The sequence below is a fragment of the Mastacembelus armatus genome, chromosome 9 (assembly GCF_900324485.2).
Source record: "Mastacembelus armatus chromosome 9, fMasArm1.2, whole genome shotgun sequence".
In the NCBI taxonomy this organism is placed as follows: Eukaryota; Metazoa; Chordata; class Actinopteri; order Synbranchiformes; family Mastacembelidae; genus Mastacembelus; species Mastacembelus armatus.
Window position 1 is genome coordinate 20,725,756 of NC_046641.1, and position 288,358 is coordinate 21,014,113.

The 288,358-nt window shown below is 38.8% G+C and overlaps 12 protein-coding genes and 1 long non-coding RNA gene across 18 annotated transcripts in view; 5 read left to right on the plus strand and 8 right to left on the minus strand.

The window, feature by feature from the left end:
- Positions 1-5,055: 5,055 nt before the first annotated feature.
- On the minus strand, positions 5,056-36,287 carry aacs (acetoacetyl-CoA synthetase). 2 transcript variants are annotated; one of them, XM_026322556.1, is made up of 18 exons: positions 35,950-36,088; positions 34,686-34,789; positions 34,133-34,253; positions 33,444-33,557; positions 29,759-29,856; positions 28,869-28,983; positions 28,231-28,312; positions 27,932-28,085; positions 25,028-25,108; positions 24,072-24,196; positions 15,626-15,690; positions 13,360-13,482; positions 10,148-10,261; positions 9,143-9,268; positions 8,838-8,907; positions 8,230-8,288; positions 7,606-7,808; positions 5,056-7,476 (listed from the first exon to the last, which is right to left on the minus strand). In XM_026322556.1, exons 1-18 carry the CDS (start codon positions 36,086-36,088, stop codon positions 7,339-7,341), a joined length of 2,031 nt encoding a protein of 676 aa, XP_026178341.1. In that variant the 3' UTR covers positions 5,056-7,338. The 2 variants fall into 2 exon arrangements, with proteins under 2 accessions (XP_026178341.1, XP_026178342.1); XM_026322557.1 differs by lacking the exon at positions 34,686-34,789 and having other exon boundaries at positions 35,950-36,287.
- Positions 36,288-39,910: 3,623 nt separating this feature from the next.
- Positions 39,911-62,556, plus strand: gak (cyclin G associated kinase). 2 transcript variants are annotated; one of them, XM_026321199.2, is made up of 30 exons: positions 39,911-40,253; positions 43,946-44,007; positions 44,694-44,753; positions 45,777-45,891; positions 46,466-46,608; positions 46,842-46,967; positions 47,981-48,070; positions 48,677-48,812; positions 49,238-49,350; positions 51,178-51,256; positions 52,211-52,328; positions 52,946-52,954; positions 54,321-54,370; positions 54,617-54,765; positions 55,304-55,426; positions 55,582-55,715; positions 55,931-56,125; positions 56,239-56,356; positions 56,470-56,549; positions 56,766-56,959; positions 57,149-57,310; positions 57,475-57,641; positions 57,801-58,050; positions 58,141-58,335; positions 58,625-58,762; positions 58,869-58,955; positions 59,104-59,346; positions 59,525-59,673; positions 59,906-60,082; positions 60,214-62,556. In XM_026321199.2, the coding sequence occupies exons 1-30, from the start codon at positions 40,112-40,114 to the stop codon at positions 60,313-60,315; spliced, it is 3,906 nt and encodes a 1,301-aa protein (XP_026176984.1). In that variant the 5' UTR covers positions 39,911-40,111; the 3' UTR covers positions 60,316-62,556. The 2 variants fall into 2 exon arrangements, with proteins under 2 accessions (XP_026176984.1, XP_026176985.1); XM_026321200.2 differs by lacking the exon at positions 52,946-52,954.
- A 544-nt stretch (positions 62,557-63,100) lies between these two features.
- LOC113138630 (calphotin-like) lies at positions 63,101-71,312 on the minus strand. The gene is made up of 11 exons (XM_026321201.1): positions 71,050-71,312; positions 68,724-69,116; positions 66,944-66,988; positions 65,977-66,021; positions 65,411-65,779; positions 65,136-65,180; positions 64,885-64,959; positions 64,548-64,649; positions 64,316-64,423; positions 64,079-64,156; positions 63,101-63,930 (listed from the first exon to the last, which is right to left on the minus strand). The coding sequence occupies exons 1-10, from the start codon at positions 71,092-71,094 to the stop codon at positions 64,094-64,096; spliced, it is 1,290 nt and encodes a 429-aa protein (XP_026176986.1). The 5' UTR covers positions 71,095-71,312; the 3' UTR covers positions 63,101-63,930; positions 64,079-64,093.
- A 4,914-nt stretch (positions 71,313-76,226) lies between these two features.
- Positions 76,227-78,261, minus strand: LOC113139162 (uncharacterized). Its single transcript, XM_026322180.1, has 4 exons — positions 78,093-78,261; positions 77,072-77,148; positions 76,640-76,925; positions 76,227-76,548 (listed from the first exon to the last, which is right to left on the minus strand). The coding sequence occupies exons 1-4, from the start codon at positions 78,237-78,239 to the stop codon at positions 76,435-76,437; spliced, it is 624 nt and encodes a 207-aa protein (XP_026177965.1). The 5' UTR covers positions 78,240-78,261; the 3' UTR covers positions 76,227-76,434.
- Positions 78,262-79,452: 1,191 nt separating this feature from the next.
- erap1b (endoplasmic reticulum aminopeptidase 1b) lies at positions 79,453-88,361 on the minus strand. 2 transcript variants are annotated; one of them, XM_026322066.1, is made up of 19 exons: positions 88,207-88,361; positions 87,330-87,850; positions 86,723-86,861; positions 86,432-86,566; positions 86,188-86,308; positions 85,662-85,816; positions 85,449-85,562; positions 85,189-85,320; positions 84,851-84,982; positions 84,168-84,242; positions 83,699-83,856; positions 83,461-83,540; positions 83,163-83,346; positions 82,887-83,043; positions 82,451-82,635; positions 82,136-82,297; positions 81,911-82,051; positions 81,574-81,655; positions 79,455-81,420 (listed from the first exon to the last, which is right to left on the minus strand). In XM_026322066.1, the coding sequence occupies exons 2-19, from the start codon at positions 87,818-87,820 to the stop codon at positions 81,250-81,252; spliced, it is 2,814 nt and encodes a 937-aa protein (XP_026177851.1). In that variant the 5' UTR covers positions 87,821-87,850; positions 88,207-88,361; the 3' UTR covers positions 79,455-81,249. The 2 variants fall into 2 exon arrangements, with proteins under 2 accessions (XP_026177852.1, XP_026177851.1); XM_026322067.1 differs by lacking the exon at positions 88,207-88,361 and having other exon boundaries at positions 79,453-81,420; positions 87,330-87,848.
- Positions 88,362-89,732: 1,371 nt separating this feature from the next.
- On the plus strand, positions 89,733-96,984 carry naaladl1 (N-acetylated alpha-linked acidic dipeptidase like 1). The gene is made up of 19 exons (XM_026322631.2): positions 89,733-90,029; positions 90,379-90,551; positions 90,723-90,844; positions 91,813-91,932; positions 92,433-92,622; positions 92,852-92,945; positions 93,041-93,145; positions 93,240-93,325; positions 93,423-93,542; positions 93,625-93,710; positions 94,127-94,190; positions 94,342-94,409; positions 94,519-94,610; positions 94,969-95,062; positions 95,427-95,508; positions 95,788-95,961; positions 96,237-96,324; positions 96,418-96,510; positions 96,738-96,984. The coding sequence occupies exons 1-19, from the start codon at positions 89,833-89,835 to the stop codon at positions 96,913-96,915; spliced, it is 2,226 nt and encodes a 741-aa protein (XP_026178416.1). The 5' UTR covers positions 89,733-89,832; the 3' UTR covers positions 96,916-96,984.
- A 1,923-nt stretch (positions 96,985-98,907) lies between these two features.
- On the minus strand, positions 98,908-121,688 carry atosb (atos homolog b). 2 transcript variants are annotated; one of them, XM_026321311.2, is made up of 11 exons: positions 121,367-121,688; positions 112,647-112,818; positions 107,298-107,484; positions 106,764-106,974; positions 104,228-105,582; positions 103,031-103,089; positions 102,562-102,661; positions 101,813-101,971; positions 101,385-101,453; positions 100,987-101,192; positions 98,908-100,238 (listed from the first exon to the last, which is right to left on the minus strand). In XM_026321311.2, the coding sequence occupies exons 5-11, from the start codon at positions 105,413-105,415 to the stop codon at positions 100,085-100,087; spliced, it is 1,935 nt and encodes a 644-aa protein (XP_026177096.1). In that variant the 5' UTR covers positions 105,416-105,582; positions 106,764-106,974; positions 107,298-107,484; positions 112,647-112,818; positions 121,367-121,688; the 3' UTR covers positions 98,908-100,084. The 2 variants fall into 2 exon arrangements, with proteins under 2 accessions (XP_026177096.1, XP_026177097.1); XM_026321312.2 differs by lacking the exon at positions 112,647-112,818.
- Positions 121,689-122,410: 722 nt separating this feature from the next.
- cenatac (centrosomal AT-AC splicing factor) lies at positions 122,411-128,008 on the minus strand. Of its 2 annotated transcripts, none has more exons than XM_026320827.2 (11): positions 127,708-128,008; positions 126,937-127,103; positions 126,527-126,625; positions 126,382-126,448; positions 126,150-126,212; positions 125,642-125,709; positions 125,428-125,545; positions 125,304-125,334; positions 124,806-124,907; positions 124,400-124,532; positions 122,411-123,871 (listed from the first exon to the last, which is right to left on the minus strand). In XM_026320827.2, exons 1-11 carry the CDS (start codon positions 127,822-127,824, stop codon positions 123,754-123,756), a joined length of 1,083 nt encoding a protein of 360 aa, XP_026176612.1. In that variant the 5' UTR covers positions 127,825-128,008; the 3' UTR covers positions 122,411-123,753. The 2 variants fall into 2 exon arrangements, with proteins under 2 accessions (XP_026176612.1, XP_026176613.1); XM_026320828.2 differs by having other exon boundaries at positions 125,428-125,542; positions 127,708-128,007.
- Positions 128,009-128,901: 893 nt separating this feature from the next.
- LOC113138584 (zinc finger protein Xfin-like) lies at positions 128,902-141,238 on the plus strand. Its single transcript, XM_026321121.1, has 4 exons — positions 128,902-130,486; positions 131,428-133,472; positions 134,795-135,008; positions 137,273-141,238. The coding sequence occupies exons 1-4, from the start codon at positions 130,315-130,317 to the stop codon at positions 139,525-139,527; spliced, it is 4,686 nt and encodes a 1,561-aa protein (XP_026176906.1). The 5' UTR covers positions 128,902-130,314; the 3' UTR covers positions 139,528-141,238.
- Positions 141,239-142,263: 1,025 nt separating this feature from the next.
- On the plus strand, positions 142,264-229,185 carry LOC113138643 (uncharacterized). Its single transcript, XR_003296477.2, has 4 exons — positions 142,264-142,343; positions 142,467-142,556; positions 227,135-227,244; positions 229,093-229,185. It is a non-coding gene; the product is annotated as an uncharacterized LOC113138643 (long non-coding RNA).
- gas1a (growth arrest-specific 1a) lies at positions 184,840-187,003 on the plus strand. The gene has a single exon (XM_026321228.1). The coding sequence runs from the start codon at positions 185,399-185,401 to the stop codon at positions 186,197-186,199; it is 801 nt and encodes a 266-aa protein (XP_026177013.1). The 5' UTR covers positions 184,840-185,398; the 3' UTR covers positions 186,200-187,003.
- On the minus strand, positions 227,704-242,241 carry tars1 (threonyl-tRNA synthetase 1). Its single transcript, XM_026321227.1, has 19 exons — positions 242,087-242,241; positions 241,154-241,231; positions 240,136-240,326; positions 239,873-239,996; positions 238,940-239,064; positions 237,954-238,071; positions 237,777-237,841; positions 237,528-237,606; positions 237,147-237,293; positions 236,616-236,714; positions 235,347-235,513; positions 234,324-234,486; positions 233,110-233,247; positions 232,188-232,265; positions 232,002-232,102; positions 231,649-231,753; positions 231,352-231,424; positions 229,935-230,049; positions 227,704-229,828 (listed from the first exon to the last, which is right to left on the minus strand). The coding sequence occupies exons 1-19, from the start codon at positions 242,144-242,146 to the stop codon at positions 229,680-229,682; spliced, it is 2,175 nt and encodes a 724-aa protein (XP_026177012.1). The 5' UTR covers positions 242,147-242,241; the 3' UTR covers positions 227,704-229,679.
- A 27,291-nt stretch (positions 242,242-269,532) lies between these two features.
- Positions 269,533-288,358, minus strand: part of tmem8b (transmembrane protein 8B) — a 31,011-nt gene continuing 12,185 nt past the window's right edge. Inside the window, exons 6-13 of the mRNA XM_026321123.1 lie at positions 288,130-288,358; positions 282,491-282,587; positions 281,913-282,036; positions 279,200-279,342; positions 277,698-277,876; positions 276,958-277,104; positions 273,107-273,223; positions 269,533-269,979 (exon numbers count right to left, since the gene is read on the minus strand). The exon at positions 288,130-288,358 is cut by the window's right edge and continues 154 nt beyond it. Coding sequence (XP_026176908.1) covers positions 269,644-269,979; positions 273,107-273,223; positions 276,958-277,104; positions 277,698-277,876; positions 279,200-279,342; positions 281,913-282,036; positions 282,491-282,587; positions 288,130-288,358 — 1,372 coding nt within the window. The 3' untranslated portion in view covers positions 269,533-269,643. The remainder of the gene's footprint in view (positions 269,980-273,106; positions 273,224-276,957; positions 277,105-277,697; positions 277,877-279,199; positions 279,343-281,912; positions 282,037-282,490; positions 282,588-288,129) is intronic.

Consider the following 288,358-nt stretch of genomic DNA (forward strand, 5'->3'; position numbering starts at 1 on the left):
GTCTAAAAGTACAGCACTGTGACAGCACTCAGCCAAAATGCACCTTCAAAAAATGAAAAGGACACAATTTAAATCCAGTCATTTGGAATGCATTTTATTGTACGATCTCCATGACACCTAAAAGCAACATAAGGATCTTAATGTCATTAGCAGGTGAACTCTTTCTAATACTGGATTTTTCTTTACATTGTGCAGCAAACATTCCTTATTTAATTTACTGAACAGTACATTTGGATAAGTGGAACATTATTTCAAAAAATGACTGAATGTTGTATCATTCTAGAAAGTAGGTCAGATTGACTCTTGTCTATTGTTTTGTTCATTTCTCAGGGAGGTTTTTATACAGGCGAGCAAGTTGAATTTAAAACTTATTTTATATTTGAGCATTAAGTATTGGAAATTTGCACAAATCTCAATGGTACATATGGATGTGGGTGGTAATAACAGCCACAAAGTATCATAACACTTTTCCACATGAGACTAAAATGACTGAAAGTGCACTCATCACATCTTACAAGAACTGAACAGAAACTCGACAGAAGTAGTAGTGAAACATCAGGTAGTCAGATTCTTCAGACAGTGTTCGTTTGAGAGCCCTTATGGGGATACTTTGATGTTTTGTACCTAAATCGCGTACGTTTCTACATCAGATACTCGTCAGGTGACAGTAAGAAAAGTTATTATTCATATTTCTTAAAATAACTGCTGAATTTTTAGGAAACTTAAAATTATGTTGTTGGAGTTAAGATATTTTATGTTGTATAAAATGAGCTGTAATGACTCAGTAAAACAAGTAAAGCACTTAAACGCACTGCTCATAGGCAGGCAGGCAGGGTAAAAGTCGAATTTATAGTGATAATGAGCAAAAGTGTTACTCTGTAAAAGGCAGGCAGTCGGAACAGGTGGCCTAAACAAAACAGCATGGGCAAAGAGAGGAGGTAAGCAGGCAGAAAGGGCAAAAAAGCCTTCTGAGGGTCACAACAAGGCAGTCATGCAAGCACAGGCAAAGAAGAAGGCTGCAGTGCTGATGCAAAACACAGCCTGGCAGGTAATTAATGGAAAAGTGGCCTTTCTATGTAGAGCTTGTATGTTCTTCTTGTGTCTGTATTTTCTCCAGGTGCTCCGAATTCCTCCCAGAGTCCACAGACATGTAGATTAGGTTAACTGGTGACTCTAAATTGCCTGGAGGTGTGAATGTGTGAATGCATGTCGGTGTGTGTGTGTGTGTGTGTGTGTGTGTGTGTGTGTGTGTGTGTTGGCCCTGTGTCAGAGTGGTGACCTCTCTCGCCCAGTGTCTGCCAGGATCAGCTCCAGGCTCCATGGATGAATGATCCCTCTTGATTCATATTGATATAATGATGATTTTGTAGTCATTTTGAAACTGCATAGTGCAGCAGCAGTGTAGGAGCTGCTCTTTTGTTTACAAATCAAAGTACTGTACCACATGTACCACATGCTTGTAGTGTTTTGAAGGTCATAGACAACAGACCTATACAATTCAGTAAGCACATAAAAGGAATTAGTCATTTTGTTATCAAATTCAACTTATAATTTCACATTTTCAAAGCAGCACACTGAGGTCCTTCACACACTCAGAGATTAATAGTCTCTCTCTGCTGCTGGAACTGTGACCTGACATGAGTTGGTCTGCATCACAGAAAATATCAATTACCCTTAAGGTTATCAGTTTTTGGAATTCCTGTAAGCTCTTATGTGTTTATCAGTAAAATAGAAGCATTCCAAACTTTCCCATGGTATACTATTTTGTTTTGTTGTATGGAAGCTTAAACAAAAACAACGAAACTTATCTTGTGGTACTTATCTAATCTCCAGTCTTGGTTGGGAGAAAACCTTAATGTGTTAGTGATGCAGGATGGTCTACTGATTCAACTGCATCTTTACCAGATATACAGGAAGACACATACATACACTAGTAGTCACAACTAGAAGAAGATGCGTTCAGAGGACTTTAAAATCTTTTTTAACAAAAGACCCTGTATATACAGTAATTTCCAAGACAGTACCTGCCAAATATATATTTACATTATATTGGTACACAGCTCTAATGTTTCATAAAGTCACAACAGCCAAAAATTCTGTAAACCTGTGTAGTAACAGGGAATCCTGAAATGAATGGGAGTAATTTGTACATCAGCACAACTCTATTTGGACCCAGTACATATTGCTGTTTTGGTCTCAGTAGAGATTCTTCTCCGTTTAGCTGCTTCTTGTGTCAAACTCAATTGAATTTCCACATAAAACAAATTGAAATTCATTTGCTTCAAGGGATGTGAAAGAATAACTATTAGAGGTACAATAGTGGGGGCAAAATGGCATTATCTCGAACAAATTGTTGACACCTGGGGCCTTCCTGTGTGGAGTTTGTGCGTTCTCCCTGTGTCTGCTTGGGTTTTCCCTGGGTGGTGCAACTTCGTCCCTCAGCCCACAGACATGCTGATTGGGGATAGGTTAATTCGTGACTCTAAATTGCCCATAGGTGTGAATTTGAATGTTTGTCTCTACGTGTTAGTCCTGTGATAGATTGGTGAGCTCCCCAGGGTGTACCCCACCTTTTGCCCAGTGTCACTTGGGATTGGCTCCAGCCCCCGTGACCATTCTAAGATAAGCAGTAGGTAATGGATGGATGGAAGCTGTTGACACTGAATGTGAAATAAAAGCTGATGGTCCTTGTGAGGTTCAACTCAAAGGTGATTGATTTTTTTGGCCACTGAACACACTGAATAATTATATATGCATCTTTCTCTTTGTTTATAATAACATCTGATGGTGTTGTTGGTACATAAATGATCATACATAATATGGAACATACTGTATATCCAAATATTATACACGAATAACTGTAAAGTCTAATTAATACAACTTCTGAAGAGCATAACAAACCAATCTAGATAGAATTTCTAACACTGAAATCATGACTATTTGTCCTTACATCATTGATCTTTCTTTCAAAAGGATAATGTTGAATGCTAAAAACTAATGTACTAGCAATGACAATGCTAAGATGTTGATATTTAGCAGGTATCCCATTTTCACCACCTTAGCTAAGATGTTAGCATGCAGCTGCTTAGCAGTACAGACAAATAACATCATCAGATGCAACAGCCAATTCCTGGTAGACAGAAAAAAATATATACAATAAACAACTCTTTCTTTCTCCTCTACTACCTATGGTAATACCAATTCGTTTGGACACGCTAAATTCGGGGCATCTTTATATTCCTTAGATTCAAAAATGACAATTTATTTCAAGACTAAACACATCTCTGCTACATTTCTACCAGCAGGCTGTCTGCACTGGAGAAAGGCACACAGAACCCCTTTCTGATGTGATCAGTAGTTTAGGAGAAAGTCTCTTTGGAAACAAATTTAGATATTATAAGTCTCCTACAGGGATGAGAAAGATGGGGTGGGCTTCAATGAACACACTGTTACCTGAGGATAATTAGGGGACATGATAGATAGGGCACAATAGATCAGAATACATAACACATCAAAGTGCAAAGGTTTCCAGCTTCCAAGACTGTGTGATAAATGAGGAACAGAACCTGAAGTGACTATTGTGTGTTCTACACTAGAGATGTTTCCACTGACACTTTGGATTCTTATGACTGGGGAAGCCTGGGGCTTTGTGTTAAGAGCCAAATATAATGTTTAGAAAGTCTAAATCAGTGTAATCTTCTGGATGTCTTCATTAACTAAGAAAAATAGCAGCAGGTATTAAACTATTAAATTGCTGGACGTTCCTGTGGAAACATACGGATAACAAAACAGACATTATGTCCAAAACGTTTGCGTTTAATCAAACCACCATGTTTGCGCTGCTTTTAACGGTACTTTCATGTCATTGTAGGTAAATCACACTCTAATCCACTCACTTTAATATTCCCAGTGTGGAAAGAAAACTTTTACATAAACACCACAGGTCATTTTCTAACAAACTAAGAATAAACACTATCATTTGCCTATGCAGCTTCAATTTAAATTTGAAATTGATTGCACCAAGAGTAAATTAACCGCCAAACCCCTGTAGGTACAGAGTGTACAATCAAGCTGTTAAAAGCCATTTTCTGGTTTGTGATGTGCTGTTATGAGACTACTGGGATGAATCATACAACAGACAGCTTCTTTGGGGACCTGCATCACACTTACCATTCATGTTCATCAGATGGTTATTATTTGTCAATTTGGTAAACACTTCAGCTTTTCATTTGTCAACATTCCTACACTCACCACACACTGCTCATTTATGTTGCCCTCCCTCTTCTCTCTTCTCCCTATCCCCTCTACAGACTGACAGGCTGCCAACAAAACAGCTCCTCATTTTCTAATCACTGAAGATAGAAATGAATACAGTACTAGAAGACTAGATTAGCAAGACCTCTTACACCAAGGAACTGGATTCTGATCAATTTTTACTTTTTCTATTTTCCTCCCAGTTATGTTTTGAAGTTTGGCTGACTGGCAGGTCTTAGCGTTGATGCTTAAAAACGTTACAGGGAATTTTAAAACTGCAAGGTTTTTTTATTTTCTGAAATAAATGTTTTCCAAAATGATTGCCTTCTACACACAAACATATACATATATAGACACACACACACACACACACACACACATATATATAAAATGTGTGTGTGTATATATGCATACAGATGCAACTACTCAAACATGTACTTTTATTTTATTCCCCCAGTCTGTCTATTCTTCACCCTAAAAGGGGATGTTCACCATGCTGAGGTGGTCAAGGCATCACAAGCTGTAGCACCAAAGCTAATTTAGTAATTGTTTATTATTGGCCTCTGATGGTGATTTCACTCAATGGTGAAGCAAGAAATGAATATCAGTCAAATTGTTATCATCTCAATGATAACAGTAGAGCAACTACCTTTGAGTGGCTGACAACAATATTACAGTAAAACTGTTAAAAACATAAACGTTTACTTAAAACTCCTGTCCCCACCTGTGTCCAGCAAACATGGGATAAAGGGTCTTAGAGGTAAACAATGTAGCTGCACATGCTGTTAATCTGCAACTGCTATTAAAGAGAAGTTTTGAAACACAAAACTGGCTTTACTTTATTAGGTAGTTAGACAGATTTCAACCAAATGCACCCTTGCTTGTGACAAAATCTTCTTTGATACATGATTTCAAAGGTTTATAATGCAAACATTTTCCCTGAACTGAAAATGAAATACTCAAGGGAAATATTTTTTCTGACTGAACATAAACAAGATCTGCAAATGAGAAGAGTTCCCATCAACTTCCAGCATAACCTAGACCTCATCATGATGTAAACATGTCAATAATCTGGAGTATAGACAATTTTCATTTGGCATTAAACTTTCTAGTAACACCAAAATAACCCAAAACGGCATGGAAGAATTATTATTACCATTATTATTTACATGTGACATGTTTATGTCCAGGAAGAGAAACAAAGAACTGCATAACCTGCATGCATACTACAGAATGAAACTGTAAATTTGCCACGTCTCACCAGATTTCACAATGAACATTGTCACATACTGTATACAATACTAAAGTGCAAAGTTTATAGGCATCATGATCCTTGGCTCCATAAGAGAACCTTTGCACAATTTAGACTTTAAAAGTACCCTTGCAGTGTTTTCTTTCAAACTTTATTTAAAACAAATAAAGTTATGGTTTCTCACCAAAACGTACTGTGTTTATCCTTAAGAATTTCTTTTCTAGCATTACAACAATTAAAATTTACTTGAAATATTAATTAAACCTGTTTGCAAGATTTCAGACTTTATCTTTCCATCATTTTGCGGCTGCTACCTGTCAATCAACGGAACAGATAAATACAATTTGGGGATACACTCATCAAAGCATTGCTTCACAGTGCTACTATTGGTCAAAAACGCCAGTAGGTATCTTTAACGAGGACATTCTTCATTTTAAGTAATGAATATGACATTAAAGATGAACTACAGAGCCCAGTTGATTAGTTTACATTCATACCGTTCTGTTAAAAACAATCCTATTAGAAACAAGCGACAAAGGCAGAATCAAAAGCCAAACAACAAGAATCCTTAAAAATTACAAAGTCCAGTATCACCATCAATATGAAATGCTTCATCCAGCTGATTTTTTCTCCAAAGGCCATTTATGTCCATCTCATTCACATTCTACTCAGGTATTTGTTTTCCAATAAGAAATGAAACCCAAATGTGTAGTGTGTTTGTTTTTTCATACATCCGTGTTCCTTAGTAGAATTACTAGTGTCCAAAACCAGTGCAGTTCATTTGTAATAGCATTAATTTGCTTTTAGGCTTTGCCACACAGCATGAGGAAATGTTAAACAAACAATTCAGTTTCATTTGAGTTATGACAAACATGGAACGTTGACACAGGACTAATAAAAACAGGCTTTTGTGGTGAATTTTCTCACATGGCTGACTTGTTTATCAAACCAGGGCCAGTGTGACTACAATACGTGTGAGGGTTAGGATATGAATATGTAATACACAAGACGTCAGTAACTTTTCAGTTTGGGACAAAAGTTCAGTAAGTTTTCTCTGTTTCATTTAATCAGACTACATCTGCTTACATGTTCTAACCCACTAGAATTTGATCCACTCTTTAAATGCATAATTATAAATTATGTTACCACAATTTCACAGTCCCAAAAAAATATATTAATATTTATACAATGAATAAAGCAACACACACCATAAAATGGTATAGCGATACACAATCAATCCCAGGTGTTGTGTGTACTTTTAAGTACACTTCCATGGATGTTCGACCTAGGACCTATTCAGAACCGATGTCAAGGTTTAAAGTACTGTAGGTGACACAGAGAGATATAGTTCTTCACTGGCTGATAGCAATCAGACTGTGAAGACAAAGTGAAGCCCTTACTGCTAAATATGACTCCATTGTCAGTGGCTTCAGAGCATGAGCTTATTCACAAGTGCTGCTGTGCACATCACTTTACATCCAAAGCTAAATCCAGTTCAACATTTACTTGTACAACATGGTAGACTAAGAGCAGCTGCTTGATCCTATGGAACCTATGGAGCAGTACATGTTTTTAAGTCACTCATCTGCGTAATATCATTTGAACTTGTTATTATACCGCATATACATATACATATACATACGCACACGCACGCACACACACACGCACACGTCCGTACCATGTTTATATCACTTTGACACACATATTTTTACTTTTGGTGAACTACCCCACAATGCATTTTGCATGTCTCCCTGTACCTGTAAATCTGAATAAAGTTCATTTAAGTTAAGCTGAATTTGTAAGCCCTTGTCTGGCTCTATGAAGCCCCATCTCTAAAAGTTTTGCAGTTCGGGAATGTTCTTGTAGAGGTCCAGTGAATCGGGGTTGGAGAAAGCGCCTCTTTGTGCCACCTCCCGGCCAGCAATCACCTGTTTCACAGCAACTTCTACCTTTTTACCACTGATGGTGTACTGTGGAAGGATGACAAGAAAGACAAGGCATGTCACTCAGGTCACAACTGAATTTTACAGTTGCCAGCACTGTAACAAGATAATCTGACAGGTTTATTCATATGTAACTGATATTTAGATTTTTCTTACTGGAATGTCTCTGGTCTCCAGCAGCAGGGCAGGTACGTGTCGTGCAGACAGAGCTTTTCTAATGGCTCCTTTAATCTTTGCTACCAACTCTGGACAGAAGGGTTTACCAGGTGCCATCTTTAAGAACAAAATAACTCGCTCTTCTCCGTCAGCACTGTACTGAGGAACACAAAGACTGTCTGACACTTCCTCGAACGCCTCCACTGCAAAGAGGAAGGGAAGGGAGAATGAAGATTAGAGGACATGGAGACAAAACAAAAATGAGGTGAACAAATGATAAACAAGAGGAGAAGAGGAGGTGAGAGATAAAGCAAGCAAGAGCAAAATTAGAAGACTAGAGAAAAGAAGAAAAGATGGTAGTGTTGGAATTTTACGACAAAGATGAGAACATAGATGTTTAACCAAGTACAACAAAAGCATTCCTGTTGTCATCTGTAAGAAGAAATGATGTTTTCTGTTAGCTCGGCAAATACTGACAAAATGCAGGGCAAAACGCATAAAATATTTTTTTCACCAACATGAAGAGCACTGTGGATAAACTGAAGTTCATAAAAATAACAATGCTTTTTCTTTATATACTTTCTTACTCCCACACCCCATCCACTTGTAATGTCCAAGACTCACCAATGTTGTAGATTTCTGAGCTGCCAAACCGGACTCCGTTGGGGTTCAATGTACCATCACTGCGGAGCAAACACAAGTTGGAAGATTAGTGGCTGTCACTGGGAAACTCTCTTGCCACACATCCTATAACCCACTGCAATAGAGAGAAGCAATCTTCCAGCATACAGAAACCATTTCAGATTCTGTAAGCTGGTGATTCCTTCCTATGTACAATACAGAAACTATGTTTGTCCATTTACTTGGGTCTGTACATGTATTTCTGTACTTTCTGTTTATCTCCATTAACACCAGAATAACTCAACCCTCTTTTAGTGTCTACTTACATAAAGCAACATGCCATAAAATAACCTAAGCCTAATACAGTCTATCAAGCTTTTTGAACAATATAATGTAGTGCTGCCAAATCTCAGGCAGAAATCCATGTTAAATGACTTTTATTGTCTTGAAACAGAAGAAAAGAATTAGAATCTCCCATCTGCATAAATTTAAATCTTTAAGCCTGTCCACTTGTACGATAAAGAAATGAATCAATTCAAACTACAGTGATAAAACATTTTTTATTTCAACATTCATTAGTTCTCTCCTGAATACAACAGTTAATGACTGACCTTCTGCCCAACATGACAATGCCTCCTGTCTTTGGGTTGATTTTACAGTAGTCTCCATGGGCCCACACACCTAGAGAGAAAGTTGAATACAGTTTTTTATTTTGCAGAAATGCCTGACAATAGCAAAGCACAAATGAAAAACGAATGTCAAACAATAAAACAACAGTATGATACAGGATACACATTAGGTCATATTTATTCCAGGGCTACTGCATTGTATTGTATTGTATACAATTTATAATACAAAGGTTTGTTTTTTGAGCTTTCTTTAATTACACATATGCAGTTTGTATTAGTATGCTTACCAGGATATGTAGAAAAGTAGGCTTTGTGGTATTTGCTCCCATTTTCATCATTCCAGAAGTGTGTTGGCTGGCAGGGGATTGGCTTCAAGCAGACAAGCTCCCCACTCTCTCCCCATACAGGCTTACCTGGTCACACACATACACACATACATATTTCACAGGAACAAAAATAAGGTTGGTGTTTTAAGGTGTACTGCACTGACACATGCATGCATGCATGCATGCACGCATGCGCACACACACACACGCACATACAGTGAGAGAGAAAATTCATAGATAAAAGTAAAAAATAAATAAATAAATATCCTGGTAATTTCATCTCACACTCTGAGAACCTGATACACTTTCGTATATGGTTTCACACAGCCCTCACCTCTTCCCTTAGGATGGTGTTAGAGGCTTAATAACAGAATAAAATAATCCCATGGTTTTTCCAACAAAATTGTCTGTAAATTATCTTTCAATTCACTCTTCTTTGAGGTGGCACAGACATACCATTACAGCCTGCAGCAGGGATCGGGGGCTGGGGAATGAGGGACAAAAATCAATGGGAAAAACATCGAGGTCTTTGAAGACTCCCAATAGGTTTAAAATAGTTTGTTTTTCAGTTTGGACTGTTAATGGAAAAACTAGTGTTTCCTGTAAGTTTACACCTGCATATATCCAGGAAAGGTATACTAATTACTTGCAATCTTCCATCCACATACAGCAACAGCAGTATAACCACAGTCCTGTTCTGATAGCTATCAAGCAACTCCAGAAGCAGATATGAGTTTGCTCAAGGGCATCTCAGCAGGGTTTAAATGTGAATAAATGTCCTCATTCATACTTTTACAATCCACCCTAGGACTCAGCCTTACAACCTCTACATGATCCTGAGACTGTGTTGACACTTAAGACTCATAAATTCCTTGATAGCTAGGGAGCTTGGATGTATAGAAAGAAAAAGCAACAGTATCCCATTTGTAAGCAATTCACCCACTCCGATCATGCACACACACTTACCATCAATGCTCCAGGCTTCAACAGCCATGCCAAGGTTTCTTGTTTGGATCTCACCCCGATACACTGGGACTGTTGGGTTCTGACCCATGAAACATGACACTATGTCAGTGCCACCTGGGAAGAGCAGTGAAAAAAGCAGAGTCTATTTACCTGGTTGATCTAAAATGAAACACAGAACTTGAACTGACCATGAGGAGTTTTCCTTGTAAAACTAAAAGAAATCTCTCTTATTTTACATAAAACCAACTACTTGTCCTAAAAAACTCTACCTGTGCCATTAACCATGATTAAAATAAAGACATGTAATGTGAAAGAGGCTGCTCATAGTGACAAACCACTGTAGAATTAGCGACCAACTCTATGGCTCTAAGACCAAATTGTTGATGACTGTGTAATCAAATAATCAAGTAACTGTTGCAGTGTTAATATATATTTCCTGAGGTGTTTCATTCAAATTACAGTACCTGAGATGGACAGTATTGCGATATACAGGGGCATATATGTGTCCGATAACTAAGCAAAAAGACTGACCCAAAGGTTTTACTAAACTTTTCAACAACACAAACCAACAGTGTTACTGCCCTGCCCCACCTTTATTGACCTATATAGGAGTTCTACTCTGTCGTAGCGCATTTCTAAAACTGTCATAAAGACATGCACACGCGCGCATACACACACAGACACACACACACACGAATGTGCTGCACCATCCATTTGTCTTTCTACCTTCCAATCATTTACTATTTCTGACATGTTCTATTCATCTCCCTTCCCATTGTCCCATTTCTACCTCCTTGTTACATTCCCTCTCTGTATTGCAGGCTCCATCCATCCATCTTGTTCGCTTCCTTTCTACTGCTCTCTGCCCTCCTACCACTTTCTTTCTTTTACATTTGTTCTTTACACTCATTCTCTGTTTCTCTTTCTGCCAGGTTCTTTATTGAGCTTTAATTGGCTCCCAAGAGGAAGTGGAAACTTTGTCTTCTGATTAAACACACACACTTATAGTGGGAACACATGCAATTATTTTATTATTACACTCACTTTAATGGGTGTGTACACACACACACACACACACACACACACACACACAAGCAAGCATATTTTAAGCTAAGTCACTGTTTCTTTCTTAGGATGATGATCACACATTTAGTGTGAGTGTATTATGTGTGTACACACAGGAGGGTAACTTGTCATACTGATCTGTTGTTTCTAACAGCCCTGACTATTGTGAACAGTAAAGGAAATGTTTGTGTGCATGTATTTATATGTGTAGATCTGTGCACATTTGCTTTCATTTGTGTACATGTGACTGTTTTGAAAATTTTCTGTCAGTCTGGGGTCATACAAACCCATCTCCAGAGAGAAAAAAAAAAAAAAAAAAATGGCTGACTTATGTGTGAATTCCCATTTTCAAAAATGAATTATAACATGAATGCACACAATTAAAGTCACAAGAAGACTGCACAAAAAGAAATGAATAACGAGAGACACAGAAAGAAGAGAAGAGAAGAGAAGAGAAGAGAAGAGAAGAGAAGAGAAGAGAAGAGAAGAGAAGAGAAGAGAAGAGAAGAGAAGAGAAGAGAAGAGACGGAGCAAAAGAGCAGAGAAATGACATATGGGCAGTCAGATGGAGGTATATTAGCAGGAAGGGAATCCAGCAGTGAAAGTGTTAAAATCCCCCAGTGAGGGACAACAGGAGTCTGAAACTCCTGCTGACAGGTTAATACACACAACCTGAAATAAACAACATTTCAAAAAATATTTTTTCATAAACCCAGTAAAAATATTCACATTAAGTTTTCAGACACATTCACACAGAGACACATGCAGCCAGAGGGTAAAATCACCATAAGAGCCCATGGCATATGTCACCTTGACCACCAGTCGGTGACATATGCTGTGATAAATCCTAAGAACATGCACACATGCTTGAACAGAGTGTTGACCTTAGGGGTCAAGGTTAGGTCGGTTGGCAGCCAACAGGATTACAGTCTTTTGTTGCCCTTGGCAACAAGGAGGAAATAGACTAGGCCAGGACCTGCTGTCTTGAAGAACACAAACGTACATGCACACATACACATACATGTACACACATGCGCACACACACACGTGCACACGTACAAACACACACACGCAAACCGTACATCTACCTATGTCAGGACATTCACTTGCATAGTGCATACCCTAGCCCCTTACCCTAACCTTAATCATCACAACTAAATAGCTAATCTCAGGTCTTAAGGATGGGAACGTGAGGCCCGTGTGTGCAGTAGTCTTACTGTTCACTTTGGTTAAATAAAAGCCATATGACTCTTTGCTAATTTTTGCCCTTGTGTTATTTTGTCAAGACTTTTTGGAGGATTCACTTTGCTCATAGATCTCAAGATTAATTTGCTCCATACTGTGTTAGAAAGCTTCCCTTCAGTGAACCCCGAATACATAGTGTTTTGTATGCATCATTACGTACATGATAGTGTAGTGTACATTACTTTTAAATTGTCCATATTAAGTACACTACTCAAAAATGTAATAGAAGTATGAATTTAAGATGTGCAAAGCTATACATCTGAATAATGATTGATATGTGACTGTTGAATTTAACAGATCACACAAATTTGGTCATTACTGCAACATTTTACAAACATTACAGTATTAAAAAATGATATAAAAGTACAAGAGGACACAATCTGCCTATATTACCTGTCCCTTTTTCTCTTTGTATCTCAGTTTCTTCCACTCGGTGCTCATCGCCAGGCTTTTGCTTCCGTATTAATGACAGCACACATCTTTTTCCTTTCATGCATTTGAGGGTATATGCTACATCCATTTCAGTCGTCTTCCACTGTGTTTACGTGTGTGCCTTGATGCTTTCAGTGTATGTATGTGATGTTTCAAATTGCTACTCAGTGTATCTGCATATCTGTGTGTGTTTGTAATATGTCAGCCACTGCAGACTCTTCTAAATGTTAAAACATTTCAGGACTCACAGAAACAGAGAGCATTCTATTGCCCTGTTCACGTAACAATGGAATAAGAAGGCCACTGTATTTCTGCTTTGTTGCACTTTTGTGTGTGCTGCAGTATTTATATATCAATATGTAGCTGTAGTGTTCATATAGTAGAAAAGCCACTGCAATGTGTATCCTTAGATGGAAGTAAGGCATTAGGAAAATGACTAAACCTGTCCCACTGTGGTCAGTATCAGTCACCTGAGATGGAGCCCAGAAGCACGTTGCTCTTGATGCAGCGGTAGACATAGTCGTAGCTCTGAGGTTTGAGAGGAGATCCAGTAGAGAGGATGGTGTGGAGAGACAGCAGGTTGTGTGTTTCCACTGGGAGAGAGAGTGATAGAGAAAAAAAAACAAAAAAACAAAAATAAAAATCACGTATTTACATAACTTCTGTGCTCTAAATCAGCAAATCAGAAAACCTTATTAATTTCAGACTATTTTTATACATTAGACCAAAATGATGTTTCACTGTTTGTGTTTAGACAACAGTAAACATGAATTTATTAAGATGTTTTGAATATTTTGTTAGGTAAAAAATCTTTTTATAAAACTTCTGTTTCAGTGCAGAGACTCGGGTATTGTAATGGCTGTCAAATTGTCAGCAAACAATACAAAATTACCCTAACCTTAACCATATCCACTACCAGACTAACCCCCACCCTAACTTTAAATCAAGTTGTAAAATTCCATAATTTACATGGTGGGAACCTGAATTTTCTCCGCACAAGGAAGCTGAATCCCCACATTTCATTGTGGTAACAGGTTTCATGGTCCCCATGATGTAGCAAGAACATGGGACACATAGAACACACACACATACACACACACACACACACACAAACGTTTAGCCATCATTCTCGAGATCCATGTACACATACTGTCACACACAGATGCCCAAACCACAAGCCAATAACACTCTGCCAACTAATAAGCTTTTATCAACTGACCCTCACCCCATAAAGCCACACAAAGACAGACAGACACATATACACACACACACAAAAAAAAAAAAAAACGCACACAGTGGGAACTTTTGCTACTCCCCACTAAGTCTCCAGGTGCCTGGTCCAAATGTCAGGACAGGGAAAAGGGCCTCTCCGCTGGGGCAGCCAGTGAAGAAGTTACCCCCCACCCTCCAAAGCCCACTGGAGGCATGCTTGCATGCACAAACATACACATAAACTGACACAGACACACACATGTCCTTTTGCCACACTCTATTTTTCTAATAAGCATCCAAACTCATGCACACAGTGCCAACTGGATAAAGTGGCTGGCTGAGTGATGGGGGTTGGGCAGAGAGACAGGCAGGGGGAAAAAGAGCAATGTTTTTATTATTTTGTTTTCATGCCTTCGTGTTTAGTCACAAAATTGGGAATGTGTTTGGCTAATTTACAAATTGCAGACAGACAGATAGACACACAAAGCAGCCACCATGAATATAGATTTGTGATGATTATAACAGCGCCCTGGAAACTCAGACATAGCAGCTGTTTAGGCAATAAACACCAGTTATAAGTGGTAATTTAACATTAGGTGAGGTGAGGTGAGATGAGAAGAGGCGAAATGTCAGAGAAGAGAATGGAGAGCATAAAAAAAAAAGGTAAGGATAAGTAGGAAACGACAACCTCTGCATTAGTTATAATGGGTTATTTACTTGTACAGGAGAACAGGATGACAATTTAGTTTGGATGATGGGATGAAAAGGAGGGCACAAAAAGGGAGGCATTGAGAAAGAAAACAGCAAAAGTATATATATTATTATGTTTACAAGCTTATGTAACTAAATTAACTGGTATTTCCCTGTTATTTCCTCACAAAAAAGGCAATGCCATTAATGTGATACAGATATAAAAGCTGAATAAGCACAGCTTGATGGATTGACACCAAATTGATAACTGAAGCCAGACAATTGCTGCTTTGTGCTAATGTTTTTGTTCTATTACATAAACTACAATACATTCTGTACCTTTAGCCATGTAAAACAGGAATACTTCTAGCATGCAGTTCTAAATAGATAGTTCTAAAAAACAGCATGTATGAAGGTTAGCGGGAAGGCTAATAACCACTGGCACAACTTTGATTATGTACTGAGACCTGTTTCTGTCTCTGGGGAGCTGTGACATTAAAAGCAATTAGTTGGACCTATCCATGACTCATATGAATTATCATAACAGCACTTTCATCCATTCGATTTGGTGTCAAACACCAGAACACAGGGCAAACTGTTGAATCACACAGTAAGTGGCATACAGGACATTTAGAGTCAAATGGCATCACTATTATAATCATTATCGTGTCCATCTGCTCTTATTGTTCCCAGGTTGCATTCTCTCAGAGTAGATTTGTGTGTGAATGCATGTGAGTTCTGCTTGTTATTTGTGTGCATTCATGTGTGTCTCTGGATGTCTGTGTGCATGCTAATATAGGTGTGTGCTTGTTTGTGTCAGTGCCTACAACTCACTGGGTTTCAGGTTCCTTTCCTGCAGCACAGCCAGCCACTTGGCCCCGGTACCAAAGACAGTAATGCTGGAGAACAGAAAAAGATAGAGACAAGAAGAAATCAGATTTTTTTTTTTTTTTTTTTTAAGTATAGAAATGTAAACAATCAGTGAAGCATTATTTTCTAACATTTAAAAAAAGTGGTTCCACTTTCTATAATTGGAAGATGTGGCCCATTATTTTGGGAAAAAACATCACGTAACACTGACAGCCATTGGAGATGCCCTCCCACATACATGCATTCTGCACTGTGACAGCTGAAACTTTTAAACAACAGAATCAAATTAGCAAATATTATGAATCATCCACTGGGGTGGTATGAATATTACTGCCAAATTCAGTGGCAATCTGGCAGGTCATTTTCAAGATATTTTGCTCAAAACCAGTGTGCTGGACAGATGGATGGATGGACAGCTATCCAGCTCACGGTCTTTTTACAATCATTTGCAATGTCACTACTTGACTATGTCAATTAAAATGCTATAGTCTCTCAGCTTAATTAAGTAAAAGAGCAATAATGGTAAGTGGGACCTGAGAGTATTCCCTATTTGTTGCGGTGAATCTTTGTATGTTAAGGCATAATTCCAACATATACGTTCAATGTAAAAAATAGAAAAAAAGGGCAACAGAAAATGAACACCCTTTGCCCTTAATCTCATCTGCTCCAGTGGAGCTGCTCAGTAACCTCGCTGTACTAGCCAACACCCAGGAGAGCAGACTGTATCACAGTGTAAATGTAAAGTAATGTGATGCTGAAACACAGCTCGTGTGCTCAGTCAACCATTCATGGATAAGTAAGAAAAAATGAAGAAAAAAAATGATTGTGAATTGACTTTCAGCTGAATAAACAAAACAAAACAAACAAAAAAAAAAAGTCAAACACAATAATGGTCAGTCTAGCATGAGAGGAAAAATGTCCACAAGGAAATCTTTCAAAGGAGAGTGTATTGACAAGATATTTGCACACAAAACCCTGAAATTATTTTGGGAAGTGGCTTTCTTCTCTGTCAATGGAAGTCACCCTGACAGCTGACAACAGTTGGAGAACATGTGGAAGGCAACGTCACTTCTGTGTTCCCCTGCAGTTTTAATTTTAAAACAAAGGGGAACACAGTCTGTGTTTTATCCTCTTTTCAAGTTATTTTTGTTGACATCGAATCAATCAAAGTGCCTCCTTTGAATATGGCGACAAATATTTGTTTATCAAAAACAAATAAGGGATCTGTCCCTGAGATACAAAACTGTCTGGTGCTTGGAGTGAGAATTGCTTTGGAGTGAAAGATGTGAGTTTAGGATCAAATTGATTATTAGTAGTGATAGAGGTTGTTGATAGGGTGGAGGAAGAGGTGGGGGGTTAGACTGAGTGAAAGGGCAAGGGTCCCAAGAATTAATAGCAATTCTCAGAGGGAATGAAGTGAATAATGTGTGCACAGGACACACATACATGCTCCTGTCCATGCTGCCTCTGCATGTTTTATCGTAAAACTTTATATCATTGAATGCGACATTTTAATTCTCAATTGTATCTGGCTCACCATGAATCCATATCTCAACTTATTGTAAAATTAAAGATACTGTGGATAATGACTGTTGTTGGTCTCAATCTGACAAATCAGCTTCATCACATTGAGGCCAAAATACTAAGAATAATTAAAACTGTGCTGCTGATTGATTTGCACTATTGGCTGCAATAGCTACAGTAAAGATAGAGACATCACAGTACAGGGCTGTTTAAGAGTTCACTGTTTGGCGTGGATATTAGAATACTGTACAGTAGCTTCAATTATCTTTTAGTTATTTTTGAATCTTCTAGAAGTAATAAATATGTATTTATTTGTTTGCAATGCCTTCTATTGCATGATTATTGACATTCTTGCAACATTAGAGACACTGTACTACTGTAGACAATATGCTGGAAGAAAAAAATAAAATCAAACCACAAAGCACCGAGCACATCATCGCTACTAGCAAAAATAAACAAGTAAATGAGTTTATTTAGTTAAGAAAATAGACGGTCAGATTTGCTGATCATCCATATTAATTAGCCATTCAGTACATCAGTGAAACATTCAGTCATTGCATCTGCTTTTCAATGTTACACCACTAAATGTAGTTCCTACATAAGGGTAAGTGTAATTATGCACCCTTCTATACTTTTTAATTCTGGGCCTCTTATCCATAATAATTTCATTTGAATTTAGAGTCTCGATTTCTAAATCTGAAATTTTTCTTTCCATTTTCAATTCTGAATTAAAGACTAGTGCTGCTTTTTTTTTTTACATTTTACAGGTAAAACGCTACAAATATTAATTGTGGTAGAAGCTTTTATTCTTATAGTACGTGTATATGTTGTATAGGTGGGTATACAGTATATGGTCTACACCTGTTCTCTGCATTCATTTACAGCTATCTGATACTGCAGATGACGTATAAACTTAAACTCAAACACCCAATTTGTCATGTGCGGAAACACAGTCACACTCTATCCATCATCTCTGACCCCCCATCTGCATCTGGATTTGTTCCTTGCTGGCTACCATGGTAACCGTTACTCTATTCTGATTGAAGGCAGGTGGCCAGGTGTGGCTGCTAATTGGGTGTTTAGGATGGAGGGAGGAGGAGAAGCTGTGAGCCTATGTTTATGAAGCTCTGTGCCAGCATGTCTAAATGTACCTGTGTGTCTGTTTCAAGGGAGACATGTTGTTGGAATCTACTAAGTCAATAAGAGACACTCGAAGCCAATCACACACAAGAGCAGTTCTGAGCAGATATTACATCAATGTGTCTCTTTGTGTGTCGTGATATACAAACTAAAGTCCCACTTGTCAGTGCATGTTTTCTAATATACTCTTACACTTGTTCTCTACCCCAGGAATAAAATCTTTTCCTCAGGTGTCAGAGGCTGTAAGGAACAGTTTAATGGTGAAATTGTTTACAGATTTGCAAATATTAACAGTGTGATGCATTACATTATTTGGAAAAACAACTAATGATTTTGCATGCCATTAACTAAATGTGGTTTATGCTTTACTGCTCAACATGTCCCAAAGCATTCATCAGTTTTTAGACTGATTCCTTATCTTCAAGGCAGTTTGTGGTTTCAGTTTATGGGGAAAATAAATGTTCACACCCTTGAAATCTGCTTGAAATCCAATGCAAAACAATGAACAATTTGTCTTTTTTGTCAGTTACTGTACGCCTGATCATATTGTACTGCTGCTGTAAGCAGAAATAGGATTTAAAATTTCTGCCTGTGGTTCATTTTAGTGATGAATTGTTAGTCAAATCTGACTTTTTTCTATCCGCTGTTTGGCATGAATGTTTCACAAATTGTCACCCATTGGTACACAATTAAAAAGGCTGAGTAAAGGGTGATATGTCGCAAAATAAAGGTGTAATGTTCTTTTTTTTCTTAGTAAACTGATATGCTATATTTAGCACTTTAAACAAGACTGTTTGTGAACAAATAACCATTGACAAGGATTTGACTCGAATCAAAGATGAGGATATTTTAAATTGTCATGCCCTTGTGTCTAAAACTGTCACTGAGCTATGAAGCTAATCTGCTACACTGTACAGTATTTGATAATTTTGCCTCCATCTGAGAATTTTTCTTGGAATTAGCAAAAAACAAGATTTTCCAAACATTAAGAGTACAGGATGAATCTTTTCTGACATAGTGCAAAACATGATGGACAAAAAATAGAAAAGAAGAGCAACAAGATCCTCATAGAAAAAACACAGAGCCTCCAAAGTCCCTTACCTACATGGAATCTGTCACGTATTAATGTTATAACCTTTTGTTTCCACTACAGCCCTGGTGGAGAGGTTACAGTGCATGCAATAATAGGGGCAAAACTGAGATAACACAAAAAGACCACAGTCTACTTACAAAGATGTCGTTGTCACTAAATATACGAAGTATGACACTTTATTGTAATATATTTTGTGACTCATATTCTTAAAGAAATTCAAATGTTATATTCATATGTGTCTGTGAAATAAAAGAATGAAAGGTTTAAGTTCTGCATTGATGTCTCTATGGACATCTTCAGCAGAGGGTCGCTTCAGGTGTTCTACCAATCCCACTCTGACCCAGCACTACCCTGTACACCATACAAGATTCTGTAACAGTTCCTATAATCATACACGGTACTGTCAGATTTCACCATCTAACTACCATTTTAGCTGTCCATGAATAACTACTGTGACTCTCATTAGATAGATAGTCTCTCTCAAACGATATTTAGCGACACACGGAAAACTACTGGATAACTAAAAATAAACACACATCTTCTGAGACTTTCCCTGCCTCTCTTCTTCAGCCTGCCCTTTCCTTTTTCATTTTCCTTTCTTCAAAGTAACAAATCTGCAGTAATACATTTATGAAAATACAAAGTTTCTTGTGTGAAATTGCCAACCAATTTCCCTAACTGAAAATGTCATCTTTCAAAAAATAACTATAAGGAGATTTAAAACTGTAAATGTCAATTGTTCAGCAAGTTGTGGCAATAAAATTCAACAGCAAAGTAGTTATTAACAACTATCAAAATTCACAGCAGTGGGGAGGCCTCAATGTAAGTTTAAGACACTCCGCGATGCTGACAGATTTAGCCCCATTTAAAATGTCCAACCTCAATTCAGAATATGATTGTGAAAAAAATGTCATGTCAGCCTCTCCCAGAGGGTTTTCCATATAGTCCTGGGGTCTGGAAAATGTGTCTGAGGTGGCAGCTTCAGCACTTAATTGGTTCAAAATTCTTCAATATAAAAGCCTCTTTTCCTGCATTACTGGCAGCTCCCTACAGAATTCCTTCATCTGTGTCATTTTTCTTATTCTAAAGCTGTTCACTCGTTTCTCAATGACAATCATTTTACGCAAACAAGTAGTGTGGTTGGAAGACCAGAATATTTCTCAAATCAAAAGCAACTACAAATCAAGCAATACAGTTGATGTTATCTATAAAGAATTATGAAATTCATAGAGTTCCTACTCTACCAGTTGCCAAGGAGCCAATCATCACTTAATGATCCTAAAAAAACTGTGAAAAGAGCCCATCAGTTTGATATCTACAGACACACCCCATTCTTAATTTCTGCAGTAGAAGTACTTTTTCTTGGCACTTACTTCCAATTTAGTTTGGTTTCCACTACTCATCCTCAATGTCAATTTTTTCTTCCCATTACTCCCTTCTTTGCTGAAGGCTATATCCCATCTCTGCTGCACTGAAGATGTGTCAGTGGCATCACTGCCTTAAAAGGTTTCACTTCTGCTGACCACATTACATTTTTTATATAATTTACAGTGAAGACTCAGTCAGAATCTGTCCCATATGGCAAAATCTCCTACATAAATATACGTATATGGCGGCTGAGTGGTTAGCACTGTTGCCTCACAGCAAGAAGGTCATGGGTTCGCAACCAACCAACCAACTCCAACCAACTGCTTGTGTGGGTTTTCTCCAGGTACTCTGGTTTCCTCCCACAGTCCAAAAACATGTATGTCAGGTTGATTGGTGACTCTAAATTGCCCATAGGAGTGAGTGTGAGTGTGTGAGGTTGTTTGTCTCTATGTGGCCCTGTGATGGACTGGTGACCTGTCCAGGGTGGACCCCTGCCTTTCACCCAGAGAGAGCTGGGATAGGCTCCAGCTGATCCCTGTGACCCTGGTTAAGGACTAAGGGGGTACAGATGATGGATGGACAATATTGTTTTTTGAAGAAAGCAACCAAGAAAAAGCAGTGGCCCAGGACACAAGTGTGTGAGTGAGTACAGAATCTGCAAGCAGGCAATTAACTGTTTCAAATCTAACTGGAAAGATGGGGAGCACATTTTTTTATTACATACTCGTGTTTAAATTTGTCAAGTTGTGTGTGATCTCCCACAGTGCATTCCTGGTTTTTCCAATTAAAATTTCTGTTTTGGGGGAGAGGCACTTGGGCTGTAAAATCTTACAGATAATTGCCTCCAACCTATGATTTGCCAGTAGTATGATATGCCAATTTGATCATTAGTTCACTTTTTATTATCTGTTTAAAAATTCACAACAAATCGTTAATCTGTATGCAAAATGGCCTCTGTTAATTTGTTTAGTTCATTTCAGTTTATTTTGAAACAAAACATACACCTAACCTAACACTGTAGCAGAAAGACGACACAAGCCCCTTCTAAGGCAAAAAAATGAGGAAAAAATAGTAACCATTATTTTTTTACTGGCCCTATATTTTCAAACTAATTTCCGTGAACTTTTCCTATGAGTTTCTTAAAAATTAGCGTGTGTTTAGCTGTAAATTCCTAGACTATTTCCCAGAAAGGACTATTTGGTACTGATTATAAAGGAAAAGGAAAATTAATGGTGAAACCAGCATATTATGTTTTGGAGGCAATTATCTACATCTTACAGTCTAACTCACCTCAGTACCTGTTTCCAAAACTGAAATTTTAATTGCAAAATGGGAGTGTATTGGGGCTGAGCACACACAACACAGCCTTTGAGAACTAGTACACATAGAAAAAACAAAAGTGCTCACCATCTTTCCAATTAAATTTATACCAATCAATTGCCTGCCTACCTGCATGTACGCACACACACACGCACACACTCACACACGTATCATTTTGCCTTTTTTTATGGGTGTCTTCAAAAGACAATAGAGGATCAATACTGGGTTTGACATGTTCTGTTTATGGTGCTGCTAGTGGTGGTGGTGGAAGGGGGTAGGAGACAGAGGATCTGCTATAAATATCCTCTGTGGACCTATATTGTGTGAAAACATTTCTTGAAGGATGTAAAGGAAAGTAGGTTATATACAGCACTGTAGATGGGGTATAGTGGTTTTATACAGTATCTAATTGTGGTCCAGGACAGAACTCTCCTTCAAATCTTCTGTTGACATTTTTAAAGCCCAAACAATAAAAGCACCCATTTCTTATCTAGGTCTAAAGTGAAATGCTTTGGGAAAATGAATCATTAATAAAGTTTATCTTGCCTCATCATGTAATCAATCGTCTTCATATCTGACGTCTATATTGTTCAACTGGGATTAAATGACAAATTTTAGGTTTTGGCTGCCCTAGCTGTCTTACAGTTTGACCTGAGTTTTTGGGTTCATCCAAATCATCATCAATCTCAGTAACAACTGGCTTAGGGGATGGCTGACCCAGCACACTTTAAACAGCCTCTTCAGATGAGTACAGCACATCACTGCATCAGTGCACATCAAGTGCACTGCAGTTCTGAGGCAGCTACAGTAATTTGTGATAACCGATAAGCAGGTTTGGGGTGTCTTTTGTGCATCTGAATTCTGTCACTGAATTCTTTTAAAAGGTAGAGCTGTAGCTTCCTTTCACAAGCATTTTTAATTACATTTCTTGACTTTTTCTTTTCGTCCCAATGACAAAGAATGACAAACTAAATTTTGAATACTCTGTCATGTAGTGCAACTTAAACTAACATATGTGTTCATTTACTATAGTCAGTGGTAGATGGCACCCTTGACTCAATTGTAGATGATATTATACTGCCAAAAAAGTAAAAAGACTGCACGCATTTTGTCCCCAATTATTTAACATTACTTGACACGGATGAATGAATTCGGTAATGCACTTCTGCTTGTTGTTATGTCTAGCCTACGTTCCTCATAGGCTCATTTCCAATATAATTAGTATAACTAGAAATGCAACTTATACACCGAAGTGAGTTATATATGTTTTTTTTTTTTTCAGTTCAACAAGGCCATTCTTGCTGAAGGCGACTAATATTCCAGTGCGAGTCCAGAAATACGGTTTTGTGTGCAAGTTAATTTAGATAAACACATTTCTTGTTCTGTCTTTAAAACCAAAACCTCCCCTTTTGCTTGTGCACTTTTTCTGACATTTCTTTATATGAATCTATACTTCTCTTTTACTATCTGTTTTTTTCCTGTGTTCTCTGTATGACTGTTCTAATTTCTATATATGAGAAGGAAACATTGGTACTTGTTTTTATTGCAGTCTTGTGTGAGTTGCACCCCTTATTGAAAATGAAGAATGTCTCCAGCTGCTCTGTACACTATCAAAGCTGTAACAGGTTATTTGTAAGCTTTGTAGAGAACAATTGTTATTTTCACTTTCAAGGATGGGTTTCATTTAGGGAAAAAAGCATTTTACAACACCACTGCAAAATGGTTTGTCTTTACAGAAACCCTAACACCAAATCCTGATGATCCTGAAGTACTGTGCATTAAGTGTTTTCATGTTTTTCAGGCACTTCATAGAAAATCATTATCACCTACATTTATATATAAATGGCTCCAAAAAACAAAAATATCCTCAAACAAAGTAATAAACAGCAGAATTCTGTTGTTTTCAATCTCTCTTCATCAGCCTTTACTGTTTGTGTGTTTTGTGTATGTGTGTGGCTAACTCACCCCAGTTGGTCTGCCAGGTTCCACAGTACATTGGGTGTGGGCATTAGGGGTGAACCGTCATATAAAACCACAGAGGCTCCAACTGCCAGGGCAGACACCAGCCAGTTCCACATCATCCAGCCAGTCTAGGACCACCACACACAAACAGACACAGATTTAAAACACAGTGGTCACTTTATCTGGTATAAACACTCCTTCCTCATCAACATGGAAAACGAGGAGAAAAACTCCTGCAGGTTCTAAATTGTGTATCTTTAGTTCACATGATTGCGTTTCTCTTTTACTTCGTGCTGAGCTGCTGCTTTGGCATCATCCCTCATTTTTACTAATAACAGTGGTATTGGTTCTACTGCGTGAAAAAAAATATCTGCAGTTCTAATAGAGAACGCATTATTTAGAGGGATACTTATACAACACCAATTAATGGCTTAACAATTTTTCAATGAATTGATTAATGATTCAAATTCATTTATCAAGAAAAAAAGCCCAAATGCGTCTGTTTTAGGTTCTCACCCTAAGCTCTGGGAACATCTTCTAGATATTTTTACTGTTTTTGACAATGTACTATTACTTATCTAATTGAAAACAAAAATCAACACATTTCCACACTACATACAGTACACAGATTTACAGGGTGTAATCAAATGTAATAGCACACAATAAAAAATTTTTTTTATAGAAAATCTGGAAAGAGACCCTTTCCAAATCAAAAAGACGTGAACCTGCCTAAATGTTCATTTTTTTATATAATATTCATGTGTCACAAAACCAAACCACATAAAAAAAATTTACAATGACTGTATTTAACATATGTATACACAGATATGCAAATCCCAACCACACAAAAATTGCAACTTTAATAAACATAAAAATGAACCATGGAAATCTCTTAAATTAGTTTAAAAGTTTGTCACCACCAATGTGTCATTTTTATTGAGAAGAGGTTGTGGACCCACCGTAGTGTAGTAAATGATGACGTCACTACTGGTCATATTGCCATGGAGAACATGTTCTTTCAAGTGCTGGATGAGTGTACCCTAAAGAGACAGAGAGAGTGGCAGAGACTGTTCATGTGTACCATTTTTCTTAAGGTGCCAGGGAAACATAAGCTTATCATAAAAAACAGAGAGATTTGATTAATGCTGAACAACAATAGGGATTAATCTAACAATTATTTTTAGTATTGATACATCTATTTTCTTGATTTCAATCTATAATTTGTTTGGCCAGTATGCCACAAAACTGTGAAAAATGCCCACCAAGTCTTCTGTTGTTCAATCCAAAATGCAAACATACTGAATTGATTGTCATAAAAAACTACAGAAAGCATTCACGTTTCACTAGCTAAAAAACATTGTGCATTCAAATTTTACACTTGTTCCTTGTGCAGAAAATGCTTTTGACCAAGGTTTCTACACACAACACACACAAGCACTTTTTCCCCCTAAAAGGGCAGTTGGTAAGGGTGAATTTCGCCCAGTCACCAACACATCACAGTCGGATAGGTTATTGCTGGTCGTGGAGTGTGTGCGCTTTGCTGTATGAATAAACAGGTGCTACATGTGCATGCGTCTTTGTGTGCATATAATGCTGCCATGCCTGTCCTTTAGTGCATGCCATTTTGCTACTGACAGCATGTAACAGAGTCGTAACAAAACACAAAGCACAACAGTGCCGGGGCTAATTGGTAGAGCCAGAGAGGACTGCCAGCGTCGCAATACGAAATGTTTTCACCAACGCATTACTGTCCAATTATCGGAGGCATGGGGAGAAGGAGGACGCACAAAGGAAAAAGACACAGACAGAGGAAGAAAATAAGAAGGAGAGGGGAGCTAGAGGAGAAAAGAAGTAAAGCACAGGAAAAAGACTAATGAGAGTGAAAAGAAGGAATATGTGGAAAGTAGGGAAAGTAGGGAATGCGTGTGAGTTAAGGATAGAAAACCAATGTGAAAGGAGGGTGGGAGGGTAAACGCAAATAAAAGAGAGAAAAAGGATGGTATCAGAAAGGATTAGAGAGGATGAACAGTTGTTTTGTGAAAACATGTGAATACAGTTGGAGTGGTGGAGTGTGTTTTTAAATGTTGAGTGCTTCAGCCTTCAAAGTGCAGTGGTCCTTTTGAAATCACGCATTCATCTGACACTCTCCCTGACTCAGAAGTGCTATGTAGCAAGAAAAAAAAATGTCATTCATATTATCTCCTGAGAGCGGGTAACCTTTCAAATATCTGCTGATGGAGGTCTGCCGCCATCTTGTGGTGAAAAGTGTAAAAGAAAACCAACTGACAAATTCAATAAGCTGGTTAAAAGCAACTTAAATAATTTCATTCAAAGTAACTGTACAAATAGTACCCGTATAAAAGAATAAAAGATAAAAACATGAAAAGAGAACTCTCACAGTGCATGTCTCTGCATCAATAACAATTCTTTGGATTTTTGTAGAACTGCAGCATAAAACTGGTTTTGTTGCGTTTGTGTCACTGTATCGATTTAACAGCGATGATACTGAGTAATTAGGAGCTTTCATTAGCCCTTAGAATTGTCACTGATATCACACGATCAGCATAATGTGACATGAAGTCTTCAGAATAGCTACTGAACTGACCTTGAGGATCACCAGTTTTCTCAAGATTTGTTTCCAAGGTCAACAGTTAACTTTAAGCCTCAACTCTTAAGCAACAGGAATAAGAAATCCTTAAAATGTTGAGAAAAAGAAAATTTGGAAATCTACAAGTCCATGTCAACTGGGCAACTGTATATTAGTATAAACAGTGTGCATGAAACTCAACGTGTAGTTATCAACCCATATCTGCACTTTGCTTATGTGTGGATGTGAGGTAGCTGTGGCAATCACTACAAATACAAATATAGGTTAGTACAAGGACAATACAGAACAGCCTTGAGGTAAATCATGCATTAACCCTCTGGGGTCTGAGGGTTAATGCTTTTTAAACACTTTTTGTTTAGAAAGGACATATGCAGGAAGGTGTGTCCGATCATGAATAGTCATGTGATTTACCTGAGAAGACAAAGACCCACATACTGAGCCTTTCAGTCAGGAATGTGGCTGAGAGGGAATTACTGAAATACAATGTAGATGCAAACATTTGTCATCTGAGTCGTGTTTTTCCTCTGAACACAAAATAAACTCCGTCGCTGTCTGGAACATACGAAGCGCTTCTTCACCCACATAACGCGCCATCATCCAAATACACAGAGAAAGTGAGTAAATTCTATGATGAAGTTTGATGTTCTATGTCATTTCTCAGGGGCATGCACATAATTACTTGGCTGACCTCAGATTATTTCCATATGAACAGTGCGCTCAGTGTGAGGCAGGATCACATTAGCTATAATGAGGTGAGACTGGAGAAAATGTACCGCTCCTTATCTTCATATGGATTAAATAAAAAGCGATGATTTGTTTTTTCGACTTGAATTGTTTCATTTAAACAATGACATTTCAAGCTTTCTAGCCATATATTTCATATTTTTATGAGGCAAGTATTCGCTGAGATTCTGGTTGTTTTATTTATGTGTCTGTGAAGAGAGATGACAGAGACAGAAGACAGAGAGCGTACCCTGTCTGCTGTCTTTATTTTACAACAGCACAGCATTTTGTTGTTATTATGAGTGTATACAAATCAAACTAGACCCTTTACAGATTTGAATGATATATTGCTCTTATCTGTACAATCAAAACTGACAGAGTAATTTAAGTTTGTTTTGGCGTTATCAGGAGAAGATGCCAGAAAACGCGCAGTCTCTGTCAGACAATGTGTTTGTAACAGCTCAACAAACAAATGTAATCGTGACCCATAGTTTTCTAATTTTGGGGTAATAGAAGCTAATGTATTTCTTACCCCAGCAGAGTGCACCATACATTTAGGAGCTCCTGTGGTTCCAGAGGAGTACATGATAAACAGAGGATGATTGAATGGAAGCTGCTCAAACTCCAGCTGAGGAAACTGGTCAGCTTCACCACGTCCAGATGCCAAGAAATCCTCTATAAATACACTGTGGAGATTAAAATAAGAAATATAGAAAAGACTCATACAACATATACAAACAAATGTATCTCAGACCTACCCTGTGTCACAAAAAATAATGGTTTAGATTTCTCAGTTTTAAAACCTCATTGCAGTTGTATTCACAAACACACCTGTTGGGAATCTTGGAAAGATCAGTGTCTTGCTTAGACCGAGCATAGGGAATCACAACTACTTTCTTAAGGTCAGGCAGACCTGGAAGACAAAAACAGGTAGAAAAACATATGCTTTTATGTATTCTTCACACTGAAATCTTGTGGAAATTCAAAGGGGTTCCAAGAAGAACCCCAGGTCTAATTAGATGATTTTAGTTCTCCATGGAATTCACTAAAAAATGATTTAGTAGGCTGCATGATGATTCTGTTGTAGCAAATTAACAAATTCTACTTCCTTTTGTACGTCGATCCTGCAACCTTTCTGCTTTACTTCATCAAACTGTTAACATCAGTAAAACCCTGTAGATTCATTGATTCTACTCTACAGTCTTGCTTCTTTCTACTAGTTAGCAGAAATTCCTTCTAGGTTAAAACTCCTAGTAAAGAGACGGAAAGATCTCTGAAAATAATCAAGCAGGTGGGTGTCTCTGCACATATTCTGGCCATTATAGCAGGTTATCTCATCCATCAGAAGATGAAATCAAATGTATTTGTTATACTGCATAAAAAAACTAAGATATTTTGGAGAACATTCAAAAACAAACCAAAAATGTTAAGATGCATGGTCATAGACATAAGCAAATTTATTTGTCTACCTTTGACAACGCTGGTCAGTTTTTCCATGTGGTCATGCGTTTTTCCATTATAAACCACAGCAGCAACAGAGAAGATCAGTTTGGGCTGAATTTGAGAAAACCTGTCAAGGACACCCTGAGAGAAAAAAGAAAGAGAGGGCTGAACAAATGATCTAAAGCATGAGCATATATTTACAACCCTGTCAATCACCAGGTAAACTTGAAATGGTCATGTTTGATTGAAAGTAGCAGTGAAGTAAGTATGGAGAAAAAAAAATTAAAAAGAAACAGAGTTACCAAAGTAAGTAGATAGGAAATGCACAGAATGACATCCAGCACACACATTACATCAGGTTTGTAGACCTAGTTCCTTGAACTGCCAGAAGGGGCAGTATTGCACCAGAAACAAAAAGCAGTACCAAAGCCAAGAACCACTGAGGAAGGAGCTGCTGTAGAATGAAATTAATTACACTCGATATGTTTGTTTGTATATGTGAATCTGTTTTGCTACAATTATTAATACCCTACAAGAACTGATATTAGACCACTGGCCCAGTGTAGCACAATAAAACTGTCAGGATAAAATGATAAAAACTACCACTGTGACACTATTACTAAAAATGTATATTCTATTAGTCCTGTTAGATTGTTTGGTGTGCACAAAAAAGAAACATATACTATGTCAAAACCAGCAGATTCAATTTTGCTTTCATTCGTTTGTACTTTGAAAGTATACTTGAGATAAACCCCACCCTGTATAGAAAAGAGTTTGCTGGTTAACAGAGAGTGGATAAAAGTGCAAGAGATGCATCACCTGTTGCTATTAAATCAGCAGACAAGGCATTTAAAAATTTTTGCTCAAAAATATGTATCTGAAGTAGTAAAAGCCATTAAAATGTATAGAATATTACATTGACTCCAAAGTCAACAGATGTGGAGCTCCAAATAGCTCCAATGCTGGCTGCAGCTAACATGGCCTCCACTGCATGGATACCATTCGGCAGGTAACCTAGAGAGAGAGGGAGAGATGAAGAAAACATTAACATTCATATTTATGTGAAAATCCATAATGTTTTTTTTAATTTTTTTTTAAAAAGTACCAATCATGTATGTTAAATTAAAAAAACCAAGTATTTATAACAACATACGTCGTCACCTTTGAAGTGTGTGCAATGTTGTTCTCTGTAACATACATGAAATGTGACAAGAAAGGATAGAAGAGGCAGAAATATAAAGCTAGTGAGATAGAACAATCTGGAAAAGAGAAAGAAAGAAAAAAATGGGAATGCAGAAGAAGAAGAGGGGGGGGGGGGGTAAGAATATTTCATTCTTAATAAGGAGGGCTGAGATCATAACTGCTGACTTGCTGTGATATATTCCTTGATCAATACTGGAAAAGCTGCCCAAGGACACATCTTTTCTACTGGACAGAGACAGTCAGATGAAGAGAGGTATTGAGAACAAGAAAGAAATTTATTTTTAAGAATTATCATTATCAATCATTGTTATCATCCTCATGATCATTTCAGCCAATACCAATAAAGATGAATTTTATTTCATTGCAAAAATAATGACTCCAATTTAGACTAGTGGTGAATTTTACTTTCTATACGTGATGGTACATCCTGCAGTCATAACAGAGATACTAACAAATGAACACAGAATTACAGTAGATCTTTCCATTCGACCACATTTGGTTGGTACAGGCTTGTTTAAGAAAGACAACAGAAATAGTTCATTATGATAAAAATAAATAAAAGAATATAGTAGTTAATGCACTAACACTGAGCCCATTATTATAAATGATTTAGTGTTATACACAATAGTATACATCCCAGGCATGAGTTTTATCTCAGTCTTATATATTTAAGCCATGTTTCTAAAACAGGGGTCTCCAACCCTGGTCCTCGAGAGCTACTATTCTGTAGGTTTTCCAACTATCCCTGCCCTTTCAGTTTCTGATTGGCTAAACGCACCTGATCCAGGTAATCAGCAGTGGGTAGGGCAGGGATATCTGGAAAACAAGCAGGACAGTAGCACTCCAGGACCAGGGTTGGTTATCCCTGTTCTAAGATGTTGATGAATTATGAACCCCTGATAGATTACCTTCCGTGCCAGATTGTGTCTAATATTAAACTTAGTACAAGGAAGGACCCACAGCCACAGCCCTATCTATCTATCTACAATAAAAAAAAATTTAAACACAGAGAGGCCAAACTCCACCCAGGAGCTCTCATGCAATCATTAACCACCATTCTATTTTGTTGATAACGTGCATATATGTAATTAAACATGATAAAACAGTTTACAGGCCCAACCAAGCAATCTGACTGCTCAAGGGCAAATACCAACCACGCTGTCACTTCATATGAATTATGACTAATCACATTTTATTGGTTGCTATGCTGACTGCTGTAACCAGGAAGTAGGATGACAGCTCAGGTTGACAGATCATCTTCCTGCAACACTGGCTCTACAGGCACAGATTGAAAGGATTGTCTGGTTACACTGGATCCGGACAAATAGTGTCACAGATTGTAATCTTACTACAACATTCTGCTTCACCCCGCCTTTGTGGCTACTGTTATGAATCACTCCACGCTTTAACAACATTGCTTACACATAAAGCAACACACTTTGTTTTTTTAAATATAAGTGAAGTACATCAGGTCCAATACGTTAATAAACACTAAACAAGAAAATAATGGTCTGAAAGAAAGTGACTTTCTTGCTATGTTCTGACCACCTTGTTATTTTTCTGCTTGCATGGCCACTTGAGTCACATAATCCATGTTGTTTGTGTGAGTAGTATTCCTCTCCACACCCACTCAGAGCAATGTGTGCAGTGCGTGCCACAGCAAAATGTGCCCTGGCAGTTTTCATTAGTTGCAGCTCCTTTTGTTTAAATTTACATGCTGCACGTTGTGTTGAAACTACCATTGTGTCATTATTATCATTTAAAACTGTTCTTTTGCACAACTTTATTATGCTGCCACATTTCTTCAATATTACTGACTCCATATTCATATTACTCAACAGTAAGACTGCGGCTGCACAGTGTGTTTTATTTAAAGGAATATGCATTCCACAGTAGCTGAACAGTGGACATGAATGCTACAAGCACGGACATGAGAATGTGTGTGTGTGTGTGTGTGTGTGTGTGTGTGTGTGTGTGTGTGTGTGTGTGTGTGTGTGTGTGTGTGTGTGTGTGTGTGTGTGCGTGCGCGCGTGTGTGTGCGTGCTAGTTTGGCTCATGTCCTGGTATAAGGATTGGTGGGTTTCATCAGCCTAAGTGCCCATATATCTCCTGGATTACAGACACTGACAAGACATTTCAGTTACAACCTCATACAATTTTGTGTTTAGATATGTGAGGAAAGTAATGGATGGAGGGAAAAAATTAGGTACAAAGGAGCTGATGTGTCTCTCTCTTTCTGCCGCTTCCTCTACCCCTGCTGTCTCTCTAATGTGAATCCTACAGACCTTAAGTAATTTAGGTAATGGATTTCTCCACCGCAATATCCATCTTTCTTGCAAACACATACTCTCATATATATACCCCGGTTATCTGTGGACAGTGGGTCAAAATGAAGTCATGAACATGTCACTGGCATTGCAGCTCCAAAATTTAAGTAGGAAACTTTTTGAATGTATAAGGGCCAACGGATTTAGTATCAATTATTTGTAGAGCCTACTTTTTACTGAATATGTTAGAATACAATCCACAGGTCCTCTTCTGTTAACTACATTTTTGTGAATAAGCAGCTCAAACTTGCAGCAGTTGCTGACAGAGGTCAGAAATATTCTAGAGATTGTGTTCCTTTAATACCTACATTTTCAGTTACATTTCTCTGCCTGCTGTCTGTCATCTTTATGCAGATAAAAGAGACTTGTTTAGCACAACAGGTTAAACTCAATGTGGACAAAACAGGAGTTGTTTCAAAAACTAAAAGTTTGAGAAATATGAGATTCTGCTGTTGATAACTCTAGTATAACTGAAGCCTCTGATACTGACACGTCACAAAGAGATCAATACACATCTCTGGAAAAGTGTCACAGAGTAGAGAATGAAACAAAGATAGGGTGACATAAAAGTCAGCTTTGTTAGATACTCGCATATACTCTTGCACAAAGCTGTGTCCACAACAACCAGTGAAGAACTACTTCATGTATTCCACTCAGTAGCAGTTTATACAGTTTCAGTCCCAGGTGTGAATGTGTGGAGTTGAAAGGATGTACTGTACAGGGGGGTGTAGCAGCCATTCCTTACTGTGCAAACACAAACTTAAAAAATAAATTGTGTCATTCAGAAAAAGCTGCCAAGGCAGTCAATGCACACTAGAACACATACTACTAATCGCAAATAAGTCCAACTTATTCTGCTACAGGCTCCAAAAAAGAGTGAGAAGGCAGAGAGTTAAAAAGAAATGTCAGGAGAGGAGCATCAATTACTATTTTTCCATTTCACTAGATATACTGGGCACCAAAGACCTAATACACCAAGTTATTTGGTGAGTAATCATCCATCACCTCCTCTGCTGCCTTACTTTTTTGTTGGCCTCCATTGAGACAACCAGCAATTAATTTGGGACTTACCTACAACCCTGTCTCCTGTCTGGACTCCCATTTTCCTCATAGCTGCAGCAAACAATGCCACATCACGTCTCAGCTCCCCAAAGGTCACCTTCACAATCTCCTCATTTGCCTCCTCTGGTAGACAGAGACAAAGTGAGACACATTAAAAAAAACAAACTGTAGATTAAGGTTACAGGTTAGGCGTATGTGTATGTGCATGTTTATATCTGAGCCCACTCCCCTCCCTCCCTCTCGCACACGCACGCGCGCGCGCACACACACACACACACACAAATAAAGAAAGGATTCTCTATTAGTATGTGACAGTCCTGAGAGGTAGAGCAGGGAGCAGCAGTTAATCTAATAACGCACTGACGTATGCAGCCTTACACTCACCATCTGTGTGACTCAGAAAACAAAAACTCCAATCCCATTTACTAAGAGACAGGGAAACACTGAAATGAAAACCTCTTTTAATTCACGATAGAAGGAACTACCATATAAAGATAAATAACATTGACACTGAACTAGCCCTGCATGACGGTGTTTAGGAGAGAAAAAAAATTAAAATGAGTGTGGCATTGTGTTATTTTAATATTCTCTGTGTGTTTGTGTTCATATGTGCTTTGCCATGATTGGTGGTTTGATTTCTGCTGGAAATCAATAAGCACTCAAGATGCAACACTGACATATATTCTTTATATACTTACTTGCAGCATAGAGAGCCACTTTGTCCTGGTGTGTATGTTTGAGCAGGTTCTCAGCGTAGTTGAGCCGAGCACCTTTAAACCACTCTGGAACATCTGAGATCCGTTTGGATACGTCCACCACCTGGTAAACACCCATAAAATACACACCAAGAACACACACAGAGAAGAGACAACAGTTTGTTTTTTTTTTTCCATGGACCAAGACCTTGAATTTTCAAGCTCTGGTGCACATGCAGGTATAAAATTAAATCCCATTCCAATGATTTAACTCTTCACTTTCATTTTTTCTTCTTAAATTACCTAGCATCTGTTATTTTCTCACTTATAAGAAGTACTCCTTTACTGTATTTTTATGACCAGTGTGACCTGTCCAGCCAATTCAGAACCCCCCCAAAAAAAAACTTACTTATCTGCACTACTCTATTGTAAAACAGTTTGGATTTTTATTCTCAAAATGTCTTTGTTATAATAGTGAATATGGATTTTGAATTGTGGTTGACATCAAAACTATTTTACTTTAGGATAGGATATTAATGGCAGCAGTTGGACTGACCTCTTCATAAGGTTTGGAGCTGACTACTCCACAGAAGCGCCACACCTCTGCCCAGAACTCTGGGTAGCTGTCCACTGACCACTGGTACAGGTCACTGTAGTTGGCTAGAGCATGAAGAATCAATGATTACCACAGCTTTATAACAAATATATAGATTCTATTCTGGCTATTGACTAAATACAGGAAAAGACTAGAAATTAGCACCACCGAACAAAAACAAGTGAATTGTTTATTTGAAGCATTACTAAAATCTGCCTCCATGCCCATGTCATGCTGTATTTTGAACATTTTTTGCAAATTTTTTATTCAGGGGAATAAAGATTTGGCCTCTTCATCAACAATCAACAGGAGGAAAAGCACAAGTCAGAGTAACCTTGGAGATCTCCACACAAGCAGTGTTTCACGATCTTTTTGGCTCATAAGTGCGTACTGGCAAATCACTAATCAGTATGATCCTATGTGGACAAGCTGTTGGTGTTAAAATTTATCTTTCTCAAATTGCTGAATATCTTGGGAGGGGGTTGTCAAGGGTTGTCTTGCCTAGCAGACACTGTGACAGCTAAAACAAAGGGTCTGTATTGTAGTAAGAATGGTAGAAGCGTGAAAAGTGAAATTAAAGATACTCAACAAAATTTCTTGCTTATTCAATTTTTGTTTTCATTTCACCCGCACATATCGGTCTTAGATGTCTGCACACCTGACTCTATTTCTGCTCTTTTGCATAACTGGCCTTGTCTTTATGCATTGATTACCCAGCTGACCAGGTTTTCCTGCATTCCTACACAGCCCTGTTGGCTTGGCTTGAGATGGTTTCATTAAAATAGGTCTTTCTTTCATCATCCTGCAGCTCTATGTGCACACAGTCCTCCTGAACCAGCTAACCTTAACTATGTTGAAAAGAGAGTGTGGTGTGCAGGATAATGACCATTATTATAGATATTCTTATTAGTCTTTGCAGAGAGGACTTTATGCTGATTCACAGTCTCATAAAGGAACCTCTGGATACTGTCAAATGGTTTTCCACCAGCTAACATTAGCTTGAAATGTTGCACGGCAAAGCAGCTTTGGACACTAGAGGTAAATAATCTGTCCAAGACAACAACAGCAGGTAGCGGGGGGGCGGGAGATATTATCTATTTCTGTGTTAGCTCAAACATCCAGCACTGTAGTGTCAATAAATTACTACGTGTAGCTATTCCAACACGCCTACCCCTGCTCTGTCAGTCTGGCTCCTTGTCTGCCGTCCTCCTTCACCTCTACTCACCCAGATTAAGCCCGTAGTCCTCATTGACCTGTATCCTGAACTTGTCCATCTGTGTGTTCCTCTTAGAGTCCGGGTACCACAACACCTTGCGCTCCATATCCATAATTTTCTCGCTCTTCCTCTCCGTCTCTTTAGACATCTTTGCTGCGTCCTTTCGGCGGCTGCGAAACACCAGTAAACGCGAGTCCCCGAGCGCCTTGTTGAAGCTAACTGTGCCCGAGCTGAGGGCTTATGTTAATTTAAATCATCTACAAGCTACTCGGTTTGAATGAATTGGGAATTACAGTGCGCGACAACTGATAAGACTGCCGGAGACAAGCGTGGAGCTAAGCGAAAACTGACAGGCCACGCCCCCAACGTCATGACGTAGAAGAGCAAGCTTGGTTCAAGAGCATGGACTGTTCAAGACTGTTACAAACTACAAACCAGCCACTTACCAAGAGGGTCCAAAAATGATTAATGCTTATAGTAATATATGATGAGTAATATGTAATGTCCTGTGCACACAAGTAATACATCCTAAAATCAGTATTTCAACACTTAATCTTAATCTTAATCATAAGTGGGTTAATGTGGTTATTCTACGGCATCAAATTAGTATGATTCCTTACCAAAATATCAGCATAATTGAGCATCGTTTCATTTGAGAATATGATACAGCCAACATATAAAACATATAGATGCTAATCTGTTTTTATTGCGTCTGTTATTTAATGCCAGACTGCGCTTTTTTACAGTACTGTAACTTACTGATAAATATCTAAACTTTAAATTTGAAAAATCTGGCATCCCAGGAAAATATCATAATAACTTTATCACTTTATGTCTTTGATCTGTTTCGCCAACAAAATGCTGCTTACATCTTTATGCATTAACAATAATAATGTTTGAATATAATATAATATGAAAGTAACAGGTATCCTTGTTACTGACACGTTAATTATATTATTAAAGACATTTCACATGATTAAATATTCCTCTTGAATCACTCCAAAAGCATAGTAACCCAATATTGGCCATACTGACAAAGGTGATATTAGAAATGTATACCCTTTTTAAGCAACCAAATAAATGTTCTGGATTTTAAAAAAATGATTTAGCCCATGTACAAAAACTGTAGTTGTACCCAGTAGACGGCTTGAACGTCTCCCAGACCTAAACGCGCAATAGAAATGCATAGTAGAGTCTCTCATGCACGCGTATCCTATCCCTGCCAAAATGAAGGGTTTTGATTGGTCCTCAGGACACTGGTTCCACATCAGCAGACAGATCGGTCTATGCTGGAGGCGTATCCTCGACATGGGACTGGCATGTTGTTTGCAAGCTGGCTTTGGGTATTTCAAAGGAGGCGCACTGGCTAATCAGAGAGCGAGAACATAGGAACATATTAGGGGTGTGCCCAATCAGTGAGAGGGAACAACGGAACTCCTCGCTTAACTTTGAGCCAGTGATGAAAAGTTTATCTTTTAGTTCATGTCCTTTCAAGTCTAACCTACTTTGCGTTACGTAGCCCGTAGCCCATAATTTAGCTATCTTCTTGGTTTTACAAATAGTTGTATTTTTTATGGCTTTGGATACTTGCAATTTGTGAAAATTTGTCTGATATAGAGTTTTAAAGACACCTTTCCTATTGACAGACACTAATTGAGGGTTCTAGGAAAAGAAAGGGAGCCATCTTATTCCCCACTGATAACACTGCATTAATAATCTGTGCTCTAACCAGAAGAACCTGTGTGATTATATTTGTGGTGGCAGTGTCCTTAAAGTTGAGTTGATCTATTGTTTTTTGTTTTCAACTTGGATGGTTTGTTTTAAAGGAAAAAAATCTGTTTTAGTTGAATTTTATTATAACATGGACATTGACAAGTGTCTCCCTTAAATAATTGCAAACACTTATTATAACCTAACATCATATATTCATATCAATCATATCTTATTCAATGTGATTGTATATCACATATAAGCTGACCTGAAATGGACCAAGGCAACTGTCTGTTGTAGCTGTTGATCCTAGCTCTGCACAACATCAGCTCTTATCTCCTACACAGTCCAGCCGAAATCCACATTTTGTAACAAGCAGTATATGTTTCATTGTGGAAGTGTTTCCCAATGACTGCTCTTTGGATCCTGTGATGGAATATGTGCGGGTGACACATGAATACTGTAACTGTACTGCCTAACATTTTGCAATCTGTTGCATTTTGCTGATAATCTTATCCTCAACAACCTACAATGAAACCAGGAGGGCAAAAGACTGGGCTTAGTCAATCAAGTATATGTCTCTAAATGCTTAATCTTCAACAGTCATTTAAACAAGAGTAAATAAGAGCCAAGAGGCAAGTCAAGGCAAGTTTATTTATATAGCACAATTCATACACAGAGTAATTCAAAGTGCTTTACAGAAATAAAGGACAAGTTAAAAGTGCATAGGCAAGAATCAAAATAAGAAACAGCAAATAGTGAAATTACAATTAAAGGAAACTGAGTGCAGATAAATCACTGTCAGTTGTCATATGTTATATGCCACGCTAAAAAGAAATGTTTTTAGCTTGGACTTAAACATTGCCAGAGATGAGGCTTGTCTAACATCATCAGGGAGACTATTCCAGGTTTTAGCTGCATAGAACTGAAACACTGCTTCTCCCTGTTTAGTCCTGACTCTGGGCACAAACAGAAGGCCTGTCCCTGATGTTCTCAGAGTTCGAGATGGTTCATATGGCATCAACATGTCAGAGATGTAAAGTGGTGCTGAGCCATGGAGAGACTTATACACAAGCAGGGCTGTTTTAAAGTCTATTCTCTGAGAGACAGGAAGCCAGTGCAGAGATCTGAGAACAGGAGTAATGTGGTTGTACTTCCTGGTTCTAGTCAGGACCTGAGCAGCAGCGTTCTGAATGTACTGCAGCTGTCTTACAGCTCGTTTTGAGAGCTCCATGAGCAGGCTGTTACAGTAATCTAACCTGCTAGAGATAAATGCATGGATGAGTCTCTCCAAGACTGGTTTAGACATGATCCCTTTGATTCTGGCAATGTTTTTTAGATGATAAAATGCTGACAATGTTATTGATTTAAAAATGTGGCTGTTAAAATTCATGTCTGAGTTCATGATTACCCCTAGATTTCTAACTTGATTTTTAAATTTTAGAGAAAGAGACTCGAGGTGACTGGAGAGAAATCGTTTAACTGATATCTAATCTGTATCTGTATGTGTTTTATTATGTTTAAGCTTGTTTGCACATGCATTTAACATAATTATAATTACTGATACTGTTTCTTTAATGCTTGTAAAGTTCAGGCCTCTGTGCATTTTAAAGGGGAAATATGGCAACATGTCCTATCAAATAATCTATCTAAAGGTATCTTTATTATCTTATTTGATACAACTTTTAAAAAAAATGATGTTATGATGTTAAAAAAACAGATTGACTGGGTTTTACAAAGACCTCACACTGAGTCTGAACTTTAGCTTATCATGGTGATTCACTCAAGTATGTTCAATTGAACGTCATTCTGTGCTTGTAGTAGCTGAGACTCCTAATCATCCAGTAGATGGCATACTAGCACATGAGGTGTACAATGACAAGTTTATCCTTTGTGTGAATGGTTATATAAAAAAATTATTTTTTTATTTTTAAGAATGTTACATGCTATAGTTTGACACCACAGTATTCACTGAATTTAAAATGTCAAAAATGTTTATTTTAAAAAGACACATTCATTGATTAACCATTCAGTTTAAATAAACGGAACTGGTAGATGTGCATGTGCTACCATAACCCTCTGCAAAATTACCAAAAAATAGGATATTTCTACTACAGGCTACGTTCTTTACGGGATAGTGTGCGTCTAATTAAAGGATTTGTCTTTTTTTTCTGCCATTATACAGTATTTCCCCTGGCGTTTTATTTATTTATTTATTTATTTATTTAGGATCACATGACAGAATCGTGTCGTGTCGTCATCACCCTTCCCGGAAGTCAGTAACATTGGCGATGGTGGCGGCCTCGTCAGCGGATCAGTAGGAAGAGGATGTGTAGTTCCAGTGAAAGAATAATATCGCCTGATTGTAAGAACCTTATAACAGAGTCTGTTGGGATTTGGACAGCTCACCCCCCCGCCTGGAGCCGGGCTCTGTCAGTCTGAAGCTGAGATAGCGACTAAGATGTCCCTTTTCCAGTCGGCATTAGATTTCCTAGCCGGGCCCGGCACGTCCGGAGCGGCCAGCCGGGACCAGAATGACTTCGTCGGACAAGTCGTAGAGCTCGGTGACATGAAACTGAGGATCAAGAGGGTGATCGCTGAAGGTGAGATTGTTTATCAATACGAGCAAATATTGATAACGTCATGCGCGGGTAGGCATGCTAGTTACCTGCACTGGCTAACAGGTTAGCATCAGTGACACCCAGTGCTCAAACACCAGTTGATACTCCGGTTTCGTGTCTGTGTCACAAGCGCTAGACTGGTTTCCATGTAGTGAAGTGTAAGAGATAATGAATGCCAACTTTAACCTTCAGCTTGTATCTGCTGTGTCTGTTCCTGCTCCTGCTGAGCCAAGTTATAAGTCACAGAGATTTATTGTGTGCGAGGCTGCATTTTGTCTACCGCATACCTCAGACCTTATCATCAAGACATGTTAGAGTCAAGCGAAAGATCCTGACAGGGGGCAGGCAGGACAGGACAGCATTTCATGGTAGAAAAAAATACCAGTAATGACAGTGTCTTAGTTTAGGAGGTAAGCTAAGGGCTCAGCCAAAATAAAGCATCTGCACAGCTTCTTTGGATTCTTTCTTCTCTTCTGGCTTTTCTGTTGACATCAAGGGAGAGATATTTTGAACGCCACTCCCCTGGTCCCTCCATGTTTATCTTTTATTTAGGCGTTTGTGACTAAAGCTGCTAGAAAAATAAATGTACATCAAATGATCCCACATGTTTATGAAACATGGGTTTTGTTTTTATTTCTTATATGGTCTTCTGCAAGTCAGACACAGGGCAGCTGTGTTACCGTCTGACAGTTGTACACATTGGTTAGTTTGTCAGTTCATTAGCATCACATATGAAAAAAAGTTATCTCTTATGCAAGACTCGTATTAACAACAAAATTAATGTTTGGCTTCATCTACTTATGCTGTGCTGCAAAACACTGGTGCTGCCGCAGGTACCAGCAAAATCAGTTAATAATAATGTGCTTGAGTTTGAATATGAAATGACCTGTATTTATTTGTATGCAGTGACTCTAGTTAGAGAACAAGCTTTACAGATCAGGTTTCTTCTCTGTGACAGCAAACAGGGATTCTTGCCCTCGTTGCAAAGTGGCAAAACAATCTTTTACTCCGTCATACATGGTTAATTATACACTACAGCGGCATGTTAGAGTAAAGCTGAAAAATCCTCAGTCTATTTTGGTTTCGTCTTCAAGAATACAGGCTAGTCAGATTTAATCCCAAATTGTAATTTTTTAAAATAAAGAATGTTTGACCACAAATAGTGGTTAAATCTGTGGTTTCGGCGTAAGCAGTGAGCTCAGTTAGCGTTCATCATTCAGTGTCAGCAGAGTTTTCAGCAGGGTCAGACCAGTGGGACAAAGTTAACCTCATCAATGTCTGGCTTCAGTCGCTGCGCAAGCAAACCTGCTCCATTTTCATGCAAGTTATTATTATGAAATTCAAATGAGAAAAACAGCCAAACAGTTAAAGGTAAAATAACAAGTTGTGGCTAAATCTAAACTCTACGGCAGAGTAGGCCATTATTGCATGCATTTTAGATGAATCCTAAAAAAAAAAAAAATTGCCTCTGTTCTCTGCCATGCCTGCCTCACAACGAAGTTTCTAACTAATTCTGACACATTGTTTCGTCACTTTAAGTGCAAGGAACTTGTTTTGAGTATGTCCTTCAAATCACCCACTACCCTCTCTGCATTTTGCAACTCTCTGACACATTCTGATTCAGTTAGTCCCAACAATTTCAGGTCAACATAGTGTGTAGAAAGCATTATGGCCGGTGCTTGTAAGGTTGCAGAAATTATTATTTTCATATTATAAGTGTCTTTTTGGATGGTTTTTATGTCCATTGTGCCAGCCATAGACAGTCAATCCAGGTATGATCCACCTAATGAATCTTTTTGGGTAACATCATGATGTTGGATGCATTCAACAAACCCCCGCTCTGCTTCTGGATAGAGGAAAAAGTCTTTGCACAAGTGGCTATTGACATCATGGTAGTGTTGAGCTCAGTTTCGTGACCACTAACTCCATCCTATTCATATAAATGAAGCAGAGATCGTTATCTTCACATAACAGAATAGATTTGTGGATATAGTGACACATGGCTGCCTTTGCTTTTCTTTTAGCTTTTATGGCCTCTTCTGAAGAAGTGAAACAGTAGACATGAGAGGTCTCTTTATTCAGAACTAGTGTAGTTAAGCTGTGCTTTGTCTATTTCATATTCTTGTAATTACTAACACAAGCACAGAGATTGCATTCTAGTTAGATTAAAAAATTTAAGGTATGATAAAGAGGGATTTGACCCCCTTTTCGGTATTTTTCTTGCAGTGGTTTGGTAATTGGAGCAGAGGAAATGCAGCTTTTCAGGTTTCAGTCCCTCCCTTGGCAGCAAATAACCAAGGAAGGCATGTGATCTCCACAGGGATTGGTGTGAATTCTTAAAGCAGAGTCACTGGTGTTGCACTTTTAAGTATCGACAATAAAGGATGTATCGGTTTGATAGCTAACGGTGTTTGTGCTAAGTTTGTGTAGAAAATAAAGTATTTGATAAGTGCACAAATAATGCACTTAAACTACTGTTGTCCTTCATGTTAAAGACGTGAGTGTGTGTAAGCATTAGGTTACTGGTTTGAGTCTGAGACATGGTAAAAAAAAGAAAGAAAGAAAGAAAAATCCAGGCTGATAAAAGAAAAACCATTGTACATGTCTCAGCAGCCTTCCCTATGTCAATAAAGCTTTAAAGATTAGAATCTCAACCATGTTCATTCAGTTTTTCATAAAGCAGCACTGGTAGTTGATTTACTCATCACTATAGTAACCTTTTCCTGGCCTTGTTTGAACTGTGAATTGCTGAGTACATTTCCATGTGAGCACAAGAACACGGACAACTTGATGAAAAAGTTAAGACAAACAGAATATGAAGTTTCTTGACTCAGATTTTCTCCCACAGTCAGAAGACATGCAGGTTGTGTTAGCTGGTTACACAGAATTGTCCAAAGATATGCTTACCCAGCATCCATCAGGGTAAGCAGGAAAAGCTAAAAGATATATGGAAGTGTCTTGTCCAGCACCCACAGTGACTTCTTCATCTTGAAATGAAAATTTAAGATAACACATGAAAGTAAATATGATGTAATGAAGTTTCTGTTACTATCTCGTATTTATTTTAAGCCACTGTGCTCAAACAGATTTCATACATGAAAAACACTAGAATGAAATGTGATGTGGTGCCTCACTTCTATAAAAGCATATGTCCACATAAATCTGTCCATCCTCAACAATAACTGTCTCATAACCCCGGCAACACTGAACATGTAATCAACAGTTCAGGCTTTGGTCACACCTTCAGTGAAAATGTGGATGTTCAAAAGATCTTAGCAAGGGCCTGAAGGCTGAAGACGTGAGACACAGTGACACAGGTTGTTTGTGTTGTGGTATTTTTGAGTGGTTGGTCGTAAGCTCTGACTTCTACACATGGCTGCTGAGTGGCCAACAGATAAGACTGTAGTTAAGTTTGGCAGCTTTTAGACTAAAATGTTGATAGATGTGTAGAGGAGCAGACAGCCAGGCTTCATCATCATTTTAATGCATCAGAATACAACAGTCAGGCCAAAGCAATTTAGACATATTGAACACAACCTGCTCTGCATCACACAATTTCTGCAATCAGTGTCCATCCTAGATTGAAGATTGTGTTAATAATTTGGGAGTACTGATCATAATCTGTAGACATAAACAGCATAAAGTATTCTCTGTTTGCTCTCTCTTTTTCTCAGGTGGATTTGCGTTTGTGTATGAAGCCCAGGATGTGACAAGTGGTAAAGACTACGCTCTCAAGGTAATATAATGATGAGGAATGAGAAACTTCCACATCTTATTGCATGCTATATGAAGATCCACTCTTGTGCTTGGCTCTGTCACTGAATATCTATAAATGATGCACTGAATGAATCAGGAATATTAGATCTGTCTGTACTGATTCTCTATTGTGCAGTAACCACATGTACTATGCAATGAATACATATATACAGACGTACATCATATTAGTGACTACCAGTCAATGTATAGAATGCAGTTTGTGTTACCCACGTATGACTCGACTTAAACATCTAAGTGGACTTGACTGCAGAAAGCATTGCAGATTTTCCTCTACAGACGCTATGCTGTGCTAGTCACATATTATAACAGGTTAACAATGGTTTTGCTAAATATTGGTCATGTTTGGATTATGCTTACTTGCAAACATTAATTTTAAGGCTCTCTCTAAAGATTCTCTAAATCCAGGCTGGATTATCACATTGTGAAAGTGACTGTTGTGGCTGTGTTGCTATAATGAATGGGAGCAGTTCATATGATGGTCTTACCCTGTCGGATTTGAAATCCTTTTTTATGGTCAAAGCAAATACCACATAGACTATTTATTCATGGATCCTGTTTGTTAAATCATCTTTCATATGTCTCTTAAAAAGTTGAGCTGTCACCTGATCACAGATCAACAAACCAATGATCTATGTTTTTGTTCAGAGGCTGCTATCCAATGAGGAAGAGAAGAACAAGGAAATCATACAGGAAGTCTGCTTCATGGTATCCTTTATCATTTCCAGACCACAATTAAAATACACTTTTTGTATATTTTTCTTAAGATCATTGTCAGGCATTTATGTTTTTGGGTGATATGCAACAGAGGTTAGTAAAAATCTAACTCATGATTTCACAAGATTGTGGAATGTACCTACAGGCTAGTGACCTATCATTATCATTCACAAGACTCATAATGTATTTTATATACAACAGCACACAATACCAGAATGTGCAATACAAAAATGAATATAGAGTTATAGTGTTTAACTGTACAATAGCACTGTGGTTTCACAACGGGCTGCTGTTCTTAAAACAGAAAATAAAACATCCAAAACAGTTTCATTCATAGATTTATTATTCAGTGGTTAGCAGGAGGAGTGAGACCATGTTAAGATAACTTTCCTTTCTACTTATTTTAAAATAACTTTTTATGGGGGGATTTTATGGAGCCACTGTTTTTGATCAATTCAAACATTAAGACAGTGGTGGGAACTAATATACTTTTGACCACTGTCTGAAAACACTGGAACAGCGCTTGTACTGTTGGGCAATAGTTGTTTCATGCTGTGTAGGACATTGTAGACGCACAGGCAATGGGTAACTGACACACCATGTTCCTGGATCCATTGCAACACTGTGCTTTTAGACCCTGATTGTTTGCATAATGTTTGATGCTTTGACTGCTGATGAGGCAGAAAAACACGAAACACGACAGTCGAAAGTCATCTTTGAGTTCTTCCTACAACTAAACTACATTGACTTACCAGCAAGCTATGGTATCATTTTAGAATAGAATTGCTCCTTTGAGGCTATGTATAAAACTAACTTCTTGCCACAATGAGTAACAATCATTTTGAGACTCAATATTGGCTGGCAGAGTTGACAAGCCACACCTAAATCCTCCTAACTCTGTTAACAGCGGATGTTTAGTGATTTCTATTCGAGATTCTGAAATGACTGACCTGAGGCCAGGGTTGACGCCACAGTTGTTTACGCCGCATGGTCCTTGACCTACTGGGTCCATAGAAAAAGCTGTCTGGTCATCCCAACATGGTCCAGTTCTGCTCTGCTGCTTCCATCAGCAAGGAGGAGTCGGACACCGGACAGGCTGAGTTCCTGATCCTCACAGAGCTGTGTAAAGGTAAACACACACACACACACACACACACACACACACACACACACACACACACACACACACACACACACACACACACACACACACACACACACACACACACACACACACACACACACCTAAACACACAATATTTGTCCTTCTGTTTCTGTAACTCTTTCTTCTTTACTTAATGACTGTGTCAGTATGTCAGTTCTTACTCATTCTTCATATTAAAGTGCAATATGTCAGAGGAGTCAGCATCATTTCCCTGTACGTTTAACTGAAAGACATTTGTGATGAATGGTTTCCTGTCTGCGGTCTTAATACTTCCTGCTCTGCTTCCTTTGTGTTTAGTTAATTCAGATTTAAAAGTGAACAACTCATCCCTTTCCAATGAAAAGTATGCATTCACATGTGTGACTGAGTCTTAATTTCATTGTTGTACACTGCTTACCCTTTTAGATTCTCATAGCTATGCAAACTTATATACATAACATATAATCAGCACACAGAAAAGCACTGGGCCAGTGGCAGGTGTTACTTTTACTTTGAACAGTTTTCATTAATTCTTCTGTTTTTATCTGTTCTGCCTCAGGTCAGCTGGTGGACTTTATAAAGCGGGTTGAGCAGAGGGCTCCCCTCTCATGTGACACTGTGCTGAAAATCTTCTACCAGACGTGCCGCGCTGTGCAGCACATGCACAAACAGAAACCTCCAATCATACACAGAGACCTTAAGGTTGGTCTGTCAGTTGAATGAGTTAATGAAGTATCCAAGAGCTCATGAATGATGAATGGCAGCATTAATTACATGGAGTATGTGAGCATAACAACATTTTGAATTATATGAATAATGTAGTGCAATATGAAGCATAAATATTAATGATACTTTCAGTGAGGTGCCATCACTGCCTGGTAGTTAAGTGTGCATTGGCTCACATGCTAACTCACTGTTTACTTCATGTGCTGCAGATTGAGAACCTCTTGATTAGTAACCAGGGCACCATCAAGCTGTGTGACTTTGGCAGCGCCACCACAGTGTCACATTACCCCGACTACAGCTGGTCGGCACAGAAGAGATCCATGGTGGAGGATGAGGTAGGCATGTACCCAAACATCAGTTAGGAGTAATCTGAAAAGGGCCATCTTTCTACATTGATTCCTCAAGATTTATGATTGAATTTATTTTTTATCTTCATCCTCATAGTTTCAGTTTGAACCAAGCGACTTATTACAGGTTTTGAGAATGTGGGATAAATTTTGTTTTACAGATGAAAACTGAAGGAAATGCATAATATTCATTTCATTTCACAAGTGTGTTATTAGAGGTATTATGGTTTTTAATTTGTCAACAAAATAAATAAACAGCCAGTTTTCCTTTAAACTTTATTTTAAAAGCTTTACCTTATTCAATTTGAGGACTGAAGGTCAGAAGGTCATATGATTTTCATATATTTGTAAAGCGCCTTGAGGCAAATTTGTTATTTTAGGCTATACAGAGAAGTCTACAGAGATCATGCATATTATAACCTCTAATTTCACTATGAGGGTCAATTCAATTGAGGAAGAGAAAAACACATGCAGAAGTCACAGTGGATCAAAGGCATGGTGTGGGACAGGAACCAGAAACCTTTGATTGCATTAACAGCTGGAGATCCAGGAAATACTGGCCAGTCAAGTTAATTATATTTATATTATAAACCACACACACAGACATACATACTGGAGCTTTGCCAAAGATGACCTTAGTGTGCAGGATCCCAGAGATCCTGTTTTCTAAGCGTAATAACCTGCATGTCCATTAGACACCTGTTTTCAACAGAGATGCTTGAGGAAAGAGCAACTTATGATGGAAAATCTGAAATGGAAAGTGTTTAGTTAAAATTTGAATAACTGTGGGAACAGATAATAGTTTTTTTCTGCAAAAAATAATCAAAAGGCAGAAAAGCATTGCTTTAATTTTATGTTTTTCCAAGAATAAAAGAAAAAGATGCATAGATGAACTTTTCATTTAAGCTAAGATTTAGTAACATCTGGATTTTTATACTGCTAAACCTGACACTGGTCAAGTAACTGTATTTGAGTGTTTATTTTGTTTTTTTGGTTTGTAGATCACAAGGAACACCACTCCAGCGTACCGAACACCAGAGATGATTGATCTGTACTCCAACTTCCCCATCAACGAGAAACAGGACATCTGGGTCTGAGCCATTATGTTTTCTTTCTTTTTTCTGTTGCCCATGACAGTAGTGTAGAAATCTTACATTTGTTGCATCTTATGTAACCATCCATGTCTATAATAAGTCTTCTGTGTGAAGCCAAAACAATCAAATACCAGAACATTAGCTGATGTATCAGAAAACAATTACCTGTGTTGTTACAACGGCAAATGTTGTTTACAGTCAGCAGACCACATTCACAGTTTATCTATGCAGAGTTCCTGTAAGCAGACAAAACTGTTTTTGTTTTTTTTGTGTGTGTGTGTTTCACAAACCCTGGAAATACAGTATGTTTTCAGGTTCTATTTAAATAATTTAATTTAGCAAAGCAAACAGACACCCCCAACAGAAATGCAATGACTTTTAAGATGTTTATGCTCTTTAAACTAACTGTGGGGGGTCACTAACAGACGTGTGTGGAGATTCTCAGTCACTAAGACATTTGTTAGTCCTCTTTCCATTAGTTGTTTGGTCCCAGTAGGTGCAGTAGTACTGATAACATTACCATAATAGTATCAAACGATTCCACCTCTGGCCATAACGATATCTGGAGTGTTTCTATTGTTCTATTTCCCCTCTCCCATGCAGGCCCTGGGATGCATCCTCTACCTGCTGTGTTTTAAACAGCACCCATTCGAGGAGGGGGCCAAACTGCAAATAGTCAACGGAAAATACTCCATCCCTCAAAATGATGTCAAGTACACTGTGTATCACGACCTCATACGTATGTCCTTTTTGTCTATCTGCTGTTTTTGCCAACAAGTCGCACTTGTTAAAGCAGTAACCAAATTGACTTACATTCACAAATATCTACTATTTCTATGTAAACATCGTGCTTCCATCTTGCAGGCTGGTAAAGATGACAAGAAAAGTTAGCTCATGCCAACAAGTAACACTTGTTACTGCTTTAATCAGCTCTGTCTGTTGGACAACAGATGTCAGTTAATTTCCTGCAAAGACTGGCACATGAATATATATATATATAAAATAATATGATTACATGTAACCACAAACATGACCTCAAAGTGATTTTTTTTTCTCCATGTCTCATATTTTGTTGTCCTTATCATAATAGCAATCATTCTCTAAGGACTTTAACAACATTTCTTCCTTCATCTAAAACACCTCTCTCCTCCGCCTGCTCTCCAGGTTCCATGTTAAAGGTGAACCCAGAGGAGCGTCTGTCTATTACAGAGTTGGTCAACCAGCTCCAGGAGATCGCAGCAGCACGCAATGTCAACCCCAAGTCTCCTATTACTGAGGTAAATATGTGTACCACATCCATCAGGGCTGTTTGTATAATGGTGCCAGATTTGAGCAATGATCTAGTAAAACCTTCCTCCTCCTCCTCCTTCATGATTAGGTTCTTACAGTCTTTATGCTATCTCTTGCTGTGCTGTTTTCTTACAAGCAAAAGCTGAACTACTTCTTCTTTATGCTTTCTTGAAATTGAAGTGTGGCAAGCTGGTAAAATGTTTCTACCTTGGGTATCACTTTAGAGTTGGTGGCAACATTAAATGTATATTGGAGTAAAAAAAGTTGACAGAGAAACATCCTGTCTCTGCCAGCCTGTTAGAAGGATACTGACACGCTTTCTCTCACTGTGTGTGTTTAAACATGCATGCACACTTGTACAAATTACTGATGTGGTTACATTTACTAAGCCTTCCATGACACACGCACACACGCACACACGCACACACGCACACACACACACACACACACACACACAGTGGCAGGCACAAAGGAGTCTCTATTCTCTTTCCCAGGCTCTTCTCTTCCCAGCTGGCATGGTCCTAATGGGCCCAAAGAGACAGACATAGAGGTGGAAAATGGGTGAAGTGAAATTCAAAACAAAGATGAAGTGATACTAACACTGCAGTAGTAAAGCAGTATTTTTAGTGGCATAGTTACTGTAAAGGCAGAAGGCTGTTTTTTTTAATCCACCACCTGCAGTAGCTAATTCAGCTAAAATCAGATTTAAGATTTTGTCCTGAGGTTTTGGAGAAAAGTCATGATCGACTTAGCAATCACAACTTCTAATGATTCTTAGTACAAATCTTCAAATCCTGGTACTTATCAGCAAATCCTCAGCTATAGTTGTGATTTATATAAAGCTGATTTTAATGTCAAATCTCCAGACTTGCAGAGACTCTTTTTTTCTTCTCGCAGCAATCTTGTCTGAAATATTTTGAGTTTTGGATGAGTCCTTGTATAACTGGTGTGTAACTGGTATGAATTAGTCCTTTTTTTTTTAAAAAAAATCAGGAACATATTCGTAAGTTGAGTCATATAGTTGTGATAGAGCTCAATCAGTTTCCTACCAAACAGAATCCTAATAAGAAACTGTAAATGTGTGCAGAGTGAAGATAGATTTGGTGATCGCTGATCTGATTAGGGTTAAGAAGGGGTTTCCCTGCTCAACATAAGGAGATTATAATCTGCGTCCTTCTCTTCCTCCTCCTGCGCCTCTCTCTGCTGCTTCTCAGTTCAGACATATGGAGAGGCAGACTGTGAGATGGAGCAGACAGGAGGAAAATTGTGAAGGAAGAGAACAAAAAAATGGAAGTGAAATTGATCCTGGAGAGGAAGAGAGATGCAGAGGCTGTCTGGCTGCTGTAACGTAGACACAGACACTTCGGTCTCTACGGAAAGTTGTTGTATTTAGCATGTTTTTTTAAATTAGCGATGTGTTATGAAGTATCTATTATTGGGTGATTTACATCTAGGTACAAAGGAGTGCTGTTGCATAACACTCAGGATTTGACTAACGCTCTTTTTTTATTTGTCGTCCGTGGGACACTGTTTTTTCAAAATTTTTTTTTAAATAGTGCCTTTTAAAAAATTTTTGCAAAATTATAATTTGCTAATTTTATTTTAATTCTTTTTTTAGAGATATAAATGTTTGGCACTTTTTAAAGATCTTTGTCCCAAAGATTTTCTTTCTCTGCTAAGCTTTTTGCTGTTGCAGATGCTCATCGATATAAGTTTTTTGCAAACCTTGTTTTTGTTTTGTTGACGTGCCTGTCACAATGTTGAGTGCGTACTACTGTTGGCGTCCAGTATATGATGGCTATGAATGTCTGCAGCTGCTGGAGCAGAATGGAGGTTTTGGCAACAACGGAGCCCAGCCGCCCATGCAGAGCCACAGCATCCACAACAATGCAGGTGAGGGTTTGTTCGGATGACAGTGAACCGTTCGCTGTGGGTTTGGGACAGTTTCTTAGAGAGTTTGCACATTTATGTATGTTATTTATTTGTTTCTAGTATTCACACTTTAGGTTATGGAAAGCAGTCCTGTTTTCAGAAAGGTTTCTGAAGGAAAACCTGTAACCGTATAGTATATCTTCAAAGTATACAAGCTCTAGCTTTTTACTGTTAAAATATTTGAATGTAGATTTTTACGAGCACGAGCAAGAAACTGCTTGGTGAGGAAATATTTTTGTTCTTTATCTGCACATTTTCTGTAAATCACTGTAATAGGTTTATACTTTTTTCTATTTATACACACAAACAACCATAGAAGCACACACATACACACTGTATCCGTCCATTAAGAGGATTTCTGCACTGCCAGTCAACCATCTGTTGAAAGGCAGAATATGTTTGCTCTTTTCCTTGAGGTGTGGCTCCAGTCATCCTGCCCACTGATGCAGTCAGACCTGGACAATAAATTATGTTTAGTCAGTCTGAGTTAATGTTGTTTTTGTATTCCATCATTGAGCAACATATTTGTTCCAATGTATTTAAGTTAAAGTAAAAGAAAAAATTATTTTGACCCTGTTTGTTAAACCACTTTTTGATGTCTTTAAGTGTTGGTGTGTGATCATGTTTAGTGTCATGCTCATTGCAAATATTTTTATGTCACTAAATTTTACTTCTTTGTTGTGACTTTCTTATTAATTCTTGGTAAATCAATATTTTCTATTGTATTTAGAAACTACATGTAATAACAAATTTCCCGGCTGTTATGTGCAAAGATGGCATGAATGTATTTGTTGTCTTTGCAGATTAAACTGTGGCCTTAATTTATCTAGCTAAACCCAGTGGCAGAGCTGAATCTTCAACATCTACCAATTTATGATGTTGAGCGTTCTCTCTTTTCCCCCATGATGCCTTTAGGCATGTACGATCCTGATCAGTCAGGCAGTGGCCTCCTGGATATGTTAAGGGGAGGAACAGAGCGCTTCCTGACCAACATAAAGGACACCTCCTCTAAGGTCATCCAGTCAGTAGCCAGGTAAGGTGCTCCACATTGTTTCTGTGTAAGGTCTTGTTGTGTTTGTGCAAATTCCTGCTCCATTAATCTATATTACAGATCAGCCTGCAATGACTGGTTTTTATTCATGTAACTACACAGTTTTATTTCACTGGGTATAGCATGGACATGTATCCATGAATTGATGCCCTGATTCCCTTTATGTTCATGGTCATGTGAGGAAATTTTATTGTCGGTATCCGCCGAATAATGTAAAAGTTTCATCACAGTATCTTGAGTAAATGTGGATGATTATAAACCTATCCTGTCCCTTGTTAAAGGAACATTTTGCTGCCTGGCTGTCTGAGGTGTGGTTCTCCTCTCTGATGGCAGACTCAGGAAGACTCAGACTGATACATACCAAAAAATAACAAATCAGATTGTGGATGTTATTGACAGGCACCCCTCTATCTTATGTAAAAAAATGATTGCTAAAAAGTAAAGCATTCCTTTAAGAGCCACTCTATCCATATCCCTTCAAATTTGATGTCCGGTTATTCTGTCATCGATTCATTCCATTTGTTTGGTTGTTTTGTTTATTTTTTGTTTCTTTTCTCTGTCCCAATCCCTCATGGTCCCACTATGTGTCCATCACCTAGCAACCCAAGGTAAATATGGGTCAGTGAAGTGCATCAGCTGCACTGGTCTGTGTGTTCCACAGTTTGTTTAATTTAGAGGGAAGAAAAGCTACTGAGCCTTTTCTGTGCTGTGTCCATCATGATCCTAACATCACACATTCAGTAATTGCATTGAATGAATGCAGAGCGTGATGTGAATGGATAAATCAGGGTCACTTTAGAACTAAATAGAAGGGTCAAATAATTGCACATCAGTGAATGACAACATAATTGAAATATATTCTTTGTTTGGAATTATTAAGCCAATTAATTACAATGTTTTTTAACCAGTGATGTTGAAATCAGATATTAAAACTATTTAGGTCTTTGTTTGATGAGGTGCTTTACAGTTCAGTTTGCGTAAAAGTTACAGAAAGTTCCAGCCATTGCATTTGCTGCTCTCTGCTTTAGCTATCTAAAGCAGAGAGCCTCTGTGGTTATCTATAATTTTAGGAAACTCCTTGTGGATAACTATTTGAACTGTGCGTTAACTTCATTTTAGCAAGCTATATATCTTTAGGTATATTTGAATTTATAACTGAGCCGCAATCTTTTCACGTACCTCTAAGCAAATCTTTGACCTTGCTGGGAATCTTGTGTCTGTATAAAATGGTTGAATGATTGAGTGAATGGTTTTGAATGAAAGTGAATTTAAACCAGTTCTCAGCTTACTAAATCACTATTTCAGCCACATCTGTGTCTTTACAAGCATGACCTGTGTGTCCTAACACAATACAGATTAAATGAAATGTCATCACCATAGATAGATTCATTTCCTTGCTTGGCCTACAGTTTGTTTTTTTGCAGTGTATAGAAGTCATGATGGGTTTCTGCTGTTGTCATTGTTCTAACATGATTTTTATGTTACTGTTATTAGTTAACTGTTAGTAAGACTTAATGCCAAAGAGCTAATAATGCTTCATCTGCAGGATAACTTGAACTTTATTAGTCCATGAGGGAAAATTCGAGATGCTTGTGTTGCATTAAAGAAACTGAGGAAATATGAACTGGGAACGTCTTAGTCTAGTTTGTATGTTTCGTGGGACAGCCTTTATCAGAACCGACTGAAATTCTCTGCTGTATCGTAGCCCTGAGAGAGACAATACTGATCATATACCTCTGCTTCCTGCAACATTATACTTTCAAAACTATAGAGTAGTTTTAGTTTATCATAATAGAAAGCTTTCTCATTTCTGTGTTACAGAAGCTGCGTTCATGGTTGTTTTTGTACAGTCTCTTGGACATTAGTGAAACTGGTTTATTTCCTTTTTTACTTTGTTTTCTCCTACTACTTTTGTTGTGGGTTTTATGTTTTTTTAAGTATTATAAACTTAGACACTTGTAATTTCCCTTACAGCTATGCCAAAGGAGACCTGGATATTTCATACATCACTTCCAGAATAGCTGGTAAGTATAGTACCTTCCACAAAACGTATTGAACTGGAACTGCATAATACTACATGACTCAGCTATTATTCATCATTATGGTACATGAATAAAATGAAATCAGCAGTAATCTTAATCAGACATGACTTAAGTGAGTGAAACTCATGTGACATAATATTTAGGTTACAAAATAACATGTTGAGAAAGAAATACACAGTTGACATAATAGTCAAACATGTTTCTCATTACATGTGTGTGTGTGTTCAGTTATGTCCTTCCCAGCAGAGGGGGTGGAGTCAGCGATAAAGAACAACATTGAGGATGTCCGTTTATTCTTGGATTCACGTCATGCTGGACACTATGCTGTCTACAACCTCTCCAAACGATCATACAGGCCTTCTCGATTCCACAACAGGGTATGATGTGTGCATGGTCACACAATGCTCACTATGGATAAATCATTGCTTTGGTTACTCTTAAAACTCATAGTGTCATAGTGTGTCTCTTTGTGTGGAGCTGTAATAATTACATTTGTTAGCGGAAATCAAAATACTTTATTCTATACTTTATTTATATATATATATATATATATATATATATATATATATATATACATATATATATATATATATATACATATATATATATATATATATATATATATATATATATATATATATATATATATATATATATATATATATATATATATATATATATATATATATATATATATATATACATATATATATATATATATATATATACATATATATATATATATATATATATACATATATATATATATATATATATACATATATATATATATAATATTTTATTTATATATCTTTATTAATTGCTTACTACAAGAACAATTGTAGGGTTATTTTTGTTTAAATGTTGTACACCTAAACAAGATTCTTTTTATATTTGTAATTTTTTGGTTTGTAGGTTTCAGAGTGTAACTGGCAGGTGCGCCGTGCCCCCAACCTCCGCAGTCTCTACAGCGTTTGTAAGAACATGCATCTGTGGCTTAAACAAGACCAAAGGAACATCTGTATAGTACACTGTCTGGTAAGTAATGGCTTGTCACCCAATAGGTTACTAATGACTACTGTAAATGACTTAATCCTTTGTGTGCACTTAAACAAGGGAGGGGGCAAGAGTATGATAGGACATAAGACATAAAGACAAAAAAATGGGACCTAAAATGTCTGTTCTCTCTGTAGGACGGCAGAGCAGCATCAGCGGTGGCAGTGTGCTCCTTCCTGTGTTTCTGTCGCCTTTTCACCACAGCTGAGGCTGCTGTCTACATGTTCTCAATGAAACGCTGCCCACCTGGCATAGCACCCTCACACAAGAGGTATTAAAAAAGCACACACAAATTACCGAGAAAAGGGGGGCTGGTTTGTGAGTCCGTCATATTTGGATTTGGCTGCAGAATTTGGGAATAGACCCTCAACAGACCCTGAGGCGATTTTTTTCACACCATTTTTAAGTTTTTAATTTCTCCTACATCAAAATATTCTGAGTATTTTGTAAATATTAAAAGATCTCATTCTTGCATTTGATTGTCAGGTATATAGAGTACATGTGTGACATGATGGCAGAGGAGCCCATCATTCCTCACAGCAAGCCCATAATTATTCGCTCCATCGTCATGACACCTGTGCCACTGTTCAACAAGCAGCGTAATGGGTGCAGGCCATTCTGTGAAGTTTATGTTGGAGACGAGAGGGTTCTCACGACTTCACAGGAGTACGACAGGATGAAGTATGTTTTTACGCACATGAAGATGCCTGTCAACTTCCCCTTTGATTTAAAGGATCAAAAAACTTTTACTCTTTCATTCATTTATTTTCTCTCTCTCTCTCATGCTCTTCCAGGGATTTTAAAATAGAGGATGGGAAAGCAGAAATCCCCCTCAATGTGACAGTCCAAGGAGATGTACTAGTGGTGATCTATCATGCAAGGGCTACACTGGGAGGACGTCTGCAGGCCAAGGTATAAAGACACACGAAAGATGAGTGCAGCTGATTGTACAAGCATCAGTGTTTGCATGACACATCTCTGTGTACTGTTGCACACAGTTTAAGTTCCCTACTGTTCTGTTTCAGATGGCATCCATGAAAATGTTTCAGATCCAGTTCCACACAGGCTTTGTCCCCAGAAATGCAACCACTGTCAAGTTTGCAAAGTATGTATAGTGCCTCAAGCCATTTACTACGTTTGAATCACTCATTTACAACAGTATGTATTCATACAGCTTGATTGTGATGACTGTTCTAATCTGAAGACTAAAAAATGACACTTGTTTCAGAGGGTAAGATGGTTTTACAGCCTTTTCAGTCAAAACTTTGTAATATGATTTCTCAGTAATGTCCTCTTTTCCATTTACCTGTTCTCCTGTCAGGTATGACTTAGATGCTTGTGACATCCAGGAGAAGTACCCTGACTTATTCCAGGTCAACTTGGACATTGAGGTTGAACCCAGGGACAGACCCACTGCCAAGAGCCTTCCATGGGAAGGCTTCCAAACCAAGGGCCTCAACCCCAAAATCCTTTTCTCCTCTCGTGATGAACAGCAGGAGATCCTCAGCAAATTTGGTAGGTGTGAATTCTGTAGAAAAACCAGGCTGTTACAGTTCGGTTCAGTGTACATCCTTCCACCTGTTTTTCAGTTTACTTACATATCAGACATCTTTGTTGTTTTTGTTTACCCATTGGCATTGTGTTTTTTAATCATTTTAACTCACTTGCACTTAAGAACTTAATATGAAACCTTAATCACTACAGGAAAGCCTGAGCTGCCTCGTCAGCCGGGTTCCGCAGCATTTTATGACTCTGAGTCACCCCAGCCAGCTCAAACCCCAGCAGGCTCCAGTGTAACTGAAGAAGAATCCCCTGTGAGCACTGATGCCAACTCCAACAACTTCTTCCAGACATTAGACTGGGAAGGTACTGTATTGTTGTGATAATATTTTGACTTTAAAATTTCTCCCTAGTATACGGGCTGAGTTTCTCCAATTTGTTTCATTCCTGTTGATTTAACAATGCCCTCACTGACTGATTAAACTTGATTGGTTCAAGTGCCTTAAAATTTCACTGTTTTATACCTGTAGATGTGAGGGGGCCTCAAGATGCTTCAGAGGGTCAAGGAGGGGGGTCCATGGATGACCAGGAGGACCTGAGTGATCAATCAGAAGGAGAGTCCTACTCTTATTCTGCCCCCAGTGGGGAGCCACTTTCACGTGACCTCAGCGAGCCTCTGTTTGATGCTGACTTTCAGGTAGGAAATGTCTTGGATGTCTGATTATATTATATACCATAAATACAGTATGTCCTCTTTTATCATGCACCCTGATATTGTTATAGAGTATAGCCACAGTGCTTTTTTTCTTCCCTCATCATTCAATTAATTTTCTTGGTATCTTTCACTCACGCTCAGACTTCACCTCCTGTGGCCCATGAATCTCCTGTTGATGACACAGCTGACCTCTTGGGGTTAAACTCTGACCCTGAGCCTCCTTCCACATCATCAGCCTCATCTGGTGCTCCTCATCAGGGGGTCCAGGGAGGACTGAAAGCTGCATCCAGCAACAGTGACCTCCTCAATGACCTGTTTGCACCCCCTGCTGATCAGACAGGAGCAGTGCAGGAAGACTTGTTCTTCAGTGGGCCGACAGCAGACTCAAAACGTAATGGCCAAAGCTTAATACATGCTAAATGAATTATTATAAAAAATCTTCTATTTATCTTCCCTCTCTGTGTCTGTGTTGCCATGGTAGCCATGGGTGACCTGTTTGATCCATATGGGATGGGGTCCGGCTCCCGTGTTGGCTCCAGCGTGGGTTCTTCTCGGCAGGCCTCTGGTCCAGATCTATTTAGTGATTTGTTGGGTTCTGATAGTTCAGCCACCAGCGGGTTCAGCTCAGCTACCAGTAACCACACTCCTGCTTCCAACACCAGCCTTTTCAACCTCAGTGAGTACATCAGCTACTGGGACAACACTCACTATGCCCAGGCCGTCCGGTGTACCCCTGCTGCCACATCATATCTCACTGTCAGCTGCAGGGAGATATGATGACACCACACATCTTACTGCAACAAACCTCCCTCTTATCTATTGAAGTCCTTTCTGCTTGTTTGGGACAGATGTTTTGTTTTTTTTTTTTTTTTTTTACAAACTCTAATGTGGGTCACATTCCTCCCTATATATACATTTGCTGCAGCAATAGTAATAAAGAAACATGGATGTTTGTTTCTTTACAGCTAAGCTAATGAATGACACCCCTAAGATGACATCATCAGCCAGCCAACCTGATCTACTTGGGGGGTGGGACAGCTGGTCAGCTGGCACCACCAGTGGCATGAGCACCAACACCAGCAAACCCAAATATACCAATACAGGTCGGCGAAGGACCATGTAAAATTTACTGAGTACTATGACTATTCAGTTTTGTACACACTCTTAAATATTATTTAAAAATGTGTATTCAAATGTGTGTGTCTGCAGCATCTGGCATGTCATCAATGTCAAAGGCCAAGTCTCAGACCTTTGATCCTTTTGCCGACCTGGGAAACCTCAGCTCGAATTTACCAGGTAAGAGGCCTGGTAAGATATCTACTTGCTTATGATGGTGCTGTTGTGCTGCTGGTGGGTGGTGATCCAAAAAGGTATGAAATAACAATGATTTTAATGGATAAAAAACATAACACAAGTAATTTTCATTCCCATATGTTTCTTGCAGGTTCCTCCACCAGTAATTTTTCTGGGCCTTCCATTAGCACAAAGGCTCCTTTCTCGTCTACTTCCTCCTCTACTAAGCCTCAAGCCCAGCCCTGTCAGTCTGCAAGAACCACCTCAGCCCAGAACAAACCTTGGATGCATGGATCAGGATCTGGGCCTACACCCAAAGCACCCAACTACAACCTCAACTTTTCTAGTGTCATCGGTGGGAGAGAGGAGAGGGGAATTCGAGCCCCAACGTTTGGTAAGAGACATTTGATAATTCTCTGTTATGGTGGATAATGGAGAATCAGAGAAGTTTAGATTTTCTCAGTGTATTTCATAAAGATTTCATCTCATATGACATGGTCTGCATGAATCTCTTTATTCCCACACAATTTCCATCTCAGATCTCAACTTCTCTGTACTGTATTGCAACACAGGCTCTAAGCCCAAAGTGAAAGAAGATGATTTTGAGGACCTGCTGTCAACTCAGGGTTTTGCCTCTAAGCTTGATAAGAAGGGACCAAGGACCATTGCTGAAATGCGAAGACAAGAGGTCACAAAAGATATGGATCCACTTAAATTACAGGTAACAAACTACGTATGGAAATGGTGTTTCACGTTACAAATCATATACTGTCAACAGAATCTTAGCAAATGAAATGCAAATTCATCTGCTGAGTCACTTAAGAAGTTTTGCTTACATGGCACCTTTTAGCAGGCCATACTCACAAAGGTGTTGCCAATGTAGCTTCCAATTGTTGATCAGCGATTTCCCAAGACTAAAAGTAGTGAAAGTTTTTATTATTGTTCTGCTGCAGATCTTGGACTGGATTGAGGGGAAGGAGCGAAACATTCGAGCGCTGCTGTCAACCCTGCACACAGTGCTGTGGGAGGGTGAAACCCGCTGGAAGCCTGTGGGCATGGCTGACTTGGTGTCACCTGACCAGGTGAAGAAGTATTACAGGAAGGCTGTGCTGGTTGTCCATCCTGATAAGGTACAGTATGAAATGCTGCTTATGCCAGTGTGGGCATGAAAACAAACATTTCTACATGATTTACAGATATTTCAACAGCTCAACTGCTGATTCTTTATGGATTTGTGAAATTCTGCTCTGTCTCTGTGCAGGCAACAGGCCAGCCCTATGAACAGTATGCTAAGATGATCTTCATGGAATTGAATGATGCCTGGTCAGAGTTTGAGAACCAGGGATCTAAAGCACTCTTCTAAAACATTGGTCTGGTACCCAGCTAGACCAGATCAGACCAGACTGGACTGGATTTGGCCTTACTAAAGGTTTAAGCTGGGCCAGACTGGACAGGACTGAGCCCACATTGGGCCTTAGGGGCTCTGAGCCCCTGAGAGGTGTCCTCTCTACCATTCCTGTCACTCCCTTCTTCCTTCTTCCTTCTTCACTTTGCTTTGTTTTGTTTCTACAGTCATGGAAAAAAGACCTTTTGCCTCATGTCCAGTTGTAGTGAAAATTCCCTCACTGGTTCCTAAGTATCCAGTCCATGAAGCTCGTGATTGCTCTGAAACTCACTGCCTACCTGCACGACTGCCCGAGACGGTGCTGCAAACAGGATGGATGAACGGGTGACAATCCCATGAAGAAGGCAAAATAAGAAAAAAATCAGATAGCACCATGACAAGGACTTTTGAAATGGACCAAAATGATAATCCTGACAGTGGTATTCAGATACAAATATTAAATGACCCTACACTAATACAATGCTGTTAAATTTTTGCTGTGGCTGGTAGGTCATTTTGTGCCTGACACCTGTGCAAACTAGTCATTTAGCTGGACACTCAACATGGCTGTAAATGTTTCAGCATGCCAGACTACATGGAAGTTCTTAAGCTGCGTTCTCTCAAAAACTATCTCCAACAAATCTTAAAACATACAGGCCACAGAAACCAATGGACAGGAAAACTATCCTGAAAAAGGCTAGATCTGTTGAAAATACCAATTAACACTTTAAAAACTACTTCTACTTCACCTTTTACAGTCGACACCTGGTTGGGGTTCTTCTTGAACCATTTCCTTTCCAGAAAAACAAGACTATTGCCTGCTGAACACTAATAGAGCTGCTTTTACCATGACAGTTATTGCTGAACACAGTCCTCAGATTGATATTAAAACCTGCATTGTAAATTTCTATCTTCTGACAAACAAGCTAAAGGAGCTTATTTTGAAGGTCAGTCTGTTGTTTCTGAAGTGATCTTTTAATTTCATCCACTCGTGATATACTATACCACTTAATGCATGCTCTCCCACTCCGAAACTCAACAACTGGAGAGAGGGTGTGTTTGACTTCAAACCAGGGTCGTCCAGGCGGCAGTGGCTTTTTTTTGTGAAGTGCTCTTTTTCTGGTAGTTCAAACAGAGAAGAGTCTACCAGTCTAATTAAACTGAGAGGCAGACTACATGCTCCTCCTAGCGCTTACACTGCTCAATGCTTTTGAGCATCTCTGCATCACTGTCATCATTAATGCCTGACTTTGTATCTGTAACTCCCACCCATCTCCAGCACTTAGTTCAGTGGACATTTTTACTGGTGCGTAGGAGGAGATCAACGAGTGAAAGAAGGAACAGGGAATGTGGTCAGTTAATTTGGTTGCTTTTGTTTTTATTCATGTGTTATTTGGGGGTTCATTCTCTGTTTGTGTGGCACCATTTGTTAATTATCACTTCAGTGTAAATATAAAAACGTTATTATCCATTGAGTGGCTTTATTAAGATTATAGCCTGAGCCATTGATTAAATTAAAATCTTGTTGGACATTATATTTTCTTGTCTACAATCAGTCTCTATTCCTTTTCACTCTTATTTTTGTGGATGTTTGTGCTTTCAAAAATCATTCCAACTTCTGCTCTTTTGTTTATTTGTTCTTTTATTTGCTTTACATTTTACCTCATGGACCAAATCACTTTTTTCATATTTATTATGTTTTTTTTGGGGGGGGGGGGGGGGTAATGACTGTATTCAGGCATATTAATGGCACAAGTAAAAAAAAAAAAAAAAAAAGTTAGATAATATATAAGTTGAATGTGCTGAGACAGTTGCTGGTTGATCACAGTGAGCGTCTTGCTGTAAGCTTATCATAAATGCAAATGTGCTTTTACAAATAGGTATATAGCCTCTGTAGTTGTGACTTATGTGTTCATCATTTGTTTGTTCAGTCGATTTGGGTTTTTGTTTTTTTTTTTTGTACTTTGTTTCATGTTTCCTCTTATGGCAGAAATTAAGTTGCATCTGTTTTACATTTTGTTAGAATTTCAACAGGAGGGGCCAGGAAATCTGAGAATAAAACAATTTCATATGAAAAGATCGCAGCATCATGACATAGAGGGAGGATTGCAAAACCACACATTGGCAGTGTTTTCTGTACCAAATTACACCATACTAATATGAATGTAGATTTCAGTGGAAATGCAAATAATTAAAACATTTTTTGTTCTGAGGCAAATATTTTCATGTTTTACTGTCTTTATTTTGTAGATTTACGGAGTCAAATGGATGGTGACATCAACTGGTTGAGGAGGCGTAACATAATGTATTGAATTTGTCTAGTCACCAAAAAAAAATATGTGTAGTTGCAAAAGAAAATACGTCCTGGTCAGAAAAAAACATCTAGTCACTACAAAATATGGCTAGTGACTACAACATATCACTACTTACTAAAAAAATGTATATTATTGCACTTCTTTATGTTAGTCAGTAATGTGCTATAAACAAGATAAGTGGTATTCTACCTGACAATTGTCGCACCTGGCAGACAAGATTCTGGGTCAGCAAGTTATGTGGTCAAAACTCTGTTATCCACTTTGGATTTATTTCAATCACTATACGTTCTCAGCAGATTTTGGTACTTAACTGACCCGTATAATGAAGACAACTAATGCATGTTACATATTTAAGTTTCTCTTTAGCTTCACTGTGAGACTGATGTATTTCCAGTTGTTTTCCTGTTACTCTGAGTAAAACAAACAAATGTGAAACACATTCTCCACTATCACAATGAGTTACAGCTTTATTTCAAAGTTGGAATAAGTCAGACCATCTCTCAGTCCCCTAGTGATCTTCATCACTTGGTTATGTCACATTTCCCCTGTTGAACAGACTTTGAACAAAAAACTGAAAACTGTAGCACATCATATGATTGGTGCAAAATGAATTAAAAAAGAGAAGGTGAGAAAAGAAAAAATTACATCCATCCCCTCAAAATCCACCGTTAAAAGTCATCTGATGGACACAGAAGGAGAACCTGAGGACAGATGTGTGAGCAGAAACAGAGTCTAGAGTGACATTTAAGGTCCTGACTATACATAAAGAGAGACAGTGAAGCACAATCTGTGATTTAGAGATATATAAAAAAAAAAAGAAAAACAGTAAAAATTGTCCCTCCCATCTTTTTGTATAAACATTTTCCCGAGTAGAAACTATAGCCACATTCAATCAATGTTACATTATACGTATGCATTGAGTGCATGCAGTGTGAGAAAGATGTTCTGGAGAGTATATAAGAAATACCAGACACTGCAAATCATCTTGGTTCACCTCCAACTCTTAAGAACTTCTGCTTCCTCTACTAATGCAAATTCACTCTACATTGTTTCATTTCTGCACAGTTATGACAAGAGTCTGTTTTGCTGCCCTTGATGCAGCAGTTTTGCCTGTTCACACATGGTTTACAGTTTTGTCAGGAACCAGGGCAGGAAAGGCACTTCAAAGTGTGGATGTCCCTTCAATTTCCTGGCAGCTCTGTTATAAGCCCTAGAAATTTAGAAATAGTCAGCTACTCCATGTAAAACTCTTGAGTCCTCCAAAAGACCAGAGAGGAATCTGAAAGAGACAGATTGGGTTTTGGTTCTGGCTAATGAAAGTAGTGTAAAGGTTAACGATCAGGTTAGAAAGTAAAGGATCTACAAAAGAAGACACAAGTACTGAGTCAACATTGTGAGAAACTTGCAAAGACGAAAAGTCTTCTGACCTATGTGGTATGGATCTAACCCTCAATGGAGACCTCTGGGACAATGTGTCCATTCAGTGCCGTTTCCACTGATGACTCCTGAACAGCAGAAAATACATTAGAACAGAGTACACTGGAAAATCAAGAATGAATAACATTACATCTGATTTAATTATCACTGAATAAGTTTTAAATCAACAATCAGTACTTGTCATCTCAAAATGAACAGAACAGAAAATATTTTTGGTATGTGTATACCAATGAGCTCAGCTGCACAGATTCGACAAGCTGCATCTGAGATGGCATGTCGGCGATTTCTGTCTTAGGCTCTTCTGACAGTGCTCCCAGGCCTGTCTGCTCAGCATCCTGGAAAAGAAAAGTGGAAAGAGTCAGTAGACAAAGAGCAGCTGCTCACTAGAACCACAGGAACCAAAGCCCTGTGTCTTCTTTGGGTAAGTGAAAATTTGTTTACCCAGTAGCAGTAACTTACAATGACAATTTCCCCTGCAGGTGTACCAGCAGGCTCAGGCTCAGGCTCAGCAGGAGTCACAGCAACATCTTCTGTTTGGGTTCTGAAGGTGTCACTCGTGGCCTAAATGCAGCGGAGGATGATCACAACAAACAGATTACTTTACAAACTGCCACCTGGTGGCCTCAAACCCTACACAACTACTCAGTTCACTCACAGCTTAGGTCTGTTACTGTTTGGAAATAGCTGAATTCCAGAAACAGGAAACTAATGGTTTTTTTGGGAGTCATATAAAAAATGTAATAGCTAAATTCCTGTTTGTGCAATTCTGTTGCTGGCTGAATATGACAATAACTACCTCCACTGCTGAAGCAGACTCTGTCACAACAAAGTCCTGAACCTGTTTGTCAGCAACATCCAGGGTGACAGGAGCCTGCAGAGATGCAGTAAAAGTTTATAATGAGTGAAGACATAATAGAATAACCTACAGTGTATATTTAGAAAAGTGGGAAGGATCTACTGTATATCACTAGCATAATCCAAGCACAGTCATCAAGAAGAACAAAAGATAGGATGACACTTTTTTTTTTTTTAAATTTTTGGTTTTACCTCTTTGTCTTCAGTCACAGGGGCGTCAGTGATGGTGTCTGGTACCTGAGGAGGCAACAGGTCACCTCAGCATTTTGCATAAAACAGGTACAGAGGTACAATTTCTCAAGTATTGCTGCTTTCAGAAAAGTAACATGATCCATGTACTGTCTAAAATGTATTCAAATTATTATTAACCACATAATGTAAATAATACAAATTTTAAAAATGTATTGTATTGCTTTTCATCTTTGGAAAGACAGAAAAACAAAATAGTGTTTTAATCAATGTGCCACCTCTGCAGGGCCTTCAGGTGCATCTTCTTCATCCAACACTTCTACTTCAGCTTGGTCTTCTTCCTCCTTGGCTGGAGATGCGGGACTGACAGCTGCTTTAGTCACTTGCTCAGAATCAGGTGTATCTGTGTCAACCCCCTTCACTGACTCTACAGCTGCTTCTGTAACCACATTGGCTGTATCAGGCTCTGCTTCAGCAGAAACCTGGTCAAAAGCAACAGCTTCTATCTCTGGCTCCTCAGAGGCTTCAGTTACAGGCTCTGGTGTGGGGTTATCCATCTTGACAGACACTTCTACATCCAGCTCACTGACTGTGTCTGCCTCTTCCAAAGCCTCAACTTCCACGTCAGTCTTGCAGATGTCATGTGACTGTGCATGAAAAAACAACATGGCACACATTAAGAAACCATGGATTATGCAATAAAGGACAAATATGTGACAATCTGTGCATTGGAATAGTTATCGTCAAATTCTTTTTTTTTTTTTTTTGTGCCTGGACAAACAAACTGCAGTCACTTAACCTGTGTGACCAAAATCACTGCACTCAGGGAGAATCTCAGTTTTACCTGTTCAGGCTCGGAGGTTATGGCTGTAGTGTCAACTGCCTGAACCTGGATAATGAGAGAAAAAAAAAACAAAGTATAGGTATTTATTTGTGACAGATGGGCTGGATGGATAAATTGATCCAGATGAATGGAGGAATAAACACCTTGAATCAACATAACTGTCACTATTTTTCTGCTAGCATCTGACTGCATCAAGCAGACAACTAAAAATAATCCTATAATGGTCAAATTTAACTAGATGTTTTTGCTGTGGTACTAATTGCATGTTTTAAATCAACTGCAGCATTTCTGTCATTATCTGAGTAGTTTGCAGATAAAAATCCATTAAAACATTTGCATTATGTGAACCAGATTGTGATCTAAGTACTGTGTTATATAAGAGAAAGAGACCTGAGGCAAACTGTGCTTATAACTCATTAGGTGTGAAGTTTAGGTCACAGACACTTCCAACATTTTTCCATTGAAAGACTTCTCTCTAGTCCAGTTACTGCTGCAATAAACTTCTTCAAGAAAGTGGAAACTCTGACCTAATCTGTCCTAACATATGCTGTCACTTCCACTACTGTTCTGGTGTGAGATATTAGCAAAACCAATACATACACTAAAATGCTTTACTGTAAAGTTTATATTTTTGTGCTCAATGAAGTCTGTTTTCTTTTTGACTGAAAAAGGTGTTGTTTCTTCTCAAGGTTTCTAATGTTGTATTTGTAATATGCTTTTGACAAATCAATACAGATCTCACTTGAAGAGCATCACATTGGATTATGTTCGGCTCATTCATACCTGTAGAATCTGCTCCTGGCTACTATAGATACATATCCTGAGCAAGATGAAGCTAAGGGACAGAAATGGTTTGTGTGTGTGTGTGTGTGTGTGTGTGTGTGTGTGTGTGTGTGTGTGTGTGTGTGTGTGTGTGTGTGTGTGTGTGTGTGTGTGTTTGTGTGTGTGAAATACAAGTTTATATTACTTCAGTCTCAGGAGCAGCCACTGGAGCCTCAGCTGTGGGTGTGACCTTTCAAGGAAAGAGGGAGAGCTTTTTATTTGCAACTCAGCAAAACAATCATAAACACATACATGCATTTAATCTAATAAAACACACTGTTGGGTTAAAAAAAAAGTATATCTCATTAAAAAGGGCACAATGGAATGCATTAAACATTTACAGGCAAATAAAACTCTTTGCCTCCTGTTAATCTGCTGGCATTAACCTGTTTTTGGACTTTTTTTTTAAAGGTTGAACGTTGGGAGGGGCACACAGCAGTTCTAAAAATGTGCCCAGAGTAAAATGATCTTCAACACTTTGTGTAGCTGTAATGGCCTCGAGACATTTAACTGAGAAAACCCAGTGAGAGTCTTAGTAGGTTTACTGTGTCCAAAAAAGGAAAGGTTTGCCAAAATGTGTTATCACATCATAAATTCAACTAGCACTTTATGTCAAACACAAACAGCAAATGCACAATGCTTTGTGTGTGTGTGTGTGTGTGTGTGTGTGTGTGTGTGTGCGTGTAGATGTAGCTGGGGAGAAGGGGAGGAACATTATACATCCTACAGGAATGTTACAACCAATTGCATAATAGGAAGCTGTACCCTCCTCCCTCCCTTTTTGTATAATCTAACTCAGGTTGAAAACATTTAATTATTCAACTCATTAAATCTGTCTTTGTAATTAGGAACACACACCACAAAACCCACACAAATTTCAACTGTCATGTCTTTAATCACATCTTTTGTTATTGTCTTCATCAATCACAGCAGCACAGGTTGGAAGTAAAAGGAGAAGTTCAAGTGTTGGACCTGCTGAACTGTGTTTGAGCAAGACATATGTGTCAGAACATGAAGCAATGTTCTGTAATTAATGCTGCTTTCCAACTTGGCAGCACCTGCTGTGTAGCCCACTGTGTTCAGCCTTAGGGGCAATCACAGGGAGAGTCACATAAATATTGTAAATCTTCGTAGTCCAACAGTAAATTATTTAGCCAGCCTTCCACCACTACTTCTTTAGTGTAGGACATCTGGTGTTTTCTAGAGCCCAGTCACTCACTGACCAAACTCACTGGGGTATCACTGTACAGTAGACTTAAGGGGAAATGTCTGACCTTCCCTCTGCTTCTTCTGCTACTGGGAAATGAGGAATTCAAAAGTAAATTGTTGAGAAAAGAAGGTGGCTGATAATACCTCCAGTCTCAAACGCAAGCGTCTCCACACTAGCCTGCAGAACATTGTGTCAACATGAAAAAACAAACGGTATGTAACCATCATTTTTCGGTTTGCAAATGAAACTCCTTTTTAAACCAGCAAGTGAGGACAGGGTCAGGAGCACGTGTACAAGTATTATTTGAAAAACCATATTTCTACACAGATCTTTCTCAACAGTTCAGATTTATTCCAGTTATAAGGAAATAAAGGACGGGACATATGAAAGTCGTGGTCACATGCCGTATTTAGATTTGGTTCAATGTTGTGCCTGTTTTTGTCTTATCTGCTGACTGACTGCTGAAAAGCATTTCCCTCAGTTGTCTAATGATCTTTCCCACAGTCTCCTTCCTCTTCTCTAAATGGACCTTGTCGTTTCCTCTGCCTCCACCTCCTTCAATTCCACTTTCCTTCTTCAGCACATATACTAACAAAAATCAAGCTCATACTCACAAACTACAGACAGAATCCGCACATAGATAGCATCTCTTTCCTGCAAACCAAGTATTAACTAAATGTCCAGCATCCACAGCTGTATAAAAGTGTTTTCTTACCTCCACTACTGAAATGATAGGGTCAGCCTCATTCACAGCTTCAACTATAAGGGGTGCTACTGATAGACTCTCACCCCCTGGTGCGTCTTCAGTAACCAATGCTGGGACATCAGTCTTAACCTCTGTTGAAATCTGTTCCAGCACCAAAGCCTCAGGCCCTGGTGCCATGACTGGGACGGGCTCTTTCACAGCTGGTTTTGGTTTTACTTTGGGGGTCTCCACAGTGGGGACAGCAATGGGAACAGCCTCTGGGATTTTTGCTGGTGCTGGTGCTGGAGTTTTAGCTGCTTTCTTTGGGGTTGAGACAGGGGGTGTACTTGCTGCAATCCCTGGGCTTGCTTTGACTGGTGTGTTGGCCACATGTTGTTCCTCAAGGGCTCTCCTCTGTGCCTGCTGCAGGGAGAGAAAGTTTCTATTAAAGTTTCTTAACTCGCATTGATATTTTCACTTAAACAAATGATCTTTGTAAAGTATGAATGCTGAAACTGTGTGGAACTTAATTTTTCCATGATGCTGGCATGAACTAACTTCATTGACAGCAGCTTCGAAGAGGTGTAGAGTATGTAAAACAAACTGCCAAAAGCTGGAGACTGAATACCAAAAAGGCAATCATGATGTTGGTGGACTTAATGCAACTGAGGCCCCTATGCTCAGATTCTTAATAATTTTGTCAGTCTGTGGTTCTAGCACATTTCTGTCTGCAGAATATCAGGCATGCCAGCATGTTTTTCAGCTTTGGACAAAACCCCCTGAGGCTTTAGTGGAGATTTTAGGAGTGCAGAGCACTGGAGGGAGGGGCTAGGTAACTGTGCAGGGGCCCAGCAAAGCTAGTTAGATAATGGGAGCTAATTGGTTGAATTAGAGCTGTCCTGACAGCTCTGGTGAAGCGGGAATGGAAACCGTGAGAGTCAGCAGCATTGATGGGTGCCCTGCAGGCCAGACAGTGGGCCTAATCACATCATAATCAGGTTACAATCACTCCCCTGAAAATGCTTTTGTTAGGCCTACAGCCAGTTAGGCATTTGTAGTCGTAGACTGATGCTGTGTGTGTGTGTGTGTGTGTGTGTGTGTGTGTGTGTGCGTGTGTGTGTAAGTGCATTTGCGAATGTCTGTCCAGCTAGCCACCATCAAAACAACTCCTCCCTTTACTTTGCCCACAAATGTCTCACTGTCTAGAGATCCAAATCTCACAACCTCAGAGTAATAAATAAATACTTGGATTAATGAGTGTGGTTCCCCAGGCTGTATTAAAGAGGCCCAACCACGCTTAGAAAGACGTTTTTATCAAAGGTGTGTGTGACCAGAGAAGAGCACTCAGTCTGACGTCTTCAAGTGTCCAGCAGCTCCTTTCCTGCCTGGGCTCAGTCAGGAGGGAACTGCTGATAACACCAATTGTAAGTGACTTCAGCTGCAGTTGTTATTTGTGCGTCACTGACAGACTGTGAGAGAATCAGAGAGACTGTGCAGACTGATACAAAAACTAATGCATGACATTCCTCTAGTCAAGACACTACCAAATACAGTGGTGCTGGGAGTCACAGCCCGGCCTGCCAGACAGAGAATAAGAAGGGAGGGGGCGATGCCACAAGCACCATACTGAGAAGCTGAGAAGTCAAAGCTGGAGGCGTGATCTCTGAGCTCTGACTAAACTGGCGAGTCTGTTACTTTCTCATTTATTATATATCCCCCCCCCCCCCCTGCCAAACCCACGTCCTCTGTGGGCACCGAAGGTTCAGAAGTAAAATGTCTCTCCTGAAGAGACTATGAAGGACACAGGAGAAATACATGTCAGTGATCACGTCGTTGGCGTCGCTGATTCAGCACATTGAGTTCTGTGATAATAGCAGCGCATCTTTCTAGATGAAGACAGGATGTGCGCACGAGAAGTGCACGTCTGCCTCTGATTTGCTCGCAAGCAGAAAATATATGTTTTTACTTTCAAATCTCTTCATGAATGTTGCACCTTTCGAGGTTAACGACGTTAAAGCACACAGATAAGCTGATAACGCACATGGCGGACGTTGCCAAGTGTCGACCGGCTGGGCCTGATTGTATCATTCCCATATAAGATCTTCTTCTTGAGCGGTTTTTACGCTCAGAGCTTGGAGCGCTCCTACAAGCGCTGCGTCACAATAAAAGCAACAGCAAAGTGAATATGTGCAGTCACATAAGAAATGATTCCCATTAACAGAATAACCACAGAGAGAGTTCTTATAAAAACACCTTTACACCTATTTTACATTGAAATCATAGAAACATTACGAAGCTGCAATTTGTATTTTTACGCAAGATTCACAGGCGCAAAAGTGCGTCTGCCACCACTTACCACTCTCCGCATGCGGCGCTTGTTCTTCTTCCTCTTGCTGGGCATTTTGATGTGTGTTGATGGAAACAGGAGAGAACTAAGAAGCGGAACGAACGAGCCAGAGTGAATAAAGTGGATCTTTATAAAGCCCCCGGTCTTTGTGTTACCTTTGCAGACAACCTATGGGAGGACTGGAATGAAACATGGGAGGCGTGGGCACACACACGCACACACACACACACGCACGCAGCAACACTTGCTTGGTGAGATGGTTGTGCCGGCTGGGGTACCTACTGGCTGGATGGTTATGTAACATAGGTCCCAGTACCACGCCCCCTTTCCTGGATGCTTAGAATCAGTTTGGGACTTAAGCGTACTATGGTACCCCGCTTTTCAAGAGTTAACAATCCGAGGTGACACCAAGACAGACGGGACATTCAGATAACTCAGCCTGGAGGCTTTACAGCATAAAGTAGGTAGGAAACTCAGTCCGATAGACTGAAGCCCACCGGCAGATTCGAACCCACGTCTTTCTTGCTTGAAATACTTTTCTACACTTAACAGTACTCACTGCAACACACAGCGACAACACGCGATGCTGAAAGTAAATCACAAGAAAATTATGCACAGCCACGCTTCCATGCGAAACAGTGGGACTTTTCTGAATCCGTGAAAATCATGAAGCCAGAGAAAAGCTACTTTTCATTGTGTGCGTCTCAACCAGAGAAAGAAAGCTTGTACACGCGTCCACGCCCACCGCCCCCTGCACTGTACCAGTTCTAAGCAGCCATTGTCTGCTTGAGCACAGCTGTACTCATGTATGATTCCATAAAAGAAGAAACATCTGCCTTATTCTGCCATTTATTGTCCTTATTTTGTGAATCCAGTTACCTCAAACAACACGTTTCTGTCACCCACCCAGTCAGACTACCTGTTCCATCACAGCAATGCAGCCTCTGCTTCACAGCTTCACCCCTGCACGATCCGTTTGAACGTCTGGCTTTACCACTGAAATGAGATGCAGGAATGTTATGAAGTTACTTATTATCCCATCAATCATTCACTGTTAAAACCTGTCAAGACATTTTGAGGACATTGTGAATGTGACTGTTCTGTTATGAAATGTCTGTAAACTTGACTATTATATCACAGAGAGTGACTTCAAAATGTTTAATAAACCCTGGATATTACAAAGGTTCAAATACAAAGCACTGAGTTGTCACTGTAGGACAAAGTGAACCTGTGCTAATTATGTTTTAAATGTGCTACAGTGGAGCCAGAGTTAAATACAATCAACTGTCAGATCTTATCTTTGGTGCAGTGGGATGCAGGGTCCAGTGCACAAACCTCCCCCCAGGAAGTCCTGAAATACTTTGGCTATCAGCTGCTCAGAGGAGAATCACCATCTTTAAATAGACATATGGTGTTTACATTTGTTAAACTTGGTTATCACATGTACACACACACACACACACACACACACACTGTAAATATAGTTTTGCACACTTGTTAGCCTCTACTAGGAGGCTATAAATTTCACCATAAGCTACACAGGAGACAAGAGGTTATTATCTTGTTTTTACTCAGCAGTAATGCAGAGTGTCACTTTTATCACTTTTAAAATCAATTTTGTTTGATTTCTTGACTAGATATATATATATGGTTTGACTCATTACCTATTTGATCAGCACAAATTAGTTTAGAGCCAGACAGATTCACCTTCTCTGTGAGCAAAGACTAAATCTGTGCTCAAATCATCCCTTTTAAAGGGACAGCACCTTCACAGCACAAACCCTCGGAGTGAGTCAGAGTTAGAATATTTGTTACAGACATTGAGAATAAAATCACTGTGCAGTGCAAACCAGAGCTTCAGGAGATGAAGATAGAGGGAACTGCAACATGTATGTGGTGCATTAATTTTAAAAATGCCAATAATGTTTTTAAATAACTGTTCAACATATTGTAACAGTGGGTGATTATTCCTGGGACACATTCGTGGTACAAACCACACATGTGTAGATACTTGGACCCAGAGAGTGTTAATAAAGAGTCAAAGCCCAAGTGGTGATGAAGGCCAGACAAAGAAAGCAGCACGGGGAAAGACTGGACGAGAACGTCCTCTGACAGTATAATGCCAGGGATTCTCCAGTGTGTATTCATATCCCAGAACAGCAGGGGAAAGTAGGATAAAGAGAATGGAAAGAAAGAGAGTGGTGGGTCATTCTGGTAATAAAAGCAACTGTGCTCAGCCATCATTCATCAAAGACCTATGACACACACATAGACTCTTTCTCTCTGCATACCTCTGTGACACTCCTGTCTCTGACCGACATGCTCACATACACAGACATCAACACATCCCATCCATTCCTTTTTATATCACCTGACCTCTTAAACTGCCCCTTGTGAGTTATTATTACAATGGCACAAAGAGAGGCCAAGCATTATTCAGCCCCACAGAACAGGGTTTTAAGTTGTAGTCCAGATTGCAACAATTCTAATCATAATATAATAATTATCAATATAACACAGTGAGAATGCGTTAGAATTCAAGAGAGTTTGGAACAAGCCAATACAGAGTAAATAGATAATGAACATTTTGAGGGATTTTCTGAAAAAGCAGCAGCAACAATTCTACATGGCAGAAGACAGATACAAGCAAAACCTTCACTTCTTTGTTCTGCTCCAGTCCCCCCTTTGAGAGGTCCTCAGGCAGGAGAGAGGAGGACGATCAGTGTATGAGAGTCAGCAGAAAACAGTAAAGAACAGATGGGAAATTAGAAAAAGCTATAAAATGAGTAACCAAGAAAAGAAGCAAGGAGTGGGAAGGATTAGAGGAAATAACTGAGCTAGAAAGGGAGGAATGAAGAGACAGAAACAAATGTGAGGCAGATGACATGATGTGAAGGTAGAAGAGAAGCAGAGGTTTATGATTTTAGCACACAGAAACCTCAATGCCTCTCTGTGCATTTATCCTGCTGCTACTACTGTTATCACTACTGGAGAGAAATATCTATAGACTTGTTGCTACAAAAAAATAAAATTTGCATTTTGGAATATAATCACACTCTCCTATTTGTCTTTTTAAATAATGCCTATAAACCATCTAGATGTTATGATTGAGACAGAATCAATTTTTGACACATAAATACACTCACCAGCCACTTTTGTTGGCTGCCCATGCATGATGCGAATCACCACATCTCAAAGATGCCGTATTGGATTGTGATCTGCTGACTGTGGAGGCCACTGGAGCAGAAGTATCCATCAGAAGATGGGTACACTGTGGTCATAAAGGGATGGACATGGTCAGCAACAATACTTAGGTTGACTGTGGAGTTTTAACTATGCTCAATTGGTAATAAGGGGCCCAAAGTGTGCCAAGAACACACACACCACACCAATTACCACCACCAGCAGCCTGAACCATTGATACACAGCAGGAAAATGTGGTTTCTGACTTCTGTTTTGTTTTCTTTTTTTTAAACGTATGTGGTCCTCATTTAATAAGGTGCCAAAACAGATTATAGTCAAGGAAACTCTCAGGTTTGTTCTCTTAAAGTTGCTGATTCAGCAAATTAAAAAAAAAAAAAAGGTTTTATGAACAGGTGAAAGGTTAGCAGTCCTTCTGGTTCTTGTGAACCTTGAACTGCTTATAGTTCAATTACAATTATATTACTTGACTCATCAACTTTCTGAATCATTTTGTCCCCGTGATAATCTCTTACACAGTCAATACTCTGGGTGGTAGCAGTAAAATGTGTCTGTAATTTACAATGTGACACACAGTAAATGTATATATATAGTGGAAGTACTGTCAATATATCAATATGTCATCATGTTATGTAGCTAGTGGCATTTTCTAGTCTAACTGGAAAAATATGGAGATTGAGATTATAAAAAAAATATACTCTGCACCTGAGTGTCTGTCTGCACACTTGCATTGCCCTTAAGTGTTTAATTTTCACTGTTAAATAACACCCCACTTTCTCTAGCAGCCTTTCCACCTCGCAAACAAATTCCTGTGTATATGAGGTAAAAGAACAGAAGGAAGGAACAGAGAAATACCCCAATAGAAAAAAACAGATGGCAGAGTGTAGCAACAACTCACAGCAACAGTTTTCTATTTGTGGGTTATTGGTTTCTGCAATGGAAGCTGCCAAGAATCTACATTGTCTCCCATTCGCTAATATTAAAGTTTTACATTTGCGATGACTGATAGAAAACACTCTTTTAAATAACATTTTTAGAAGAACACACTTGACCATATAACTAGTACAGGAAGAAAGATAGACTTCTTGACATACAGAATTACAGATCGTGTGTGAGTAGCTGGGATACATGTTGGGCCTTTTGTGGTGCCATTTGTGGTCATCCTGTCTATACAGGTAGTAAGTGTGGACGTCGTGCTTGCAGGTCATATTTTTGGTGCAAGAGTGGACTCTGCTGGCTTGAAGAAGAAAAAAAAAAACCAAAAAGTCAAACAGGATGGCTACGGACAAATTCATTTTGCTGTGTAGTTCCCAAGTTAAACAGATGAACTTTTATTCCTTTACAATTTAATTTAAAATCATTGTATGCATTATTTGTTTTTTCAAAAATATATACAATTTGCACATATTCTAGGCATGTCATTTAAAATTAAGTATATACACATAAATGAAAAGTGAAATTCAAGTATGTATTACATACATGTTGTCAGAGTGATCCAAAAAGGTTTTGCCTTTCTTTTCAGAGACTGTTTAGTAGCATGTACAGTACATCGCTCGCATTCTGTCCTGAGAGTTAAACAGTTATTCACACTCATTACCAGGAAATCTCTGTTTGATCAAAGAGTTAAATTAAATCTCCACAAACTAAATTTGTATATTCCAATTTTAAACCAGAAAACATTTGTCAAGTTTCCTAACCTGAGAACGTTATTGCTTTGGAGCATCAAGTTGTTCTTTCAATTGTTTCTGCAGCATTAAGAATATTAAAAATTCAATTAAAACCCCTTACTTTTCACACATTGTGTCTTTTATCTTAGTACTACTCAGTTTAGTAGAGAGTTCATAGCTCTCAACAGCTGAATAATCCTACAAGTTTGTGATTTGATGAAAGAGAAATATTTTTCAATCAAGATCTGCATCAGAATATGCATTAAAAAGTAGAAATAGGCAGCGATGTTACGTACATGGGGATAAAATAACGTGGTTCATTGCTTAGGAAAATGTCTCTCCTTGTGCTTTAAAAACAGTGTAATCTCTCTCTCTGTGCCATCATTGCATTCATTTCCACAATAAAAAACAAGGTCACAATAAAAAAAATCTGAAGTGCATTTACAAGCTCACTGAAGTCCATAAGGCAGTGTAATAATCAAGACTGTCCATACCGTCAACACAGGTACAGTGTGAGGCTCAGGGCTTATTGTGGTGACTGTGTTTGTGATGTGTCTGTGTGAGGTGGAGGTGTTATGGGATATACAGGAGTGTGATGTTCTGTGTAGGCAGGGGGAAGGTCCTCCGACTTCAATACCAGCTGAAATACACAAAAGGAAACAAAGTTTAGTTACCAGGAAATACATCTTGAGGTATGTGTTATCTGTCACTGAATGGTGTTTCATAATAACCTCATTATAGGAAGGTGGGGGTTCACAATAGTCAGCAGTATTGTATTGTGGAGGTGAGTGGTGCTCCTGGATTTGCTGAGGCACCCTATGGTGGTCGTCAGTGTCAGGTTGTGACAGTCCTCCAGTAAAGGGAATGAAATATATTGAATGTCTTGCTCTCCCATTCTGCTCAGTGCGTCTTGTCACCTCCCTTTCTATCTGCTCCTCCCTTAAACTATTGCATCCCCTGCAGAAGGTGAGGCAGAACATGATAGAGACACCAAAGCCCAGGGTGCCCAGGATGATCCTTGGGGAGGTGGAAGAAAAGGATAAAATGGGTGCAAAGCAGAAGACAATAGGGAGGGTTGATCGAGAGGCAATGAACAAAGTTTGGCCAACAAAGTAAAATTTAAATAACATACCAAAGGAACTTAAAGATGAAAAATGTCTTACTCTAGAATGGGAAGGGACATCCTTAGAGCTGTGTGGATAAACGTCTGATGGATAAAAATGGAAGTGGAGTCAGAAATCTAAGTGGGAACATGAAGGGGGAAATAGGTAGAACAACACATATTAATTTTGCCCTCAATTAAAATTTTGCTTTTCTAACATACACCAAAGATATAGCTTTGATATAACTACTGACCTTTATAAACTTTAAACATGCTCGCCTTGTTGGACTACTTTAATATACACTAAAGTAAAAACGTTTCCACTTTTTCACTTTTCTCTGGGTCAGCAGGAAAATATACTTTGAACTTAGGACCCATAAATCTGTTATTCTAGACACCATGATCTAAGTATATTTTATTGCCTGTCTGTTATGAGAGAAGTGACTGGCAGTAAGCTCAAATGATTTGGGCTATTACACGAAATTCGATTATATTTGTTCCACATTAGTTGTAAAGCTTTCAGGTGTAAAACAGGATTTTGGGGTGAGGTGTATTAAGACTCATCTGCCCCATGTGATTTCATGTGAGGTAAATAGTGATATAGTACTGACTTAGGCTTTGTAAACTGCTAAAACACAGCGGTGTTATGCAATGCTATCAAAATCTGAATCACCACATCCACACCAAAATGCTGGTATCTGCAGTACGGAACCACTATAGCAAATCATCATGTTAACATAAAGAGAATATAAATTGTTCAGCTGAATATTTTAGATTAATATTTAAATTACTAAAACAGGATACTTATCAGGTCTTATCAGTTGCATATTACAGTCCCCTTATGGTGCCAGATGCTATTAGTCAGTAGGTAGATAATAGCACACAAAATAAGACAAATATTCTCTTTTGAAAATAACAGAATTGCTATGAATTCTTAGAGTGGTGTGATCTTTAGTTTTAAACCTGAAAACATCACTGTGTCCAAAGTAAATCCTTTCTCATGCTGTTTGTACCAAATGGCAGATGAACGAGTAGTAGGTTTCATTATCAGGAAAGCAGAAAGACCAGCTTCAGGCACTTACCTTGAGCCCAGAGACGGCTCTCCTTTGGTGCTGAACTGAGAAGACAAACTCACTGGAGCAGAGTGCAGTTTCTATTGTGGGTGTGCTGATCAGGGGGCAGTGTGTGAGTGTGTACATGTAAATGAAGGAGTGCAAAACCCAACACATTTACACGTCAGGCCCTGAAACACTTTCAGAAATTATATATAATTATATATTATCAGTATGGTATACTAGTCATGTGTTATCTGTATGCATATTTACTCGCACAGATTAATGTATGCAAGTGTTTTATCAGTTGGGTGGTGATTTTTATTAGTTTGTGCTTAAGATCCAACAGAAGAATTTATGGTGGCATGAGAAAATTTAAAGTAACAGGTCCCTTGTGGCCTCAGCTATGAGGTTATTCAGCCTACCTTAAAAACTAGAACACAAGAGAAACAGCAATAAAAGTATTTAACCTATTAACTCCTACACCAGTAAAAACTTTAGGTTCAGCTGTGTTTACAATTAATTGTTGTGTTACAGAGTCAATTCAAAATGTGACGACACTACTTTTATCTCCGACATCTCCTAAAACACCTCGTCATTTCTCCTAAGACCCTGTGGAGGCAGCAGGCAGGGTTTAAGAACGTGTACATAAGTCAAAGGTTCAGAGACTTGTACCTAGTAAAATGAAAAAAAGTGTGTTGAAACCTTTGACTGGGAGCGTACGTGTGAACCCACATGAGGTTAGTTGACTGCTCATGCCAACTTGTGCAGTTAAAAGTATGAATTTGCAAAATAAAATTTTCATTGTCCAAATTTAATTGTTGCTTCTTCCATTCTATTCCCTGTTTCATCGGGATCATGTCAGTGGGGCCTGGATCATAGGGGTCTGTGATTTAATAGTTAATATTACACTTCCATTATATGAGACTTTCAAGATACTCTTTAAGGAGAATGTACTCAAAATTGTTTTAGCAAAGGCTGAGATGTGCCAAGCTTTGCATTGGTAAAGCTCCAAAAACACTGAATCCTACATTTCCCATAATACAACATGATAGCTGATCTTGAGCATAAGAAAATATTATCTGTTCCCCTTGACAAGTAATAAAATGCATAAAAACCTAAACCCTAAACCCAAATACCCACTTGAGTAGTTTAGTCACATGCTCATGTTTGGTTTTATACTGAGCATGTCTGTATGTTTGTCTGTCTGTGTGAGTGGACAAAGACAAATCAAATAAATATGAAAGTACCCCACAAACCAGAAAATGTATATTTGACTACTTAGACCTTCTGATCAGTGAAGTAAAAAGCTACACAATCATATAACTAATCTTCCTATTGTGAAATCATAGAATAGAATAAAACAATTCTTAAAAAATAGAAATACATATGGAAATTAACAAAATGTCAACTTTATTTCTCCAATGTTAAATTCTCTTTGGGAAATATGAATTCTATCCTACAAAATAGAGCAGACATACACTGCTCTGTTAAATAAATGTTTTTCTGTAGCACTTTACTTACAGTATATTAGATTTTCATTTGTTGGATAAAGAGGACCGGATCAATGGTGTTCAAATTCTTAATCATGTGTACCCATTGTGATCTTACAGCTGTGTATCTTAAAAATATTTATCATAATGACAGTTCAATGTAATGAAGGAGGACATGAGGATAGTTGGTGAGGGTGAGGAGGATACAGAGGATAGGGTTAAATGGAGGCAGATGATTCGCTGCGGCGACACATGAAGGGAGCAGCCGAAAGGAGAAGAAGAATCATAATGACAGTTCAACTGCACAAAAACTTCACAAAAATATAACAAGTGCATTAGGATGCCATTTTTTTGCTTTCCAGCAGTGGTCTGGCAACTAAATATTTCTAACCATCCGTCATCAAGTGAGTACACCCTGGACAAATAACCTGTCTAGCACATAAAGACAGACAAACATACAGTCACATTCAATTTAAGGTCACCAATTAAACTAACTCCAGTCTGAGAGAGGAATCTGGAGTACTGAGAGAAAAGCCACAGAAAGATCCCAGTGTAAAATTGAAGCTGGTACCTTGTTGCTGTGAGGTGACGGTGTTCACCAAAATATTAGAAAAAAAAAGATTCTTCTATGCTTCTAAAAACATTCACCACTTTCACACTACTCTCTAATCTATTACGTTCAGCACTGATAAAGCAGCATTACTGAAAAGCGACTACAAAAAGACACACACAAACACGCAGGCACGCTCACACACATACCAACGCACATACTTACCCACATTTTTAACTTTAAACCAAGTTGTCGTTTTAGAATTCATTGATTCATTGATTTACTTTGTGAGGTAATGAATTTGGTCCCAACAAGAAAACAGTGGAGTCCCCACAATGTTGCAAAAACAAGAAGAGATATAAAGAGGTGTGAGCTACGGGTGCCATGGCTGATCAATGACTAATTACTGTGGGTAAAACTACACACCAAAACAGCCTTTAAAAATGTTCTTTGAACCATAACTACCATATAGATAGACTGGGAGCAGTCGTGGCCTAATGGATAGACAGTAGGACTTGTAACCTAAAAGTTGCGGGTTCGAGGCAGGAATTGCTGGTGGGGTGGAGTGAATAGCCAGCGCTCTCTCCACCTTCAATACCACGACTGAGGTGACCCTTGAGCAGGACACCAAACCCCCAACTGCTCCCCGGGCGCTGCAGCAATGGCTGCCCACTGCTCTGGGTGTGTGTTCACTGCTGTGTGTGTGTGTGTGCACTTTGGGTGGGTAATGTAATTTCCCCATTGTGGGACTAATAAGGGTAAATAACTGGTGGTGGTTACCTCCTCAAACCTCTATCATGTGAAGTCCTAAACAAAATCTGAAATTACTTACATTTCTGAATCTGCGACACATCCACTCTGACAGCACTTATTTTTTATGCTGTGGTTCATAGAGGAGGGGTTGTTTTAAAAGTCAAATTAATAGTATGCACTGAGATGACACAGCAGCTAAAGATTTTTGTTTGTTTTGCTTTCTAGTCGTTACATTTGCTAGTCCTTGGAGTTCAAACGTAAGACTTTCTGAATTTTGCCATCAAGTATAAAGTCATTAAATTTGCGATTTTGTCGACTCAGACTCCAAGAAATGCTCCTCGCATCCACATCTCTAGTAGAACTAAACTAAATGTTTTTGTGGCCTCGGGAGCTACAGATCTTCATGCACGGCTCTGTGGCTGTGTTTGTTCAGCCAGGCCTGCAGCAGAGGCAGGTTGGTGTCCATCCAGCGGATGTTATCCTCAATGGTCTCGTAGGTTTGCTGGATACACCTCATCTCTGAACCCGTTTCCTCAGTCAGGGAGCTGAAGAAGTTTCGTACCTGATCACATCAGGGGAAGGTAGACTTAAATACACATATCTTCATTTAACCACTGAACACTATACTGTCACTAAGCAAAGCTTGTGTGGCTGTCAGAAGGTTACAACTGCTCATATTCCATGCCAATGCAGTATTATGGACATCCTTGCTTACCTCATCCATCATCTCCCTGGTAGAATACTGGTTGGTCACCCCCGTCACCATGTACGATACAGAGTGGGAGCCAAGATCAAACCTGTGGTATCAAAGCACAGTTCAATTCATATCCATTCATTCATTAGAAAAGGTTGGCATATGTTGTTACTGCCTCTTGACTGTTACTGGTAAGTTACAAAACTGCAGCAAAGGTTTTTTCTATTACTTTTGCTGTCGGCATCCAACTGCAGAGTAAATGGCATTTTTGCATACAAGTCAAACGTTTGCAGACTAGGTGAAAATATGCACAGTATAGCCTAGAAATGAGAAATATATGAGTGATGGGCTGACTAACTTTTTGATCAGCGTATGCCAGTGGGTTCTGAGGAAGTCCCAGGCGAGTTTGTAGCCACGGGGGTTCTTGCTGACACTGACGACCACGTCTGGCAGGTCTTGAGTTTTCATCACCTCACCATGGAGGCTCTGCTCCATCATCCTGCAGATGGAGGAGGAAAGGATTAACATTTCCTTTTCTATAACTTGGATATGCTGATGTGTTCCAGTTAGAAGATGCACACACCACTTGAGCTTGTCCTGCAGTGGGCTTACAGCCATGGCGACCTTCATGCGGCTCTTGACAGACATTTGCAGTGAATGGCGGTACTTCTCAAACAGGAAGTCCCACCCCTCTGGTGTTCGAGCTCCAATCACAAACACAGCCATTGTGATATCAACAGGCAGGCTAAAAACAGAGAAGTCTTTCAGTTGGGAAACTATTATTGAAAATGTTTAATATTTCCATAGAAGTGCTCATACATATTGAAAATGCAGCTCTAACTACAGGTAATAGTTAATTGCTGCTGTGCTATTTAGGACTATTTAGGTCATCCCCAACCTCATATTGCCATCTGAGTCCTTCCACTTGTTAAAGAGCTGGGTGGCCTTGGTCACACAGGGAGCATAGTTCCTGACACATGCAAACAGCAGCAGGTAACTCCTCAGCACTCGCTCAGACACTGATCCAGAGTCAGTCCACTTCTGCCGATCAATCAGTTCCCGGAACAGATCCACAATGTAACCCTGAGAAACAACAGCAGCCAATTTTACAGACAAAACGATTCCTTAATTCAAAATGTTATTTAAAAATTGCATAATTATTGTTAGTTGTCAATGATTAAAGTCTAAACCTAAACTTTACACTATTAAAACTGTGTTTAGATTATTCATTTGCTGTAATCATCAAGTAGTTTTAACTTTAATTTTCATGAATTATATTTATGGGCTACTGTCTGTCTAATGACAGCCATAAATGTTTCTGTGCCTCCACTGACCTTCATCTGGTTCTCCAGAGCAGCCATGTCTCTCTTCTCCATTAATTTGTAGAGAGGTACAAGCTCTCCGAAGCCCTGAGTCACAGCCATGACCTCAGTCTCTCTGGACAGGTACAGAGACAGCTCCAGAGCCGTGTCCAGTCTCACCTTCCCTATACTGGAGCACACATGACAGGCTTCAAACTAACAACAGGCAGTAATTTTGTCAGTTTTAACACTTACTGAGTTTTGTTTTAACTTTGGATGATGCAGTAACTACTGAGCCTTTAGACAGACCTGACCAGCTGGAAGATGTCGTGGATGAGGCTGGCGCGATCATTGCTGGTCAGGGCTGTGTGATTGTGTTGCAGCAGTCTGATAATGGAGTTCCAGCCCTCGCCGGCATAGTGGACCATGTAGTAGCCGCTCATGTCCACATTGAACTTCACCCAGTCCACCTCCTCTGGCAGGTAAAGGACGTCTACATGGAGGAGGAAGAAAGACAGACTTTTTAAAGTTATGAGGGATTACTATGATCATTTCAAATTTTAATCAATCTAACAATCATTCACATCACACTCAGCAACACACTCACCCCTCTTTGTCTTAAGCAGGAATCGGTGGATGGTGTTGGAGGCACTGGTCATGTAGGTAAGTGGGATCTGCCACAGGAAACTATAAACACAGAAATAATCACAAAATCTAAATTAACAATTAAACAATAATTATAATAATTTCAAAATAAAATAATGAGTTTATAATAGCGAAGACAACAAATTTTTCCTATATATTTCACTCTGTACTTTCACAGACTGACACTGTGCACTTTTTACCCATCAATGAGGGAGGGGTCATCTGTCTTCAGGAAACGCTCCTGACTGAGCCAAACCTCCCGACCTCTGACCTCCACAGTGACCAGTGGGAAGCCTTCCTGCAGTGTCCAAGTGTCCATGATGGCCTTAACATCCAGCTCATCCCCAGAGTACCATTTCTTCATATGCACACACATTCACATACACAATAAATGATTTAACATCAAACTGACAGATTTGAGGCACAGCTATGGATATGGATACAAGAGTAATAGAAACGTTTTGGTATTACATTAGTATTGAATTTGGGTAGGAAATAGCCAAGGATAATGTATTATATGTAAATGGTATTAAAAAACATGATTTCTACTGGGAATCATAATATGTAAATAAATTACATGCATGAAATTCCATCTAGCTTTCTGAATGTAATTGTACTGTTCAATCAGTGTTTTGTTGATCCTGGTTTTGACAAAGCACAAAAACTTACAGAGGAGAGGTTTCTTTTGGAGCAGAATTCTTTGTGTTCCATTCTCCCTTTGTCCAGATCATCTGAGTTACAGATCTGAGGGGAGAAGCACAAAACTTTACCAGAATGTCATAACAATGTCGATGATTAGAAATTCAGCACACAATTACAAATGTGGCAGGCCCTAGATGTACAGTAATGTGCAGAAGGTTTAGTAATTCTTATCACACAACACAATTAGGTGTCTGATTGATCCCAGGTTGATTGTGCAGCTCACTGTGCAGGACAAGTCCATAAAGAACCCACTAGAGTTCATGAAGAACTAATTTCAGAGGCAAGAAGAACCAGGAGTCCTACAGGAGATGGTCTAAGACCCAAGCAGCCCTAATCTCTGCAATGTGGAGTCAGTCTGTGATCACATGAAGAGACAGAAACACTAGGACAGCCTGAATCTACAGAAGAACTGCAGCAGATTCTTCAAAGTGAAACTGGGAGTTACAAACGGGAGAGCTGCAAATACTGATTAGACTTAGGGTTTGTCCCGTCACAGCACTTTGTATGAAGTTAACTGATAAATGAAAAACTGTTTATGTAATTTATATTTAAAGCATCCTCTGTTTTTTTGTGTCTAGAATGTAACAGTGAAACAAAATAAGCAACCACTGAAGTGGTTACTCACAGACACAAACACACACATCACTCACATTAGTCAGACTATCCCATAGGTGGCTGTTGACAGTATTTTGGTAGCTGTAGCGTTTGAGGTATCGGATGATGCCGATCTCAAAAGCCTCTGGAGTCAGGAAGTCCCGCAACATATTCAGAATACATGCCCCCTAAAAAAAAAAAAAAAGGGTGAAAATTAACCCAAATACTTTGTGATGTGTGATTAAGAAGTTTTATTAGTTATTTTACTGCTATTCTTTTAATGATTCGTTGAAATTACTCCATACAATCTGGCCAGTACTCAGATCATTGTACAGCTGCAATGTCCAAGTGCATCAACACGTAATGGTTGGTCCTCCGACAGAATGAGGCTGACCTTGTCATATGACACATCATCGAACATCTCCTGGATCTGTGTGGGGTTTTCCACAGGGGTGGAAACTGGATGGGAAGAGCTGAGAGAGTCTACCTCCATGGCCTCAAAACACTTTCCCAAGAAAAAGTCATCCTGGGAGAAAGAGAGATGAAATGTGAGAAATGTGGGATTGCAGTCAGGAGATAAATACATTAACATTTTTAAAAGGTAAACTTAAAAGATTTTACATTAATACACATATCCCTAAGTTCAGCTCTCACCACGTGCAGCTCTGGGTAGGTGATGTCAAGAGAAATAAACTCCATGAACTTAGCAAAACCCTCATTCAGCCACAAGTCATTCCACCACTCCATCGTCACCAGGTTCCCAAACCACTGGACAAACAGAAGAACATGATAGAGAGCCACCAAATATACTGCAATTTTTATTCATCATTTTTTAGCTATGTATAAAACAGCTGTAGGTGCCGCTACCTGGTGTGCGAGCTCATGGGCAATGACCTTGGCAATACCCTGTTTGTCTGAAACTGAAGATTTTTCAGGGTCAAAAAGAAGGCCTGTTTCTCTGTAGGTGGTCAGTCCCCAGTTCTCCATTGCTCCTGACTGGAAGTCAGGGATAGCAGCCAGGTCTGCAACAAGCAACACCAAGTCCATTAATATAAATATAGTATATTCACATCCCATACAGGACTACCTGTGGTGCATGTATCCTCAGTTCTCCTCTATTCTATTCTTGCTAGTTCCAGTAAACCTTTATAAAGATTTTTCTGTTCATTAAGAGGAGAAATGTTTTTTCTAGTCCGACCACAGAACACCTGCACTCTAAGGTGATTTCATCCTACAGCATTATGCTGCTGATTCTGCTCTTAAACTGAGTACAGTAAAATAAATAAGAATAAGACAATGTAAATCTCCTTGTACGTCAAAACAACATAAGAAATTATGTAATGAAACTACTGATCTTCAGGTAAAATATCATGTATCATGTATTTCCACTGACCCTGTTTGGGAAGCGGGTAAGGAATATCAAAGTAGTCATCATAGAAATCCAACAGCTTGACAGCAGCATCCAGAGCAAAGGCTGTCTGGTCAATTTTCTCACGTACAGCATAAACTGTAATCTGATTGGAACCACAGAAAAGAAAAAGTGGTAATTTTACAGCAGCATATGATCAAAGATGTCTCACCAATACACTCTAAAAATAATCTATTGACCAAGAGAATTACATTTTTGTCTTCCTTACCTTGACACCGTGCTGGGTGGTCTTACTCACAGACTGGAAGTCCGACACAATGTAGGCCAGAAGGTATGTGCTCATCTTCACAGTGGTGTCAAAGTGATCCTCAAGCAAACCACCTGGCAACTCCACTGTTTTAACCTGAGAAACAAAGGTGAGGAGTGAAACAAATGGAGAAAAGAAAGGAAATGTCAACAGACAGGTTGGTGAATTAATACCTTTAAAGAAACACAAGGCTTGTCTGTAAAAAATGTTTTAACAGCAAAAAATGAGGGCAGAACTCGATTTTCTTTGTACCTTAGGCATGTTGGATACGGCGATGTGACGCGGCTCTCGTATAATCCGTACGGTGAAGTTGGCTTTGAAGGCAGGTTCGTCAAAACATGGAAAGGCTCCACGAGCAAAGGTGGCTTCAAACTGTGTGGATGCCAAGACCCTAATAATGTAAATAGGTGCAGTAATAATGAAATAAGAGTTAAAACTTTATCATTGCCAAAATTGCTGTACTTTGACTTAACTAATCACTAATGTGCTTCTTGTCAAGACTGGTGTGTCAAACTTTTGCTCTTGGCAGTGCAGCTGCTTCTGAAAGTTAAAACTCAGTTGTTTCCCATTGCACAAAAACACATCCCTGCCCTGTTAGTTTTGCATTTTCCTTTAAGTGTTTTTTTCCAGAAGATTTTATTAATTGTTCTACAATTACGGAATCATTGCCACAAACTTTAAAAAAGAGCCTTAATTGTCTGGAGCAGCATCAGCATTTCACTTATCCTGGAATATCCTTTGAAATGCAGATGTAAAAGTTCACAGAATGTTGCAAAATGTGATAATGATGTGCTGGTAGAGAATTACCTCGCACACACATCACCTTAAAAACTATAATAAAGAAGTTTCATGGACTTACCGGACTTCCCCGGTGCTGGTGCGGTAGCTGCTCTTGTAGAAACCATGGAAGCTGTCAGACAAGTTGGCAGCAAACACCAGCTGAACTTCATACTTCCTACCTTTGGTCAGCACCGAGTCTGAGAGCAGGCTGAGCTGATGGAAACGGGGATACTCCAAAACCTGAAGAGGCTTCACGCCGTCTGGTGCCAGGAGCAGCGCACCGGATATCTGCATCTGCTTGGCATGGAGGATGATGGTGCTGGTGTCTTCAAGCACATCCAGCTGGATACGCACAACACCAGTGAAGTTAAGTGTGGTCAGGTTGGGGTGGATAGTCAGGTCATAGTGCAGTGGGGAGATGGTTTTGGGAAGTCGCATGCGGTCCCAGGGAAAGATCTGGCCGTTAGTGGCTATGGGAAGCTCCTTGGCTTGGCCTTGTGTTGGAAGCTGTGCTCCTGAAGAGGGAGCAAAGGGAACCAAGAGCAGCAGCAGGAGAGGAGCAGCTACCATGATGATACCAGCAGCAGGAAATCCTCTCACCTGTAACATAAATATCACAAATCGATGATTCTCTTCAGAAACACTGTGGCTTGATTGTGCATTTCCTGGTTCTGTTGTGATCATCAATCCCAAAGTTACACAGAGCAGCCTGCTTTCCATTTAGCAGCGGTTATTTAGTGTTACATTCTTAATAGCAATGAAACTACTGCTACATAAAGACACATATGAGAAAATGACAGCATGAAGACGGCAGGTGATCTGACAAAGCCACTTTCGATTTCACATTTCATTCATGTTCTCAAACCTCCAGTTTAAAAAAGCTCGCGATCCTTCAACAGTCCTTCAACACTGAACATGAGGCCTTTTCTTGCCAGCTCTCAACACAAGTCACTCACCTTATTCCTGAATATTTCAGCTCACCGTGTCTCTGCGCGCAGCTTCAGCACAAACAAAGTGAAAGTGAAAGTGAAAGTGATGAAGCGGCAGGAGTTGCATGCTGGGAGAAACCTGCTGTAGATGTGGACCGAGGTCACTGACGGAGACTGGAGATGATTTCATGTCCGCAGCAAACAGGCCACGAGTTCAGACAAAGCTCAACACCACCACATTTTGTAAAGTGATATTGCTGTGTAGCTCCTCTGTGGTTATTAAAATCATACAGGCACCTAAAGCGATGATGTCTTAGACGTAGGAAACATCCACTGTGAACAGGAAGTTGTCATTACGAGCTGCAAGTCTATATGTGACCACTAGAGGGAGCGATTGTTTTTCTCTGGGTTGATCTGATTTAATGGGGATCAGTTCTTCTTAGGGCCTGGACACATAATTATTTTCTGTCTTTTTCTTCTTTTTCTGTCCAAGGCAAGGCAAGTTTATGTATCTAGCACAATTCATACACAGAGTCATTCAAAGTTCTTTACAGAAATGAGAGATAAGTTAAAAGTACACATGCAAAATCAAAATAAGAACCAGCAAATAGTAGAAAATGATCTTGAAATAAAATGAAAGGAGAATGAGTGCAAGCCTAAGTCTAAAGCCTATTTACAGCACGATAGAAAAATATGCACCAATTAAACCAGTCCAAGTGCTGTGATGTGGTCTTTGTGTTGAAGTAGATTATTGGAGAGTGGCATTTACGTGGTTCCACCTGCGGTCGCAGAGTTGGAAATGTCAGTTCAAAGGTTAAACGTCAAAAGAACAAAGACTAGAACATTTGAATATGACAACATAGCAAACTATTAACTCCTGAACCAAAAGGTTCTATCGCTATTTCTCAAGTGAAAAACACCAGAACAACAAACACTTTAAATAAAAGGCTTTGAAATATTTACAGAAAAATGTGTACAAATATGAAATATGAAATATGAATATTTTAAAATGATGTTTTGAAAAAAATGACATGATATATGAAATACTGATTGGACATAATGTATTTATTTGACTCTGTAACAGTATTTTTGTGTTGTTATACTTGGGTCAATAAAGTTAATAATACTAATGAAGTGTCTGTCTAACTGACAACAGCTTTAAGTGATGAGACATCATCACTTATTCAGATGTTTCAAACATTATGAGGCTAAACAGAGGGAATCCTAAAAGGTTGCTTGTTAGCTATGAATTCATTTTAATCTAATCCATCCTGCACGTAAGCCTGTCTGCAACTCCTACATTCAGAACTCAGAAAATCTCACTTTTGAAATTTCAAACTAAATAAATCAGGCATCACTGAGTATCAGTCAAAATCCCATTATTTCTAGCAAAAACTAAATGGATTTACAACGTCCTCACACATACGCACACGGATAAAGTCCAACCCATCTACAAACACTGATAAGTAAACTTTACAATGAGCATGTCTCTCTGTCCTATGGGAGCTGATGATCACTTGGGAATCAGATCCTCTTACATAAACCCGCGTTAACAAGCAACACTCGGTTTAAAAAAGTTTCACCTTTGGAGATCGCTCACAAGTAGGCAGAAGACAAGACTATCCTGCTGAGGAACTCATCCCAAGGAAAAGAATGATAAAGCAGGTGTTAATTGGGTTTCTGTGTGGTGCTGCCATACTTACTGTCGGTATCCTGATCGGTCACTATGGGATTACTCAGAGCAGCTCGACGGTGGTCTGGGTGCAGGATGTAGTGAAGGACGTGGACGAGAGCTTTATCCAGAAGTTCTTGTCTGAGGTGGACAATATCCAGATACAGGAAAACCTAAAGTGAGTTGATGAGTGATCAGGCTACCCTTCTGTCAAACCCCTCGGTCATCATTTTTTATTTTATTTGTTTGAATAAAACAAAAACAGAAAAGGCAAGATATAAAACTCATGTTGTTTATGGTGTTTTTATATGGAAGTGTCTTATATTCTCTTAGTCTAGAGATTAATTTAATGTTCTCCTTTAGATACTATAACATGTTACCAAAGCTTTCTTGAAAATTGCAATGTCATGAAAACCTTTACAGGTTTTATGTTTTCTTTGTAACTGCCTCAATTTTAGGTCTTAGATGTTAAAATATCCAACATGTTACTTAATCAAACTTTTCTTTATCCTTACGTTCCTCCACAGGGAGTTGACCAAAATGCCCCACATGGCCACCACAGCTGGAGATGAGCAAACAGTACAGATTATGTTAAAGAGATGGCAGGATCCCAAAACTGGTCTGGACCATGCCTGGAGAGAGGAGTACAGTGTCTATCTGTCCTTCCCCGACCCCAAGAACCCCAACAAGGTCACTGTAGGTGAGTCAGCAGGTTTTTGTGTTACATTCCACAGACAATCCAGCTCAGAAAACTGATCTAAGAAAAGACTGACTTTGACGATACATTTTTTTGTGTCTAATGCTGAAGTTTTCATTCTGCCAGTTTCATTAATGTGTACTTGGCCAAGTTCTCATGAGTTTTTCATTTCAGTGGGCCCAGGTGATACTGCCCTGCACACTGTCAGAGAAAAAGAGAAGGTTTATACTTCAGACCAAGCTGATCCTGAGGTGGTTCAGCCATATGCTGCATACTCACCAGCTGGACACCCAAAGGTAAGAAGCTACATCCTTGTCTATTAAACCTTAGCTGTAACTGTTTTAAGGTTTTCCTAACCCCCTGTACAGAGCTCTGCAGAGTACTCAGTGGCAAAACATACATTTAATTTCAATATCAAATGTTCTTAGTGTAATTATGTATGTTTTTTAAGTTTTACATGAAGCATGTAAGGATTAATACTGTGTTTAGTGGCTGTCATGGTTAACTTAAACATACATCATTTTTGGGAAGTAATTCACTGAAAAAGAAAAAAAAATCAACTGATTTTCAAAACTCTTCCTTACTGGTACACACCTCTGATTACCTGGCATTGAGGGCCCTTTCGTCATTTTTCTGGATGAGAACAGATGGGGGAAAAATTTCTATTCATATTTTATTCATTACTTTATTTTATAAAAAAATCATAAGATAAATAAATTAATTGGATTGATAAAATTTTCGTTGTTGGTCAAAGTAAAGTATTGTTCTGGTGCAACTAAAAGTGTATTTCATAACTTATATGGCATCTTCAAGGCTAAAACCATTTGAATGTCTTATCAAGCAGTGATAAAATTACAGATTATGATGCAAAATGGGGCCATAAACTAACATGATCCCACCTGTTAAGGTTTACAAAGGCCACCTGATGTGTAATGTTATAATCTGTGACCATCAATTTCAGGAGAGGAGGCCATAACAAGACCTGCAATGAAAGAGGATGCTATGATAATGAATAAAATAAAGATCTGCTCCTGTATTATTGATTTTATTTGAAATCACAGAAAAGCCAGACAGTCCATTGAAAGTATTCCCAGGGGTCAGTGTGATCATTTTAGGATGATCTGCCAAAGTGTTTTATAAATCTTTAAAAACACAGGGTATATATTTCTCATAGATGTGGATGTGTTATAAATCAAAATCAAATTTCACTGGGTTACTTTTTGAGTTGCAGCTGGTAAACTGTTGTCTTTTCTGATGGTTTTAGGGGAAACTGGTTTACGCCAACCAGGGGACGCCTAGTGATTACCAGCTGCTGAACAACACTGTTGATCTCAGGGGAACCATCGCTATCACCAGATATGGGGGAGCAGGAAGAGGAGCTAAAGTGAGTGACATACTGCTTTAACTAGTGTCGGACTTCTACACTATTATTTGGCTGTATGTGTTTGTATATATGTGTGTTTTCAAGCACAGGCAGGACACGCAGAACCTCTGTGCCAAAGGTGACACAATAAACTTTTAATAACACTTTTTGTTGAGATAGGTAAAAGTGTGGAGAACTAACATGCTTTGATTTTTTTTCTAAGATTACTATGAATGTGAGAATGCCTGTACATTAAAAACATTTTAATCTATGGTAAAATAGGCCTGAGACTCCAGAAAAATGTATTTATTATGTCTAAAATTTCAAACTTAGTGTCTGTATGTGCAACTATGACTCCAAACAACATGCAGGTGAATTAAGTGTGCAAAATTTCATGAAATTATGTAAATAAAATGTATAACTACATCTGAAAAGTTACCAAGGTGGTTTATTGAAAACATAAATGTGTAAAGTAGTAAATGTGTAAAGTAACACCTGTTTACCAAACGTGTCTCATCCAGGCCATCAATGCAGCACCCTATGGTGTGGTCGGCGTGCTTGTCTACACAGACCCTTTGGACATCAACGATGGTCTCATGTCAGACAATGAGACGTATCCTCACTCCTGGTACCTGCCACCCTCTGGTGTGGAGAGAGGTTCCTTTAAGAGTCATTATGGAGACATGCTCACACCCTACCTTGCTGCCAAAGGTAATTTGTGTACAATGGTCCACAAAGTACACATACAGCAACATTTTTATTTTTATTATATAGTATGCACCTGCTGCCCTTTGGCCCCATGCCATCTGAGAGGAGGCTGTTACAACATGTGCAAAAAGCAATAAAACTATGCAATCTTTAATCATTTCACTTCAGTATGTATATTTTCTTTGAATTCTTCAGAGACAGAAACGTGAGTTTAGTAATAATTATTTTGCAGAGGAAACCTACAGAATTCCAGTCGAGAACATTACAGGGATCCCTCCCATCCCAATCCAACCAATTGGATTTGAGGATGCCTACAGATTAATCTGGTCTGTAATTAGACAAATATGCTTGTTGTACTGATACAACCCAAAATGGTTAGTTATAAACTAATTACATCTTTATTTTACTTTGGCTATTTCAGTGAGCTGGGTGGAGACGCAGCTCCAGCAGCATGGCAGGGAGCATTCAACTGTACCTACAACTTTGGTGGCCCAGGGTTCAAACCTACATCTGTTTTCAAAAACAGGTTCAGACAAATTCAAGTATTAAAATCAGAAATTTTATTGAACAGTGTCTTTGTCTCTTGTCTGTGTTGCTTCATACTTGAACCTCTGTTCCAGTGATGTGAAAATGGACATCTACAACTATGAAGAGGTGAAGAACTCCTCTAATGTGATGGGAGTTATCAGAGGGAGTGCTGAGCCAGGTGCGACTGAAACCCAAGCTCAGGTCACTGATTACAAATAATCTGCTTCAGGTTTATGATCAGTCTCTGGCTGCTCTGTGTTTGTTTATCGTTACAGACAGGTATGTGATCTACGGGAACCACAGGGACAGTTGGGTTCATGGTGCCATTGACCCAAGTAGTGGGACGTCAGTAATGTTGGAACTGACCAGGGTGTTGGGCACGATGGTGAAGCAGGGTGAGGAGAATCATAGGATTTTCAAGCATGTCATTTACTACATGGTGCTGGGGAAAATGTTCATCTTCATTCCTCTCTGCAGGCCAATGGAGGCCTCGCAGGTCTATTATCTTTGGAAGCTGGGGAGCAGAGGAGTTCGGTCTTATTGGGTCTACAGAATACACAGAGGTGATTTGCAATTGATTCACAAGACTACACACAACACAACCAGCAAATAATTGTTCACGTCAGTGCTATTCTAAATAGTTTGCTTTAAAGCAAGAATATTGAGATTTTGCCAATTCAGTAAGCTTCAGCACTGCGTCTAAAAATTCAGTACACCCGCCAATTTGCCATGCAACATTTCTTGGTCTGGGTTGGCCAGTATCTGTTGATACTTATTGAAAGTTATCAAACTGTAGATGGATATTCCTGTACTGTATATTACACTAAAGCATTTTAAGTTGCTGATTGTTCTCTACTTGTGCTACCTACAAACCTACACTGACCATTATTCTATTTCTCTCACTGCTATGACTGTATGTGTATTATGAATTGCCTGTATACTTATTTACAACGTGACCTTGATCTTGTCTTTTCTCCAGCAATATTTCACCAAACTCAGTGAACGCACCGTTGCCTACATCAATGTGGATATAGCTGTTTTTGGTAAGAAGCTGTGTCATGTGTCACTATACCTGTCATGAGTAAATGAAAATATCAAATGACTGTGATGGTCTCAGTGCCTTGGCACACCAGAACAAATAATCACAAATTTCTTAAAGTACATGGTTCTACAAAATTTATTCATCATCCTCAGCCAATGCCACCCTCAGAGCTTCTGCGATGCCGTCAGTACAGAATGTCATCTTCACAGCCGCAAAACAGGTGAGCTCTCCAAAAAAATTAACTCATGTCAGTTCAGGTGTTTAACTAAAAAAAAAACATGATCCACATGCCACTAGGAACCTTTTACAGAAAAGCATTTGTTCTTCAGGTCAATGCACCTGGACTGGACTCCACATCTGTGTATGACAACTGGATACATTATTCCAACAGGTCAAGCACGACCCATGGAACCATTCCCAGGTAATGAGCTATGGTTAGCTATAGTTACACCACTCTAATTCTAATTCTCTAATTAACCTTGATTTCCTTTTGAGTTTTAATAATGTTTACCTATTCTTATTCTCCGATATCTTATCTTAAATCCAGGGAGAAGAGTAATGCTTTATTATTAGTTTATTCAGACTCTGTATAGCTGATTGAAAGATTGCAGAGATGATGGATTGAATGAGACAATCTGTGCAGGGAAAGTGACTAAGAAACATGAACCCACCTCAGGCACTGTTCAGTTTTTTAACAGACAGACATACCAGATTTAACTATATGCTCCTGATTAGCTAGCTTAATAAATAAACAAATATTTATTGTCTTCTTTTGACAGGGTGGGATATCTGTCAGGAGCAGGAAGTGATTACGCTGCCTTTGTGCATTACTTGGGAATCACTTCCATGGATCTTGCATACACATACGACAGGGTATGAAAGACGTCCATATGAACACATCATGTGATATACAGGGAAACTTTCCTTTTTTCTGTATGTGTGAAAGATTTTCAAGCTACTGTAAACACACTGTGGAGCTTTTGCAGCATATAGTATGTAGAATTGTGAGTGGCTAAAAAAAACTTGCACCTAAATAGGTGCCATGAAAAACAGGAGCAACAGCATAACTGAATCATGAATTTGTAGTACTGGCTGCACTGCTTACTTCAGTGGCTTCATTTTGCCTTTTGCTTGTTTTTTATTTCAGTGTGCAGATGTGTAAGAAAAAGTCCAGATTAGAAGTGAACTTATAATCAGTCATGTAACTGCTAACATATGGATCTTTTTCTTCACACAGAGTAAAACAAATGCTCGGATTTATCCTGTTTACCACACAGCATATGACACCTTTGACTACGCCTCGAAGTTCATTGATCCCGGTGAGCAACAGTGTCTGTCTGTTTTTCTCATTTTGTATTTATTTATTTATTTATTTTTTGATTTTTTTATGTAGCTATAGTGAAACGTTGGTTTTTCTGTTGTTTTCTGTCATGATACTATAGATTATGATTTACTTTATGTTACACAATTGGACAATTTTATATGCATTATAACAAAAAGTTTTGTGTTGCTCAGTCAAAGAGTGTTTCCCAAAAACACAACAAACCATTTTCCCAGCAACTGTGTAAAACATTTCATTCTACCCCCTGTTCTCTCAGGGTTCTTCAGTCACCAGGCCGTTGCCAGGACAGCAGGGAACGTCCTGATCCGACTGGCTGATAGCCTGGTGTTGCCAATAAACTGCAGTGATTACGCTGAGAGTCTAGAGGACTACCTCAACACAGCAGTAAATCTATATCAACATCAGCTGAAAGATTGGAATATATCCATGGGTAAGCAGAGGCCAGTTGGAGATGTTTCAGTACTAAAGGGTAATGTTGGAATATATAATATACACTTTCTGTTAGAGAGTGTAAGGTTTTCAGTTCTGATAATTGTTGAACCTAAGATTGACTGTGGAAATCTACATTAACTAAGAAACAATAACATAGTTATAATAAACAAGCTTCAGGCTGCAATTCAGAACAGAGCAGAACTAGTTGTCACAGGAGCTTAGACAAGGTGAAATCTTTGCTGAGAGACTGCAATGATCTATCTCTTATTTCAGAACCACTAAAACGTGCAGTCGCCAGCTTCCGCAGTGCAGCTACACATTTGGACCAGGTGATTCGCACCTCAGACCTGGCAAATGAAACGTAAGGGCCCACGAACGCATGCACAGACATATCATTATCTCTTTTGTTTTATACATATAAATGAATTCCAGTCACCATCCACTCTTCTTGTAGGCCACTGAAGGTCAGAAGGATCAATGACCAGCTCATGCTACTGGATCGAGCTTTCTTGAACCCTCTGGCTTTTCCAGATAAACGTGCATACAGGTAAAAGGATGACTGCCAGTCTCATGTCTGCATGTTGTTTGCAACATGCACTGCAATAAGGAATGGATGGGTCCACACTTTCATCCAGACTAAAATAATGTATTTCAACAGCTCAGATTTTTTTAAAGAAATCTTTTCTATTTTCCTCTGTGGCCCCTCTCCTTCTGTTAATTTCCCATTTGCCTATCATTAGTATATGATGCTTTATTTCTCTGTATTTCACACAGGCATGTTATCTGGGCCTCGAGCAGTGCTGGTAAGCCAACCTTCCCAGGTCTAGCTGATGCCTATGCCAATGCTGAGTCATCAGGTCAGGCCAGCGACTGGGACAAAGTACACTATCACCTGTCAGTCCTGACCCAGGCCATTGAGGGCGCTGCCCACACACTGACTGATGTCATATAGACAAAGAGGACAGCAAGAGGAACTGGACTTGTCTGATCTGCCACAATGACAGAACTATCTATAGCTAAATTCAGTGAGGGGAACAAATATATAAAGGTGTTCTTTTATCTTGGTCACAGGATTAAAATATTTAAAAAAGAAAAGTCTTTTTTTTTTATTAAAGCACTTCATCAAAGGTTAATCACAATAGTTATTAACACAGTTTTTATTTTTATGTGTACACCATCTTATGCTCAGAATTACAAATGGTGGAGCAAAAGTTAGTTATTAGGTAGAATGCCGACTGGGCCTCAGCTGCATGGGGGTGCAGACTGATGCCACAATGCAGACTTGAATGCTGAGCTGCCACCAGGGGTCAGAAAATGCTTTGAGACGATTTGTAACCCAAGTCAGGATTTGGTCACAAACATGAAGTTAAAGGCTACAAATCCAAACTGGAAAGGTAATCTCACAGATCCACTTTAAAATAAATCTGCCAGAAATGATGTTAAGTCTGTATGGATAATGCATGTATAATGTATATGTATGATCTCTCAGGTTAAAGTTTACAGTGTTAGATCCCATCTGAGCCCTTAGGACAGGACTGGTGTGTAAATGAATACCTGTGTGTTTGTGTGGGTTGCTGAATGAGAGAGGTGAGCAGGTTTGTTTATTTTTAACTGTTATTCTCCCTTGAAAAAGAAAAGATGGGCTCCCTTGGGTCTTTTAGAGTTAAATGCAGTATTTGCTGGATTTAAAATGTGTATTCAAAGTAATATGAGGTACCTAGGGGCTCTCTAAAGTGGAAAACTCTAGATACCAGTCACAAAAACTACCAGTTTCATCTATTATATGAATTATGACCACTTAGAGGAAGACAAGAACCACAAATAGGAATTAAAAGTAAAAGGGTATAATGAACATGTGTAGTATGTATTTATATCACCAGTTGACAATCTTTATTTATTTATCTTTCTTTAATCTGCATTTTTTGATAGTTTTTGTTAAATTGTTTTTATATGATCATGTCTACCCTGTGTGTTGCAGGAATTGTTCTGTTGGTGAGATATAATGTATATTGTTGTTCTGCAATAGGCCCTGTGATGGACTGGTGACCTGTCCACGGTGTACCCCTGCCTTTCACCCAAAGAGAGCTGGGATAGGCTCCAGCAGATCCCTGTGAACCTAATGAGGAATAAGAGGGTATAGATGATGGATGGATGCTGCACAGCATTTTTAGCTGTACAGCATGAAATCTCTTTTCAGCAATGCCATGCTTGACACTCACACAGTTTGACATTAGCATTTGCAGAACTGTGCAAAACAACCTAACACTGTTTGCTTTTAGCAAATGAGCAGTTTCACTGGTACAGTAAAAAGCCAGGGGATGAAAGCACTTTATAGCTTAAAGATTCCTCTCAAGCCAGTTTGTATACAATCTACAAGAATGGAAATCAAATGGGATTTCTTTTTTTTTTTCTCGTGTGATTAGTAGTTAGCTGCTTCCTTTTTGTATAGTATGTGTGGCCAGCTTCTAGTGATGTGGCATTGATACTGACATTCTGTCTTTGTCTTTTGTCTCTGTTTTTATCAGAACATATGCATTCTAGCAACTACACAGCTGATGCCAGGTGTAGTGCATAGTGATAAATAGGGTGATATTTTGGACCAGGTGTAGCTGTAGCTCTAAAACACCAAGTAGGCAGTGCACCATGCCTCAGTGAATGTAACTATTGTCTGAAACATTACATTTTATATAGACTATATTGAAACAGTCAGTTTAAAGTGGAACAGCCACGTCTAGATAGTAATGATCCACTTAACAGGGTTGGCATCAGTGCCAGTCAAGATCGAGCGTAAAGTCAAAGTGCATTAACAGCAATTCCTGTCAATTACAAACAACTAACACATGTGCCAGTCACAGAGTTTATTCTTTTAAATATACATAGATTTTTTCCCCCATATTAAATACCCTGCTGCCCTCCCCTCCCCTCCCCCCACCAAGTTCTTCCCTCCTCTCAAATCTCTTCGCCGTTCCCCCTCCAGAGAGAAAGCTCGTCCGGCTGAAAAACACACTCTACTTTGTGCAGCATATTGCTTATTAAGACATTTGCGAAAAGATAAATTAAAAATACTACAGCTTGTCTTTTTTGTTTTTCCATGTTCTGCTCAAATGTCACACTGAACAGAATCTAAAAAAATAAGTTTTTAAAGAAGAAAACAGCACAGTGTCCCTCAGTCTGGCTACATAAAATGGACTGTATTCCCCCGTTTTCATGACATGATATGGCCCTCCTAGATTGAAATCTACACAGTGGTCTGTACCATAGTAACTGAGATGGCAAAAAGAGTAAATTTATTCTGCAACAGATGTCCTGAGTTTTGTCAGATCATGTGTTTTTTTTTTTTTAAATCATATGTTAAATGACCAATCAAGGCGGCTGATTGTGTTTCAGCTTTGCTTTCACTAGTGTTTGTGTCTCTGCTCATCTTCTCTCCGCTGGTTAGAAGGTGTGCAAGTGTGTGAAAGGTGGGAGACAGATCTTATTCACCCCATAATGGGATGTGCTTATTGTCTCTGGCTTTTTATTGATTCCAAGGTTGTGTAAATTACTGGTGCAATGAGGCGACTGGAGCTGCAGGCAGAGTGAAGGACAGTGTGACACGGCACTAGAGGAGAATTTAGGTGTTAAAGTCACAAGGCATGCATGTTAACACTGAAGTCAGAGACGCCACCTGAAGTGTTTCAGTGGTGGCCCATGTAGTATGTGCTGTATATGAGTCTTGTCAGTCTATTTTGGTGTGTCTGTGTGTTTGGTTTGTGCATTTCTGTGTGTACAGATGAAGGTGTTGGAAAAACTCCTGCTTTTAATTGCATGTATGCTCCTACACAAATATCAATTATTTATAATATCTTCAGTGAATAGAACAAAGGAATGCCATGTTTGGTTGAGCGACATTTCTCAATCTGCATATGAATTTTCAGTGCAGAGTAAATGCATAAAAACGGGGACCTTTCCAAAGACCAGCACTGCATCGTATGAGCATGTGTGTCATGTATGCATGTGGCATGTCTTATCAAGTCTTATCAAGTTTCTAGTAATCAAGCAGTCCGTTTCCTTCCCTCCTCTTTAGGAAGCACAGGAGGGGCTGCGTTGCCGTTAGGGAGGGTCAAAGGGTCAAGCTGGGGTCACACACGGGGGGAGTATTTAGGATTTCTTGGCACCTCGGTGAAAGATTTCAGCTCATAAGGGATCCCTGTGTCCACTTCGATGGATTTGCGGGAGAATAGCAGCCGGATGTCATTGTGCAAGTAGATCTTCCCAGATTTGGAGCTCTGGAATCTGAGAGGGCCAGAACCAAAAGGGCATGTTTAACAGTTTTAACTCAGAAAGTATTAAGGCAGTTCAAATAAACTTGTAAATTATGAGAGAGACATTTTGGGAAATATACTTTTTGACTTCTTACAGAGTGAGAAAATCTATTACTCTTGTGTCTGTTTGTTTAATATTTGATTAGCTAGCATAATTTGCTAAGACTGGAAAGAGGGGAAATAGCTAGTCTGATAATAAAGCCCACTGTCTGGCTTCATGTGAAGAACTATTGCTTGTCTGGGTGCAATGACAGAGCCAGGCTGGCTGTTCCTCAGGGCTTTGTTCAACATGTTGTAGATAACTTCTCATTAAAGTGTAAATGCTGTACATATGCTTTGCCTCTTTTGAGATGTGCACTTCATCCACTCTCTGTGTTAACCTAATATACAAACCTTCATGTTTAGGTACATATATAGAATATGAGTGTGGCATCAAGTGTCTCATCTAACTCATGGCCAGAAAGATAATAGCACATTTCCCACATGTCTGCACTGTCTCTGTAACTATGATGATTTACTGCCAACGCACAAGAATAGTGCAATTAGTTCTTAGCATTCTTTAGCATTTATTAAGAGATTATAAATATATAAACATATTTTATGGTGTGTGATAACTATAAATGACAATATATATTAAAGTCAGCTTTAGCTTAAAGTCCACTGTTACTAAAATATGTGGTTTAAAAAGTAATGGAGACAGGTTGAAACCTCCACCGTACCTGAGATGTATCAGGTAACAGAGAATCTTCTTCCTGTCTAGCACTCCAGCCCCTGGAGATGTCTCATTTTTCCCCTCCACTCCCTCCTCCACAGGCACCAGGAAGATACGCTGTCGCAGGAAGGTCATGTGATTGACGGGCATGTCACCAAAGTTGTAGGTCACCAGGAACATCTTCACCACAGTTTTGTTGGGATTAAATAAGGTCTGAGGAGATACAGTATATCAGATCAAAGTCAACAAACTGGCAACAATAAGACTGCTAGCAATGTTTCTAATTCATGTGTGAAGAAATTATTTTCAGATTGAACCCTTATAATATGAAGATCACAATATCAATGTGTTGTATTTTATAATCATAAGTTGATGAAGAATGTGGGGGAAAAAAGACTAACTTACCACTTGAATGGTCCCTGCTTTGGGTATGCTATATCCTTTCTTTCCAAGAGGCTCAAGGGATATCACCCCCTGTGAGGGTGACAGACAGACATCGTACGCAATGAACATTCTCAATCACTGCAATGACAAAAAAACTCTTTTTTTTTTACTACATTTTCACAGCTAGGAGCTTCTCCATCAGGAGCAAAATCTGCATTGTATGTACTGAGGTGAAACCTTTAAGTAGCAGCAGTATAACAGTAATTTCTGGTTTGGTTTATGAACCATGTAGGTTATCCATGCAAAACTAATTCATTATCAAAACCCCAAACCTTGCAAAAGAAGATGATCATGCTTATTTACATACTTGAATAAACTACCTGCCATGTCTAATACATGCAAATAGCAATAGCTCGACTGGGTATGCACAGAAACACACACTGACTGACCAGGAAGGGTGAGGGTGCACTGTGCTCTGAGATGTCGTAATATGTAACCTCAACAGGCAGGGTGGCATGCTGCGGGCAGTAGGAGCCGCTGGCACCAATCTCTGCTGTGAAGCCTTCAATTCGGCCAGATGGAGAGAATCGTCCCTTCAGTATGGATTCCTGCAACGCACAAAACACAGAGCATGTACAGTCACCTTAGGGGTCTTTAAGTAAAGGATTTACCGCTACATAAAAATTCTACATCTGTTTTCCCTCATTTAATGCCAATATATTAGGATGTTTTATTTTTAAGCTTTTGTGTTTTGAGCAGTTAAGCTAATATTTTAGATACATTAACTATGTCATTTCTGGCAGTTATTGAGGTCCTTAGAATCCTTGGCAAGGCTATACAATAATTAGAAAAACAGCTAGGCCTGTTTACACAGAGAGGAGAAACCCCAGTTCTTTTGTTTTCACTGATATTTAAAGACATAGAGCACATTCAAAAGTAACAGCTACAACTTGAAAATAATATGCAACCTATAAAAACCATTTAATGACAATAGTTAATATTCTGTCATTCTTAAAATTCTTCTTGGGAAAAAAAAATGTTAAAAAAGGCTATAATCTCTGTCTGATTAATTTCATCTGATTCCACCTGCAAAAGGTTTGCTCTGGGAGTCTGGGAGCATCTTGATCATGACACAAACACCAGCACTATCATTTAGCTGCAACTACTTGAGCTTCTTGAATATGTTTAAAATTTATACCTCAAAATTGCCGAGTAGTGATCTGCTGATGGTAGATGAGGGCCAGTGGGAACGTGTGGAACGGCCGGTGTCTGTGTGCCTCCCACTGCGCAGCTGCCGACTGGATATGACCACAAACACACACAAAACAGACCGATGGTTAGTGGTTAAGATTACGCTAATTTTGTCTTACTAAGCATGTCACAGGCCTCTGAGTGTCTCGAAGTATTCAAGTCCAGACACAAAACCCTTTCATTTACAATCACATACAATCAGCCCTGGCTCCCACCTTCCATATGTTTACTTTGCTGCAGTCAATCTGACTGCCATTAAACTGATCTCATCTTTACATGTGTGCACTTGGACTTGCACATACAAATTCTAAATCTTGTTCTATAAATCCCAGTGACATAAATCTTATCTTTTTTTATACTGACATTTGTGAAGACCTAATATAACTCAGTTGAAAATAATACTAATGATGACTGACCTTTTCAGCCGCAGCCCATTTTTAAGCCGTCTCCCTGATCTTGTGCAGTCTGTTGCAGTCTGAAGAAAAAGAACACAAAAAAAGAACATGATTTGTTTTCGGTTAATAACATCCTGACAAACACCTGCACTGAAAAAAGAATGAAATTTTAAATTGCTTTTTGTTTTGTGTTCCTGTGAGAAATTTGTGTAACTGTGTATTTCATGTCTCCTCTTACTTACTAAGCACCGACTTTTAGACCTTAAGCCACATGCATAAACATTCCCCATTTCCAGGCTGCCGTTCACCATTAAGGCCACCCAACTGTCAGATGACTTGTGAAAAGCCGTCCCTGTGTTACCTGCAGCAAATCCTTCGCTCATAGTTAGCTTCTTCATATAAACTACACCTCAACTGAACTGGCTTTCTATAGAGCTCCCTAAGAGCTCATTGTCAGCTTGTCACCTCATCAAGACACTTGATCAAAATCCCATGTGGCATTTTAGAATATTATCTCACCTTCCCGTGTCTTGTAAATATCTTTCTTTAACTATTGTTTACTGTCACCTGTGTTGGTTGAGCCTTGAGCCTCTTTTCTTCCTTTCACTGTCCTGTCTATCTAAGTTGTGTCCTTGATTCTTTATTGCAGGTCTGTTTTCCCTGAGCTTCTCACATATAAACCAAACACCAGTAGTAACAATTACTACACCACTGCGTGAAACCTAACTAACGTGAACTGTGTGAAACTCTCCACTAACACACCCATCTCACAAACCTGCACACTAAAAGCTCTTTCTGGCCTCTCAGTGTTCAGAAATGGTCAGTTCCCTTCCAGAACATTTTTTGAAGATGATGTATACATGTGTGTGGCTTTGTGACTATGTGTTTGCATGTGTATGAGAGGCACATCACACTCATGGGGAACAACAGTCTCCCTCAATAGGCTTTATTCTGGAGCTACTCTGCTTTTTCCAGCGTGGCATGATAATGAGCTGACCATCACTTCATTCATTCACTTTAACTCATTCTCTTAGTTTCTCTTTATTTATGCTTAAGTCTCTTTTCCTTGACTGTCAAGTCTCACAGATGTCTCACCATCCAGCACCAACTTTTAACAGCTATTCTGTATTATGGTTTTAATGTTTTAAAAGCCTCTGCATATAGTGTTTGTGGGTCTAAACACTAGGTATTTATATGTATATATACAAGTCTGCTGACCTTAGGCTGGTCCCATGCAGAAGGTAGCAGGTGGTTCCAGTATGGGGCAGCTTTTGCATCAGTGCTACGACATGAGGCTGGACCAAGCCCTGCAGCCAACAATGACAGCCTGCTTCTCTTGGATGTGGAGGGTCCCTCATCTTCTGAACATGACTCCCCGGTGTCACTTGGGGACAGCAGCCTTTTTTTGGCTGGCCAGTGCCCTCCAGAGGTTAGACGGTGGCCATTAGTGCTGGGAGTTTTCTCCCAGGAAGCCAGGCCATTAGAAGAGGAGGAGGCAGTCTGGGTGGCACTTCGCTCAGGTGGGGAGGATTCAAGCCCAACTCCCCATTCAGTGGCCTCCCCTGGTTCCTGCAGTTCTGTATGGTGTGGAGGTGAGAAAGGGCCAGGAGGGCTTGTGGGGCTGGTAGGGTTTGGAGTCTCATATGTGGATACTTCGTAAAGCTGGGTGCTGGGCTGGCCTCCAGATGACCCATTACTACAGCTCTCATTTCCAGTGCTACCTAATGAATAGGTAGGCGTGCGGCCCCCATTAGGTGGCTCAGTCCTAGCTGAGCTTCCAAGACTATGGCCTGGGTCACAGAGATGCCCATGTGGGTCACACATTGGGGGTGATTTAGGTGAGAGTGGAGTGAACACATCGGGGATAGGCCTATCGTGATTGTGCTGAGCTGGGCGTCGAGAGGGGTTGTGGTTTGGGGAGAGGGGGGGGGACCTGGGTGACAGTCCCCCCTCAGAGTCTCTGTGCTCTACCTGTGTGCAAGAGTATACAGAACTAGGTCCACCAGAGCCCATTACTAATCCAGTCCCAACACTTTGAGCTAGGGCTGGCCCACACAATACCCCTCCTTCTAATGCATCCCTGTCTGAGAAGTCTCCATGGTACGGACGTTTATGAATTAATTGAAGCTCCTCCAACCCCCGTTTCACACCCAACCGGACAGGCCTCTGTTGGGTATCAGTGTGGGATTCTGTGGAGGTAGAAAATCCCCCCAACTGGGAGAAAATGGAGAGCTGGTAAACTTTTTGGAGCCGCAACTCCTCCTGGCTAAAGTGCCTAGCTGCTCCCAGTCTGACCCCAGGGTCTAGGCTCTGTGTGTCGGTTGTAGGTGGAGGCAGGTCCCCCTCCTGGGTTGGAAGCTCTAATGGAGCCTTTTTATGGGCTAACTCCACATGAATGTGCCGCATGTTTTTTATGCTGAATGATAAGAGTCTTGACTAACTTTTGTAAATAGGGTCAAGTGGGTCCCAGTGCCAGGAGCCAGAGCAAGATGTTAGACAGGAACAGGAAGTCCTATAGTTCCTGCTGTGATGTTGTCAAACAGTCGGAAGCAGGAAGCTGAGCTGCACAGCACCTATGAATAAAATACACTATTACTGTTCTGGACAGATTTTTATAAAGAGATGAAGAATGGAAGAATGGAAGTGTTAAAAAACATAAAGTAGCTGTTAATGATGTCAGAATTCATAATGATAATGATCTAACACATGACAAAGTCATGACAACAGACACAGGACACATTTTGTATATTATGCAGACACTCTTGTTTTTAAAAATTCTCCACATAGCAGAGAACTGACTGGCTGACCGTAAACAAATCACACCAAACAATAAATCATATCCAGTATAAACATACTGACATAAATTCATACACGCACTTCTGTTACACACTTTATGATGATGGCATTTTCTTTAGCAAAGACATTTATTTTTACCTCAGAAGAAACTATATGATAAATATGAACTCCCACTTTAGGAAAAAATAAATTACCAGGTAAAAGATTCAACACACTTTGTCATTTAATTACATAGGAAAGCTGGTCCAAACTATTCACTGCTAGTGAAGTGAAAGATAAGGTGCTGAATCCCTTTTTACAACTTTATTTCTCATGACTGCAAAGGAATGATAACTCTTTTGTTGTTTATTTTGACACACTACCTTGACAATTGAAATGAAATTAAACTATAATGTAATGATTTTTGCATTTTCAGTATGTCATGGTTTTATCTGTACAAGACATAGGTAAACTGTTTCTGCACAGAGAATATACTGATATCACAGTAGCAGTACAGAAATCATGTTTATAGATATTGTTTAATTGAATGTAAATATATATATATATATATATATATATATATATATATATATATATAAATGAACACTACTCATTCCCTTGCAGCTTTAAAACCATACAAAAGTACTGCTCTTTATTTGCATTAATGAGACCCTATACATCACATGACAAAGTCTCCCAGGGGTCACCAACCCTGGTCCTCAAGGTCCACTGTCCTGCTGGTTTTCCAACTATCTCTGCCCTTCTAATTTCTGATTGGCTGAACACACCTGATCCAGGTAATCAGCAGTGTGTAGAGCAGGGATATCTGGAAAACAAGCAGGACAGCGGGCCTCGAGGACCGGGGTTGGTGACTCCTGCTATACATGATGCAGTGGAGGCAAGGTATAATCCTTATGTGTCTAATAAAAATGATTACAATAATTACATAATTGAATAAGGTCCAAGATCTGCATCTCACCTCTGCACCTGTCCTTGTCTAATTCTGCCTGTGTGGACAGGTTGCATCTGGCACAGCATCTGAAAGTTGTGTCTGGAATGGCCTACTAAAATAACCTGTCTATCCCCATGGCAGCTGCCATGAAATGATGCCAACATCCCAAGATATGTGACCAAAACAGCTAGGACTCCAGAGGGAGCAGGAGTGATGGAGGTGGGCAAAGGGGTAAAACCTGTGGAGAAATAAAAAGATGGGTGGATGTCAGTAACAGAAGAAAATACAATTCACTAATATTACAATAAATAACTCAAAGTTCAAAATTACTTCAATGTGTTTATGTGTAATCCACCACTGCAAAAGTGCTAAAGACATTTTGACGTTTCATCTGAAGTTACTTTGATACATTTCTTTAAAAAAAAGTTTTGTTTTATTTTTACTATTAGAAATTACATTAGCATTAGCATTATGTTGGTTTGCTCAAGAAAGGTATTTAATATAGAACAGTCAACAAGTGACTTGGATCAAGCCATCACACTGAAGGCTAAAAACACCTACCAGAGGGGCAGTGTGTCAGTAAGGCTGGAGCCTCTTGAGAGCAAATGTCTCTGAACCAGAATTGGAAATTACTTTACTGGGGCTCCCTTTGTGATTGGCTGATAGCCAGACACATCCTCTTTGGTTATGTACGCCTGGGGTATGGCACAGTTGTTGCATCATGACAGGATCATTCCTCCCAGAATCCCTGAACAGACAGAAAGAGAGAAAGAAATCAATCAGTGGTCAGTCAGATACTAGTACTGACAGCCAAAAAGATAAGAATATTCCTTCTGAACACACTCACACACACACACACACACACACACACACACAGACACACACAATTAATGAACTTCAGAACACAAAAGGCAATTCAGTCAAATAATGAAACCCCTTTGCATTTAAATATTCAACTAGTCAAGTGAAGGAAAAATATTGCTCTCATTCTTGTTTTCCCTTTCAATAACCAAGTACACCCTATTTTGAGACCTTGCTTGGAGTCTTTGTGGAGCAGAGAGTTTGTATTTCCACTGCTAACTTGGTACTAAATGGTGCTAGGCCAAGAGAAGCGGGTCGTTTCCTGACCCACTTGGATCAGAACTTGGGAATGTGGGGTGGAGGGGGATGAGGGAGTCGCAGTGAGCTGTTGACATGGCAACTGGTAGCCCAAGGATAACAGCTCCTTTGTGTTTGGCCACAAAGAGGAGTAGAGTTAGAGAGAGTGAGAGGGTGGAGGGCACTGGGGGGCAGGGGGAGACTGGCAAAGATGCTCCTCCAAGACACTAACTTCAAAAACAACAAAATGGCTGTCCTCCCTGAGGTGTGCACAGCCAACCAAAAAATTCAACACAATGCACTAAAGGCCGGTTCTTTCAAGAATAACAACAATAATCATCATCATCATCAGGAGAAGAAAAAGCAAAGAAGAAGAAATGAAATATGACAACTGAAAGAGACAACCAAGACAGCCACTCTGGCTAACACTGTAGCACACTTACAAACCAGTAAAGGAGAAATACTGTTGGTTCCCATTTAGACCTACATTACTGCAACCAGTTACTTCACTTTCTTGTATTTCCTTTTGAATAGCCATGACAAAACAGTGAAGAAGCATGAACAGATACATCACACTGAACTGATGATGCAATGTCACGATCAAGCAAGAGGAAACCAAAAACAATTGAGAAAAAGAAAATTTAGATAACTACAAATTGTTCATGGGTAATTTCCAAAAAACATTAAAAAAATATATATGCATTGATGGAACTTTAAGAAATGTTGAATAAAATCTTCAAATTTCTATTTAAATATGTGTTTCACCAAAGCAAGGAAAAACTGCACTCTTATTTGCCTTGCTGCACTCCAGGTTATCTGCAGCATGTGTTTAAATTACTTGACAAATACTGTTTATATGAGGATTTAATGTGTTACATATTTTTTTCAAACCAAATTCTCCACTAACAAAACAGTCTTCAATTTTAGCAAAATGGGAAGGATCATCTGTCAATGATGCCACGTGAATGAGAGCAGTCCAGACAAAAGCATGTAAGAGGAGACATCATGGAATCATGCTTTCCTGTCACTGCACATAAAGGATCACAATGGGATGATGCACAGGACTGAAACCTTTAATTGTTATCATTCAGAACAAAACCAGTCACATAATGCAACTACAGGAAAAACCCAGGTTGCACAAACTAGAGCAAAACACCCAAGAGGAGGCTGCTTTACACATTTTCTATAAAAAATAACTTGATAGCATTCTAACATTTGTAGCTTGATGCAATTAAATTGCCACTGGTATACCTTAGTGTTTTCTTAATAAACCTATGTTAACATGAACAGGATAGTATGAAATTAATATTTAAAAGTCATATATCAAACTGCTGCCCAAGGCAGAACTTTTGAAAGCCAAACGCATTTGATTAATTGGTAGATGTTTCTCACGGTGAGGAGTAGTGTCGGGCCAAACCAGAACCCTCACAGGTCAAACAGGAATATTTGTTTAAGTTCTTTACCACATAAAGCATGATATGCATACATGAATTAAAACAACACAGTACAAAGAATTATTTGTTATTTTGTAAACCCCTCCTACACACACACACCCCACCACCACCAAGGACAGGTGGAGTCTCAAAGTGAGTGCCCAGGGGCAGACAGAGAAGAGAGTGGGGGATGTGGTAGAGTGAGAGAGGAGTCAGCATGGAGTATTTATAGTCTTTGCCTGTGTCAGAGCTCACTGGATGCACCTAAAGGCTCTGTGCTAGGTCCCTCTTGATTTCTGACCTTATTTTGAACTTCAGCAGGAGCTGGCACAGCTGCCCAACCCTGGATTGATGCTCGGTCCAGGAAGGGAAAGGCTTTCGCTTCACCTAAAGGAAGGCTTCAAGTATTTGGGTGTGTTTCCAACTTGGACTTGAGAACTGTACTACTGCACTGCTGACCACTGTAGTGACTTTAATACACTCATACTCACTGTGTTGTCACATTCACCTCTAATATAATTGCACAATCTGTAAAATGGATGCACTAATTTTGCAGTGGAAGGTATGGAAAAAACACCAGAGCATATAGTAACACTAAGTCTAATTATAGCACATGTAGTCTGATACATTACACTAATATATCTTTGCTGGACTGTAAATTTGCTGATCTGAACAGAACCAACAAATCAGCAATACTTCTTCATGGTTATTCCATGTTTGGAAATCTGCTTTTTGGCATGTGGACTACAGTCCCCAGTATAGTTTTAGTAAAAGACTTTTTATCTCATCTACAGTTTCCCTTTAAAGGCTATTAAAAATTGCTATCACTAATGTACATATCATTATCCTCGAAATTCACCTCACATGTCATGACTGAATTCTGCTGACATGAAGCATGAAGATGTTATACATCACTGGCTGACTAGGAACAATCTCAATGTGACATCTGCAGTATTGCTGGAAGTGGACCAGACAGCAATCATTGAGACAGAGATGGAGAGAGAGAGAGAGCCGAAATGGTGAGATGATAGACAAAAGGAATGAGAAACACCCGAAAGGAATAAAGACATACAAAGGAAGAGGAGAGGGGAAATTGAGGAACAGAGGCAAACTAAAGAAAAGCCAAAGACATGGAGGACAGTATTAAAAACAGAAGACGCAGGTAAAGTTTATCAGTGTCAGGGTAAACTCTGGATGCTACAGTACCTAAGCCAGCAGTTCAGAGACCTGTTAGTTCATAGCCTAAAAATGACTAACTAATAATTTAAATTTAGCTCCTTCTTTGGTTTAAAATTAGATTTATTTTATTTACATGCACAAAGGAGGAGAAAAGAAAACCTGTGTAGACAAAACAAAGAGAAAACACATTGGAAAAACAATAAGTTACTAGGGCCCAAGAAACCCAATGGCATGAAGACCCAGTAAACTGCTAAATCAGATGAATGGGACCAATTGACATAATATATAGAGACAAGTTCAGCTTGCTTTGGCTGAGGCATAGCTCTCTATCAAAAAGAGAGTAGACAGTAACATTTACAATGGAATTAGCAAGCAATCAAAGCTGGAAAATGATTTCACAACAGAAACATGCTTGAGCAACAAAAGAAAAATCAGATGGGACAGTCCAGGGAAATTTTTATTTTCTGCTAGGATATACAGCAAAAACTGAGGGAAATAACCATTCTAGGAATGACATCATTATAATGACTATCCACAAAGCAGCTTTTACTTTTTGTTTGGATAATCTTTGCAATCTAAACCTGATTTGGCTAGTAAATGTGGACAATGTGGACTGTGTGGTCTAACTTACTGTGGACATCTTCATCAGTCACTGAGAAAGCAGCTAAAGTATCAGTATATTAAGCAAAACTATATGCAAAACAGGCAAAACTACACTACTGTGTGGCTCCCTGTAAACTCTGAAAAGCTACACTGAGGTCAAATGAAACCCAAATAGACACAAAAAAGTGGTACTGCCTTACAAAAATTGGGAAACAACTGTTTTGTTAACTTTCAACATGTTGTAATCCTTGTCAGAAATACAACAAATGAAGCCACATCATAATTCATGTATTTCTCCATGCTCTTTGACAATTGCTGTACTCCACCTCAGAAATAGTTCATGGGAGAGAAACAGCTGCTCTGTTTTCAGCTGTCTGAATTTACCAAAGCTTCCCCGCTGCCTTTTTAGATCAGAAATGTTATTTTATTATTACAATATAAAGATTTTCTTTATAGGTTTATAGTAGTGTAGATGCACAACGTTCAGGAACCAAAATAATTACAAACTTCAATAACTGAACAGGAGAGTGAAACTTCACCTTAGTTCAAGAGGTTTTTCCTCTCCTTTACAGAATAGTTTTCTCATAGAGAAAAAGATCCTAAATTGCCAGACTGGACTCATGACTAGCTTATATAACATGAACACTAATAATATTGTGTTTCCTCTTTTAATTTTGTCTGTATTCATTTAAACGCATTTTGTATTATTTTGGAGGGATTAGTAAAGTGTTTCTGATTCTGATTCAGCTGCAATGCAGCAATGCATTGCAACTATTCAAAAAGTAAAATAGCTTTATAGTTTTTTCAGTCATTGATATAAGTGATCATCTAGAATGGGGTCACAGGTAAAACTTTCATCTGAACATTGTACCTGCCCAGGTGTACTCTGCCCTTCTGCCCTCACTCTTTATATTCCTATAACACTGTAGTGCCTACAGTAGCGGTTTTAAAATAGCCACATGAAGTTAGCAGCCTCCCCAATGCCTCAATTGTCTCATCAATTTTTAGCAGGACCCCACCCAAGCAACTCCCAGGCCTGTGCTGTGCCTGAAGGCTGATAAACACTCACACTTATGCACTCCCTCTTAAACACAAAACTTTGCTCCTGCAAACAATCACTTGTTGATTAGATTACAGGACCTGTCTACAGTTTGGAAATCTGATGTCTCTGTGTATAAGGGAATTGAATGACAGCTGACTGTCTTTGTGTGCAAGTGTGTTTGTGAGTGTTAGACAAAGACAGAAGACAGGAAGTGGCAAAGAAAGACAGAGTGACAGAAGAAGAGAGGTAAAGTTGATTAAAAATGTTAGACTGCAAAGCAAGAAACTGTCACCCTGAACACACATACAATACTCAGGCTCACAGCAATCTACATTAAGCAGGCTCACTGACATAGTTGCTGAGAATGCTGTTTGACATGGGGTCCCTTTCTGCCCCTCCCTCCCTCCCTCTGTCTCTATGTCTGCCTGCCTGTCTGTCATTCATGTAGCCTTTTTAGGAGACGTTGAGTCACCCCAGCCCAGCTGACAATACGACAGCAATCAACAGGAGCAACATTAGTAAAGCAGACTTGACAGCAGAACTTGTGACACTCACCCTCTAGGAAAGATGCAGTTTATCTCGCTGTCTCGCTCTCAGCCTCTCTCCTTCCGCTACTTCGTCTGGTGGTTGGATCTGTACCTCTGCTGACTTGTCTTTCTCTCCTTCTCTTTTTCTTTTTCCACTGGGTCAGGCTGCCTTTCTCTCTCTCTGCCTTTCTGCTGCATTTCTTCCAGAATAAATGGTGAGAAAGACAGACACAAGTCAAGCTGTTCTGCCTCCCTGTGCTTGCTTCGCCCAGTAGCCTGTACTATCTCTCTTCTCTTGCTTTCTATGTGTATTTTGTTTTCTTCCTATTTCTCTCCACCCTCAGTCACACACATTATACATTAAATCAAAAACACCTACACCAATCCTAATCCCCTCGCCCTTCACGCTCGTACCCTCCCACTAGTTTTCTCTCTCTTGAGGTCTTGAGGTCCCCCCTGCCCTCTTTCCTTTATCGTCCTCGCGCCCCTCCAAAATAGCTTGAATACAAAAGCCACTTCACATGGTAGAATCCCCGCTTTCCTCGTCACCCATTTCTCCTCTTCCTCACCCTATCCTTTCTTCCATTGTATATTCTGAAGTTTTAAACACTTTCTGGTTGCCTTGCCCTCGCTCGCTCTCTCTCTCTCTCTCTCTCTCTCTCTCTCTCTCTGTGTTTTCTTTCTGTCGGTTTCCTCTCAGCTGATAGAGTGAGGCGTGCTTTGCTCACTCAGCAGTGAAGGTATATGGGGGCGGGGTGGTCTAGCTGATTGGTTAGAGAAAAGGGGGGTCAGCTGTAGTGACTAAGTCCTTGATTGGCTTGTGGAGGAAAAGCCCACCCACCTGCTCCTGCTCAGCCTGTTCTGCAGAAGTAGAGAACGAGAGCAAAGAGCACTTTCCACAAACAGTGTTTGTGTGTTAAATCTGTGTCCTTGACAGCTTCAAGTGTGTTTTATGTAGAGTGTTTAACTTGTGTAATCTCTTCCCATAGCATATGAGACCCACATATGAGTCTTTTAGTTAAAGAACAATATTCTACTAAAAAAAGTTAACTCCTCAGGGAGTAAAGATACAAACATCTATACAGTTCACCCCCTCCTTCCTTCTTCCTGCCTTGTCCTCTTGCACACAAAGCAAACTCTGTATCTGCTGCTGGACTACAGAGAATGAAGTGCATGTGAAAAAGTTTATCAGCTGAATATCAGGAGCAGCCCTTAGCTCTGTGTGTGTGTGTGTGTGTATTTTGCCATCTGTGAACTAACAAGGAACAGCACATTGACTAGGCAGAAACAGGGTGATGTGGTTAAAGTACACACAGTGGGTGCAAATGCATTGAACAGTCTTTCACCTTATACTCATATTGTTGGTGGAGACTATGCATGACACTGAGCACAGAACATACTTGAAGGTGTCAAGCATATACGTAACACACAACTTTGCCTTGCCCTCTTGTTGCAGGCACAAACAGACCTACCTGGTTATGGTTTAGCCTTATTTAGGAAACCAGGGTTGATGTGTTATCAGATATGTCCTCGTCGAGACACGTGACACCTATTAGCTGCCTGTCTCTGTTTGTTTATACCATCTTATATTATCTACCATCTCCTGCTCAGCTTCCACCTGTAACACCCCCTGTCTGTTTCCAAAACATGATGGAAAATTTTCCTTATCTAACCTAACGATGTAGAAGATAAGTACACTAGCAGCCAAAAGGCAGGACACACTGTACCACTGAACTGAATGAAAACGTGTGTCCAAACTTGTGACTGGTAGTGAGTTAGGTAGAGTTTGACTAATAGTAAATATAATTTAAGTCAACACTAAAATCATATTAACAAATGACCATAAATAATGTTTTTGACAGCTCTGTTACAGTAAGACAGGGTGAACTGCATTTAAAAACTTGAACGTGAAGTTACCTGCAGTTCTACATGCATGTACTCTTCGATAAGACACGGTATGCAGGGATCTGTGAGGGAGGATGTCACACTTGTTTTTTGGAGTGTGTGTGAACAGTAAAAGTGAGCAGAGAGGCGGTTTGAAAAACAAGACACGTCTTCAGCTACGTACCTCCAAATATAGATATGTGGGAATAGGGGGCAGTGGGGAGGGGGGAGATAGAAGGAGTAAGAGGCAGACAGCAAGACAGACAAATGAAGATAAATATATGGGATGATTAAAATGAAGCTGGGTTTCTGTCATCAAACAAGCTCAGCTGTTTCTTTTGATAGCAAAGTTTGTTAAAAAATGTAATTGCAACTTTCCACTTGCAAACTGCAGTATATTTAGTGTCTTGTTTTCAGTATACACAAACACACACACAATTCTGTCCCTTTAAGAGCCCACGTTGCCTTTCGTATTTGCCAAAAAGGGTGTGGCTTCCCTTGAAGATCCTCCCCCACTGAAGGGCACTCTGAGTGCAGATGAGGAGAAAGCAGCATTGAAAACACTCACATTCCATCAAACAAGAGCATTGATGCAATCCTGACTCAAAGTCATGGCACTGACTGTTTTGAGGTCTGTGAGTCTATGACAAGGTTGGATTCCCAACCCATACATGTGAAACTGTGCATTACATGCACAGACACATATATTGTTTTTCTAGGCCTCTCAAAGTGACACCAGCTGTGTTTTGGGAAGGAGGGTGTCTATTTAAACAGTCACAGCCTTTAAAAACTGAAAAACTTCAATTTGATTCTGCCGGCCTAAAGCCTCCTTTAAAAAAAAAAAAAAAAAAAAAAATTAGCTTTAAATACCCAGTTTTTAATATCAGAGACAAAGTCCAATTCACCCTCCCACTCTGACAGGGAGCGAACAAAACGAGAGGAAGGAGTGAGGTGGAGGAAGGGTGGGAAAGGAAAGTGAGTGTATGCGTCTAATATTGCATGGGAGTGGGGGTTTACTACTAACACACTCTTATTTTGGCATGTATGAGTGTGGAGCATGGAGTTGTATGTTTGTCTAAAAGGTGTACATCTCTCCCACACAAGTATGTGGTGAGACTGAGCAACAGCCAAACAATGGATCAATCAGGAACGCCCTAATACGCCACTAAATCATCATTAAAGTTTACAAGCAAATTACAAGCAATGCTGTGTTGACCTGATGGTTTTAATCACTTTCAATTTTGTGATGCAATGTGTTTGGTTTAACTGTAACATATCTATGGAGCATACATATTAAACTAGTTTTTAAATGTATGTATGTATGTCTGTCTGCTAAATTTGTATGCATCCGTTGACTTTTTGGCCTTCTTTAAACAGTTTAACATAACGTAGTCAGTGCCACATCACTGACAGGATTAAAGTGAAAATTTTAAACTGGCTTCCTCCTTAATATGGCACAAACTTTGTCTTAAGTCTTCATTTTATATTTTTAGCTGCCATCGCTATAATGTGTTGCCACATGGCAACATTAAGTCTTTTCCATTTTAACATTTCAGCACATTCAGGACACTGAGCAGGCCCATTTGTCCTGAACGTTCCACCATTCTCATTCAGGCCACTGGATTTTACAGGAGAACGAACTTCTGCATAAGATGCTTACCTGCCAGTTTGACTATAGACTCACCCAAAATCCCTTTATCATTATCACATAAACAGTTTCTGCAGATCATTTGCCATCCAGGGTGTTTGCTTTATATTTACATTTCTAGAGCACTGGAACAATCTGGTTAGATGAGCTCTCTCTGAATGTGTATGTTTGACTAGCTACAGGTTAATAAATAAGCTCAACAAGCTGAAAAAAAACAGATGTCCTATTTAAGTATATGAATTTAGTGCCCACCTGCCTTGCGCATGTACTGTACTTTCCTCTCTTTGCTAGCTAGATATACTGGAACAATAAAATTTGTAAAGGTTTTTGCTTTATTCTGTTGGGGGCCAAATTAAATTTAGCATTTGGGCTTAGGTTTAAGTGCTGCAGAGGCAGGAAATACATATTGCTGAACACCAACATCTTGGTATTCCATTTTTAAAAACTGAACTATCCATATAAAGCACTCCTCAAATAACAAGTGTTTATTCATTACCAAATATGTCTCTCAATCCACTTCTGCAATCATTTCCACCACTCATTTATCAGTGCGATACACTCTGGGGCTGTGGGATGAAGAACTAGATTCGGCAAGTGTAGCAACATTTCTTTCGTGTATGCTGTAATTGGCTGCTGTGTTATAGTTCCCCACAGCTGCAATAAAACCTTGGTGCAATCCACTTGAATCCAGCCCCCTTTTCAACACCAAACCATCCTAAGAAATAATGTTTATTTTTCCAATAAGTATATTTACCTACTGACCCACATCTATAATATCATGTTGTGATTTGGTAACATTTTCTATATTTAATATATAATCATTCACAGGACTAGATGTTTACTCTGACACTTTTCAGTGTCACTCTAGAGTTTGCCAACCTCTGCTGAGGGAAGACAGGAATAAAGGGAGGAGAATGTGCAATATGAAAACACAGAGACAAGAGTCCAATGAAGAAAAAAAATGCAGAGATAGGGAGGAGTGTGGCACCCTGAGACTTGGTGACAGGCCAGGCCAGCGCAGAGGCTGGAATGTTCCAGAGAGAAATATGTTGCCTATTCATGGAGAACAGGAAATAAAGCACCCGCTCCTTCCCTTTAACTCAACTGCCTTTCTTCTGGGCTCTTATTTCTTTATCATGAATTTTTTGTCACTCTCTCTGCATCTCTTCACCTTTGGGTCTATGTGTGTTTCTTCCTTTGTCCCCTTCTCTTGAACTGGGTATTGTTTTTCTATGCATATTGTTACAGTCAATTCTTTGTTTTCTCCCTTCATGATCAGTGAACACATACATCATGTTGGTTTTGCATCGCTCACACTGGTAGCAGCTGAAGCTAGTCTGGCCTGCCATCTGGGCAGTGAAAGAAAAAAAAAATCATTTTGTTGTGTAGCTCACATACCTAACCAGAGAATACTGTCACTGTTTAAACCTGACTAGGCAAAGTGGCGAGAGCGAGTATGTAGGACGTGTTTGATCATTTTCAATGGCAGAATAAGACAAAATGAGAAAACAAAAACATTACAGTGATCCTAAAAACAATTGTTAAAACAGACTTAAAAATGAAAAGCTTTGATAACATGAGTTGCTAATGTGTTTGAGCTCTAAGGCAGTACGATATGCTCAATATATTTGCAGCTACTATCAGAATCCAAAAAGGCAACTACAAAACACAAACAACTCAAACTGACCAGACACATCTGATTATCTCTCCTACTGTTTTATAGAAAATAAACTAGAGCAGGAAAGTCAGTCAGAAAGTCAGGCACACATGTAAACATTTACACTAGAAAATTTGTATAGTCGTGAAGCACAACTGTGAATACACAAATAAAGATACAGATATGCCCTGGTGATAAATAAGATCCTTAGGGCATCGTGTCTTTCTGCAAACTTGTGATTAGTACTCACTTCACTTTGGCTTTAACTGTAGAAAAACACACAAACATGTGCTTCCTTCTCTTTTGTCCCGAAAAGGAAGTTGAGTCCCCATAATGTGATTGTGCTAACAGATTTATGCCCCCACAAAGTGAGTAAAACCAGCTCACATATACAGTCCTGTACTGCTACAAGGTGTTTATGTGTACACAGCTTTAAAAATCCCTTGGCGGACATGAGACGAGCTATTTTTGAAAACCAACAATCAATTTTAGTCTGCAAAATGATATTATTATATATTTCTGAGTGGTTGACACAGTTTTCCAAGTGACAGCATTCATTCTCTATAAAAGTCAATTAATGTGACAAATGAAGCATGCAAAAGCCCAGGCCTGTCATACACACTCAGCGTCCACAAGATGGAGAGAGGGGATTAAAAGCAACACAGAGAAATGGAGGACTCTGATGACAGGCAAAAGGAACTGGACAAATGACAACATGCTGGAGAGTAATGGACCGAGGGCACAAGACAAGTATGAGAAAGTGAGGGGGAAAGCATGAGCAGGTCTTAGCTTGATAAGTTCTCTGTGCTGACCTATATAATGCATGGCAATGCACCTGCCTTTCAACGTCTGCTCATTGATTGGAAGGAAGGAATATGAACATACTAAATGGCTCACAAGCTACATAGCTAGAATTATATTTAGCCTCTGAATATGTAAGTCATTCATCAGGATTAAGTATGAAACACTTTTTTATATTTACGTCTATTTAATTATGAGAATAAATGACCTCTAACACCTTTGTATTACCAAAAAAAAAACACATACTAGTTTTCATAAGAGTAGTTAAGATAACTAAAAACAAATCAAACAAATGCTATCAATAGACTTAGACCCTCCACCATCTTTGACATGGTCTCCTGATGTTCACTTGAATTCACTGGCATTCCTATAAATAGGTTAGGACCTCAAGAATAAGCTGTTATTAAGAGAGAAAGAAAAGATCATAAACATACACTTTTATCCTAGACACAGCATGGTGTTATTGCTGTAATGGTTTTAACCTCTGTAAAACAGGTAAAAAGTGACAAGGGAAAACTATATCTTTACTCTAGAAGCTTTTTCTTATGTGTCTTCTAGGGGTGAGGTTTAGTAAAAATAGTTACAATTTTCAGGCACTGGGCTTCATGTGAACAGGAAGACCTTTATTTTTATGCACCACAAGCAGATTGACAAGGTTTAAACTGACGTACCAACAGGAAATTACATTGCAGAGAAGCAGCTAAGACAGCTAGTTATTTCTGCATTTTAAGACAAGAGAGACAATGTTCCTGTCATTCTACCAGTCAGTACTTGCCCTTGGTAGTAGCTTAAGGCTATGTATTAAAACATGTATTCAAATGACATACACAGGCTTGTAACACTAGATTTGTTAGGACTTCCTTTCCCATAACCCTAAACCTAACCTTTAACATTTAAATTGCTCTCACAAAGGTGCAAGCCGAATACGTGCATGCCCACTCACTCATTTACACAGTAGAAATCAATATAGTCACAGAGCAGTGTGTAGTACTGGATCTAACCTACATAATCATCTGTAATCTCTGACATCAAATCCTGCACACACTGGAGGGCTGACAACAAGCCTTCATCAGCTCAGAGCATTTAATAGCCATCCCCACTTTCACACACTTATAAAATGTGCTGCCAGACACAGGCACTAAAAGCAAAATTGCAAACCATAATCACATTTCTTTTTTTAAAAAGTCAAATAGCAATGAGAGGTAAGGAAGATATAATCCTATATATCACTAATATTGTACCCTACAGTAAGAAGGCCATTGTTTGACAGTGTAATCTGGGCCCACTCTATTCAGACAGAATGTTGCTCAGCCTCAATACATACTTGTAGCTCCATATATTACCATGAGAAAATGCATAACTACTCATGACCAAACTCTTGATTAACTGTACTTGGCCAGATAGTATGTATTTATACATTTCCCTGGGGTTGAATATATTAGTCATTATACATTTGGAAGTAAGCTAACAGACAAGTTCCTGGTGTGGCTTTCCATCCATGCTAAAAATGTCCCACACTCATGCTTGCTGAGTTTTTGATCCCTGCCTTGCTTTCCTTTCTTCTGATGTGAAGATTTTCTCAGTTTCTTTGTTTACCCCAAAAAGCCAGAATTCATTATTCTCTTGTATTCTCCCAGCACATTTTAGCACTGAAGAGCCTAAGCCAAAGAATGATTGTGCACAGGGCAAGCCCAGACCCAGGACTATTGAACAACATCGCACCTCGCCTTCAGGGTTGGTTACAGTAAAGATCTGTATGACGTCACACTCAGCTGAGGACAAAGCCCACTGGTTTCTCCCAGACTCTGAGGTGGGGGTGGCTGTCAGAGCAATCCAAGGGCAAGCAGGAGAGAGAAAAATGTAGACTTGCAGACTGATTTGTTGTGTGTATGTGTTGAAATCTTCTATTTACATACATGTGAGACAGCTAGTGGATTGTCATATGCACGTGTGCTGTATGTGTGATGTAGAGTGAGTGTGACTACAGTAAATGTGTGTCTATGTTCATGTGTCTAATGTGTATGCCAATGCCATCATGTCCTAACAGGCAGGTCATTACAGCTGGGCACAGTAACACTGTAATAACTGGCTCTATTGTGACACCTCATAGATTTTACATGCACTGTAACAAGAGTTTAGTGCCAATACCAATGGTCTTTTCACTGCATGGTGCAATGCAGCTCCCAAGTACAATCCAAGGGAATAATATTCCTGCACTCAGTGCTATCCACTGTGAGCTTTACAGTGGTCATCATCACTCCACCCGCTGAGCTAGAGTCATAATCTCACAGATATGCCAGTGCTGGTTGACCCCTCCTTTTTGCACAGCCCTAATATACAAAATACCGGAGGGGGGGCATAAGTGTGCAGGTATTACAGAGTCAGATTCTGTACACATGCATTTTGATGAAACGCACACATGGATTCTCTATCACTTTGTCCCTAACTACCGCAGAGTGCATGCACGCACACACACATGCACACGCACATAAAGAAAGAGTGAGCAGAGCAGACAAAGCAAGGGAACGCCCCCTACACCCAGGAAGCTGCTGTCAGGTCCCCAGCTGGCTGAGGATGGATTCCAGTCATTCTTCGTAGATCCACTAGATTAAATGACGACTGTGAAACCCGCATATTTAAAATACAAACGTTTAACTAAACCAGAAATGTCCCAATAACCTGAACCTTTGTGCAATTATCATATGTGCACACTTCACAGAAAGCAGAAGGCTAAGAGGTAGCTGAATAGTCTACTTACCTAACACAGAAGAGGTGGACTGAGGAAGGAAAACACAGTCTGAACAGACGTGTTCGCCTCGTCGGGGAGTTTGGCCTTTTTGTTATCTCTCAGCCGTATTGACTCCTGGCAGCTAACGTTAAGGGGAGAAAATCGACTTCGAAGCTTAACCTAAGGAAAACAATCGGACATTTTTAGCCTCGTCCTCTTACTTTGTCTTGCCACATAGCTTGCTTTATGGCTGACTACGTCTCTTCCTCTCTGTCTGTCTTTTTTTTTTGAGCTCGCAGCTGTTTTCGTTGTTTCAACCTTTGCCTGAAATTCCTCCTCTGTTCCTTTAAACGAAAACGTTTCCGGGGTTTGCTCGTTAGTATATGAGAGGCGGGGCTTCATGGCCAGCTGAGCGCTTGTCATTTAAGCGATTGGTCGCTTTTATTTCGTTTAACCAATCAGCACTCAGGGATTAGACCCTCTTTAAAACATGCACATTTATGCATAAATACTGTCCTGTGATTGGTCTGTGCGATACCCAAAAAAGAAACGCCCAGTACACGTGCGTTTTCTCCCCTCCCATTCTTCAGTGGCAAGGATGGCTGCTGCTCTGATCCATTAGCACTTAAGAACTACAACAAACAAGACACTCATGTACTAACCAAAAATGTTGTAGTCATAGTACCGGCATCAACATGTGGTAAACTTGTTTACACGGCAACAGTTAAATTTGCAGTCAAATGTACACAAGTTAAACTCCCGTTTTTCTTCCGTTTGTACTAAATCGGCCATAATCATGTTGTCACAGAGCTAAGAATAGATCAGCTACACGTTGTATCCCCAGCTTGCCTTGCAGCTGCAGTGTGCTCCACGCCCATCTACCCAGAGCACACTGGGGCCTGATTACACCTCGCCATAGGAAGGAGGAGGCCTGCAGAAATAAAAGAAGGTCTGACCGCAAACTCAAGAAGTGAAATATAGGATGTTGCATTTAATGCACTTGGCTATTCGTCAGTCTGGTGATATTCCACTTCGCCAATGCATCCGCTGCATATGACACAGTCACAGTCATTGTAAAATCACCCTTACTGTTTGTTTTATTCCTGTACCTGTTATGCTGCATTATAGTATTACATTTTTAAAGCATTTAAAGCACCATCAAATTCTGCATTAACAAAATAATTGATGAGTGAGTTAAGGAAACTCACAAAAGTTGGATTTTAGATGGAAAAATGCCTACTTCAAAGTTCAAAATTAAGATCTCATCATTGATGCTGTTTTATGCTCACAGTTCAGGTACAAGGACATAATAGGGCATGTTCAGACACATTCTTGGTCATCCCAGTGTCAACCTAGTGTCCCTATGTTTGAATAGTCCCATTTCCAGAATAATTGTTTTATCTCATGGTCTACAGTTTATGCTCCATAGGACCAGCGATAACACAACTGAAAGATTTACCCATAGAAACACCTTTGTACAATAACGGATTAAAAAACTGTTTGAAATTCCTGACTTTGGAGAAGACTTCATTCAAAATGATTTTGTTTTTTTTACATATTTTACCATACTGTATCTTAAAGTGACAAAGATTTGCATATGCAAACTTTAAGCCTTTCCCAGCAGTTAATCAAAGAACATGATCTGAAAAGGGAATTGAAAGCTCACTATTTCGTGTGCAAGTGCACTGCAGAAAGACAGAACTGCTGCTCTCATTATGGGTAATACTGTTTAGGATGGTTTACAATATAATGTTAATAAAAAAAACACAGCTAAAAAACATTGCATAACTCAGTCACTGAGGTTTTTACCACATAAGGATAATAAGGACATACATGCTTAGAAATGATAATACACTTTAGGCTTTAACCATAACATTATGTAAATGTTGGTTTCAGCAGACTGTCTTCATGTCCAGCTGCTTCAAGTAACTAGTGCCCCCTGTTGGTTACTCACTGGAACAGTCACAAGAACTGTGGTGTAACCAGGATCCTGCTGATCCAGGACTTGCTGGAACTACATGGACAGGAAAAGAACTTAAACAAGGATTTTCTCTTAACTGAAGATGTGATTTCCAGTTGACTCAATAGTGCACCTCAGTGACCAATGAAGTGGCAGCAGCAATTTTTTGTTGAGCGAGACTATGTAGTTTAAACATTAAAAATCCAACTGTCATAACATCAGCATGTCCAATAGAGACTCTTCAATAGAGTTCATTATTTTTACTGCAACCTTTCACACATATGTTACAAGGAAGGTTAAATACAATTTCCCTTAATCATGCTTACTGCTAATTGTGGAGTTTCTAGTCAGGCTGAGCATTTTAAGCAAGTACAGCTCCTCGGTGGCATCTCATTTACATCTTGCAAGCTACTTCATATACATCCCTTCACTCATGAATTCTCACACACTATGAGATTTAAGTGTTATCAGAATTCATCATCTGGTCAGATTTTGCTTTTTTTGAGCCATCAGTGCCGTACTCCCTCTTCCTCCTTTGTTTGCTCTTCTGCCTTTCTTCTTGTCTGAACTGGTGCCTGTCAACAAAAAAGTCACATTTACATGAAACTACAGTGAATTTATCCTATTCAGCTGGAATCAGTAAAGATAAAGAAGGTCATCTTCAGTAAGTGAAAAGCCTGTTTTTAGTGTACATGGTGTCTCACCTCTATACCATCTGGATCTAAATATTTAGTTTGTAAATAAATACATTGCTCAGCTGACATCTGGAAAGAGAGCATTCAGTTTGCAGCTACATGAATAAATAATGTGCTGTTGCATATACAGTATATACAAATATTTTTCCAATTAGAAAATAGAAACTGGAGTGTTTGTGGGGTTTCATCTCTACAGAAAGAAATAGGCATATATATGACATTGTTACTAGTTGCAACAATCGCAAAATACTATAATGTTTATTATTAAAATGTAAAATGACACATACACACACACACACACACAATTAAAAGTCAAGTGTGTAAAAATCCATGGAATGGAGTGAGAAGAGACATGGTTTAGAATCACAACATGAGTCTCAGGTGTAGAGCCAAATCTTGTGATCTCACCTGGACTGCCAGCGCCGGCCGCTGTTCCACACTCTACCAAAGGAGGGAAGCCAGTTGGCATCTGTATGTGAGCTGTGATCAAAGTTGGCCCCCACTCGGTTTGGTGGAAGCTTCCTCAGTTTCTCCTTCTCCTCTGGCAAAAGTCAGATGTAGGCTTTTTAATTATAATCAATCTTGTTTACTATTTGCCCTCAAATCTACATGGTTATGATTTTTGTATCACTAAATCTGATTGAGACTGGATGTCAATATACTATTGTTGTGTAGGTGCCACAAGTGATGTACCCAATAAAAAAATAATTCCTTGAGTCTCATAAAGATTACCAGCAAGGTGTGGGCATTTCTTGGCCCATACAATCTGCTCAGCAGACATCAAATTTAAAATGTGTGTATAAATGATTCCTACTCTGCTTCAGGAACTCTTGGAGTGATGGGCCAATCTCTGGATTTCCTTCAGCCCCAGAGGTCCCCTCCAGAGGATCATCTTGGAGCCAAGGAGGGACAGCACCTATGGCAGACATGCAAGATTTGAACTGAGATCATAACCACTGAAGACACTGGCATTCTGCACAAGCAGAGAAAAACATGAAAATGCAACAGAAAATCAGTAAATGTTTTATGAAAATGATATAAAGTAATTTCAAGTTAAAAGAGTTAGATTTGGCACAGCAGAGATTTTTCAGATAAGGCTATAACATATTTTTATAGTGTGATTAATTTAATGAATAGAAAATAGCTGCTTCAAATAACAAAAAACAACTGAAACATAAAATACTTTTTGACTCCATTAATTATCATTATTATCATAAAAACTCTAATATCCGAAGATGCTTTGATATCTGGTAATGTTGACAGCAACGTAAGAGATTAGAAACTTAACCACTACATAAATCTATCACTGTACCTGTATGAACATTGCCACTGCTTGATGAATCCTGTAACAGAGGTCAAGCGAGGTGATTGTGTTGGTATGAAAAAAATAAATACATAATTATTCAAGACTTTTATTAAGACAGTCATACATCTACCTGATAACCTATGAAAGTCAGGCCTTGTCCTGTTGCAGCCCACGGTGATTCAACCATTGAGTTGACAAAGCTGCTCCCTACCTGCTGGTCTGATCCTTCAGATGTAAATTCAGAGCTGCTTCCCAGATGGCAAGATAAATAAAAAGCAATTTCAGACACTACTGACAATGTTGTGCAAAAGTGGATAAAATGTTGCAGGCAGACACAGTGTTACCTGACAGCATCCTCTGCTGATGTGTCTGTGCCGTTGGGTCCATTGAACAACTCTGGCTCTGCATCACGCTGATATTGATTCAGGAAAAGTCAACAGTGGTTCACAGTGGAAGTCTGGCCACTAATCTTGCTTTCAGTTTTTATCAGCACAGTCATCACACACTGCTTTACCAAATTTTAACATAAATCTCTGACCATTCACATAGTCTGTTCTTTTCAACCTTCAATCTGCATTCACCACCTTCATGTAGGTTTTAAATTAAAATACCTGTTTAACTTTTACTAAAACCTGTTACTTTGTCTTTAAACCACACTAGCCACAGGAGGTTACAAGGTTACAGCCAGAGCTAACTAAACAGGAACTCCAGAGGACTCACTTACTGTGGTCCTTACAGTCATTTAGCTGGAGGATAGTGAGGTTTCCCATCTTGTATTGCAACAGAAATAACATCAAACAACAGTCAAGGCCACAGTGATGGATACTGCCACTGCATCCTTGGAAAACAAACCTCTAAAAGAGCCTGGATGACCTCTTGACGATGCTTCTCCTGTGCCCGAATATACTCAGCTTGCTGCAGCCATAAGTTGAACAAAGAGAGAGGAAAAAAAAAAAAAAACAATCAGCATGCTAATCAGGTCAAAATAACATTGCTTAATACACTTTTTAGTGATCTGGTGTAGAATAACTGCAGACTTAAGGTTCAAGTTCATAAAAAAAAAAAAAGAAGAATTTTGCATTACTTGTTTAATGAATTCATCCTCATTTTCCACAAAAGATTCCAACACTTTTGCCACTTCAGCTTTAAACCTAGACAAAAACAAAATAATAATTTATGCAAAAAAATCTTTGCTTTATGACTGCAGCCTTTTGACTTATTAGGTCTACCTTTCAGCTTCCTCTTCTGTGATGATGACCTTGTCTCGAAATTTTGGGTCAGCTTTATTGTCCCACCAGAACTTGTGTGTTTTCTTTCTGTGTTCTGTGCTAAAACCACACACATTTGAAATGTCAACCAACGACCTGAAGACCAAAGCAGTTTATTCAAATATTCACATGGGCAAAACGATGTTGAGGCCACAAAATACTTCAGATTATACTACAGATTTTTAACTGAAGTTTGAACTGAAAAGATATAAATGTAATCACTCTAGCAATCTTTTAATGCTCAGATGAAGCCAAATGAAGCTAACTGATGCTTCCAAGCAGGGGAACACTATAAAAAGATTTTAAAAACTATTAAAGCACTTCAATACAAACCGAATAATCTGCATAAATCTAAATTAATCAAAACTTACGTGGCTATGTGTTCTAACAAGCCTCCGTATAGGACAGTCATGTTGCCGTCCGTGACGTTTCTTTCAATTTCAAGCCCACAGCAGTAACACCAGAATTTTTGCTTGTGTTGTGTGCAATCAAACTTTTCTACTTGGGGTTTTTTAATTGTTCGGCGAGCTTCCTTAACCTGACAAGAGTGGACAAAAGAAACAAAAGAAACATGAAAGTTAAACCTTAAAGATAAAGATGTCCCCATTGTGGGACTAATAAGGGTAAATAACTAACTAAAACTAATACTGGAGATGATGACATATATACATGCAGTAGGCAATTTATTGGGTATATCTAGCTAAACGTATTTTAACAAGTTTACTTGCATTACAGCTGTTTATCCTAATGTAAGGTTGTTTTGAGGCTATATTACTGCACCGTAGAGAGGTGTTTGTTAGCTAGCCTAGCCTCACTGAGATCAATATGGTGAACACAGTGTTAGAAACATCTGTCAGTATAAAACAATTTAAAAAAGAAAGCACAAAAATCCTCCAAAATATTCATACAGTTACATCAACACGTCTCTTAAACAAACAAACACTGGACCGTATTATAAATGTCAGTACTTGTTCATTCAGCAGTAACTCATTAGTTCCAGCTTGGTGTTCCTAATAAACTGACAACTGTGTACATACTGTGTATACTACAGTACACTATTAAATTCAGCAATGTGAAAAATGTGAGCATATAATACTCCAACTATTGAGGCGTGGTGAGAATCCTGATATGAACCTACTTACCTTTTCTAAGAATTTCAGGAGAACCACCCGTAGTCTGCTTTGATGGTTTTTTCCGAAGATATGCGCCTTCCCCTTGAATGTTGTTTGCCTACATATGGCGCAGTAATATGCACCCATTTATACTGAGCGAAAGAACTCGAAAATATATTAAAGTTAAATTGACACTGCACCTCAGCTAAAATCAAATGCCTCAGTTCTTTAACTATTTATTGTTTTTTGTCTCCTCAACTAATCCTTTCTGAAGTATGCTAACAGTCTCTTACAGGAAGCTATTCCGTTTCGATAGGTTTCCCCTGGAAACAGAAACCATTGCGGAACTTTTCTCCAATAACTAAATTAAAAAAGAAGAAGAAGAAGTAGCTGATAAATTACTTGGCGTTGGGATATTCGCGCCTTTAAAAGCGATAGTCGATAATACTAACTAGTTATGCTAAGTTAATACTGGTAACCACAGCTTCTCCATTAATGTTAACATGTTGTTTTGTCTTTACTGCCAACTAGTGACCGTTAACTAGCGGTGTCTGAGTGGACATGTCTGCTATGCAGTGTTTAATTTTTTGAGGAAACTATAGTAAAGTACGAGGATGAGGTCGATCATCAGCGCAAACTGTTGGATAACGTTTGGAAAGCTGACATAAAACCGCAAAGGATAGGTCTGTAAAACCTCAATTGTCTTTAATGTACATAGGAAAACCACTTATAAACTCACGCTCTTTTGGTCTAAACATAAAAAGTAATAAGCATTTTTTTTTTTACTATGACATTAGTAACCTACTGTTGATCTGTGTCCCTGCAGAGCTCTGTCAGCAACATATCTGCAAGGTGGTGGTGGTGGTCCTCCTCTCTGAGCAGCAGCTCTGTAACCAGCAGAGGGACTCCAGTCTGGACCTTGAGGACCCAGAGGCGCCACAGATTAAAGAGGAACTCTGTACAAGTCAGGGAGAAAAGGAGCATGAATTGAAGCAGGACGTTGATAATTTTATATTTATTCCAAATTATGAGGAAAGTGAGCAAAGTGAACCAGAACCAAACAGTGACCAGCAGCTTGTTTCTCATGTGTCGCATGTAGCAAAGGCCAGGGTCACAGAGGAGGCACAAATGTAGACTCAACTGGAAATGCAGAACCAATGGCACAAGAGAAACACCACAAAAGCAAAATTCACAGTAAGAGCTTGGACAACTCTTACATGTCTAACATTAATCCGGCTGCATGTACAGGTAAAAAGTTATTTGTGGAAAAGCTTTTATTGTCAGTCCCAGGTAACAATACATCTGAGAGTCCACACAGGTGTGAAGCTGTACCTTTGCAAAACATGTGGGAAAGAATTCAGATTTTAAAATGCTTATTGGTCCACATGAGAATACACACAGGCAAGAAGCCATTCTGTTGTGAAAAGTGGGAGGAGTTTCACATCTACTAGTGGCTTGGCGGTCCATATGAGAACACACACAGGTTAGAAGCCATATTCTTCCAAAACATGTAAGAAGGGTCTCACATCTATTAGTGGTTTGGTGGTCCACATGAGAACACACGCAGGTGGGAGGCCATACCCCTGCAACACATGTGCAAAGAGACTTAATGTCATGTCAGTATTGAGAAGCCATATGAATATCCACACAGGTTAGAAACCATATTCTTGTAAATTGTGTGAAAAAGAATTTCGACTTGGCAGTGAGTACAAAGTCCACATGAGAACAGATGCAGGTGAGAAGCTGTACTTCTGCAACACTTGTGGGAACAGATTTTCTCACTTGTCAAAATTTAAAAAACACACAAGAGTCCATACAAGTGAAAAGCCATATACTTGTATAACGTGTGGGGAAGCTTTTAGACTTAATAGTGAATTGACCGTCCACACTGGAAAAGCCCACACTGGTGAAAAGCTGTATCACTGCACCACATGTGGGAAAAGATACTTTGATGTGTCTCAGTTGGCAAGGCATATAAGATCACATACAGACAAGTAGTCTTTTTTTTGCAAAAGTAGTGGCAATTTAATTGACAATTCACATTTCGCTTTGTACCTGTATTTCTTTGGAACAGTTGATACCTCCCAAATCTTGGAAACTCTCTGCCTCACAGTGGTTATGTACTTCCTACAAATGTAAATGTTAAATCTCTTCATTTTTTACCCTGTATATCTCAGTGGCTTGTGAACTATCTGAGGAGCTGATGAGCTAATTTTATTTTCATGTATTTTGTGATAGGTCTATCCTGATCATTTATTTTTTTATTTTTTGGGCCGTTAGATATTGTCATACGAACACAAATTGTAGAGGATGTGCTACATGAAGCTGTAAAAGGATTTTAGTAAATACACTGCTGATTGCTGCTAGTTATTAGGACTGATATAGTGTCAGAAGTACAAGCCCCGTAATGAGAGCCTATAAAACCCCATAATTACAGCCCATGAATGAATTGCATTGTATCTTATTCATGCGTGTTTAGTAATTATATGATTTATTATCGAGCCTGCACCTCCTAGACAGCAGGTGTCAGTGTAGGAGTCAACAATGCGGAAGTAAACAAAACTAGCACGGCAACTTTGATCGTAGCAGATTTAGACGACGTTTTATCGAAAAGGGTTTATTTATTTTAATCCAACTATGACTTCAACCACAAGTATGCGACAGTTTGTCTGTGATCGACTCACTGCGGCTGCTCAAGAAATCGTGAGAGTCTTTGAAAAGCGAATTGAAGACTATGAGAAGGAACTGGAGCGCCAACGCAGGCTGTTGGACAGCATTGTGATGCCAGAGATAAAACTAAATAAGGCAGGTTAGTAAAACCACTAAGACTTTCTTTTAAAGCGCCATTTAAAGTTGACACGAAAAACACGTGACTCCAATTTTTACGATCATTACACTGACTTCCGGTAAGATGTAGGCTCGATCATAAAATTACTTTGTTTGCTTTCAGAGATCCAAATGGCTTTGCCCCTGGTTAACTGGCTGCTGGCAGTGTGCTGGGAATTTCTAGTCTACAGTTTTAGAAATGTTAGGAGCAAACAATGAGGCGATCCAAAATTTTCAAAGATAAGAAACAGTGATATCCGGAAGTGCGGAAGTCCTCCCTGTAGGCCGTCAAAAAACAAAACAAAGGCCTCAGCACCTGCCTGAAAGGTCAACAAAAAGCAGTACTGTAAAGTAAAATACATTTTGAACTTTATTTTAATGTAACTTTGAACTTGCAGTAATGTACTGTACAGTAAAGAACAGACACTTGTACTTTAGTATTTTCTAATTATACTACTTAATATTACATACTCTACTACAGTTTAAAGGCAGTGCATACATATACAGATAAATAGAGGGATAGCCTATGTTCTTTATCAGCTAATTTAGACTAGAATTAGTATCAGTGTTATTTGAGTTGAAGTTATAGTCTCAATGTTTAATGTATGTTTGGAGTTGCTGTAGCTTTGTAACATACCAGATTTATTGTGTTATTTTGTATAATCTTTATAATTCAGGTTTTAAATCTTATTAACATGTCAGGATTTCATAAGTGGTGGGGGCTTTCAATTTTCACCATTCATTATAGGTTTTCAAGCCCTGTGATGGATTCCTGTACCCCCACTGCTATCATGACCATTTCCCCATCCCCCCACAACTTCCCTGCAAGATATGTGGTATAACTGATGGATGGATGACTGTCTTCATCACAGCTGGTAAATATAGGCTGTTAAATATGCCTGATTGCTGTGTTCTTCTGTTTAGATCTCCCACAGACCTTTGTCCATAAGGAGGAGGAGGTTTTTAACCAACAGCAGCATGATAACCAGGAGTTGGGTTCTCCTCAAGTGAAACAGGAGCATGAGGAAATATGCATCAGTCAGGAGCAACAGGATGAACATCAAGAGCCTGATGTCTGTAATTTGACTCCAGCTTGTGAGGGAAGCGTCCTGTCAGAACCTTTGGACCTTTACCAGGCTCAGAGTTCTACAAATGGAGAGTCACGATCAAGCATCTCAAACACTGATATATCATCTGGTTCTGACAGAGAGAGGTGTGTAGATTCAGCACATGGAAGTGCAACACAAAATAGACGTATTACATCAAAATATAAACATAATGATGAGACATCAGCTCAAGGCTCCAAGCCAACACAGAATGATAAAGTCAATAATGACAACACATCGTCACATGAAAGCACCAAGATAACAGTAAACAAGAAGGTTAACGATAAGATCACATCAACCAGAGGTGCTGAGCAGACAACATATGACAAATGTAATGATGAGAATCTAACATCAAAAGGATCTGATGAGCCTGAACCAAATAACAGAAGCCAAGCTGAGAAACCAACTTCATCTGGAAGCTTTGAACCAACACCAAATACACCACATGAGAAGTGTAATGATGAGAACCCAACATCAAAAGGAAATACCGAGCCAACACCGAGCTCAAAATCAAATAATGAGCCAACACCAATAAAGAAAAGCCAAGATGGGAGACCATCTTCAACTGGAATTGTTGAGCCAAAACCAGATGAGAAAGCTAATAAGGAGACCACAACATTAATGAGAAGTGTTACGCCAGCACCACATGAGAAACCTAGTGATAATAACACAACATCAACCAGAAATACTGAGCAAACACATTGTGAACACCCAACAGGAAAAGAACCTAAGACACAAAATAAACCCAAAGATCAGAAAGCAACATTGACTACAAGTACTAAATCAACACAAAGTAAAAAATTTAAAGATGAGACAACATCATCAAATCAAAGTCCAATGCTAACGCCAATTAAAACTCATAACAGTGAGGACACAGCATCAACTACAAGCACAGAGCCGACCCTTGGTAAGAAGCCCGATGGTGAGAGAACATCAACCACAAGCACCAAGCCAACACCACATAAGAAATCTAATGATGGAAAGACAGTTACTGCAAAAAGTAAGGAGTCATATAAGAGGCACATGGGTGGTAGCACCGCATCAAATGACAGTACGGATCCAACACCGAAAAAGAAACATAAGGCTGAAAGTGCAACATCTACCACAAGTGAGACCACAACGTCAAATAAACCAACACCAAGTAAGAAAGATGTCAACACGTCAGGTGATGACAACCCGTACAAGTGTGACCGCTGTGGTAAAGTTATGACTAATTTTAAAAACTACAAATTTCATATGAAATCTCACACTGTTGAGAAGACCTTCGGATGCGACACTTGTGGAAAAATGTTCAGGGAGAGTTGGGATTTAAATAAACATTTGGTGATTCATGCTGCTGAGAAGCCGTTCAAGTGCAATGTTTGCGGAAATGGATTCAACAGGCGTTATAATCTCGAACTGCATGCTAGAGTTCACACTGGGGAAAAGCCGTACAAGTGCAACATTTGTGAAAAAAGCTTCAGCGCACTGGTTAATATGAAGAAGCACCTGAGAATTCACACAGGTGAGAAGCCTTACACATGTAGTGACTGTGGGAAGGAGTTTGCAGATTCTTCATCTTTCAAAAATCATCGGCGAGTTCATACTGGGGAGAAGCCCTATAAGTGTTCCTACTGCAAGAGAAAATTTGCTACTAGGACGACTTTGATAAGGCACACCCGAACACACACAGGGGAAAAGCCATATAAGTGCACTATGTGTGATAAGCATTTTGGTACCAAAACAGACATGAAAACACACGTGAGGACTCATACTGGTGAGAAGCCTTACAAATGCAGCGCATGTGAAGAACAGTTTTCCAACTGGTTAAAACTCCACAGACACAAGAAAGTTCACAAAAGACATACAGAGAGCACGGCTCCTTAAAACACCTGCCCTAAAAGCAAATCGATTGTGTAAGAGTGTATGGATACAGATATGTTAAGTTTTCATTTAATTAAAGAGTGCTAAACTGTATTTCCCTCACTTTAATTCTGACTTAATTAAAATTGACATAGCAAAGCCCAAAAATATCCTCATTCTTTTAAAGACTTTGATTTGTAAAATCATTAAGTTTTTTTTAATCATAGTCATGAATGATATGTTTATGTTGTGTGAACAGCATTCAGTGTATTACCCAGCTTGCTTTGGATTTGCAGATATTCAGGCTGAATATGGTGACACATTTCCAAACATAACATTGTTATTGAGGGTTTATTGCTTCTGGTATAGTTTTGCGTTGGGGCTGCATGATTCTGAGTAAAATATTAATCATGCTTTTTTTTTTCTTTCATTTAGATCATTTAGACTTAAATCACAATTTTGTTGTGTAAATATGTTTAATTACTTTGCTTTAAATTTTTATGGAGAATCTCGAGAAAGGGAAGTTCTACATCTACTGCAGGTTTTTGATCGTTCAGTTTCTTGACAACTTCATTAACCAGAAATGGCCAATGTTTGAAAGTTGTTGATTCAATTTATTCTAGTTTTGTTCAAGAGTTCATACAGGAAAGAAAGAAATGCAGCAACAGAGAAAACCTCCGGAAAGTGTTTCCATTTCCACTCAGATAAGGTCTGAGTCTGACAGAGAGCCCTTGAGTATCTGAATCAAATAGTTATCATCAGCTCCTTTACGATACTGCCGTAGATGGTGCCAGTCCTTCTTGTACAATGGGTCTTTGTCTTTTCACACCAGAAGCAAAGTGAGTGAATGACAAGTTGTAAGCTGTGAGTGAGCATGCGAGTCCAGTAAGGGAAACTGGACACTCTTTTTGTTTTTTGTTTTTCTAGACCGATTTCTACATTTTAGTTCAGGAACAAAAGACCTGAACAAAAATGACTGTAAACTTCTGTACATGAGCTGAGGCTTAGGGCACGTTTCTTATGTTATAGTGAATTTGACTGTAATAACACATGCACTTTATTTTCATGATCATAGTGTATGAGAATGAATCTGAATTTTTAATAAATTGAATCAGCAAAATAGTCTGTCAACTCCGTTACCAATGTAATGTGATGTGCCCAGGTATTATTAGATTATGTTAGTGGTCCACAGCAAGCCTTTGGTTGACTCTACTAGTTAAGCCCTGGTTTATTATCGAGCCTGCACCTCCCCGACAGTAGGTGTCAGTGTAGGAGCCTCACAGGAGTCAACAATGTGGGAGTAAACAAAACTAGCACGGCAACTTTGATCGTAGCAGATCTAGACGACGTTTTATCGAAAAGGGTTTATTTATTTTAATCCAACTATGACTTCAACCACAAGTATGCGAAAGTTTGTCTGTGATCGACTCACTGCGGCTGCTCAAGAAATCGTGAGAGCCTTTGAAAAGCGAATTGAAGACTATGAGAAGGAACTGGAGCGCCAACGCAGGCTGCTGGACAGCATTTTGATGCCAGAGATAAAACTAAATAAGGCAGGTTAGTAAAACCACTAAGATTTTCTTTTAAAGCGCCATTTTAAAGTAAATCTTTTATTGGAGAACACGTGACTCCACTCCACTTTTACGATCCTTACACTGACTTCCGGTAAGGTGTGGGATCGACTATAAAATGGCTTTGCCCTGGTTAACTGGCTGCTGGCAGTGTGCTGCGAGTGTCCACTGTAGGTTTGGAAATTTTGGGAGCAAACAAAAGGAAAATGCACGATCGAGGCGATATCAGTGTGTTTCTGATGTAACTTAACGCTTTAGGGAAACTATAAACCAATATTTGTTGGTTTATTCTGCTTTATTAAGCACTTCGACGGACTTTTGTCACAAGTTTACATCAATATAATTCTAACTTTACTGTAATGTGCAGTAATACCCGCACGTTTGTATTTTGTAATTATAACTATACAGTTTAAAGACAGTGTCTTTGCAGAGCTATACAGGGCTAGAAATGAACTTTTTACACGGGACCACTGGTGAAAACAAGTGTGGGAGCACCAAACGAAATTTAAGAAAACACCATAACTAAATACGCAGTAATGTGCAGAAGATTTAGGCACTTTAGATGATTTACGTTCTTTTCACCCAACGCCATCAGGTGTCTGATTGATCTCAGGTTGATTGTGCAGCCCATTGTCCAGGACAAGTCCATAAATAACCCACTAGAGCTCATGAAGAGCTACTTCCAGGGGCAAAAAGAACCAGGAGTCCTGCAGCAAATGGTCTGACCCCCACAGAGCCCAGATCTGGGCTGTGTGGATCGCATGAAGAGACAGAAACACTGGGACAGCCTGGATCTACAGGAGAACTGCAGCAGCTTCTCCAAGGTGCTGCAAAGTACCAGGAGAAACTGTGTGCAGGTCAAACCAGAGAGAACTGCTGCTGGTCTAAGGACAAAGGGGAGAGCTGCAAATACTGATTGGATTTAGGTTTGGTTCCATTCACTGCATTTGGTATAAAGTTAATTTATAAATGAAAACACAATTTATGTAATTTACATTAAAAAGCATCCCCTGTAAATTCTTAGTCTTAAACTTTTGCACTGTATATTTAACATATTTTCTTTATTGAAAATATTGTAACTGCCACTCTGACTTTGGCTTCACATCAGTGCAGCTGGAAATTCATTCCTAACCACATCAGCTTCGACATCCACTACTTCTTCAGAGATTTCATGCTATCACAGGACTCACGCAGTGAAAACCATGCAATGACGCAACCTTTCTTTCCTTAGAGGCACACATCAGCGCCACACAGAAGATCTTTCTCTACTGCTCTGCCAGCCAAAGAAATTGGTCGCACTATGACGATTATTTGGACTCGCATGTGCGACTAAAATGGTCTCAATTTCAAGCCCTATGGTTGGATGGAAGGAATATTGAATTAATCCCTAAGGGGAATGGGTAAATGACTAACGTTATGACAGTTAAGAAAAACAATATGAAATATATAGAGAGATCAGAAATGAAATAAGGAAAACAAGGTAGGCTAAACAATTAATAGTAATATAAGTCAATATTACACTCTACAATATGCCCATCAAGTAGTTATATACACAGTGTACATCACACAGTGGTATACTGTACATTAGTGTAAATCTGGCAGATTTCTGTAACTAAAGCAAGGTGATTTTGGATGTTTGGATGTTAACAAAATAAGTGTGCAATTGAGGTTCACTCTCACTCTGGTATAGTGAGATTGTTTTTAGAGCATTCATCTAATTAAAAGGTTTAAACTATATACTAGTGAGGGGCAACAGAGGGTACATTATAGAACAATCGATCTACCCAGTGCACTTACTACGAGATAATCTGCACTACATTACCATACAATGAGGACTGTAATACCTCATAGTTGAAATATTTTTCTCAGATTTTGTTTGATTTGAAATTGTAAAGTCTCAATGTTTTATATATGTTCGGAGTTGCTGTAATTTTGTAACATACCAAATCTTTTGTGTTATTTTATATAATCTTTATAATTCTGGGGAAATGATCAGATTTAAAAACTTATTAACGTGTCAGGATTTCATAAGTGGTGGGGGCTTTCAATTTTCACTCTTCATTATAGGGTTTCAAGCCCTGTGAGGGATTCCAGCACCCCCACTGCTATCATGACCATTTCCCCATCCCCCCACAATTCCCTGCAAGATATGTGGTATAATTGATGGATGGATGAAATATAGACTGTCTTCATCACAGCTGGTAAATATAGGCTGTTAAATATGCCTGATTGCTGTGTTCTTCTGTTTAGATCTCCCACAGACCTTTGTCCATAAGGAGGAGGAGGTTTTTAACCAACAGCAGCATGATAACCAGGAGTTGGGTTCTCCTCCAGTGAAACAGGAGCATGAGGAAATATGCATCAGTCAGGAGCAACAGGAGCTTTCACAACACAAAGAGGCTGATGTCTGTAATTTGACTCCGAGTTCTACGAATGGAGAGTCACGATCAAGCATCTCAAACACCTATATATCATCTGGTTCTGACAGAGAGAGGTGTGTAGATTCAGCACATGGGAGTGCAACACAAAATAGACATATTGAGTCAGTACAAAAGAAGAAAAGCAACAACAAGAACACAGTGACTAGAGGTGTGCAAACATCAAATAATACAAACAACAATGGGAACCAAACATCAGTCACTCGTAGTAAGCGAATGCTAAATGAGAAACCAATAAATAAAAATACAGCATCAGATACAAGATCTGAGAATACAGCCAATAAAAAACAAAATGATGAGAACATAACATCAACTTTAAGTTCTGAAACAACACATAAGAAACATGACAACGCAACATCAAATGAAAAAACTCCCCCAACACCAAAGGAGAAACCTACCAAAACATCAACCAGAAGTAATGAGCGAACACCTAGTAAGAAACATAATAGTGAGAACTCAACATCAACAGAAGGTAATGAACCAACACAACATGAGAAATGCAACAATACCAACACAACATTAACTGGAGGCCATAAGAAAAGCCAAGATGGGAGACCAAATTCAAATGGAAGTGTTCAGCCAACACCAAGCGTGAAATGTAACGATAAGATTACAACATCAGATGAAGGCACAGAGCTGACACCACATAAAAAATCTAATGATGAGAACCCAGCATCAAAAGGAAATACCGAGCCAACACCGAGCTCAAAATCAAATAATGAGCCAACACCAATAAAGAAAAGCCAAGATGGGAGACCGTCTTCAACTGGAATTGTTGAGCCAAAACCAGATGAGAAAGCTAATAAGGAGACCACAACATTAATGAGAAGTGTTAAGCCAGCACCACATGAGAAACCTAGTGATAATAACACAACATCAACCAGAAATACTGAGCAAACACATTGTGAACACCCAACAGGAAAAGAACCTAAGACACAAAATAAACCCAAAGATCAGAAAGCAACATTGACTACAAGTACTAAATCAACACAAAGTAAAAAATTTAAAGATGAGACAACATCATCAAATCAAAGTCCAATGCTAACGCCAATTAAAACTCATAACAGTGAGGACACAGCATCAACTACAAGCACAGAGCCGACCCTTGGTAAGAAGCCCGATGGTGAGAGAACATCAACCACAAGCACCAAGCCAACACCACATAAGAAATCTAATGATGGAAAGACAGTTACTGCAAAAAGTAAGGAGTCATATAAGAGGCACATGGGTGGTAGCACCGCATCAAATGACAGTACGGATCCAACACCGAAAAAGAAACATAAGGCTGAAAGTGCAACATCTACCACAAGTGAGACCACAACGTCAAATAAACCAACACCAAGTAAGAAAGATGTCAACACGTCAGGTGATGACAACCCGTACAAGTGTGACCGCTGTGGTAAAGTTATGACTAATTTTAAAAACTACAAATTTCATATGAAATCTCACACTGTTGAGAAGACCTTCAGATGTGACACTTGTGGAAAAATGTTCAGGGAGAGTTGGGATTTAAATAAACATTTGGTGATTCACGCTCCTGAGAAGCCGTTCAAGTGCAATGTTTGCGGAAATGGATTCAACAGGCGTTATAATCTCGAACTGCATGCTAGAGTTCACACTGGGGAAAAGCCATTTAAGTGCAGCATTTGTGACAGAAGCTTCAGGTCAATGGTTAATTTGAAGAAGCACCTGAGAATTCACACAGGTGAGAAGCCTTACATCTGCAGTGACTGTGGGAAGGACTTTGCAGGTTCTTCAGCTTTCAAAGTTCATCGGCGAGTTCATACTGGGGAGAAGCCCTATAAGTGTTCCTACTGCAACGGAAAATTTGCTACTAGGACGACTTTGATAAGGCACACCCGAACACACACAGGGGAAAAGCCATATAAGTGCCCTATGTGTGATAAGCATTTTGGTACCAAAACAGACATGCAGAGACACCTGAGGATACATACTGGGGAGAAACCTTACAAATGCAGCACATGTGGAGACCGGTTTTCCGACTGGTTAAAACTCCACAGACACAAGAAAGTTCACAAAAAAGATACAGAGAGCACGGCTCCTTAAAACCACCGTCCCTGAAAGCTCAGGAACGAAGAATACAGAGAAATGTAAAATCAACTGATCAATAACACTAATCTCTACAAACATTAGAAAAAATATTCACACAGAGCAGAAGAACCTTACAAAGGTGAAGAACGAAATTAAGGAAAGTTATCAACAGGGCAAAAGCCAGCACCTAATGTACAGAAACATATGATGCGCCACCATCAATGAGAACTCTGCTGGAATGCACTGCAGCAATGGTGAGGCTGGTGATAGTTAGCTACTAGGTAATATGTCCTGTCATTCAGCTCCAGCATTGTCTAGTGATGACAAAACTCGACAGCCACTGCCAACCCACTTAAATGACAAGAGAAATCACGTGTAATATTCATGTGACAGCATTTACATAGCTTCATGACTGCACAAGAACATACAACAGCTGGTTAACTATCCACCCAACAGCCTGGCTGCCTACTTCTCCATTGACCTCACTACATGTGACTGCAAATGAATCAGGCAGCTCACTCACTGTAAAGCAGTGAGGCTGCTGCAGCACTTCAGGAAACACTAAGGGAGTTAGTTTATTTTCCAGGCTTTAAACACGTTTTTTCTCTTGTAAATCACTATTCCCAATAAATATATCAGTATGAAGTAAGTTTTCACACGTCAATTGGTCTGTCCTGGTCCAGCACTGATTGGGTCGAGCCATTTCACATGTATTTCCTGTGAAAACCAGAGGGCAGAGATAATTATCCTATGAGAGCAGTGCTTTTTACACCATTCTGTGTGGCAGAAAGCAGTAAGAAATAGGTGATGTAAAAAGCGACATTCTGACTGATTGGGTGGCAAAGTGGCATTTTGATGGGTTTTTCGGTGTGCAAGAGGGATGTTTTATGATGCAGCTGCAACTGCAGACTGCCTACACGAATGACTAACTGCAAATTGGTGTCTGTTGTTGAACAAATAGTTTTTACATGCCAGAAAGAAATACTTTATCCAAACCTACTTGGTGTTGAGAACACTAGTTTGCTGGCAAAAGCCACAAAGACGAATCCCCTGCTTTGGTAGTGACACTGATGCAGGTACAAGGAATAAAGGTGTGTTAGAGTGGTATGCAGCTGCAGAACGACACAGGGATAATGCTAGCCCAGCTGGGTACTCTTCCCTGACAGTGTTTTTGCTCCGTTAACAACTACATTGCTTGAACTTTAGATGGCTGCACAAAGACTGACAGGGCCCCTGTCAGTGTTCCTGAGCATTAAGTGAATGAACACTAATTTCTAGTCTAAAGTTATTATGTAATTTACTTTAAATATTGTTTTGTTTTTTTTCATGATTTTCTTCGGTAAATATTTTTAATTACTGGGGTTTCAATTTTTATATTTATAGAGCATCTAGAAAAAGAGAAGTTCTACATTTACAGTTTTTTGATCACTAAGTTTTTTGACAATTTCTGTAACCAGAAATGTTGTTTTGTTCAAGAGTCCATACAAAAAGAAATTAAAACACTAAGTTCTTGTTGGGTGAACTCATTGATTTATAATACATTTTATTTCCTTACATGGTGTATTTTAATGTTTGCATTGTACATTGTGGGTTTTTGGTGATCACAAATAGCCTTTTCTGTCCTGAGTAGCATAGTGGATGAGTGGTTAACACTGCTGCATCACAGCAAGAAGGTTCCTGGTTTGAATCCCATCCAGGACCTTTCTGTGTGGAGTCTGCATGTTCTCCCTGTGCTTGTGTGGGTTTTCTCCAGGTACTCTGGTTTCCTCCCACAGTCCAAAAACATGTATGTCAGGTTGATTGGTGACTCTAAATTGCCCATAGGAGTGAGTGTGAGTGTGTGAGGTTGTTTGTCTCTGTGTGGCCCTGTGATGGACTGGGGACCTGTCCAGGGTGGACCCCTGCCTTTCACCCAAAGAGAGCAGAGAAATCCGATGGATGGATGGATTACTCTGCTATCTAGTGGGCATTTATGTAATTACACTCTTCTCAAATACAAAGTCAGCCTTTTGAATGTTATTGACAGGTTTCATTGTCTCATCTGCAGAGATGTTGACTCCAGTCTTTTGTTGATTATGTGAAATACATAGAAAACTACAAATTTGAATAAAGCTCTGAATTTAGATCTTTGTCTTTGCTGTTTCTTTTGTATATACATACACTCGTTCTTTATCTTTTAATCTTTCCTTCTCTCCTCTGCTTTACACACATGATCAAATAAATATATATTATATATAAATAAATAACAAACAAAGCTGCAGTATTCATAAATCCACAGTGCATAACAAACTAACACAAACAAAGTGTATGTGTATAGTTGTAGCTTAAAGGGGAAATACAGTACAAAGTATAAATTACACCACTCACCTCTGTCCTGTATATTTACAGCATGTGCTGCAGTTGGTAATCAGTGGGTTGTGGTGCCAGAGCTGCAGTGGCTCCAGTGTCACTTTGGAGCATTAGCAGGTCACAGGTGACTTCATAAATCATCTAGATTGTGTTTGCACAGCTGGTTGCAACCCTCTCCTGAATCACCTCTGCTACTGTTTCAATTTCAAACAGGCAAATATTTGTAATCATCATAAACTCGATCCTGAACTTTTGGTTGTGCACATTTTTATGGTTACAAAATATAATCGAACACATTTGTTTCATCAGGCAGCACAGTTTGATGACTGGGATCAACTGGGAGTAATTGCAGAGTTTGCAGAAAGTGCGGATAACTCCAGCACAAATCAAACGCCCTTTGACCTTTGGTGAAAGGACGCAGCGCTGTTCAGAAGAGGCGTCGGCTGCTTCACTGCACGTTTGCAAAGTTGTGCTTGAAACACGTAAGATTTTTACTATTTATCGGGCGAACAGCATTATGACTCCGCTGTTTAAGAAGAATTTGGAAGGAAATCAGGTGTTTGCACCACGTTTCCCTTTTGTTTGTTGTTCTCCGCGTCATGCAGGCCGCACAGGTGCACTTCACCCTGACCCACCTTTGGACCAGGTCTCCTTCCTGCTGAGATGCTAAGGAGTAGCTGCTTTACTTCGACACGGTAGGACTTTACTGCGTCAACATTAATATTGAATCTAAAGTGTGAACACTTGCTGTGGTCAGTGTTTGCGGAGTTGAACCTGTTGATGCCGCTGTCTGCGCAGATTCGCTTGTGGTTTAGCGCCTGCTGGCTGCACACAAAGTTTTGCTTTTAGTAGAGTTTTCATTTGGCTTTTAAGGCTGAACTTAAGTTTCTTTCACCCGCTTGTTGGGTTATTATGATGATGCCACGCTGTTTACTGACTAATCGAGCAGTCGTTAATAGATGGATCGGTTTGGTTTGGTTTGGTTTTGTTTGGTTCTGTGCGTTGTAACAAATTCGTTTCACAAACAGATGGTTATTTTGGTTTACTGGCTGTCTGGGCCTATTGCAGACCTGCACATAATTATTTCTCTTTAAAGTAACATTTTGTTTGCTACATGCTGGATCAGCAGTGATAGTCACATCTTGTCAGACTTTAACTTAAGGCTTGTTTGGCTATTCCCATATCACAAGTGCGTCTAAACTGCAGAGCTCAAACTATTATATTCGTCTGTATTTGTGAACTGATGGCCACTTGCCTATTTATCCTGCTACAGGCCATTATTTCTTTTATTTATTTATTTTTTTATTTAAACTGTGCATGGTCACATGGTCTGCTGCAAACCTAATATACAGTATCATGCTTCATGATATAGAAATGATTTTCTCTGGTGCTTGTGTGCAGACCATGATGCAACAACACCACAACACTGCCAAGCAAAGTATCTGTGAAATCCCCCATTGGTTTCCTATGGGGTGTTTTACAACCTGGATTTTGTTGTCTAGCTTGCTGCCATCTTGGCAGCAACCGGCATCATTACAAACACATTTCGAGCAAATATGGTGGTTCCTTGTCTGTTTGGCTTATGTTGGAAGATGTGACGTCTATTAACCACATAACCTGGAAAAAAAGGGTGAACTTTATATTTTACAAGAGACGTTTGATTTTGTGTCAAGATTTCTGGAGAAAGCATTTAGTGGTTATTAGTAGTTATTACTTGCCGAAATAGCACATCTTTTTCCATGTTTATTTTTGTCTGCACTTTTTTCATTGCCATGACAGGTAGTCCTGAATAACAAATCTTACAGATGCATATGAAATTTACATAATGGGGGAATCTTCTTCTCCTTTCAGCTGCTCCCTTCAGGGGTCGCCACAGCGAATCATCTGCCTCCATTTAACCCTATCCTCTGTATCCTCCTCACCCACACCAACTATCCTCATGTCCTCCTTCACTACATCCAAGAACCTCCTCTTTGGTCTTCCTCTAGGCCTCCTTCCTGGCAGCTCTAACCTCAGCATCCTTTTACCAATGTATTCACTGTCCCTCCTCTGAACATGTCCAAACCATCTCAATCTGGCTTCCCTGGCTTTTTCTCCAAAACGTCTAACATGAGCTGTCCCTCTGATGTCCTCATTCCTGATCCTATCCATCCTGGTCACTCCCAGAGAGAACCTCAACATCTTCAGCTCTGCTACCTCCAGCTCTGCCTCCTGTCTTTTTCTCAGTGCCACTGTCTCTAAACCAGACAACATTGCTGCTCTCACCACTGTCTTGTACGTAATGGGGGAATAATGTGATGAAACAGCTTTTAAAGAATAGGTTGCTTTGTTCAGTTGTTTATTAAAGTTATTGTGTTTCAAACAAAAATAGTACCGTCTTTAGGCATTAAAAAGTTGGCAAATTTTATCTGCTGATTATTTGTAATTTGCTGTATCTAAAGGTCGGTTCAGTACTAGACAGCTGCAAACATTTTACTACAGCTGACATTTCAAGCAATATGGAATTTAGTTCGTCGGGTACATGGAGTAGAGTACACGCACAGAGACACCGTATCTGCTTTTAAATATCATAACAGCAAAATGAGAGATTGACCGATGTGAATTTATTTTATGACGAATGCCAACATTGATTGTTAGACATCAGCACAGCCTATGGCCAATATATAAAGCCAATATTGTTAATGCGTGATGGGTTTATGGTACCCCTCCCTACCTGTAAGCTACAGCTGGTTGAAGGCTTATTATCAATAATGTTACAGTCCTGAAGTTATTCACATTTTGTAACATTTCACATTTAACTAATTAAATATATAGGGCTTTAAAAAATAAGAACTTAAGCATTACTGTTTCCCCCATGATGTTCTTCTTTTCACTCTTCCAGCAGTTAGTTAGCCTGCACTTGGCAATGTCTACTTAGGTCTGGTTAAAGGGGAATTTAACACTGTTTGGCTTTACCTTTTATTAGCTCTATCAGTCAGCATCATCCTTGTTCTTTCTTTTATTCACACACGTGCACATACAAAACCTGTATAAACTTTTTTTTTTTTTTTTTTAAGCTTCACTGAGAATTTTCACTTCCATCTCATACTTTCCAATAAGGGCTAGTGGGTCAAAAATGGACTCGTAAAAAGATAAAAGGGATTCTGTATATTTAACCAAATTACATAAAAGCTTAAATGGATTTGTGATGAAACCTCAGGCTCAAAAACCATGTCTGTGAAATCCATCATGGTTTTCATAGGCTTTCTCTGGCGATTAGTATTGGCTTGAGAGTCGGTGTGCACTGAAAATCAAAACCATATTCAGTCTGGCCCGCCTCACTTGTGTGCTTGCAGAAAGTGTCTCAGTTACAAACCCCATCATTTATAAACGTTTATCTCACCACAGTGGCCGAATCAAAGGTCTGGGAAAAGGGAACAAATTAACAGAAAGGTATTTAGCTTTTCTAAGAGACCTAATTTTGAAAGCCGCAGTATTCATAAATCCACAGTGCATAATTATGTTTTTTTAGCTGTATAAACTATAATGTTGCCTTGTAATTTAATGGTTACAAACATAGCAATTTGAAGACCCCAGTTTTGCTTTGGCTTTGTTTGTTTGTGTTTTTGTGTAAGAAGTTGTGCATGTTTTTAAAAACTGAGCTCTAAATTTCACAGGATGTGGTATTGTTGTAAATGTTGCATTTGGGTCTAAAAGGCACACAGATCTAAAGTGACAGGTCTTTAATGGATGTTGGCAGGAGGTTTGATGACACATATGACTCTAAAACAACTGATCATACACTGTGTAATATTCTGTAGTGGTAACTGTCCCAAAGCAAAAGATTTCACTCTAGCAAACACTACATAGGTGTGTTTCTTTGTTCTTACTGAGAAAATGTGCTGTACATCACTTTGAGTCATGTTTATATAAAATCGGCAACATTTCTTGTGACTGAATGGTTCTGCATTTTTCTTGTTGCTTAAAAAGAATGCACTAGAGCTAGAACTGGCTGGCATGGCTGCATATTTAGTTGACTGTTTATTAGGAAGACATTGCTAAAACAAACAGATTCAACTGTATCATTATTTTGTAGGCTGTAGTTGGTGATGGTGTTGAATTGTATTGCATTAGACAGAAAGGTTGTTGCTGTTGTTTAGCCTAACCTAGGGATAAGGTCGACTAATAATAATAATAAAATAATAGATGCATCTATGTGGGCTGGTAGGAATAGTTTTTTTTTTTTTTTTGCAAACACATAACACAAGTAACTTTGACATAGAACCCTTAGATTCAGTCAATTATGAAAATGAACAATTCTGCACATTAGCCAATACATTAGCAGTCTAAAAATTGCAGCAATATTATTTTTGCTTCCTCATTTCCCAGCCTTCCAAAACAAAATACAGTCTATACATTGTGTGGGCTATTACAATATGTCCTAAAGAAACTTTTAATATTTCCAGACTTATGTTGCAGTTAAACTGATGAATGTGCTGTATCTAAGTATTTGTCAATGACACTCTGTACCAGTTGTTTTCAACAGGTGCAGGTACATTTTCTTGAACATGTTGAAATGCTATTGAAAATGTGAAGGACAGACAGAGGTTTTCACTACTTCTCCTGCTAGATCTGAATTTAAATGCCTTTATTTGTTGTATTTCCTCCCTTCTACAAACATCAAAGGTTGTTTTTATATATATTTGTGTGGATTTAGTGACTGGAATTTGTTATGGATGTGATTTTATGGAAAATGCTCACTGTCTTTATTTTTGCTTCCACTTCACAGACTTTTATACAGGAAACCAATCAAAAGCAGTGCAATAACCAAGACAATATTTCTCTAACAATGTTCCAGTGACGTCAAAACAAACATTTAAGGCCTCTGCAAACAGAGGAGTATAATAGAAACTTCTGAGTGAAAAGCAGAGAGGGCTGTGATTGTTTCAAGGTGACATGAGGTAATAGTTAAAAAGAGAACTTTTAGGAAGGAAGCGAATGTGGTTCTAATCACACCAGGACAGTTATTCCACTATCAGGCAGAGAGCAGACGCATTAGTGCAAAGTAATGGTGGCATTATTTCTGTGAGCTAAGACATCACCAGTTCCCTCTTGGCCATGTAAGAGATGTGCTCTAGATTCAACCTGACAACCTGAGCTCTAACCTAAATAATGGCCTCTAAAGTGCAGCCCAATTGTTGCAATAATTTAGACTGAATTCAGTGAGAATATGGGTTTTTACATAAGTGGTTGAGTTATAAAGGGCCTTTAAACCTGGGTAGGTGGTGTGACTGTAAAAGTAATTCCACTGCCTGTGGAATTAATTAGACATTTGAATGCATTTGTGGGTGTGTGGTGCAGCAACAGATTGTTTTCCTGTCAGACACAGTTTGATAGGTCGTTAATTTGCCAGCAGGTCTTTACATTATCGAACATAGTGAACATGTGCACAGCGCAAAGATGAGTGGATTATTTAGTCAATTTTGTAATTTTGTGTCATTTCTTTTAATTCTCTAGTTCCATCATCTTGAATCGAAATATTTGTTGCTCTCTTTAAATTCCCTACTACTGTGATGTGAATATCAGACAAAACGAGATATTAAATTAGTCTTTTAGGAAATGTAGGTATGGAAATAATCATTATTTCCAGGAACAATAAGATTTGTCACAATTTTGCTTGGAAAATGACTTAGATGAGGAATTCATTATCAAAATACCTGGCATTTTCTTACTATAAAACTATAGGTAGTAAAGGATTAATTCCCTGCACATTTTTCTTTCCATGATCAGTACCTTGCTGTGGCCAGCAGGGGGCGCCAGTTCACTGGTTGTGACTGCCTCATCCTGTATCTAGCAGGATCACAATATCTGCTTGTCAACAGATCCTGATTAAAATCAAAACCAGTTTCATTTCATTTCATTTTAATTTTTGTACTCAAACTATAACAGCAAAACAAACATAAAACAACAAAGAGAAACTAACAAAGCTGATTGTTGTAGGATTGTGTGTGTGTGTGTGTGTGTGTGTGTGTGTGTGTGTGTGTGTGTGTGTGTGTGTGTGTGTATATATACATACATACACACACACACACACACACACACACACACACACAAGGCCTACCATTGAATGGGGAAAAAATAACTATTTGGTTAAGAATATTGGGATTCTTAGATTGTTTCAGTGATTATCAGTTCTCTGCCTGGGCTGTCACTAGCAGAGTGATAAAGCAGATGTGGGAAAGCAGAGGTGAGCTTGAGAGCTCATAAATCTTCCTCAGTGTTGGCTCACTGACCGAGTGACACGACTTCAAAGAGAACTCCTGTCTTCATATGAACTTGTTTCCCTGATGCAGCTGTTTCAACTGTATTTGTGCATGTGTGTGTGTCTACAGTTCAGTGGGCCGCCAACAGGAGCTATGATTGACACCTTTTGGGTAAGGCTGTGATGTGTGTCATTTTAACAGACTACTCCATTTTTCTATACTCTGTTGCATTTGGTATGTATATCATGCCTTCCTGTTTTTTTTTTTTTTTGTAAAACATATAACAAAACATTTTTGTACCATTTTGTTTCCAAATGAGTCACACCCTTTGAAAAACCCCAAATCATATCTAAAAAAGGCTGCAGCACAGGGTCTGATACCCTATATTGACTAATTTGAGAGTCATACAGAAAAAAATGTTCTCCTTTTGGAAAGCCTGTGAGAAAGCAGAAGCTGTAACCAAAGAATGTGGTTGCTGAATAAAACTGACCCCTTTCTTTTAAATACTGACATGATTGTTTAGGACATGTTTTTCAACATACATAATGCATTTATTGGAATAAGGCTGTGCTCTGCCTTATTTTAAGAAACAAATCCAAGTCTGTTTGCAAAAATGTGAAAAGAGCATAAACACTCTTGTGGCCACAGGTTAGGATTCATAATTGTGGAAATGTTTGTGTTGCTTTTCAGGGACGTATCATTTCAACAAGTGTAGTCAGTCTGACATCCATTTGTTGTGAAAGCAGTCCAGGCTGATCATGTGTTGAGGGCCCTGCAGCGTGCATTCCAATAACAGCAATGACCATCCAATATATTCTTGGTTTTAGTCTTTCTTTATGGTATCTGTCTATGTGCTAACTTTGATCTTGCTATTTTGCCATCAGTCTTTCATGCACCCACTCTGGTCTCACCCTTCTCCTTCCTTTTCTTCCCTTTCCTTTTGGTTGTCTTTCCGTGTCAGAGACTAAGCAAACACAGTCGTGTGTAAGTGGCCTCATAACTCCACGTTCCTGAGAGACCGGGAGCTCTTAGACGAGCGCAGCTGTGTCTTCATTTGTCCGCCATGTTCGGAATTCTCCAGATATCTCCTGGGCTTTTTCTGTGTTCTGGTTTGACCTTCTGCCCTATTGCAGGGAACTAGAGTGGGATATATTTTCAGGTAGAGTTACAAGGTAGATGGGCACATATGGCAAATGACTGAAAAAGATGTGTGGTAGACACACAGAAAGTAGATAACAAGATTCCACCGATGGCTGACAAATAAAAATATTGAGTTTAGGGTTACGTATTACATAAGTATTTCATTTATCAATTCAGCCTATATTTTCTTTAAAATGTTATAAAGGTGAAAAATGTTGATGGCAACTTCCTAAGTTTCACTGTAATGTTTGAAGTGTTTTAGTCCAGTTCAGTGTCCTCAAATATGCTGTTCACTGTGAAATGTGAACAAAGAAAAGCAGCAAATATTCACAATTCAAAATATTTTGCATTTTTGCTTTGAAATATTCTTGAACAAATGTTTCATTATGAGAACAGATGCAGATTGTTATTCTCAATATATTAAAAAATAATGACCAATTGCTGCAGCTCTGACTGAATTATTGCTTAACTCCTGATATAAATTTGTAGCCCAAGCAGCATGAGAGCAAAAGACTGAGAGAAGACAGGAAGGCTGTGTGGTTGGAACATTTAGAAGCTTATGAAACGAGGAAAAAGAAAGAGGAGGAAATGCAAGGGTGATAGAGCAGGGAGCAAATGGTGTGATTGAGGGAATGTGTGAAAGTGAGCGAATTGAAGGAGGAGAATGTGAGGAGTTCAGTCCTGGCCACTCTCAAGGCTAACACAGTTATCAGCAGGAGGCCAGCATGTGTTTTCTCCAGCTTGGCTGAAGGATGTTTGCACTCCCCCTTTTCCTCCCTTATTTGTGTTCTCCTTGACCCCTCTACATCTTCACTTTGCAGGCGTGAAACATTAGACATGCACGCATCTATACATGTAGTTCTCCCCCTACTCACCTCTCTTCCTTTCTATCACTCTACCTTTTTCTTTTAGCCTTTCAAACACCTCCTTTACTTGTTCAGAGTCAGGGCCCCTTTCTCAGTCTCTCTGATCTGTTTCTTGGTGCATCTGGCGAACATGAGCTGTGGAAAGACAACAGACAAGTATTGGGAAAAAGTGTGTGGGCGAGTATGTGTGTTGTATGGGGCGGCTGTGCACATGTGTGCATGTGAACATATGCACAGATGACAAAGGCAACTGGACGTCTTGGTCTACATTAACCTAATCCCATCTGAAAGTATTTTATACGAGCGTTTGGTTCTGTATCGACACCCACAAAAACCACCGATACTTGAGTTGCTGAGCCGTTCAACAAGGACTGCTGACATGTCTCAATCTGCATCAGTAAAATATTTATCAAGACCATACAGATCTTTGTGTTTCTGTCTTCTGAGCCAACGAGAAGTGATATGATGTGGAGCTTTTGTTTGAAGACACTCAGTGTGAAATGTTAAAAATGTTGTCATGTCATATTTGTTTTGAAGTGCTGACAGTGATATTGTGTATGTCATATGTAATGTATGGTCAGTATATACATATATAGTCAGAGTTTTGTTTTTAAAATTATCATGCCTTGTTTGTTTAATATAAAGAAAGCAGATTTGATCAAACACAGTTATGTTTAGCTGTTGGTTCACTGCCTATGTTTGAGCATCCCTTTTACATATGAAGCCTCAAGTACCATCATTCCCACACTAGATTAAAGGTAGATTATTTGACAAGCTGTTACAAGTATGAACAGCTGAGACCATCAGGAAATCTGTGAATTAGGTTTGGATTGGTTCATCTCTGAACTTGCATTTAGTCGTGGCTGTGAGAATAACTTCATGACTAGGGCTGAAATGTAAGAAAAAAAATCGTTTTCATTATCGATTTGTTCAACTCCTGTGCTTTGCATTTCAACCTACCACAGCCATGTGCTGCTCATGAATGGTAGGTTTGTGGTTCAGACCAGGCACACGCCAGGTTCGGGATGTGCAGAGGCTGCCAATGACCATCGGTTACAGTTTCACTACACTGAGAATAACATGACAACCTGATGGTCTAATTCGCTAAGAAGTAACATCTGTCAAGCCAAAACATAGTCTGAAGTGTAAACAGATGAAGGTTGTATTTGTTTCTGTTGGAGGCAGACTGGTGGTTTGTGCTTTCAGCACACCTGCAAAACAACACAAGCCACCAACCACATCTCTTCCATCTCTGCCCTCACTTTGCCTGAGGTTTCCCCTTGAAGTACCTTTGCTAGCACCTTGCCAGCCGCAAAACACTAACTGACTTGGGGAAGTGACAAATTGAGGGTGTTTGGCAGTCTGCTGGCGGTAAAACATGCCTGTTTACATGGGAGGATCCCACAGAACCACAGACATGTCTCCGACAGCCAGTAAGAGCGGAAGAGAGGAGGGAATGAAGGGTGAACTGCAGCAAGTGAGAAGGTAGAGGAAGTAAAAGGGGAGAGGAAACTGTAGCAGTATTTTTTACAAGATCTCAATGCACAGGAACTGTAGGCAGGTCCAGCTGAGAAGGACTTGTGTTGTGAAGTATTTCAGCAACTTCAAAATTCATTCTTCATTTCAATGGATTGGCCTAATATTTAAATTCATTCTTCCCAGATTCTAAATCCTGCTGACCTTGTTGATCCACTGACTTTTCCTCTAGCACCACTATAAGGTTGTCTGTGGCTTTGAATAAACTGTCTGAACAACCATTTAATTCACGAAATTGAATTAATTAGTCGATATACCAAAACAATTTGGAGACACACATTTTCCAAATAGGTCAATCATCAGGTCAAAATGAGAAATTTTCTAGTATATTATTATTAAATGCTATGATACTAAAAAAATTAACATTATCCCTGTGAAACATTGGCACGTTAACATTATTGTGAACAATAACATAGTAATGACAATAGCTAAATGCAGCCATCTGCTCAATGCGCTGCTGTACCTGAGCAGAGTAGCTCAGAGCTAGCTGTTAGAATGGCTGTAAACTGTTAGTCTTGTTAATTTAATTGACTGATTGAATTCACGTAAAATGCATTTGGCACCAAAAATATTCAGGTTTCTGAAACTAAATGCAACCGTTCCTTTTTCATCAGACCTTAAAGTTTTACGACTTTTACGTCAGACCTCTTGAAACCAATAAATAACTGCCACTGTCTTCAGTCAGTGTGTTAAGTTGCCTGTGGAGTGGGGCTCAGGCTTCCTGGCAAAGACACAACTTTAAGATGCTCTGACAGAGATGTCTGAGAGAGTAGAAACCCTACCCTGCACATGTCATTGTAATTCAGGAATCCTTTATGATTTAGAGGGTGGAGAGCACAGGGCTATGGAAACATAGACCTCAGTGGCAGGGTACACAAAGGACATGTGTTCTTTCACAATGGAAACCTTGTTTGCATTTTCTCTATGCCTTGGAGAAAACTAAAGAATAAACAACAGTTTGCTGTCCCCTGTCTCTGATGTGATTGTATCTCTGACAGCCATTCCCACATGGAAGCAGGGTGGATTTAAATTCATTCAAGACAAATCTCAGCTTGATGCTTTATTGAATTCAGTCAACAACTGAGCAGTTTCACTGTGACATTCAGGGAGATTTTTACAAAAATCACAACAAGTGTTGACACAAGATGGAGTGCAGCTATAAAAGACAGCAGAGCGTTTCAAATGATGTTTATGTGACATCTAAATGTCATTTTTAGAGGGTCATTGTCTCTTTCTATTTCCTTTCAGCAGCAGAAATCCTTTTGCCCTACAGTGAGGTGTTTGGGTCAGCAAAAGCATAATACACACTTTGTATCTCCTCGAAGTTACAATTTATGTCTATGACCCGTCCTTTTTATGCCGTTCTGTTTGACCTGTAAAAGGAAAGAGGGGAATTAAGGAGTGTGACCTTTTTATGATGAATTGTTCTTGCAACTTGCCACAGAAGGAATTAAGTCTAAATCTAAATTTAAAGAATTTTATACATAATGCTCAGAAACCTTGCTGGAGCCTGACTTCTGATTGAAATGTGCAAGACTAGCAAAAACACGCCAGTACTCGGTTCACTGGCCACTGAGATGAAAGCAACACCCCTGTGCTTCATATTTCTGATGCGTGTGTTATTAAACATCACGCCTGCACTACTGGAATTTCAGCTGTTTAAGGTGAACACAGGGTAGGCATTCTGCAAGATGCATTAGTTTTAGTGTACATGCACAAAGCCATCATAATGCCAACCTAATGGCTATAAATCTAGAAAACCTCCATGTCTGCACTGGAGCCATTTATGCACAGTTGGATTTTAGGACTTGTGCTCAGATTTCAATATACAGTATAATCGCTGTAGTTTTGAACATACATTTCAAAAAAATTTAATTGTAATATAAACGTACACAGGCCATTACACGCCCTGTGTAGACAGCTGGATTGTTCTCATAAGTGCAGGAGCCACAGCTGAAGCGCTTTTATTGTCCAGATGCGTTATGTTGGCTACTACCTAGTAAACATAGTGGAGCACTGAGCAGATATTTTCTTCGAGAAGTGATGGTGAACAAAACCATGAATACTGAACTACTTTGACCAGTTCTAATATCAGTATGTAATGGTATAGTCTTTTTTTTTTTTATCGTCTCTGTTTTATGATAATTTTAAAATGATTACGTATGTTGTTTAGCTGAGAAATGTACTTAAAACACATCAGCTTTAGCAGGTGATAACATGCCAGGTGCCCAACAAACAACCTACTGCCAGTGGAATTTACGTGGAATCATCTGAGCCAGAGAAGCTTTGTAGTTTCCTATTTCATCTCTTCTACATTTTTAGTTTTCATCAATTTTCGCTCTTATTCAAATCAAACAAATAAAACCAGGCAATATTAAGTTCTGCATACTGCTTATAATGGTTGCAGTCGGCAGTAACATTCACTGTGTCACATTATTCCCTTCACCAGAGGTGCCAGAGGAATAACTGGCAGTGAAGTGTAGTGAATATCTGTTTTCGTTGCATGGGGCAGCAGTCTTGCAGCAGGCGATGGCATCATTTTAACACACAGTTTTGCATCGTGATACACAGGATCCCACTTCAGTTCTTTGGAGAGATTAGATGGATGAACTGTTGTTTTCAAAACCCGGCGCGTTTCAGAGACTTGTTCTGTTTATATTCAAGAGAAACCTTTCTCACACAGGAAGTGTTTGGCATTACAGCTACAGATTTATTTATTTTTTACTTCAGCGCTTAGTAAAGCAAACTGAGATATCTGAAAGATTACATTTGAAGAGTTTATTTTTAGCAGTTATGAGCCGCAAAGATCACTACTAATGTATTTAATTTCCTGGATATGATTAAGTTAAATCCTTGTTTATACCACTTTAAATAAATATTTGTCCAAACCCTATGACACTAGATGTTTGTAAAGTAGCCTGCATTTGTTATATAATGTTTTTGTAGCCTAAAAAGCTAAATTCAGTATTGCATATGATGTTATAGTCCATGCAGCCCATTTATGGGTTTTTGTGTCGTTAATTCACAAATGTATCTTTTAGACCAAAGCTGTTGTGTTCCCATGCCATTCTTTAAAACTTGAAGCAAACAGACCCTAGCCAAGGTTTAATCAATGTACTGCCATCTTGATTAACTAATGATCCACCAATCTGACCAACAATCAGCAGCAATTAGCCTGGCCTGGAAGAAAATCTCCTCCTCAACCTCCAGTGTGCATTTTATCCAACTTATCAGTCTAGTCTGTGCACCAATGGCAAGGACTTGTTCAAATTCTTGTGATTACTTTTGGCGTCATATGAGCTGCTATCTCCTCTCCTGTGTAGTGAGGCCAAAAATGTGCAGGCATGGAGGGGGCACAAATAGGCCAAATTGTGAATGGTCCAGATGGCAGAAGAAATTGGTCTAAACTGGCAGTTTATCCAGGCATCTAACGATTACAGACTCCTCCTGAAATAAAAGGCAACATTTGGATAGTTCATTTAGATCTTAACAAAAGAGAGGAAACGTCAAAACACATTCCCACACACAAATGGAACCATATGTCAGCCATGCTGCCGGGGTCTGCTCTCTAATCTGCTACCTAGAATGTATGGAAAAATGGGATGTGCAGTACCTCAAAATCTATTTGCACATTATGATTTTACTGACAGTTACAATCAACAATATAAAGTAATACCCCAGAAATACAGTGTAGCCTTGAATATGGACTAACTGGATAGAAGTGTTTGGGTTAATCAATATTGATACAAATATTTTGAACAAAATATAGATTATGACTGATGGAGGCTTTGAATACACTTTGAACCATAACAAAGTCTTGTCATTGATTTTGCTATATTAAATCAATAAAATGATAACTGAATGCTGAAAACGAGTGCAGCTTAGAAATGTGCAACCTTTCCTCTTATTTAAAAATGTTTACATAACAGTGTATTACCTGGGAGTAATACCAGTAACATCACATAGTGCTGTGTTTCTAGTAGAAATACTATGTCCTCACTAATTATATTACATTACAAATGATCCATCAGGAATGTATTTTTCTCTCCGTGATGATATTACTAGTGTGTAAAAGCAGTGGTCTCATTGAAATGTTTAAATGGGGTTTGTTTTGTAACAGCATTCTAATAGCCTCCTGAACACAACCATAGTTCGTTTTATATGAAGCATTTCCCCCTGTCTTTTATGAATTTCAGCCAAGTCGGTAGAATAAATCTCTGTACATTTCCCGTAAGTCTGAATATGTGTGTGCTTTACCTTGGAAATAGATTTTGTTTTAGTATTTTCCATGACTTACTATTGCATGCTAGGATAGACCTTTGTGGATAAATTAGGACTGTCACCTTGAGCTTTCTGATGTTGATGAGTTAGCCCTCTGGTGTCTGAGTAAGGTTGGAAAACAACCAGTTGTTTCCCCTGCAGCATCCATATCCAGAAAACTATCCTGAATGCTAAGGCTGCACAGTTTGAAAAGTGTGGTCTTGTCTAAAACTTAATGTCTAAAGGAGCCTGCAGTTGGATGTATTTAAAAAAAAAAAAAATAAAAAAAACCTGTCAATTTTCCAATCTGAAGCACAGTAAGAGGACTCATTTATGTTGAGGTCAACAAGATTTTCCCCAATAAAAGACTGAGCTAAATAACAAAACTGCAGTATATATATATATATATATATGCTACAAAAAAAGCGTGTGGTTGAAGGCATTAGTGTCTTAAATTATAAAGCCTGACAGAAAGCCTTCATGTCCCTCATTAGTTTGGTCCACTGGCATGTGATAAAAGATTCTGAACATTCATTTCGAGTGTGTTCAATTCATAGAAAACAAAACAAATAGAGTGAATGAGGAACAGATGGTTTGTTGTATAATACAGAATCAGTTCCCAAACATCTGCTGCAAATAAGCCAGGGAGACATGGAGAGAAGTAATAATTGTATGTGAAAGTCAAATATTGACATGACTACAGCTTGATCAAAGCTTTGTTTTTGTTCAGCAACATAATGATATAATAATGTATTCAATTGAATAAGACATAAAACACATTATTTCCTAATAATGAAAGAATGTCTGATATATTTTAACATAAAGAAGTGAGTGGAGGGGTGTTCAGAGGTGTGACTTTTTTTTTAATAACATCAAGACTGTGTCTTTTCTTTAAATATGCAGAACACAGTTCATTGGACTTGTAGACCATTTCCTGCCTATATAGCAGCAGGTGTACTCAATTAAAAAGTCAAGATGATTTTGGAATATAATCTGAAAAGTGGGATTTGCTAGTTCTCAATTCAAACTATGAAGCTGTTTGAACCATCAGTGAGTCAGTCTTGCATTTTTGTAGCTCATTTGAAAGCAAAACGCTTGTTGTGAGCCAAAATAATCCTTGGAACCAAATTTAAGTATCTAAATAATGAAATCCATGGGCAATTTCATTGCAAGTACATGCTGATACATAGCAAAAAGTAATTTTCATGCATGAACAAAACAACTGCATGAGATAATCCTGCCTAAAATGATCCCTCTATCTACAGAGAACTCTTCAAATCTTAGTAAATGGGGACCCAGAGTGAGATGAGCCCAAAGATAGAATGTCAGATTTATTGCACCCTAGATGCACCAGATTTACGACCATTGTTTAATCTCCAGATTCCAACCACATGAAGGTCTTATATTTGGAAGTTTAATTTATAGAGCTCAGAGAATGCAGGCTTAATATTTTCTGTCTTTGTAGAAGATGAGCCAGCGCAGTGACTCAGGCAGATAAACAGATGCTTGGATTAAAACCGGCCATATAAACAGAAAGGTTATCTCTTAAACAGGCTTCATTAGGTTTTGTCAAATACAGAAAGACTGGGCCCAGTCAACACTTTTACATATTTGTTGTTGTGTATTGAAAGGTCAAACATAGCAGCAATGCACAGAATAACTGCAGACTCAGTCAAGTTACTTTGTTGACTTGTTGCCTGAAATCCTCAGTTCAGTTTTTAAATTCTATTTTTAGAAGAAATTTAGTAGTCAGATGGAAGTCCTCGCCTAAGCTTTGACTCCAAAGCTTTATTTTAGAGCTGGTAGGAGGGAGGACTGTCTCACAAGTAATTATACATCATAATATGTCTCCCATTATCTTATTCCCACCCCTTGGCGTCATAGGCAAGTTCTCATTACCAGATTGACTGAACTGAGAGCTCAGTTTTTCCCACCAAGCTGGGGTTCTTGTGTTGTGGTGGGAGGGTCGGCAGAGGCGACACAGGCAAATGTTGCTGTTTATTTCCATTCTGTCATGTGTGTGAATCTGATTACAGGTCGCTAAGTCAATATTTAGTTTCTGCGGACGGCATCATCGTTGGCCAGTTTATTTTTTCTGGGCTCCGCCACATCTGCTGCCAATGTCATGCGCGGTAGCCGACATGTGCCGCTACTAGGAAGGAAAGCAAACAATGAGTCTGCAAGTCCTAGTGGAGTGAGCCAGGCATAAGAGTGGCAAGCATGAAACCATGATTTGCAGCTAGAAGTCAGACCAGTTAGAGAATGGTGGTGCTTGGAGTGGTTTGAGGGATGCCTTAATGGATCTGATGAGGGGCGAGAGAAGTTCACGGGAAAACACTAGCACATTTCTCACATCAGCCTCATTCATGTTTGAAAGGAAAACAAACCACAAGTAGCTAAAAGTATAAACATTATTGATTTAAACGTAACGCTCACGTACACATGTCCAGGTCTGTTGTTTGCAAGAGCAGAAACATTTTACCAGTGTGCTTTACTTCCAGATCTTTCATAGTGTGTAGACTTTATAGAAACTGCAGGCATATTAATTGCATTTTGTGCATTTTTTTCACTTGATCCCCCATGTCTAAGAATCTTGCATATGGGGTTTGCCACTTTATTACGTGCCAAGAGGAGCACTAGGTCGAGGCTTCTCTTCATATGGCCCTCAGGCAAGAAGGATTTGATATTTATTAAAAGTAGAGAGCAGTATATTTCTTCCAGTTATGACTTCATTACCCCAGGTTGTTCCACTGAGGCGGACCACACACAGTCGCTAGATTTGAAACACCACCTCTGCTTGTTTGCCTGGCCTAGTATTTGAGGGTTCACAGAATTGTGGACTTAGTGTGCCAAGGTTGTGCAAGTCAGGACTTCATTAGACTTAGAATAGTTTTTGTGCTGGCTGTTACTTGAACTGAGTTTTCAGTCTTTATACTATGTGTGGATTTGCTCTTGGTTACTGCTATTCCAACTGTTTAATACAGTTGGAATAGCAGTAGATTCTGCCTTTGCATTTATTGCAAATGTAAATTATTTCACTGTTTTTACAGCTTAGTTGTGAGTTTCACTGTTTCTTGCCCTAAGGATAAAATGTCTCAGCACAGCCATGGACTCCTGCCATGTGTAAGGGGCCTAGGTCTTTTTAGGTTGGGTACAAACACACGCACATACATTGTACATAGTGTGCAAAAAAAAAAAAAAAAAAAAAAAAAGAACTCCCCTCAACTGCTGGCACCCTTCCACCCTTTAAAATTCACTTTTGTCTCTAAAACATCTGGAATTCATTGAGACGAGGAGGTTTAGGGGAAATGAACTCCGACAAGAGTCTGTAGATTTGAATACAGCCCCCTGCTTAAGGTTCCCTCAGATGGTTAAGATAGACCTGCAGACACCACCCTACTGGTTTGTTTCACACAGATTTCTTACCTGTCCGACCCTGAAAACAAAATATACTTTATTCTCATGACAGTGGAACCAAGTTTAGAACAACTATACTTTCATAGCATTAAAATGACAACAGACCACAGTAAAGCTAGGTGTCTGTGAAAAACCTTTTAATGCTTTTTCTGTAAACACAACATCTAGAGTCAAGTAAACACAATCGTTTGATGCTGTTTACTTGATTTCATCCACATTAAGTTCCACCTTTTACTTGTTGTGACCTCATTGAAGGCAGAAGAATTTGTTATGGCAACTCATGACTTTACAGCACTGTTTTCATTTAAAATAACTGTAAAGCTCATGCAGACCTGTTTTATTTCCCTGTTAAATTGTGAGTCATCATGTTATTCCAAGTGACCAAAAACAAAAAGCTGGCTTCCACTCTTGCAGATGGAATGAAAATATACTGTACATACTTAAAAGCAGCTGGCCTTGTTATAAGTGCAGGCTTTTCAGTACTGCTAGCTTTCTTAACATAGTAATACAACTGTACTTAATAGCATTTACTTTGGTTTTATTAGAGTTGCATTTAGATGAGGTCAGAATGTGAAGTCATTCGGCCTTTTGACTCAGAAGCAGCACACTGTTGTCATGTGTTGGTTCTTGTATACTGATGTCACAAAGAAACCTTGTAATGGTAGTCAAATGAAACACTTGGCTGTCTGGGACAGGAGAGATGTTACACGTTTCATCAGTTTGTGCTGTCCGTAACCTCTTCTTCCCTCTCGCTTTGCAGCACATGTTCATTTGTTTTTCCAGTGCTAGACAAGTGGTGGTGTCAGTTGGGTCTTTCTTAGAGGTGAAGCTCCTACTTTCTTATCGTATCTGTAGTGCCCCAGCTCAATAGTCGAGATCGCCTTTATTCATCTCTGGTCTAGTTTTTTTTTTTTTTTCCTCTTCGTGTTTCACTATTTAAATGTGAGACTTATGAGCCTGGAAATCCTTGTTAAAAGAAATAAGCATGTAGTGGTGCCTGGAGCAAATAGTTTCTCAGTAATACATGGATAGAGGTTGTATGGTGGCCTCTTTATGAATAGAATTACATCTGTTTTTCGTTGGGCTGAGACATTAATTATATCCCTCTGAACGTGTCTCCACAATGTGTTGGTGTAATTAATAGTAGGACAAAACAGTACCCACTTTTTCTCTTAAGTTCTGTTCTCTAAGATTTTTGTTGTTTCTGTGCAGCACTCATGTCGTGTTTGATGAAGATGTAAAACTCACACGAGCAACAACAATGCACTTCTATAGTGTGAAATATTCTCTAATAGAACAAACAGCAGCACAATTTGTCTCTTTGACTTTTACCTTTCATTTCATGAGGTTATCTTGCGTTAGTGGTTTAAAGCCTGCAGTAAATTAATTTTTGGCAACTTGGGGGCATTTATAACTATAATATAAGTCGATAGGGAACCATGAGAGTGAATGTTTCTATATTTACACATCCAAGAAATAGAGAGAAACATTTCTTGAGAATCATTTCTTGACATAATCGTTGTGGGTCTTGGAGTGAGTCGAACAAGACTAGAAATGAAAAACTCCAGGCGACATCCAGTACTTTGTGTCCCCTTTCTGTTTTAGTTTTGCCATAGAACAGTTGAAATGTTCATTTGTGACTTGCTGAACAAGGACAAATAGAAAATATCTATAAAGTTTGCAAAGTGATTCAATTATTTGTTACACAGAAATATCCTTGTAAAATCTTTCCTGTATAAGTATCATTATCTACCATAAACATAGGCCTATTCATGGCTATATCAGCAACATTGTTGAGTGAATTGAAAATTGTGCATTTTTGTCCACCATTAAATTACATTTTTTTAATTTATAGAAGTCCATTAAAAAAGAGCAGGACGCTGCTGTTGTTTTTCAGACACAACATAATCTTGCTTTAATCTGAGTGTTAAAAGTTAAACCAGGACTCATTTTGGCTGATGTCTGGCTATATGACTCTGACTTTCCCAGAGGTTTTTATTGTTGTGATGTTACACTGTACTTTAATGCCCCTTTTCCATTACACAGTTTTAACACTACTTGGCTCTATTCTACATTACAATTACTGTACGTGAACCTGCCGTGACGCCATCAGGCACAGGGACATCTGCACCTCCTTGTAGGACCATATTGTTGTTTTGTGATGGTTGGTGTTGGTCATTTGCTTCGCTAAAGACTATAAAATGAAAAAACAAACAGTCACTGTTCTGGTTTTTAAAAAAAATGGTGGGTTTGATTCTGAAGACGTTCTGTCGGACGTGGTCAGATGTTGCGCTCATGACTCTTCCAGTGACGTCACTCCCTGGCCAATAAGTGTCCCGAAGTCTGTTGATGTCACATTTTAGTATCGGTTTCACTTGCTTGGAACCTCAGCCAAGGAGGTACTAAAGAAGTACCTGCTACCAGGTACTAACCTCTAATGGAAAACCAAAAAAAAAAGAGTAGAGCTGAGTAGTGCTAGTGGAAAAACCCCATAATTCTTCTCAGTCCCACTCGAGCCTTTCTCCCTTAAAACTTCTGAGCAGCTTCATAAAAATACCTTTTCTTTGGCATATGAAACAACAAAAAAAAAAAAAAACACAAGCTGGCTGAAACAGCCACTGTTCCCTTTTAAGAAAAGCTTAATAAGCTGATGTATTAATGATGGTGTGAAAATATGTGTACTTTGTTTGGAAAAACTTAATATGCTAGCTTTGGTTTTAAGTGCTCCCAGCTGGTCTTTTCTCTTTCTTCAGGCCTCTCTCAGCAGGTCTGCTGCAGGAACAAGAGTGCCGCTCTGTCCCAGGGTCCTAAAACTTTATCATATACAAAACTGAGAATCGGCATGCCAGCATAGGCCGCTAAGCCCCTGCTTTAATATCCTCAAATGTGTGGCCATTCATATGGATGTGGTTGACCCTGTTTCAGATGGAAAACTAAACCCTAACACAGGAACCAAAAGCATAAGGCAGGGCGTGCTGCCAAAACACTGCACTGATTTGGGGTTTGTTCATGATCACCAGTGAGCCACTTGGTTCCTGCTGTCGTCATCTGAAAGGGTCTTTTAGAGAGGATCAGAGAGGTCATTTTCACATTAGGTCAGACCTGTCAATTTGACTTGATTTATCACAGGAATGAACTGGGTGAGTAGTGAGTGGAAGGAATGCTTTGTCAGCACAGTTTAACAATATGTGGAAAGCACAGGTGAGACCCTCCAGGCCAAAACTTTTATCCCTGACGCTAAAATAAAAATGCCTTGCCAGAATTCCTTTTCTTCTTTCATTTTTCTCTGTCATTACTCTCTTGTCTTCATTATTGTTATTCACTAGCAAGTGGAATCTAGATAGGAGGGCAAACATAAGTGACATGTTTTCTGACATATTATACTTCAACACTCTAACCTCTTGCTTATAATCTCCCCAAATGACAGAAACATCCTCTGCTGGCTGAAGAAACATCTCTTTCCTTGTGTTGTTTAATTGGGTTTTGGTTTTGCTCCAACAAGGTTGCACCACTTTTTTTTGCATTTATGTTCCCAAAACAGCTGTGTTAAGAAGTTGTGAAGTGTTCACTCGTCAGTGTTCAGTAGCTCAGAGGGCGGAACTCATCGGATTATCATCTAAGCCCTCAAACAAAGCTGATAGCTGTGTCAACAAACTTGCCTTTTTTCACACTTGTTCTGTCTATTTGTTCTCCTCTTTGGCCACGATACAAAAAATAAACAGCTCAGCAAATGTAGTTGCTCTGCTAAGGATTTGTGATTTATCGTCCATAAACTTTTGGCCCTAGTAAAAAATAGTAAACAAGTAACAATTTTACTCTGGATGTCAGCCAAGGCAAATGGTTGTATTATGATAACAGGCCCATTTCCTGTATTTAAGATTTTTGTTTAACATTAGAGCCTATTCTCAGCCTGCAACTGGCAAGGAGCAGTGGCCCAGTTTCGACACTCTTAACCTCTGCCTCAGCCTTCCAACCAGATGTGGGTTCCCTTAAGCAAATTATTAGCAGTTCCTAGTACACACAGGTTCCCTACTAAGTGTTTCCAGCTCAGATTTGGCAGGACACAGAGGAGACATTCCAATGCAGCAACATCATATTTTCCTTCAGCATAGCCATAGCAGCTAATTATCGTTTTGAAAAAAACATCTAATATGTTATGGTCACTCATTATTTTCAGGTTTGGAATAAAAAAAAAAAAAGTTTTTCTTCACACTGAAACAGTTTGGTTGGATAAATGGGGCAGAGTCTTTGTGGAAAAAGAGGAGCACAGCACTGTGATTAGTCAGGCTTGTGTTTGCTTTAGTGAAACTAAATGCCACAAAAGAAACATTTTGGGGACACCATCACACCAGGGTGCACACAGTAGACCAGCTCCAGACCCTTAACTTGACTGTGTACTGAAGATTTCAACTAATTCCTTCTGGAAGAGCACCATGAGCCAATAATGTAGTAATGAATATCTCACAGGCATTTGTTCTACATTTTCCAGTAGTTTTTTTTATTTAGCATGTCTTCTCCTTCATAAGCCCACTGTCAGGTAGTGTGTTTCACCATTACCCTGCAAAGCTTGTGTGCTACAGAGATGATGTGCAAATAATTATGTACTCTAGTATTTTGTGGTCGTATTGTAACATCCATTTACTGTGCATATAGGCCTATTAGTAAAGGAGAAACTAAGATTGTATAAACATATAATGATAATAAATTCCTTTTCTGAACACTCAAATTTACAGTCGTGAGAAAAGGCCAGACTTTCACAATAGCAAGATCCAGCAGACTACTGTAAATGAGGCTATGGTGCAAATGCCTGAACAATTTTTTTAACTGTTTTCTTATTGAAACACTTAAAAAAGTAAAATGAAGTCTCTAGGACTTGAGCTGACGGTGGTTTATGTTTCTGGTTAATCTTTAGGTTGTTGTTATTTGGGTTATAGCATGTAGCAAATAGCAGAAGTATCTATCATAAGTTTCCTGAGGCCATGGTGGTGTCTTAACATGTCTGACATTCAGTTTTCTATCATGAAAGGCTACAAAAAGCATGTTTTAGAAGGTGGAAGACGTTAACATCACCATTTCAAAACTTCCTCATGTAAATCTATTTTTGGTGAGAGAGCACTTATTCCCTTACTGAGGAGAAAACTTCCCCAGCTCCTGATGTACTGTAGCACATGAATCACTGCTGTCTAAATCCAAGCCCACACCTTTTTAAAATGTGAGCGCTGGTAGGGAGGGCAGCTGACAAATGCACAGCTAAGGAAATATTTACAGTAAGAGAACACTCACACATGGTGGCTGTGTCTCTCTTGCCTGAATTGATGTTGGTCGAAGGTGGTTGGTCTCCAGAATGAACATAAATAATCAGCTGGAGCTGGAGCCCGCCTGGCGCTAACGTCAAACTCCTCAACACGTAAACACATTGTTCAGCTTTGTGAGCAAGCGGTCATGTAAATTTCAAAGTTGGAGACATCAGTATGCAGAGACTGGCAAAGTTATGGTTTAAAGTTCTGATTTGTTTCCATAAAACTGTGAAAAGCAAGAAAATAGATGTAATTTTGTGAAAATAAGCTGATAATGTTCAGATGTTTTTGGATTACTTCAGTTCAATCAATCACTAATATGCTTGCATCCAAATAATACATACAATAATACACACTTGTCAGTGTGTTTCCCTTGCACCTACAGAAATGATGGCTTTCTCAGAAGATTAATTAAAAAAATTCAACTTTAGAATAAGTGTACTAAAATATTTTTGTTGCAAATTACTAACAAAAGATGGGAATTGAACTTCAGCACTTTTTGGTTATTGACATGAATGATCTTTTATCTAAGAAATTCAATTCATTGTGAACGTATAGAACTCATTTACACTTCATGTACCATTCAACCAGATATCATTTGACATCCTAAGACAAAATATGCTAATGCTATCTTTTGGACATGAAGATTCTTCAGCGCAGGCCTCTCTAATTATCCTCATAGCGATGACTTCCTGTGGGGACTCCTTGAGGGATGTTTGGTCTTGACTCTTCAGATGACCCTAAACCAGAAACCTCAGCACTCATTCTTCTGGCTCATGAAATATGCTCTGGACTCAAACCACTCCCCAGTGGATCATTAATAAAGCACTGTGTCTGTTCTGCCAGCGTTTGCTTTCAGACGCTGATTCTTAGAGAGAAAACAGGCTGGGGTTAATAGAATATAATCACAGTAGACAAGGATTTGTTCAGCTTTTTCTGCTTAGACTCCATGTTAGACCAAATATTTGCTCTATTTTCGTGTTGTTTGATTTATCACCTCAGCCTTTGTGCTTTTGTTTGCATGAATGTTTTATCAAACTAAGGAAATTAAGGAAATTAGTTTTATCAAACTAAGGAAATTAAGCCTGGGCTAGAAACATGCAAATTGGGTAGTTTTTCAGCAAGAGTCCCTGTGCAGTGGATCATTGGACTTGTGTTCCCCACCATCGTTTGCTCACAGCACACAGTGAAGCCTTAAAGCTCAAACACAGATTTTCAAAGTTAGCTTGTATTAGCATTTGGAATTGTTTAGAGGGCAGCTTGTCTCTGAGGCTACCAAGACTGTACACTGTTTAATCTGGAAAAAACAGATCAATCGCAGGCATTGTGGACCACGCTGAGCCGTTTCATCAGTGTTACAGGGAAAAGTTTAAGCTGAAAGGCTCAAGAAGTGAGAGACAAAACAACCTAATAAGCAAGTCATAAAAAGTCTAAAGTCCAATAATTGGAATTCTTGTATAGGATTTTTATAGGTTTCAGAAAATATCATGTTTACATTGGTTATTTTAACATTAAGGTAATGTTGCTGTAACTTCAGTTGTGCTTTTGGGAAAATGTCTAGGCGACAAAATAATATCACCTGTGATATATTGGTAATGGAAAACTACACACATGGAAAACTATGATAATATATCAGTAGCAGTTTTGACTAACATCAGACCACCTCTTAGTGGTCAGTGCAACCAGGACTACAAATGAGCTGCAAACCTAACACCAGCGTCACTTCAGAACAGAACTCCAACAGAACACAACTGTAGGTGGATTTGGTGATACGGTTTCTAAATGCAGTGTGTTGTTTGAGTTACTACAGAGATATGTTGTCTTCTGTGAATTTGAGTGTGTGCCTGGAATTACTGCCTATTGCTTGCATACTTATCTGCAGTATGTATGGCATGCTATTCTTGTCTGTGTAAATTGTGTGAGAACTTACAGTACTTTATGTAATTTAATATGTAGGATTCTTGCTTTAAATGCATTGGATATGAATAAATCTTTGGCTTTGTCCTTTTTTTTCTTCAGTTTTATGTATCTAGTCACCTTAGAAATACTTGTCAATACATACAGTTCCTCATCTCTCTCTCTCTGCAGTTTAGGAAGCTGTGTGTGCAGATAACAACAGACAGCCCATTTATGCTGGTGTCAGACCTGTCAAACAAAATATGAGAATATTTTTGCTCGTTTTGTAATGTAACATGATCAAAATGTGATAATTTGTGGTAATTTAACAAATTTTTAACACCATCAGTTGTTTTCTCACTCGATCACATGAAAATTGGTCTATGTGAAGATATTTAAATTACAGCCATAAATGTCCATTTAAAAAAGACCAGTCAAAACAGATTATAATAGTCTTTAATTTTGATATTCTGGCTTAAAAAATATTAAGAATAGTTAGCTAAGTATCAAAACTTTGTGGATTAGTTTTATATCCATCATCTAACTAATTTTGAATAATCACTCCAGTTCTAAATTGGGTACATTCGTCTTTTAAATAAATGTTTCTTTTGCAGAGTTTAATTACTGCAAAATTGATCTAAATCATTATTTTAATTGAAGACAGTGATAAATAATGTACATGATGCTTTTCTTTCCTTGAATTTTTCTGCACTGGCTTCAAGATTAAAACTGTGTATGTGGCTGACTTCCAGATGGGTGTGAATGTTGAAGCACCAGGCAGACAGGGAATCTAAATCAAGAGAAAAGAGAGGAAATAATCAGCAATAACGGAGCAAAGACCTAAAAAATGAATTGGCGTCTAAAACGATTGCTTGACTTTTCCCATTTCCTGATGTTCCATCTGGGCAGTCATCATCAAAGAGCACAGTTAATGTCCCTTATTTTCCATGACTGCAGCCATCATCTCCTGGGATCATTTATTTTAATGTGCTCCCATGACCTTTAAGTAAAAGAATCACATTATGTATTGCTGTATACAAAAAGGGATTTTGATTTTATTTAGTAGCACTAATATTTGACTTTTTGTGTGTGAATGAATACACATCTAGGGTTTTCATTTTCTGCACATGGTAAGATATTGATATCATCAGTAAGCCAGGTAAGCATTATTATTTATGGCCTCTTTTCTTTTCTCTTAGATACAGAAAAACCCAGGACCACCAGAGTCTTAACTTCCACTCACAGGTGGGAATCTAGTATTTTATCTTAAGTTTAAAGTGATTATTGTGTCTTGAAACAGCCCCGTCTCCACACTAACATGGAGAGGGTGAAAATAGCCAGTGAGGTAGCAGTGCTGCGGATCCTGAGGCCTCAGCCGCCTGGCTGCCCGCCTGCCGCTTGATGTTTAACAAGCCGGTCATTTAAAGACTGCTAATAAAACATCTCCTGCTGGGGGGATTGGCTTTTCATAAACCCTCACTTCACAACGTCAAGTGTACGTTTCCTTTAGCAGCCCTCCTCTCCCCCTCTTCTCATTCTCTCCCCCTGACCGGTGACAATTCAAGGAGGCATTTATGCAGGCGTCATGTTTTAAACCATAATTGAAGTGATAAAAGCGAAACAGCCGTCACATTATAGCTGCTGTAATTCATGTCCAGAGATGGGTAACATATAGACGGATTTACATGCTGTTGTGCAGGAGAATATTGTCTAGCATGGCAAGGTAAACGAAGATAACTTTGCAGGAGAGTGCAAACATGCTTTAGCAAATTTTCATCATCACTGGCAGCCTAGTGAAGATGTTACAATATTTAACAGAGTAGTTCTTCATTTTGGAAAGTATGCTTGTTGCCTTATTGCTGAGAGATGTCAAGACTGATACCATGAATCTACACTCAGTTGGCCGTATGTTTGAAACACCTAGGTAAAATTGGCCCAGTCTAATGCAGTCCTGCAATAAATGTCACCGGTGGTGATAATGTTCAGGTTTTGTTCAAATTATTTTAATGAGGTGTTGATTAAACAGTGATCATTTCTGAGGGTGAAGTTTGTGCTGCTGTAGAACAGTACAGCATTATACCATGGTGTGTTTGTGTTATTAAGCAAGGCTTCATTGATATGAATGGAGTGAACCTTTATTCATAAAATGATTACAGTGACTCAACATATCAGATGCTCTGAAAGATACCAACATTTGCAAAATGAAATAATTTGTTTTGCCGTTTGCTGGAAATCAATATAATATAATATATTAATGTATCCATATTGATGTAAGTCCTCAAAGTTTTTTTTTTCTGACATCGTTTTTTTTTTTCAAAAAGAAAGTTTCTTCTTAACAGCAGGTGGTAGTTAGCAGGGAGCAGGCTCTCACGTACTTCAGTAATCTGAAGCTGATTTCTCTTCAGACAGCCGATCATTAGAGTGAGGCCTTGGGAGACAGAGAAAGGGGAGGGAAAGATGCATTTTTTTGAATGTGTGTGTGTGTTTGGGGGGGGAGTAGGTCATTCCTAATATTAAGTTTCCTTCAGTTCACATGCTGAAGCTCTTCAGTCATTTCAAACATGAAGTCTTTGGACAAAAGATTGATTCTGGTTCTGGACTGCAGGACTCCATAAACAGCTGAGATCCCGGAAAGCTTTTGTTTTAGAAGATGCAAATACACCTGTGTGTAGTATAATCCAACTTACTTTGTCATATGGAATTGCTCAATAAAGTCCTTAAGGTAAAAATGTTTTTAGTTTGCAAGACATAGTTCTCAAAGGACAGGAAAATCTCATCTAGACATATATATATGTGTATAGTGAAAAGATAAAAACTTGGATAAATAAGGGCTTGGACAATGATGAATTTTCTATGCCTGTTATGTGAACCTAGGTATAGAAAGTGATTTTATTTATTTTGATGTGGATATTTCAAAATGGCTATCATATTGCAGTGCAGTTTGAAGCCCCCATCTGCTTCTGGACCCCTACCATCATATAGCCAGGCTGCAGCTGCATTCTCTCTCACTAACACACATACACACTGCACTCTTTTTCCCTCTCTGACCAGCTGTCACCACCAGAAGCTAAGGTATCCCATTTCCCTTCAAATATTTAGCCCTTACTTACAAATCATGTATCTGAAATTATCATAGATAGAGAAAATTCTTCCATCCACCCAGTGCTCTAAAGGAGATTTTTAGACCAAAAACACACTGAAATCCTCAGAAAGGCTACGGTTAGTGACGTTCTACACTTTATCTTCAAATTCCATAAAAGGAAAACACTTGATCCTTTTTACTAGACTAGACTTTTCACCAAAATGTTCAGTACCTACTTTTACATCTTTACAGCAAGTTTCAGCAGATTGTTAAGCTGCCAAACTCGACTTTACTGTTTTGTTCCCTTTTACTGCTCTCTTAGCGTTGTTTTGGCTGCAGAAGGCATTTGTTTTCAGTGAAAAAACTCACTGTACTACCCACTTAGACTAGCTCATGAACATCGAGGAGCATTTAACAACTAAAGAGCCACATACTGTATCTAAATAGGGGTTGGTAAAGACCAAGAACAAACACAATTGGACTTCGATTCATCAGTTTCACACAAAAACGACCACAAATAAATGATGTTACATGCCACATGAGTTTGCTAATTGAACTTAGGAGATATGTGGATATGTTCAACTGAAGAAACTGTGTATTTGTTACTTGTTTATGAAGATTTAAATCTTGAGTAGAAATGAATGTGGCACTGTGCCACAGACAGGCTGATAATTATGCCTATTCTTTTTACAGCGCAGTCCTCTGTGAGCTTGTGAAAGTGAGTGTCTCAGCCTCTGTTAGTGATCTCCTATCTCTTCTGATCGATATGTGAATATGAAACCTAACCTACAGTGCCTGCCAGCAGTCTGCACTGCATCCTCAATCTCTCTGTCTGATGGATGCAGGCAGTGGATTTGTCATGGAGGCAGTTTCATGCGGGTGTGCAGCTGCTGGTAGATTGAAATTACAGGTTGAAAGAGTCAAGAGCTGCAGGACAAAAAGCTACAGCCTGCTTCTTTAATGTTCACAGAAGACACCTCATTTGTGGCGTACTGCATTAAAAAGATTTGGCTATAGTTGGAAAAATATCCATAGAATGTACCAAAATATTGGGGTTGCAGTAATGGGAGGAATATAACCTTAAATTGTAATGTAATATTAATAAGTTGTAAGCATCATACTCATGTGCACCAGCACAGTCTCCATAGAAAGAGCATTATCTGACTTTTTTGTGAGAAAATCCCATTGTAGCTTCAAACAATGCACATATCATTTCACTATTTCTCTTTAGGGAAACCTCACCTCTATATTAGACTATATAACCTCATCCATTAAGTACTGATACTGCTGGGACAAAGAAACCCCAGTGTTAGGTTCACTGTTTTTCAGTGATATTCATTTGCTGGTGAAAACACTGAAACCAATTTGTTTGCAGTAGACTACTCATTCATATTCATACTAGTCCCCTACTATTGCAATCATAGCTTTCTTGTCTTCTATCTGATGTATTATATGCCTCTACGTTACTGTCTTTTAGTGCAAAATTGCTTAACTGCAATGGAGGGATAGAGAGAAAGAGGGAATTTTGTCCTGAAAGGCTGTACCTGTGGAAGATACTCACCTGATTTATGTGACTCGGTATAGACAGAAGCAACAATTACATCAGTATTGTTTTAAGATGGACTTTAAAAAGTGTGAGCCTTTCCTTATACGGTAAAAGTTCAATCTGTACCCTCCCCCCCAAAAAATCCTACAAGATTGTACTGCTTGCTAAGTTTGGAGAACTTTTAATCCATCTGCCAGGAAAACACTTAAGCTTAAAGGTAGTTTTGACCTGCTGAGTGGCCTGGACCAGAGCTTCTGTTTTTTGTTTCGGCTTTAAAAAAGCAAGAACCTAGTGAGTGGAAATTTGAGAATGGTACAGCGTTTAATCTAGTTTTTCTCTCTGGTGTCCTACACCAGTATAGAGTAGGTACAAAATAATATAGGCACTGTCAAGGGTGCTGGGGCCAGTTGTGTAATATTTGGCATTTGGGAGCCTCAGTGTCTGCATGTTACTATATGCGTGTGTGTGTGTTGTTTTTCTTGTAAATTACCAAACATCTCAAGCAAATGGCGTTCTCATAACTGCTCTCAGATTGTAATCGCAGCATGGCTAACATGGTGAGGGCACGACCGTGAATCGTTTAAGTTCGTAAGACAACAAACCAGACTGCAAGAACTGAGATGTGTTGTCAAAGAACAGCATTATATGAATGATTAACTGCACCGTAATCTGCAGCAATTTCATCTACTTTAGTTAGTACATTTTGTTTTTGTGAGCATTTTTATCGGTGGGACTTGGACTAGGCAACCACTAAATTTGGCTGCTCTAGGGACCCATACACAACACACTGCACTTTTGTTTTCATCATGAGAACCTTGTTGAAAAATACTACTTTAAATAATGGCACAACCAATGTAAGTAGCATGCTATCATTTAATGTATGTTTCTTTTTCAAGCATTAAGGGCTTGGGGAAAATCTGTCTCCCTCTTGCCCATTCCAGGACAGAGGGAATGCTGCAAGAAAATGCTGTTCTGCTCTCTGCCTTATAAGTCACAATTTAGTTCATCCAATCCGCATGAGACTTCATGCTTTGGGAAGCTTCTTACACTCTATGGGCCTCTTTAGTAACTTTAAAAAAAAAAAAATGTGATGCATCTGCAGGGGAAGCTAATGCAATAAAACAGTTTTGGAGATCAACATTGAGTTGGTCCCTATTGTAGTTCAAGTTCTCCCTAAACAGGCCCCTCAACTAACTTGATCCAAGCAGGAAAGAAAAGCAGCCACAACTCAACTGCTTGTTAAAGTTAGAGAAACCTTACTGTAACTTTATATATGCAAATGTTTTTACACTTTTTAAAATTGACTCCAGTTATTAGAATGTCTTGCCATTAAAAAAAACTTCATGGGCAAGAAATATTAAAACCCCCCTTTTTTATGGATGTAGCAAAATATTATTGGAAAATATGGAACAAGCTAACTCCCTACAGTTCTGTTGATGTGTGAGGGGGAAAAAGTAAAAGTACTTTTAATGTGGGCATGGTTTAGGTTTGAAATTTTCCCCACCATTATGGTGACAGCGACACATTTATCTTGGATTGGTTTCATGTTGACCGAAATGTGTACCGTGCCTATCAGAACATCAAAACCAGGGCTTTGAACTGATGCCAGAAATTTCTCAATGAATCCCATATGGTTTCAACCAAAACAACTCCTTGGGCTTGTTTAAATTTATACAAATCTGCTGTATCGTTGTGGACTACACAGTAGTTTGACTACATGCTTGTTTAAATGTGTTTGTCTTAGAATTAACACTCTGCAAAGTTATCTTTCAATAATAATCCTTATATACATTTTCCTTAGAATTTCTTTAGTTTGTTCTCTATGGAGCATGGGTGTTTGTCACTGTGGGATAATGAGAGCTCTGTCTCTGTTTACTTACGTCTGTTCTTCCCATTCAACGTTCAGGGGAAAAATGAAGTTGCAGCATTCATAGTAACACTGCTTAAATAGTAGCAGCTTAGTTCAATATATCGAGTTATTACGTGGTTTACCAAAGGCTAATTTGCACATTCTGTTGCAGCAACTTATTCCACGTTCCTCAAAAAATGATGATCGACTCAGTTGTGTTAACTTTCTCGGGCTAATGTTTTATGCATCAGTGCCTGCTGCCTGCCTGCTTTTTTCATTGATACTGAGCATGGCCTGCTGTGCTCTGCCTGGAATGGCAACAAGGTTTGAGTTTCCTTCCAGCACATCCCCAGTGCATTACCCAGAGGGCTGTGCAGCTCATTCCATGGCCTTAACAAGACCTTAGAGGAGTTGTAATGCTTTGTTAAGGGCTGATCCCAAGTTAATCAGTATTTAATTAGGATATATTCTTGATGAGCTTGTGCCATCTCTACAAATCCAGAAACACCAGCAATTAATTTATTTCTTGTTATTTTTATCAAGAACTTTTTTTATGTGAGATGAAAAGACTTTATCATTGTATCTTTATGTTACTGCGTTATTATGACTGATGCATTCCCAAAGCACTTCAGTATTATAGTTGAAGTGAATTTCATTTCAACTACTTTATACTACTAGTAACAATTAATTCCAAGTAAATGTAGTACAGTAACTAGTGTAATATTGTTCTCTGAAATGTAAAGTACAAATACCTCATCAAATAATACTTAGTATTATAGTACTATATTTTGTTTCCTTCCGTTTAAATTTTGAGTACGAATGCTCGGTGTGCACCGACGTGCAAACCTTGGTAAAATTAGAACGTCATCCTGAGCGTTGACAGAAATGCTGAGAGCAGGGCAGCACTGCAGGAATTTTGGAGATGACATGGCCTATCTGTCATGAGGTGCAGCTGCTCCTGTCAGATAGGGGAGGGGGTTAGTGGGTGAACTGGAGGATGTGTAAATCAGGTCTTGCTTGTCCCCAAACTCCAACCAGAGTCTTGATGGAAAAATCAGACTACTTAAAAGGAATCTTTTGGACTCAGTTAGTCCTGTGAATTCCCTAACCATGTACAACTGGAAAAACAAACATGAAAGTGGAATGAATTTGAGGTTTAGGGGAGCATTATAATCATAAGAAATGGCATCATGAGAGAAATTGGTTTATGTTTTAGTAGATTTTTATTTATGTGAGGCTGCTGATGCTTATATAGCTGAACTTAATTGTGTTTCTTTTCCAAGAGTTTGCACAGAGTCTGCAGTTTTAGGAAAATGCACTCTGTATTCTGTATAACTGCTAAATGCCCAATGTTACTTTAATGTGAAAATGCAAATGCATGCACACATACACAAAAACACTTCCTTAACACACACCATGTGGAGCCCATGTTATCTCAAGTTCAAAGCATAGCCTGGGTGTCTTTCTTCCTCTGTGAAGAGGCTTACTCAACCCTAGAAAATGCTTTTATGATAAGACCTGAGTGTGCTGGATAGTTTGATATCAAAGACTTAAAGTCCAGACGTGCTGACCTTTTCTGCACAAGGAGAAACATCTGTACTAACAGAAGTATAGCAACAGTTATATTTAGGTTTATGCTATTCAACAGGCAAGTCGAGTAGAATAGCTGGGATCAATCACTGAAATACATACTGGAAATTTATTTTTCCTTGTGCTAGTCTACCCTTTTTTTCTTTTTCTTTTTTTTTTTTTAGCTACTGAACCAAAAAGTGAGTGTTGTGCAATTTGAATGCATGCTTCCACGGCATGGGAAGCATGCATTCAAATTGCAAATCTAAATATGGCTCTCTGTCTCCTACCCATAGAGAGCTGGTTTCATCAAGATCATCCTGATTAGATTTTGACAGAAACAAAACAAGAACTGTTGTTACTGTTCATACTTGATTTGTCAAAACATGCTTGAGGTTGAAGAGATTTCAGATGTTATATTACAACACCTCTAAAAAGAACATTTGATGTCAGTTTCAGATAAAAATGTATTATATTATGTTGTATTATATTATTGTGTAAACATGCAGGTAAACACTACTTCAAATGAAAGTAAATGGATATAATTAAGACACTGTTTGTTAGCATCTTGATGGGATGCCTCCACGTGAATCAGCAAATATGGCTTTACAGTCAACTTCAGTAGATGTCTAAGAAAAAGTCACAAATTAAATGACACGTTATGTCTTTGTAACACTTTGAATAGTTTCTGTAATGGCAAACCAAATTAGCAGAGGTGCTACTTGAAGCATGACAAACCATAACTGTCATTGTCAGTGTATCACTCCACAATAATGACAAGGCCAGACTTATTCGTAACACTGGTAACAGCTGGATTATCTGAAGCTGAGCGTGAAGCTGTAGTTCTATCCTTTTCTAATTATACCAACTTCACTTTGAAGTGCCTGACAAAACTGACCTTGGAGGTTACCTCAGGCATCTAATGAAAGGCAACTGTGAACCTATTTTTACAGTTATCACACCTTCTATTGCAATAAGCTAAATTTGCATGATAAGCCTTGTATCAAAAGACACATATACCCACTTTTATATCTTTGAATTCTGATTTTTGAAACTCCAGAGTTTTCTCATGAATATGTCTGGAGGAAATAGATAAAATAAATCAGCAGGGGGGAGAATAAGGTCTTGAAGTTGACGTTATCCAGCCATCTGTGCAAGAGAACTTTCAGATAATTCAATGTTGACTGATAAATCAGGCCCTGGTGTTCTCCTTTATCATCATTTGGGGCAGACAGATTGAGACAGAAAGTATGTCTGGACAAGGAAGGCCAGAAGAAGGAGCAGATTGTTCGGCTGCTGTTGCAGATGGATCAGAGGTCTGCTGTGTGCTGGATGGATGAGTGTGTTCACTGTGCATTAGCAATATCTATATAGGCCCAGACTGCCAGACTCCACATAGAGACAGCCGGGGTACGCGGCTGGGTTTAGGAAATGATTGTGATTATGCCAAAAGTTCCTTTTGCCTCATTGTCCCTCATGGTAATGGATATGGTATGTAATAGAGTGGAGATGTGGCCTCACATTAGTCTTGTCCCATAAATCTTTAGTGAAAAATCTCTGAAAATAGATTTGCATTTCTTAATTTATCTATATACACATTCTTGACCAACATTAATATATTACGTTGGTATGAATGAGTGATCATCTACCTATCAAATATTTCTGCTTAAATTCAAGAAAGAAGATGCCCACGGGTCTAAAGTGTCCTGAGCAAGTCACTGCACATCCACACTAACTTCTACTAGTATAGAGGACAACCAGAGGCTCAATGGCGTGAACTAATAGTAAATGGCAGCACATAAGGCCGTAAACACACACCACAGCGAGGTGGGGCAGAGATAATTGACGCTTAGGGGAATAATAAGAAACATTTTCTTATCGTGTGTGTGTGTGTAGACACCTTTCCTGATAACACGTGTATACACACAAATCTTTATTTACCTTCAAGGAGCAGACAACATTTTACAAATTGTGCTGATCCCCGATGTGTGACCAAAACCAGCCCCACATTAGGAAGGAGCCATAAACCGTGTCAGTGGAGTCATAACCTCGGCCTATACTGAGCAGAGTATAGTATTTTGCTTCTACCTGACACTGCTGAATTAGGTCAGTGGCCTGATGGATTACCTGTGACTGACCTGGGGTGTTAGTTGTGATGAATCTGTCCAAAGCTATGTGGGGCCTCACTAGAGTTATTGCCTGGCTGTTATCAGCTGAAAGCAGGCACTGACGGGCTATGTTGTAACAAAACATCAGCACAAGGCAGTTTTTACTCAGCATTTGCAAATTTGGAATCTTACTTAGGAGAAAACATGGAAAGCATATCTTCTTGCACAGAAAAATAAAACTAGGACTGAGTCCTTAGAGATTAAAGACGCTTTGTAAAAATGAGTCAATTATCATAATGTACTGTTTTTGAATCCAACTGAACTTAGTTATTTCTGATTGCACAGGAATTATGATTAACTTGTCTACATGATTTAATAAAGGAATATCAGTCATTGGAAATCCTGGACCATGACATACAAACAAAGAAACCAAATACATGTTTGCCAAAGACATGACATTTTGTGGAAAGAATTTTATATGGTGTCTTTGTTTAAACAAACGACAATTTCAGAATATCTTTTGCTTACCACTTAGATATTGAAATGTAGTTCTACTTTTTTCATTTATCATCCTAATCATTATTTTCTTACAGACATGTGCATCACACACCCCTGGCAGGCGATTTGTTGTTTACCTTAGAAATGATTTGAAGAAATGTGCTGACCAGACATAACTGGCACATGAGGATCCCACAGTCACCCTCCTCTTCTTGCCAGAAAGTGAGTGCTGTGCCTCTGCCTGACTGGCTGAGTTAAGACTGTCATGTCTCTTAATGATGTTGTTCTTGATTCAGAATCAGAAATCTGATACCCCAGGGTATTATGTGAACACTATCTTGTAGTGGAGATTCACACTTAGAGCACCATTTGCCCTTTGGTTCAGTGAAGTTTATTCTTAATCCTGCTCTCCTCCTCCTTTTACTTTTGCCCCAACACTTGTCAGTCATCTTGATGTATTGTCTACAGTAACATACCATCTAGCCTGAGGCCAAGATTATTTGGCATCCGTAAAGCCAAAAGAAACTCAAGGTGAAGCAGTCCTGGTGTTCAGTGGTTTCTCATCGGGTCTTGTCTTTGCATGTTTGGCTTAGCGTTTGTGTTTTGCTCTTTTATGATAATGTTGCTGTTGTTGCTAAGACTTGTTTTAGAAAACCATAACTCAGCGCTGCAGTGACCATGTCCAGTTCAAACACTTTGAAACCAAAAGTGGGTTGATTGACCTTTTTAAAAGCTTAAACAAAGAGAGGGGAGTGAGACATTTAGGTATGATCATAGACAGAGCATTTAATCATTTAATACATATCCTTTATCATCTTTATTTGCAATTTGACAAGCTTGTATACTGCACCTCTCTTGGTACTTTCATATGGTTTCACAATACCTCGAACCTGCACACTACACAGTTCAAAGGGAAAATGCTACTGCATGTATACATTCAATTCACTAACAGTTCAATGTTATATTAAAATGGAAAAACTGCCTGTAAGGATGTTGGAATGTGAATTCAGTCAGCATTAATGTTCAAATGTATGCGTTTGAAAACTTTCTGAAAGCTGACACTCCAAAATGGCGGCTGTGTTTCTTGAAAGTACACATGTAGATTGGTCATATCACTTTTATCTACAGTAATCCCTTTGGAGTCAAGGGTTCACAGAGGATTGACGCATCTCTGATGTTATGTCAGACATGTGCTTTCTATTTGGTCACCAGGCAGCCATGCTGCCTTATCAGAACAACAGAACCAGCTGGGAATGCACTGCTGCATTACTTTGTTGGGGACATTGACAAGTACTGATTGAAATGTTCTGACATTAAAAACTTTAAACTACATTTTTTACTTATCTAGACAATATTTTCATTGGCTCTCAAGATTACAATGTGTGCTTTTCTTTCCACCCTGATTTTCAAAACAACTTCAGAAAGTTTTTGTCTTTTTCCCTTAAAATCGAAGTTTTTTTTTTTGCCAGGCAAGATCAAGTCAAGCTAGTTTTTATCCCCCCCAAATAATACAGAAATATTGGGCAATCATTTTTGCATTAAAGACCTAGAAAGTTATTACCAGTGTTTTTCAAAATACAAAAACAGTACTTTTTTCAGAAACTGTAAGAAAATAGCATGATTTTAAATGTGGAAATGCAACAAAAATAGAGAAGACAAAAAATCTGGTGCAAGTTTCAATATAATTCTTCATTTTTGGATATTTTGTTCCAGAGACATAGTTTGGTAGGGAGTTGGAAAGCATTATGAATTTAGCATGTGAATTTTCTAGACTTTTACTGGACCTTGTATTTTCAACACTAAGTCAGGGGTGACCAATCCTGGTCCTCGAGGGCCACTGTCCTGCTTATTATCCAACTATTGGTAGTTAGTTGCTTATAACAAACAAGCTACAATTTCTTCTTCTGATAATATGAAGTGTTTCTAATACACCCTGAAGTTTACCTGCCTTTAAATCAAGACTTGTTGAAAATATTTAAGCTTTAGTGAATAGAGAGCATAAAAGTATTGCATATTATTCCTCTAATTTTAAGCTAAGCTGTTTTTTATTAGCTATCCACAGGACTTATGAAGTAATATGATTTGGACTAGCCTCAGTCGTTCTGATATACCACAGTAATCTGTTATTGAGAATTAGCTTTAAAATACCATAAGGATTGTGGTGAGTTCATTTCTGCCATGTGCAGCATTGGAGGAGGAAGAGTGGGTGAGGAGTTGGCATGTGGGCTACAAGGGGCAGGGGTCTTGAAGGAGCTGGGAATGACGCACAATTAATCAGCCCGTGCAGACGACTGACATAACTTCAGTGTGGAAGGTGGAATAGAGGCCCGTCTGTACTGAACAGCTGCAGAAGGAAATTGGTCCTTTGACTTTCATACACATGTGGATACTGGGAGGAAGAGAGTGTGAAGCAGGGGGAGTCAGACTGCGTGTGTGTGTGTGTGTTTGTGTGTGTGTGTGTGTGTCTGTGAAGTCAGTTACATGGAGGAAGAGAAAAAAATAAAGGTTTTAACAGCCTACCCACATCTGTTTATTTAGAAAAGAAACCATTGTGTCATTCAGTTATTCTAACAACCTAGACTAGGGCCAATGTTAGTCCCACAATGACGGTTTTTTAAATACACAGTTTACACTGCTATGAAGTGGCCTCATAACTGAGTTGAAGCCTCAGGAACGTGCCAAATGGGGGAACATGCTAGGATTTCACATTCCCTCCCGCACTACTTGACGTCTCTATAGCAGACTGTGATGCCAGAGGTTGGCTGGGGGAGATCTGGCAGGGGTCATTTGTCTTGGTCTTGTGTGCTTATTCTGGGTTTAATCTCTTAAATTGGTACTCATGGTTTGGAGGCCTGCCAAAAAAACTGCAGGGGATTCTGGGACACCAATGGTCCTTCCATGCCCGATGGTGAGATGGTCTTCTTCTCTTTGCACTGTTTACATATCCTGTCAGTGTGTGCTCAAAGCCGTTCATCCCTTATATGGAGCTCAATTTTTAATATCCAATCAATTGTAATGCCCCAAACCCCCAAATACAAAAAGATCACATTTTTTCTCTATTGCCAGCCAAGCATAATTAATATTTGACAACTCTGCAAAACCTCAGTCTACTTTCATTTCCAGTGCTAAAATCCTTTTAAATTTTGACTTCCTGCTACATAGGCTCACAGCAGCGGCTCTATGTAGTTGTGGCAGGTAAATCTTAGTCCAGCTGAGGTTATGGTTGGACGACTAAAACCCTTGTCTAAAGTGACTGTAATTGATATTTTATACTAAAAAATATCAAATGAGATTGAAAACCAATTTCAAAGGGCTTATTCAACCCATACGTTTACTGTTTTCGTTTATTCTCACTGCTCTTAAGTGATGTGTACTATCACAAGTCAGTCACTGCTTTATATAATGAAGTTGAGACTTTCATCAACAGCAGATCAGGAATGTTTAAGATTTGTGGTCATGAGTATGCTGCTTTGTTGTGTTTTTATTTGTTGTGAATTCGTCTTAATACTCTCCTAGTTTGTGGGATTAAGGCCGTATGTCTGTGTCGAGTTAGGTCTTTACTGGTTGGTCCATATGTGCCGGGGTTTGTCTGCAGTGATATGAAAGGCCTTCAGGCCTGTGTAAACAGCCACTCATACAGACTGATGGCTGAGCAGCATGTGTTGCAACAGCTGCTTATGTGCCCTCAAGGTGCAGCTCTGGAGCAAAGAAAAGAAAAGTCTGTTATAGGGCAGATTTGCTCAAAGTAACAATATGACAATATGTATAACAGCTTCTCCACTTCTCTATTTACAGTATCACAACAAAGGATTCAAACACCAGACTTTTTTTATACATATTTTTTTGGCATTTTTACTATGATATAATGCCAGAAGCAGAGAGAAGACAAGAAATTGCTACTTTACCATATGTCAAGTGTTATGACTGCTGCGACTCCAAGATAGCCAAACTTAGGGTTTGTCGTTTGGTTTGTTTTCTTCAGATCAGACCATGTTTAGTCCTGTAGAAATTATATTGTAGTGGACTGTGTTAAAGCATCAGGAGGATCAGCGCTTATTTGACCTGATGGATGACTTTAATCTTCCTGATTGAAGGAGCATGGCCTCCCATAACACTTCATTTAACATTTTGGACATTTAGCAGCATTTTGAAGAGGGGATATACCTACTCCTTGTGCTTCTTTTAAAGAACAAAAGAAAGGAAGTTGAATTTCCTACTCCCACTAACTCTAAGGATACTGTATACCCTGAAACTCCACTGTATCAGTCCATTTCATTGTTGTAAAAAGAATGTTATTGTTGGGGATTTTCTCTTTAATAATGTAAGCAGAGCGATTTCCAGGCATTCGTGACTTTCGCAGCCAAAGCACTGGTAGAAATAGTTGGTTGATTTATGGTTTTCTGCCATTATCTGCCAGGTTGTAACGGTTGTAATCACTTGTGCGTCATTCTGCACAAACCGAGCAAATCAACACAAATCCCCGGAAGAGGACAAACAACAGAGGCAAATTAATAGACAGGCATGAGGAAGGAAATGAATGCTTAATCTTGTTTGGTTGTGTTCCAAATAACTTATCACTTGCCATTATCGCTTCCCTGAAATCCTGAAGAGGAAGCAATTGGAATGGATAGTTCCTGCCAACTCATTTCCTGTATTCTGATATTTCCTTTTTCAGACAGCGTGGTGCAGGCCCACTGCTGCTGACCTGCTCTGCTGGGATTCAGCTCATTCAGTGACTCAGGAAATGCTCACAACACAGCTCTGTCTTCTCCCTAGTAATGGGCTACAATTTTGTGGCAACATAAATCTCAAAATATAGAAAATATATGTGTCATGTAGTTTTTTTTTTTTTTTTTTAGAGAGAAAACTATTAACACAATTTGAAGTTCTGATCTCCTGACAGGCGTACTTTAATTGGCAACAAAAAGTTCTTTGGCTGTTTTGAGTCAAAAACTGCGGAGGAACCGAAACGTTCCACTCGCTGTCATTCACCTGTAAACATCTGGTTAATGACATTTCCATCTTCTGACCTTCTTTTTCTTTTTTAAAATAGTGCAGTCCCTATTATATGAACAGGAGAGGTTTGTACACATTAGTTTTAGACACCCTTAAAAATGTTTGTCCCAGTTTGTGTTTAATAAAACATAAAAATACACTAAGGATAAAAATAATGACTTTAGATATTGTACGTATTGCAATGCTTTGGTCCTGTTTGTGTTTATTCAGGTGTAAAAACATCCTAAGTCAGTGTCTAAGGCTGTATGCCAATAGCCAAGTCCATTTTAAGCTCATTTTATTATTTCTTGGCTTTTATGTTTGAAAGACTCCAGAACAAAGGCTTCAGGTTCACTTCAGATGTTTTTTATTTCAGTTATATTAATTTGGTCTGATCACAAAGAGTTAGTCAACCTTGCTAGCTCTGTGTTTGGAACATCAGCAGGGGATGGTTTTAACATCATTATGTCTGTCCCTTAATTGGACCGTTGCGGAAAGAGCTTGGGTTTAATTTAGCCCTCAAAGTAACGACGCTCAGCTCTCAGTGCAGCACATCTGGCTTAAGCATACAGCTGCTGCCAAAGACAAATGTGTTGGTGAGTCGATTGGCATTTTTTTCCTTCTGCGACTATTTAGGATGAAATATTTTTATGTCGTCGATACGTTTTAAAGAGGCCTTTTGTCTTTGACAGTCAACCTTTTCCATTTTCCAAAACGTGCAAATTATTATGACGTCTGAGAGGCTAATACACTAATGCAACATATTACAATGCTTTGATGAATGAATATCTTGCTTAAATGGTGTTGCCTCTGTTTCATATTACAGCTGTGCTAAAAGCATTTGAAACAATGAAGATGTTTAGACATCTTTTGTTGAAGCACACTGTTTCTATTCTTTGTACTGGAGGGAAAGGCAGGAGAGGGACTCCTGAGGTATTGAGTTCCCTGTATCCATCATTTTCGACGAGTTGGGACCTTGGAGTAATGCCAGCAGCATCTGTGCTAGCCAGCCGTAACTGACATTGAGTGCATTGTTTGCAGTGGGAAGCTCACGGCTGTGGCCTAAAGGTACATTCCTGAGATCAGAATGCTGTTTGAAACACAAACAGCCTTTGTGCCCTCGCTGCTCTCTTTCCCTGACTCCCTCATCCACATCAAGCCTCAAGAACTAAACTGCCTCCTCCCGCTCATGTGTCAACATGTGGGCTATCATTTTACTCACACCCACAATCTCTCTCTCTCTCTCTCGCTCTCTCTCTCTCTGTCACTCACTCTCTCACACACGATGATGAGGTCCAGGCAGGTATCTCTCTGTGATTACGTTTTTGGAAAGAAGCTGTAAACTCTAAACTTATTCTTTAACAAAGTGTATATATTTTCATTGATCTTTCTGGTGCATTGCATTCAGTGTCATGTCCTTTGTAGTTATGTTTGATGCCAGTGTCTCCTTGACAAGCCACAAGCTTTTATCAACAAGTGTTGGATTTTCTTTTTTATAGATGCTGCTGATCATTAATGAATGTTTTACTCATCAATAGAGTTTTTACATAGTCTGTCGAGGATCAAAATCCAGTGGATGTTTTTGAAAGTGTTTACAAAGAGCTGTTTGTGTAGGTAATACAGATTGAAGTTCATTGTCACTTATTGATATCACATAGCTCACGTTTGAAATATAGGAATCTGGTTGAAAATCAGAAAAGTGTTTAAGGCAAAACTCTGCAAATAAATGAACCATATTAATGCTCTAAATCACCAGTTTGACATTTGACAGTATGATGTAGTGCAACAATGTGAGGGAACTTAGGTGTAATGGATGACTACATTAAACTATGTTCACTGACTGGCCTGTTATACTGCAATTAATTTGTACTCACCTGCTCTGCTGAACAGGCGTTTATAGGATGTGGGTGATTAAGTGATCAGTGAGGATGATACACAGATCATTAGCACTGCAGGCATGAATTTGGGGAGTTCAATTTCTTGTTACGCAGCAGTGCAGTCAGTGTCAGTCAGTGTCATTGTCAATTATCTGCAGGATATTATAGAATAAAAACAGGTTTTCATGGTGGCTTGGCGGGTGAAGCACAGACCATACGCTGTGTGATGTAAATTACTGTCACAAACAATCAGTTGTATGTTGGAAGTCATTTCAGTGGCTCTTTGTCTTTATTACTGTTTGTTATGCTGAAGTAGTAATGAGATTGCATTACATTTAAACATATTTGAATCAAAGCTGGCCATCACTAATATGGAGAATATACATTTCATGAAAACCTTTGTCAAAATCCTATTATGTAATAGATCATTCTAACAACAGATAATTATCAGGGATGACTTTTATTTATTTATAGTTTTTACATATAATGCAGAAGTCATTGTGATCATAATATAAACAAATATCAATATTAGGAAAAAGAGTTTTTGTTTTCTCTTAAAGCTCTCATAAAACTTTTTATGGCCCGTATTAAGACGTTATTCATGGATGATGCCGATTCCTCATTTTCTAACGAGGGAGCACAGCTTTCTTCACTAAATTTACTCTCTAACACATTCATCCCTCCGCACCTTGTATTTCTCAAGATCATCTTCCTCCCACCCCAAACCCCCGCCCATCATTACGTAAAACCCACAACAAGTGGCCAACCAATGACAGGCACCACACTAATGTGTGGCGAAGGGGCTGAGGCACAGAAAGACAAATGCTCGAAGGGGAGAGAGTAGAGGATCACTTTTCGACCTACTAGGGTTGTTGTTGTTTTCTCCCATGCGCTATTTGTTTCCACAAGGACTGCTAAATGTTCCTGCGAAGTCCACCACAGGACTAGGAGAGAGAGAGTGCGCAACGGGGGATCGCTGAGCTGGAGGTGGTTTGTTGCACGAACTCACGAACACTACGATGAAGTGAGCCGCTGCAGAAACTCTCCTAAACTTGTGGAGAACTTTTCTTCTTGCGTCTGTTTTACTCGTTTTTGTGAGTTTTTTTGTTTTAGTTTGCGCTTCAGTCATGTATGGATAACGGGGCTTGGCTCAAGAATCCGGGTGAAATGGATCAGAGCTGACGGGTTTTTGGAGCCGGGATTGCACAGCTCACTCCCAGCCTTTTGAACGCGCACTATCACACGCCATCTGCCTCGGAGTAAATAACCCAGTCCAGTGAAGACAGTATCCATGGAAGTAGTCTAGAAGTTGTACATATGACATTGCTGTGAGTTGTTCTCGGTCTTGCAGCCAGAACAATGGCAGGCTCTGGCTCAGTGGCACAGAGCGTCAGTAGATCTGTTTGGCCTCTCGGTTGTGTACTTTTGTTTTTCGGATACTTATCCGTGGCCTCGCCGTCCCACGGTCGGCGCCTAATCTGCTGGCAAGCCATCATGAACTGCCAAGCGGAGTCCGCGTGCAATTACGCATACGAGCACTACTTGCGCGCTTGTAATCCCGTGCTGAACGGGGCGAAGAAGAAGTGTCCCAGCCACTGCATCTCCTCGCTCATCCAGCTCAATCTGACCAAAAACGGCCCGGCTCTGGAGGACTGCAGCTGCGCCCACGACGCGCTGTGTACGAGCACCAAACGGGCCATCGAGCCCTGTCTCCCCAGGACTACCAGCACCGGCTGCACGGAAGCTCGTCGCCAGTGCGAGAGAGACCCGCAGTGCAGCTCCACCATGCGCGACTATTTGAACCACTGTGGGAAACTTTTCAGCGGCGCAGTCTGCACGAACGCCTGCAGAAATGTGATCGCAACTTTGCGTAAAATCCCCAAAGGTCAGCAGCTGGACAGTTGTACATGTGACGGGACGGAGAGGGCCATTTGTGAGTTTGTCAAGAACAGCATCAAGATTCTGTGCTCCGACTCTCACAATGTCGACGACGACAACTCGCCATCTTTCAGTGGCGACGACAGCGACGATCGAGAGGACGACGATGACTCCTGGGATCCGGGTTATGATGAGGAGCCGGAGAGCGGAGCTTCTCTCCCAGCGGTTCACTGTGTTTTGACCTGGCTGGCATCCATTTTGGCTGTATTGCCCCTCATTTAATCCCCGGGTTTATAATCTGCTCTGACTATTGTCTGGATGAAAGGCGTTTAAAACTGTGTCACTCATTGACCTGCTACTATTGTGAAAGGTTAGAGGCCCAGACTAAATAAAGGTGGTGTGGTGCAGGCCTCGTTTGAATCAGATCAGATCAGGATACTTTCTATGCAGATGAGACCAGAATGATATTTGAAATAGTCTGAGCTCCATGGTGCTGTCTTATCAAACCACACCACTTCACAGCTGTCCAGATGTTTTGCTAATGTGATAAGCTAAATAGGATTGTCTGCTTTCTCTCAGTCACAGACTGATAGCAAAGTTGTCATGATAGGCACACACTCGACTTGTTTTGGTAACAACTGTACATGCTGTGCACTGCCAATCTTCTTTTTTAAAGATATGAACTATTTTTATATGACGGACTGTTGCCATTGGGCACCAGGTTATCTGATTTACACGTATTTAATGCTGGAATGTATGAATTTGTAAATAGATTAGGAATTAAAGTGAAACAGTAATTTATTACTTGCCACCTAGTTACAGCACATCCAGATGTTCACCATGTGACTAAAAGACTGAGAATTCCAGCTTTAAAGGGAAGTTATTGTGACTGTATACTTTTCAAACATTATGTACATTGTATATATGTGTATAGCCTATATAGATTTTCCAGAGAATCCTCTATGTTTTAGGCTATGAGATGATTTATTCACTGTGTATAGCCTAGAGAAAGAAGTGTCTAAATCCACTGTATGATTGCCTTAATGATATACTTTTATAAAAGGCATAAAGGAAACTTGAAGATGTTATCTTGGCTGAATTATTTGACTTTTTCCACATTATTTCCTTAATAGTACTGCACCTGAACTCAGATGGAAATGAAAATAGATTTTAAAATGGATTTAAAAAAACTTTCCTAATACACTTTGTTGCTCAGACAATTTAGATTTTTGTAAACGGCATAAACTGTAATAGGCAAATATAGACTTTGGCTCAGTTGTCAGTTGGCCAGGTAATGTGACAACAGGCGATTTGACCCAAAATCGTTTGACAGAAATGGTCTTTTTCAGTTTAAGTCCCATTAAACTTTGCATGCTGTCAGGTGTGCAAGAAATTAGGCACTTAAACAAAAGCAACTCATTTTGATTCGTAGAAGATTAAAGTGCTGTTTAGTATGATCCTGAGTTTGCTTTTGCAGATATGAAATTCATTCTGACAATGATTTTATTGGAGGAGAGGTACGAGATGATTAGAGCATTTTTTTTATCCTTTAAAATGATGTTTGTCCCATAAAGTATCTCCATCATTACACCAAATGTGACGGACATATTAACCTAATATATACGAGCTCATTTAAAATGCAGGTCTGTTTCCTCTGTTGACTGATAGCCTTATGACCTACTATGTCTTGATTTAGCTGCCTGTTGTCAAAAGCAACTGTCACCATAAATCAACAGAACACCCTCTCCCCCCTGCACCCACCGACACCCTTGTCCACTCAGGCATCAGAATTTACAGTCACTGGCTGTCAGAGGTAAAATATCAATTTCTAAGTGTTTTAGCCAAATGCTTTTTACAGATAATTACATGTACTTTGTAAGACTTTTAGTAGATGGCAAAATCATGAATTTCACAAAACTATTAAATACTTAATGTTACTCTAATGCAAACTAATGTTACAGTATCAGACACATCTGTGATATTAGTTTAGTTGTTACTTCTTGTATCTTGTTTTGGTGGGAATAAATCCTGCAGGGATTTAAACTATGGATTATACTTTCAGTTGTGTGAAGCTACATGTAATATGGTGTTAGATGCATGTAGTTATCCTTTTTTCCAACTGTTAATGCATGCAGCTTTGTACTGTAAGTATATATATTGTTATTTTATTCCTATTATTCTTACTGGTGTTATTTTCAAAAGAGATCACGCCAGCTCTCTCTTTGGTCGGCTTCAGGGGCTTTAAATTGATGATTTGCTGCAAAATGTTTTATTAGAGGGGGAACAAGGGCCCTCCAGTTGAATGGATGGAGGAGAAGTCGAGTGGCATCTTTGTCATGGAAATGTTAAGCACATAATAGTTGGGTAGCACAATAGGGAGGCACTTCATTCTTTCAGGCTGGCTTGACACCTCTGGAGAGCCGAACGGCGGGGAAGCATGTGGGAACGATCTGCTGCCGCTTGGGTCTCAAGCTTCCACTGCAAGAAAAGAAGTAGAAGAAAACACAACAGGCCTAGTGAGGGGTGTTTTTTTTTTTTTTTTTGTTTTGTTTTTTTTTTTGTTTTTTGTTTTTTGTTTTTTTGAATCCACACTTAACATCCACTGTGTTTTTGTTAACTTAACCTTTCTATCTGCATTTGTTTATTTGAATACTTTTGCTTTAAGAAATTACAAAACAAATACAAACATTGATAAAAGTTATTTCAAAACTTTTTAACTTTCTGTTTTTATTTCCAAAACATTACCATAAAAAGTTGCCGTAAACTCTATTCTGTATGGATTCTAATTTTTTTTTTTTTTTTTTTTTTTTTTAAATAACATTCCCAAATTCCCCCAAAATTTAGCTACTAAATAAAATACCTTATTAGTTTCTTGCAGTGTTGGTATGCAGTCTTCCATGCATGAAGCTTTCCAGCAGAATAGTCCTGTCCCCCTCTCCTCCTCCTCCTCCTCGTCTTTCTTTTTTCCTCTCACATTTTGTCCAGGCAGTTTCAGCATTTAGAAAAAGCGCAGCATGTGTTGATTAGGCTATAATAATGCATGGCTTGTGAATTGGATGAATGAGGTGCAAACAAATCTCACAAAACTGGCCTGCTTGTCATAAAATGGAAGTGGTGAACAATAAGTGCTTGAATACATTTGGTAATATTGAGTTTGCAAGGCTAGTTTTAGATGTTTTTGGTGGGTACGTAACTCAATTTGTTTCGTTTTACGAAATATATTGAAGCTCCCAAAAATAGTGCCTCAGATATGTGAGGTTATCGCTGCTGTTTTTTGACATGTTAAAATGCATTTAGCTAAAGATGTGTGTGTGTATGTGTGTGTATGTGTGTTTGTGTGTGTGTGTTTTGGGGTGGTGGTTCTAGGTTTAATTTACAAACTGTGGCTGTTTGTGTTCCAGCTCTTTGAGCTTGTGTAAGGTATCTCTGCCATCAACTTTGCTTGAGTGATTTCAGTTCACTTCCAACCTGGTTCTTTGGCCTCTTGAACAAAACGGCCCACACATCACCTCATGCAGATCACTTCACCCTATTACCCCACACATATCGCAGCACAGCGTGTTTGCAAATGTGGACTGACTATGGGGGTTTGGTGCTTGGTGGCTACTTCTAACAAAATCTTTAATAGATCATATTTATTACCATTATTTAGATTTCCTTTCTCTTCCTTCTCTTCTCTACATTTATTTAACATTGGCTTTATAAGTTAAGTCTTCATATGGATTTACATGACTTCTTTATTGCCCTTGACAGCATGGAATATTTGACTTAGCCCTACTTTTCCTTGCAGTGTTTTCAGTGAAGTCCTGGCATCAGTTGAGGTTATGTGACTGTTTTGTTTTTTTGTTTTTTTAATGCAGAGGTAAATAGAAAATCTATATGGAATTTATTTAGAACTTGGTACTTCCTTTACTAAAAAAGTCCCCAAACACAACTCAGAAATGTTTTGGTGTTTCAGTGTGCTCTGTGAGGATCTGAGGCCTATGGTATGCTGTTACCTTTTGTTTACATTTTTGCATATTTCACTTGTTTCCCAACAAGTTGTGAATTATATGAATCCAGAAACAAGCTGCTTGTGTCTTTCCTCCACATTGAATAATATCAGCCTGTCCTAATATTTGACCTTCTCGGGCCTTGAAGTGACCTCCTTACTCCTCATGTGTGTTGATTATATTTCTCATGGGCATGTGTTTTGGCCTTGGGTCTATTCAAGCTTGTGTAGAAAGTGATGTAGAAACGGTTGGACAGTTGGAATGGCTGAGACGGAGGAGGAGGCACTGAGATGGAAAGTTCATTTGAAAGGATTTGGAAATAATCCCCTAAAGTTACCACAGGGTATTTGATTGAATGAGTTCTACCTTGACTCCCCTCTGTGTTCCTGCCATAGATTAGATGCACATTTGTTTAAAGGTATCTATAAAAGAAGTGTGTTGCTGCTAGTTGTTTTGTTGTGATTTTCACTTATAGTAAGTGCTGTGGTGGTGTAATTTGATTTTCCAGATGATGCTGTCATCCTTGCGTTAACTTGGGGATCGTTCTGTGAGTTTATGCCATTCGAAGGAGATGCCAGTAACACAGCGAAACAAAGATCATTGATTTTGCATCTCTCTCATTAGCTGTTTGGCTGATGCCAGGACACTTTCAGAAAAAAACTCTTTTTTTTTTTTTTTTCCTTTTTATTTCAGCTGCCACTTTGATTTTATCATGCAAGACCTCTGCTGAGTTCACAATCCTTTGAAATGAGAAAAAGGCCTGTAATCCAGTTACTCAAGCTGTAGCTCGACTCCTCAGGTCCTGAGAGAAAACCTGCCGCACTAATCCCACTGTCACCAAGCGAACGCTTTGCTACCTGACTGTTTGTGGCAGCCATTTGATATATTCGCTGTTTAAAATGTTGCTGTTCAGCATTTCACAAAGCAGGTCACAAAGTGTAGCACACTGGTTTTGCTAGTTGTACTGCTGTGCTTAAACTGTATAGCCTGTGCAGTGCTGACTAAAACAGAAAACAATGAAGAAAACTGACCCATAACACTTTAGCTGCAGAAGAATAGAAATGCATTTGTTTGCTTAGGAAATAAGGCTGGAAATACTACTGCCCTATTGCACTGAATATTGTTAACTTTGATTGTAATAGTGAAAAGGCCTCATAGTAACAGCACAAAACTCCCTCATACGTTTGTCTATTAATGATTATAGTAAATGGAAAAGAAAGATTGGCAGCTTGTAAATGTAATATCGTACATCTTTGTTTTTTTTTTCTTAAATCAAAACGTGTAGTGGTGAAGTGAACAGACAGAAGGTGTGAGGTGTGTTTGCTACAGTACATGTCCTATCCCAAAGCTGGAGCCATGGAATCTAAATGATAGCTAGTGTGTTTTGATAGAATTGAATCACACTGGACCATGAATACACTGCAGTGTAGGAGTAGCACTTTGGAGTAATCATTATTTGCTTAAGATGAAATCCCCTAATTCCTACAGAGACACTGGCTTATTGTGGCAGTAATTGAAAACATAGGTCGTTTACCCAACCTTTGTTGGTTGAAATAATAAACATGCGGTTATGAAGGTTATGAAGTGGTCACAGTTTGGTTAGGCACAAAAACAACTTAGTTTGGGAAAGATCCTGGTTTGGGTTGAAATGAGTGCTTCAGTAGTCGTAGTCATGGTTACGGTATTAAACACACGGTTAAGGTTATGAAACAACTGAATTTTGAAACAGGAAATGAAGAGTCTCTCATGTCAAACTCCTGTGATTTGTCCACCCATCCATCCACCCCGACCTCCTCCCTATGTGGGCTTTGTCACCCAATAAACTGCAACACCTGATTTTCTCCCTTTTCCCTGTCGTAAGTACCACGGCCACCATTTGATTGTTTACAGCTAACAATAAAACATAACGATGGGTTGTGATGAGCTGCTTGCACAGGCGACTTATAGGGTCAAGTTTTAGGAGAGGAGCTACTCAGAACACTCCCACTAAACCAATACCATATCATTGTTGGATGCATAATTGGACACAAGATTATATGAAACAAAGCCCTTGACAGTGTGTTATGTGTAATAGGTACAGCTCTGTCAACTCTACTCATGCTATGGTCATTTTGTGTAGCAAATTCGACTTCATGGCCCTTTAATTGAGGTGTTTAACAGTTCATTATGCTCTGTGTGCCTAGCTGCAGTGGCTTTTCACCCTCAGTCAGCTTGTAACAGCCAGTGGGTTCAGTTGCTTTGCGTGGTCGGGGTGATATTGTCATTGAGTTCACACATCACTGGTAGAGCAGAAGTGTTTGCTTTTCACATTGACCACAACACAAACAACTTCACCCACAAATAAAGAAAACACGAGACAGGGGCCACAAGTGCAGCAGGAGCTAGTCCAAGAGCCGCTGAGACGCCGAGTCAGAGCCGTCTGTTTTTCTGCTTGTGTTTGTGTTTGCAAGTGTAAAAGTGCTGTGAGCACCATTTTGGAGGAATACATGGTAGGATAATTATGTTATTGCCTTGTCTATATTAACTGCATTATTCTTTAGAGATAGATGATCCAAAGCTGTTTTCCCACTCATTTCTTTTTCCAAGGGTAATTACCCACAACCCCTCTACCTCAAAATGCCTCCTGTAGTTCTGCACTTTTGAGAGACCTCCTCAATTCAAGGAATAAGAGGAGTGGGACAGAGGAAAGGGGGGAGGGGCAGGGATGAGTGACAGAGAAAGAAACAGAGAGAGGAAAACACAAAACTTGCTGACACGGGGCATAACTTAATTTCCACGGTAGGGGGACAGCTGTGCAGTGTAATCTGCCATGGCAGCCCATTCAGACTTCAATGGCAGGCTTGACCCGGCAAGGAAAACTCAAACTGCAGCCAGCCCCTTCTCAGTGAAGGAGGTGGTGACCGGGCCACCATTTATGGGATTGTCTTAAAGAAACATACCCCTCTTGCTTGTTATTGATAAAACCTCCAGCCCCCAACACACACACACACACACACACAAAACACACATTAAAGGCACTGGGATTTTTAGCTGCAATAACATCTTAGGAAGCCACATGAATTTTCAGTAAGATCACATTGCAGTCATCTTTACACACAGCCTCCCCGTCGTCACCGTTTGTGGCAAGTTTATTTCCAGATATTTTGTCTCTCTGGAAAACTGTAGTGTTAAAGTTTTATATGGACACAGCAAAATATGTTGACAGGTTTTAGTGCTTTTAAAGCTACTCTGTTGAGTTTTTGACCAGCATTTGTCAGCAGTGTGTTCATGGGTGGTTCTTCACAGGACTGTTCAGTAAAACTGTTAAACATGCATTGAGTTGTGGTGCGGTGCAGTGTGACAACGAACAGAATCATTGTCCTCTTTACCTGAATAAAATTACAGTAGAGAATTGACTCATTTCTGCCCTGATAGTTTTCTAGAGCTGAAAATACGGTGGCCGAGAAGGGCAAACGTGCCGCAACAGCCAAAACACACGCAAGAGAGAAACACTGCAGCGGCCTCTAGGGGGACCCCGAACTGAGGAACGCTATGAACAAAGTTTGGCTAACTTTTACAGAGGCGACATAAAGAAGGTCGTTTATTACTTTTTAAACACTTAGCCGTCACGTTTTACAGAATTATAAAAGTACAGTATTGTAAAAGATGATGGCCAAGTGTTTAAAAAGAAATAAATGGAAAATGTACCTTCAGATATCCCACCCTGCATTAACAACCCCCCTCCCCCCCATGTCTCCCAACGTTGTATGACACATTTGATCAAGTAAACAAATGTAGTAGAACATTTTTAGCACATATGAGAACAATCATCAGACGATGCTCATTCTGTTGCAATTCAAAACTATAAGCTGAGTTTCATTGCTCAGCCTCCGAAATGAGTCGCAGCTTATATTACTACGTGTCTCTCTCACCTCTCTAAGAGTTAGCCAAACTTTGTTCATAGCATCCTTCAGTTCGGAGTCCCCCTTCAGGCCTGGCACACTTCCATTGCAGCATTTCTCTTTTGCATGTGTTTTGGCAGTTGCGGGGCGTTTGCCCCTTGTCGGCCACCGTAATAACATCAAGCACTATGCAGACATTTGCCTCATCTTAAAGATGCCCTTTTGTGTTTCTTTGGAAAAAATAAAACTTACATTTACTTTTAGAGTTTCTGTCCAAAATCCACTGTGTTTATCCTTCAGGTTTAATTTCCCAAAAATCATATTAACTTGAATTAGAATGGGTGAGTATTAAGTGAATTTTATGGTGATTTTTACATTCTTGATGTTTAGTTGATTTTGATGATTTTGCATTGTAGGACTAATCTACCAGCAAAAGTTAACTAAACACCAACTATATAAACTGAAAATGTGCTTTCACCCTGATATGAATAATGAGGTTGTAGCTTAGGAGTTGTGGGGAGTTAATAGCTTGGCAGTGGAAGTCAATAGGAGCCGGGGTCTCACTCCATTAAGCTGACCCCCAGGGCCACGTATTCATCCCTCACATGTTCATTTCCTCTTTTATGCTCCTTCTCTGTTCACAACAGAGGTCAGCCAGGAGCCCAGGCCCATGCAGAACTGCCTCTGTACAGACTGTAGGACATAAATATGTTGGGTTGGTCTTGTGAGTTGATGTGGCTTTGTTAACCCAAGCACAAATGGGAGCTTTCAGAGTAATTAATGAAAAGGCAGGCGTGAGACAGTGGAAGCTGTGAAAGGTGCAGATCACAATGCCAGCTGCCAGTTTTATCCCTTAACACGTTAAGTCTCTTTGGTGTCTGTAAATATATTTGTGTATATTTTATTATCTAATATTATATATATATATTACCTCCTGCAATCTATATTTATAGATTTTAAGTGTATTGTAGGTTCAGTATTTATTTGGACCACATTTCAAACCTTAAATAACATGCTCTAATTTAGCTGCTCCTCTAAAGCTTTTATAATTTTGAATTAATGGCTAGATTTTGTCATCATTAGTCTTGGTGGTAATAATTTCTTATGTGTTCAAAAGATTAGTAAATGATCCACATAAGCTCAGTGTGTCATTCAAAACACTGCTTTAGATCTCTGTTCTTTCTCTTGTGCTCCCTGCAGGGACATTTGTAAACATCTTCAAGTGAAATCCCAAGAGCAAACACTATCGAAAGCTTTCAGCAGGCTGCACTTCACCCCTCACTGATAAAAGAGTAGAAGACATCTAAGTGGTGGTAAAGGAGGTGCTGAGTCCAACTTGGAACCGGAAGCAATTACATGATTTAAAAGAGCATGGCCTTAGAAAATGAAAGTGCATTTTTTTTTCTGTTTTCTTAGGTAACATCTCTCATTGTTGCAATCCTTTTTCTCCACAGTAATTACTAAAGACAAACACCCTCCATTCCATTTCATTAAACAATAAATAACCCTAAAAAGCATGTGCAAATCATTTGTCTTATGCTACATTCAAATCTCTTGCCAGAATAATTTAAACCTTTCAGTGAGATTGTGAATTAAAAAAGGCACAAAACATGATGAATCTCTAATTGACATGAGCTAAACACGTAATGAATAATCCCTGCAAAAGTGTTCCACACAGTGGTCTAGTTTACCAAAGCAACTAAGAGCTGGTGATTCAGGGCCGTTTATAAAGCCCTCTTTGTGCTTCAGTTCATGATGGAGCAGGAAGGTTTTCAGATGTCTCTGCATTGTTTTAGGTTGAATCCACAAACTGAAAAAAATGAAGCAATGAGATTTTCTGACTTCTCTTCTTGCACGATTCCTTGGAACAGCACTAAAGTTTGTTGGCTTTCTTGGGAACAGCAGGAGTAATAGCCCTGACAAGGAAGTGATGTTAAAACCTACATCTCATCCAATTCAGTAGCATTAGGATTGAGATGAGACAAATGATACGAATCTAAATGTTTGCTCTCATTTCACTCATGTCTAGCGGTTCATTTCTGCCTGTATACAATGTGAGGGTTTGCTGTGAGTCAGCACACGGGCTAAACATTTAAAGTGTGCAATGCAAGTTTAGATATCAATAACTGTTGAAAATGATGCTCCTAATTATATAAGCAAAAATAATACTGCACAAATCCAGAGCTATATAACCACAGCTCTTTTCCTGGATCAAAACTAGGCCCCCTTTACCCTCCTCAGCTGGAAATCCAGCTTAGTAGCTCAGCAGTGAAGACAGAAAGCTGAGCGAGTCTTTTCCTTAGCTGCTCATATGTCAAGTTAAAGACATTGCAGGAACAGGAGAGGGAGGTGGGGGTGTACAACAGGGAGCTAGTAATGTCTGCTGCATGAAACAGAGAAGGTGTGTGTGTGCGCGCGTGTGTGCGTGTGTGTGTGTGTGTGTGTGTGTGTGTGAGTGTGTGTGCGTGTTGGGGGAAGGGTACTGCAGGAGTAGCAGAAACGATTGTGAAAATGAACAGGGAGAAAATTTGACATGGACTATATGCATAAAATTCTTTTAGCAGACATTATGTGATCAATTAAGTAATCCCTTATTTTTGAAAACTGTCAGACTGTTTTAGAAAAGATGACAGAATGTCCCTGGAGTAGGCCTACTCCTGAAAAACAAACATTTGTGTCCTTCTCTCTCATTTAGAAGAAATAGATGCCATATCAGCTTTTCATTCTGACACTGCAAATTCATGTAGATTCTGCACTTGCCAGTGGCCATTTCCACCAAGCACATGCATTGCAACACTTGTGTTTTTGGTCGGCTCCGGAAATCAATTTTGCTGGTGTGATCTGAGGTGGCCTCACAGCACAGAAATATGGGCTTCAGTCTGACGTTGAGCCATGGAGTTATTTATTTAGACAGTCAAACATAAAACCTTGAACCTGGGTTTGTAACAAGATGGCTGTAAATATTTAGATTAGTGTCTGACCTACAGCTGCACCCCAGGCAGCAGGCAGAGGGATAACATCATTCATGCTGTAAAGCTTTTTTTTTTTTTCACTCTTCGAATTTGAATAATCAGTATAACATCGGGACAGTTTTGTGGTATGGGTATTACAGTGTTTTGCTCAATGCTCTAAATGTTTTATGACAATGGCTGCAGTGGGATTTATGAACCAGGCAATGAGATCCAGATTTACCAAGCCAAACAATGAAAATGTTTATTTCCAAAATGAAAACGGTACGGTCTGGTTTGAAGATATATGAGCTAGATATACTTTGAAGATACATTAGCTGTGACAAAACACATGAACAAATCTTATTTGTGTGTCTTTTTTTTTTTTCTGCTTCACTCATTTGTTTGGCACCTCTTTGTTGGCAACTGAGCTGAATAAATTAATCATCTGGTGTCTGATTATATGCGCAGCTTTCAGCTTTTTGGTTGAAACCCAAATAGGGTGCCACTGGATATTCTCTTCTTCTCGGATGATCTTTGCCTGAAGCGACAAACTGTAATGGTTTAGAGAAGAACTGACTCATTCCTTCGTACCCGTTTCATTTTACAACTGCCCTGAATGGCGTATCAGCTTCCATTGGGTCCTTGGCCTTTGTTTGGAGAAAAGGAAACAACAGCTGTTGCTTTCACACGATTTTCTAACTCAAGGTCCTTGAAAAGAAAAAAAATCTCCTTTTTATTCTTTAAAACAAAAAAGAGAAAAGTCCCCATGCCACGGAAACAGCTCCAAATTAGCAGATCTTTCACTCAGTTTCTGACACCAATACATTTATTTCTTTTTCTCTCTCTCTCTTTTATTTCTCTCTCATAAACGCAAAGGATTTTCTTAACTCCGTCTAGGGAAGGAGGTGGGGAGATGTATGAAAAAAAGAGAGAAACTCAGGTTATTCTTTTTCTTTCACCTGCCTCATTATTAGTAGCGATGAAGGACACAGTCTGAGTTCCCTCCAATTATTCTGTCTGTGAGCCGCCTGTCCCTGCGCCCACCTGTTGACAGAGCTGCTAAATGAGTCCTGGGCAGGAATGTTAATCAAAGAATCTGACATGTTGCCGGAGATTTGTCCTTCACCCTCTTGACGGGCCTCTCAGACAGGTGGCTCTGTCTCTGTGGAGATGATCTTGTATCAGGACAATGATACGGTTCAAAAGTCCTGAAAATTTAGTTTCTAATCTTTTGTATTTCTCTAAATGATGTACAGTGGCTAAATGGGCAATAGTCAAAGTTAAACCGTCACAAAAGAGTTTCACTCTCAAGAAATTCAGGTTATGTCTTCCAAGCAAACAACTACATTCTGATTCAAATATTTCTCAAATATTGTTCAACTTGAACACCATCATTCAAAGAAGCTGATTTAAAAAAAATAGGAGTCAAGGCACATTAAACTTCCTGCTTGTGTGTTATATTTTAGCTTAGCTCTTGTTCTTTTTGCAGAAGTGCTCTACCCAAAAAAAAAAAGAAAACATACAATTGAGGCTATTTATAAGATTTGTTGACAAGTTTGCCGTCATCCATACTGTAGTTTTGGTCTTGTCTTGAGTTTTATCTGGTGCTTGGCTGTGTCACCTCTCTGAGATCTTTTTTTTTTTCTATTTATCTTGCATCCAACCCATCCAGAGCCAAGCTGGCACCATTAAACTGTCATTTATTTTCACAAATCAGCAGAATTTTTCATACAAAAAACATTTTAACTGGCAGTTTGTAGGTAAAACACGCAGCCATATCTAATTCAGTGTTGTTAAATGTAATTAAAGACAATAGATTCTGTTTACTGTGCTGCAATGGGCATCCTTCATTCTGGGAATATGATCCTCTGAAGATGTTTTTGGTGAACTCTTAACCTGAAGTCTGGTGGGTTTTAATGCAGTATCTAAGAAACAGAACAACAGTATTTGTTTCTGTGCCAGTTAATCAGACAGAGTAGCACCAGGCAGTAAGAGCTACAGCTGGAGGATGGGACTGTATGATGAGGTTAGTGGGACAAATTCATCATGCAGCTGAAAGAGCCTCCGGGCAGAAAGCATCATCATCAAACAAAACACAAACTAATTGCAGAGCATTATAGTGCAGGTTGAGCAGCTGAGCTGTTTGGTGTGTGTGTGTGCGTGTGTGTGCGTGCGTGTATGCATGCTCTAGAGTCATTTTGGGGGAGAAACCACAATGTTTAATCTTGACATTAGTACTTCTTTAGCAGGCGTGACGCCAAACTGTGTATGTTTGTAGTTAACCAGCCATAGAAAAGGTCTTCATGAAATACCTGTGTACACTCATCTGCTGTGGTTAGCCAAAGCATTTGTTCACCCTCAGGAACAAAATGTAACAGTACTGTAAAGCTACACTTGCTGCTGTATTTGCTAAGATTTGCAGAAAAGTCCGTCTTCACATATAAGTTTCAATTTTCCTAATATATCCTGTTTTTAATGATGCCCTGCGTTTTTTGTTAAGTGATTTTCAAGTTGAATTGGCCACATTTCTTGCCTCATGAAACCTTTGGAAACTGCATTTCCACTTCTGTTTCAGCTGTCCTCTTTAGCTCCGCTAGTTTTTGTGGCTTTGCGAACTTTTCCTTTAATGGCAAGTAATTAACATCAGGTGTAAAACAGTTGGTCAGTTAATTATTGAGTTGATTAGCATAAAATTCATCAGCAACTATTAAGAAATAATTAAGATTATTTCACTGTTGAGCTAATTTTTCATGTTTATTCTCTGGCTGTAGATAATTTTTTATCTAAATTGGATATTTTCATAAAACAAGCAGTATTAAGACATTACCTTGGGATCTGAAAACTGTGATTTACAATTTAAACTTCTGACCCAATATTTAATCAGTTAATTGAGAAACTAATTGGAGGATAAATTGATGATTAATAAAAACAGCCCTCATTAACATGTTTCCTTTACTTGCCTGCTGCTTACTGTGGAATAACGCACAGGAGGTGCTAGTACATCTCAGAAACCCCCATAGTGACTAGATTTGGGCGATTTAGCACCAGATGATGCTAAGCCCCAGCTAATGAGGGCAATATTTCTCTTTAATTTAGCATGTCTTCAGTTTATTAGATCTGAGACATTCCTAGAAGGGCATTTTCAAATTCTCACTTACACTGTTTGTGTGTAAATGGGCCAGCTGGCTGCTCTCAGCTGTTCTGCTTGGTTCTTCTCTCTGGTGTTTGTTGTAAAGCGGAGACATGCTGCGTTTGCTGAGAGATGAGGTGTGCAGCCACCAGTTGGCCACAGGACAACTCATTTCTATGCGGAGTTTTTGTCAGGGCTCAGTTTGTAATATTGAGAGGAAGAAGAGGTGCAAATGTTTGTCAGAGCTGCCCTCAGTCACACTAGTCACTTTGTAAACTCCTTTTATTAGCACCGCTGATGATACTGTCATTTAGCTGCATCACAGAGCTGCCAGTATACTGTGGACTCCTAAACTTGTTGATTTGACACTTGTCTGTAGAAAAACCACGACAGGAAACTGCTATATGTGGCTTCTAAGATCAGTGAAACTAGAGCTGCAACAATTGTTGTTGTTATTACTGACAAATCTTTTTTTTTTTTTTTTTTCAATTAAGTGAGACCATCCATTGTATTTAAATAGTTCATTTTGTCTAACTAACAGTCAAACCCCAAATATATTCAATTTGCAGTAACATAATAGAGAAAAGCTCATAATTTCTCACTAGAGAAGCTTGAACCAGTGAATATTCAATGTTTTTGTTTGATAAAGGAATTACATGATTGGCAGACAGTTCAATGAAACTTGAACTTCCTGTTTGTGTCAGGAAAGAAAACCATGCCACAGATAGAGGAGCACCTTCCTGGCCTGGATGCCCTCCCTCCTCAGCACCCTGAAGGGCGTCCAGAATCTAATGCTGTTAAACAAAACAAAACATCAAGGGGAAGAGCAAAGGGCACAGAAGCACATTTAACTTTCTAACCCCTGTTAGATAACACCTTTTGTTACTCTATTTGTCTTTGCAGTCATGCAGTAATTGTTTTGGGTGTGGGTTTTGCAGCCAATCAGAAACTGGTGATAATTTGGAACATATGTGTGTTACTAAAGGCTAATTTTTGAGTCACAGCATGTAGCAGAATGTGGATTAAAATCTCATAAATACCTTCACTCAACAGTCACTATTATTTAATGAGCAGCTGTTGTGTGCTTTTTGTCAGTCACAGTTAATCGACAAAGGAAGGGGTCTTAGTGGTATTAAGTCCCATCAAGCAAAGTGACCACAATTGTGTTCTAAACTTCTTTTAAATCCCTGCTTGACTGAGCTCTGCTCAACACCAGCCAAAGTAAACTACCTCTCTTCATGCACCTTGGATGTGAGCAGCACTGAAGAGATCCAGCAGCCCTCCAGATCCCTGTAAAGCTCTTTGTTTGGGAAACACTTTTAACTGGACACTATACTCTGAAAGATATACAATTAACCAAAGCTGACACTGGAAGAGTGAAAAGGCTTTGCTGCAGGTCACTGAGGAAGTTTGTAAGAACAGGAAGACTGCAGACAATTTGGAACCAGGTGCCTTTAGCTACCAGTACGAGTTCAACACTTCCTCGTTTGTTCCTGTGTGTGCATGAGTGCTCTTTGTTTTACTTTCACACAGATGTGTTGTTGCACACAGCTGGAAATTTATACAAAGACTGAGCTTCTGAGTTGTCTATTTCCCCTTTTCCATTACATAGTTTTAGCATTTTACCATTGGTCATTTTCCATTACAGCTCAGTACCACCTCAACATGGGCGGGACCATCATAGCACGGCAGTGTGGAACTGCCATGATGCCACCAGGCACAAAACCGTCTGCACCCACTGCAGTGGCCTGATGTGTGTTGACATCACACGTCGGTATCGGCACAGCTCGCTTGGAACCTCGGCTGAGGAGGTACTAAAAAAAGTACCTGTTACCAGGTACTATCCCCTAATGGAAAACCTGGAAAAACCGAGCTGAGTGGTAGAGTTAGAGGGTCTGTAATGTTAGTTAGAACCTGCTTAACTATGGTTCTGTGTGGTACGTCTTATGCAGTATTTAGAGTTGGTGATGTTTATAGAGTATTATAAGATTTTTACATTGTTCCCAACCAGTCTAAAAAAAGACTGACAGAAAGGGAAGCTTACTTGACATCATGTACAGTTTTTCTCTGCATTGTTGTGGTTTAGCAGTTGGGTGTGGAACTATTTTCAGACTTGGATGTCGGCAGTGACACCATCAATCTGTGGCAGAGGTCTTGAATAAATAAGGATCAGTGCAGATGGACCAGTGTGTCTAATAAAGTCTGTCATATGCAGGTCTTTTTATAAGAAGAGTGGGTTTAGTGCTACACGTCTTGGATCTCAGCTGGTGCCTTTAACTACTGGCCAGAAACCCAAATGGGTCACAGTCTTTCTTCTGGTGGTGTCCCCACATAACCAGAGAAGAAATGTGTTTTCATAAGCCAGGGGTGCATTTCTTTTTTTTTTTGGTTTCTTTGGCTGAACATGTCTCAGAAGCTTCCTGTCTTAATATTTGTTTTTATAAATGGACCTTGGTGTGGTTACATTTTCCCACAAAATTAACACTGGTCGCAGAAACGATAAACCACTGATTAACCGCAGCTTCAAATCCACTTAGAATTCATGTTATGAAATAAGTCAAGACATCTCAGAAAGGCAGAGAAAGACATGAAGTTGGAGGTGAGGCAGCATAGAGAAAGAGCAGTTTTAAGTGAAAACAGGGCAGGTTAGCCACAATCTGCTCATATGAAGCCCGACGCAGCACAAAGAGATTCTATAGTGCAGAGACCCTTGATGACCAATCTCATCACACACTGCTGCGCCTCAGGAAATAGATGGAGCCTTTAGTCTGACTGGTGTATGACTCAGTATTATATTCCATCCCTGCCTTGGCCCGAGGCCTCGCCACTGACAGAGATGGGAAACATCGGAACAATTGTGCACCGCAGAGTCATTGGGGTAGGAAAAAAAACATGCTGGCATAGAGCAGCGCTTAAGGCTCTACACAGATTCAGAAAACCAGGCAGAAAAGATTTACACACCCACTGAAGAGACAGCAACATGTTCTAGCCAAGGCAAACCCGCACTCGAGTTTATGGACATTTTTTCTCTCTCAGACCACTGGCTTTCCAGCAGTGGCTTTGAATGTGTCTATGAGAGAGGGAGTGTGTGTGTGTGTGTGTGTGTGTGTGTGTGTGTGTTTGTGTGTGTTCCACTCTAATCAGTATTTTAATTATAATTGGATGTTTAGAGTATTTTGAGGGCTTTGATGTTGGAATATAGTGCACTTTAGGAGAACATGCTATTACAAATTTGCCATTAGCAAGTTTTTTGTGATGCTTTCTGATGAGCTAGAAAGTCACCTGCAGTCATGTAACGTGGTACATGGATTCAGGATTGTTTCCTTTTACTGCACAGCACAAATTCTGCCATTAACTGCAGATGTTATTCAAAAAACGAACAGGCAGCAGAACACTGCCATGTACAGCGCCATTAAACTATTAAAGTTGTCTGACATATTCCTACTTTGGACTGTGTATGTACATAGTTAGTATAAGGAGCTTATAGATTTTAAAAGTTGAATTTCTGGATTTCTTGTTTTGCATGTTTTATTTTGAGCGTCAGTGGGAAATGCCTGTGGTTTATATTATTTATTTTTATTTTTGTTGTTCTTCTGATACCAGATGCATTTTTTCATCTGTGCACATGAGCACCTTGTTTATTGTACACTACAGTTCATCGCATGTAGCTGTAGCAAGAAACGCAACATTTGGATGCGTGGGGGACATAACTGGGCAAACACTGTTTAAACTGTTGTCTCTTTTTGTCCATAGAAAGCTGTAAAAACTGAAAACAGTCAGAGGTGAGGTATTCATGTGGAAGCAAATAATTTGACTCAATATTTTTCCAAGTAAGGGCGGGAGGTGTCAAAACTGTTTTGGCTTTAATTTCCACTCAAACCGAAACAGAAATGTTGTGACAAGTAATGCTGCGTGCTGCTCTGTGCAGCACAACACCATAATTTCCAATCCCTGAAAGAAGTTAGAGTTGTGAGTCTGATCCTGATGATCGCCTAACCTCGGGAATATCATGTTTTCATGCTTTGTAGTGTTTTTGCAGATGGCCAGCTGCTAGTGGTTTGGCCAGCCATGGGAAATCTCCCTCCCATTAGCTTGTCTCCTGCCTTTAGTCATCTCTCTTATCTTCTGGCTTAGCCCACTGAGAAAGTAGTCTTCCTCCAAATGGACAAAAATATTTCCCCATGAATGGAGCTATAGATAAAATCTTTCCCTTTGATACCCTAGGGCATAGTTCTCCCTGGGTGCTATACCCAGAATTATTAGAGCTACATTCAGGCTTTCCAACTACGCAACTATTTTAATGAATACACAATTAGAGTGGCCATAGGTCAACTAAGGCCTAAGGGTCCAGATGCCATCTATGTAAGACATGTACTTGTTTAGATGTTTGACAACAATTCAGTCTTTGGACTTTTGGCACAATTAGCTGTGAATGAAAAAATGTCTGAATATAAAATAACTGCAGAGAAACTTAAGTCACTCAAGTAATTTCACTATTAAAAGTGATAGAGGCTGGCATCACTTTTGACCTGGCTGCATTGCTGTCCTGCATGAATGTCTTCACAAACTTGGATATTCTGGTTACAGATCTGCACAGAAATTTGTCACAGCTTAAAATGAAAATAAGTCAGGCCTCCAGCAGGTAACACTCTCTATCTTTACAATGTTAAATCAAAGATAGGACAAGTCTCTCTCCTTATTCAGTCGCACCCTGCAACTAACTCAGTTAACTGTTTCACACAGTTTGTTGCAGTAATTTAAAGCTATTTACATTTGTGTACCTCAAAGCTCATGCAATCACAATGGTAGCAGTTCACCAGTGACTTTTTACAATTTTTGATGTAAGTAAAAGATGTAAGTAAAAGCCAGCTACATGTGTATGATCTCTGCTCTCTTTACACTAATTCTGTGCGCTACACAACAGAGGTAGAAGCGGAGCACATAACAGGGCTTATAAAATAAGTTTTATTATCACATATTGCAAAAGTTGGATCAGTCTAAACATTTCACTTAAGGTCAGGTGCACATGCACGTATTTGCTTTTTGTCTTGGCAGTTTGTCTTACTCATTTGTCAAAGAGCCAACTAATTTACTGAAATAGTCAAGCTTTATCGCTCCCATCTCTCTCATGTCTTGCTTTGTTGTTTTTTGGCATGTTATTTGTGATTCTTGTAAAATGTGTGTTCTTATGTAGCTACGTGATACTTATTTAATGTTAGCATTTTGGCCATGCCTTTATTGTAAAAGAGGTGATGTATCTCAACAGACCTCTTGCAAAGTTAAATAAAAGAAATTAAATTAAAGCTATAGTATAGGATGACTCCTAAAGATAAAGTCATGTAACTTTCTGAATTAGAATGAAAATGGATTATTTATAAAAGTGTTTTCATATGAGCACTGAGCTTCTAGTGATACGTCCAATAACATAACCTTCTCTGGAATTTCAAATTGTGAATCCATGAACAGTGTAGGCCTCAGGCTGTTAGTTGTCTTCTCTATTTTATATCAGCTCATTTTTCTGCTTGTTTGCTCACTTATACAACCTCCTCCTGCACACCCTGACACAGCAGACATTCTTTGCCAGAAGTGGAAGATAGTACCAGCAACAGATGGAAAGATAGACTGTCATGACATGCATGTTGTCTTTTGAGGGAAAATTAGAGGCACAACATTACTAAAGGAATTCCTGCATTCAGTATTTATAGAGCTAAGGTCAGAACAAGGACTAAGCCCTGGTGTTTGAATGTGACAAATAGAAGTTTTTATGCATCCAGAAATGTGTTGTACATTGTTCAGCACCATCAGAGCCAACATGGAAATCCTCCAAAGTGCAGCTCTCTGCCACATAGAGTACAATGTAAACATGATGGTTTTGAGAACCCAGAATGTGGTGAAAAATCAAAATCAGTAGCTGAGGTGGAGAGGTTTGTCCTGGTCCATTTAATGCTTTGCCTCGGGTACTGTGTGCCAGCTGCACTTCATAAGCCATCCTGTTACCAGACACGGGCTAATAAAAAATAAGTCTTAGACCAAACATTTTCAGTTTTTAAATCTGAGCCTTGAGATACTTTCTTTATTTTAATTTCCGCTGTCCCAGCTTGTATGAGTATATTTTCAATTTCCTACTGTGAACATTCCTGTGTACTCAGCAGACTGCAGGGAACACGGTATGTTAGCACGGTTATTTGTTACCTTCTTACAGTGGTGCTTCAAAAGTCTGAAAATAAAGTTTAATTTATGTATTTAAGAAAATGAGATAATTATAAAAAACTTTATTTACAGGATAGACATGAAAAACAGAACAGAACATAGTACTGTGTGAACTGAAAGAATATACAGGCAAAAACTACATTGCATATTTAATCTTAAACCTGCAAAGCTTTCGAGAATGTGGTATTTGAATCGCAATTTTTCAAGTGTGAAAGAAAATCATAGTGATGTGCTTTTTCACGGATACAGTATTACAAATATGTAGAGTCTCACTGTGTATATACGTCTTTTGCTTAGAGCTGTTGATGTTGCACCTCTGCACCACAGTTGTCTAAAAGACACACGGTTCTTATGTGTTGTCTAAAAGACACACATAAGAACCATTATACTGCATGTGCTTTCCTCCAACATGGCATATTCAGTGATGTCATGTAAATTCCTCAGGCAATACTCATGTCAGCTCTTATAATTTAGAGCAGGTAACCTTCCTGGTATCACAAATGACAACCTGTTGATGTGTTTTTGCTATGCAGCATGGGAGTTGCTAGGCACTTTTTTAGTCAGCAATTAATTTCAGCTCTGGCCAAGGGTGGGTGTGACGGTCCAAATGGCTCAGAGGGTTTGACAGCCAGCCAAGGGAATGAGAGAGAGAAACAGAAAGAGAGAAGAAACGCAAGCAAGAGAGATTCCTTCAGCTGACTTTATTTTTATGACCAGCAAACCACAGTAAACAAACAAAAAAGCACATAAATTGTTCATGGACTACCCTCTAAAACCAAAACCAGCAAAGCAGTTCTGTAACAAGAAGCAAGTTTCTTGCATGACATGCACAGGAGTGTTTTGTGTTTTTAGTTGAATGTTTTTTTTAAATTTATTATTAAACCACTGGAGATTTGCAGATTATGCAGTGGAAGAATTTATGAACTCGTCATTTATATGATCATCAGTTTTAAAAGTAACTGAAAGTTGTTTTAAAAGTTTGTTTTAAAGTCACACTGACAGTCCACATTCAAACAAATACCACATATCCCTGAGTCCAGCTTTTGCTTGTGTCTGGATTATATCCAGACATGAGGCGTGAATCATTACACAACTAATTGCTTCACTGTGAAATGTGTCTCTGTGTCATTCCACAGGATAACTAAAATGTCATGTGTACAGCCAAGAATTAATGTGTCTGCAGCAGTGTTGCCTTTTTAACGTTAAAATACACAAACTTAAAAATGTAATGTTTGTTCAGACACGAACAAGACGGATGGTCATTTTCTTATTTATCTTCCAGCTGAGCTGGAACAAAGGTGGTGTGACTCCCTGAGAGTCAAGTACAGTCCTGCCAAGTTCTTACCAACACCAGTGCAACAGCAGCAGCCTCTCATGTATGTGGAAATATAGATGCACATACTCAAGTTGAAAGTTAAATAAAGAAAGTGAGAAAATAAATTCTCTATTAAGATAATGTGATTGGTGAAGACCAAGACAGAGCTTGTCTTTATGTTTATGGCAAATTGTCAATACATTTCCAAAATCCACAAGATGTACGAGGACACCTATCTCATCTGACTAAGACTAAGGAATTACTTTTTGCCAGAAATAGAAAAATGCCTTTTAGCATGGAACTAGGTCGGTTGATGTATATTTTTTTTCCACCCTAATTAATGTTGGTGCACTTGTAGGAGAAATGCTTTGGCCAGTATGCAGAGAAGGAATGAGTTTAGTGCCAGAAATAAGTTTGAAATGCTCAAATAAGTAAATCAACTCTCAGAAATAAAGATTTAATAAAATCGTCTGTAATTTAAAGCCACATAAGCAACATTACAATTTTCAGTGTGTAAGAATCTTATTTACAAGCAGTAAAGGAAACACATTGAGATGTTCTACACACACAATGTGTTTCTTTGTTTTCAGGTTGTGTTGCAACTTGATCCGTTTTGTTTTGTTCATTTACTGTGTGCAGTGACTTTACTAATGGAGACAGCAACATCTGGACTCACTATAGCACTATTAGCAGCTTGCTCATAATTGGCCTTGACCTCTTATTCTGGAAGGTCATTGGTCAGAAAAGGCTGGGGAGTTTAGGAGCAGGAAAATTAACTTCCTGTTATTGAATGATAATGACCACATTAGGTGCAAAGTTAACTAAGGCTCGTTTGAAGCACATTAGATTTTTGAAAAAAACCTTTTTTTGAATTTACAGAGATGGAAACTGCTCTGGTAAAGAAACATGCTGATTAAACATTGAGCAGGTTTAACCTTTATAGGGATTTGTGTGTGTAATGTCAGTATAGTGCCTGCTGATTTATTGTTTACAAAAATGGTTTGACTTTTTAATTGTGACACAATTTCGACCACACGCACAAAGCCACCTAAAACAGTTTGTTAGATGTTTTTAATACAGTTTTTTCAGAATGAATATCATTATTTTGCATATAATACTGTACATCACAACACTCTGCTTAGGAATGCTAAACAGCTACCTCCATCATACTGACGTTTCATCATATTTTAAAGCTTCCTTCTCAGGAATCCTTTCATCATTATTAAATGCCAGCTTTTCATTCTCCTGTCCACAAAACATAAACTTTGACTGTAATCTTTGAAGCTTTATGCTTCCTGCAGTGATCGGAAAATTTCTCACTGAGGTCACTGCTCACTGCTGGTTCCGTACAGAGACAGAAAGGGCCTGAGGCTCTGCTTCTAACTAACTCCATATGGTATAGGTCTGGACATCCAACTGATTTCTAAGACTGTTGCAGACTGGTGCAATGTAAACTTAGCATCTCATCTAAGCAGGGGCCATGGGCAAACCCCCTCTATGCTATAAAGAGAAGCATCTGTCTGCCATCACTCTCAATATCCACCTTGCCCATTGCGAAAGTGACATGGCTTACAGTGTATTTGGAATTACAGATGGCTTAAATAATCCAGGCTTTCCATTTATTTGGGTTTATAAGGTCAGAAGTTTTAATAACTAATATTTAGGAGTTTGAACAAGCAGCACAGAGTCTTCTGTTTGTACGTTTTTGTCAAAGTCTACAACACTTGGATTCCTCTTTCTGTGAGGAATTTTTGTTGAGAACTCTTTACTGAATGAGATTGTGAAAGGGGCTGCTGGCACTGAGATTGTCTTGGTGAATGAGCAGGGTAAGAAAGAGTACAACAGGTAACAAGGACCTACTGCTGAGAGACAGATGGCTGAGCTGCACAATGAGAGGCCCGTACACTAATGGGAAGCTGTGTGTGCGTGTGTGTGTGTGTGTGTGTGTGTGTGTGTGTGTGTGTGTGTTTGTGTGTGTTAATGTGTGCATGTAAGACCTTCTTTTATTCACTCTATATCAATTTGTCCCCCGAGCAATCAAAGAATGTCTCATGAATGACTGTTTCACAGAGCAGCTACTGACATTGCTTAGGGGGTTACTCACTCTCTGCTCTCTAATGAGCAGCGTAAACGTGGCTGCTCGCAACAAAAAGTGCTCAACTGTGGCTACAGGATTTCACATCATCACAATACACCAGGCATATCAAAGAATCAGAAATGGAATTAAACAAACAAAATAAGCATTTGACAGATAATTGAGTTATTTTGACTTCAGGATTGTAAATCAAGTTCTGTTTCATTCTAATGTGAACAAAACATCCTCCAGTTGTACAACAGAGGTGTTTTTTTTTTGTTTTTTTTTTTAGCTGATAGGAAGTCTCCAGCTGTGTGCCAACATCAAAATAAAAATCATGATGCTAAAGGTCTATAGGTGCCATCTTTTCAGAAACCTCAGATTTGATTTTACATATAGTACATAGGCTTTAATATCTACCACACACTGGCTTCCTTTGTATATGAAGACCTAGTTTAGTGAGTAAAGATGCATGTAGTGTAATGATGATCCTGTTTTGATAAAATGCTAAAATATACTTTCCGATATATTCCTACTTCTTTCAATTAGGTTTGCCAGACTAATTCTGTCATTTCCCAGACTGAGGACAAATACAAATTTTCACGTAGCATAAACCTGAGTGGGTCTTGCAAGGGCATGACATAAATTTCATGAGCTGCTTGTGTCCCAGATCATCTGCACGTGACTGTACATGCCTACATGTGTACTGACTGCATCGGTGTTTCTAATGTGGAACTTGTCTGTGCAAAATGACACCCGTGTTAGTACATAACTGCTGCCGTCTGAATTGCACTCGGAGTACATCAGGGCTCTTACTTCCTACACCCTCTTCACAAAGAATTAGAGGGTGATATAGAGCTGTTAGATTTGTTTCTTTCAACTAAAGCAAGACTCCAATTAGGGTTTGTGAAAGTTGTGACTTTGTATGATTGTGGCCTTGCTAATCACTCATACTGCAGCATTCTAATTTACTGGCTCTGATGTTGATGGAAAATTGCTGTCTCTACTTGCTTAAGGATATGCTGCTGTATGCTTGTTTATTACTGCAAAGTAGTCACTCTAGACAAAACTGCTTCTGCTTGGTTATAAGGAATAAACAGACTTAATGCAGTTGTTTTAGATTGCAGTTGGAAAAAAATGCATTACGCTCTAACTCTAACTAAGTCTGACTTCCTATGGATAGGAAGTCGGACCTGTAACCCGAAACTTCGAGTCTGGAACAATGACAATGCCAGTCTGGCAGGAATTGTCAGTGGGGTGGAGCAAATAACCAGTGCCCTGTCCACCCTGTCACGTGAGACCCTTGAGCAAGGCACCGGACCCCCAACTGCTCCCCGGGTGCCGCAGCAATGGATGCCCACTGCTCCGGCTGTGTGTTCACGGTGTGTGTGTGCATTTTGGGATGGGTTAAATACATACTTGGCCACTAACACTATATATATGTTTGCATCACGTCATCTAACTAATCTGTGGGAAAAGTGCAACACTGTCTGCTCAGAAAATGCAAAGTACATTACAAACAGCTGTGTCCAAACAGTTGCAGAGCAGAAGTAACTTTCACAGTATGTAAGAAACTGGCCAAGCTTGTACTGAAATGCTCAGTTCTTGATATATTTAGCTTTTGAAATGTAGCAGCTCATCATGAATCCCATCAACAATATGAAACAACTGACAGACGTGAGGGTTTTTTTTCTAATCTGTATAGTGATTATTGAAAGAGAACATGAATACCAGTCATGCATGCAGGCATAGTATGGATGAATCACAGAGGATCTCAGATTGCAGGGCTCCAGCCACTGTAATTGATAGTCAAACCACTATTCCCCCTTTGGGAGAAAATCTACAGCAAAAAGTCAAACCACATCCAGTTTGAATCTCTGCCAGTGAATTATTCATTGCTCCAGCTATCTGGGCCAACACAGAATCATATGGATTAGACACACACAGACCGATGCCCTATCAGGGGCAGCCTGAACTATTTTCTGGAAGTGAACTTGTTGGCTGTGGTGGCTCTCCACACTAAATAGCGAGGCTAACCAGTGTTTGCTTTGTGGAAATCCCTTTGGCGTTTGCAGAGTGAGATGGGATGGATGGCGCACACAAGCCCTCCTCTCTGCAGTCATGTCTTACTTGTCCTGTATTGGAGTCTGTGTTTACAATAAAATATATAGTAACTGGGCTAGTGTTGAAATATTCATATTAGACATGACCACAAAATACAACTGAAAAAGTTTTGTTCTGGAATAAAAATTTGAACGTTGCCTAAATAATAAATTGTTGAAATAATTTGAAGTGATAAGCAAGCAAGAGGTAGCAGTAGAAATGAGTTCATTGGACAGGGATGAGTTTTGAGAACCATCAGCCCAAAGGTTGTTTTTCTCTTGATCCAGGGAGAATGGGGTTCTCCCTCAGGATTTGACCTGGCAACCTGCAGGCCTAAAGTGAAGGCTCAGCCAGACTTGGGGCACAGGCTTCATATCATCTGGTTTCTATTCTCTCTGTTCTGTCCAATGAAATCTGACCTACTTTAGAGCAGAGCTGAATTATGGGCCTATCAATAAATACCATATTTACCCTTTGAAGTTGCATACATGATGGAAAGTAGTAACATGTCATGTGTTAAAGTTAGTACCTAGTTCCTTAGCACTAATCTACTGTGCTTGATGTTCCTGACTTTTGAAAACTGTTGCAGCTTTATCAGTTCTGACAGCAGCCAGGGTGACTGCTTTTTTTACTTTGCCCAAATGTCAGAACTATTTTCAATCTCCCTTCGACTTTATGTAGCCCCCGCAGAGGGCATAGTCTATCCAAGTGAGAAGAAGGAGAGGAGGGCGCATTACAGAGGCAAGATTGGCTTTGTATGGTTCGTGACAATGGTGGATAATTTTACCAGCTGGTGAATAGTCTACTCTTGATTCATTTGGAGGTGCCTATAAAAGCCTGTGTGTAATCTTCTTGCCTCCCACTCTATAACTGTGCCTCTCACGGAACAAGTTGCTTTTGTTAAAAGAAAAGATAGCCTAAGGTCCTTCTGATCCAACTTGCAAAATACAGACTACACACACATGGATAAGAGTCTTGATATTATTTATTGTTGTCCGTTATTTCAAGAAATGTTGTGTGGTTATGCTTTATGAGGACATGCAGCAAAGATCCTAGTCCAGATTTAAATTTAGAACTATGTGATTACAGAGTGTGCACCAAAAACCAGGTTGTCTCGAGAAGAACTAGGTTTGTAGTTTGATCACTTCTGAAGGCAGTTCTGTTTACACCTGCTCCACTGGGTTGAATAGCCTGCCTACACATACTCCTAATAAGCATTTATGGTGCTTGTGGGCACTATGTAGAGAGAAGCAACAGAAGTTGTTGTGGCTTCATGAGGTAGACAGGGTTGGCTAATTAAAGTCAGAAAAAAATGTTGCATTGCAAAGGCCCTGTAAGAACCACGACTGTCAGTTAAGGAGGGTGACCTGGCTATTACCTGCACGTTCATTGTCAATGAAGAGCTCAAGTTAAGGAGCTGCCTTCCCTTGAGAGGTCAGCGAAACCTGAGGTTAACCGTGTGGAAACAGCTGCCTGGGGTAATGAGTAACAGCACTTGTGCCATCCTGACTGGGTGAAAAATATCATGATGATTAAGAGGTCTGTGAGCAGAGGAGGGAGGGAGGGGAGTACAAAATCTCAATGTCTCAGTACAAAATGGGGTGAAATTAATCCGACATATGTAATTACAGCTAGTTACAGCCAAGAAGAGCTGGCAGCAAGGCAGGCAGAATCAAAATATATTAAAAGTGAAAGAATACTGGTTCAAATGCTTTTGCCATTTAAAGCAACACATAGAGACTAGTAGGACACAAACGTTTCTGTAAAAGGTATAATTGGGTTTGATTTTACAAGAACCTATGCTGTCTTATTTTCTGGTAGTCTATTTTAGCATTCCAGATGAGAGCTCACGCATGTACCATGTATGCTTGAGGAATGACACCCTTCTTTCAGAATTGACTTTATACTGCAGCGCATCTGTTGACCTAGTCATTGTGTCATTTCAGCGGTGCATAGGAGGAGGTGTGCAGATTTTGTTTGATATTCATTACAAGCCACCACATCAGCCCATCAAAGCTTTCCTTTGTGGAGGGGATCAAGCTGGAGGCAGGTTAAGGCTTTCCACAGACGCCTGCGGTTTGCTTTTACTCTTGGTTTCCTCTTCTGCTGCAATGTTCTTGAGCATCTCATCAGGGCAGGCAGCCCAAACCTCTGTTAAGCTTAACCTTTTCTTTGCGCAACCCCAAGGACATTCATGGAAGTTAAATGTTTTCTAACATTTTATACAAAAAGCAATGAATCACTCAATTATTGGCAGATTCATAAATTATCAAAATTAAAGTTGAAGCCCTACCCCCACGATTGTATGTTTTCAGACTTCATGTGCTGACAGCTGTATAAGTTTAGATAGAATGACTATGTGGATATCAGCAACTGAATTAATGCAATGTAAATCAGAATTCATGCAGGAATGAATATGCCATACAAACACACACCATTATTTAAATTCACATGAAAGAAATAAGGGAGCAATTGAGCAGAAAGTCATCTCTGTGAGTTATAAAGAGCCTGCTGAGCCTTCAGAGTCACTGAAGACCAGAAGAATCTGCCTCAAGATGTTTGACAGGCACAGATCCTCAGCCTCAAGGGCCATCTCCATTAAGATCATCCCACTTTGACCATTAAGGTCAGAGTTTCCATTTGAGTTTCAGATGCTAAATTGAAGGCCTTGTCTGTCATAGTGAGAGGAACTGATTGGAAAATTCACTTCCTGCATGGCTTTTTGACTAAATGACCTTTTGTTCATTTTATTGTATTGACTGCGGTCCAGAAAATTGTTTGCTCCATGCTGTATTTCTTTAAGGTCTTAGACTTGATTTAACATCCGGTTACCAAAAAACGTTAGTGCTCAGTTTCATTTTTTTTGTACATTTAAAAAATAGTGTTAAACTCTTTTCTGTTCTGCAGAAAATCAACATCAGACCAGTCTAGCAAAATGCAGAATCCTGTCTAAGATAGACAGCAAGCAGAGCTGCATCAAGCCAGCCATAAGTAGTACCAGCTAACGCTAAGATGTACTTATTAAATTATTGCATTGGTTTGAATGGCAGATGAAAAGACAAAGACATGGCAAATAAAAGATACATTTAATTCCTGTAACCTGTGTGCCATAAATAATTAATATAAAGTTTATTGTAGTTGATAGTGAGATGATACTGTATTTTTCGCCTTAAATCCGGTGAGCTTTTATTGATAGACTCTACAGGTCTTATAGCAATGAAACTAAAGCTTATTTCTTTTTCTCCAAGACACCGATTGGACAATACATAGTATGAGGAGAACTAGCAGAAGTTTTGTTTTGGACTTACTGAGGGAACCTGACACCCTCCCTCCATTCCTTCTAGATCAGTTGTTGGCCGTTTTTTCTCTTCTGGGCCTGAGCACCCAGCAGCAGGCTTCAACATGTGCAGAGATCTTGAAACTCTAGTCGAACCAGGAAAAAAAAGTTTCACAGGCTCCACTCAGTGTTTTAAGTTCTCATATTCTTAATATTGTGGATATTGGTAAGTTTAAAGGCAAAAGGTTCTGGCTATAAAACACTTGTATAGTAATTTAATACATATAATCATTTAATCACTGAAAAGTCAATGATTAAATTGTTACTCAGTTGTAGATCCCCAAACTGGCTCTACTAGGAGACATGATAGCACGTAAGAGAGCCGTAACAAGAGAATAAGCTGGGGAAAAAAAGAGAACGTTTACATTTCCCATCATGATGTACCTCCGTCCATCTGTATCTTTCTCCCTGTCTGCCCAGACACTTTCCCTTTGTACTTTGCAGGGAAAGTATTGAAAGCTGTGGAAAGATTCATCTTTCCTAAAAGACTGCTGACAACTGTCTAGTGTGCATTTAAAACTTTTACTGCCTCATTTCTCCAGGGCACTCAAATGTAAAGAGGCAGGGCCTTCCAGAAAGTGCTTAATCCCAAGATGAAAACAGGGGACCTCTCAGGTTTTTTTTTTATCACTTCAATTAAGAACATGCATCTCATTGTCATTAGTTTTTCTAAATGATTATCTGTACTTTTCTCATGGAGCCCTGCAGCTTTACCAAAAACCAAAGCCAAAACTGGGGAAGTGATGCATTTTTATAATAGCTGATTAGTCCAAAGAGACATACGTCATACATAAGATCCTCACACATCCTGGGGACATATCTTGGGTAAATAATTCATAATTCCAGTGTTCATCATTACATTGATTGTCCCCAGAAAAACAGATATACTATTGAAACTGTGATACTTCTTAGAAAGCTGTTTTGGAGGACATTTTTAAGTCCTACTTCCAGGCTGCCTGCATGATGGAGAAAATTGAGAGATCTTGAAGGATCAAAGCAGAATGCAAAAGTGTTGTTGCATGGGACTTCATGTCCTTCCTATTTACATAAGTAGGGATGAGTTACATTCAGTTGTACATACTTAGTGGCCCAAAAATGGACATAGTCATTTGTCAAAACATAGCATATACAAAATATAACAATAGATGTGATTTCAGCAGTGATCCATGACAAGAAAATGCCACCACAACGACACATTCATGCATTAATGTGACACATACACACAGCTGTTAGAGATTTAAAGAGGATAAGATAAGAGAACAAAGCTGGAATATCAAACTTATAAATACCACAACATGACTTGACAAGTGAGACACGAGGGCAGGAGGCAGTTTCGCCAAAGGATATCAGAAACACGCATTCCAAAATCTGTCAATTAGGTTGCGTCTTATTTATTTATGTATTTAGACTTAACAATTACAAGTTTAAACTCATTATTTTTTGGTTTGTCAAAAAAATCAGGTTTGGAAATCCTATGAAACATTTGCTGAAATATTGCATGAGATGTTTACGTGGCAAATGAACATATTGTTATGTGAGTAAGCAACTGTACTGCAAGTGTAATTGTGTGATTTGATTCAAGTGGTGCATGTTTTGCATTGGAGCAAAAACTTCCTAATTATAAATTAAGTATTTTGTGTGAGTATGGGGACCCCTGTGGCCCCTTATTACCCACCTCAGTTCTTTTTTTTTTTTTTTTTTTTTTTTTTTTTTTTGTAATCTAATCAAAGTTCCCAGCACACCAGGAGTCAAGGGAGAGAGGGGGGGATCTTCTGTTAGAAAGCTTACTGCAATTAAAATTTATTTAAGGCTTACAAGGAATCCTTTCACTCTCGAATAAATCACAATGAATTCCTCTGACGGACGAGATTTTCGCTCCCTATAATTATCCTCTTCTCAACTAGAGCTGAGAAAGCTCTTCTTTAACTCCTTGCAATACTTCAGAACTTCGCACTTTAATTAAATCATAAAATAACGACTGAAAATTCAGTACTTTCAAAAAGAGCACTACATGATTGATTGTATGAAACAGATCAGCCAGACGTCTTCACTGATATTGTTTTAAACATGTCATATATCACGTTTTTGGTGCCAAGGCGATGGTGGTGACTGAGTACTCTCATCCTGAGGGTTGTCACCATATGACACATTGGAACTGATTACAGGTTACCAGATACAGACTTATTCTCCTGCAGCTTCTGTTCCGTTGACTCAGACCAATATGCCGTTTTATGTTAAAAATAAAAATATTGAACTTTAGTACAAAGTTTAGGTTGATGATATCCTGCGTGGACACGGTGTCACCTGTTACCTTGTTTTGGCCTGCAGACATATCATACACTGGTTTTAACTTTCTTTAAGGTCTTAACAGCACTCCTATATTATCATATATATATATATATATGCAATATATATATATAAAATAAATATATAGAACAATCTATAAATGTAAAATATGGCCTCAGTCTGATGTGCTGAGAATATCTTTAAACCGTATCTCCTGCTCATAGCTGTTTTTGGAGTTCAGACATTTAGTGCTCAGGGTTTTTGTTTTCTGTTGTATAGGCTGTCCTCTTGCATATGACCTTTTCTTAATCAGGTTCTAAATATAATTTCATCATTAAGGTTTTTTTTTTTCTTTTTTTTTGACTTATACCGACAGTACTTAGTGTACTTAGTGTGAGGTAATTTCTTCAGACTTATCGGACACTATCTTTTCTTTTCCTTTTAATATGTTTTTAGGATTTCCTTGTGCTTACTTTGCCCTTGTGACCGAGTGTTGATTGAAATGCCTAATTTAACATGGGCCTTTTGTTGGCCTCGTCTTTGCCGTGAAGCTTTTTCTACTCGTCCAGAGGGGGCTGTGGTGTTGTTGACTGAGTCTGCTCTCATTATGCCTCTGTGACAGCGTGTCGTTGGGCAAGGCAGCAGAGCTGTCAGGTCTCTCTGTCACACTTCTCTGCAGGCAGGACATGGCCAGCCCACAGCACAGCTAGGGGTCCTAAAGACCAAGGGCAGCAGCACTCATCTCCAAGGATGCCTACCTTGGTTGTGTAGCAACCAACTCTGGCTGACAGCATTTGTTCGATTGTGTTTGGCTGCTGTGTGATGGAGCAGTGGATGTGGGGGTTACAGCGAAACTAACCAAACAACATGAAGTGGGCTTTTGTTGTCTCACTGAAGAGGAGGAGCTATGAGGAGATCCTACTATGTGTCCTTTCATGCCTCCAAGTCATGGGAAGAGCGAGCACATACACACACGCACCTACACACATACATACACACGCACACACATACATGCTGAAGCACAATGAGTAGTGTCACTTAAATCTTTTTAAAAATAGTTCTCAGCTTTTCAGGGTAAGCCTGGCCTGTGTATGTGATTTAAATAGCTCAGATAGGTACCATGAAATAAATTGTACTGACTAATCTGAGCATGTTGGTTGAGTTGTTTTGCTCTGTTGCCTCACAGCAAGAAGGTTCCTGGTTTGAAACCCATCAGGGGTCTTTCTCTGCGGAGTTTGCATGTTCTCCCTGTGATTGTGTGGGTTTTCTCCAGGTACTCTGGTTTCCTCCCACAGTCCAAAAACATGTATGTCAGGTTGATTGGTGACTCTGAATTGCCCATAGGAGTGAGTGTGAGTGTGTGAGGTTGTTTGTCTCTATGTGGCCCTGTGATGGACTGGGGACCTGTCCAGGGTGTACCCCTGCCTTTCACCCAAAGAGAGCTGGGATAGGCTCCAGCAGATCCCTGGGACCCTGGTTAGGAATAAGGGGGTATATGTGATGGATGGATGATTCATCCGCTTGTATTGTTTTGATTCACAGTTAAATATTAATTATTTGAATTAATATAAGGTAGTTGAAGTAGAAAATAATCCCCAATACAATTTCCCAGAATTGATTGTGCCTTCAGGTTACTTGTTTCGTGCAACCTTTAATTACTATATTTTGTTGCGGATTTGACAAAAAGCCATGAGAAAAAACCTCCACTGTGCCATGTTCAAAATCATTAACTCAAAATTGCCTATAATAGACTACAAACTTGTTATTCATTTATTCATCTTTTTTCCTGCCAAGTAATGAAGTTTCACAGTAAAAAAAAAAAAAAAAAAAAAAAAGCCCTGGGACCAGTAAGCCAGTAAGCACTTACATTTGTTTCAAAATGTGAAATATTTGTGCTTTTGCATAAAGCAATTATTCAGAAAATGCTATCGGATAAAATTTTCTCATGTGATTAACTGTAATCCCAAAAACATCAGCAACAATTGTTTCAGTCAGTGTCCCAGAATAACACCTATACATCTACACAGTCAAATGACAAAGCCCTAGTCTCTGTAGTAATTCTAATTCTCAGCAAAAGAGGGAGTAACGTGACCTGAATCTTGATTGTTGCCAAACTGAATTTTAATGTTTAGAACCATAAAATAATGAAGTTCTGCTAAAATTTGCCAAATGCTTTTTAATTTCATCCCGAGCCATGATCTATAACTAAACCTAACCACATCGGAAAGTGCTTCTAGAGGGCAGCATATTTGGGTATTTTAAATTTGAGGACATTGGCTAATCAATAAAATGACCAAAATTGTAGTTATATTTAAGAAATGTCAACGTCTTCACTTCAGTATCAACAGGACTCATACGTGTAGGTTTTTTAATTCTGGATTTTGGATTCCAGTAAGTTTAGATTTCACAACATGCCTGTGAATACAGTAGCAAACAGCCACAGACTGCTGGCAATGACTGACTGAACCAACTTCCTCTTTCTTTCATCTCCCTTCTAATCTTCTGTTTGCACAGCTCTCTGTCTTGTCAGCGTAGTTTGTTTAGGTTTTATGCCCGTCAATACAGATGTATTCCTGCGTCTCAGCTCACATCTAAAAAGATCATCGGTGATAGATTTGCAGGCAGAACATTTCCACAACCCGAATCCCAGGCTTTGTCTGGAAAATGATTAAGACTAACAGCGTGTTTCACCCTAAACAGCAGCAAAGAAAACATTCTTGTGCTAGTGAAAGTCTGATGAAATTCAGCCATCCAAGAGGTGTTCAGGATCATCTGCAGCAAAAATACAAGTCGTCGTCCCCCCCCCCCCCTTCTTCAAACTCATATGGTACAATATGCTGATAGCTCTGGCTCTGTCACAAGTGGAGCTCTATCAAAATTGCTTATGTTATGTGTTTCTGTAAAATACAGGGGCATATATATCATTGATGGATTTTAACCCAAAACTGAATATTAATATTAACATTGGTCTTGAAAAATTGCAGTGTCAATCAGACTAACATTATAAAATCCAGCATGAATAACCTCAGTAATAAAATCTTATGTCTTGTTAGGTTAAACATTCAAAAACTAAATCAAATCAGCTGTTTTTTCAGTTATATGAAGATTGATATACTATATATTATATATATTGTACAGATCAAACAAAAGCAAAATGTTTTACTTTCTTTTACTTTAGAGATTTTAATGCCAGCAAGCAGTTAAAAAATCAAAACAAAAATCAAAACACTAACATTGTGGGATTATGGCTGTGTTGGTTTATGAAATCGCACTGAAAATGTGCTAATGAGACTAATAGAGTAATAAAGGAATACTTTTACTGACATAAGGAAGTATGAATGTTAAGGTGTTCACTTTTATTCCGTGCTGACCCGCCCTGCTCTGCAGAGAGAAAAAGGCCGTTGTTTTCCCTCGACCTCTGCAGTCTGAGTCACGCTGGAACATGTAGGCAACAGACAGAGTTTGACAGTTTAATATTTATGCTGTCAATCCCAGGGGCTAACATTGGTAATTAGGGGAGGTGATTCTGGACAGATGTGGACGTAGGGACAAAAGGGCCTTTTGTTTGGTTCTTACGAATGCAGTCACATTTCCCATGACAGCATCAAAAATAGGCCTGAAGTCATTGGCAGCCCGATAGGTTCAAGCTAAACGTGCTGAATGAAGTCACATTTCTTCATGGCGTGCCGTCACTCTCGGGTGGATCACCACATCAAGCAGCATTAGAGCAAGACGTTCTATTGACTTTAGAGCAATTAGCAGCATCTCTTTCCTGAAGGTTACTCAAACTAAACTGAATTGTATTAATGTAACAGCTCAATATTTTGCCAACAGTGAAAATGAAAATACAAGCAGGTGTGTGTGTTGTGGTTACAGAGACGGGTCTGTAAGCAAAGAGTCACAGGTGCGACTCTGTCAGCTGCAATATTTCCTGAGTGCAGGCAGGACACTGAACAACTGTAACAGTTTCAGTCAAAGAAAATACCCTGCAACCTTTTTACTTTGATATTTTTATACGTTACATTGCTTAATATCCCGACAATAGTTGACGTCTTAGTATTTTCTTTTTAGGATTCTTGCCAAAATCTACTTTTCCCAGAAACAATACCTATGGAAACTGTGACTTGGTGTTTCTGTCTGATCTTTTTAATCTGCATATTAAATGCTATTATGTTGCTAAAACAAAGACATCTTTTCCAGACCTGATTCACATCAGTCCAACCTTATAGTGGCATTTTTACAACACATTCACTTTTTTAGCTGCAGCATCTTGCATCTTAGTTTATACTAAAATGGGCAGCTTGACTTTGTAGGAAGATACACAAGTGATTTTAATAACAACTCGATTTTAATAAGTAACCCCAGATTTGTATTTAAAATAAATACATTTATTACAGGCCAAAGTCTTGAAGAAATTCACCAACTGTGATGGTAAAAACAAAAATTTGACAATGAAATCTTTTTAGTTGACACTACAAAAGTCTCCCTACAAGTGTACTGATTTGCACTGTTAGCTCCTGTAGAAAATATAAACTCAAAACCATCGATTTAGGTCTAGAATTATGTTTTAGGTCACTCAACACTGTGTCGATATTGATATCAACACTAATACATAAATATAGATATATGCTGGTACAGAAATAGCCTGCACCAACCACTTTCCACCATTCACACTAAGCTGTGGTCACTGGCAGCCTAATAGCCTCAGCTCTGACTCTCCTCTGTATGAACTGTCTGACCACTGACCCACTCTGTTTTCCATCCTAACATCACACACCACCAACACCACAAACTGCCACTTGTTCTAAGTAACACATCAGGTAATTCATACATAAATCATAAGTCACACTTGGTCTATGATGAGTGAAAAAAGGAAATGATAAAGAAAACATACCTAAGTGAGGCACCCACATAATACTGCTAGAGCTTTATTCCAGAGCCCATCCCATAAAACTTTAAATACATGTTACTAGTGAACATCTCCTATATTGAAATATAGTATTAACATTAAAGATTACAATTCAAACATTTTACATATATACTGCATATAAAGTCAAACAACGAACCCAGTGATGCATATACAGACACGTTTATTCACGCATCTGCCAAAACTAGTAAAACCCCCAAATGAACCTGACACTAATTATTAAAGTAAAGCACATTTTTTGCAGCAGCAGCTGATACTTTGACAAATTTGTCAACTTCATGAACCAAAACTATAAACCACAAAGCTTATCCTCCTGCAAGATTTTCTTTCTCATGAATCTGCACTCAGTACCACCTAATGACAAAGTGAAAACTGAATTTTAGGAATGTTTGTTAATTTATGAAAAAGGGAAAACTGTGGTACTGAGTGCAGATTCATGAGGAAGAAAATCAGTAAGTCCTGCAGCCTAAGAGAATGAGAGGGGGGGGGGGTGAAGGAGGTCTGAATTTTTTCTGATTGCACTGTTACAATATTTATTTTATTTTCTTCCATGTCAGCCCACCTGGGCAGAGAGTGAGAATGGAGTCCAGGTAGATGCCATAAACACTAAGGCTTTATTATGTTGGGCAAACAAAGCCAATAGTCATTTAGTTGTGTAATGAGATGGAAAGGACAGGTTATAACCACAGGTTGAAGTGAACAGCCAGTAAAGACAGAAGACATAACTACAGACTGAAGAGGATGATTTTCCCGTAAAGTCTCTGATAATGTTGCTGTGGTGAACTGCAATTCCAGGTGTGATTAGTTCGTTGTTTCTAATTCACGTTGTCACATCTAATTCTGCTCTGTGGCTTGGCAGGCTCGAGCTTTTCTCACACCCAAATGAACTGAAGAAAAACTCTAATGAGGTGAAGGAATGTGTGCCAAGGGTGGTGTTAGTGCATAGAGCTGGCATTATTTTCATTTCTCACCAGTTCATTGTGGAATATGGTCTGCAGCTGATTTAATGGTAATAAAAATAATAATTATGATAGTGTTACCTTTTAAAAAGGCAAAACACAAAATGAAGCATGTATCTAGAGATGCAACCATCAGTCGATAATGTTTGGTTTATAAAGTGTCAGAACATAGCTGAAAATAAAGCTTGTTATTGAGCAATATGTTCTACTTTGTGTGATGAGGGTCCGCCTCCTCATGCTCTTCTGTTTTATCTCCCCTTTGACAGAGAAAGAGGCCCTGCAAACAGCAACCTTTGCACCTCTCTTAGCAGCGCTACTCACTGAGCTCAAGCACTTCTCAATTCATACACAAAAATATACTTCACACCTGAAAAAATGGCTATTGTGCAGCCCTTTCTCTTCAGTGAAGCGGGGGGGGGGAGACATATTCAACAACATACTGAGATCATCACATAAAAGAAGAAAAAGCACAGGCTCCTGTTCAGTTATTGGCCTTGAAATGTTTATAGGTTTTTCCAAAAGAGCGATTGAAGAGTGAAACATTTGACAATAGGCCTGAAAAAACTCCAACAGCTTGGAACCTTTATGAAAGTGCCAAATATGAATCACTGCCGTGCAGATGCCAGACTGGCCTTTCCTGTGTTGCTAAGAGAGTCCCTTGGACTAGAACAGGCCGGGCAGCCAGAGGGGGGTTAAGTGTTTCGAATGGCTGTACAGCATTGAACAGTAGATATGACTTGATGCTGCTATTGCTGCCCCACAGCATGGGTGGTCTGCGCTTGATTTTATACTGCCACCTATTAGCACTATGAGCCAGTGATTTATGCAGCTGTCAACTTCATCAGCTCTGTCAGCCACTGGTGAATTGTGGGTATGTTGCCAAAGCCTTCCCTCTCTGCACCTCCTACTTTGGGGCTAAAGTAAACCACCCCTGAGAGCAGAAAGCAGAGGAAAAATACTGTTAGGGAGAAAAATACAATTTAGATAAATAACAACCATGCATACCACTGAGGCCTCCTCTGTGGAGAACTTCCAGGCTAAACATCTGCCTGACTGCACATAAGGGCGAGACTGTTTGAGTTAAAGCAAGGTGAGAATGGAGGAATTAATGGTTGAAACAGCCAGCCAACAGTTGAACTGCTTGGGGATCAGTCAAAGACGGCATATAATTATTCTGGCCAAGTGTTACCAAGAAAATGCTGCATAGAGGAAAATAAATAATAGCTCTATTCATTGCAGGAGATATTTGTAAAAATACATGTGTGTCTTGCTTCGTGCTGTGCTTGAAAACACAACGTGTTTAAGGGAAAAATCTGTTGAACATTAGTTGATCAAGTGAGTGGTGAGGTATTTGCGTCAGGTTACAGTGCAAAGTAATGGAAACTATGGGTTACAGCTCTTTTTGTGCAAGTTAATAAAGAAAAAGGTGTTATTCCCTGTGAGCAGAGCAGAGTAATGAGCTTTTGCTTAGTTATAATGAGGCTGCTAGATTCATGCTGGACTGCCAGATGAAAGAAAGGTGGACTGTGCATATGAGTAATTTACAGTATATAATTCTTTACCATAATGAGCAAATTAGCAAGAAAAGCACTTGGGCCAGTGCTGTGAAGCTCAAGGGGCTGCATTTAAGATTAAAAGACTGATTTGTGGAAGGCATTAGTTTTTCAGGTGTCAGAGGCTAATTGGTTTTACCGCAGTTGCAACCGAAGAATGTTAAACTTTAATAAACACCTGTTAAAATAATACTCGTGCCAGCGAGTTTGTGGGAAATGTCCTGTTGATATAGAGGCAAGGAAGATCAGAAGATATAATGGTTTGAATCAATTATTGTCAGACTTGTACCTGAGGGGATATTTCTGCAGTTGCTAAGGATTAATGTGGAAAGTCGAAACCTATATATTTAAAAAATCCACAAGGTGTTTAGGAAGAAAAAAACATTGTGTAATCTTTAGATAAATTTACCAGTTGTTACTAACAACAATATGATGACTGTCTTCCCATTGAGAGGGCATTGAAACTAGTTAGCAAGTTTGTTTTGGCATGCAGATGTCTCGTGTTTGCACGTCCTCTAGACCTACATCACAGATACTCTCAGTGAATTGTTGGTATTGGCTGCATGCAGGGTGTGACTGGTGGCGAAGGCCTCTTCTTGGTGTTAAGTGGTTTGCTTATTTTATGCTGGGTCAGAAGCACAGGTCATACTTATAAGATGAGAAAAGCCTGTTAAGGTCACATGCTAGCTTTCCAGATGACAGAAAGTGTGATCAAACAGTTTCCAATTAGAACCCTATAATTTAGTAACATTATGATATTAAAGATGGCAGCTCGGTTTTCCCAAGCAAAACTAACTTCACAAGCGGCTGACCATAATTTGGGGTTCTGTTGCATTTATACAGTGGGTTAATGGGGCAGGAGGAGGTTGTGTGTGTGTGTGTGTGTGTGTGTGTGTGTGTGTGTAATTGTATAGCTATCTTTGTGAGCACCATTTTGAGCATATTTCTATCAAAGTGAGGACATTTTGACAAAGTGAGGACGTGTGCGTGTGTGTGTGTGTGTGTGGTAGGAGTTGCTGCACAGACACAGAAGTATTCTGAAGCTGGTTGGTAAGCATTCAAATATGCATTTCTTTGGTCCAGAAACAACACGAGTGGAGGATAAAAGGGCGGAGAGTAAGTAGGAGCATGAATGTGTTACAGGGGAGGCTTTTTGGCTTTTGGCTGTTACTGTTGGGGGAAAAAAAAACAGGGAAGGAACATTTTACATACATCACACAGGACTGAATATACAACAGCGGTGACTGCTGACAGTTGTCATGGCGATAAAGGAAAATAAGCAAAAACAAAGAAAACATCTTGTTACTTTTCATAAAACCTGATTAAATGTGTTAGTTGGTGAGCTTTAGAGGTGCTAGTAGGCAGATTGAGTTACCTTCAGACAAAGCCAGGCTAGCTGTTTCCCGTGTTTTCAGTATTTATGCTAAGCTAAGCTAACCAGCTGCTGGCTCCAGCAGCTTCATATTTAGCCCACTGGGATGTGAACGGTATTGCTCACATATAATTCTCAGCAAGAACTCAAATAAGCCAATTTCCCAAAATGTAAACTATTCCATTAAAAGTGCATGTTATTATAATAATAATAATAATAATAATATTAGTGTGAAAAAATTTGTGGCATCTAGTGGTGAACTTGAAAAATGCACTTACTCACACCCGAACCCTCCCACAAAGGAGTGTACGGTGGCCGTCACCTTAGGAAACAAAAACAAAATGTGATTCTCAGTCTAGAGCCAGTGTTGGGTTGGTCTGTCCAGGGCTACTGTAGAAACATGACAGTGCAACATGGCTGCCTCTATGAAAGGAGACCTGCTCCCTATGTAGATTTAAAAGGCTCATTCTGACATTAAGAAAATATAGCAGTTAGTATTTTCCAGTGACAACATGTTAATGAATACTAGGTAGGTATATTCCATTTCTGCTAATAGTTTACTCTAAATATTACACACTAAACCTTTAAATTAGAAAAACTTACCACGTAGTTTAATTCCACCATCATGTTTTCAAAAAACTGGTTACACTTTTAAAAGCATAATTTAGAAACTCAAGAAATTGAGTTTCCAAAAATGTTTGAGAAAAGTACTTTAAGGATTAAAAAAGCTGTCTATAATCCAAAGGCAGTTTTAAAAGAACTGATTGATCTAGTTTTTACATTATAAAAAGAGAGCTCACTTAACAAGCCTTCACACAATCCCAACATCATTTGAATAAGGGGCTGCAGCAGTGGGGCCTTTTAGCATGTGAAATGCATGTGTAGCAGCAGAAAGAAAAGTTTGCTCAGTTCAGTGAAGTGTTGTGACCCTTCATGACCAGGGTGTCAGCGAAGCACGTAGGAAGAATTCAACGGGGCAAGGGGAGCTGAGGATTCATGGGGAGGCTGAGTCAACAGCTGAGCCGAATCCCCAGAGATTTCTGGTTGTCTTATTCTGCCTCACTTGCCTACTCCATTGACTTTTTCATTAACCCCTTATCAAAATGTTTGTCTCTCCCATACTCTAGTGACCTTCACCAAACCTCTATGCACCTACCCCCCAGACAAGATCCTGGTTCCACCTTGTGGTCAGATTCAGACAAGGATTTGATTTGAGGCCGTCCTTACACTGACATAGGTAAGCTTTTCGTTTTTTTTTTTTTTTTAAATCTGAGTTGTTTTTTTTGGGGTTTTTTTAGTACTTTAACTTATACTTCTCTTTACCTAAAAATGTAAATATACCAAACATTTGTGGTTGTTATTATAATGAGTAGGTAAGGAGTATGAGAGGCAGGTCAGTGTTTGTATAGGAGGTCCTTTTTTTTTCTTGTGTGTATTTGGATTACAACTTTATTTCACAACATTATTATTTTTTTAAAACCTGTCCTGTCCAGCTGCTTGGCATACACTATCAAGGATCTGGATGCATTGTGTTTTCCCAGAGGTGTTGAACCAACTTCTCTTGTCGAGTAGATGTTTATTTTGATGATGCCAGCTGCAAGACAAGTCTGGGGGTGGGGGACAGAAGGGTTAGGGACAAAGATAAGGTAGATAGAGAAGAGAGAAAAAGACAGCTAGCACCACAGGGAGACACCACTGCTTTCCCCCTGACCAGGTTTATTAAAAAAGCCCATTTACATTACATTCAACAGAATAATTGCAGAGACTTTTAGATAACCTTTCAACTGTGTCACAGACCTACATTACTACAAAATTTAGACCTACAGGAAACCAAACCTGTGAACATCTTATTTGGTGCTGAAAAGTTCAAATTTGCCAAAATAACTGATGGTTCTCACTTATTTGAATTACTTGCAACTTGTGGAGCAGCCAGAATCAATGTTTTTATTGGCTGATGTTCAGCATTAGGAGCTAGCTGCCTCTTCTGCAACTGTGACATCTTTCACCCCGGCTTTAACCTTAGTGCTCCTTAAATTAATTAGAGTTTGCATGATTCAAATAGGCCAGGTGAGTAACTATTTCCTATAGGCAGAACAGGAGTTTCCATATGTTAAATACTTCATGAACACCAGACCTGAGAGAACATTGAGTGACTAAATTAATTAAATTACAGCAAAGAACAAAGGCTTTTTGGTTTATTTTACCTTTGTAGTGTTTTCCTCTACAAAAGGTATTGTGTACTAAAACCACTTCTCCCAGCTGTTAATGAGGGCAGTGTGTTTCAACAGTTTCTGCCTTAGGGGTGTGAAGTGGAGCACATAGCACCCACTAGTGGTTGGAATAATATGGGAGTAAGAGTGGGAGCTCGTTGTAAGGTGCACAGATTGTACATATAAACACAGAGTATATGATTAGATTAGAGCAGAATGTGATCAATTAAACACACTTGAAGTGCTTAACTGGAGCATTAACAGTAGTATACTCATTAACTAATCTGTTCTGCATGATTTATCCAACTTGTTACATGTAATTGGGGAAACATTTTCCTGTGATGAAAAATATATTCTTATTGCAATTTTAAAAATACTTAGAATTAGAGGATGGCAGAGTACTGAAATAAAACTTCTGATTTATGCATTGGTGTAACGGAGCCGATACAGCAAGTGGTCTCAGAATTCAGTAAGCATGTAATAATGAGAAGCAGGTGCTTACCCTCCAGCACCACTGATTAGATATATCTGTCCTAAGAGATGATGCACCAGGGAAGGAAGGTGATAACATCCTACTCTGACCACACAGGTACGCTCCAGTTCCACCTTGTGTGGAAAATTGGATGTTTTTAATCTCAAACTATCTAAAAATGTCAACTTTGGCCTAAAACGTGTTAAGTCTTGAACTTGTAAAGGGAGTTATGACTAAAACTTTTGAACTACTTTTTATAAGTGATCTACAACCCAGTGCTTACAGGTATTACAAGATAATTTTACTCAGCTTTTTATCGTATAATTTAAATACATAGACTTTGTCAGCTCCAAGACTTTGTTGCTGTGATTATTTTAAGAGTATGTCTTATTCTCTTATACAGGTGGCCTGACTTATCTGCAGCAGCAAAATTAAAGACAACTCTGAAAGAATCTTTTGCTGGAATTTTCCACCATGGGTGAGTTATATTTTGTATATTACAAAAATCAGCACATCAAGTATGAATTACCAAAATTGTAACTTGTACAGATCCTTGAAGAAAACTTTTAAGACAGTGGTGCAAACCATTTCTTGTCATTTAATTACATGTAGAAAAGTTTTTAAAGAGGACCAGTATGTTATACTGTAGTTACTACAGAAGTGTTCTGTACAGTTGTTCAGAGACCTAATCACAATGCAATGTCACTAGTTGTATTTCAGTTTAAGTAGAATAGATATGGACAATTGTAGGTTACTGTCCTGACAAAAGAAAACATAATGACAGTTTAGAGACCATTTAAGACATAAGAAAAGACAGTTGTTAAATGAGGAAAATGTGATTTCCTGGAGGCAAAAACCAAATGCTAGGCACCAATGTACAAGTAGTTTTATCCCTCATCAAAAACTGATTTCAACCACATGGCCCATTAAAATTACCAGAATTGAGGTACTGTTGAAAGAAGGATGAGCTGATAGTAAGTTCAAGAAAGCTCAGAATTCTTCTTCAGCGTTCCGACTCTTGGAGGCTCTGAGTTGTTTCAGACGCTCGATGCACTCCTCCACACTGCGCTCACCGTGGACTTTGTTGTCTCGGGTGCGTACGTTCACAGTGTTACTTGTCTTCTCCTTCTCTCCCACCACTGTTTCAAGCAGGGAAACATGCAAAGAGGACAGAATAAATCAATATCTAGATGAACTGTGAGATAAAGATAAGAGGACAAGTGAAAGAGTCTTGTTTCCACTGACCCAGGATGAAGTTGTACTGTGCCAACTGTGCATTTCTGATCTTTTTATTCAAAGTGCAGCCAGGGTCAAGATCCACGTCAGCCATGAAGCCGCTGTTGTGGAATTCCTGCTTGACCTGCCATATTAACCAGAGAAACAACAAACAGTTAAGTCCATCCCAGCATGTTTTAAATGTTTATTAACTTCCTTTGTTAATTTCCACTAGTTCTGTTTTTATAATATGAACAAGCATATTTTGGACAAATTGTTAGTTTGGGCATAATGTAAAATTCTATTCCATTATAACAGTGGAGGGTCTTATCAAGTAATTCAAATTTTTGTTTTTGAATGATGTGAAAAAGGCCTAAATGGCAAAATCAAGATTAGAGCAGTTATATTGTCATGACAATAACATAATTTGCTGCATTTCCTTTCTGCATGTGTGAGCTTTGCCAGGCAGAAGGCTTTAGTAGTGGCTGCAGCAGCCAAAGACTATGAAGTAATATCAGAAAAAGGTAGTCAGGCAAGAATAGCACCTGCACACAAGTGACTATGCAGCAAACACACAAAGTACCAGTAGTTGAATCCTGCTAAAGGGTGAAAGTAATGATGACTCAAAACTGTATTCAGCTTTGAAAGCAGGTTCGCCTTCCTGTGCTCTCTAGCAGAAAATCATTTGATTGTGGTGGTTACTTTGTGTGCTCACTGCATCCGCTGCATATGCACGGATCCTCCATTTTAGTTTCTTGCACTCAGATGCTTGTGATCTGAGCAAGAACTGATATTTTACACGACTGTCAGTGTATCCACTTGCTGTCATTTGACCAGATGCTGATATTACATAGAACAATCTTGCTAGCATCTAGTTTTAAAGAAGAAATAGTTTGAATCATGTAATGTCTTGAATACAAGAAGAAAGAAAAAAAAAATTTTAAAAAAATCAATTAAAAATGTCAGCCATCACATTGGGTGAAATTGATACAAAAACATTAAGATTTAACAGTATTTTAAATACTCCCCATATAGAGACAAAAAGTAATGTTTGTCAGTCTCCAACCTAGATTAGCTTGTTTTTGTGTTATTCAAAAGTGATGTACTGCTGCGAAGTGTTTCACGTTTCTTCATTAAGCAATGCAAGACCTCTGGTTTGTTTACAGCCCGCTAGCTTCTGATGCTACAAATGGCGCTTTCTCACATGCATAGACGACTTCGATCCCAGGCCTGGACTTTCTTAATGAAGAAACATGTCTCACAGTTCTGACACATGCACTTTATAACTTGGGCAGATGATGAAATTTCCATCATGTGGACCCTTGCAGACTTGCAAAGCTTTAACTGGCCTTCAGTGTTGAATCAGAGTATCTGACAGTTTCAGGGTACTGCTTGTACTGTCTCTGAAGTTTGAATATGTACATAAGTAGCGAAGGTCAATACTTACCTTCTGAGCGTAGTCCTCACAAGTCGGTCCCACAGGTACAACCATCACTTGATTGGAAGACAGCCACAGAGGCCTAGAAAAGAACAGATTTGCATTTAGCTGATTAGCAAAAAAGGCAAGTCAGACAATCTGTGCAAATATTTATACCCCACAGAGCTCAGGTACATCTATTTCTGTCACGTAAATCTGAACATCACTGTCAATAGTCTAAAACAACCACAGTAAAATGAAAGTACTCAGGTCTGGAGTCAAGTCTTTCTTTACAAATCAAACCTTTTAAAACTAAAGTTTACACACCATTTGCCACCATAGTTTTCAGTCAGAATTGCAATCATCCTCTCCACTGATCCCAGGATAGCTCTGTGGATGATCACTGGTCTCTTCTTGTCATCACCATCATGACTACAGAATCAAAAAAAGGTGATAAAGGAAAAAGGTGATTATCTGGAGGAAAACAGACAGTCAAATTCTGTATCCTTCAGGGCAGCTAGACGAACTCTGGCAGTTATAATAATGGTGTTGGTACAGATATCTATGAAACATCACGCGTTGATCATTTCAAATGTACTACAACATATCAAATTCTACACATGCATGAATAAGAGCAGTGTTCTGTTCATGCTCTTTATAAAAATCAGAACAAAAGTTACCTGACAAAGGTGAGATTAAAGCGGATTGGGAGCTGGAAATCAAGCTGAATTGTGGCACATTGATGATACCGACCAATTGCATCCTTAATCTGAATGTCAATCTATAAATCAAAGGATGTATGTGATTAGCAGCAACCCTCCTGCTGTTTCAGTCTCATTACATCATTACTGCAGTGCACAGCTCACCTTTGGTCCGTAGAATGCACCATCTCCTGGGTTAAGAATCCATTTCTCCCCAAACTCATTCAAGCTGTTCTCCAGTTGCTGTAAAAACAAACAATTACCACATTGTTACAAGATCAATAGCTGACCAACATGCAAGTGAACAGCGGTGTTAAGCAAAGCTGTATATTTAGACCTGACATTTCCTTCGTCTGGAACTAATCATTAAATTGAGAAAAGTTAACATCTCAATATGTTATGGCTGCTTGTGGGACTTAATGAGGTGAGAAAAACATAGTGATGACTTTTCCAGTCACTATGCCAAGTTTTGTATGTATAACTTTCCTTTGTGCATGTGAAAAGTAATCATGTTTGTGCTGTCAGTCATGTCAGTAAATGCTTTCCTTAGAAGCTCCTTTTTCCTCTTCTACAGTTATCCCTTTCTCTGAGAACTGTGCAAAACTGTTAATTACAGAAAAACAGATGTGCCATCATAAACACACAGTCAGTAAAAAGAAAATCTTGGTACAGCAGTCTTTCATTTGTGAAATAAAACATACCTAAAAATAAGAACATGATAATGGATGTGAAAAATATCTCACCCTTTTGTAAAAATTAAGGCAGGTCCTGTGTCTTGTCAGCAAACACCTTTTGTAAAGGCTTGCCAGATTAATTTTGTGTATGTGCCTGTGCTACTGATAAAACAAATTTCCAAAAGACAGAACTGGTATCCTACAAATGTCATTTGATAGTGATTCTACAGATGCATCTGTTAAACTTGAATGTGTCCCAGGGAGGAAAGCCAAATGAACCCACTGAAAGCACCAAGCTTTTAAGATCTAGTTTATCTTGCTCACTCTTATTACTTTGTTAAAGCATCTTAATTCTCCAGTGAGACTCTAGTGTAGTTTTAAACTGTTAGACAAGTAAGAGGAATTCTGATTACCTTCTCTGCTTGATTCCAGACCTCTGGGTCCCCCAAGAACTTTTCTGGTCTTGTGGAGAGATTGAGCTTGAAAGTGAAGCCAAACACGTCATACACAGCCCGCAGGAAGTCCAGACAGCCTTTTATTTCCTCTTCAATCTAGGACCAACAACAAAATTCAACAGAATTTCAATCATACATCTGGACAAGGCTGTAAGTTTAATGTTTGGTGGAATCAAAAGATTATTCAATATTTTATTTGATAATCTACTGCCCATGTTTTGTAGGTAACATAGCTATTGGAAGTCTTAGTAATTGTGTAATGTATTGCAACTGACTCCCTGTGGGGAAATAATACACTTCATCATGTAATTAATCAAACAGGCAGTTTGGATGTGAGAAAGGATAAAAAAAACACTATGGGGACTGAAAAGAAATGAATCACCTTTAGAAAGTTAAGTTTCTTCTAAGAAACTGGGAAATGGGCCACCATCTGGAGTCACTGATTAAAACTTAATAGTAACGACAACATAAGAACATATTTCTGCAGTTTGCTTTAGGTTTGCTTGCATTTTGTAAGTAATAAAAGGCAGTGTTTTAGCTTTTGGAAACTCTGTTTGTGTGCTTGTATACTGTCCATGCTACACATTGGTGAAAGGACTTAATATGCAAGATACTACTTCAGCCTGCAGCAGCTCGTGCACTTCTCTCATTTTATCTGAGAATGTGACAGACCGTTGACTGGATACATTACCTGAATTTATTCAATGGACTGTGCCAGCAAGACACTGGTTTACTGAGAGTTTGCCAAAAAATGGGCTTCTTTCAAACTGTTATAAATGATTCTCCACAGAAAGCCACTTCTCAGTAAACTGTGTGATCGCCTACATCTATGTTTACCACTGTTTGCTTGTTTTGGGCTTTTTTTTTTTTTTTTTTGTCTTAAAAACACTGTTTTTAACTTGTTCTGTGTGCTCTGAAGTGTTTTTGTCTTATTTTTATTGAGATTAATAAAAAGTGGAAAAGGCATTACCACAAAAATGTGAGTGTATAAATAAATGAATAAAAACACCTTTCTTAAAGTATGGCATATTTTTTAACCTGTGATGGACTGTGCAACCTAAGGTTACTAATGACAGCTTACTAGTAGCCTCAGAACTTTTTTCATAGGACATATGTGATTTAAAAATGCATTTTGTGGGAATTTAACATCCATGCTTTAGCGCAGGCCTCACCTGGTCCATGGAACAGAAGATGTGAGCATCATCCTGTTGAAAGCGGCGGACACGGGTAAGACCAGTTAGCGCTCCTGACAGCTCATTCCTGTGCAGCACGCCAAAGTCGGCCATGCGAAGGGGCAACTCTCTCCAGGAGCGTGGCCGGTGATCAAACATTAGACTGGTGCCAAACAGACAGTGTAAAATAAATAATAATAATAAAAATGCACAAGATAATACTGTCAGCTTCAATCAATCTACAGTTATCAATAACTAAAAACTGCTGTACTGCTTCAAATACACTGCAAAAGACAGAATTCAATATTTGATTTAACTGACATTAAACACTTTGACAAAATGTGTTTGCAAGCTTAGTTTCCATTCAGTACAATCCCAGGAGGGACAGCCCATGTGGATAGCACAAAGATTCGAACTGTGAAAAGGAGATAAAAGATTTGAATACAAAGAGCTGCAGTCTTGCTCTTTACACTGCAATGCAGCATTCAGCAGTAAACTGAACTGGGTCATTCAACAACTGAAAACACAGCAAGAGGATCAATCCATTAAAAGCTGAGCTGAACTTGATGACTAACTACTGTAACAGTGAAATGAGAAACTGTTTCTCAAAGACTTCAGTCAACTACTGATAACAAAACCCCGTGTAAAAGCTTACAAGCTACTCAAGTGTAGTAAATTATTGCTTAGTGGTTGTCCCTGTTTGTCACAGCACTGACAGAATCGTTTTTGGTAGCAAAATATTGCATAAACAGAGTATTTTGTAATGTGCTCTGATATAATGTAATGTAAACATTTAATGCTGAATAGCGTGCAGCCCTTATTCTAACAAACCGTTTCTCTGATTACAGACAAATGAAGTAAAATATCAATTTCATACTAGAGCAATACTTGATACACAGTGCGTAACAAAAGCAAATGTGTTTTTCTTTACACTTCATATTCAATCTATTCTAGTTTATTGTTGGAATGAAATCTATGCTTCAAAAGGAACCGAGTCTGCAAGTTAAGGAAAGGAGCCCTCACCAGTGTCCAGGACAGTTCATGGGTTTGAGGGCAAAGATCTCCTTCTCGACCTCAAAGGAGAACATGTTTTCACTGTAGTGCTGCCAGTGGCCAGAGGTCTGCCACAGCTTGCTGTTGTAGATGTTTGGTGTCACCACCTCTTGGAAACCTCTTTTCCTGTACTCACTCTGCCAAAAACAGAACAATGTTTTCTTACAAAGAAGATTTAACTTTTAAGACTCCTGAGTTTCCTCAAGAAAGGCTTCATAATTTTGTGTCCACATCCAAAACTAAAACAGCTACTTAAAAAAAACTCTCTGTCAACACCTGGGAACTCACTGATAAATAGAAAAAATGCTCTAGAAACATACATAAATGTCTAAGCCTCAGTTGGGGCTGAGTTTTGAAAGGAAAAGGTAGTCATTTTGTAGTGCTTCAGTGTTCTTTGGGGAGCTCCAGTTTGACATTGGCTTTAAAATTCAAAGCAGAAAGCCAATAGTGATAAAATAAAACAGTCATTTATTTTAAATCCCCACTACAAATATTTGGCTGTTCGAGGTGTATTGTTGCTTGTATGGGCAGAGCTGTTTAAACAAATCTCATTACTTACCTCTTCTGTCAAAACCTCTTCTACCAAATTAAAATCAAATTATTTCCAATGTGGACTGCTTTGTGACTATACTGACTGAAAATCATCTTGACGTGTGGGGCTCTTTATAATGTAGCAGGTGTAATGGAGCTCTTCTTAGTGCTGTCAATCATGTCTGTTTTACACGTTTTAATATATTCTCAATAAACAGCTACATAATAAGCTATTTTCAGATTCATAAATCTGTATGTTCAAAGCTAAACCACAGACTTGCAAAACAGAGTTTTCATATTCAGGAAGCATAAATATGTCAGCATCTGTTGACAGGATTACTGGGATGGGAATAGAGGATATGGATATGAATTTATCATATGTTTCAGTTCTAAAACAATAACATTATGTGACTATATCAATGCAATCATATATGATCAACAAATAACCAAAACTTCCCAACTCAGTTATTTATAAGAATAAGATGCTTGAAATGACTTTGAACTGCAGAAATATATACTGTGATATATATAAACCCATTATATATCCAGTCCACCACTCACCCATCACTCTTGTTGACTAAAGGTTTGAATTTGTTCTTTTCTTCACCCCCAGGTCAAATTTAACATTTGCCCTAACTTTTGTCTCTTTTCTTGTGTCATAAAGTTTACAGTGAGGTCACAGCAATTATATATTTGGCTCCGACTTACTCTAATGAACTCAATCAGGGTGTTGTACATGAAAGCACCCTTCGGCAGGAAGAAGCAGCTCCCTGGGCTCAGGTCATGGAAAAAGAACAGGTCCTGCTCCTGGAAAAAACATTAGCATTTACATTTAGTACAATACATATATCTGATAAACTTATCAATCTACAAAGGGCTACCTATATGTACACAAACACACAAAGGTTTTTTTTTTTTAATTGTAGGATAATGATTATTGATCTGATGGTATTTATCAGAATATGTACAGTAAGTGTACTGCTGCAAATGCACCACGGGTACTAATTCCACACTGAATTATCTGCTCAGAATGTGAGACCTGAAAACATCACACACACAGATGAAAGCCAATCATGACTTTCATATTTTGGTATTGTATTGTACATGCAATTCACCGCATTTGTTTTGAGTTTGACCATCACAGCAACTTAGCAGATAAAGGTTCTGCAGTCATAAACTTAAACACTAATCTTTTAAAATTACTTTCAACATACAATTACTTCACATTTCAGTACATACCCGGCCCAGTTTGCGGTGATCTCTGTTCTTGGCATCTTCCTGAAACTTCTCCCACTCTTTGAGCATTTTGGGGTCAGGGAAGGATATTCCATAGATCCTCTGGAGGGTTTCCATATCTGCCTTTCCCTCCCAGTATGTAGATGAATTCTAGCACACCACAATAGCATTCTATTAGTTTTCTTCATTCATTTGGGTGCATCAATTCTCTTGAGAATAAAACATAATGTAGCTCTGCTCTAAAAACAGGCAAAAATGGCCAGCATTCAGGGCAGAGACAACAAGGCTTGAAATCCTACCTACTTGAACCAACAATAAATATACATATATGGTAACAACTGCTTTTTGGTATATAATACACAACTGAAAAACAAAAAGGCTTACCTTGTGAATTTTAAGTGCTTTGATTTTCCCAGTGTGTCTCACATGAGGCCCCCGACACAAGTCAATTAAGGGACCACATCTGAAAAGCACAAAATGTATGACTGCTGAGTACATAGACAAGAGTTACTAAAATCAGTTCATTGTTGGTTTTGGTCTATTCATGCGATTGGCTTACAGTTTGGGCACGGAGTTTCTCTAGAATTGTGTTTTAAAGAAAAAAACCTTTACATGCACATGTCCTGGACTCACCTATAAACTGTGGTAGTGGGAGTGGTAACCTTCTCATTCAGAATGCGGCACTTAAACTTGTTGTACTGTAAAGGACAAAAGGAGATTTTAAAGTCCTAGTGATTATGCAGTGCTCTCCAAAGTTTTTTTTTTTTTTGTAGCCTATATGTGTGTGTGTGTGGGAGTGCTTAAAGATACCTTGAACATTTCCAGCAGAGTTTCCTTCTTTATCTCCAGCCTCTCAAAAGGCTGCTTTTCCTTGATGATTTTCTTGCACAAGTTCTCCAGACATGGGAAGTCATTGCTCGACACACCCCTGTCCAAAACACCAAGAGATAACAGGATCAGTACATCCACTAGTGACTTTCTCACTTAGAAGCCTGCATTAATATGCAAACTGTCACCAATGCTAAATATAGTTTCCAGAGGGCATTGTGGATGTGACCAGACCTTTTGTCCACCAATGTAATTTACTGACTTACAGAAACTGATAACCTCTGCCAAGCCTGGGCAAATACTTTAAAGTCCTTGGCTTTGGGGCTTGAGCAATGTCAAAATATCCTTGCATAAAACAGTATCCAAGAATGCCATTAGCATAAAATGTCTTCATTACGGGGGTTGTAGAATTAATTAGACAGCATTTCTCACACTCTACTGCAGCCTGGAGCAGCAAGAATTGCATCTTTATCAAGGAAAGGTCAAGTGAAAAAGTTGTTTACAAGAAAGAAGTGTTCAAATTTCTGAAGGTGGCTCAACACACTTTTAAAGCTTTACTAAAGCTGACTCTAGTTCGGTATATATCTATTGGACACACTGATAAGCCAAAACATGACTATTCCTGCCCAAGATGCCGTTGATCCTTTGTATCCTAACATAACAGCTTTGAGCCACTGAGGCATGGACTCTACAGAGGTTCCCAGCATGTTAACTCTGAGAAGTGACAGTTTACTTACTAATATAGCCCAGCCCTTGACATATGCCAATGTTACCAATTAATCAGCATTCCAGTTTTGTGAGCAGATATGGAAAGATGTCTTTTCAAATCCACACCCAAGAAAAATGCAGCCAGACAGCATCACAATCCACCTATTTGTGTTTGTTACCTGTCTTAGTAAACCAGACTGACAGCAAACTAACACAGCTAATTATACAGACAAATCTGAACATAAAGCTGCATAACTCACTCATTGTTCTCCAAGAACATGTCGTAATAGAAGCCATTCTCAATGGGGGGACCGTAGCAGAGGCAACCTCCATACACCTTTTCCATGGCCTCACCCAGAATATGGGCACTCGAATGCCAGTAAACCTAAACATAAAAAAAAATAATAATATTATTGCCTGATTAGTAAAACAGGAGTATAGCTCTTTCCCCATTACGATTATGGGGAATGAGAAGTATGACTGTGCTGGAAATAATTCACTGAGCAGCAGACTTTATTAAAGCCTTAAGAACATGTATCATGGACTCTACAGATCTACATTAGATCTTCTGAACACTGATAATACAAAATATCTTAAAAAATTTGTAAAACCCTGAAGGTACTATGGCAAGTTGACAGAACTTTACCCTAGATTTTGGAATATCATAGTTTAAGTACCAAAACATAACAACTGAAAAAAAATTTTCAAGTAAAATATTCAGCAACTTGTAAAGATAATGACACTAAAATTAGGCTTCTATTTAATGGACAAGTGTTGTTCTCTTAAGACCATGTACTATCACTTTTAAAACAGTGCAAGATTGCAATGCTATACATTCTCAAGTACCATCTTATTGTGACACTGGCTCTTCGTGAATCACAGATCTTTGAGGTTTATTACAGATTATAAAAATGTCATTCATTGCTTTAACCTTACATGCTCAGGTAAGGCTATCCTAACTATATATCAACAAACAAATGCATCAAAATGTTGTGTATTTCTAAGTCATCACTACATTTAATAAAGTTTCTGAACACTGTAAACATTCCCCAAAATACATGTATGATGTCAATGACACTGCTAGAATGTTAGAAAGAAGAACTTATAATACCACAATTTATTCGACAAGTCCCTATGTAGGGGAAAAGTGCTGAGCTACACATTGTGTCAGACCAGGGCAGAGGTATACTTACAGCCTGAGCTTCCTCATCATCAAACTTGAGCAACTCAAGGCTACAGTCATCTTCCAGAGGTCTGTCCAGGTCCCATACATTGTTATTCACTTTGGCAATCACTGTGTTGTCAGCAAGGCCCTGACTGTAAAGAAAATGATGATCAATGTCATGTAGTGTAGTAGATCTAGCACCAGCTAGATGTCTGCAAAAGTGCATGACGATGAATGAAAGTTTTTTTTTTTGATACCCAGCAACACACAAAACCCTATCTTTACACTGACCTGATTCCACAGGCCACCTGGTATGGTGTGGTCTTCCAAGACTCAGCCTCCACCACCTTTCCATCAGGCAGAGTCACCTTGATTGTACGGCTATCCTTTGCAGCCCTCTCTGCTATCAGAGCATCATGCTCAGCTTTCAGCTTTGTGTACAAAGCAAGACGCTCCTCCATGTATTTAGGTGGTGGCGACAACTGGTTGGAAACCAAAAAAAAATTGTGACTTACTTGTGGAGTAGAGGATAATGCTTTCACTGTTTATACATTTCAACAGATGATAATGTCTACAAATTGCTTATGTCCCTCTTAATGAAAATTGATTGATCGTGTTAAGTAGTCATATGAAACTTTGATGCTCAAGATAAGCCATACAGAAAAAGATTGTATCAAATTTTTATCTTCTGCTTTAATTATATAATTAACGTAAGCACAAACCTGTTAGAGCACAAAGACATACTGACACCAAAATGATGGCATATGTAAAAATTTGTTGATACATTTTCAGCTTTTAAACTCAGCAATATCGATTAAATTTAATTAATTTTATTTGTATAGCAGCAAATCACAATACAATCATCTCAAGGCACTTTACAAAAATCAAAAAGAAAATCCAACAAATCTCTTATGTACAAACACTTGGCAACATTGGAGAAGGAAAAACTCCTTTTAAACAGAAGAAACCTAAAGCGGAACCAGGCTCAGTTTGGGCAGCACTGCAGTGCTTTTGTTTCATTTCCTGATTCTGTTTCTACCTTTTCACAGGGAATAAAGATTTAAGGCACTAGACAGGATATTAAAATGTATTTTGGTGAATACTTTCTTATTAATGGTCAGTTCAGGAGGTCCATGCATGGAATTATTTGAAACATTGATGTTTGACTATACATTTTAGCAGTCAAAGACAAAGATCATGGAGCTTCTGAATGAATGCAAAACATGCAATGGCAGAAATTTAATTAAGTACTGAACATATGGATTCATAATGTTATCATTCAACTAATTTTTGACATTTAAGAACTTACCTCAGCCCTGCCACCAGTGTCTGCAGCAGCACCTTTAGTCTTTTTCTTTCCTCCATCTTTACTACCTTCAGTTCCCCCCTGCACAAAATTCAGAATACATTACTTATTTGATGAAAGAAATGCTTAGTTTTAAGCTACTTTACACACAACTTACAAACTACACATAGTTCCTGCACATATGGGGAAGGCACATACACAAGGCTTGACACTACACAAAAATATTTTAAATAGGTTTTCCTTATTTGTAGTTATATACCCTATAATAAATGAAAGAATATGACTTCGGAGCTTTCACAAAAAGTGCAAAAGGAAATCCAACATGCAAGTGATCCTATGACATTTTGTAAATAGCACATTCCACCTCACAGCGCATTCAAGGTTTTAACTTCCAGATATATTTTTAGAAACGTACGGGAGTACAAACCAGTTTGCGGAGTGAGCTTTATATAAAGGAAAAAAACCTGCTCGGTTCATAGGGTGTGTGTCGATTTGACAAAGAAAATAAATGATTCGTGCAATCATGTGATTCCTGTCTATTTGTCCTACATGTGAGGAAGCCTGTCGACAAGCAGTGACATTTTTAAACAGTCAGGTTTTACACTGAGTAAGTTTGTAGTAAGTCTAACTTTCTCCCCATACTATAGCGTTAGCTAACACGACTGGGATACGTGTCAAACAAAACTAATGTTAGCTCACTGGGCTCGCTTAATTCCGATGTGTAACAGTTTATTGCCTAAACAGATTAAAACAAGAATTAAATGAATGTTTCTGTTATCTTCAGCGTAAAATTGTAGGTAAAACCAACATTTATAAAAGCTAATTAGCCCTTAGCTAACGTTTAAATGCCGGCATGAATGAAACAACAGCTTTACGTAGCGACTAGCTAGCATGCTAACAACGCGAATACAGCCAGTCACCAAAGTGAAATATTACCTTTTTTCCCTCGTCGACCTGTAATTCGCTCATTTTCTCCGCGACAGTCTGTTCGGCCATAACAAATGAAAAGCTACCTCACTTTTAGAGATAACTTCGGCGGTGTGAGCAGTGACGGTGCCGGGTGAGGAGTGATGACGTTTCCCGGATATTTCGATTCTGATGCAACTCTGCCCGTCCCCTTAGCAGGAGAGTCTGTGACTGAATATGACAGGACTCTCCGCTGCACTTCTAACCTTTAAAAGTCAGGCTCTGAACGCTAAAAACATTGTTATTAAAGCTCACAATCAGTGTATGATTGTAGTAGTTTGTTCCTATAGGTTTAGTTTTCACAGACGTTAGTTGAGAAAGCTGTTTTAGTTACTCATTCCCTTTTCCTACAGACGATCTTAAATACATATGCTGTGTTATCAACAACCACACAACCGCTAGACCCCCACAGAGCCCCAGCTTTATTTATTTGGGGCCACGCATTTTGATTAATTGTAAATTTCTCACTAATTTGCACCACTGTCATTCCGAACTGTGTTGGGTCTTCCTTTTTCCAAAGTGTGGCCCTTCTCTTGAAGAGGGACTCTTTGTCAAAATATAGTTTTAAGACCTCCATGTTGATATTGTGGGTGTCCATTAGAATATTATGATTCATGAGCTTTCATGAAATTATGTGAGGAGCAACAACACAAAGAAAACCCTAGGTAAGGTACAAAAGTAGCTATAGTAAGGCTCCAACCACCAGCTGTTTTCATTCATCAAAATGTCTCACTATATTTTTTTGTTTGTTTGTTTGTTTGTTTGTTTTTCAATAATTAGCTGGCCATTCAGTGCAGGCTAATATCTGACTGGCTAATTTAACAGTCAAAAACCTGAATATGTTGAGTTTACCATCACAGAAAACTGACAAACTATTCAATTCACATTTGAGAAACTGGTACCAGCGAATTTTAGGGATTTTCCCTAAAAACGCCATAAAAGATTAATTGGTTAATATGCAGTCTTCCAATTAGTTTTCTGTCAGTCAACTTATTGATTGTATGAGCTGGTTTCTAGGTGTCTGGGTAAATAATGAAACTGATGTGTAGTGGGGATCAATAGGGAACCAACAACACATTTTTCCCCATAGATCCCTTCAAGCAGTTAATCCAACCATGCCCAGCACAATCCCAAAATACTTTCTCATAGATTTAAATATCTAATACCCAAGATGAAACACTATATTTAGGACACCGAGTTGTTTTCTAACAAAACTATTTTCAAAAACATGTCATGAAAAATTTGAAGACTAGACAGAAAACGATGCAGAAACCATTTTATTAAGAGGATCTTTAGTGCAGCACATGTTCATGTCTCACCCTCAGTGCACCACCAACCACAGTTCACAACAATCACATTAAATCAATTATAGTCTCTAAAATGTTTTAATAACTGGTATTGAAATTGTATGTTAAGTTCATATTACCTGTTCATTTATATTTTCTGTAAATGTTATTTCTTTTCATGAAGAATTCTACATTAAGGCCTTCTCTCCACTGCCAGAAGTAAAATTCTGGAGGGAAAAAAATATGTTTATTATATTGATTGAGCCATGTGTATGAAGGTTGAGCACTTATTGCTCAGTTAGACACATCTTCAACAAGAGAGGCAGCTTAAATCAGTGAAATAACCTGCTGCTGTGTTTGGCTTGAGCAAAACCTGCATATTCTCAGTGGTACATTTTACCCAACCACAGCAGTTTGGATAAAATTATTTCTGAGCTGCATAAAAACAATATATATATATATATTTTTGCTTCATATATCTTGAGGTGTTCGAGGCGGACAAAGTGTTTCTGAGTGAAATCAGTGGAGTATTTTACACTTATTGCTGGCATGGTTTCCCAGCGGGGAAATGAGACTGGTGGTGTATAGGTGCTGTTAAATCAGCACTGATCAGGAGTCATATTTTTACTTCTATTTAGTCGGATGTATGATTTCTTTCTGTTAAGCATCAAATGAATTTTCCATGCACCAACCAAATGCCCTTGAGGAACAGAGCTAGAGTGCTGTCAGCAACTTTTGCTGTTATATTCTGACAGAACTACTGAGTCTAAGAGCTGGATGTAAGATCATTTGTAAAATTGAAAAAGGAGAAAGGGGGATGATCTTCTCGGTCTAACATCCTGAAGCAAATGAAGATGATACCCACTGCTCTTTCACTGGCAGGTGGTTTCACTTTTCATGTGAACATCCTGTTGCTAGTAGCAACCACTACTGGCACAGTTCAATTCCTGTAGTAGCTTAACCAACATTGTTTCATCCACCATTTTGTTCACGATCAAGCATATGCTGACAATCATCTTTAATTTACTGTTGAAATGCTCTTCTCTATCTGTAAGGTACACCCAGTCTATATCAGTGCTGCTTTGTTATTTGCTGTAATCAGTTTTCTCCTAACAAAGCTAGACAGTGTATTAGCTGTTTGGGGCTAATGTGTTGCTAACGCCATGTTCATGTCATATTGTGTAAAACATAATTATGAGCAGCCAAGTGGGAAAGCCCATTGAGTTCGGCCTCTGACTTGTAATTTAGAATTAGAGCTAGCAGTCGGTAATCATCTGAAAAAACTCTCAGCGAACTGTTGGCAGTATGGCTAAAAGGCATCACTACATCAAAAGTTGGACAGAGTAATGGCCCACTGGCATTGATTGAGCTACAAATAATGCAACACCAAAAGCTTCTAATTTTGGCTTTTTATTTGTTGTGAGGATTATGTAAACGGTAAGAATAAGAAATGTTTTCTTTCCAATATTGTTTAAATGCCACATACTCTGCTTTTCTTTTTACCACTACTTTTAATGTATATTTACAGTTTGTTTAGTCTAAGTTTTTTCTGTTGCCAATATTGCCTTTCTTATTTTTTTTTCTCAAAAATTTCATCTACTGCTGCGAAGTTTAATTTCTTTTGAGTTTTATAAACTACAGAAATTTAACTATGCATTTATGTTGTTGCTTATATGTCCAACATGGACATTAAAGATTACCAGTGTTTTTTAATCTTAATCGCATGAATCAACTAATCACACATAATTTGCACTCACAAAGCATGCATAATCAAGATAAACAACAGATTAGTCTTGTGACTGATTACAGTCATCACTGATAGCTCTGCTTACTGAGAGAGTAACTGAGGTTATGTTTGTCCTATATTTTTCTTTCTGCTTTGCTTGAAAGTGCCAGATTTCAGACAGTGTGTGCATTTCAATTAAGAGTTGAACACTGGTTGTAAACTTGTGACACACTCCAAGGGAATAAAGAAGAAGCTGTAGCTCAGTGTGCAATCCTGCTGTTCTGGTCTTGTTGTGAGGAGAGGGAAGTCTTGAATAATTAACCTTAAAGCACTTCAAAGTCAGGCACAGTGCTCTTTTTCTTGACTCTGTACTAGGCCTTAAACACTGCTCCAGTTCCAATGCAGACTCAGATAAAAATGCATGCAATAACTACTGTAATATATTTAAAAAATACTTTTAATTTTTGGTTATGAGGATACATAATAATATTAACATTTTCAAAGTTGTTTTAAATTTCACATTCTAAAAGAAGTAAGATTAATTCAGATTTATAGGTTACTGTTTTAATAATTTAAGAGAATTTATAAAATAACCACTATTCTCCTCATCTATAAATAAAGAAGTGAATAGATTCTGAAAAGGTTGTGGGATAAAAAGTGAAAAGAGGATGCATAGTACTTATACAAAATAAAAAAAAGAAAAGAATGTGGAAGAGAAAAAGATGCCTGTAAAAGATGAAGGGGGCATCTGTTATTGTAAGGACAAGATTTATGTTTCATGTCTAAAGTCATTCTCTAATTATTTGGAGGTATTTTGAATATTTTATATCGCTAGCCATTAGGTGTCACTAGAGAAACCCTGCAAAAGACAAACCCAAGTCTGAATCCAACACCAGTCTGTCTCAAATTGAAAACTGGTTTCACCCTGCAGTTTTTACTCCCCAACAGTTCAGCAGCTGACATTGTCACCTACCTCACTGAAGTTTTGATATTGCCAGCATTTGTCTACAGGCATCTCTACAGGGAGCAGCATAGAGCTCCTACCTCTGTCACTCTGCTCCTCATTTGAAGGAAATTGAATAGGTGAATACATGATGGGATTTGTTCTAAATGCATCATAAATATTTTATTTCTTCATTCTTTTGCAATACAGAGTGCCTCTATGAGATCATCATCTGCTGCTATTTTCTGCCACAAATGAAACATTTATTTTAAACAATACAGAGGAATACCTCTTTTATAAAAAAACTGAATTTAGAAATCTTATGGCTGAAACTAATTCAAAACCAATACCCATAAAACTGAAAAGAAAGAACTGACTCTGAGATACAGAAAAAGATGTCAAATTTGGAGATGCAAAGATTGTCTGCAAATAAACTAGATGGTAAGACTGGCTGTGGGGCTGAAAGATGTTTTTCAAGCTCAGAGCTGATAATGCCTCCTAAGAGGGCAATCAGGGCCATCAACACATAAGAACCAATCTCAATTTAATAATACAAATCTGTATATGAAAGCGTTCTTATGGTCCAAACATAGCAGGCCTCTACATGGACTGCATGTATTCCTTCAGGGTGAAAAGACCTTCAGGTGCCCTCCATACTGGAAAAAGATGACACCAGGTCAGAGGCTAGGGCAGGGAGGATCACTGCACACCCCAACCAGACAGACAACCATCTGCTGCAAAATCCTTTATACAATGCTCCGATCCTCCCCAGGCTCTTCCTGAGAGCTGTCACGCTACTCCCACCAGCAGTCCTCCGTACACACAAAATCTCTGAAGGACTCACAACTCAGTGTGCTTAAGTGTGAAACCTGGTACTCAATCTGTGCATTACTGCATTTTCTCAAAATCCATATATTATTATAATGCACATTTTCACATGATGTCAAGAACTTTTAGAATTTAATTTATCTCTACTTGAATGACACACTTTTTGTATAGAATTTATATAGAAGTTAACAAACATCAAAATAAATGCAGGACACAAAAAATTATTTGACAATTTTCCAAAACATGTGAACGCATATATGTGTTCATAAACCATTGAGGTAAACAGCAGTATAGTGCAGAAAAAATACAGTATGTTCTGCATGGATGTATAAAACAGCCAAAATCAGGAGCTAACTGGTGGCATAAAGTCGATATTCTAGATGATTTTCATTCATTATTTAGATTTTGACTTTGATGTATCAATATTCAAACATTAGTTCATCATTCTAAATGGAAAACAAAAATATGGAGATATCTGCTTATGTAATGCTTTATTCAAGCTCTTCATATAGTGAGAATACAAATAATGTGCATGTACTTAAAAATGGGTCTTCTAAACCACATCAACCCATTGTTACCCACTCCTACACACACACACACACGCACACACACACGAGCGCACACACACACACACGCATGCACACACACACACACACGCACACACGCGCACGTGCACACACACACACACACACACCCTCACACACACACACACACACACACACAGGTCTGTTTCTGGGTCATTTGTCTTCCTCTGCGAGCTTCCTGCAGAGTTTCTGGTTCAGATAGAGGTGCTCCCTTTGAGTTGAATTCAAATACTGACGCACATGAAACAGCACTGACAGCAGTCAAATGAAGCACAATGAAGAGGGGAAAAAAATCTTTTCCGAGGAGAAACAAAAAATATGTTCTCAGAAGTGTTTTAGTACAGAGCTCAATTTCTTTTTATTCAAGGTGAATCACTCACATAAAATGTTTCTCTACTTGACAGTGAAATGGCATGAAGTTATGAAGTATTCCGCTGCATTAAAATAAAGCTTACAGATTCTGTTGCACCCATTTAAGAAGGTGCACCAAAAAATATGAGGTGTGCCAGTTTGCATATGACCAAAAACCTATAAATAAATCAGTTATACCATTAAAATTGTAGTCACATTTCTTCAAAGTGTGTGCATAGGTCACATCCTTGGCAGATAGGGGGTCCAGATTATGCGTCTTAGGCTGACATTTTTTCATTGCCACATAATGTCAAATACACCAAAGGAAGTCTTTACTAAAGCTGCCTTTTTCAAACCCTCTATGCAGCTAGGAGAGGATAAAACAGAAGCAGATTGGGAAAAAAAATCAAGGTACTAAGCTTTTTTCCACCCTGCTTCTATCTTAGTGAGAAATAAGAATCAGTCAATGTAGAAGACAATAAAATGTACATCACATTGCACCCAGAGGAAACATTTATTGGCTTTTTCCCACAGCCAGGGGTGATGGCACAACAACTGGTAGTTTGAGGGAGAAAGACAGAGAGGGAGGGAGATAGAAGTATTAGGCTTGATTTTGGTCCCTTATCATTCAGTTCAGTCTGCTGGCTCAGCAGCGGTAAGCAAATTGAAACTAACAGGATCTGCTGTAGCTACTACCCCTTCACAGTAATATATGAGCCAAGCTGGGCCTGACTGTCATTAGAGGATTACACTTTATGTCCTCTGCTACTGCCAAAAGCATCTTGATGTACTTAAAGGAACAACCATCACTGAAACAAAAAAAAAAAAATCACATTAATGTGAGGATGTCTCCCTTGAAACTGAAAGCCAATAATCTTGACTGTTTCAGTAGCTTCCATAAGGACTATGTCTTCTTTTTGAACTTTAGCAATGATCTATTTTGGAAATGTATAAACTGAAACTGACTGAAACTCATTGCCCAGAATATTCTCTCTGGCTAGAATATATGCTTACACTTATTGACAAATCACATCTTGGGTTCACACTGATCTATACATTACATTTATACAACATCATACTTTATGTTATAGGCCATTTGCTATTTAGTCCTATTAATATGAGAGCTAACAGCATCACTCTTCTTCTATTGAATATTTTGTCATCCTGGTTCTATTATTTAGATCAAAATAGGTATTACATTACACAGCATTAAAAGGAAGCTAGAATTTATTCCAAACATACATTTCATTGCATTTATTCACTTCAAATAGCAGGATAACCCTGATAAGATGAAATAGCTCATTAAAAGCATTAAAAACTAGAAGAAATTTATGAATACAGGCTTCAGCACAGGTTTCTGAGTTATTCTCCCATCTTTGGTGAGCACTCTATACAAAATCCTCCGTCAACCACACAGGTGAACTGTATTAATCTCACAATTTATTCAATTCATTTGACTAATTGAAAAGCATCCAATGAGATCCAGAAAGCTCATGCAATCCTATAGTGAGTGTGAAAACTGAATGTTTGACTTCCTGTCTTACAAGAGCAGTAAAAAAAAACAAAACACAAATGTTAAGCAACCTCCTAGTGGTTTTTAAAAAAACTGACTTTGAACAGTTCTTTGTGTATCATCACTGAGAAATATGATCAGAATCTATAGACCAAATGTTAAAGTATTTGATGTAGCTTAATATTTTTACACCAATGTATCAAATGACAATATGAGAGCAACCTGACAATGTAAATGGGGTCATTTGCAGGGATGAAACTGCAGAGAAACTAATCCCCCGAATCTGCACGTCCCCTCTACTTTACAGAGCTTTATAGAAAGCTTCGTCTGTCTGGCCTGCAACTTTAATGAGCGTGAACTTTTGGTTCACTCTCATTGCTCCGTCTACCACAGTTTTAGTAGGCAGCTTTAAAAACCCACAGTGCACAACCTGCCCATCAAATAGCAGGCAGACAAAGTGTCATTTAACTAGATGGTAACCATACTGGAGCATTTACTGTAAGATCCAAATATTATCCATCTGGAGCTGGTAATGTAACATAAAACATTGATTGCATGATTAGATTTTAACGTAACATGGAAAATTCTTGTCACAACAAAAAACTAATTATTCAGTAATTAAAGACAAAAAGTAAATAATTGCCCTTTTGGCATATGGTTTTCATTTATTGCTAAACTATCTACATACTTATTCCATGACTGATTTGAGAACAGAAATTAAAATAAGATAAAATACACAACAATAAAAAGTAGTTAAAGAAAGAGATGGTAATAGCTAAAAGAAATGTTAGGGATATTACATAGTGTTTTATGTTAATATGTCTTACACTTTCATGACTCCATCTTACTAATTAATTTTAAAAGCATTAGCAGTAGTAATAGCACCATCTGTAATAATGTTCTATTGTTTCCTAAAAGGACTTTTAAGAAAAAATATTATTTTATTCTTACTATTCGAAAAGGGCCATTTTGTGAATAGATGGTTGGTTATAATCTTTCCAGCCACAATCATCTGCACACAAAAGAACACTGAGAGCAAGGTATTGTGAAACATATAATGAGACATGCACAATTCACCAGCACCTGCTGTAATACATGAAGCAAAAGTCAGTGAACCAGATAGCACATGAATAAAGCAGTAGGGAGAAGGCTAGAGTAGGGGTTTGAAGCCTCCCTCCCCTCTCATTTTCTTGGGAGCAGGTCGGGAGGCATCCTTGGCTTTAATCAGGCTCACCTAAGCATACCTTAGTGATGCTGTGCCATGATGATGGATGGCCTGGGGAAATACCTTTAATAGCAAGCTCTCAGCTAGGCTTTGTGTTTGGCAAAGCAAGTGCTCACTCTCAGAAAGTATAGTAGTGAACTAAGGAACTGAATAAAGACAACTGAGGCATGTACTTGTCAACATTTTCACCCTATTAATTATTGGATTCCCCCACTGTGTCTGATTTGAATCTGGAAATAATCAACTCCGGTGCTCATATCTAGTGCCTTGAAGTACAGACACATCTGACAAATGCAAGCTTTCAGGGCATTTCTGACATTTGTGTGATATACCACACAGCAGAAATGTATGTCATTCCTTTTTGCCTGTGGACTGACATCAGTTAGGGTGGATAGAAAGGTGTCTTTTCACTTGGTCAAGAACGATACATTTTGTTCTGTACGAAATGCCAAAGGCTCAGTTTAATCTATTCACACACACTTTCTTATGTTGTTGCCTTGGAGGGCTGAGGCTACTGCTGCACACAGAGCAGCTCTTGTAATTGTAATAAATAATGTATTATTAATATGGCTGATTAAACAGTCTGGGAATCCTCTCCCCGTGGGTAACACTACTTCCAGCAGAATAACAAAGATTACCTTAGAGCTTTCCGCTCTTGTCACACCATTGTCTGATAAGGAGTTAGACAGCTACTCCAGATCAAAGAACACCTTTATGCAATGTGGCTTTGCAAGTTCAGTTCCGTTTGAAAGTCTGGTCATTTATGCCTGGGTTCCCAACTGGAAGTTTTCAGCTTTACTATGTGCTGTAAAATGTTTGATAATGTACAATGTATTTAGTTTATCCAAAGTTTTATGTTTTCCCTCACATACTAGCTTTGTCTCCAGATTACATTTATGGGTCAGCAGCCATGTACCAAAATATCCCTGGTTTGCGTCCTGGACGAGGACTTTTGTTCCATATCATTTCCACACTCCCTCTCCTCTCATTTCCTGCCATCATTATTATCAGCTATAAAATAAAAACATAATGCTATAAAAATATTAAAAAAAATAATAAATTTGACTTTTATTCCATTGCATACCAGATTTGTTTTATGAGATACATAATGTAGAATTATATTTTATATCAGTATAATTAGAAAACGTTTTGAATGCATCTGAATGTGTCAATGAATGTATCTACCAAATAAAGTGTTCATACAGAAAGTATCTGCAAAATGCTCACTGGCAACATATTTATTTTGACAATCTTACTGTATTCTTGCAGTATCAGCTTGTAGCAATTAAGACTTGATTGATGTTTTTCATGGTAATGTTAAGGCATTCAAAGCCCTCTGCAACGTGACATACTATAATTATTACTTTTGTGCAAACCAAGATACACGTGGGACTCAAAATGCAAACCCTAGTCTATGGTGCCAAAATCCTTGTTTTTGTATTCCAACTATCCAACCTGACCAGCTTCCCATGAATTGCGTGGGTAGAACATAGTATTACCCTAAAAAGAAAACCCTGCCTCACATATAATCAAGAGAGCTATTATTATTATTATTTACAAGCGATAGGGCCATGAGTCAGTTCACTGTCTTGTTGAGCGTGAAGAGAAGAAGCACAGGGCACAATAATATTGCAACACTGTTGTGCAAATTTTAGCACAGTGGTACCCCTGTTTCTTCCTGTCTGCAATAAATTTTATATTATTTAAAAATTGGGATTGGAGCTTGGCTAAAACGTCTTGCTGTAACATTATTTTGAAGCAAAAAATGAAGGGTGCTCAGTGTCTGTCACCTTTCATCCACTTTGCAATACTCCATTCCAATACTACCATTTTGTGGTTCAGCAACGGTACTAGAAATCCTTTTAATTCTCTCAATATTAAAATCGCCTGATGGAAAATTGCATTTAGCCACTGCACCATAAAGCCCCCTGCCTACAATTCACCCTTGAGTCTCACCTTCTCTTCTATCTGCTACTTCAGCAAGTAACACATCACTATTACTTTCCTAGATAGAAAATTTTGGCCTCCATTTCTCATCTTACTTTTTTTTTTTCCAGACTTGTGGAGTGCCCTGCTCTAAGGGCCCTCTAATATCAGACAGTATGGAGAATTACATTTTCTGCCTGCCATACCTGATGGAGACCACTAAAACTTTCATGCTATAAATTTTCTTCAAATGCCAAGTTTCCATGGACTTGAGACAAGGTCAGAATATTTGTCCACAAATAGGTCCCTGATGTATGAAGACAAAATGGTATTACAAACCGAACTGCTTCTGAGGAACAAGCTCTGTCCCTGCACCTAATATACCTGATGGGACTGCTACCACAAGCAGTCAAGCAAGAGTAAGAATGGCATATTTCTCATTAAACTGCCAATGTCTTTGACAGGCACTGACCTTTGGTGGACAGAGGTCTTTAAACCCTATTATAGGGTTTTGGGGGGGGATAGAAGTCATTTAGCCTAATGCTTGGCAAGGACATTTACAGAATCCAATAAAGCAGAAGGTTACAGACTGTCCATTCAAGTCTATAACAGTGCACTTGAAAAAACTCTTGCTAAGTGCTGTCTTATCTTGTTGGGACAGCAGAATACTCAAACCAATTGGGGAGATCAAAACGAGATAACAGTCATTTGATTTACTTTAAGAAAGCATTGAAGCCCTATGAAGTTTTTAAGCAAGTAAGTGCTAAACTAATGCCCCGAGGAGTTATATTGACTATGTCACCAATCCAAACATGCTAAATCTATGCATCCAAGACACACCGGAAAAACAGGAGGCCTGCAAGTCTCAAATTTCTACAAAAACATGGTAAACAGAGTCACAGCCACAGTTGTGAGAATAAGACAGATGAATGCAGCCATTTAACTGCAATTGTCTGACGCAAACTATTTGACCAGAAGTTGGACAGTCTCAAAACACAACACACTAAAGTGGAATAGGTGCCTGCTGTCTACCAATAAAAAAGGGTGTAGGAGGCATTATGGGATTCATCAGAATTTTAAGACTGATGAAATGTGTGAATAAATAAATGCAAAAATCCTGCAGACATTTTGCCATTTCAGAACAAAGGAAAATGACAAGTGAATCAGACATTGAAAATGAAGAATGGCTGTGATGGTATTTAGCTAATACCAGTAACATGACTGTGGTAAACCTTTCAATATGGTAAATTATTCATTGACATGTTTGTTTGCAGGGGCCTGAAGTATATCCCAATATGCACTGGGCAGGACTCCAGTTAATAAGGCTGACACAGATTGACAGTCACTCAGACTCATTTGTGGACATAATAACGTGGTTGGACAACATTCAAAAGCTATCCACACAAATGTGCTAAAAATGCAAATGCTCAAATAATTAAGCCACCATGTCACCTATTTCCCTATGTAGCCACTCAAAATTTTGAGGTATAGCTGTGCAACAAATCCAGCAGTCAAAATTATGTTATAATTTAAAAAAAAAAAAAGAAAAAAAAAGCTATCGCCAAAGGAGGACAGCAAGAAGGTTAATGGCCTGGCTCACTTTATGACTTTGGAGGATGATTACTTTTCGTGGTAATTTGCTGTTTATATGAATAGAAAAGCCTATAAATAGTGCAGCCTTGCAGAGTGACAATGTGATTATGGCTTTGGCAACTCAAGATAAGCAAATCTTGTAGCTCTAAGTAAAAGCTTTCTTGGGATTCACTTTCCTTGACCTAGAAAATCCTGTCACTCCTACTCATCTACACACTTATTTCCCCTAAAGATGCTTTAAACAGTCAGTTATGCTCAGAGGCAGCAGGTCCTACACTGTCCACAAGTAACTAAAAGCTTTTAACGCCATGCTTCTACTTTTATCCTCTCTCAGTGATTTTTGCAAGGGTAATAAATATCAGAAGTAGCGTGTATGACTTCTGAAAAAAGTATTAGATAAAAGCTTGATATTGTATGTTTCTGCATAACAATATTGTTTTTAGTCATGTTAGAGTTGCAGCTCTAGGAGTAGCAACTCAAATATCTGAACAATTACTCAACAAACACATTCAGGTCTCCTTTAAGATAAACCATAGACTGCATGGGATACCCTTTAGTTATTCTGGCAATTTCTTGACTTTTCAGGTAGTGGCACCAGCATGTGAAATAATTTTAATTAATTTGTGTAATATCTTTGTTTGTGACCAGATACCTGCGTATCTAATATTCATCAGTTGTAGTTTATGTTCAGAGCTAATCAGTGCTAATTTATTTACAAAAATATACAGGCACCTAATTCAGTCATTTGGTGGGAATTGCATCTTCTTTTGTGTCTTCTTTTCCTCATACTACAGGACTGGCAAACTTCAAGCGGGCTGTCATATGCTTCCATCTAGCCACTCTACCATAAAAGGCCTGACTGATACAGTGCTGCTGAGATGTTTATCCTTCTGACAGGTTCTCCCATCTCTGCAAAGGACATCTGATGCTCTGTTAGTGTCTGTTGGGTTCTTGGCCACGATCCTGACTTTGCCTGTTATTGTAGTTCTGGTTCCAAACTTTTTCATTTCACAATTACTGAGCCCATTGTGCTCCTGGGAACACTCAAAACTTTAGAAATCGTTTTATACCTGATTGATGCCTGACCACAATTTTATCACAGATCTACAAAGTACGTGTCTAAACTATGTCCAACAAATTACGTTTGCCACTGCTGAACTCCAATCAAGTTCAAGACACACTACGATGATAATTAAAGCAAAACAGAATACACCTGACAACAATTTGACCACATTGGGTCTGAATATTTTGTAATTAACAGATTTCAGTTTTTGATTTTTAAATTAAAGAAAATCCAAAAATGTGTTTTGTCAATATAAGTTATTAAAAGGAAATTAGTGGACATAAATAGCAATTTTATCCATTTAAAATTAAATGTACAACACAATGAAGTGTGTAAAACAGTGGAGGGGTTTGAAGCCATTGTATGTGTGCTGTGGTCAATATTTCATTCTAGACTCTGCTTGACCTGCCAAATGTTACATAACAAAGCTGATTTATTTTTATGCTTCAGATGGACAGTGGACTCCTCAGAATTGGATTATTTGCACTATTGGATGGAAATGTATGTAATTATACTACCATTATGAAAAATGATTTTCTTTTCCAGTCTGCTTTTAACTTGTCATGTCTAAAGTTGTTATGGATGTGAAAAATGCTGGTTCAGTCAGTAAGTTTTGGAGCTGCAATTTATAAGACTGTTCCTGTGAGGAAGATGATTGTTTTTTACCGATTTGTTTATGACAGGCTGTGGAGCCACAATAGCTTGATTTGACTCAATCACCCCTATGCAATGCAGTCCCCAGTGAAGCTTGCAATGTTTCTCTTTTCATAACAGCAATACATGCTCACCACTAAAGTGAAAATGCTCTGTGACTCAGAAAGAAATTCTGATTCGATGTATAAATTACAAACTGAAGCTGTTATTTTGTGAGTCGTTGCATAAATGGAATCCTTCTTGGCACAAGCACAAGCTTTGACATTATTGATTATGGATGTTTCCTAACTGTGGATATCTAGTGCTGTAAACTGGTTCACATTTTGGGATTTGTCTATTATGTGCCTCTGCTTGTTCTGTACAGGGTTGCAGGGGCAGCAGAGTCTATCTGAGCTTAATAATGGACAACTGGGAGTATTACTGTATATGAAAGAGATGGACCATGGCTCCGGGTTTACAATCAACCTGGTACCTTAGGCAAGAAACGCATTAAAAATCTGCTCAAACTGCGAAGTCGTTTCATTCACTCAGCAAAAAGTGATCCCTAATGAGCTGAATGATGACTTTCACCTCTTTCCATTGTAATTAATCCATTTACAACTTAATTTTGAGCTAATATAATAGATTGTATCAACATACTTGAAGTATTTATACCTTAAGGTTATTTTCTATTTACAAAATAAGACAAATAAGGCTGCAACTAATTATGAAATTAATCTCTCAGCTATTTTTTCATCTAATTGATTCTTTGATCTTTTGGTCACACATTTAAAAAAAAAAGTGAAGAAATGTCTAACACAGTCCAGAGAGCCTAAAGTCATGTCTTTGCATAACTTTTTTCAATGTACAACTGTTCAAACCTGTAAATATGAACATGCAGATGTTTGGAAATAAATCACAAAAACTTGTAGAATGTGGAGTTAGAGAATGTAGCTAATGATAAATCGACAATAAATGCTTAACGTACAATGTATGCTACCATATAAAATATGACAATAAAAAATAAGACAGCAGACAAAACAGATTGAGATAAATTAATACAGCAAAACACAAAAAAATAGTTGAACTGTTAAATATCAATAGCCTGTGGTAATTAGTTGAAAAAATGCAACAAGTTCAAACTCTGGAAAAGGTGAGAATAAAAGCTGTTTTTCCAAACAGTCGATACTAGCACTTTGCTTTTTTGTCAGGGTAACACTTCCAATGATAGCATCTACTAGATGGGAGCGAAGTGATCAGTCTGTCACCCTGTTGGTTTTGCATCTGTGACTATCTCCCTATCACTGCACCCAAGTGATACCCACAGATGGCAGCTGTGTTCCAGAGCTATTTAATGTGATGTTTTTATGGCCTTGTCTATAAGCTTCCAGTCCTCATCAGTATAATTTTGTTACTATATAATATAGGAATCTTGACTGTTGCCCCAGCAGTAGTTATTTGCTGAGTTAGTGACTGTATTGTATGCATTGGATATCTGAACTTCTAATAATATTAATAAAAACAAAAAAAACCTTACTTTACACAGACACCATTAACACTAATATGACTATGCTTTCTGCTGTTTGCCTTTATGCCAGGGATGATTTCCTTCATCTTGATGGCATTTAAATCAACCTTACTTTCACTTCACCACTCTGTGAATCACACAAACTCCTCTCTGTGAATAGGACTCATCATTATGCTGAATTCCCTCTATCAGTTTTGCTGCTCGCAAATTTAATGATGCGGTCCCTATCATATTTTGCAATGCAGTCATGAGTGAAATGTGAATATAGAAGTGAACTAAGGCTGCACCTCTTGGGTGCGCCTGTGTTCATTACCACTGTAGACGAAGTGAAATTGTCTATTCTCACCAGTTAAAAAAAAAAAAGACTGAAATCCAGACAAAATGCCTGGCAGCTGTGGTGTACTGGTTGGTTTTTAATGTGCACACTGGTAATGGTCAATTAATTTATAATCAGTGCTGCATATATTAATATAGACTAACTTTGTGACTGGGAGGATGATATGGTGAAGAACCTCAGCAAAATGCTGATTTGAGTAGCTGCACAAAATAGATCAAACACTGAAATCTTTATCTTAGCAATCCACGCTGGAGAATGTACTTTTGTAACACATCTACATTTGAACAGTTTTTAAAACCTGAATAACTTTTATTTAACAGCACAGCATCTCTTTTTATTGAATGCAGAACTGTCTAAAAATTTTAGAACAGACACCAGTTTCATCGGCCTGACAAGACAAAGAGACAGTAAGTTTACTTGTGCTTTTATATAATTTCCACCCTGTGACATTAATAAATATTTCACACTGTCTCTCCAGTAAGTGCTAGAGTACTCACTTGCTCTATGAAATGCCTTTGCTACTATGTTCCTAAAACATGGGTAAAATAATAATTTGTTGATCATTTGTCTTTTACAGTCTGCTTTGGGCAGACTGGTGCAATTAATTGAGGGAGTTTCTGGAGGGTTAAGAGTATTTTATGGGCATAAGACTGAAAAGGCATTGTCTCATCTCACATTTTTCAACAGTTTTGAAGCCAAGCAAATTATGTCTTCTTGCTGATCAAATATCAACTGCATATGATGCTCTTTTGGGCAATCATATAGATATAGAAGAGATATTTTGCTCTGGAATTCGGAGGAGTGGTTGAAATTCCTGGATAGTTTCCCATCTTCAAAACCTGGGCATATGAATATTCCTGTGAAGACGAGGCTTGTTTTAGACACTATGTTTACACAAGGGTGAAACAACTGGCTTACAGAAAATGTTTTCCCAAAAAGAAGTACCAACACAGCCAAGCTAATGGGATTTTAACAACTACAAATAGAAAGAAGGTGGAAGAGTGTGCGGTTTGGCTAACAACATTCTGTCTTTATTTTTTATTTTTGTCACCCACTTCCTTGTTTTTTGGTGCTCCTGACATCATTTCCACATGCACACTAGCCAGATGTCACATTTTTGACAAATGCCAGACAACATCCTAAATATCACTGAGTCAACTCCAGGTGCACAAGGCCTGCATGGGCTGATAATGTGGAACAGACCCAATTTAGTGCAATTTTAATGCCAAAAGGTTCCATATTGCAGCTTAAGCAAATGTTGCTACTGGCTCAGCACTGGCACATTTCCACTTATATAAAATGATTTTCCCAACTCACAACTGTGCAAGTATCATCTCCCTTATATCCAGCAGGGCAGAAAATAAGAAATTTACTTTACATTTCCAGTATATGAACAACATCACGCTATCTTCTCCATGGAAGAAGCCACAAAAACAGCAACAAGCTGTTCAGAGTTGACCAGTCTTGAACCACTGACCCAACTTCTTCTGCTCCCAATCCCTCACCTCCCAAAGTAGTATTCTGAGCCCCTAATTGGAAGGATTGTAGCCTTATACCAAAGAATGAGCCAATCAGGATGTCTTCCTCTCCACAGGACTGGAACGGCACGCTGGCTCTGGAGCTTGTTAAAACATAGCTACTTGTAGCAACATGGGAGCGGCGCCACACAGACACACACACACACACACACACACCAAACATAGACTACAGTAAAGTTACTAAAATCACTAAGTATCTCCACACCATTGGAAAACAACAAATCTATATTTTATGTTGTATAGTGTGGTATAGTCAAGCATTGTGCAGTTAAATATATAACCTACCAAACCTGTAAAATCATAGACTTTTGGCCAAGTGAAACTGGACAATCAGGCTGACAGAATGACAGTAAAACACTGGGAAGGAAAGAAGGTAATATCTGCCACCTGATGGCAAAATTAATCGAAGTATGCCATTAGATGCTAATCAAATTGGTTCTTCTGTTCTTGATGGTTTACTTAAACTGGGTATTCAAACAAAGAAGATAGAGTCTGTGGTCATGCTATTGCCTCTGTAAGATTGTGCATTAGTGTAACAGTGCTTTCAGCTAAATGCTAATATCTGTGGGCTAGCATACTTGCAATCACAGTGCTTAATTGCTAATGTTTAGGAGGTATTATAATTACATCAATTTAGCATGTTAGCATTTCCAATCAGCACCAATACTAAATACAGCTGAAGCTGATGGAATAGTTTTTTTTTTTTACTGGACAAATTACAGAAGATGAAGTCAGTGGAAAACCAAAGTAATACAAAGTAAAGGCAGGGAAGTCAGGGAATCATCAAACTCTTTAAGATAAATATTTTAGGACCATGAATGTCTGCACAGCATCACCCCAAAAAAAATATATGTTACAATATAATGATGATATAAAAATTGGTATATTTCAAGTGACTGATGTCATTCATTGGTAGTCTGATACTGTGGATCCACCTCTGGTTGCTTCTGCACAGAAACTGGTTGCAAAATGTGTCCGAAAAACAAGATGGCAGCCTTCATACTATATTTTGGCTTCACTTTTGCAAAAATGGCAGGAAGTGTTGCTGCATCATCACTCTACCATCTACGGCACAGCCTCAGTAGCCACAGGCTTGAGATATGAGCCTGACAGGAGTGACAGACACCCTATGAAAAGATCACAGTGCAGGTCACATCAGAGCTAGCAGTTCAAAAGCTGCCAGTGAATAATGAGCACCCGTCTGTCATATCAACTTTAATCTTCAGGGGTGCCTGTTTTTATGATGCCTATAACAGGCTCTGCATCCACCAGGCAAAATAATAAAAAATATGGTGGCTATACAATCATTTCACAGGATTTTAATATAGTGCATGCTATAGAAAAAATGACAGGCAGATGGGAAAATTAAATGCCTCAATAATACTACAAAAAAAGATGAATACAATTATAATACAGTTGACAGTTTCCAGCAAAGATGGCACACTGCTACATCAAGGAATTAATTATATCTACATACTTCACAAACTATGTGAGATACACAGTGATCACTAATGAATGATAACCTCAGCAGGTGCAAAGTTTGTTAACAAAGTTTGTTAAACATAATTTAGTTTTTTAATCATTTAATTTAAAGTGATTTTCATAATTAGATAACACCCAGCAGCTGGCACAAGCCTACATGTGGAGTGCTGATAGGTTTGACTGTTTAGCATAATGCTTAACGCCCTTGGAGGCAACAGGGAGGCCAGATGTGTCTCATGACATGAAATGACTACCACAGAGCAGGGGAAAATGCCTTTGACTCTCCAGAAATTACAAAGTGGGAAAACTTTTAGGAAAGATACAGTCTAACAGCAGCATCAAACCTTAAAACCTGTAACCCTCAACAAAATTGAATATTTGGTAAAGTTACTTTCAAAAGAACTGAAAAATCTTCTAGTCACATCAAAGAGCAAGTGCTAGAGCATCTCCACCTGGACTATCAGTTCACATAGTGACTGTACTCATCGGCAAGTACAATCCATGAATAGAGCATCATATAAGTCTGTGATATTGGTCATTACCTCATATATAGTTTTGATAATGAGGTATTGCTGTTGCTGTAATTGACATTGTGGTCAATTGGGCAGAGTGGAACAAAGTTGCGGACATGACATTCAATATATTATCATTTTTTAAGTTACCATTCATCCAGAATCATGTTTATGTCCACCTGGAAAAAGCAACTCTAATTTACATTCCTTCAGCTGAGTTTTTGGTCGCTACTGACATTCAGTAATATCCCTCATGAGAGAAATACGTGACTCTTCAGCTGCTAAATGCTTCACAATGTTCACCAGTTAGTTCCTAGTTTGAGAAACACTATGACAGCAGTGACTTCAAACATTAAAAGTGTAGTGAGACAGCTAAACAATGAACTGAAAACTCATGAAGATTCAGGTGGTAGCTATGTATCAACATAACGATCCTGTCACACTGTCATTTGACATATATGCTATAAACATATAGATTACAGCCACGTTAAGCAAGATATCCCCTATGTACTGTATAGCTTCCATATCGGTTTTTGTGCCAGATGATGAGATTTTATGTAAATATAATCCCTGTTAACAAAAGATAGATACTTTATTCATCCTCCATTGTCCTGCAGCTCTTATATTAACTTTAACAAAGAAATTTCACTATAAAATACAATAACATATAACATAAATAGCATAACTAACATATCAACAATTACTATTAAATAGTCTAATGGCTGTGGGGACAGAGGATCTCCTCAACCTCTCAGTTCTGCAGCGCAGTGAGATGAGCCTCCCACTGCAGCCGCTACACTGTTTAGTCAGTATATATCGTAGAGGGGCTGTTTATTATTGTTCAATATGGAAAGCAGCTTCCTCCACATGTGCTGCTCCACCACAGTCTGAGAGGGTCCAGTCTCTGTCCGTACTGCCACTCCCCCAACAGACATCTCACCAGCAGCATAGAACAGTGTACTTGCCATGACAGTGTGGTAGAACATGCACAGCATGTCACTGCAGACACTGTACGAACCGAGTCGCCTCAAGAAGAAGAGGCAGCTCTGCCCCAGTGGTGAGAATACTGATTTCAGAAAGGCTCTCATTGCATTTTTAGCTGTGAAACTTGAATGAAACTGTGGCACACTTTGAAATACAAAAAGATTTGGTATCTCTCTGTCACAGCAGAGCGTTGACATTGAGGCAAGATAATTAAATCCCTCGTCCTTCTGACCAGCAGCATTCAAATCTGAGACTAAACTACAAGGACAAGAGCCCTTAATTTTGAAGTTGCAACACGGGTGCACGGTAAACTGCAAGCATCATTAGCACTCAACAAAACCCGAGGGTCTTTCACTTTTCCAAATGTCAGTCATCATTTGGTCCTGTATGACAGGGATCCATACTGTATATACTAACAACAGACTTTAATAAATCTCCCAGCTCTAACATTCAGTAACATCCTTCTCTACACAGCATCTGAAATGTAGCATGACCTTTTTGATCCCATCAGACTGCCAGGCTGTCTGCTTGATATGTTTGGGCTCAGTATATGCTGACAGGAATCAGGAGAAGGGGCAGAGCACAGCCAAATCAGAAATGTGAATCTACTTATTCAGAGCTGCTCTGATTTGACAGTTTTCTGGCCCTTCTATACCGTCTCTATTTAGGACTTGCTTTAAAATCCTCCTTAGCTTCAATTTCATGTGACATTGAATGATGAGTATGTAAAATATTCAGACTAGTCATTGCTATCCTGGGTTCTATAAAGAACTCATGATAGCAATTCATATATGATAATCTATGCCAGCAATAATTTTGGAACAACACTTAAATTTTTTATCTCAGGGTAACAGGACCAAAGCACTTATGGTATATGGACATTGCATAATACGAACTCAACATGCATAAGTGAATGAAAAAAAAAAAAAAAAATCTCTACATAATTAGACCCCTGCTTCTTTTTATGTTAATGTAACGGATGAGCACACAGACTCTGATGATGTGTGTTCAGTCGATCTAATTTTAGTTTTCAGTACTTGAGGCTGATAGCTCACAGGCTATTTCGAAATTCAGTGTACCAACCTAAAAGACCTGGCAGGTATACTGTTTAGTTTCGTGCAAAACCTTTTCACATGGTATGATTTTCTGTGTAATCTAATGTCATGATGCTTGAAATATTTGCAAATTGGTTTGTATGTGGCATCAGTCTACTTGCAATTAAACAAAACTCACAGGTCATCAGAGTTATTAATATCAGCACCACCTATGTAATTTAGGGAACGATTCCAATAGGAATGACAATCAGAAGGACATTGCCCTGTTTTTAATCATGTGGCTGAGCATGATGACAGTTACAACAGTAACATGATGCAAATCCAGTATGTTTATGAGTTTCACTATTTAAATTTGCTAATGTTTGTCAATTAACACTAAATATAGGCTGTGGCTGTTGGGAAAACGAGTTTTACATAGTGATAAGCCAAAGTATAGGTTTATCAATTGTAAAGCTGATGTGTTAATTGAAAAGTCAAGATAATAAAAGTGAAAGCAATTCATCCTGAGAGAGACTGAATGGTTATTACAAATTTCATGGTAATCCACCCAATAGTTGTCAAAGCATTTGACTGAAAACAACAAATGTGCCACATGAAGGCACTTGAGGAAAAGTCAGGGGATCAGTAAACTCAGGAGAATTCATCCTCTTGGCACCACAGATGTCTGTATAAAATGTCATAGCAATCAATCCAGCAGTTGTTGAGACATTTCAGTCTGAACTAAATTGGTGGACTGGCTGAGCAAAAGACCAATTCCTAGGGCCATGCTGCCAGCATGGCTAAAACCCAAAGAAAATCAAAAAGTAACAAGAAAAGGAAAGAAAGAACAGCAAGTACTGTTGCAAGTAAAATAAATAAATAAATAAATAAATAAATAAATAAATAAAAACTGAATAAAGCAGCAACCAGGAGTCCTAAGAGATAACAGGAACAACAGAATTTCCCCTCTGGATTTCTATATGTGATATCGATTGCCTGCACACTGGGAGAAAATGTATGAACAGACCTGCAGATAGTGGCTGTTCTATTGGGATAAATGTGCATTTACTGCAAAATGATGTTATACCACCTCCTAAATCACAATCAATACTACGCATCAGCCAATTAATAAAATTATAATCAAGGTTCAAAACTCAGTAGCCTTCCTTCCACTGTGAACTGTTCAATGGGCTTGCTCCCAGTAGAGTAATTAACCTGCAGGCCTAAGTTCACCAGCTGAGATAAAACTCAAGAGTCTCTCTTCCGCCTCTCAGCTGTTAGCTGTTGCAGTTAAAAAAGAGCTTCTCTGCCTCCTCTAACTGCTTATTTTGCGCAGCTTTAACAACTTCATCTTTGACTGGATTTGCTCTCTTTCCTAACTTTTAATCTCCCTCATGGACATTCACTAATCTCTCATTTATATTTAAATCACAGCTTTATGCAGAATGTCTGGCTCATGAAGCAAATGAAGCTTGTTACTGTTTAAAGTTCAATTTCAGTGAGTGATACTGTGATGAATGTAGAGGAAAAGCCAATGTTTTTCCCCCTAAGGCTGGTGCTGGAACCCAGCTGGACAAGTTCAGATTTGTCCATGAATAAAACAAACAAACAAAAGCAACAAAAACAAAACAAAAATAGAAATGAGTAAGAAAAAGTAGAAATAGCTGCATTTTTTATGTTCTGTAATTAAACTGACCAGTCCAATGTGTATTCCTTATTTACTCAAACTAGCCCAGCATCATTATGGGACCATGTTTGCACCCTAGAGTGCATCTGGTTCCATAAAATGGCCTCATTTTTCCCAGGTGCTATGCAATCGTGCAGAACAAACATTGGACTCTCACCAGATGGATGCCCAAACCATTACAGACCGACCAGCATGTTTAATGATGGGCAACAAACATTGTAGGTTAAATGCATCCTTAGGTTTTCTTCAAATGATACCTTTGAATAAAAAGAGGCTGAAAGATCATTAGTTCTTCATCAACTGGTCCTTCAGGGTTTCTGCTCCTTAGATCACATTATGCTCATTTGTGTTTTGGCCCTGATACAAATGGTGAATTTCTTTTGTAACTACCAGTTCTGGACGGTTTTCGACGTGAAGAGATGTTGACATTGAGGTAAAAATTCAATTGTAGAGCAAGCACATTTGGAAGCTAGACTGTAGTTTTCCTGCCAACCCTGTTTGTCCACGTTTGGATTAGACTGTTTTCATTTTCTAAAATTCAATTTTCATCCAGTTCGAGTCAGTTGTTCTGACTGATGCACCTGCAAAGTGAGGCATTATCGATACACAGTTAAATGTGCCAAAAGTTAGGTGAGCATTCCTATGGAAGCCCCGTATTCACATTAACTGAAGTTTTGAGCTATCACACAGCCCTGAACTGGGTATCATAAATTTGCTGGGCCCCATGGATTTAACACCCACCCTTACCCGATGAGAGAGTAAATACTCTGGGTTCAGCCTTATGCCTGTATCTACACCGAATGCCACAGCCTGATAAGTAGTTCAACCCTTATCCCTACTTATCTTACTCCACTATTCAGATTTATCAGTTACATCAGACTATCTCTGACCTAGTGCACCTTTAAAGTGTTCTTAAATCCTATCCTCTACCAAGCAAGAAGCAGATACTTGGCTGCAGGAGACCAACTTATAACTTATCTGTATTTGCTCAGGTTAAGCTACAGTGGCTGGCCTGACTGACCTGTTAGCTGAACCACTGGCTCTGTATAATTCCAGTTATCTTCCCAAAAACCAGCACTTAGCAACCTGTCCAAATAAATTACTTGTTTTACCAACTAAAGTAACATGGGTGTCAGGTTGAATTTGGGTGAGAGTGTCTGCAAGTCTTCAGGGTCATCAGGTGGGCAATGCTCTCAATAAATGTGGTGTTTCCTTGAGTTGGGACTGCACTCAGACACATAGCCAAACACCAGCATGCTAACTGACTGCAAGCAGCTAACTCCAGGTCAGGAAACACACCATGTTATTAGCAGCAGCAGTATGTTTTTCAACCCACCAAGCTACAGCTAAGTAGTCACCCTGAGCTACTTCATCTTAGCTCACACTGTACACCCACTCTGGTTTTCCCTAACTAGCCTGCTGAATCAATTAGCATGCTAACCATGTGCTAAACAATCATTATACTGCCTGAGCCATATGGGATATCAAACAAAAAGGTAGCTAGCCGCAAGCTGTGCTATCGAGCATGCTGCCTACACCACCATGTAAACCAACCAATAATCAAACCCTTATTTATTTCTAGCATGATAAATGTCAACCTAACTATAAAGGTTTGACAGAACAGACACTTCACACTAGGCTCAAACAGAGAAACAGAGAAACAAAGAAAGGGGGTTCTACCCAATATCCTGGCTCACCTGGGTGCAAAACGCCATGCTAAAAAGATGTGTTTTTAATTTGCCTTCCAGATTTATCTACTAACACACCACACACTTCTGCTTAAAACATAACACTACACTTACCTATTGTTGCCCCAGTCACTAACCCACAGCCATTCACCACAACTGACTGCAGTATTAGCCATGTTTTTACTGCCTGCTTTAGGCTGCCCCCTCTTATATCCAGATCATTGAACAGGGACAAGACTGATCTGCCAACAAAACCCTTCAACCAGCCTCCAGTGGGCAGACCTTAGGTTTCCAACCACTCCTCCCTGCCTGTTGCCAACTCTGTATATCTAAGCATTTTCCTTTCATGGCCCATTTCTGCTGCATCCTCCCATGGTACTGTCAGCTCCATAAACACAACCTACTGTGTTTCTGACAACAGCACAAGATTGGGTCTTAGATTACTGGTAGTTCTGCCTAATACATCTATGTTGGTAGCTATTCCCTGATGGCTCTAATATCCTCTTTAGCTGTACTGCATTATGCCTTTTCATAGTTGCTTGCTTTCTGACTTTTCACCTTCACAAAAAAAAAAAAACAAAAATCTTATCTTGTTTCCTTTTTGCATCTATTGATCCTTTTTGTAAATCTGTTTGCTCTTGCTCGTGTTTTTTAGACTCACATTCTTTGAATGCTCACAACACTAACATGTACTCCTAATTAGTATTCAAATGAAAATCACTTCTCCTGGTGGTTGCTTTGTAGTTGTGCTTTAGTTGATTTAAATTCTGAGACCCCTTAACATGAATTTTAGTTTAGTTAGTTAGTAGAGTTGAGTGTGGGTAGAGGATCCACTGCCATGAAGCATGTGTGTCTTGCAGTATATGTTCTGATTACCCACATCTGAGTCCCACCTTTCTCTAGGGTTGTTTTATAAAACAGTTTATATGAACATTTGACACTGAATGATGATATACAGAGTGTTAAAATAATAATTCTATAAATATTACAGCCAAGAATGCATGAATAAAAAGAAGGTATTAGTTTTGGTTTCATATGAGGTGTAGGTATTTACACTTCTTCAGTAGCTAAGACCTAACTGAAGACCTAAGTTTCTTCAATGATCAGCCTGGAGAAAGAAATGGGAAGTAAGCCAATTAATATCTATGTTATATAAGAAAACAAGTTTAACAGAGGCTTTAATATATAGATCATGGGTCTTATGGCTTGTTTGGTTTAATTTATTATCCTTAATATACTAAAAGGATGTTAAAGCTAAAATATAAGTCAATAAAAATGCATGTACCAACACCACTTGACTAGAGACATATTTTTCTTCTATATTTTTCCCTTTCAAACTAAGAGCATGTAGTAGAAACTTTAACATAAGGTATTTAAATGCCCTCCAGTGACCTCATTCTATCACATTTTCAAAATGCAAAGCATCCAGAGTGAAGAATTGATATGCAATTAGCAGCAGCAGTGGCAGTTCTGATAAAAAATAAGAAATTAGTTTTTTCCCCCTCTATCTTGCGCTGTAAATAAATGCTTTGCTTGCAAAGCTTGAATAAAAAATGGTGATTAGGTCACTGGGGTGAGAGTGTGGGTGTTTATTTTGAATCTGACAAAACTTAGTGTCATTTAAACAATTTGATACATTTTCATCAGCAAAAAAACAGTTTATTTAAATATTCTTAAACCTGCAATAACTTTTTTGTTGCTTAAGAGCAATAGAGCCAGGTTGTGCACACCACACACTGACATATCTTCATAACTTACTATGGTGAACAGCAAGAAAAGAAAGAAACCAAGAAACATTACCCTTTATTTGGAGTCATGTTTCTAGCCACCTAGCAAATGCAAACCTCAACATCAAATTATCCCTCTAAGAGCAGTTTTGATTTTTTATTTATGTGGTACAACCTCCAGTCTTACCTTGTGGTAAAACACTTTCCAAAAAATGAATTTTTTCATCTTTTATGAAGTAATTTAATAAAAAAAAAAAGACCTGGTGTGCGTACACAATGATAAATACAGAGGGGCCACAAATAAATCACACCTAATAAGAAACAAAGCAAAGAGTCATAAAACTCTCTCTACAGGAGAGAGAGAGAGATGCTACATATCAACAGCATGCTCTAAAGCTGCCTTCATGCTGATGCTCTGCAGAATTATTTATCTCTTGTTCTGTTCCTGAGAGGATGCTGTTGACAGCATCTCATCTCACTGTCTGAGTACCACTGGTTTCCATTAGGGCCAGGAATTGAAATATGATGTCTCTGTCACTGGTTGCTCTACATTTAAAAGCTATGAAAACAGAAGTAATACTGAGGCAAAGAAAGGAAACATTTATTGTTTATGAATGTGGTGTCACATAGGTCCTGTCAGAAAAGAACAGGGAGGTGAGGTCTTGGTTTGAGGTCTCTGAAGTAATCCTGCCTCCCTTCTTCTCTTTCAACAGGCAGCTGGACTTTGGAATTGTTCCATTAAGAAGAATCAGCACATTCGTGTAAAAGCAATACATTGCAATTGCAAAAGACAGTCTAACATTCCACATGACAACTAGAATTTACATTTGTGATGCCTGCTGTAGTTTATACTGTTATAAAATTTTACAGAATAACATTTTTGTGTCTCAGTGCAAAAGATATATTTCAAAAGAATTTCAGAAAAGCCGTGCCCTTGATAAATGTTCCCCCCACATCTCCCACTGATCTGTGCCCCAACAGAAAATAATTGGCCTGTTTACAAGACCACCAATAAATAACCAACAGAAGCAGTTTTACAGTCACCGTCAGATAGCAGCAGTGTTTCAGCTTTAACTTTAAATACATATTCACAAACAACAGTGTGTCACTGTACACCTACAATTCATCAGAACAACTTTAACTATAGATAATAATAATTACAGTTGTATTGATAGTAATTACCATGACAATAACAACAGAAAAAAGATCCAATGTGTCATATCTGCAGTATTTACATTTCTTTTTCAAGTTCTGTGGCTTAATTTCCCGTGTGTGAATTTCCCAAGTAAAAGAAGGCAATGAAGTGTCTCTAAGGTAAAAGGCTGGGCTGGGGAGTGTATCAGCTGGTACAAATGCTGTTTATGGAGATGATGGCTGGGTCCACTAGGCCCAGCTCCTCATGCTCATTCACGCACAGCTGATAGCCACAGCCCCGCCTACGTTTCAGCGGGGTCACCTTGGCGTCAGGCTTTGCACGTGGTGGCAGGAGGAATCCCACACTCCCTGCAATCAGCATATGCCAGATGCTGTGGATGTAGAAGTAGTTCTCCTCTGTCTCCACAAAGGCATAGAGGGCCACAGCAGATGTGGCGATCATGGTGCCCGGAAAGAGGAAAAACACCCAGCGCTTCCATGTGGGTGGGTAGCAACGCCGGCGGCGGATGGTACGTACCGTCTGACAGGCCAAAAGACACATAAAACATTAGTTTCATTTTTCCCCTATTTTTTTTTTAATAAAGCATTAAATAAACTGGTTTATATGTATTTAATACCTTATGTGGTAACGGTTAGTTTTAGAGAGCACTTATTTTTTTTAGTACATTCCTTTAAATGAATGGATATGTAAGGATTCTTTGTTAGGAGGGTTTCTTGGAAATGTGTGTGTAATTTGGTTATACTGTATGTAAAATAACTGGTTTATTTGAGCTAGGAAATGACACTTACAGTACAAAAATCTAGGAGTAAAATTGTGTGGAAACTATTGATTAAAAGTAAGACAATATAACAATATAAACAATGTGGCAATATAAACAAACCACCACATTTGTGAGAGAAGTGTGAAAGAATCTGGATTTATCAGAGGACATGTCAGGGTCAGTGACAAGATGGATAACAATATTAGTTCGCTTTTTTATGTTCTGATAGAATTTCACATTTGGTAGCGTTATGCTGAAATGTACTGCCAATGTCCAAAACAAAAAATAGCGATCAATTGGCCTGAGATTGTGAAGTGGTGAGGTGGCGGACGTGTGCACATTTAGCTTCTGTGCTTATTTCCACACAGGTATAAGTTAAAATACCACCCTATCATTAATGTGCCAACTATAATTTCAATTATTTGTGTGACTAGTCCTAAATTAAACATACAGTACTATGAAATAATACAAAATAAAAATAATGAAATATGAAATAATAATTACATATCAGTTTTGTTTGAGAAAATTATTAAGACGCTAAGAGGCTCATTAAAAGCATTTTACCATTTATTTTCTTTTAGAATTGATCTCAAAGGCCCCATGTTTAATGTTCTTACAGTGCCTCCTTAATCTAATGAGTATATTTAATGTAGAAATAGGACATTAGAGTCAGAGATCACAGTCAGCAGTCTGTCAGTGGTATTTTAGTGAGAGCAGCAGGGAAATTTTTTTGACTGCAGGTACATAGGGACAGTGTATCTATCTAACCTATCTATCTTATTTAGCTGATCTATCTATCTATCCATCTATCTATCTATCTATCAGAAATTTGTACTCATACCTACAGCTGCAGCCCATCGCAATGATCAACGTGTTTTGTATGGAAATATCCAGGTACAGTGTCTTTGTTTTATCCATAGGATGTGCTTACTCTTTCTGTGAGTGGCACATAATTGCCGAAAGTGTGGCACAGAGAGACTGGGGCGTTTAATTTCTTTCTAAACAGCGTCATCGGTTCATAAACACTGATTGCTTGCAATATTTTTTACCCCCAAAACATTACCAAAAAGACTTCCTGCACTCTCATGGGAAACATAAACCATTCATGAATGACGAAAATAATTACTTGTAGCTTAGCAGGAAAATGGCTCTGATTGAGTTATTATACTGTATACATATTAGGTTAAAGACTAAAATCTACCTTTGTGAAGTCAAGTGCAGAAAAATATGAAATGCTCTATTCCACTCCTTTTGGAGCTATGTATTTTTCTAGTTAAGACAAACAATTTCAGAACAGGGTGAACTTTTCATGCATACAGCAAATCGGAGCCCTCATTTAGTTTAGAGAATTAGGAATATTTGGCATTGAAAGATTTGAACTTCTCCCCTTCCTACTGTTCATGACACCCCTGCAAAGCAGCAGATGCTCTGTGCCCTCCGCTTGACTGATCTAATTTGGTTGTGTCTGGGAACATTCAGAATGCCAGGCTTTGCAGAAACATGACAAGTTAAATTGAAAGGGCTCTTGTAAAAAATGTGCAGTGCTCAAGCTCTGAGTAGCATCACTAAGGAGAGCATGCAGACACACCTTATTGAACAGATGATAAATTATGAAGCGTCAGGTAATCAAAGCATGTGCCCAGATTTATCTTTAAAAACAGCAACATTAGCATGTGATCCATGCAACATCATATGGAAAACTGTGTGGATTTGCCTGTTGTACCCTGGCAGCGGGTGGTTCATCACTAAAGGAAAATCAGCGATGATGTCTCTTTGTTTCAGTCCTTTAGACATTGCAGAAATCTATGTACAGCCTGTGGCTGTACATTATTACCATAGCACAGTATTTGCATTTTAGATTTTTTAAAAACACATAATCTAACCTTAATTTCATTACAGACCTGTAAAAATATAAAGAAAAACAGCCAAATAGTGGAGACCAGTGGCTTAATGCACAGTAAAGCTCCAAATACACTCACATTTGAATGATAAATTAGGGGTTTGGATGAATTCTGAGCCACTGCTGTTATTCTCAGAGTCTTGTCTCTGGTAAAATATACTGTCCCCTAACATTATTGCTAAAGCTGGAGGGTTTACATGTTGGAATTAGACAGTCCACAACTTCTACAGCTCTAACTCTCAGAGCTACAACTCCCACACTTCATTCAACGCATTCTCCAAGAAAGCCACAAACCTTGTTTTCAAACTCATGTCAGAGGTTTGGTGTTAAAGGAATTTTTTCAGGAACCTTGCCTGAAAGACTATTATTTTTTATCTTTTCAGTTCAGGGAGCACATTATGACTGGGAGAAGAGTCAGTGAAAGTACAAGCTGACTTATAATGAAACTACAACCCATGACTAATACCCACAGGCTACAAAACTTTTTAAGCGCCTTCCATGCTAAAGTAAAATAGCTTCATTGGTCACAAACCCACGGTTTGTAGCCAAGCACATGTTTCAGCTGTGTGTTACCCTAAACGGTGGATTAAGTTCTTTTACACTTACAGTCATGAGGAAGAATAGAAAGACATTGCTCACGTTTCATCTACACATTTGAACAAGCTTGTCTGTGAATTTCAAACACACATTATTAATTAAGGTAATTATATCTTATCCTGTTATAAATATCCCTTCTAGAGCAGTCATAAAATTTGGATGAAAAATTTCTTTTTCACATATGAAGATTAAACTCTGTCACACTATACTGTACCTACTGTATATCCTTCCAGTAAATGTATAGCCTATTTGACTATTACATTTCCTCACTTTTTCTATGTTAGTTTTTTAATTTGCAGCAGCTTTCTGGATTTCATTTGCACAATAAATAATTTCTCAATTCTCTTTGCTGTTCTACAGTGCACTAAATACAATACAATTTCCTTTACCCATGCCACCGCCATGATTCCCAGAGCAAACAGGCTGGGTCCCAGGAGGTTCCACAGCCCATGACGGTCCAGTTGCAGAGCCATGGACAGGGACATTGCCCCCAGCAGATACAGCACCTACACAAAAAACACACGGATCAATAATGACCCTCCACAAGCACAGTCAACAGTGAAGATGAGATAAGAAACAGTACATCTCTGCTTAGACACTGAGACTGGTGTTGGTTTATCTAAATGTTAGAAAAATGGTGACAAAAGCTTTGCAGTTTCATAACAAAGCTCTTAGTGATGATTGATGGTTCCTGAACCACTGAGAAATGATTTGTAGTTCCTATTGATAAACTTTATTTTCACTATTTTTTTTTAGTTTGCACCTGCGTCCTGTTTTTTGGCTACATTTCCTAACACAGCTGGTGGCAACATGGAGGGCTGCAAAATGTCTGAATGTGCCACAAACTGGCAGGAAATAGGAAGATGTTTCAGCAGCTGTGTGAAGTACAAAATATCTTGTCTGTTATTTGGAACTAGTCTCTATGGTAAGGTACTGTGAAGTGTAGCTTGAAATACAGAATGTTAACAGTTTATTGTTGGCTTTGCTATATAAACTAGCTACCAAGCTAATCTGAAAAAATCAAATATATTAGTAGTTATGGCTAAAGATATTCAATGTCTTTTTTATTGTCAACAAATGCAATGCAAAAAAAATCTGTTAATTTATGTCTGTGTAGCCAAAGACAGGTTAGTCCTCTGTGACATACAGTAGAGTATCATTGTTGTCCAAAAACAATTAGTCCCACATACAGGCAGGCACCTGATGCAGTACACACTAAAGCACCCTGATTAAGCCGCAGTTAAAAATAGTCCCCAGCAAAAGCACCAGTTGCTCCTGTTTGAGTAATGGTTACTAAAACTACAGTACTCAGCAATTTTGGATTAGCCTTTTTAAAAAAATTAAACAATACATCTGTGATGTCTAGTTAAAAATGTATAAATTTGATAGGAATGAATGGGCTTGCAGTTCACATATATATATAGAGCAGGGAAGTTTAGAAGTAGAGAGAGTTTAACATTTTGTTCAGCCTTTTCATGGTCTGTGATGACAAGAAGACAAACCCAAAATACAGTAATGTCATCCCAGTGCTGTTAACAGCCACTACAAGACCTAGTTTTCACAGACAGCATGCAAATTGATATTAGAAATTAAAGGCCTGCCATTACATAGACATCCCATCAGTTTAAGGTATCAGTTGTGACATGGTGACAGAAAGTACCTATCCAGTTTGTTTATTTCAAATCAAAAATAGTATAACAAAATGCTTTGCAATGCAAAACACCAACTGAACTGAGAAGTGGGAGCCACAGTAACAAAATGGAAACAACACAGACGCATGCTATAAATAATACCAGTTTCACTTTTTTTTTTTTTGCCAAGCTCACAATTTTACATTAAGCCAAGGGATATAAAAGAGATAAAGTGCTGGGAAAAAAAATCAATAAGCTATGCTACACATGCTTTAGGAGAACCTAAGCCTGTTCAAGATGCCTGGGATCTGCTTTCTTCTGTCTGGTAGGGAATGAGAGGAGAAAAATTGGGGATTTTCAAGCAGGGAAGGGATGACCCGCCTCTGGAAGAACAGGACTAATTGGCACAGACCAAGGAGGAAAGGAGCAGCATGGTGCAGCCTGAGGACTCTGTGCAACAGCAGTCATCAGTCTTACTGCACCACCGGATCATACAGTAGCACCCAAACATGCATGTATACATGTACTGTATGCAGGGATGAATGCATGGACGATCACAGGCAGGGGTTTGTGGTAATTAATCACTGTCTGTCATTGTGATGGATGAGCTTGTAGGAATTCTGGCAGGAAGGAGCCTATATTTTTATATGCCACATATATTTTCATGCTTACCGTAATGCTGTATAGACTTATAGCGCCCAGCCAGCCTCACTGACCCTCTACAGGATAAATGTACATGTAATGGATCGATGGACTTATACTGAATATTTGCATATACATGCCTTATGCCATGGCACAAAAATTTATGGAGTTTTTAAACAATTTCACTCATTCTTGAACTAAATGAACATTATGTCTACAAACTCCAAGAAATCTATATTTTTAAAACAATCATTAAGGTAAAATTTGGCATAATAAATAAATAAATGTAGTTTCTTATGTGTTGCCATTACTCATATCAGTAGTTGTAACATTGTACCCATGAGTACATTTCTAAACTATGGAGCAACATCCTTAAATAGTAATTTGAAGGTGCAGACAACCAGTCAGCTTTTAAAATCAAAGAACCAAACGTATTTGAAAGAAAACAAATGCTAATGAAAAATCTTTTTGATGTGCAACAGACATTTCAGACATGTTCACTTTCAGTTTAAGCTTCAAATAAAGTGGTTATTATAATCTGGCTGGCATCTTCTGACAATCTGAATGTTCACATTAATGTCTTGCTGTACAGAACAAGGTTATCATAGCTGCTGAGTGCAAGAGCACAAGAACTGTACTCATATGATTCTGACTGCAGTAGGTTGAGATGAAGCTTTGTCTTGTGAACCAGGAAAGATTTCCTGCTGACATACAGTCATTTTGAAGACTTTTAAACCTTTGAAGGACCAAGAGCCAGATTCATACACAAATATGAGGTGTGCCTCATTCCTTCACCCTCTACTGCTGTGCCTGTGGTCATGGACACAAAACCAAATAACACGCATGCTATCTCTCTCTAATACGCAAATACACAGTTCCACTTGCCAGTCCTGACATGTACGATTTGATTAGTGACTGCGTACTGCAGCACTCAGCAAAACTGAAAACTCTATAGAGTACAGCAGATGTTTGTGTACACTCCCCCCACCACCAGTGTAGGCCCTCTCCCTCTCTTTGTGTCTCATTTATGGACAGGCGCACACACACATTTATGCTCACACACACACACACACACACACTCGTTCCTTGAGACTGCTCCATCTTGGTGTGCAGCCAAGGAGTGACCCAGGGAGAAGGTGCACCTGTTAGTGTTTACTGTTATGCACCGCAATATGCCAACAACCAGAGAATTTAGCACCACGCATTGCATATTTTCACACACTGACCTTTTAATTTATAGCTAAACACTGAGGCATACGAGGGACTCATTTATACATTTTTTTATATAGCTCTACAGCTCTCTTCTTGCTCCTCTAATCCCTATTCGCTTCACGGCTTATCTCTAATTGTCGACCGCTGACATGGAGCTCACAGCTTAGGGGCTGACAGACTGCGATACATGGCAGTTGACATTTGTGTGGCTGAATCACTGTCCACATCTGATTTTTATTTGTCCAGATCTAATATGATCTTTTCAGACGCTGTAAAATAATATGTGTTTACTAGTCTCTTTATTAATCCCAAAGGGAAATAGCAGCATTGCAGCAGCCACTTCACACATAAACACAAAAATGAAGATGCATGTGAGAAAAATCATTAAAGGCTGAAGTACTGTGTATATAAAAGCTAAGCCCACTGTGAAGTAAAAACACATTCAAATATCGTTTCTTTACATGTCTTACAGTTTAGGTCAGACAGGTGTTAGAGTATTGAAAGAGAGCGTGTTCATGCTGGGTCATGCATGCCTGTGGACAATGCTGATTATAATAAACTACTGACAGATTCACATCTGATGGCTTAAAAGTCCTACACTTGGTCATGACCTTAACAATTTCAGTGCCTCTCCTTTGACACCAGTATTGGAAAGAAAATCGCCATTCAGTTTAAACACCAGGTCAAATTTTGCCTTCAGTCACTTCTCTTTGACAAGTTCCAAGTACATTAATAGAATCACAAAAGAATTTTACCTGTTTGATTATAGACTTCAGCCTGGCCATTGCAATGACAGTGACCCACACTGACATTAGTGACCCTAGGAAGTCACAGAACTGCAGGACGTCATACTCCATGATGCAAAAGACCACAATACCCGGCTGGTCGCATGCATGGTAGAACTGTCAGGAGAGGAACAGTCCTTAGGCCCACAGACAGATGGCACAAAAAAACATACTACATAGCTGCCATATAAATAAGAACTATATTTTTTCCTTAACATCATTCCTTATGTCCACATTTCTTTCTGACAAGCTGAATGTGGTCTGTCCATTATGCTCTGATTGTTGACCCAGCCCAATATGGTAAGTCTTTCTGGCTTGGTCTAACTTAGCTATCTCAAAGAAGATGATCTATTTCAGTCTACATGACAGCCCAGTGAGAAATTCCTGTTTAATTTTGAAAACAAATGATTTTATGCTTCTTCATTCATAGAAAATACATAAATTATTGAAATAGCAGCATACAAATGTTGTGTTTGAGTTACTGGTGAGACATGAAATACAATCTAGGATGTCCAGGTGGAGCAACAGATGGTCACCCCACCAATGAATTACTCATAGACTGGATTTCACAACTCTAGATGGTGTCACAGCAGCAAGCATTTTATCTTTTGTTATGAAGATCATTTGGTAAACACTGGAAAGGCTCATAACAGATCATTTATGACTGTAGAACATGCAGAACTGCTTAGGTTTCATTGGGAATCACTCACAGTGGAGAAGAACATGGTGAAGATGTAGACTGAAGCCTCCAGCAGGTAGTGGCTCCGAATGGCGATGGCCACAGGTGGGACGAACATCAGATTACTGAGACACAGCAGCAGAGTGGAAAGTAGCTGAAAACTGTAGGAGTAGGCCTCCGAGTTGTCTGTGCATCCCCAGCCATTCCAGCCTAACACACACACACACACACACACGCGCACAGTCAGTAGATCTAAGTTTTGTGTTTGAAGGCTTTATACAGGTTGGAAAAAATTTGAAGAAAAAAAGTTGAAGTTTTCACCTTCCTTAAATTTGAAATGCATTTATTTCTTAAATCTTTGTACTGAGAGGATGCAAAGACACTTTACTGAAGACAAATCTGTTTGTTTCACAAGCTCATGAATTAAAAATTTTTCTTTTTACAATCTTTAAAAATGGACAAAATATTTCTCTCTCCACAAGATAAATGTCTCATCAGCTCTTTGTTATAAACAGATATTTCGTGGTGAAAAATAATCCAAAGCAGATACTGTATGCAACAGTTGAGAACTCCCTCCTATGTTAAAACACCCCCGCTTTGCCATTCAAATTGGATCCTCATCAAGTAGTGGATTGGATAAGACAGTGTGTATTAAATATTCGTGAGCGCTGTTGAATGGAGGCTTTGCAGTGTGAGACGGGCCAAGGGCAAGTGCTGAATGCAAAGTGCCTGCCAGGAAGCAGTCACACATATGAAGTATGACAATAAATTTAACTGAAGAGAAACCAGCTCTGATAAAAGGAGATCAAAGGCAGGATTTAAAAAGGCCTCAGAGGACATGCTTTGTTTGGTTTCATAAGCTCATCTTTTATTGAAAAGCTGTTCGTAATTAAGAGCGTGTTTTATTGTCTTATCAAAACGGCTTATATTAGAAGATTAATAGAGCACACATAGAATTTAATCTCTGTATTGTCAGTTCAGTTCTGGAAAATGACCTGTGCCATCCCACCTTGCTCTCTTCCATTTCCTTGTCATTCTGCATGATGTATTTTCCAACAAATTAGACATTCTTTGCAGCACTGGTGACCCAATTTCCTTCATCTTATCTCATGAAAAAACAAGATTTTGCCTTTTTAAAATTTTCTAATGAGAAACCACTTCAAAATTTGAATTCATATTAATGATTTTTTGCTAAGTATTAATTACTGATTAAAAATTAAAGACACTGTTTAGTACATGGCATATTTATACAATCATTTCTGTACTTTTATCAAACAACTTGATTTGTTTTCCTAGCAACAGGCTTCCACAACTGGATTTAGCTAGTCTTAATTAAATTTGAAAATAAAGTGGACATTAATATAGACATTCAATTAAATCAAGACATAAATAGACTGTTGGCAGCCTCACAGCAAGAAGGTTCCAGGTTTGAGTTTGCATGTCCTCCCCATGTCTGTGGGTGCTCTGCATGTCTCTGTCCAAAGATATATACACTTACAATTCAGTGGAATAGATTGCAATGTACACTGGTACCTGCTTTGCATTCACATGCAGCATAAAGGTAGTTGTTGGTGCGCAGGAGCTTGCACTGTCCATATGTCCCACAGTCATTGATGCATGGAGTTAGGTATGACCGCATATACACCTCAGCAGTGATGTTGGTGCATGCCTCAAATCTGTAAAAGTCACAGACCGAACATTAGATAAAGGGGAATGTAGCACCATTGGTGATTTTGTTTTTACTAGTGTGAAGGTAAACTTTCACCCTTAAAATGAAATTCAACTGATACGCTGTAATTTTGCACTCAAACCTGAGTGCAGCTACTAGTGGGTAGTTGTTTTTAACCATCGTAGAAGCATTGATCTAGAAATTGCTGTGCTGTTCGACCCACCACTTTGGTCCAGACAGAAGTACCTCAACAACAGTTGTTGTGCCATAAAGTTTTACAAAACCATACATAGGGGATGAGTGCCAGTGACTTTAGTAATCCCCCGATTGTCCCTTTAGTGGCGCAGTGAGGTGTTTAGTTGTGGTTTTTAGTCAAACGTCTCAACACTAGAGGACAGATTGCCAATAAATTTGGTACACATGTTCATGCCCTCTCAGGATGACCTCTAACAACTGCAATTATCCCTTTACTGTCTACAGTGTATATTTTTGCAGTATCATCAGATCAAAATCTCCAGTATCCTATTACTTTGGTTTATGTTCAAATACAGCAAAACTAATTACATTCACCTCAGTCTCAGCTTTACATTGTGTAGTGCCCATTAGAAAATGTTGCTAATAAGCTAAAATGAGATGGCAAACATGGAAAATGTTACACTCTTTGTGAGCTATAATCATTATACCCTATGGTCTTGTTATTTTGTGTCCTTCAGCATGATCACCATTGAAACACTTTGGAGATTAAAAGTTTTAGAGCAGCCAGACACCAGTCAGCTTTACTCTTTTAGATTTGTGTGATCTTCAGATTTATAAAATAATAAATGATGTAATTGTACACAAATGATGTCTGTGCTTTATAGAGAAACAAAGCATCTGCTGTGAATGTTTAACCTTCATTATGTATCTCAGTTAGATGCCACAGTTGGAATTTTTCACAGTACTTTTGCTCTATTCAGAAAGAACTGTCTACTCCTTTTCTTGTGTCTTTTTTGTTTTTCTGGGAATTTATTTTAACAGATTTTGGGTCAGATTTCACCATGTGATTCACTGAAGTCTGTGCTCTTCTGCAGCTAACGACAGTCCAAATATGTATAACTGCTCAGTGGACCTATGCACATGTTCATCTCTGATACTAGATGCAATAAAAGGATAACTTTATATGTATCTGCTTACACTGAAGCTTTTCTAATTGCTAGCTTTTACAATCAATCACATACAATGGAACTCCAGGAGGTAATGAATGTGTTTCTTTGCCTTTTCCCAGAACCCATTTTTAATTGACACAGCTGCCTGCTCCTTTATTTTTAAGCAATATCAATCAGCTTAATTGTAGCCTTGAAGAGCACCCGCCATTCATACTACCTCTTTTCTTCTCTAACAAGACTTAAGTGTGGAAATCTAATATATCTATCTGTTCCACATTTTCATACCTCAGCAATGTATTGTTTGTAAGGATGAGTCCATGTCCCACACCATCTGTTAGTATCTGTTATTCAAATTCAACTGGGTATCCCAAGTGGCACAGAAAAAAATCTTCTTAATTTCATTCTGTTCAAACTTTCATGCCATTAAGGCTTTGGAAAAACAGCTCAATCTGCAGAAGAGCTTATACTTAAGAACTCATAAAAAAAACACTGCTTTGGACAACTTGATGGAGGCATTTTCCCCACATTCTCTTTCTGACATGTCTTACACTGACTTTAAGCAAACCTCAGAGAAGGAATGTGTACTTGTCATCTATGGATTAAATTGTACATGAAGGTGGAAAGAACAATAGACATTACAAGATATTTTTTAGACAGGATAAGTGCTGTGCCTATTACAAAAACATGTTTTGTTGCTGTATATTTTATTTGTCTGTACCTTATTTCAAAAAAGACATATTTGAATATTTTTGTTAAAATTTCTTAATGGGCAAATGCGATAATATGAAAAATATGCTTTTTAAACCTCAAAATTCAAGGCTCTCCCATCTGCTAGGTGTTCACCAGCAGCACATTTTTGAAGCCAATCTGAAATTAATCTACTGGGTGACAGATGTGGCTGAATGAGGGAGGCTGTACCATTTAACTAGTGAGCATAGTGTCTTCATTAGAGAGCTGAATTATTAATTTTGGTAAACAAACTATTGATTGTTATACGAAGATGAGTTTTCAAAAAATATTGAATGTCCTATTTTGCAATTGTCGTCCTGTAATTGACAGCAAATATTGTCTCACAGAGGAGGCTGTGGGGCATAGGGACCAAGGCAAAGAGCTAATTATGTGACCATCAAAAATTTATAAGCAACAGTCATTCAGTGGGTTTCAGTGAATTTTTGCTTGTAAATGATGTTTTGATGACTTTCTGGGTTGGCTACTCCAAAACTAACACAAGCGTTTCCATTTTGAAGGAATAGTTTAAAGTTTCGGAAAATAAGATTATTCACCAAAAGTTAGGCGAGAAGCTACAAAAGTTTAGACACACGTTCCCATTTAATTCAATTGGAAATTATGAATAATTCTACATTTGGTTGAGTGAAGTTCTCCAGTGAAGCAGAGTGTAAAACAGGATAAACAAGGACTATTACTGCCTTACCCATGTTCAGTGGCACACAGAGAGCGCAGACTGAGGTACCAGGTGCCTGTTTGTGGATAGGGAATCCTCAGCTTGGTGATATTAGAAGAAGCATTTACAGAAAGGAAAAACCCAGCCACTGATTCTGCAACAAAAGACAGAGAGCAGCGACGGTTTAAAACTGAAAGAGCTTCACTGTGCACTAACATTATTATACAGACAAAGCCTTCACAAGAAACCCGTCAATTGAAATGTAGGCACTAAGGTGAACTTGAAGATTTAGTTGGAGTTCAATCACTGAAGGTGAACATGTCAACCTTCCCTACGTCATAAACTGAGCTTGAAATATCAGTTAAAGTGACGTCCTAAAAGAATTAGCACCAAGTGGTTAAACTGAAAGGTGATTGTTGATGGCTAGAAAATGTTGGCAGTTAGAAAATGTGGAGATATTTTAGTTGTTCTAATGTCAAGACCTGAAAAGAGCTTCACACACTTAAGAGGCATCAATTTCTTGCAATATTTTAACGGAAGAATAAACAATCTATTAGTTGGGAACTATGAAACATCTGGGTATTTGATCAAAGCTAAATTTGACTTACCTGATTCACATTTCAGTGATGAGTTTTCCCGTAAGAAGAGAGGCATCCCATGGTTCAAGCAGCCAAACACTGTGACATTAGCTCCTTTCAGTGTCGACTACAGGACGAAATGGAAGCAAATGTCATTCATCTGTCCAACCATCAACCATCTGCTGCCATAATTCTGGTAAGATAACACTCTTTATGATTACCTCAGGTCTCATTTTCCCTCAGCTGCCAGATAGTAAACTTTAAAACTAACAAATCAAGTGTAACTGCTCTCCCTCTGCCTGCCTGAGGCACCTAAATGAAGATGTTGGCAGTTTATCTCCTCAAAGCATCAATTATATATTAACATGCTCATGCATTAAAGAAAAAAAAAATCCTAAAGAATTATTCAAGCGTTAGAAACTGCATATGCTTATATAAATTGGTTCATTCTGTAGAGCAGTGAATGGAGGTCACTACAAGTCCAAGTCGGTGTATCAGTGAAAGAACAGGAGTACAAACAGCAGCAAGTGACGTGTTCATGAAACATCAGTGTGCACTCAAGCACCAAATTTGACACCTCACAGGTTTTAAAATTCCTCCTAATTTATTCACAGTGTCTTTGGAAATGAACAGTCGGTTCAGCAGAGCATGGAAATGTTTTAGCGCTATAGAGGGAAAAAAAGGGAAACTAAGTTAACTAAACGTAAACGTAAAAGTAACGCTCAAGAAAGTAAAAGTCCTCCTATCTCAGACAAAATCTTCCAGAACAAGTTTCAGCACATTAGATGCATTTGCTTTGTGTCCAAAGGGAAATAGACTTGGTGGTGAGGATAACTTAAGGAAATTATTTCTTGAATAAAAAAGATTTCTATCACCCCCTTGGCACAAAATAGGCATAATGTATACACAGGGAGTTGTTGGCAAAGTTGTTGATTAATGCATTGACTCAACAAATATTTTGCCAGGTGCTGAGATTCCAAAGCTCCTAAATTCACCATCTGGCCCATACTCTCTTGATAGTAAGACTCACAGGCCCACTGGCGTTTCCACTCATTCCTCCATGCCCAGTTTGAAGATTAAGGGTTTAGCAAGAAATACACATGCATGGCATATACCGAACAGGCCCCCCAGCCACAAGTGACACAACTGGGTCAGGAGGCCTCAGAAGACAGACTTTTCATATGAAGTGACTATTAACATTTCTGGTTGGTAAGTCACAGATGTCAGGCAAACTAGAAGCTTCATTCTTGCTGGCAGTGCTCATTTGTATTGGTCAGTAACTAGATATTCAAGGTACCTAGAGGATTTCTACAGTGACCTTGGTGGTCATCTGACTTTTGCTCTAACACCATCAAAGTTCACATTTATTGTATGTTATACTTCAACTACCTGCCTATTGGGTTTTTGTGATCCTCTGACTTTTTGACTTTTACCTCATACAATGTGCTGAGGTTTGTAACCAACGACAGCAGAGTTATAGTTAACTGGTTTTCCATTACACCTGCAAAATATTTCCCAAAGGACCACATACTTTAAGTTTTCTGCAATAGTATGTACGTACATAAGGAGGGGCTCATGTTGTATTGCCCCATAATCTGCCCATATAAACAATCAGCCCAGAGTGCCAGCTACAGTATTGGATGCTTTTTAAATAGCCCTGTTGGGCCCGTATGACTAAGAGGATACTTCCTCTCTTGGCCCCAAAAAAGCTCAGCAGGGGACTTTTATGACTCAACACCATTTTAGAACTTCATTGTGGTTTCTTTGCCTGGTGTAATTGGTCTGACATCTATTTTAAAACTGAGCCCAGAAAGAAAACAAACAAACAAAAAAAAAAACAAGCAAAAAAACTCATTCAAAATCCCATTAAGTGCTCCTAACTATTAAAACAAAGAAATAATTATAAATAACTTTCACAATTTCACCAGTTTGCTGCAGCTGTAAATAAAGCCCACTGCTGCCCAAAATTCAGACTGGCACTGTGCTTATTAAGGGCTTAGAGGTACCATTAATTATTTGACTTACATACTTCCACACTAATGTGACTCTTTTGTTGTTTGAGTGTACCACTTCTTTTACACCTTAGTGAACAAATCCATAAAGACAAATGAATAAACCTGTTTAGTGTAGTGGAAAAGATTTTTACTTTAATTAGTTTTAATTCTAATAGACTTGTACTGATGATGTAGAAACCAGGAAATTGCTTTGTCTTCAACCCCACTCAGTCTATGTGAAGATGAAATTAATATTTTTACTGTTACTCAATCTGTTTTCCAGCTCCATTTCATATCACTTTCCGTTTAGATGCTGACCTCAGCGCCCTGCATCAATGCTGTCCAGTTACCAGTGATTTGAAAAGATTTCTATCACTTCACAAACCTCTCGATTGTCAGGGCATTGTTTATAATTTATGGTCAGTTCTTATTGTACTTGCCAGTTTTATTTGTGGCCAATTTTAAATTCATGTCTGGAATTTCAATGCTAATTGTGTTTGGGGCTTTATATATTGCTGCTACTTGTAAAGCACTTTGTAACATTCCTACGAACTGAGCTACATTAATCATATTTAATATTTTGATTTATTTACCTGATCCATTATGCAGCTGTTAGTTATGATTGTAGAATGTGAGTGGCAGAGACATAACTCACTCAGGGGTGCTATCTTCCAACGCTACAATGCTCAAGGTAACTGACTGAAGCAAGAAAAAATTCATAAAAATTCCATAAACATCTTTTCAAAAACAGCACTGATTACTCTGAACACAACAATGCTGCAGACAGAAAACCCATTTACTGAATACACTATTTCTGCTGTTCCTTTTGCTTTGGTGACTGGCCCAGGAGTTCTGCTGGATATCTGTACCTGGCAGGACACATGTTCAGCAGATTTAAAAACATGAATGAAGCTGGCATATGAAGTGTATGGTGCACATCCCAGTGAACATACAAATTAAAATACTCTTTGATGAATTTTAATTCTTTCAACAAAACATTAAGTTGCCTTTTGTTTTGACTCACATTGGAGTATTATGATTTTTTAAAAAGTGCCTAGCAAAAGCAAACACGAACGTTTCCTTTTAGTTTTTTATTTTGAACAATAACAGGCATACATTCATGTTCTCTGTCTGTAACTTTAATGCTCAGTGGCATACGATGCTTTTTCCTGCATTAACCCTACTGTACCTAAAGATTTAATGTGATTAAGCCAATCCACTGCCAGTTGAGGTATCAGTAGAAAAAGGTCTGAATTGAATTCCTTTCAGACTCTTTCACAGAGTGATGCAAGCCAGACAAGCAGCTCCAGCTATTGTCTCCTAAAGCCCTGCAAATCTGCCACAGTCCCCCACTGGCAGCAACTGACTGGATTCGGCTCCTGTGACAAGCAAGTGACAGATCAGCGCCGAGGGAGGAGGAATCTGTCCATAAAATAATATAGCATGAGAGTCTCCAAGGAATCCATCGCATGGCTCATACAACAATCATAGCAACCAGGCTTCAACGCAGCATACTGTCCCTGTAACATCTGTGGAATCTACTGAGTTACAGTCAACCAACTTCTAGAAACATATGACTGTACTGGGGCATAGAAGGGAGTGTGTGAAATAGCGTGCATGAGGCAGACTACAACCATGACAAGTAGAGCTCAAACAGAGACATAGAAACAGATGTTTCCCTGAGTGGACTGTGGCTGAAGCACACATAAACCTGAGGACAACATAAAAACTCCACAAAGAGAGGAAAACATTTGCCATTTAAACCCTGGTCGATCTGTCTGTGAAATGACAGGTCCTAACCCACCGTGTCACCACATCAACCAAGCAATCAATCAGCAAACCATAAAAATAATTATTCAGTCAATTATTGTCATTTCCTCAAAAGCCAACTATTTGTATTTTTCTCTGACATTTTGGGAAATGCGGCTGTTTATGTTCTTACCAGGGGTTAGATGAGAAGATCGATCATCAATTTCGTCTCTCTGTGTTTAGCAGAGATTAAAGATGTATTTAGCCTAGTTTATCGCAAAGTAGAAGCAGGTAGAAACAGCACAGAACCTGCATTTAAATATTTTTACAGGTAGGGTTGCAACTAACAGTTTATGTGACATTTTCTTGATTCATTTAATTTTGATTTAATTAATTTTGCCTAGAAAATCTAATAGCAAATCCAAACCCCAAAGAAGATTAAATACAACAACAAAACAACAGAAACAAAAATGATTTTTGCTCAGTAAATAAATTATGCGATAACAATAGTTATTTATTAATTGAATTTTCTGACTAATAGGTCAAGCACATCTGATACATCTTTGGAGCACTGAGAACATGATCAGTAATGTAGCTGAATGAATGGGCTCACTGCAGTGGAAATACTACATGCAGCTATGTTCTTTTACATTGGCTCCACAACATACTAAGATGTTGCTCAGATTCATTGGTGGCATGTTTGCTGGCAAATAAGACAATCTCACCTCAAGGTCCATTCCCACTCAGTGATAATATCACACAAGTTTCCAGGCTCAAGAACGGACTTTGAAAAACAACTTTTAAAAATTGACGAGAAGTACTTACAATGCTATGAATAATGGAAATTTAAATTATCTATGATTCAGTGACACCTGGATAACTCCATCTGCTGATTGAAATCTCAGAAACACCTGCTGAAATCACCTTGTGCTGAAACGGTTCTGTCAGTTTTAAAGGTGCTGAAAGGGTACACCTTTTCTCACCTTTAAAGGCCAGCTTTTTCCGTTTTTCATGTCAAGCTATAGATACTGAAGGCTGAAGACGCCCTTGACCAATATCTTTGTTGAAGTCACAGAGATGAAACTGATATCAATCTAACTCCCAGGAAGACAGTGAATACAGCACATTTCTCAAAATGTCAGGATATTCCTTTGAAATAAACAGAGATGCAGTATCTGTTAAAGTTTTATGCTTTATCCTCTCCTTATTTCAACACTGGCTGGCTAGCTCTCTATTAGGAAGAAAATGTTTAAAAGTCTATCTGCCAGCCTGTACCTCTCCAGTTTTTGGATCCCTGTAGACTCCCCAAGCCACTACAGGTGCAACACTAATGCCATTACTAAGTGACGGACAGTTAGCATAGACATATTCAATTCTGCTTGGCTGATTTTTGCATTTTGTTCACTGTAAATTGGAGACATATGTTCCAAGCCCAAACACTGGCGCCTGTGTTTGTGTGAACTCTTTTAGCTCCCACAGGAAAGTCTACAGCCAAACGAGCATCCATATTTAGCAGGCCAGGCTCAGCCACACATTTAGTGATCCCAGTTGTTCACCCTTGCTAACTAGGGATTTCCCCTTCACTAACTTACATATTTATTTTCCTGAGTACAATCTGATCCCATGCAATAGCAAAGCATAAGGCAGGTAAAGCGCAAGGGTGGCAGCAGAGCCCTGTCCAACATGTTAACCCAAATGTCTCCCTCAAGAATCCTTCAGCTGATTACTAATTAACAGCACAGCAATGGCTCAAGTCCTTAATGTTGTGAAATAGGAACTGAAGTTAAATTTACACAGGCCTACTTGAAGCATACAGACTCATGGGTGTGTCAGCTGATTATCAATAAAAATACGTGCGATTTTTTTCCTTTTTTTTTGGAATTATTGTTTATATTTCTGTCATAGATTGTGCCTTGTGGAACTCACCAGGTTGAGCTTGAGCTCCATATTAAGGACTCCTCCACTGTCTAAGACTGGCATCAGGTTAATGGCGAACACAGCAGCCCTGTCCGGTGGAATTGATATATTTGGACCAAAGAAGACATAGAAGTGCACAGAAAAGGTGTCCAGCTCATTGCGCAGAGTTGGACGGATGGGCCAGCACTTGTTATTGTCAGCAGTGGGGGCAAGATAAATGATGCTGTCTTCTGAGGTG

Coding starts and splice junctions, on each gene's coding strand:
- LOC113138584 (XM_026321121.1), top strand. CDS start 130,315: ATGACTTCAACCACAAGTATGCGACAGTTTGTCTGTGATCGACTCACT. Junction 133,473..134,794: donor ATACAGAGAGCACGGCTCCT/TAAAACACCTGC, acceptor TAGCAGATCTAG/ACGACGTTTTATCGAAAAGG. Junction 135,009..137,272: donor GATAAAACTAAATAAGGCAG/GTTAGTAAAACC, acceptor TCTTCTGTTTAG/ATCTCCCACAGACCTTTGTC.
- atosb (XM_026321312.2), bottom strand. CDS start 105,415: ATGCGGCACATTCATGTGGAGTTAGCCCATAAAAAGGCTCCATTAGAG. Junction 103,090..104,227: donor CTGCATGGGACCAGCCTAAG/GTCAGCAGACTT, acceptor CTTTTTCTTCAG/ACTGCAACAGACTGCACAAG. Junction 101,454..101,812: donor GTGCACCCTCACCCTTCCTG/GTCAGTCAGTGT, acceptor TCACCCTCACAG/GGGGTGATATCCCTTGAGCC.
- tars1 (XM_026321227.1), bottom strand. CDS start 242,146: ATGGCCGAACAGACTGTCGCGGAGAAAATGAGCGAATTACAGGTCGAC. Junction 236,715..237,146: donor ATCACCGCAAACTGGGCCGG/GTATGTACTGAA, acceptor TGTTTTTTCCAG/GAGCAGGACCTGTTCTTTTT. Junction 235,514..236,615: donor CCCTGATTGAGTTCATTAGA/GTAAGTCGGAGC, acceptor TGTTTTTGGCAG/AGTGAGTACAGGAAAAGAGG.
- aacs (XM_026322556.1), bottom strand. CDS start 36,088: ATGTCTAAAGAGACGGAGAGGAAGAGCGAGAAAATTATGGATATGGAG. Junction 9,269..10,147: donor TGAAGCCTGGAGCATTGATG/GTAAGTGTGTGT, acceptor GTGTGTGACCAG/GTAAGCCTGTATGGGGAGAG. Junction 8,289..8,837: donor ATTGTCATGTTGGGCAGAAG/GTCAGTCATTAA, acceptor TTTGCTCCGCAG/TGATGGTACATTGAACCCCA.
- naaladl1 (XM_026322631.2), top strand. CDS start 89,833: ATGATAAAGCAGGTGTTAATTGGGTTTCTGTGTGGTGCTGCCATACTT. Junction 93,326..93,422: donor CAGAGGGAGTGCTGAGCCAG/GTGCGACTGAAA, acceptor TTATCGTTACAG/ACAGGTATGTGATCTACGGG. Junction 96,511..96,737: donor CCAGATAAACGTGCATACAG/GTAAAAGGATGA, acceptor TATTTCACACAG/GCATGTTATCTGGGCCTCGA.
- erap1b (XM_026322067.1), bottom strand. CDS start 87,820: ATGGTAGCTGCTCCTCTCCTGCTGCTGCTCTTGGTTCCCTTTGCTCCC. Junction 83,044..83,162: donor GACATCTTCCAGCTGGTCAG/GTCTGTCTAAAG, acceptor TGTGTGCTCCAG/TATAGGGAAGGTGAGACTGG. Junction 82,052..82,135: donor CTGCAGGACAAGCTCAAGTG/GTGTGTGCATCT, acceptor CTCCATCTGCAG/GATGATGGAGCAGAGCCTCC.
- LOC113138630 (XM_026321201.1), bottom strand. CDS start 71,094: ATGCCCAGCAAGAGGAAGAAGAACAAGCGCCGCATGCGGAGAGTG. Junction 65,780..65,976: donor TAACCTCCGAGCCTGAACAG/GTAAAACTGAGA, acceptor TTTCATGCACAG/TCACATGACATCTGCAAGAC. Junction 65,181..65,410: donor CACCTGAAGGCCCTGCAGAG/GTGGCACATTGA, acceptor TTGCCTCCTCAG/GTACCAGACACCATCACTGA.
- LOC113139162 (XM_026322180.1), bottom strand. CDS start 78,239: ATGTGTTGGGTTTTGCACTCCTTCATTTACATGTACACACTCACACAC. Junction 77,149..78,092: donor GAGCCGTCTCTGGGCTCAAG/GTAAGTGCCTGA, acceptor GTTCCCACTTAG/ATTTCTGACTCCACTTCCAT. Junction 76,926..77,071: donor ATGTCCCTTCCCATTCTAGA/GTAAGACATTTT, acceptor CACCTCCCCAAG/GATCATCCTGGGCACCCTGG.
- gas1a (XM_026321228.1), top strand. CDS start 185,399: ATGGCAGGCTCTGGCTCAGTGGCACAGAGCGTCAGTAGATCTGTTTGG.
- gak (XM_026321199.2), top strand. CDS start 40,112: ATGTCCCTTTTCCAGTCGGCATTAGATTTCCTAGCCGGGCCCGGCACG. Junction 46,609..46,841: donor TCATACACAGAGACCTTAAG/GTTGGTCTGTCA, acceptor CATGTGCTGCAG/ATTGAGAACCTCTTGATTAG. Junction 51,257..52,210: donor CAGCATCCACAACAATGCAG/GTGAGGGTTTGT, acceptor TGATGCCTTTAG/GCATGTACGATCCTGATCAG.
- cenatac (XM_026320827.2), bottom strand. CDS start 127,824: ATGGGTGCATATTACTGCGCCATATGTAGGCAAACAACATTCAAGGGG. Junction 127,104..127,707: donor TCCTGAAATTCTTAGAAAAG/GTAAGTAGGTTC, acceptor CACTCTTGTCAG/GTTAAGGAAGCTCGCCGAAC. Junction 125,546..125,641: donor TCAGCAGAGGATGCTGTCAG/GTAACACTGTGT, acceptor CCATCTGGGAAG/CAGCTCTGAATTTACATCTG.